The sequence below is a fragment of the Desmodus rotundus genome, chromosome 8 (assembly GCF_022682495.2).
Source record: "Desmodus rotundus isolate HL8 chromosome 8, HLdesRot8A.1, whole genome shotgun sequence".
In the NCBI taxonomy this organism is placed as follows: Eukaryota; Metazoa; Chordata; class Mammalia; order Chiroptera; family Phyllostomidae; genus Desmodus; species Desmodus rotundus.
The window spans coordinates 13299619-13587976 of record NC_071394.1 but is presented as its reverse complement, the minus strand read 5'-3'; the positions used below and the strand labels follow the sequence as shown (position 1 = coordinate 13587976).

General features: G+C 42.2%; 2 protein-coding genes across 5 annotated transcripts in view; both read left to right on the top strand.

Moving 5' to 3' along the window:
• Positions 1-53217, top strand: part of DEPTOR (DEP domain containing MTOR interacting protein) — a 114749-nt gene extending 61532 nt beyond the window's left edge. The window contains exons 5-9 of one of the 2 annotated variants that reach the window (XM_053929828.1): positions 14463-14645; positions 16736-16870; positions 17908-17978; positions 19779-19883; positions 48947-53217. In XM_053929828.1, the coding sequence (XP_053785803.1) occupies positions 14463-14645; positions 16736-16870; positions 17908-17978; positions 19779-19883; positions 48947-49075 (623 nt within the window). In that variant the 3' untranslated portion in view covers positions 49076-53217. Of the gene's footprint in view, positions 1-14462; positions 14646-16735; positions 16871-17907; positions 17979-19778; positions 19884-38070; positions 38317-48946 lie in introns of those variants that run through there. The other variant, XM_053929826.2, reaches the window with a different exon arrangement.
• A 37261-nt stretch (positions 53218-90478) lies between these two features.
• COL14A1 (collagen type XIV alpha 1 chain) lies at positions 90479-278842 on the top strand. 3 transcript variants are annotated; one of them, XM_045181678.3, is made up of 48 exons: positions 90479-90835; positions 108817-108940; positions 117973-118089; positions 121073-121216; positions 127852-127935; positions 141739-141894; positions 142788-142907; positions 144153-144317; positions 146932-147093; positions 149603-149754; positions 150875-151004; positions 152227-152372; positions 155095-155224; positions 158188-158327; positions 165132-165258; positions 166804-166943; positions 167402-167534; positions 168844-168903; positions 170389-170531; positions 175467-175596; positions 178773-178895; positions 180569-180718; positions 183707-183823; positions 189346-189492; positions 193228-193284; positions 196570-196709; positions 198698-198821; positions 199500-199643; positions 200479-200643; positions 201236-201274; positions 201434-201572; positions 203328-203470; positions 205025-205134; positions 208502-208660; positions 214805-214882; positions 217317-217403; positions 225385-225438; positions 229383-229478; positions 230569-230622; positions 230929-230982; positions 241484-241537; positions 242025-242096; positions 251788-251823; positions 253077-253143; positions 256162-256350; positions 273303-273380; positions 274929-275084; positions 276713-278842. In XM_045181678.3, the coding sequence occupies exons 2-48, from the start codon at positions 108853-108855 to the stop codon at positions 276790-276792; spliced, it is 5379 nt and encodes a 1792-aa protein (XP_045037613.2). In that variant the 5' UTR covers positions 90479-90835; positions 108817-108852; the 3' UTR covers positions 276793-278842. The 3 variants fall into 3 exon arrangements, with proteins under 3 accessions (XP_045037613.2, XP_024428114.2, XP_045037614.2); XM_024572346.4 differs by having other exon boundaries at positions 170389-170540; XM_045181679.3 differs by lacking the exon at positions 276713-278842 and adding an exon at positions 275886-276695 and having other exon boundaries at positions 170389-170540.
• The last annotated feature ends 9516 nt before the right edge of the window (positions 278843-288358 follow it).

Here is a 288358-nt window from a genome sequence, read left to right as displayed (position 1 = left end):
AGCTGTCTTATCCTTAAATGGAGGGAGATAGAAACAAAATAATCACATGGGTAAATGGCTCACAGCTGCAGCAGCTGACCCTGGATAATCAGGCGGCGGCTGCGGTGTCCAGGCGTATAATTTCCTCTTTTAAAGATTTAGTCAAAGCACTTCAACAATTTCAACACTTCATCAAGCTGTCTTTCTTTTTCTTTTGTTTTAAAAATATATTTATATAACATTTTGCAATACGCAAAGCAGTTTCACACACATTATCTTTTCAGTCCTCCCAGCTGCTTGAGCGTGGTTGGGATTATCTCATTCTCCCTTGGAAGACAGGGGCTGAGACATTCGCTCTGGTGCCCGTGAAGAAAGAATGTGGGGCATGCAAATGGAGCTGGATGCCAGATCCAGACAGGAACTGCCCATCTTTCCAGTAACCAACATCACTGACGGAGCTCAGCCTATGCCTAGAGCATCCTCGACAAAGAAAGAAAGAGAGAGAGAAGGAAGAATGGAAGGAAGAAAGGAAGGAAATTAAAGGCACTGATGATTGAAACTATAGTCAAAATTGTAGCTTACCCAAGATCATTGGATATTACAGGAAAAAAATTATTCTGACACTTGTTAAAACAGTAAGGAAGGCTTTTTTCAAGACAGTTGCAACAGGGTGAGGGGGTCAGTGGATGGAAATTTATTCATAGGAGACGTCAAAGGTAGAGGAATTCTTGCTAAACCGATCTAAGAGAATTCTTGCTAAAGGCAGGTCAATGACTTACATGTCAACAATGGAAGATGAGGAACTTGATCAAATATCTAGGGTGCTCAGATATCCATTGGGTGGGGGGATTCTCACTAAATTGACTTGGCAGAATTCTTTGCTAAGACTGGACCTTGTAGGTCCAGGTGCTGGGAACTAGTGACTAAGGGACAGTCACTTGCAGCCACCTACAGCCAGATAAATCAGCTCCAGCTATTTTCTGCCTATACAGAAAATGTAGCATTTGGAGTCGCAATCTCCAAATGTTAAACTCTAGAGAGTGTCTCTGATTGGCTGAGCCTGGGCCGGTGGAGCATTATTCTACCAAAAAACAATATTTTTTTGTGGGGGAAGTTCTGTTACAGCAGAGACATGAGTGCTTTAGCAGGCTGAAACCACAGACAGATGACAGATGGCTTTTCTTACTACTGCTCATTTAATCTTCCCCCCAAATTAATATACTCGGTGTTGTTATCCCTGATCCAGATGACAACGCCGAGGCATTTGCAACTAGCATAATCACTCTCAGCTCCTGAATGTTAAACACTGAGTAGAAAAACATAAAGACTGGGTAGAATATATTTTCTTAAACTAATTTCAATGACGTTTCAAGCATAATCTTATGTCAGCAGCTGTTAATCTCATGTAATTTTTTCTTTTACTTTCTCAATTTAGAATTTCTGGGAATTTTCCCACTGGGCCCTCTGATATGAGTTGGCTCTGTTTTACTTTTTATTACAGCTGAACCCAAAGCAGGAAGGGAAATGGACACAGGCAGACCGCTGCTGCAGTGTAAACACAGGGAACAAGGTTGCCTGGTAAAGTCAAGGGCACACACAGTATGGTGTTGATTTTGGTTAAAGAAAAACCGGTCTGTAGCTGCACCCAGCCTTACCTTTTGGAACGTGTGAAGGGAATGAGAGATGCTTTATCTTACATAATCTTCCCCCCAAAAGAGGTGTTATTCAGAGAGATCAGAGGCCTTCTCTGAACAGTGCTTTTAACTGTATATAGTTCTCTTCTTACTTGGCATCCTTATAACTCTTTTCACATGTACAGAAATGGATCTTCTAGATACAGACCATGCTCGGCGGTGAATCCTGAGCTCCGACCGACTCCTGTCTCACTTCCGACAGCCTGTCGCTCAGGGTCCCCTGTCATACATCATCCGCAGTTTGCCCAAATGCAAAGGTGTTACAACAGTAGGAGGCCCTCTTAAAACACAAGCCCACCATCTGTGAGTCGAATGTATGGAAGGTACGCAGTCTTGTTTTAAGCGCCCAGCTTGACCTCATGTGGTCATGTGAGGACTCAGCTGGATTTCAGTGGTCATTTTTAGAGGGACAGACAGGCCAGGGTCTCAGGTTACTAGAACATATCAGGGTCTCCTGGGTGGAATTCACAGTTCAGACTGCTGACATGTCTTTCCCTTTATCCTCATGGTCAAAAAGTAGTGTGGCGTTATTAGGTTCTGGTTACTGATGGACATGAACTTGACCACAACCCTCATGGCGGGGCTGGGAAGGTGGGAGAAAAAGTTAAGAGACTGTCCTTTAAGACAGGGGTGTCAAACTCATTTTCATCAGGGGCCACATAAGCCTCATGGTAGCCTTCAAAGGGCCAAAATAATTTTAGGACTGTATAAAGGTAACTACTCCCTAACTTTTAAGGACTTGAAATTATATTCGGCCCTTTGAAGGCAACCTCGAGGCTGATGTGGCCCCCGGTGAAAATGAGTTTGACACCCCTGCTTTAAGAAATGAAACATCTCCATTCTGTTTCCTGTCATAGGCCTTTTTTCTAGCTGTGACTTAGTGTCATTCTTGAGTGAGCTCCTTGTGTCAGCCCCTTCCCACTCAGAAGCTGGGAACTCAGGCCCTAAATTCCTGGCTTGGCCCCAGGCCCTCCTTGGGCTGTGACACAATTATTGTCACAGCCGCTTCACCCTCACTTCACCTCTGTCTCACGGTTCTTCCTCTCGAAATTCCCCCTCCAGCCACTCTGGCTCTGGGTTCCTCCCTGCCCTCTTTATTTGACTCAGTTTCTGGTAGGTGATATGCCGCCCATCTCAGACGGTGCATCTGGGTTGTCATTTGCATTCGGGCCTACAGTTCTTCGGAAGTGTTCTTTCTTTCTCCACTGTTCCCTCCTCCCCTCTTCAGCCTGAAATGAATAAAGAAACTACAGGATGTTAATACCAGGGAGTGATCACTGGGTGTAAAACTGACCACATGCAAACTCTCATCAGTGTGACTGTGGAACAGTGTTAAGTTAAAATTGAAGATGGAATTACATATCTACGCACACATTCTGATTACAGTTGGCAAAATACGTGTTTTCAAATATTCATACCCAGTTCTAATCTAACTTGGAGAGTAATCTGTTTATAAAATTAAATGTTATTTTTAAATGGACAAAATCGTAAAGGCTCTAACATTATCTAGCTTGTTTCCCTAAAATCCTCTCTGTCAATTTCTCTCTTCCTTGTCCCAGTGAGGACCCACCAGGAGCCCAACCCTGTCCTCTGTCCTTCCATCCAAGGACAACCCTTCCATCTGTGTTCTTTTCATTTCGTGTTAGCCACTTCCTTGGCTGTTGACCAGGACTTTGTCTGATTGGAAATTACCAAAGCCACCATGCCAGTGGAGCAGGGGTGGTTGTTGGTTTTGCCCATGGGCTCGCTCCTGTCTCTCCGAAGTCCTCTTTGACCGCTGAGAAGATAACCCCACGCGGGGATTCCTGCGGTGTGGGAACACAATGTGCTTCCCTCATCAAAATGAAGGAAATGGGATGGGGGAGAGAGTGTGAGAAAAAAACAGACAGCCGTAACAACAGTTCTCGATCATTCAGTTGTCAGAAGCTCAGGATAAGAGTTACTTCTTTTTTTTTTTTTTTTTGAAGGTTTAATAAATTTTAAACATGTTTCTTTTTATATTTATTTATTTTTTTTACTTAATTGTTTTTCAAATACAGTTGTCTCCATTTTCCCCACCCCGACCTCCCTGACAATAGCTCTCAAAGTGCTACACATACAGGGGTGAACTTGTGTGTTGCTTAGCTGGTCTGTTCCTATGGGATTACCAGTCTCTAGACTGGTATTCCAATAAAAATATGATAGAAGCCACAAATGCAATCCATGTTTCTAACTTAAAATCTTCTAATGACCATAACAATAACAGTAGAAAAAGGTGAAATTAATCTTAATATATTTCAATGCACTCTCTTTAAAATGTTATCATTTCAGAATGTAAGCAGTATGAAAAACCCCAATCAGCTATTGTGCACTCTTTGCTTTATATTCAGTCTGCAAACTTCAGCGTGTATTTTATACTTATCTCAGTTTGGACTTGCCATATTTCCAGTGCTTGGCAGCTACATGTGGCTAGCGGCTGCCAGCTTGGAGAGCCCAGCTCGAGACCACCTAGAGATGCTTCCAGACCCTTCCCCTACATAGGTGAAGTCTTAAAGGCTTGTACCTTGGAAAGGCATCCTTTGGGCCTGGCCACCCTGGGCCCTTGATTGGAAGCCCACATATGGCTAACCTTAACTGTGTCTCTGGGGACCAGAAATTCTCATGGGCCTTTCACCGGAGTTGTTTCCTTATTCCTGTGTCCGTCTGACAATGAATAAAGTTGAAGTTCGGGGCAGTCAGGTAACTTAGTAAAGAATGAAGCTGATGTTCCACCCAGGGCCATCTGAGGCCAGAGCTGTGTTTTCTGTGTTACCACTATGTCCTTGCAATGAGCAATTCCAAAGTAATAAACATTTTGCCCTGGTGAAGTGTTTTGTAGAAAACATGCCCAGCCAAATTGCCTTCTATGAGGTGGACACAGGAGTAAAGGAGGCAAAAGCAGTCCCTGTTTTCTTGCGTTTGTAAGCTCATCTGCCTCCGTGTTTGGCATTATTCTATCTTTGGATGGAGACAGTAGATGGAGGAAATTCAGGGGTGGGATTCCAGGGTTAATTTGTCGGCATTTCTATGTGGGTAGTCCAGTCAATGACTTTGGGACCCTGGGCAAGGTTACCTTGTGCAACCCCTAGTTTCTCATCTGTAAAGTGGGAATAATTATAACAGCTCACTCCTTGTGCTGCTGTGAGGACCACATGATACGATCATGCGCTGCTGCTTAGCACAGGGCACAGAGTGTCACTCAGTAACTGTTAGCTGATCACTGCTGCGTCATTGTTGTTATCGCCATCCCCATCACCAGATGCCTTGGTGCGCAGAGCTTAACATAAGTTGGATGACCTCATCCATTGCTGATCTTAAACAGTAGCTTATACATACTCTGTGCTGAATGTATGCTTGTTATATAAACCGACACTGAAGTGCTTTAATGAGGCCTTTGGCCGTATACCGATTCCGAAAGGTCTAGAACAGAGTTGCAGAGTTCCTTATCTGAATTCTGTATCTGAGGTGTTCCATTTGCAAGACAGCCTGTTCGCGTTTAGAACTCTCTGCACCACTGTTCGGATCTAGTCTCCGAAAAAACAACTCCCGCCTCTGAAGAAACATACTCTTCGCTCTGAATTTTACCACCAACAATAAAGGTTCGACTCTTTGGAATGCACTAGCTGTTATTTAATGATGCCAAGAGAAGAATAAAACATAATTTGACCTTCCTTCTTCTTCTTCTTCCCTTTACATTTCTAAACCTGTATAATCACAATGTTGTGTTTTGATTTTCTTCCTTCCTGCTATCTTTTTAAAAATTAAAAAAATAAAATTATTTTTCTTTTTCACTTACAGCTGACATACAGTATTATATTAACTTCAGGTACACAGCGGTGATTAGACATGATATAACTTACGAAGTGATCACCCCCGTAAGTCTCCTACCCCTCTGACATCATACGTAGTTATTGCTACATTGTCAACTATATTCCCTGTGCTGTACTTTACATCCCCGCCTGCTGTCTTTACTAAGGTTACTTTGAGTCCTCTTTCCTCTTTTCTTTCTCATCCTGTCTACTCCCTTCAATCAATTAAATAAATGTAATTGGGTTCTAACATTGTGAGTGAGAAGTGTTTTGTTTTAGTAATATCAGTTAATAGGACTTTATACCTTAAAAACAATTTCCTGCTTTCATATCCTCTTCTTAGTGCCGTCAGTGCTCAGGAAGTAATTACTTTAGTTCTCTGACTCACTGTTGTTATTGCCTTTTAAAGAGTTTCGTGTCCCAGGCCCTGTCCTTATGTGGCGTAGGCACTCCAACACAATTGCTTGATGTTCCCGAATCGAGGACTTCTGCTGCTTTGGGAAACAGGCCTCTTTCAACTCCTGCCCCCCATTAGGATGGTTTAGATGAGTAGTTATGGCCTCAAGTGCGGCTCAGATTTTCTTTTACAAATAGCTTTAACCTGCTGTTGTAGTTAATTCTCAATTCATGTTTTCCACCCAACACAGGATTAGAAAACATAGCATTAGTATTTTTCAGTCTTGATGATTTTTTCATATGCCGCATACTAAATGATATCTGATGCTTGAACTGTTGAAGAACTGGACCTGGCAGGAGCAGGGAGGCAGATGTGTGCACATCCATCCCTGGACGCGCGAAGCAACCGAAACCTTTGATGATGTCGGCAGGAAAGTGGCAGCATTCGCACCCACAATTTATTTGCCCTTTAGAAACACTAAGTCTGAGGACAAGGTTGGAGTTTGGTGGTCCTCTTAAGTAATGTCTATAGGTCCTAAGTGGTCCTTCTCGGAGGAGATGCAGGGATCAGAAAGAGATAAAGAAAGCAAGAGGAAAGGAAGCAAGTGGTAGCATAGAGGGACATTGTGGTGGCCCAGAATGATCCTTCGACCACTGTTGATCACTGGGTGAACTGGTGGGCCACACCCGCCTCCGCTGCTGTGGGATGTAGTGACGACAAGGGGCTAATCATGGCAGCTACTGAGGGTCTTCCATCTGTAAGGGGACCTGGGAGACCTGTTGACTCTGACAGTGGTTTGCAGCTGTAGTTATGCCCCCTCAGCCTCATCCTTGCTGGCCTTTCTTCTTCCTCATTATAAGAGCCATTATCCTTATTGCCCTGTCTGTTTAAGCCTTCATTTTACTCTACTGAATTGCTTATGTGATTCCCAGATCCAAGACCACCTTTTAAAAAATTCTGATGACGTGCCATCCAAGGAACTGTTGATGTCTGAACATTCTCTTCCAAGCCCGCCCCAGCCTTATCACACTGTTGGATTCGGTTCCCTTGTTTTCACGCTGCCTGTGTCTTATGTCATTTGCCAGCAGACATTTCAAGGATGGATGAAAGTATGTGACCTTCCTCCCTCCAACTAGATAAGTAGCTTTAAATGTGTTTCGTATGCAGCTAAGCTTGCAGGGCTCAAGACGATAAGTTTTCATTCTGGGACTGTATGTGTGAGTGGAGCTGAAGCCAATTTCCCCCCTTTTAGATAATCAGCTTTTAAAAACGTGTGTTTGCTAAAAATCAGCCTAATAATTTATAAGGGAAAACAATGTAACTGCTTTACCCATAAGAAGATTATATCTCAACTGTGCCACTTTTTGGAGGGGAAAAAAAAAATCCCTCGTGCTTTCTGAAAAGTAAAGGCTTACAGTGATGAAGGGTCTGCTTTCATTTACCAGATATCAACAACATTGTGAGTTTAGTGCTTCTAGAGCCTCTATTTTCCTAAGTAACAAGATCCTCTCATATTTACATTCTTTAGCTTTTTGGCTGTCTGCATTTCCTCCTATTTTATGTCTCATTGAATATCAAGCCAAGCCCCTAGAGAATTCCCCCATTGCAACAGAGAAGGCTTGGGAAGTCCCAGAAATTATAGATTGAATGTGTACAAAATTGCCAGTTTCTAATTACAGTTGAGATAAGAGTACAAGTAGAGTATGAGATACTAAATGCCAGCTTTGAACACTGTCTCTTATTGCTGTCTTCCTGCTTAGAGGTGAACATTCTCAGGGAACAGAGAACAAAGTTTGTTCAATTTTATATGTCACAATATTCACTATAATATAAATGTCCTGTCTAGGATTGAGATCAGGGATAAGAAGAACTGGAACAACTAAAATTTACAGACAGCAATTACTCTTCTCCTTATTTTTTATTTCCTTTTCTTTAATTCCCTAATCCCCTCCCCCAGATCGTAGGTTATTTTTTATGTTTTATAAAGACCTAGTTGCCGGTGCAGCAAAGGATTTTTGTATTTATGTGGCGATGTCGTGTTGAAGTGTAGAAAGAATCAACTCTTCTCTCTTTGAATTATAAATTGCATGTCATTTAGCTGTTTAATTTTTGAGACTACAGATATAATTTATGCCATATATATATATGGCATAAAGAAATCTTTGGCTTTCTGAAAGCAGTTACTTCCTTGCTTTCCTTTGACTTCTGAGATGTAATATCTTCTAGTGGGATACTTGCCAGACTTGATCTAGATGTCTGGTTAAGATTTCATATTTTTTCATGAGTGAAGAGGTGACAGAAATACTCATGGGAGGTGGACAAAGTGTTCTTTACAAGAAGGACAGGAGAGAAATGGGTTCTGTGCAGGAACTTCAATGGCCAAAGGCTGAAGTTAATCTGTAGGAGCCTACGAATACTAAAAACACTGTATGTCAGATCTCATTTCAAATCTCTTCCAGAAATTATCCCGTTCACAGCAAAACTATGCAAAAAAAAAAAAAAAAAAAAAAAGCCTTACAATGGTTAGTACGTTGCCCAAAAAACAGCTAGTAAAAGTGGCCAAACTGGGATCAAACTGAGGTAGGCTGACTCTAGAACCTTTGCTTTCATTGCGTGATTTTATTTTCTAAACGTGTAGGCGTAAGAGTTTTCAATAAAGTCCTAACTTAATTGGTTTGTTCTTGCTTGTGTGAAACAAAGTCTCTTGCAGTGGATTTTGGTGCCAATGAGCTTTGGAAGGATGAGCCAATGAGAGTATGGCAGTCCGGTCATCACGCTAAGACAGGTAGCTGAGCAGGTGCTCCGACCGCTCACTGATGAGTGAAGGCTAGGTGTGGCTGATGGATGTCTGCCTGCACTCTTTCCCCCTTGTAACTCTGATTGTCTGTGTTACACCTAGGGCTGTCCTCACATACAAAGCAAATATTTGAAGCTCAATGTTCAGGCCATTAAACTTTTAATGAGAGGGGGGCAAAAAGAACATTTTTTTTAAACAAAATAATTTGTTGAAAACAATGTAGGTGACACAGACAATTGTCACTTCTCTATTCCGAGAGGAGAACTTGACTCCATCTGTACCCCCCACGCAGCTGGAGGACGAACACATGGAGACCTTTGTTTCAGAGTGAGGCTGCTGCCAGGCACTAAAATCTAAATAAGTCCTTGAAAATTGAAGTGGGGCATTAAATATAGCGTCTCGTAAAATTGAATCCCCATAAACCGCACGGCAGTCTGCCACCGCTAGATGGTAACAGTAAAAACAACAGTGGCTACAAAACAATAAAGGTACACATTTATTTCACTTTTAAAATGTTGTTTTATTTTTTATTAAAATGTAGTTAATATAAAATATTACATTAATTTCAGGTGTACGACATTGTTATTCAAAATTTATACCCATAATGAAGTCATCACCACTGGGAGTCTAGGAACCATCTTTGGTAAAGGTGCTAATTATTGAGTTTTTATAGTCTGCTGGGCAGTGTGCTTAACAAGTGTAGTCTGCTACTTCCTGGTCCTTGTTTTCTCTGATCTGGTCGTTTACACTGTTATAGAGACAATGTGACGTGTAAGGCCTATTTAAATTTAATTCTTGTATGTTATTGCAAGGGGTGTTTACTCTGTGAGCTATTAGTGGTGCAGAGCTGTGGGATGGGGAATGGAGAAAGGGTGTGAGTGAAACGCTGGGTGGGTATTTAAAGCCTGGGGAGATTAAATTAGTAGGTAGATTTTCACCTCCATTAAAAATGTTTAAAGTACTTTTATCTGTTAAGGAGTTTGTTTGGATTCGGGATGCTTTTTCTGGATTTATTTATACCAGAGCCAATGTTTTGTGTAATTTACTGTACAAAGAGAAAACAGTAGGTGTTAATAAATGTATACAGAGCTATGTATTTTCAGGTGATAATTTGAGACACTGTTGCCAGAGTCAATTTTTAAAAATCACAATAAACCCAGAAAAGTTCCCAGAAATAAAAAATTATCTAGGAAATATTATTATAGTATTATTGAACATAGTGATGTGGTAAATTTATGTAAACATTTGACTGTCCACATAAGAGCTATTTGTAGATATCATATCAAAATGTAATTGGCTTATCTTTGGTCCAGGGTGCATTCTTCATCTGCCAAGTCCAAGAATGTATTACTTGCTAAGAGCATGCAGAACTACTGAGTTAAGTGTATTGGTCTTTGTGGCCAACATTCTTCATTTAGCTGAAGGGACTATGAAACACCCATATGAATCATTTAAAGACTATGAAACGCCGATATGAATCATTATGTGCAATGTGGTAGTCTTTTAGTAGGGACCCCCCTTTCTGAAACTCTGATGTTCATGTAACCAGAAGAGTTATTAACTAGTAAACGTGGGTGATACATACAGTTACAATCCTAGATTGCATTTGCTGGTGTTGACTTAGAAGGGAAATTGTTTGTGAAATTCCCAAGGAGGCTGTTGAATCAGTTAGCATTACTGATTTATTGATAAAGGAGTTAATATGATACTCCAGTTGTTTAGATTATGTTCCTAGTGGTTTACAGAATTTTGAATTTCACAGTCCAAAAAAAAAAAATTTGGCAGAAATGAATACTTAAAAAGAAAAACTTTTACTGTTGTTTCATAAAACACTGGATAAGAAAAGTACCTGGCATGTGGTCCAGCTCACTCAATAAATGTTAGTTAAATAAATGGGTGAATGAATGAACAACAAAAAAGTTGTGATGATATAATTTCAGAAGAAAACTTTAAATAGAATGTGCTTAGTTATAGAAAAAAACCAAAATGCCTTGCCCTTAATGTTCCCATTATGCCCTGCCCCAGCAAACTCTTTTTCTTTTTTAAAAGACTTTATTTATTTTTTAGAGAGAGGGGAAGGGAGGGAAAAAGAGAGGGAGAGAAACATTGCTCCTACTCACCCCCATCACCAGGGACTTGGCCCACAACCCAGACATGGGCCCTGACTGGGAATTAAACTGGCGACCTTTCCGTTTATGCGATGGCACCCAGTCCACTGAACCACATCAGTCAGGACCCCAGCAAACTCCTCATTACCTACCATCAGCCCCCAGATTGGTTTGGGAGGGACTGCTGTATAGACTAGCAACTAAAAAGTTCAAAGTTAGCTGTGTTCTGGACTTGTTGCTTCCTCCCCCGGCCACCCACCGTGATGATTCCCTTCCAGCCATTTACTGAGCACCTTCAGCCAAACACATGGCAGTCCGGGATTTGAGAATGCGCCAATGATTAAGACACAGTCTGGGCTGCCAAACTGAGTGACCTAGTTGGGGAAAGAGATGTGCTCCCCTACCATCGAACCCCACCCTCCTATCACCAACAATATGGGGTCCCAAGAAGACCGCCTATTGCTAAGGGTGTGAGTGAGAGAAAGAAAATAAAGATACATTCTATGGTGAACCTGGGAGTGAGTGTTAGATAAGAGAACATTTTATTCTAACTTTCGAGTCTTTTCCAATCTCTTCGGGCCTATGTTTCTAGGTAAACATACTTTGGGGGGTGGGGGGTTCAGAAGCCTTAATTGTGTGGCCTTGGGCAAGTTCCTGAACTAACTTCAGTTTCAGTTTTTGTACTGTAAAATGAAAATAATAGTAATATCTACCCGACAGAGTTGTTGTGAGGAGGCTGTAATATTTATAAAGTGTTCAATGGCAGGTAGTGGGCTTCTGGCTCCCTTATTATGACCAAACTTCAGTAGCGTGTGCTAGAGAAGGCAGTCCGTGGGTACTCCAGCTTTCATGAAGCATTGTCTGGCTGAGGTGACAGTGCACCCGTCACAGAAATCAAGGGGAAACTCTACCTGTGATCACCTGAGTTGTGCTGCAGGGTGATGGAAAGAACATTTGACTTAGTGTCAAGAGCTGGGTGCTAATGGCGCCTCTTCCAGTAACCAGCTGGCAGATGGTCTCAGTCCCTTCAACGGTAAGACAGAGGCCGAACCATCCGTTCCACCTGAAGGAATCTTTGTTCTGTTGCGCTTTTATTTTCTCATGCATTGGATGTGATTGTTGATTTGGATTTTTCCTCTGTGCTGCCAAACAAGCTTCTTATATGTGTGCGTTTATTTTTCAGTTAATGACAATTCTTAATGAATCTTGATTCACCCATAGGTGAATTTCTATAGCACTTTATATATGATTTCCTTAAGACACTTGAAATTTCTGTCTTGCACTACAGGTGCACATGAGCATGTCTTATTTTCTCTGCTAGACAAAGCTTATCGAGAGCAAGAATTTGTTATGTAACTAACTTCTCTTAGTATTCCTAGTTCTTACAAGAATGATTTTTTTTTACATGATTGTCCTCTAGGTGTTCTTAGTATAAATGATTAAGAAGGTGTCAATATTTTAATACTGAAAAAAAAGGTGGAATATGTTCCTCTCCATCACATTTGGTAATTGCCACCCTTGTTTTTTGCTCAGCCTAATTAGATGGGTAGATGGAAAGATACGTAGTTCTAGTTTGTTAAAGGCAGGGGAGCTTTTCTATGTTTTCCAGTTTTTAAAAATGAACATGTAAAACTTTGTGATTAGAAAAGGTATTTTTACAGACTGGAACTGGATTTAAAGACGCTAATAAATTCTTCCCCCTCAATTTCCATTTCTCTCCCACCTTTAAGCTCTAAGAACATCGATAAGGCGTTCAGTCACATGTGTACATTTATGAAGTGTTGCTGTTTGGCCAGTTCATACAGAGCCCACTTTTTTCCACGTTTATGTAAAGAACTGTTTTAGAAATTGATATTTTAAAATGCATATAAAATGGTTTATTCGACACAACACCAAAAGCACAAGTGACAAAAGGAAAAATAAATTAAAAAAAATAAAAATAGATAACAATTAAAAACCCTTGTGCCTCAGGGGATGCCATCAAGAAAGTGAAAAGACAACTTACATAATGGGAGAAAATATTTGGAAACAATTTCCCCGAAAAAGGGCTCGAATGTGAAATACATAAAGACCCTGGCTGGTGTGGCTCAGTGGATGAGTGCCGGCCTGCGAACTGAATGGTCGGAGCGCCAAAGCAGCCCCACCCAGGCTCGCTCCTATTGCCTCTTCTATCCTCTGCCTTCCCAGTGAGCCAAAGCAGCCCTACCACGGCTCAGTTCTTTCCGATGACATTTCCAGAGAGCCAGAGCAGCCCCACCTAGGTTCTTCTGTTGCTTCTTTTATCCTCAGCCCTTCCTTGTTTCACTGTCCCAACTTTAACTGTTTTTAAAAAAGTAAATATACAGATGGAAAACAAATATATGAAAAGATGCTCAACATCATATGATGTTAGGGAATTGCAAATCTAAATGATATATCACTACACACCTATTAGAATGGCCCAAATCCAAAACACTGATAGTGCCAAATCTGGAGAGGAGGTGGAGCTCAGGAACGCCATTCTCTGCTGGGAGGTGGGGGTGGGGGGAGGTGGAATGCAACGTGGCCACTTTGGAAGACAGTTTGGCAGTTTCTTATAAAACTAAACAGGCTCTTACCATATGATCCTGCAATCATGCTCCTTGGTATTTGCCCAAAGTATTTGAAAACTTAGGTTCACACGAAAGTCTGCACATGGGTATTTATAGCAGCTTTATTTATATTTACAAAACTTGGAAGCAACCAAGATGTCCTTCAGTCGGTGAATTGGTAAATAAACCATGATACGTCCAGACGACAGTATATTATTCAGCGCTAAAAGGAAATGAGTTAACAAGCCATGAAAAGACATGGAAGAACCTTAAATGCATATTACTAAGTGAAAGAAGCCAGTCTGAAAAGGCCTCTATGATACATGTCAACTACCTGAGGTTCTGGAACAGACAAAACTATGCAGACAATAAAAAGATCAGTGGTAGACAAAGTTAGGGAGGACAGAATGATGACTAGGCCGGGCATGGAGGATTTTTTTGGACAGTGAAATTCTGTATAATACTATAATAGTAGATACGTGTCATTCATCAAATGTATAGAATGTATAACACCAAAGGTGAGCCTCACTGTAAACTATGGACTCTGAGTGATAATGATGTGTAGTGTAGTCTCATCAATTGTAACCAAGAGTAACAGCTTTGATATTCAGCAGTAGGGGAGGTGGTGTGGGGGGGGTGGGGCGGGAGTGGCGGAGGCAGAAAGTATATGAGAACTCTTTGTGCTTTCTGTCAGTTTTGCTGTGGACCTAAAACTTCTTTAAAAAAATAATATCTATTAAATCCCTCTGGAGGGATTTCCACAGCCCAGATATCCCTCCCAATTTTTATCCACCACCTGTGGGTGTGGGACCAGGCCATTCTTGTCTCCACCCCTCCTACCAGACTCGATGTGGCTTCTTCTATATATCCTTAGTTGTAGAGCTTCTCTTCACGTAGGTTTCAGGTGGTTCTGAATGGTGGTGGTTCTGTAGCTTATTTGTATTGAATATTTTTATGTGGCTGTGGAAGGGTGGGAGTAGCACATTTACCCACACGGCCATCTTTTTGCCCCTGGTGGCTGGAGTTTTCTGGTTGCAGTGCTTGGTGGCCAGGATGCCAGATAGTCCTCATCTGTTGTTTCTCTCCCCAGTGTCCAACAAGCACCCGTTTGTGGACAGCAATCTTCTCTACCAGTTCAGAATGAACTTCCGGCGGAGGCGGAGGCTCATGGAGCTGCTCAATGAGAAATCCCCCTCCCAGGAAACGCACGACAGTCCCTTCTGCCTGAGGAAGCAGAGCCACGACAATCGGAAGTCTACCAGCTTTATGTCAGGTAGGTCAGTTCCACAGTCTATTTGATCACACGCTTTTGGCTTTTGACCCATAGTACAGCAAGAACTCCCCTTTGTGAAATTCTGTTCTCTGGCAAATTTTTATTTATTCATAACCAAGAAGTATGCAAAAGAAAAAAAAAAGACAAACACAACCAGATTGTTCCCAAGGAGTCAAATCGGAGATCAGGAAGTCCATTATAAAATTATGTATTTGAATCATAGAAGACTTCCCAAGTCTTTCTCCTACCTTATTGATTTACTTTTCATTTATAAACAGTTGTTATCATTAGTTATCCAGTGCTCTAAAGCACAGCATTGAAAAGCAATATATTTTAAGGATGGATAAAGACTTTGGAGGATGTATGTAACTAAAAGGCAACTGATGTCAATCCGTTATGCAAGGGTGACACAGAACAAAGAAAAACCATGACAGGCAGACGCAGGGGCTCCCAAGGCACCGTAGCCTGAACGTTACCTGTCAGGTCAGACAGTCTCATCCTGGCAATCGACCCTGACGGGAACGATGGTGACTGATGCTCGCCAAGACAACCGCACTCACTCAGAAGAGGTGAACTTCACATGTCATTCTGTGGAAGAGGCTGAGGTGCTTCAAGGGGTATCTTAGCTCCTCTGAAGACTTGGCATGGACTGTGGTTGGCCGAAGGTCTGGAAGCTCTGGGCCTAACCTGAGGGCAAATGACCGTGGGTGTCTTGGTTACATATAGGAAGTGACGACGAGAACACTTGCGACTCTATTGAGAATTTGCTGTGCCCCCGTCACTGAGTCAAGCTTGGCTGCATGATCTTTCTCACTTAATTCTCACAATAACTTGAAGAGGGAAGACTTTTTCTTCCATGGAGAACACTCCTCTGCAGAAACTGTTTGGGTGATCTAGAAGACTTTTGGGGACAATGCGATGAGTGTGGCACAAACGCTTCAAAGTCGTAGCAAGGTCAGGACCAAGTGAACTGTGTTTTCTGATTGGGAAGGTGTTGTCCGTGATGAGTACACCCCGCCACGCCAAACAATTAATAAGGAGTACTACTCAATATTCTTTGTTGAGAGATGCAATATGCTGAAAACGGCCACAGCTATGGGCAACTGGTGATTGGCATCTTCATCACACAACGCACCCACTCATGCATCACATCTCGTGCAGAGGTTGTTGGCAAAACATGAAATCCCCCAGGTGACTCAGGCCCCCTACAGCCCAGATTTGGCGGCCTGTGACTTCTGACTTTTCCCCAAACTAAAATCCCCTTTGAAAGGGAAGTGATTTCAGACTGTCAGTGAGATTCAGGAAAATATGACAGGGCAGCTGATGGCGATTCCAACAGAGGATTTTGCTGAGTGTTTTGAACAGTGGAAGGGATGCTGGGAGAAATGTATGAGGTCCCAAGGTGCCTCCTTTGAAAGGGACTGAAACATCATTATCCTCTGTACAAAGTTTCTTGCATCTTGTATCTTCTTCAATTAATATCTCAGTTTTTCATAGCACATGGTTGGATACTTTCTAGACAGACCTCGTATACCTGGCTCCCCTCTCCCTTGTTGAGAGCCAGCCAGCTTCATGACAGAAGCAACCAGATCAGATCATTGAAGCCTCTGGCTCACATCCCCTTCAAAGCCTAAATATGTGCTGTGTGTTTTAATCTCCTTTTCCGTGGCTCTGAGTGATTCATGATTTCATATGAAATCAGGTAGCATTGATTAGTACTGTAACTCATTAAATGTATAGCCAGCACTTAATTTACTTCCTACCAGGGACTGCTCAGCATGGGCTTAGTGGTTCTTGAAATAATGTTTTATGTTGCCAAGTACTTGTACCTACACTATGGAATCCTCTCCTTGCACCAATCCTGAGACGGCATTATTCCCACTTTACATCTGGGAAAATTGAGGCTCCCAGAACTGAAGGGAATGATGGCTTCAGGTTGTGCAATTGGTAAGTGGCAGAGTTGCTTTTCTAACTCTGCAGTCAGAGTCCTTTTTCTGGCACAGGTGACTCTCCTCGCTGTGCCTCGCGGCCAAAAGCCCACAGGCTCTAGGGAACCCCGCGCTCAGTGACCGTGTGTTTTGCACCCGCAGTCAGCCCCAGCAAGGAGATCAAGATCGTGTCTGCGGTGAGGAGGAGCAGCATGAGCAGCTGTGGCAGCAGTGGCTACTTCAGCAGCAGCCCCACGCTCAGCAGCAGCCCCCCCGTGCTCTGCAACCCCAAGTCTGGTGAGTGGCCAAAAGGTGGCCTCCCTTTCTGACTGTGACCTTGGGGGACTTGGGCAGATGTGCAGGCCGGGTTCCCTGGGAAGCAGATTCTCAGGCAGAGGGAGACCAGTGTGTGGGGATCTTATTACCACGTGTCCTCGGGGTCAAGACCTATGGACTGGAAGGGAGGGATGTGGGGCTGGCAGTGGAGAACAGAGCTGCAAACAGTCTCAATGAAGGCCCCCAATGGAGCTCTGGAGTTGGGGTGGCCCTTCAGAGTAGTCCAGATTTGGAGTGAGGTGGCAAGGCCTTTGTACCCTCATGTTGAGCAGTCATTAGGTGTTGGCTGCTCCTGGGAGGAGGGTGTGACCTTGAGCAGGAGAGAGAGTTGCAAAGACAGTTGAGGGCATCAGCAGTCTTGAGAGCTGTCTGACATTAGCAGTCCCAGCAGCCGGGTCAGTCCTGAAGGAGGGTCTAAGCTACACATCAGTAGTCTACACAGCAGGGGAAGTAAGGATTTCCCAGCCTGCAACTGAGGCACACATCTGTGGGGCCCCAGCATCCCTAAGAAAGAAGCATGGTCTACACAAACCCTACTGTACCTGGAATTGACCCTTGGTGCCTTATGGTTTCAAACTCTGCTCATCAACCTCTTATGGCCTTTACACTCCAGAAAAAATCTAGGCACAAAGATTGTTGATGAGCTTGGACTTAAGAAGCAATCCTTCCTTGACCTAATTAGTTTTTAGCCCCCATAGCAACCTGTAACCCATTGGTCCTACCAGCTGGTCACTGCCCTCTTGCTTTCCTTCACCCTGCTCCATTTCTTCTTCTTTCCAGAGCTCTGTAAGTTAGGGTTAGGCTCATTTATGCTCGCTAATATTTTCTGTCTTTACTCCACTGGGGTATAATAAACTGTGAGCTGGGGACCTTCCCCCTTTTTGTTCACTGATGGTCACATATGAGCATTCGATAAAATATCTGCTGAATGAATGAATGAAAGAATGAATGAACGAGGACTCAGAAGGGTGCACCTTGACATTGTGTCTGCCTCACAGTGTTAAAGAGACCCGTCACTTCTGAGGAACTGCTGACCCCTGGAGCACCGTACGCAAGGAAGACGTTCACGGTAGGCTCATTATTTGGTTTCTCTCCTGGGCTGCTCATTTTTCCGGGCCACGTCCACATGTCGGTGTGTCCGTGTGTATTTTACAGATGGACTTGAAGAACCTCTTAATTTTCCTTTTGTCTTTGGCATAATTATAATAGTGGATTTTCTTGACCCTTGGGCACTAGAATACTTTAGGATTTGATATTTATTATTAATATAGCATTTTAAACTCCTTTTGATGTGTCCTTAAAAACAACTTCTATTGTGTACTTATTATAATATAATTACAGAGTTGAGGGCAAATGGTAGTACAAATACTGTTAACAGTTCCTTCTAGTTACAATTAAGTCTAAAAATTGTTAAGACGTGAGGAGAGCCTTTAGGCAGAGAAAGAAAACTGTGGGATAGATTGTTCTACCATAAGGAATAGTGCTTTTGATAATGTTAGCATGCCTTGAGTTATACAAGCAAGCACCTGATTGGCGGGGGGGACGGGGGCGGGCAGCGAACCACACACCTGTGAGCACCTCTTGACCACCTGCCCCTTCTTGGAGGTCCCTCAGCCTTCCTCGCACGCCTACCAGCCCCGCTGGTTTTCTTCACACAGAATCGAAGTGCTCTGCGTGACCGCGCCTCACCCAGTCTCCTTGCCCTGGCCTCTTTCTTCAGTCTCTTCACGTCTACATCGACCTCCTGTTTCGAACACTTCTCTTCTAACTCTTATTTCATTGACTCGGGGGGAAAATCTTTGCACACTCATTCACACTGCAAACATTTGTCAAGGACTGCTTCCCGCAGTGAGCACTGAGGAGCTAAAATAGGATGGTGCCAGTCACAGACAGTCCACTCAAAACACACTGCTAATCCATCTGCCTCAGGGGGAAAGGTAAACTGTGCATTTGGAGGTGAAACTAGGTATAATGCACTAGTAACAGCAAACCCTAAAGCCAATCAAGTGCCTGAAAGTCTTTTTTGAGAATGTCCGCAAAATTCACGTTGGTTTCCCTGCCTTTCCTCAGTCTCTAGTGTTCAAGAGACAGTTGATTGTATTTTTGGTTCTCAGTTTCAGTGCCAGTATTGCTAGGAATTGATTGTGAATATGTGTCATCTGTATTTCAAAGACATGTCTGGCAGCTGCCCCGGGGCTGTAACTGCTGTTTCTAAGAATGATTCTACAGGAATAGGCACTCTCTAGTTGCAGACAAGTCTTGGACCAGCCTCTACTTGTAAACTGTGAACTTGGTGTAGTTTTTCACTTTTTTTGTTGGTAGAGAAAACTGTTTCAAGAAAGCCACGACTCTTCATATTTCTCACCATTAGTAATTTAAATTGTTATTTTAGACTTCAATGAAGTAGCAGGATCATGAAGAATGTATCATTTGGATTTAGGGGAAAAGAGCAAACTCAACAGAAATTGGATCTGGAGAGAAGGTTCACATGTGTGTTTAAGACCTTCTGCACTTAGCATTTGACTCTGATATTAAGTTGCAGAAGAGGCCCTGTGCCACTTATTTATTGAGTAGTGCCCTCACAGAAGGAGCTTCTTTCTGCCGAACAAGTGATCTTGACCACATTTCCCACAGAGATACGCCTGTGTTTATGGTAGAAGCAAAGTGTTCCTTCCACTGCCCTGACAGCGCAGAGGTGAAGCAGAGAAGAAATGTGTCACGGTGCACACTTAATCCCAGGCTGGCGCTCTCTCTCTCTCTCTCTCTCTCTCTCTCTCTCTCTCTCTCTCTCTCTCTCTCTCTCTCTCTCTCTCACAGGCAAACTGCCAGGGCGTGTCTGTGGATAGCTAATTGTGGTTTTCCTCTCCAGATTGTGGGTGATGCTGTTGGCTGGGGCTTCGTGGTGCGAGGAAGCAAGCCGTGCCACATCCAGGCCGTGGACCCCAGCGGCCCTGCAGCCGCAGCAGGAATGAAGGTACCTCTGACAGAGCGGTGTCTGAATGCCTCTCACTTTGTTTTATCATCGGTGCCGTCTGTCCTTCCTCACCCTAGTGTTCGGTCCCATTTTGTCCTTTCCTTTTCCCTTTCTGAATGGGGTTGAAATGGAGCCAAGAGTGTACGATGCAGCAACAAGGGCAAAAAGGTTTCCTATCCCTCCCACGGAGCCTTCTTGGTCTCCAAACCTCCCTTGGTTTTTCATGTTTCTTCCCTTAACTAACACTGAGCGTGAAAAAAAAAGTTACTTTTGGCTTAAATCTTATATAGTAACTATACTACTTCTGTTCTATATGAAGCGTATTCCTGTGGAGTTGGTGCAGCCAGCAGAGCACGCCCGACCACAGAGGCAGGGAAGAGTGAGAAAAAGAACACACAAGTTGTGGAATTTGGAAGAACTCGAGATTCACGTTTTGGTTCTGCTGGTCACTAGTTCGTTGACTTTGAATGAGTCCTGTAACATCTCAGAGCCGTTTGGAATGATAACCACTTTCTTCTGAAGTTTTAGCAGTTACATATGTAGAAACACGTGATGAAGTATAAAGAATGATAGAAACATCAAAAAAATCAAATGAATTGTGTGAGATTTAAAAAATAATTTTCATGTATTTTTAATACAAAAGTAGTGCATACATTGTCAAGCAAATTTGGAAAAGACAGACAAGCAGGAAAGGAAAAGATGGTTGCTTATAATCTTTCCTCACTCAGAGATAAGAACTGTTAACACTTGAGCAGCTTTGTGGAAGTATAATGGGTATACAGTAAAGTATAGCAGAGTTAGCATTTTGAGTTACATGCTCCCAGACTTCTTGTATGTATGTATGCATGTATATGTGTGTGTGTATATACACAAACATGTACCATACATCTACATACACACACACAAATTGTTGTTATTTATACCAAAATGTGATATAAGAGGATGTTGACTGCATTGGTTTTCTGCTCCAAAACACTTTTTATCTAGCGTAGTTTTTTTTTCTTTCTTCTGTCATCTGTAAAACATTCCACAGAAGACGTTTAGCTCCACCATCAACCCTTTTCCTAGAGCAGGAAAGCAGGAAAGCACCAGGCGTGGCTTGGATCTGCACAGCTCTGATTTCCAGCACCTTCCCTCTGGCATTGCTTTATTTGCTGGGGCAGAAAGGCGGGAGCAGAAGCTGCCTCACGGGAGCACAGAGCCCAGGTTACCGCCAGCTGGGGGATTCCAGGTTGACTCTGCCCCACCTCCCTACCCCAAGTCAAACACCTCGTTCATACAGGGAGGCACAGTTTCCCCAGGCCCTGTGCTCTGGCAAGTTCCAGAAGCCTTGTTGGCTGAGGTCGTCTGTGTCAGACCGAGGCTCTTCCTATGTCCTCAGCTCTGCAGTGGGCTCAGCACCAAAGGAACCCAGAGCAGCAAAGTTGGCCAGGAGCATCCAGGGCGAGCGTTTGTATCTGTGCTGATTTGTTTATTTTCTAATGGAACTCTTGGCTGTAGGAAGAGTTTTATGTTTTATTTCCATGATAAAGGACCTGGGATAAATTATTTTTGGCTGAGTGTATTAGTCCTTAGCGTGCACTCACTTGCCGTGGGGCCTTGATTTAAGCTTGTTTCCTTTGGGGGAAAGCAAAGGATTGATATTGCGGCTACAGACCCTGTTTTGCTTGGTCAGTGTGTTACATTGATTTTAGTGCATCCTTATTGACTTAATCAATAAGTTAATTAGCTTATTAACCAATAAGTTAATTCTTATTGATTAACACATATACCTGATTTAGGCATTGTCAACAGATTAATTAGTTAACTCCTTAATGTAATGTACCCTGATAGGTGGGTAACCTGGCACAATTTTTTCCAACTCCATATCCCCATATTTCACATGGTTTGTATCCTTAGTTTCCCAGGGCATGCACGGTAGCTTTCCTGTGTTGTAGAGCAGTGCGGAGTTCAGCACAGCCGCATTTCCAAAACTGCTGCGCAGCTCTCTGGTCCGACCGAAAATACCCCGTCCTGAGGTTCTGCGATCAAAACTACTGTACACTTTATTCTTCTCTTGGAAAGTCAGAGAGCACATTAGCACATTATGAATTCTGTTACACCCAGCCGAGAAAAATACTGTTTATATTGCCTATCACAGCATCTTATCATTGAATAGAAACACATCAGTGGAATCTTCAGATTGTTAAGACATAGCGCCATATGTAACTGCTCTAAGGATCTGCTTTTGGTCAAACTCTGTATTGGAATGAGTAGATAGATGGAGATATAGGTACAGTTTCGAGTTGTACTATTGGTTAAGTGAAAATGACGGGGAATATCATGCCTTTCCGTGGACTTTACCTGTGTGTATTCATTCCAGTTGCCCAGTACATTGTTTTCTTATAGAAAACACTGAATAAATTATTTCCAGTTTTGCCATATGTGTTGGTTATGAAATAACTCCATTCACATAAAGAGCCATGTGTATAATCCAATACTAAAGGTGGTTTCCACTGACCTCTCACTCCCGCAAGGCCTTGTGTGGAAACGGCAGGGTTGCGTGTGTGATTGTGCTGTGTGGGGACGTGGGTGCCTACCCTAAGCAGCATGCCCTGACCTGGGCAGTGATTGAGCTGCTTGGTCCGGCTGGTAGCAATTGTCCAAAGTTCTGGCCAGAGGCCTCCTCTTAGCACTTCTGACTGGCAAGATCTGGCCCAGGATAGTGTTGAGTGCCCCGCTTTGCCTTTGTCACTCTCTGCGCTGCACGCGGCCCCTCAGGCTGTGCCCGGCTGCCTCCTGCTTTCCAGTGTGAGCAGAGCCTGCAGGTGGGCCTTGGGGGCCTCTGCCTCCAGCAGGGTTTTTGTACTTTCACTGTGGCTGCGTCACTTCACTGCTTTCTCACGAGTACCATTTCTCTCTCTATTCCACCCACTTTGGGGGGTGGGGAAGTTTTAAGATGTGGGCCACCAGTATGTGGAAAGCACAGGCCTCAGACTAAGGAGACTGGGTGCCATTTTCCCCCTGTGAATACTTCTAGACCTTTGCATGCCCAAAGGGGAGCCCTGTGCCTGGTTGAAATGGAACCCTTAGTCCATGATGAGGGGATACCCTCAGGTGCCTATTGAAATTTACATCTGTAGAAAGTCTAGAAGAACTCTACAGAAAATGGGTCTTTAAGGAGAGTGGTAAGATTTATCGCAATTCTTTTCTGGATTGGACTAGAGAAATCTGCGACCTTTGTGCCTAGACCACCTGACCCGAGTGCCCCCAGGCAATTCATGCCTGCAGCCTCTACACAGCTGACCTAGACTTGTGGGGGCGGGACAGGCAGCTGAGCTGCAGGACGGGCTTGCTGAGATGCGGGTAAATGTGTAGAGCAGGGAGGGTTCCAACCTGACTTCAGTTCTCAGTGGAATTGAGTTTAGGTGTTTTGATCAAATACTAGACTTTTGCACTGTTTCAAGCTTGTTTGAAAATTGTGCCTTTACTCCACTGTTTTCCCTCTTTCCTTCGGTGCCCTTTTCCTCTTCATTAGTAGTAGGATGTTTGTTCTGAGAGACCAAAAAGGAAGCTGATGTTACAAGAGGCTCCAGACTATAACCTGATCTTTACTGTTGTCTGAATCAAGACGCACCTAAAAGAGACAGCAATTCGTTACAGCTTTTCTAACAAGTTACTGTATCATTTCTCCTCCCCTCCCATGCTCATAAAACAAGAGCTATGTTGTCATCGAAATTCTCACTTGAGCCAGCATCTTTGGATTTGGAGTCATTCTTATTTTGAAGGTTCTTTTACTTTAAAAAATGATGAAATATATAAACCTCTGGCATAGAGACATTTCATTGGCATTACAACTAGAATGGAGAATGAAATATGGGACTCACCAAAAGCTAAGTCAACCTATGCAGTGTATTTTTATCTAGAAGAGGGTGGTTTCCTACAGTTTTTCTCTGGCAACTCTCCACCCATCCTTTAGGAATTGTATACCAGTAGCTTCCGGTCCAGGGAGGGGAGAAGAGAAGGAACTAGAATTTATTGAGTGTCTTCTGTTTGTCTGACTCGGCACTGTGCCAGGCCCTTTCCTTACATGAATTTACTTAATGTCAGCATCTGAACACTGAAATCTTGGAGGAAGAAACCTGTTGCAGGAGGTGGAATTCTATTTCTTACCTCTTTTTTCTGCTTTGAAAGGGATAAAATTTCTTCCAAAGAGAATTCCACAGGCTACAGTTTCACAGGCTACAGTTTAATGGCTATCACTTAAACATGGCTTCATATCACAGTCTTTAATGGCATCTTCTATTTTTTCTTTTTTTTTAGAAAAATCACATCAATTCTAAACCCATTTCTGGACATTATCATAACTTTATTTTACATGATCTTCCAGTAGCTATTCTTCAGTTTAATGGAGGCAAATTTTTTTAATTTCACAGATAGATCATAATCATGCCTATGTCTGCCCCTCAAGCAAATCTAATTAAGTGACTCTGGCACTTAAAATCCTCTAATAGCTTCTCGATACAATAAGTTCCAGACTCCTTCTATGGCTTACAGAGTCTGTGATCGGGGCCCTGCCGGCCATAACCTTATCTACTGCCCTGTTTTGCTTACAGCACCATTGGCCTTCCCCCTGAGGCTGGAGGATTGGTCCTATTGGTGTCATTCAAGTCTCGGATTACATGTCAATTTTTCAGAGAAGCCTTCCTTAAATACCCTTTGATATCCTCCCTGTCTTCCTCCAGTGACTCTTTATCATAATCCCATTTGATTTTTTAAAAGCATAATGTTTACCAGAATCTGATAATAGTACTTAGATGTTTAGTGTCTATCCATCCAGTAGCTCCATAAATGGAGAGACTTTGTCTGCCTTGAGGACTGTATTCCCAGAATTTAGCAGGATTCCTGGCATTTAGTAAGTGCTAGAAGCAAATCTGGTGAGTGATCCAATGAATGGGTGTTTCTACAGAAAGGCTAAGGAACTCACTCCTTGAACGTCTGCGTGTGTCCCCACATATTTCACACTCATCATCTCTTATTCTTCTTACAGCTCTTGAAGGTGGGGGGTGGGTGATGTTCTCCTTACTTTGCAAATGAGGAAACCCAAACCCAGTTCATCTCTTCCCCAAGATCACCCCGCTTGAAAATGTCAGCACTAGATTCAAATCTGGTCTCTATCCCAAAGCCTTGATGATGCTTCCTGTCGCGTTATTTCAAAACAAAAAAACAAAAACCCATGAGGCAGAGGTCAATAGATGATAAATTCCACTCAAACCTTAACCCCCTTGGAAACAGTTCAGGGCATGACCTTTCCTGTCTCTCCCGGGGGAATTTGTGTTCAATTCAAAAGGAATTGTTGGGTGGCCACATGGTCACCTGTGCTGGCTCGAAGAAGGTCAAATAAATAATTTTTATTCTTGGCCCCAGCCCCTTACTTAGGTCAGGACTAGAATTTACAGGTCAGCCAAGTGAAAGATGCAAAATACACGGTTTTGTTAGTTTAGTCAAATGCTTGTCAGAGCAAACCATTCAGCCTTCAGACCGGGAAGGAATTCGAGCCACACTTACAAATAAGGAATGAAAGATAATCCTTGCTCTTTTCTGGAAAGTTTGTTTTTTTCTGGTGGGAATGATTAAATCCTGTGAGAAACAGTATTCAAGTGTTCACGCAACACCCCCACCCTGGCCAGCCAACTCTCCGGGGGTTTCAACACTCCGGCCCTTTCTTGTTCCCTGCTGAGATGAATTGACGGGTGTGGACTTGTGGGGCCTCTTTTCTCTCTGTTTCTTGGCTCATTCATACAAAAACAGAATTACCTGAGTCAGAGTAAGAAATTAGTGGTCATTGTGTTCCTTTCCTCCCCTTTCAAACTTGTTCTTACTCATCGAGAGGAAAAATGTCAAAATCCTGCTCCTGGTCTTCCCTCCCCAGGCTGACAAACCTGTGTGTTTCATGGACTTTTCTCCCTGAGCCAAGACAGCCCGCATTGGGTGAACCATCTGAAATTTCTAATTAATTTAGCCAAGACAGCTCAGGCACTGAAATGGCAAGTTGTGGGTGATAATCCACACAGATGGAAACAAAGATGCGTTCTGTGATGTTCTGGACGTAGTTCCTCTCCAGTTGATTTCAGGAGAGTCATACATGGGGGCAAAGGGACTGTATTCCGCAGTGTGATACGTCGCACTCCAGCAGTGGTGGCACCATTTCTCAGTCAACTGGGAGATGGGGTCTGTGTTCCTTTGCTCACCACTGGGCACAGCTGGGAGTGAGGAGAGGGCCGCCCTGCCCGTGGGGGCTCTGCCAGCACAAGAGGCCACTCTTGGGGCCTCTGCTCAGATAGATCCCTTTGCTGCTCTGTGCCCTTCCTTAGTCACCCTTCAGGTCTGGCTCTGACAGCCCTCGGGGAGACGGGACCACTCTGCACAGCTCCATCAGTATTCAGGGACCACCTACCACGTGCCAGACGTCCGGTTGGGCCTTCGTGGGGTGTACAGTCTAGAGAGGGAAAGAGACACTCATCAAATGATTTCACTCCTGAATGCAGAGTTACAAACTGAAGTAAGAGCTTCTCATTTTTGTAGGACTGTGGGAGGGAGGACGGGGACCACTCCCCCAAGAAAGGATGCTTGAGCTGAGACCTAAAGAATGAACAGAAATCAACTCAGCCCACACGTATCTGTGCACTTCATGCATGTATACTGGTGTGTTACGTGCACAGGTGCACACACAGCGTTGAAGTGTGTTCGCGTGTGTGCCGGGATGCACACACACACAGACGATTTAGTCCATGTAGAAGAAACCCAGAAGGGGACGTGGTTCCCTAGAAGAAAAGAATGAAAGCCGTGACTGGATCGCAGTGTGGGGAGAATTTTGGAAGGAGGGGAGCAGTGAGTTAGGGCAGGGTCTCTCAGCCTGTTTTTTACAACCTTCCCCCGAAGCAGCCTTTTCAGGACATTTCTTTTCTTGATCATCCTCCCCTATGGAATTCGGATACTACAGGTGTACTATGTACCTGTTTATATACTCTGTGTGTGTATATGAACATGTATACGTATGTATATGTGTGGATACACACACACACACAGTTAAAGGTCCTCTTTTCCCCTTTGGGGGCTAGGTCACCGCCCGTGAGAATGAGTGAGTCAGGGGAGGAAAGGTCAAGAGCTTTGTAAAACTGTGTGTTAAACCGAGTCGTGATTTTCATGTGAGTGTGTGGCAGGGTAAGTGCTGTCAGACGTCTGCACCCGTGTACCTAACTACCAGTCAGACCATAGCCCATTTCCTGCACAGCAGGGGCTTCCCTCCTGCCCCTTGCCAGCCAGTCCCCTCCCACTGGGCACAAGCACGGTCGTCATTTCTGTTACCAGAAATTAGTTTGGGATTTGGGAGTCAGACAGAGTCCTGGCTCCACTGCTCAGGCCTCTGTGATGTTTGGCCCTGAACTCCAACCTTTCCAGTCTAAATTGCCTTTGCCTTGTGCCCCACGAATTGTGCCCGCTCCTCCCATTGGCCCCATGTTTCTGCTCCCCAGCTTGTCTAGACAGCCACTGCCACACTCCACGGGACTCCAGGTCCTTGCTGGCCGATTGCATCTGGCAACCGTATTCCCAGAACTCCCTCTTCCCCACTTTCAGAAAGCCCCAGAAGCACGTCTGACTTCAGGCCAGTCATTCTCTTTCCCTTCGTCGGACCCCTCACATTCTCTCTCTCTCGTGGCCAATCCTGTGCTCACGAAGGACTCCTGGTTGCCAGTGTGTGCCTGGCGCTGGGGCATATGGTGAAGTCCAAGGTCATGGTGTCAGACACTGGACGTTTGAGTCCCAACTGCACCCCTTCTGTAGGGGCCAGGATAACTACTTAAGCTCTGATCGAAGCCACAAATCCTTCACCTCTCAAGTGGCACTTCTAATAGTCATAGATCACAAGGCCTCTAGGAGCCAGGTGTGTAAACCAGTAGCTGCTTTTCAAAAGGGAGTGCCTGGGTGGTCCCATCAGGGAAATCAAATCGCAAAACCTTTAGGCGGACATCTGAGCAAAGGCTACCTCTGTTTGCCAGAAATTCCAGTTGGTAAAATCATGGGTTCCAGTGACTTACAGTGGGTTAGAAGGGGGAGTCCCTAAGGACACAGCACTTCTCTGCAGGCAGATCTTCCCGATCAGAATCGTCCCCTCGGCACTTACGGGACTGGAAATACAAGCATGTACCACTTCATGGGACCTTGGCTGGTATGTCCTTGTGATTGAGCCCAGTCATTAGAAAGAAACTGCACCATAATTTAACAGGGAAAGTAGAATGTAAAGAATTAATAACTATAATGCAAGATTGGCTATTAAAAAGAGAATCCTAAAGAATGTATCAGAAGCCAGTATAGGGAGCAGCCACCAAGCTTAGCTGAGATGGAACTCCCTCTTCCCCCACCTCCCACCACTAACAGGTAAAAAAAAAGTCATAATAAGCACTCTGTAAATGCCTGTAGGTATCAATTATCATATTGTTACAGTCATTGTGTTACTCTGCATTTTCTGGCCGATTCTTGCTTAAGTCAGTTTATATTTACAAACATGTAACACCAAATTACAAAACAGTAGCCGAAATGGGATGTTGCGGGGTTCTGTGTAATCATATGCTTCTGCCTTATTGCAGTGTGCTGTTGCAACTCCGTCACTTTCTTAGAAATCCCAAGCTCCGTTTTTCATCTTAAAATGGCAATGAGAATGGCCGCATGACATAACTGAGAGGATTAATAAGAAAATAGGCACGCAGCATCGAGCCCATGCCTGCCACGCGGTGCACATTCAGTGAGCATCATCTAACATAGTTCATCAAGTGTCAGGGGCATCAACCGTAAGCTGTGACTCAATTTCAGAGCTGCTCAAACGTGCACCTTAGCACCAGCAATGGCTGGCATTACACGACGTCCCGGCCCTGCGGACTGCTGCACTTGGATCGGTGGGCTTCTTCATGCTTGCTCCTAAGCTTGCTGAACACCAAGTTGGAACTAAACACTTTTATTCACAACTGTAGAAAAAGTCATCTTTTACAAAGCAAAGACATGGCTAATTTTAGGAACATCTTGGTATAATTGTGAGCTGCTCCTAAATTGATCTGCTCTGGGCTCTGCTTTGGGCTTTCTTTGTGCTGGACCCCTGGAGGTGCCTCCAGGTGTAAAGTCAGGGAACGCCTTCCCCACCACCATCATCAACACCAGCAGATTGGCCTATACCTGAGATAAATTCAAAACTGTCCCAACTAAGGTTCGGCTTCTGTTTCCAAAGTTGTACTCATGGATTCATCTGTGACCAAGCCAAGTATCTTAGAAAGTAAAGATAAATATCACAGTGTCTTTACTGTTGCTGCTGGTGTGTGATGTGCTGAAGAAGTCCAGAGCCTTGTATCAGCCCTAATTAGGCCCCAAAGACTAGTGTTTCCTTGCCATGTAAGAGCTGGAAGGAAGGGGTCCACAGCTCAGGTACGTTTCTGCGATCTCTAATCACTTGTTTTGTAGTTTCACTTTGCTCAGCTGCCGTTCCCAGGGTCACTTCATGGTCTAGGATGGCTGCTGGAACTCTAGCCTTTAGATTTGCGTTCCAGTCGCTCACAAAGGCAGAAAGGGAGGAGAAGGGCACTATTGTTCCTTTAAAGACACTTCCTGGAAATATCCCATTGACCAGAACATGACCACATATGGCCATGTTTAGCTGCAAGGGAATCTGGGAAATATTGAGTTTATTCTGGGTGACTATTGTGGGTTGAATTGTGTTCCCGCAAAAAAAGGTATATTGAAATTTTCCCTGGCCAGTGTGTCTTGGTTGGTTGGAGTGTCATCCCGTGCACCAAGGGTCACAGGATCAGTTCCGGGTCAGGGTACACACCTAAGTTGTGGGTTCGGTCCCTGGCTGGGGTACATATGGGAGGCAACTGATCAGTGTTTCTTTCTCACACTGATGTTTCTCTCCCTCTTTCTCTCACCCTTCCTCTCTCTATAAAATCAATAAATGTGTCCTTGGTCAAGGATCCAAAAAAAAGATATACTGAAGTCCTCATCGCCAGTACCTGAGAATGTACTTACTTGGAAATGGGGTCTTGACAGAGGTAATTAAGTTAAGATGATGTCATTAGGTTAGGCCCCAATCCAATATGACTGGTGTACTTGAAAAAAAGGGGGCATGGAATTTGGAAATAGAGACAGATGCGGCACAAAACAGACAGTGTGAAGACACACGTGGGGAAGGTGGCCATGCGGCTGGAGAGATGCATCTACAAGCCAGAGGAAGCCAAGGATTGTCGGTAAACACACGAAGCTGGCAGATGAAAGAAAGGATTCTCCCCTGGAGCGATCAGAGAGCATGGCCCTGCTGCCACCTGATTCCATACTTCCAGCCTCTGGAACTCTGAAGCGATGTATTTCTGTTGTTCAAGGGCACCCAGTTTTTGGTATTTGTTATGGCAGCCCTAGAAACCCACGTGTCCAGAAAAAAAAATGGAGGTTCTATTAATAAACAGGGAGGGGATAGTGGACCCTGGGGACAACTTCTGTCACTGACCAGAAAAAATGGTTCAGCAAGTATTTATTGAGTATCTACTGCATACGATGTCTCATGGGGACCCAGGGGGGGGAGCAAAGCCAGTGAGGTCATGGAGCTTCAGGTCTAGTGATGGGTCAGGTACCAATTATTCCTGCTACTATTTAATTATAAACTGTGAGATGTATGTTTGGCAGGAACATTATTTTCAAAGTTCCAAACTTCTATAGAGTCATGTGTTAAGTGTATGATTTTGCTTTTAAGCTGCAGTTTCATAGGTCTGCCCACCATTTCTTTCCTACCAGATGAAATCAAATATTGTTGGTATTACAGTTACAACTGTGATTCTCGGAGGGACAGCAGTTGGGAAAAGTGACTTGACAGAGAGCAAAATGGGAAAGCATCCGCCCGGCAGGAATGTTCAGATCACTGGAACAGGAATTAGGGATGCTGAGTTGATTGAATGCTTTGTTTTGTACATTCCTCTTCCTCCCCCGTCTCTTCCATCTCAGTAAGTAATCGTTACCATCCTCCCAGCTGTTTGGGCCAGAAGTCAGGCTTCCTTTTCTCTTCTCCCTCCAATTCAAGATACTTCCAGAGTGTATCTCGAGTGTATCTGTTTGTCTTCATTTCCCCAAATCCAAACCACTGTCATCTCAGCAGGACTACAGGGGTTCCGACTGGTCCCCTTACATCTGTTCTTGCAGTCTCGTCATCTATTCCCCATGCTGCAGCCACAGGAAGTCAGGTTCTGCCACTCTCCTCCTTGAGATCCTTCATTGGCTCCACATATGCATTTAGGAGAAACTCTAAGAGCCCTACCATGCCCTACACAGTCCCGCGTGATCCGACTCTACCTGCTTTCAGATCTTATCTCCTGCCACTCACCTCCTTGCTCACCTCCATCGTCACCTTTCAGTGTCTCAAACCAGTGACTATCTTCTCTCCATAGGACTTTGGCACACGTCATTCCTTCCTCCTACAATTCTCTTGCCCTGGCTTCTCACAGCATGGCTCCTTATGTTTTACACCTCACCTTACTTGCCTCCTCCTTTTTGTGTTGGATGGAATCCTTCATAGCATTTCCATTCACATCTCATTGGCTGGAGTTGTGTTGTGCGGTCACTTCACGGGAGGCTGGGAATTTGAGTATTTCATTTTCCAGCTTTGAGAGGGCAAGAGAAAGGGAGGTTAGGGTGCGGTAAGGTGAATCAGACTTACAGTACCTGCCAGAGCCCTCATTTCTCTCCTACCTCGCTGCTTTCTTTTTCACAGATATGTATTTATTTTCTTTTAACCTCTCTTAGACATGTGCTGGATGAGTACAGGGATAGTATCTAATTCTTTTTTATTGCACGCTCAATAAATACTTGTTGACTCAATAAATTAATTTCTGTGGCTAGGGACAGTGCATACTCTCGTTTAGGCACTGTTTTTGCTTTACGAGAGTAAGAAGACTTATTAGAGTAGCAGGTAGCTAGTGAATTTCATTCTAGCGCCTTCCAAATTACATGACACTTAAAGGTGCTCAAAAAAATTTTTTTTAGAGTTCAGTGAATTGATTCTGTTTATTCTTATTCAAGTCTTCCTATTTCTAAGATAGTAAATAACTCCTGGAAGTTATTACCAAAGCCCCATCACCATAATCTAAGACAGATGGGCACATATAAAATGTGCTGCAGCCTAGCAGCATGGTTTACATGAAAATCCCTAGCGTTTTGTCTGGTCCAAAGCTAGTACTTGTTTTTATTTTTTAAAAGAATTCGAGCATGTCCGTGGATGTCCCCACCATATATTTCAGTCAACTACGGAGACAGACAGCACTGAGCATGCTTGCATAAAAAGCATGTTACCAATAATCCAAAACTTTGAGCCAGAAAGTTTCTGCTGGTTCTGAACATGAGTTGGGGGTTATATGCTTCTTTGAGAATCCAGGGACAGCTGTGGATTCACTTCCCAGGACTTTAGGGATGTGTGTGTGTGATAAGAACCTTCTGATGAAACTGAAAGAAAACTAAAAAGAATTTCCCAGTCTGACCTCTCCGTTTTATACATAAAGAAAGCGAGGCCCACGGAAGTGAAGGGACCCACCTCCAGGGGTGAGTGAGATCTCCAGAACTCGGATCTGATCCCCTGACTTTGCTGGTAAAGGAGACATGTATTGTAATAGATCAGCTTCGATGCTTGGCCCATTGGACACCCACTTCCATTATTTCCATCCCTCCTCTATTCTACCCGTACCATCATAGTCATTTCAGTAATAAGAGCTCTTTGAGTTTATATTATGGTCAAGTGATTTTAACAATAACTAATAACAATGATAGTGCCTTGCTTTTGTAAGACGTGTGTTGGAGAATGTTACCTCTATGATTGAATTCTATGATTCTTGAAATACAATTTCTTGAAATATACGTAAGTACTATTAATTCCATTTTACTTGTTAGAAAAAAACCAAGACCCAAGTTGGTTGTGCAGGGCCAGGTGAAGAGTGAATTCTGGTTCTTCCTGTGGACTTTGAGGTACGGGGCTTACATCTACCCTTCTTAAAACAAGCATGAGCAAGAACACAAAGACTCTTGAGTGTTTCTAAATCTCCACTGTACCTCAGAATCACTTGGGGCAGTTCCTCAAAAATACCCAAGAAATGGGTTCATTGGTCTGGGGTGAGGCCCAGACATCAGCACTTTTCAGAAACTGCCAGGTGGTTTTGACATGCAGTGGCCAATGACCGTCCCAGGCCTCTGCACGATGCATCCGTGCATGTTGGATGAGGGGCTGCATGGGTCTTCATGCCTCAAGTTCAGACGCAAGGCAGTCTTCCACAGTGCAATTCCGAAATACATTGCGAAGACATATGGACGGTGGACTTTGGGTACTGAGGCATTTCCTCGCAGCATATTATCAGTGACAAGCACGCCGGAAAATATGTTTGTTCCAGTTGATGTCAGAATTGACACGAAGCAACATGAACAACCAAACCTCAGTCTTCAAGCCTGTGTTGCTCACGCTCTCATCTTTGAATCCCTACAGCTGTGCCGTGTGCTCTCCGAGAAACCCCGCCTCGCCCAAACCTGGAAGCAACCCTGATGTCCTTCGGCGGATGACAAGTTATACCTATTGTCGTACATCCACACCATGAACTCCTTAAAGGGAATGAACTGTTCAGACATGCAACAGTGTGAATGAATCTCCAGAAAATTATGTTGAATTTAAAAAGTCAACCTGAAAAGCTTACATACTGTATGATTCCATTTATATAGCATTCTTAAACTGTCACAATTATAGAAATAGAGTACAGATGAGCGGTTGCTGGGGTGGCTCAGGACTGGAGGGGGACAGGAAGTGGGGACAGCCGTGAAGGGCAACGTGAAGGATCCTTGGTGTGCGGCCAATGTTCGCCAGTTTGACTACGTCAATGCCAATGCCCTGGTTATGACACTGAACTATACTTTAACCAGATGTTATCACTGGGATACGTGGGATCTCTCTGTATAACTTTTTTTCCCCCTTTGTATTATTTCCTACAACTGCACATGAATTTATTATCTCAAAATATAACATTTAACTTAAAAAAGGAAAGAAACCCGGCTTTCCCCAGCTGGCAGCATAACCACAGCTCTGCTGCCTGCCTCGACCCTAGGGGTGGAATTTCAGGGTGGGGTTGCAGCCCCACTTGACGGTGAGGCTGCCGGTGAGCAGCTGGGGCCTGTCCCCTGGGAAGGCTCCACGGTGCCACAGAGGATTTTTAAAAGAAAGGATAACATATTGCATTCTGTCACAAGGAAAGCTTAAGGGGTGGAGGTCAACTTCATATTCAGATATACTTTGGGCCTTTAGTTTTAAAAGATGGATGAAAATGTTTACTTTTTCCTCCCTTTTCATACCTCGTCCGGGAGCCCCCCGATTTGGCAGAAGTCATGCTGACTGGTGGGAAGTTCACAGAGCAGAAGTTTAAACGGGCATGACCCATTTAAATGGGGCAAACCTCTGCTGGGGTGGGGTCAGCCGGCAATCTGCATAAGGAGAACCCAAGGAGCCTCTCCACACCTTGGAGAAGAAAGCTGCCTTTGTCAGGGCCACGTGTGACCAGCTGTGTTAACGCAGGGACCACAGCACCCTAACCAAGCTGTGTCCGGGGCCAATGGCTGCCTGCACGTACCCGCAGCTGCGGTTGATGGGATCAGGTTCCACCTCACAGAGCTGGAGTCGTCAGGAGCAGGCACACACCCTGTCTTGGAAGGCATGACAGTCACCTGCCTTCACCAGGTCAGGGGAGGTGAAGGCCCACAGAGTCTGTGAACGCTGGAATCCAGTTCTGCAGGCCCATGACTTACGTGTCTCAGATTCTGGAGATTCTGAAGTTATTCTCTCAGGAGCTTCTGGTCTTGTGGAAAGAGGATATGTACGGAGAGAAATACCTGGAAAAAGTACACAGTTGTCTATAATTAGGTGTTTTATTGTGTAGTGACAATTCCTTACCCACTGCCCACCACTTCACCCGTTCCCTCTGGGTCTGTCACTCCCAAAGGGGACTCTACCCCAAACTCTCTCAGAGCTCCAGGCCCATATTCCAGCTCATCCTGGACACTGGCCAGCATATGTCATCAGCATGCTGTTGTCTCCAAGTTGTTCCTCAACTTTGTCTTAAAGTGTGCCCAGGGAGTCTGGGACATACTGTTCTAGCCCGATCACCACAAAGCTCCTCCTTCCTATTTATATTCATGTTGTTCCTAATATTTGACCCACAAAATGTCCCCAATAGAAGCGTGAGGAAGGAATGTATATGAGGTCCATCCAGGAAGGGAGAGTAGGGGATGGCCTGATAAGGGGTACAGGGCTCTCCTTGGGTATTGTACCTTGTACATGCTATGCATATGGAATTATATGATAGTACCTGGAATCTTCCACCACTGTCTCTGTAAGCAGAAACTATCTCTTTCTTGTGCCTTCTTTCTTGCTCCTTGGGGCAGAGACGTAAAATGGATGAAGTGTTCAAGACAGAAGTTCTGGCCTTTTCTCTCTAAACTCCTAAAAGGAACTGGTTGCAGTGAACTGTAGTGGTGTACACCACACGGCCAAGTTCGGCTACTTTATAAAAGACAGAAGAAATATGATCAGGCTCAATATGGCCATCTGGAAAACCTTCCTGGACGCATTTTTCTTTCTTTCTTTTGACTAAATAGGAATTTATTTTCTTACAATTCTGGAGACAAGAAGTCTGAGATCAAGGTGTTGGCATGGCTGGTTTCTTCGGAGGCCTGTCTCCTTGGCTTTGCATAGCCACCTCTCCCTGTCTTCGTACGGTCCTCCCTTTGTCCCTGCCTTCAGATTTCCACTTCTTTTTGTTTCTTTTTTATTGGATTCAGTGGGTGACATTGGTTAATAAAATTATACATGTTTCTATAATACGTACTTCATCTTGGAAGCATTTTTTAATGCCCAGAATGGAAGTCAATTTTCCAGGGTTGGACTATAAATTAATCACTTTCTTGCGTAAAGACTTTGCAAAGGCATTTGGTCCTGGCGAAGAATCCAGTGGTTTGGCTTCAGAAGTAAACATTTGCAGGCTTGGGAGCTGGCCGAGAGGGTAGACCGTGGAGTGTAACTTCAAGTCTACAGGCGTAACGGGGAGAAGGAACCAATTTTTGATGAGCATCATGCTGCATACAGTGCTGGTTGCTTAATTTGTACCATCTCCTCTAGTCTTTGTCACAATCTTATGGGCTGGTATTAGCTATATTTTACAGTTCAGGCTGAAAGAGTTTGAGTCACAGCCTCTGGCCGTGCAACTAAATGTCAGAATCAGGAGCTAAACTAGCCCAGGCCTGTCTGGACCCCGAGACCTTGGTCTTGCCATTATATCATGGTACCCCTCAAATGTGTTGGCATTATTTTACTTTTATGGTCCTCAATCTCTCTCCATATGGCTACTCTTGGCAAAATATATTACCAACTGTACCAGAGGTTAGGTGTTTCTCTAGGAAGAGATGTTGGAGGGAACGCCCATCTTCGAATCCATGCAGTTCTCTGGGCCTGGTGTGTGAGGCACCTAAAGGCCAGGGGAGATGTAGAACCTGACATGGTTCACTGCTGGACCATGGGAGATGGGAGGTGGGAGGTGGGAGGTGGAAACTTTACTTCCAATCTTTAGCCAAGTTACTGTGAGACGCTTGATCCTTCAGCACAAGTTCTTGAACTGAGACAGCCCCGATTAGCCTGATTGGGAGTCATGGCCCACAGTTTGCTTGGTCCTGGATCCTGTGCATAGCCCAGGTACTGGTAGAATACAGAGGGGGTTCTAAAGCAGAAACCAGAGGCATAACTCCCTCGCCTGGAGGCACCGGGCTCCCATTATCCTTAGCAAAGAATGTCTAAGGTTGCTTAGCCCAGACCTTGTCACACCCATGCTCTGTCCTGTTGATAGTCCTTTTACTTCTCCCACCAAAATGCTCTCAGTGAGTTGGTGGCCTGTGTGTCTGTGCCAAGTGCGTGTGCACACCTGTGCTTAGCCGAGCTCAGGCTGGCCATACCACTGTGGAGGTAGAATCAGGGACTGAGACTCACTCACCATTAGAGGTTAGACAATGGCACCCCTTGTGAATGGAATGATATATGAAGAATGCATTGCATTTGTGGAAACAGAGTTATAATGCAATTATTTGCCTGGTGAATTATGTTGATGTGTCCTGCATCTCATTGAATGATCTGTCTTTTAAAATCTTTGATACATTAATTATGCATTTTTAGCACAATCTAGGAAAAAAGCATAATAACTTGTGGGTGTTAAGTGGCTAATAGTAAACATTCTAAGGGCAAACTGCTGATTGGGTAAGATATTCTCATGGAGGAAAGAATTTGGGGTCAGGGTGGAAGGCCGACCTTCTGGAGCCTCTTTTCTTCTTGTTGTAAATGCCAGCGGGAGTTCATATCCGTGATGAGTGTTTCCTGCTGCTGGAAGCCCCAAGGGGTAATGACATGGAATTCTTAGGAACTATCTGTATGCATAGTGTAGGCCAACTTTGTATTGGGGGAAGGGGAGGGGGTGGGGTAGATAATTTGCATGTCCCCTGTGGTATAAAGGCTCCAGGTGACAGGTCCCTTTCCTTCAGTAGTAAAGGAAGTCCATGGAATCTTGTGGCTATAATGTCAGATGTCACTGCTCTTTGGTGCCCAAACAGTTCTTACAACCCTAGAAATCACCAGCTCAGGAGCACGCTGTCTGTCTCGGCACTGGCAGGTCTTAGAAGAGGCTCGAGTGCAGTTGTGAGCTGCCTGTGGAAAGGTGATGGGAGCCGCCAGCATAAGCCACCGTCCTCCATTCTGCCGTACCCACGACTCCAGAGAGAATCCCAGGAGGGCCAGTTTTCTTCCTAATCTGCGGAGCCCAAGTACTGTGGACTGAACCAGGGTTCCCAACACGTCCCCCTGCTTGACGTACACCATAGTCTCCCTTTGGCTGACCTCCGTCACTGCCAACAACTGGGCGGAGTGGACCAAAGTTCAGCGTAGCTCTGAAATAGCCCTTTGCTCCGAGGGGGCTGGAAAGGCAGGTTCTGTGTGAAAGCAGCAGGCACTTCGAATTGCTCAATTTCAGACAAAAAGTCTCTAGAGCTGCTTTTTGTTGTTGTTGTTTTATTGTGAAAGAGAGTCGCTCTTACATGCAGTTGGCTTTCCTTCCAGGCTAACTGCACAGTCTGTTCTTCGGGGATCCACATCACTGTACAGCACGCTTCCAGTGCACGGAGCTTAGAGGAAGTCGGTCATTCTCGGCAGAGAGAAGCCTGTGTTTGTGCCGGCACTGGATTCCCTCCTCCCACAGCCTCGCTCCCCAGCCAGTTGCATATTTGGTGGAGAGATTTATGGGACTGAAACCACAGCTGCACATTTTCTTTTCTTCCCCCCACCCCCAAGAACTGTTTTCTACGGACAGGGAGGGCTGTTAGGCACTAACAAACCCACAGTTTACTTACTCCCGCAGTGACCAAAAGTCCTCAATAGTGTCCATGCTGGCCGTGGACGTTTTTGTGAGCGTGAAGCATTCTGTAGACATAAGGACTGTTTTCTGCAGACGTAACGAGCAAATCTGGACTCAGCTTACGTCTCTTTGGTGAAGGACAGTCTACAAGCCTACTTACACTGCACAACTCGCTCAGTTCTGGAGCAACTTTGTTTAGGGGAGTATCTTACGGACAAGACTAGGGATGTTTTAATCCACTTCCACTGCTCTGTGTGTTAGAACTGTGTTGCTGATTTACAGTGGCTCCTGGAGGCTCTGTCCTTGCAAGCTGCTCGTGGACGGGGAGAATTTTGCTCTTATCGCCCCGCGTTGTTTTTATTTTTATTTTTCATTTTCGTTCTGAACGAATAACTCGAACTCAACATCATTTCTCTTTACCGAACCAAAACCCAAACTGACTCTCTTGGGTATGGATCCATGCAATAATTTCTGTCTTTTTCAACAACCTGCATTCACTGGACTATTTGAAAGGGACAGACACTGCAGGAAAAGGGGTAGAAGAGAAAACCCAGTTAGTATTTAACATTCACTGGAATTAAACACTGGGTGTAATTAGTCAGACATGTCCTCATAGTAAACTTGACCCTCATTTTACAGATGAGTAAAATATGCCCAAAGAATGTGTAACTTGCCCAGTCACATAACTAATACATCATAAAGGGTGACTTAAAACTACTCTTATCGCACTACATAGAAAATGTACAAATTATTTTTTCAAATTATTTATGTATACCTCAAGCTATTATAAAATGAGCTGTTACCCAGGAGTTCTAAGACCATAGACTAGTTGTCTGCTGTTGAGATTCATGTAAGTTAATCATGTTGTAATTATAGTATTAGACACATGTCTAGGAGTGGAGCTGCTGGGTCCTCAGCTGTGCCTGTGTGTGACATGGGCTATGCCTAATTGTTCTACCCTTTATTGAAAGCAGCGCAGAATGGTCTCAACCTGCTATTGTTGGGTTGTCTGTTTATCCCTCAAATTCTGTGGGTTTGGCTTTATGTACTTTGGAGCTTTTTTTTTTAGGCATGTATGTTTGGTATATATATTTGTTAGGTACAAATATTTATAATTGTAAATTTTTTGATAGATTGAAACTTTTATCATTATAGAATGTCCCTCTTTTTTTTTTCAAGGATATGTTTATTGGTTTGAGAGAGAGAGAGGGAGAAACATTGATGTGAGAGAGAAACATTGATTGGTTGCTTCTTGTATGCGGCCCTGACCAGGGATCACATCTGCAATCTAGGTATGTGCCCTGACCAGGAATCAAACCCGCAGCCTTTTGTGTTTGGGACAACACTCCAACCAAGTGAACCACCTGGCCAGGGCTAACGTGTCCCTCTTTTCTGCAGTGCTTCCTTTGTCCTAAGTCAAATGCCCATGTGTGAGAGTCAGTTTCTGAACTTTCAACTCTGCTTCATTGGTCTATGTGCCTATATCAATACTATTATACTGAAGTGTCTTAACAGAATATAGATTAATAATATGTCTTTTTTGTCATTACTGTTTATATATCTAAAACATGTAAGTGCTTGAGACAGACTCTCATCTTATATTCTTTTATCTGTATCCTTCTGACCTTCAGTTTACTTATCTAAAATAATGTCTCCTTTCCAAATGTAATGCATGTAAACTCCTAGCCTAGTTCTTGGCACATCAGTAACCAGTGAACAAAAGATGTTAATCGTTCCGTCACTAATAAACAGAAGTGGGTGGGTTGTTTTTTTCAGGGGGGTGGGGTTGCATAGAAATTTAGAGCTGAAAGTCCCTAATAAATATAAAAATTTTCAGCTCAACTTATCAGATGCTTGGAGAAGTGAAGTGACTCAGAGTGACTCAAAGTGATTCAAAATGAATCATCTCCCTGGGTGCACAGCCGAGGCTGGAACTTATCTCCTGGTGCTTCCTCCTTTAGTCTATATGTAACTTTACCCTTTCGGGAATCCTTGCTGGGGAGGGAGGGAGGAAGGAAGGGGAGAATCCCTGGAGACAAACTTTTTAGGAAATCCATTTTTGCTGTGGATAAGCTGAGCTTTATAGGCGAGTGAAGGCGGCGCCTCCCACGCTGCGTTGGTCGGCTGACGCCAACCTTCTCACCTCCCACCAGAGACAGATGGTGTATTGAGTCTGCTGCTGTCCTGCTGCTGTTGTGAAGCAGAGATAGCACACCAAAAAGGACACGTGGGTGGAATTGGTGACATCAGGAAGAGCACGGATGTGGTGAGGCAATCACCATGACAAATGGTGTGGTTTGGGGCTTGCTGGCTGAATATGTGCACTGTTGTTGCCAAGAGTGATTGTGCGTCCCACATCCGTGCTGTGTCTTCCCTCCTGGAATCTTTCACATCTTCGTAAGAGTCATGAATCTTCACCTCCATCTAGCAGAAGATCAGAGCTTCCTACAGTGAGAGGGAGCTTCCCCTTCTCCTGCAGGTTATAAAGAAACATGGTTATTTCAACACTGGTTGAGGCTAATAAGATGACATTACCCCCGCCAGGGCTGGCCCAGGTGTAAAGATCGGCCCGAGTTATTCTAAAAGAGTAAAAATACCCTCTTTCTACTCCCGATCATGTTCTTCCCTGCTAACGATGACGGCGGTGGTGAAAATGATGGCCCGGTGAACATTACTCCATTTTCAAAGACGGAGGAAGACAAAAATCAAACACCACGTTCTTAAGAAATTCAGTGTGTAAGAGGCACTTGGACACCAGGTGGGGTGTTCATTCATGTGGTGTCAGTGCCAATTTTAGGGGAGCTGATTATCTGGTAGTTGGAGGAAGAGTAGCTTAGGGCGTAAGTATGGGAGTTTGTAGTTAAAGTCCTGGCCCTACTACTTACTAGCTCCAGTTACTTCTCTGAATCTGGACCTTTGACTGTGAAATGGGAAAAATAATAATAATATTGATACCCACCTCATAGGTTATGTTGGAAATTTCAAATGAGTAAAGAACTTTGGGAAAACATTAGATGTTCTCCTAGCTCTTAGAGCGCCGCTCGTGATAACCGGCACGTTGTGCCCTAAGAAGCAGTCAGGCTGTACGCCTTAAACGTCCACAGTGCTAGTGTCCGTTATATCGCAATACAGCTGGGGGGGGGAGTTATGTAATGACCCCCCACCCCCCAAAAAAATAAAGCAAAAGGAGTGGTCTAGGTGTATGGTCCAAATGAGTGGCTAGGCCTTTGCAGGCCCGGTTAACAGGAGAAATGACAAATCATCCATCAAAAAGCAGAGCTTTCATTACATGCGTATGCTCTTGCTTTTACAGTCTCATATGTCAGATTATGAAAACCAGGGTGTATGATTTGGAGCAAGGTTTAAAGAAATTAGAGCAATCAAAATACAACTTTATCTTCCTGAACTTTAAACATCAATAGTTTCAAATATGTCTTAATCTACTCATGCCTTTCATCGCTTTAGTTTGCCCTCAGCCCTCTTTGATTTTGATGCTTTGGATCTGAGAAGCCCCCGTCCTCCCTCAGGGCAGGTCCGGGCGTGGCATGTACTTGTCACATCAACAATGGAAAGACCGCGGCTCACACGTGGCTTTATTGTGCCAGCAGGTTTGGTTGTTTGGGTGGTATGTTTTGAGCATCTTGGGTATTATCTCTCCTGATAGTTCTGAACTTCCGCATTTTATATTGTTGTCATTAATTTTGAAGTCTACAAGATAGCAAAATGTGGCTCTAAAAATAATAGACTTCAGACAAGTAATAATTATGATGAAAACTGAAATGTCAGTCTCCCTTTTATACTCGAGGCTGTTAATGCTTGTGGTCATAGAATGCATTACTATAATATTAACAGGTGTGGGATGAGCATTTAAAGTAACTTTAGGTAGGAAAAAATCTAGTGTATACTTCATAGAACTGCTTTTCAACCTAGTGCTTTATTAGCATAACCTGATATATTCGATTAAAATGCAGATTCTTGCCACCTCTCCCCCACCCTTAAAGAGTCTGGTTTGGCAGGTCTTGGGTGAGATCTGAGAATTGACATATTCAACAAGCCCCCAAATGTGACTCATATTTGCACTACAATTTAAGGGCCATTGTTTTATATTTGGGTACACTTTTCACCAAGCAATTGAATAGTGAAATGGTTTAAATAGTGTTGACTGTAACTTCTAACATGCAACTGACCCCCCCCCCCCAAAGCTTTCTCATTAGTTGGTGCATTTCCTGCCATAAGTAGCATTCAAGTAAGATAGCTTGGATGCCTGGCGTGGATTTGTAGAAAATTCTACTTTTAGTGGGAGCTTGATAGGGTGATTTCTAGAATACACCCAAGTGTTCTATTTGATTAAGAGTTTAAGTATTACCTTGCCCTTCATACCTTGGTTCTGCTTTCTGTATCATTTCGTTAGGTAGCTTTCCATACTCTCCGCACCAGGGCCCAGTGCTTCCTGTACCTGTATCTGTGTCTTTCCTTCTTCTTTTTGTGACTCTTTCTGTCTCCAGAGCCTTGTCTCTCTTGGTCTCTGTCTTGCTAAATGTTTTGTCCAAGCAACTTTAACCTCTAATCCTTCTTTTTCTTTCAATGGGGAGAGAGAGAGACAGAGACAGAGAGACCAAAGTAGCATTCACATGAACACATGGGAACATCCATTTCCAGGGAATGTCTTGATGGACACAGATACAGATTTCCATGGCAGTGAGAAGACATTTATGTAATCCTAGGGGTACGGTTTCTCCCCAGCCTGACTCCCACTTTGGATGAAACAACTGAATAATTGTGATCTCTCTTCAGCCACACAAAAACCCAGTGCACAGTTGCACAATCCCATGGGCATTCAGTCTGTCCGGAGGTTGTCAGACTTCTCCTGGGACTGGCTCAGGGAGAGGAATTAGAAGCAAGATTATTTGGTTGGTTTGGCTCCTTATCAGGAGGAAGGCTGGATGGCGATCAGCCTAGTATTTATCCCAACTGATCACACCCTGTAATGTGCCGAGTCCTGCCTCCCTTGTCCTGTTAACTCTTTCCAGACCTACTGTGGTTTGTAGTACTTTTCTCCACTGCCCTGTTGCTCAGAGATATCACTTCCCTGTGACTTAGGAAGGTTTTGTTCTCCCGTTCCATTAAGGATAGTGTCCTCCATATCCCTTCTTTAAGAAGTTAAGCTACTATGTTTTTTGTAGAGTGAGTTTAGAGAAGCTACATGAGCTCACAAATGATTTCTTGTCTATGAACTGGGGAAATGAGAGAATTGTAATCAAATCTTTAAAAACAGATCTGATAAAACAGAAAAAAAGCATCTTGTCCTCACGTGGATTCTCATTACCACCTGTGGTTGGCATCTAAGTCTCCTGAGCCCAGGTAGGAGGTAGTATGTACCTAAGGTAGGTCTATGCAGAGGTCATCACATGCTCTGTTTGGCTGCATGTATTTGCCTTTTAACGTAGAAGGAAAATAATTTCCCCCAGGCTGTGCACTTCCTGCAGTTACTTGTAATGTGTTTATTTGCAGAACGTAGTGTACCATAGCTGCTAATTCAAAGTCCATTATAACTGAATATGTGACAGAGTTCCACCTGTATTTCTGGATCATTTTGCACATCGTTAGTGACAGGACATCGTCACTGCTGGAACCACAGCAGCTGCTGCGACCACTTAGGAGAAATGACGTCTCTCCTAACAGCCTGACTCTAAAAATACTACCTTGAAAATAGGCGTGATAAAATTCCCTTTGCCTCATTCAAGGAAACAACTTGAAATAAATGTCTAAGTGTACGTAGGAAGTGTGGAGGATTGTAAGTGACACAAAGAGCAGCCCAGCCTTCACTGAGTGAATTGTGGCATTCTTTTGAGTTAATCAAGTTCTTATAATAATCATAACCTGCGTGTCTTTTTCCATCCAAACCACTGTGAACCTGCTTTGCCCTCCCCTGTATTTGAGGGGACCTAGACTCCCTCCCTTTACATATGTAGATATTGCACTTGATTAATTTGTCTTTATGGAGGGCTGCAGCATCCCGTGGAGTTCAAATTCCAGATGTGACATTCAGTTGTGTGACCCTAAGCAGATAGCCACTCCGAGATGCAGGTTTTGGCAGGGATTGTACTGCAGATCATGGATTGCCGGTGACAGGAAACAGCTATTTTAGGGGCAAAAAAGAAAGTGAGTGGAAGGGTATCAGTAATGTAGCAGTCTAGAGAACCTAGCTTGGTAGAGGACAGGAACCAGGGCTGATCTGGGGTGCCAAGTCCCAGGGCAAATAAACTGTTTCCTGTGTTGCTCAGCTCCAGGTTCAGAAGAGGGTCTAATTGGCCAGACTTGAGTCAGGTGACCCCAAGGATACAGGAGGGCACCTTAATTGGCATTCCCATCCCTATTGCCCACCAGAGGACAAAGGTGGTACCCCAAAAAGATACCAGGTTGTTTTCAGCAGAATGGCAGCTGTATGGCCCAAACTCAACAGATGTCACCCCATGGCTATTAGAAGGATTTTTCGATAAAGTAGGTAAAGTACCCAGATTGGCGCCTGGAAAAGAATGGGTTTTTAATAAACAACAGATTTATTGAGAAATCACCTGCGGCTTTGAAAAGGACCCTACCTGTGATACTCTTTCTCCTGAACGAGATTATAAACTTCATGAAGGCACGGACTCAGTTATTGAAATCTTTATTTTATTTAAGTTCTCCACGCACTAGTTGGTACAAAATGCTATAGTTTCCCGCACCCCCCCCCCCGCCCCCGCCCAGCACCCTGTGTGTCTTCCCATAATCTCAGCACTCCCAGAGGAGTGCTTAGGTGGCGTGGCACAGGGAGGGGTATAGGACGGGAGTGGTACTTTTGCTCCAACCCCACCCTTGTTCTCTGCTGCTCTGGAGAGCCTGCGGGCCTGCAGGGGTGAGGCCGTTTGTACGCCTAGGGAGCCTTGAATCAGCTTTATCTTATAAAAGAGTAAATTGGTCACAAAAGTGATATTTGAAAAATGAGTGTGTGTTCACACACATACACACACACAAACAGAAACAAACAATCTTTATTATTTTTTTTAAATAAAATTCAGTTCAAGTTGCCACTTTCCCAGGTTGATAAGAAGTCTAATCTTAGTAAGATCATTTTGGTAGCCCTTGCCCATGCTCTTCCCCTTGGGGATGATGTGCCCTCCTGGCCCCCATCCTGGGGTTCAGGCAGTCCATTAAGTGGGCCTTGGCCAGCATTGTTTTCTGTTGCCACTGGTCTTTGCCTGGTTGGACCTGCTGGCTGCCCCTTTCCCACCCCTGCGTTTCTGGGCATGGGTCCCAAGCACAAGTCAGTCGAATGTTCGGCCTCCTAAGTACATAGCTCTTGTAATTCAGGGTTCTGTAGCCCCCCCAACCCCCCACAATCGAGAGGTAGACAAGACTCTCTCTTAGAGCCCACCCTGCACTGTGCCCTCCAGTCCACAGAAATCTGTGCATTGTTGGTGTCAGGCCCCTCTTTCTTCCCTTTAGCTTTTATTTTTTAAAAAAATAACTTTGTTGAGATACAATTCACCTACCATACAATTCACCCATGAAAACTGTACAATTCATTGGTGTGTGCTATATTCTCAGGGTTACGTAACTATCACACAATCAAATTTAGAATGTTTTCATCACCCCTAAAAGAAAGCCTGTATTCATTAACAGTCCCTCCCAAACTTCCCCCTCCCCAGCTCTAGGCAGCCACCACTCCACCTTCTGTCTCTGTGGATTTGTCTGTTCTGGACATTTCATATAAATGGACTCATACAATATGTGATTTATTGTGACTGGCTTCTTTTACTTTGTAACATTTTCAAGGTTCATCCATGTCGTACTATGTGGTTGGTTTCGTTTTATTGCTGAATCATACTCCATTGTGTGGGTATACCAAATTTTATTTCTCCTGTCAGCAGGTGGACATTTGGGGTCCTTCAGTTCTTAAAGCAACAAGCACCCCTCTCTTCAGCTCTTTTCCCCTGGTGGTGCCTGATTGGGGATCATAGATACAATTGTCTGTCACCTAGAGTGAGAAAAACAGGAAGTGATAAATGAGAAAAATGTGCCCATCTAGAAGGGAGTAACCGTTCCTCAGCCATTGCCAAGTGTCCATCCAGCTGTGGTATCATTAGATCTTCAGACTGTTCCAAAAAGGCCACAGCCTGTACTTGTGTGTGTGTGTGTATGTGGCCTTAAATGACACAGGAGGCCCAATGCACATAGTTGACATTTACAGAGCCTTTCATCCCAGCACATCAGATTCTGCATTCTTCCCCAGTGTACACGGAACATTCTCAAGGATAGATCACGTGGTGGGTCAGAAAACTAGCCTCAACAAAGAAAGTCAAGAAGATTGAAATCATGCCAAGCATATTCTCTGACCACAATGCAAAATGACATTCCATGAACACCCAGTTAACTGCTGGAACCAATGGCTATAATTTTCCCTCTATTTTGTGCAAAATAATTAGCGGTGATTATAAAATCTATAGCAAGCTTCAGAGTAAGGTTAACTAAAAATATTATTTCTCATTATGTTTAAACTGATAAGGGGGGACCGTTTGTCAACACAGGTGGTTCCCCTATAGAGGGGACATGTAACCTCACATGTATTAAATCATTCTTTGCTATTAGTCCTAATAGGTTGATAATGGCTTTTCTTTTTTTAATCATTCAGCTTCAAAACTGGGAGCTGCTTGGAACACACCCTAGACACATCTCCTACCTTTCTGGGTATGGTACAATGATTACAGTCAGGTCCAGCTGAAGATCAGATGGGGACTTATAAACTAAAAGTTATCGACAAGTTATGTAATATGTAAAGAAACAAAATTAAGTTTTTCCACTGTAATAAAGCTGAAAAAAAAATCTGAATTTTTAATGTTACAATTTCCTAACTTCCAAATATTGGTCTGTCAAACAAGCACTGTATGGGAGGGATAGGATACAGTTCTGGTTGAGACTCAGTGCTGAAGGTGATGTTCACAGACACACCTCATCTCTGAGTACTGGTGCACGGTGAGGTGGAGCGTGAGCTCACCTGGCGACTTCTGCCCTCCCATTTGGCAACCCCAAATGGTGGTTTTCAAGTGTTTCAGCATTTTCGCAGTATTTGAGTTAATGTTAATTAACTAATAATTGGGAGCAGGTGTGCACATGAATTACTCAGGCATTGTACTTGAAGAAATATTATCATAACGGCAGAACAACAGACATGATAGACATCATTAAGTTAACCAATCTCTACCAGCCTATCCCCATTCCCTCCCCCTTCCCGCCTTCTCTCCCTTCTTCCCATTTGTCTTCCTCTCTTTCCTCCTTTTTATTTTCTCATTTTCCCAGTAAGTGAAGGGATAATTTGTCTTACAAGGACCCCTATAATTATACTGGGCCCACCTGAATAATCCAGGGTGATTTCTCTGTTAAAATCAGCTGATTAGCAACCCAATTCCACCTGCAACCTGAATTCCCTATCACCATATAGAAACTAATGTATTTACAGGTTCTGGGATTTAGGACATGGCCATCTTTGGGGGTTGGGGCATTATTCAGCCTCCGACAAGTGCCTACTATGTGCCAGGCACTGTATGGACTTATAGTCCCTTTGATTCTGTTTTGCTCTTGTCACTGGCAGCTGGAGAGCTGTGTTCTCTTCATTTTTCTATTTGGGTGAACATAACACAATCGCTCGTACTGAGTATCCACATCTTCAGACACACAACAGATATACCATCTGTTCATACATGTCAGCAAAATGAAAAGCACCCAGTGCCTGATGCCACCATGAACTTCACGAGAAGTACTTTCATTTGGGGCAGTGGCTGTGGGTCCGTATCAAGGTCCCCATGGCATATCCAGAGGGGCGTCTCATTATTGAGTGGTGCCTTTTTACTTTCTTGTTGTAATTCTCTCTCCCATCACAGGTTAAGTGACACTGAGTTAATGTAAAAGCTGACCTTCATTGGCCTCATCCATTTTCATGAGGAAGGGAAATAGGGAAATGTGTGGAATGTATTGTCTCAACTGGGACACCTTGGCAAGTCAAAGGAGGCAGCACTATTAATTACGCAGGAACAATAGGTATAAAAGAGGACTGCCCTGGGAATACCAGGCGTGGGGCCTCCTATACATTGGGTCCAAGTGAATAATAACAGCCATAAACACTGTGACCATGTATTGGGTACCCCATTGGTTCAGAGCACTGGAGTAGAAGCTTCACATACTTTACCCCATTGAGTTCTTGAAACAATCTTATAGGTGGTATTATTGTCATTACTTTTAATCATCCCTGTTTTAGAGTTGAGGAAAAGAAAGCTCAGAAATGCAAATGCCTCGCTGAAGCTAGTAAGTTGCCAAGTTAGGATTTAAACCCAATTTTGTGAAAACGCTACAACAAATGCTTCCTCCATTATATTGCCTTGCAGGAAAAGTGTAGTTTCTTGGAAATGATTGAATTGCAGTTGCCAGCTGTGGGTGGCTGGGTATTTTAAGGATGGCGTGACCTGAGAGAACCACACAATGCCTTTGTGAGAGCACTGTGCACAGCCAGGAGCCGTAACAGGTGCCTCTTCCTCGTCTCACCTTCAGGTCTGCCAGTTCGTCGTCTCCGTCAATGGGCTCAACGTGCTGCATGTGGACTACCGGACTGTGAGCAACCTGATTCTGACGGGCCCGCGGACCATCGTCATGGAGGTCATGGAGGAGTTGGAGTGCTGAGCGGGGGCGGGCCCCTCGAGGGCCTGCGGAGGAGCTACGTGGAAACAACACAAGCAGTGCAGTGGCCAGACTTGTGTGCCCGTGGGTGGCTTTGGACATACAGATCTTTTCTCCGTGCACACACACCCTGACTCGAGTTTCATGCACTGTTCGAATGGGGAAGGACTGGGTAATGCCTCTTAAAAACAACAACTTGTGTCAGTGTAGAACATATTTGAGAGACAGAATTTTCTTACTGGGTAGAATCGCTCTTTGTAGTTCTCATCCACTGTTTTTCCTCTTCGTTTGCAGAAATTGTTGCAATGTTTCTCCAGCCAAAACAGCTACATGCTAAAATCCCCTTCGCAGGGGTCCATAGTGTAGTTTTTACAGACTCTAAAGTGTAGCCTCACTGAAAGGAGCGTGGAAGTGCTTATTAGAGAATCTAGATTCCACTGAGCTTCAAATTAAAGCAACAGTCAAAGGAATAGTATTTGTGAATTAGCATTTCGAAGGAGATTCTAAAGCATTCAAGTGCTTAAAAGCCATCAAAACATGGCTTTTTCTTAATTCTTGCCTTTAGTATCAACTTTTAATTTAGCATATGTTTTCAACATATGTAGCCAAACAAAAGCGATGGGATGGTATGGGTGGGTAGATAGGGAGATACCGCTTCAAATTGTTTGCTGTTTTCTCTGTCTGAACCTAAAGCATTTTGTTCTATCAGCTACCGCAGGTTTCTAGAGTTGATGCTGAATGTGTTGAATGTCAAAACAGAGAAGTTTGTATATACACATATAACATGGAATCAAGCCTCTGGCAAGATTTCACTCCGAGGTTGTCCCTTTTTAAGTCAAGTATTCTAGAACTTGGCCCGTATGTGATTAAAACTTGAAACTAAATTGCCTTCTTGGCCCCAATTTCTACTAGCTTTCTAGTATAACATATTCTAAGGACGTGACATGCTGCTCATTTGGCGAGATTACTGTATTTTGCCATGTATAATATGACTTTTTGCCCAATTTTTTGAGGGAAGAATAAGGATGAGCATTATACATGGGCATAATGATCCCATGTATAATGCGCACAAAACTGTGGGTGCGCGTTATTCATGGGGGCGCATTTTGCGCCGCCAAATGCAGTATTTTTCACCAAAAGCAAGTCTTGTGTGTTGTAACTTTTCAGCTCACTTGTATATATGCACACTTCCTTCTTTCTCATTATTATTATTATTATTATTTTCTATCTAGAAAAGAGTGCATTGGTGTGGCTTGGTGTATAGAGGAAACTCCTCAAAGTGCCAAATTAGGGAGTCAGGGAATGCTGAATTCTTTTAAATTTCATATAATGATTTCTGAATGATGAAGTTACTTTCTTATTATATGGTAACAAAATAAAATATGAATGATGTACCTCAGCCATTTTTTGTGATAGGTTATCATAATGTATTGGTACTGGTAGAATCGACATACCATGTGAAACAGGCTGCCTCTATGTGCGATCCAACTTTTCTGACCTGTAGCTGTAGTCAGAGGATAGGATTTTGAAGTACGATACAATGGCCAATATTAATATCATTGATCTGCCTTCGGGAAACATTGTCATCTCCATACATGTTATCGGATGTGCGTTTATACTGTATGCCAGTCTCTGTGCTACAGATCTTCACAAATGTGATCTCTCTTCATTTTCATCACAACCCTGCAAGGTAGGTATTACCATCCTCACTTTTCAGATGTGGAAACTAAGTCTGAGCAAGTTTAAAATGGTCTCTTAGTTCACCCAGCTGCAGAAAGTACGAAGTGATAGCAGCCTGGATACCAACACGGGCTTCTGTCCTGTTAAAGCCCGTGTCACCCCCACCCCCGTCCTTTCCCCCTTTAGGGACCTTCTGCTGAAGGTTGAGTCTGTACCAGGTGCTGCGCTAAAACTATTCATTACTTACTCTTATTGACCAGTGAGGTCAAGATCATTGCCCTCATTTTACAGCTGAGGAAACTGACTCATGAAGGAGTTTAGTCTTATGCCCAAGGCCCACACATCCAGTAAATGGGAGGCCTCACCATTCCACTTGAAAAGATTTTTATAACGTCTTTAAGAGATGAGTCTTAAATTGTTTCTGTGCCCCGGTGTCCGGAGGCCTTTCGAGAAATGGCATCTTCTTGCGTGCTACTTGTACACTTTACTCACGTCCTGAAGCCCGTCATTGTGGACCCTGGCATAATTGTCACCTCCCTTTAGCCAACCTAAGCCCCAGAGAAGTGATTGTCTGGCTTTATTTACCCCTCACAGCCGCCTGCCTGTGAAATCTATTTGATTGAGAGTGTCGCTGATGTCTGTGGTCCTGTGAGTAATGAGGTTAAGGGAGGGAGGGAAGGAGGAAGGGTCTTCTCCTTTGGCTCTCATCACTCTTGGTTTAAAGGCCAAATGCTAGAGAATTCTATGTAAGGCCAAGAGAGCTTCACTTTAGCTACCCCTCCAGCCCACCTGTGACCTCCTCACACTGTAATTGAAGGGAATCCCCCCCGCCCTCCTCCAGGGGGCCTATCTAGCGGCCTCCAGCCTTCGTACATGCGGTGTCTCTTCCCTGGCATACCCTTCTTTCTCTGTCTTTGCCTGGAAAAGTCTCTCTCATTAACTCACAAATCTTGTTGGGTCCAGAGCCAGTCCCAACTGCCCCCCAACCTATGTCGTTTCCAGTCCAGTGTCCTCCAGCATAGGGTAATTTTGGTGAACATAGGCCTTTGGCTTTGGGGCACTTACAAATGCAGATGGTGCCAGGTACCTGTGCAGGTGAAGGATATACATTTTTTAATTGACTCAGGTTGTGAAATCGTATCATTAAAAAATAAGTGTTTTGTTTGTTATGTTGACAGTAGAACTGCTTTGACATTTAGAAACTCCACTCCTAAATGTAACACCAAGAATTATTCTAAAGTAACAGTGAGCAGTATTTCTGAGAACTTTTATTTCAATGTGGGCGGGCATCTGTGTGTAGCAGTGTATTGCGTGTGAGGTTTCCCTCAGAGAATCACTTGAAATGGCTTCTTCGTTCCCAGAGAAGAACTTTTGGTTTTTCGGGTGTCCGTGTAGCGTGTTTATGTTTTTGTGATGGAGATGAAAGTACTTTTCTATCTCTTCACTAGTGCGGTGTGTGCTGTCAGTGCAAATCCGGAAGCCATGTTTGTTGGTGCCGTTGTGTGTGGAGAGGAAAATGCAGTTGCCTTTTGGATTGATCCTATTGTGTGGTGTTTTCTTTTTCATCTCTATTAAGTAATTATGTAAATTGATTGGGGGACTAGTTGAGAAATGATGGGCAGCATGAAGAAGATATCCATGTCTGAATAGGTTAGATGTGATCAACTTCGCACTATCTCAAAGGTGAATGTGTTGGAGTTTCAGGAATGAGCAACTGAAAACTCACAGCTTTCAGTTCAAAGTGGAGTCTCACATTTCCAGATACTCATTCCTTTCCAATACGCTCTGAAAAGAATCTACTTCCAAGCCCTATTTAAATGGATGATAGTAGCTATTCTCTCCTGTCCAGTATTACTCCCATTTTATTTTGTTCATAAGTGATCAGACTAACGCTTTTCAGTTTTGCTAATTAGTTGGAGTCTACTATGTCTTTGACTATGGCTTTACTCATTGAAGGCAGGACTTCAAGTGTAATATGTTTTTCCTCAGTTCAATACCAAAAGGACAAATCTGCAGTGTACCAAAATGAAGATCATCGTCAAAGTTAGCATATGCTATTGTCAAATGCGTTTATATATAATATATATACTTAATATATATGTTTATTTTTAAATCAGATTGAAATTTATGTTCTCCCTTTATTAAAAATTATAGCATAATACTTCAAATTAAAAGGTAAAAATAGAGAGTATAGCATGCAATAAATGTTAAATTTTTAAAACCAGTGACTTTAGGGTTTCAGTTTTCCTGTCTTTTAGAACAAATTTGCTATTTTGTATTCTAAGAAAAGGTTGCATTCTAAAGCTGATCTACTAACCTATCAGAAAAGAACACAGGGGACTCATCTCCAATTCTCTAATGTAGCCAAAAGTGCCACTTGTAAAACTACTTAATGATGGATGTTTTCTGAAGCTCTTTTGCCTGAGGGGGGGGAAAGTGCATTAAAAAGCTTTTTCTGTACTGTATTTGAGTTGGAATCATTTTGTCCCTACACAGCCCAGTCTGGACGAGGGTTGTGAAATAGTCTATACGGAAAATGCTAGATGGTGTTTTACTACTCTGGGAGAACGTCAGTATTTTTACTTTCAACTAATTAGGAAATCAGTTACAGATGTCATTGTGTGTAGGGTGCAGGGAAGGTTCTGGGGGTGAGTGGTTATTTGGACTACACTCAACATTAACCAAAAGAACTTCACTTTGTTTCCCAATTATTCACTTATTTATTTATTCAAGAAACCTCACTGAGGATTTGTATTTTGCTGGACACTGCACACAGGCCTTGGGAATACAAAATTGAGCAAATGTAACCCTGGATCCAGCTTATTCTTTTAAGAGTGGCCTTTGGCCCTGGCCGGTGTGGTTCAGTTGGTTGGAGAGTCATCCCCCATATATTGAAAGGTTGCAGATTCAATCCCAGTCAGGAAGCCTATGAGAGGCAATCAGTCAATGTTTCCCTATCTCTCTAACTATACCTCTCTCTCCGTTCTTCTCTCTCTCAAAGCAATGAACAAATGTACTCAGGCGAGGATTTAAAAAAACAAGTCACTTTGGGTCCATCTCCTATAATTCTCTCCACATGGAGGGAGGAATATGAAATAATGGTTTTGACACAGGTGGTTTAATGCCAGAAACTCCCCCAGAGCCGGAACACTGACAACAACTTACATTTAACTGTATTCTCCTTCCCAGTCTTCCCCCACTTACCCTAACCCAAGGTAGCCACAATGGTGAATGCTGAGTTGACCGTTCTCTTGTTCTTTTTGTTCTTAATATTTGTTTACATTTTTTCAAAATAAATATTTTTAACAGAGCATCACATTTTAAGTCATTTTCTGGGGCTTGCTTGTTTTAATTCAGGATCATTTTACTAAGATTCTAGATTTTTAAGTGTGGTTGTAATTAATTCATTTTTCAAGGGTTCAGAAATTTCTCCAGCACACATTACTTGTCTGTTGTCTTGTCACTAGACATTTGGGTTATTTCCATTGCCAAGGTCACAACTAACCAGTTTTCAAAGTGTTTGAACCAAGGTACACTTCCATCCGAAATATATAAATGATGTATGTCGATCAATATCTTAGCCAACGTGTGATATTCTGAGACTTCTTAATTTTTGTCCAATAAATGTCTATTTGGTCAATGACACTGGAGTCCTAATTTGCTGCAAAGCTCACAAAACTTGAAGCACAAAAAAGTGTAAGAAATAGTTTGTAACCCTAACTTACTACTACATCAATATCTTCGCGATGCCCAGGATGTGTTCCAACTTTGTCCTGCAACGACTTGTGATTCCAACGAGGAAAGGATTCTTGGAAGTCAGTGTAACATATTCAAGAACATCGGAAATAATTTATTAAGCACCTACTATGGGCCTGTCACTAAGTCTTTAGCAAACAGCAGCAATTAAGACCAGTCTATGACCTTATGAAGTTTGGGGAAAAACAGACAATAAATAAGTTATGTAAATATAACAGTGCATTTTAGTTAGATGTGAGTGCTGAGAAGTAAAATGAAACCAGGTGGCATGATAGAAAATGGAGTTGCCACATTACTCAATTCCTACGGCACCATTCACTTAGCATTATACATGAACAGCGCCCCCTGTAGTTAGGCAGTGCAACAGCCTTGAGCAAGAAAAAAAAAAACCTGGGCAAACCTGATGTTAGGAGTTAATGCCCAACATGGGATTGAGCCGGCCTTAGAGAAATCTGGAAGAAGAGAGTTATAGATAGAGAAAACAGCAAGGCAAAAGGTACTGAGGCTGAAAAGGCCATAGGGCTTAAGCACATGGGCTCTGGAGACTGCGACCGGGACTCAGATTGCAGCTCTAGAATTTAGGAGCACACCCAGCTGTGACTCAGTCTCTCTAGACTTGTTTCCTTACCTGTAAAACGAGGACAATAATACCTACTCCATTTGCCTCCAGTGAGGATTAAACAAGGTAATGCACGGAAAATGCTTATCCTTGTGCCTGACCCATAATACATAATAATTGGATGTTTCTGATTTTATGCCCACTAAATTGAAGGAAAAATCTGTGGGAAAGGTATGACCTTACTCAAAACTCATACCAACTAATGCATCCCCAGGACCAGACCCCAGGCCCAGAAATGTCTAGTCTGATGCTTTTCTTTTTTTAGCACATCTTTCTGTGCCTTGGCTTTCTCCTTTCTTTAGATGATATAGTAATATCATACAGCTATTGTAAAGATTAATGAGTTAATCTAGTTAAAGGTCAGTACAGTGCCTGGTACCTAGGAAGAGCTCCAAAAATTACTATTGGTAACTATTACTATTAGTTTACCTCGCAGATCCCGTCAACCTGTAAGACCACACTAACCCATAAGATTGTACGTATTGTGTCTCCACACCCTCACCCCCGACAGCATACACTTCACGTGTGTTCATTGTGAGAGACTGCATCTGCCCGAAGGAACCCAAAACACTAATCCAAAAAACACATATGCACGCCCACATTCACTGCGGTGGTACTTACAGCAGCCAAGATATGGAAGCCACCCAAGTGCTCATCAAATGCGAAGCAGGTAAAAAAGTGTGGAATATTTACACAATGGAATGCTACTCAGCCGTAAGAAAAAAACAAAAAGGATGAAAAGAATGAAATCTTACCTTTTACCGCAGCATGGATGGACCTAGAAGAGTGATTTTCGTGGCACACATAAACTAATTGCTAAAATTCGGTGGCACACTAAACAATGTATTTTTTGCCAGTCACACAAAAAATAGGTGTACTTTTTAAAAAATTTTTATTGTTATTCAATAGTGTACTTTTGATTCATTCACATCAGATGCTATTGTTGTGTTGGCTGTTGTGTTTTTGGGGTTTTTTTTGACAATCTAAGGGAAAAGAGGTCAGTGTTCATGACCAAATAGTCAGGTATTGCATGTTTTAAATTTTTTTCCAACACACCAGTGTGCCTCCTGTGGCACACCAGTGGAAAATCGCTGATCCAGAGGGTATTACATTAAGTGAAATAAGTCAGTCAGTGAAAGACACATACCATATGATTTCACATGTATGTAGAATCTAAAGAAAAAATTAAACAAAATAGGAAGAGGCTAATAGTTACAGAGAACAAACTGTTGGCTGCCAGAGGGGAAGGAGGTTGAGGGCTGGATGAAAAAGGTGAAGGGGTTAATAACTACAAACTGGTAGTTACAGAGTAGTCACAGGGATGTAAATTAAAGCACAGGAGAATATAGTCAATAATATCGTAATAACTACATCTGGGTCCAGGTGGGCACTTGAGGCAGCAGGGGGACGGACCACTTTGTAAAGTACGTGGTTGTCTAACAACCAGGTTGTGCACCTGAAACTAATACAGAATAATATTGAATGCAAACTGTAATTGAAAAAATCATCATAGACTAGATAATAGTAGGGTTAGAAAATATATATATATGATCTGCTCTGTTTTCAGTTAAGTACCTTAGAAGAAATCCCTCCGGCCATCACTTTCGCTCTACTCCTCAGATACTGAGGAGCAAGGAGATCCCCGGGCTGGTCGAAAACATGCCTTTGGATTTGTGGCTATAGGTTGGGAGAAAGCAAAAAATAAGTTTGTATTCGATCCTTATTTTATTCAGTCACCTACCTGTTAAAACTGAAAATTATATGTAAATGACTTACCAAACAATCTTTGAAACTCAAGATTTCATAGGAAATCATTCTGCCAAACTGCATAATATTGTCTATCTACACCCCGAACACACTCCCCAGCAGTTTTAGAGCCTGTTCAGAAAGCAATAAAGGTAATCAATTGTGCTGTGCATGCCGGGCAAACCGTAGTTCTCGGGCTAACTGGAGATTTCATCTCCATTGTAAAGGAGTCCCTTCCCTGAGCACACTTTCATGGAGACAGCATTCCATTTGTGCAGAGCCTCCGAAGTCTAGAGGCTTAGGAGCTTTATGCTGGAGTTATGTAAGCAGACCCTCCACCCTGTGCTTCTGTTAGTGCAGGCTTTTTGCAGGCAGCGTGGAGGCACAGGCTGCTGCTTGCCTTGTGTGTCCAGTGAATGTTCTGGGCAACACACAGGAGCTCTTTGCAGAGAACTTGGCTGTGATGTCGCCTGGTCTTACACCTGGGACTTGACTCTCTTCCTTTGCCTGTCATTCTGCCTGTGTGACTTTCTCTCTTGGCCTCCTGGGACTCCAAATGTTATTCTAAATGCCCTTTGCACCCTGGGGATTAAATATTAAACTCTCTTCTTCCTGAAGTCCGAAGTGCCAGTGCCTGGGTCCACCAAGATAATTCATAATGGAAACTTTATGAAGGTGGTTAGTGTCGCTTCTCCAAGTCCAGTCTGAGTGGATGGGACGTGGGCTGATAGGACGGTGAGGAGAAAGGGACAGAGAGGAAGGCCCTTTGCTCTGTTGTGTCAGCTTTGAAAATGTGTCTGTAAGTGTAGCCAAACCTGTGCAACGAGCCCAGATTTGAAAAGGCCTGAATGTTTCTGCCACTGGGAAAGGTGGAGGAGTGTGACAAGGACCATGTGACATGGGAATGTGAAGGTTAGTTAATTATTAAGCAGGGAGACTGCCAGGTCTGGTGTTTATCTGCCAGACGGGAGGGAAACACGTGCCGAGAGCTCTAAGGAAGGTTGGAATCCATGGACATCAGACCAGTCTGCCTGTTAGACAAAGAACCACTGTTTTTTCAGACTTTTCATTCGGCCAGGCTGACTGACCTCAGATGTGAAAAGCCGTTCCTGGGGCTTTCCTTGGCTGACGTGGAATGGGAGGTAGCAAGCACACCATCTTACTCTTAAATGACACATTGTTTCTGCCACAGGCGACGATAATCCTCTCATTTATTGCTCTATTACACACTTAAGTCCACCTTCTTTGCTTTCCTGCTTCCTCAGAGAACTGGCTGGCCTGGACTCTACACCCTCCCATCTTATTTCATAAATGGAAACAAAAGTACAAAATCAGAGCCTTTTTTAGGTCTGTAAGAGACCTTGTAAAACTGCTGGTTCACTCTGTCATTTTATGGATGGAGAAAGAGTCTTAGAAAAACTAATAATAATAATAGTTATTGCAATCTAAATACATGCCAGCTACTCTAACAAATGTTTTCTATGGATTTCATTTAATCCTCACACAGTGCCATGAGGGAGGTTCTGGTATAATCCCCGTTTTATAGGCAAGGGACTCAGCTCTCTAGGGAGGTTAAGTAGGTGGCACCAGGTCACATACAGGCCAAGTGCTAGGACCAGGACTGGAACCCAGTTGCTCTGACTACTAGTGGTATCTGCCTCCTTTGGCCACCCAGTCGGCCCAGGAGCACAGGATCACGCATGCAGGTGGTGGCTGAGAATGACCTAGAGCCAGAAACAGATCCTTGAGAGCACTCTATTTTCTTGACGTGCTGTGGGAGACCATGCCTGGCCCCCTCCTGTGCAACAATGATCCGGGACTCATTCCTCAACCCTGGTGACTGCGTGACATCCCACAGACACCAGGGATTCCCCCTGCTTTCCTCTGTCTCAACATCACTACCTCTCACCTGGTTCATTCTTAGGGTTTCTCTGGCTCCTAAGCTGGGGGTGTAGTGCCTATTTCTGCAGCTTCCTCCTGAGATGCTCTTCTGGAAGCAAACACCCACACACTTTTGCTTCCATGCGTGCATTTCGTTTCATTCATTCAACACATAATATTGATGCTTCCTATTGCTATATTAAGTGCTAATCACTACAGGTGGGCAACTGAAATGTAACTTGCACGTCTGGGAGCGCTAGAGGATAGGAACTACGTCAACAAATCCATGCCCTGTCTGGTGTGGCTCAGTGGATTGAGTGCTGACCTGCAACGCAAGGGGTCGCTGGTTAGATTCCCAAGCAGAGCAGATGCCTGGGTTGCAGGCCAGGTCCCCAGTAGGGAGCGCACGAGAAGCAGCCACACATTGATGTTTCCCTCTCTTTCTCCCTCCATACCCCTCTAAAAATGAATAAATAAAAATCTTTAAAAAAGAGAGAGAGAACTTCTCTCAAATTTAAAAAAAATAAACTACATCAACGAATCCAGTAGTTCCAGGATCTAATGAAGTACCCAGCACACAATAACCTCTCAATTAATGTTTGCTATATAAACGTGTGTTTGTACCAATCTCTTCAATTTTACAATGGACTTTCCTGAAATGGAAGTGAGCCTAGAATAGAACCCTTGGTGACAACCCCTCTGTTCTGCCTCCCCTCTTACTTGATGGCCCGTGAAAGACACCCACCCTCCTGCAATCCCTGGGAGCAAACCTGTGTGCATCTTAGGTTTCCCTGGGTGCTCCAGGGAGGCCAGGCTGACATCTGCTGGAGCACAGGAGACCTTCAGTCTGGCCCCTTCCTTGGAGCTGAGAGAGAAGGTGGACTTACAGCAAGGACAGAGAGGGGGCAAAGGGCGTGCCTTCTTTTAGACACATACCCCCCATTAAAGGAACCAAGGCGAACCCCAGGACTCCAGGCTCTGAGAAGTGATAGTGGATAGTTATTAAATGTGCCATATGCCTGCTAAGTGTTTCACATGTTTACATCACTAAGTGTTCGCTTGTGCACCTTATCTCCGGTAACCACTTTCAAATGCATCTCACGATGTTCCATCAACCCCACCTAACTGCTGGCCCACATCCCTCGCGAACAGCATCATGCAGAACCAGCAGGTTATAAAACCAGGGCTCTGCGATAAAGCTGGACTTCACATTCGCTCAAGCACACACACGTGCGCGCACACACAGGAAAGGACGCTTCCATCTGGATGCAGGATGGGAGAGTTGCTGGTATCTTAATTCCTGACAAATCCTTCGTTCCTGCATGTGCAGTGCCTTCCTTACATGGCTCAGGAGTCAAGAGGAATGTGTTGAAGTGCTCACTTAGAAATGTGAATGTGATAACGTTCTGGCTAAATTGCTGACCATGGCAGGGTTTCCGTCTTTCTTCTTCTTCTTTTTTTTTTTTTCAGGAGAGAAAGTGGCTGTTAACAGTCCAAGATTATTAGTGCCCAGAACAAGAAAAACTCAATGGCTATGCCTATTTACGGTTGCTTAACATAATGCCCGTAATTGTTAGGGGGCTTTCTGACCTCAGCTCCCAGCTGTGCGCAGCAGGAGCCCGAGAATGCACACCCCGCTCAGCCGCGCTCCCCCGCTGGCTGAAGTGCCCTCTTCTCACTCCCGGGCAGTGGCTTCCGTGCACATCGCTACAACGTGCATGCCTTTGGACGTTGTCAACCTCTTAATAAGGAAAAGAAGCGAGTCCAGAAACAAAGCCTGCATTTGCGTCCGGCAGGTCTGGTGGGCTCTGACCCTGGAGGGTTCCGTGAGGGCTGAGACCACCCTTGCAGGGGAACAGCGGCTGCCTCTCATCGCTGGCTGGGGTCTCCCCACTCCTAGCCCCTGCTGCCCCCAAGGGAATTCTGCTGTGGACATGGAAATAGCACTCACACCACTTCTCCTTCAATACTCTCCTTTCTTGGTGAAACGGTTCTTTACAGTTCATGTCCAGACTCTAAACAAAGTTCAAGCAGAGGTGCCTTTTTTTAAAAATTCATGCTGATTAGGAGTCAAAGTGCAAGGCTATTTCCCTTTCGTCCCCCTTGCCTTTTGTTCCCTTAACCACCAACGGACTTTCCCTCTCTTTCCTTCCCCATTTTGACTTCAACCCCTTATTTCTTCTTATCGGCTTCTAGCAGCCTCTCCCAGCACTAACTGAAGGTGGCTGTGGGTCCTGAGTTATCTCCGGAATGCTGGCTGGGATGAGCAAGTGTAAACCTGAGTGTGGGTGCGAGGCTGTGTAACTGAAAGAGTTCTAGAGAAGTCACGTGGAGAGGCTGTATCTGCTGGGGAGAGGACAGAGGATGGCCAGCAGCAAAGAGAGCCGGAGTTCAGCGCCCACAGAATGAGGTGTTGATGTAGGATCTGACGTGGGGGTGGGGCCAAAAGCCACAATCTAGAGCACCGGTGGCAAATGCAAGGCTGGTGGGCGAATCCAGCCCTCACCTTGTTTTATTTGGCCTGGCACCTTGTTTCTACCCGGAGGCAGTGCTGAGCTCTCACTTAACTGTTAATGGGGTAGTTACATTTATACAGTCTTAAAATTACATTCAGCCCTTTGAAGACAACCATGAGGCTGATGTGGTCCCCGATGAAAATGAGTTTGACATCCCTGCTCTAGACAAGGCAAAAATGCATTGAAGCAAAACTATAGCCAGAAAGAGAGAGCCAGCTCTTTTGTCACGAGTAATGGCGTTCAGAATGTCCTTCTATTCCATGTCAGCTAGGGGGACATCTTGCAAATCATCCCCAGTTAAATTAAATCACAGAATTCAAGCAGCCTTCTCTTTATGTCCTTATAATTGTCTACTTCATGTTAACTCTATGTACACAGTTGTTCGGTCTTAACGTTGCAGACCAGAGTTGACTCTTGTTGGTATAGTCCACAATCCCTAGTGTGGAACTCCATAACAAAATGATTTATCTTCAAGCACATGAATTAAACACAGTGCCAGGGTACTATTTTAATATCCCAACTTGAGTAGTTACCCTGCAAAATGTGAAATGCACAAAAAATTGTAATGAATAATTACCAGCACTAGCCACTTCCACATTTATCTTCCTTAATCCTTGTAACACCTCATCAGGTTGGTATGAGAATGAAATTAAATGAGATAACCCATGTAAAGAGCTTATTATATGCTTGGCATACAAGTGCTTTGTATTATTATACATATTATAAAAAAATACCATTAGGCAGTTTCCCTGTCAGCATGCACCACTGGGGAAATGGGATTGTATAGACTGACTAGATGCTTGCTCACCAATTTTGCTTCCTATTCCTGGGCACATAGGAGGTCTACAATTTCCAATTCCCTGAAAAGGATTCTGCAATAGAGAAGCCATGTGGTGGAAAGAGCCTGGATCCCTGAGTTATCTGTGGAGAAAAGCATCCTGAGTCACACCAGGCTATGATGTGAGCAGAAAACCAACTTTTACAGTTTAAACTACTGAGATTTTGGGGCAGGGGTGTCTAACCTGCAGCCCATAGGCCACATGCAGCCCAGGATGGCTGTGACTGTGGCCCAACACAAAATCATAAATTTACTTAAAGCATTATGAGATGTTTTTGTGATTATATGTCACAATGTATTTAATATGTGGCCCAAGACAACTCTTCTTCTTCCAGGGTGGTGCAGAGATGCCAAAAGGTTGGACACCCCCGCCTTGGGGTTTATTTGCTATTGCAGTATACATAGCTGACCTTATCCTAATACAATGGTGTTGAAGAAAAGGAACACACACGTGTGCTTTATTAGTTATTTGAAGACAAATAACTAATTACCAAAGAAGGCCGAAGGAAAACTGTGGAGTTTTTGGAAAGCTACAGGGCATCTTGCTGCTGGGAAATGAAGTCCCGGGTTTTGACATTGATGATAATGGCAGAGCTGGGACATGAATCAAGTGAGTCTGACAATAGGACCAGTGCCTTCCTTCACTACATCCTTCATCAGTTCGGGATGAACCAATGGAGGTGTCTCCGGCAAGAGTGCTAAGGTGCAAGATCTCAGGGCCATACTAGGTTGAATGACGTGTTAGCCAAGGGCTTTTGTACAGGAAGGATGGTGGGAAAGAGAAAACCAAAATGCAAAGCTAAAGGGGCCCTGCTGAGCAGAGAGAAAGAAGGAGCTTATACCCTTTGCAACAGCATGGATGGAACTGGAGAGCATTACGCTAAGTGAAATAATCCAGATGGTGAGGGACAAATACCATATGATCTCACCTTTAACTGGAACATAATCAACAGAAGAAAAAAGCAAACAAAATATAACCAGAGACACTGAAGTTAAGAACAATCTAACAATAGCCAGGGGGGAGAGGGGAGGGGCAGTGGGGAGAGGGGATTACAGGAACTACTATAAAGGACACATGGACAAAATCAAGGGGGAGGGTGGAGGTGGGGGAGGGAGGTGGGTTTAGCTGGGGTGGGGTGGAGGGATGGGGAGAAAAGGCATACAACTGTAATTGAATAACAATAAAAATTTTAAAAAAAGAGAGAGAGAGAGATACATCAATCTGTTGCCTCTCACGCGCCCCCACATGGGGACCTGGCCCGCAACTCGGGCCTGTGCCATGACTGGGAACCTCTCGGTTTGCAGGCCAGGGCTCAGTCCACTGAGCCACACCAGCCAGGGCCTGAATCGTATTATTAAGTACACATTGTTGAACGTGTTTTTGGTCTCCTGGCACCCATTCCTACTACCCCCCCCTTTTTTTTTACTAACAACACCTGTATTTTGGGGGTGAATTGCCTCTCCCTAATATTGATCATATATAAGATGTCTATTATGGTGTCCTAGCCTCTCCCAGTGAAATAATGAGTCCCAAACCCAAGTGAAATCAACACTCTCTTCCAGGACTTTGAATTTTGAGCAAAACAATGTAAGGATAGGGGGAAAAAAAAAAAAAACCCAGTTGAAGTTCATTACCCCAGGTGGTCCCTCAGGCCTGCCTTGGCTCCTTCCTTCCCTAAGCCCAGTCCCAGAGCCTGCTGATGAACTCTGTTGGCTATGCTGACCTGTGGTGAAGCGGGGCATACGGGAACTCAGATCAAGCCAAGGTGGATGGGTCACCTTGGAAGAGCCCAAGGTGTCAATTCCCCAGAGCACATGGGAATCTAGAACCAGGTATCTGCAAAGAGTTTAAACCAGTGGAAGCACTCGGATTTAGGTGCCATCCTCTGGAAAGATTTCCTGATTACTTTAGAGGAGAGTGATAGGGCGTTCAGAGTGTTTTGGTGGCAAGTGACAGAAAGCCAGGTTGAACTAAGTTAGGGGGGAAAGACTATTGCTTTATTGACCCACACTGCAGTAGAACAGTAATAATACACTTTGCCATCCACCTGGAGCACTTCTGACACTGAAGGAGGGAGCTGTTCACGATGACACTGGGACAGCAGGTGTACACCAGGATGCCTTCTGCAAACTGGGATGTCTGCCCATCCCAGTGTTAGGAACTCAGGGTGAGTTTACTCTGCGTTCTCCTTCTGTTGCGTGGGCTTTCTTTCCATATGTGTATGTAGCAGGGAAGGGACACAGCGACCAGAAGTTTCAGGGTCAGATTCTTACAGCTTGATAATTAGCCAGGAAAGGACCCTTGTCCATCTGCTCCAGTGAACCTTGCTGCCTGGGAATCCAAGTAGTCTGGTCCATGTCACATGACCATCCCTGAACCATCTTTGAACAAAGCAATGAGTCCTACCATTGGTTCACCTTGGGTCGAGTGTCCTTCCTGTGTTGAAGACACAAGAACATGATGCATCAATCGCCCCAATAGTTTAAAGCAGTATCTCCCCAAAGAGAAGCGCTATTCTGGGGGACAAAGCCGTGCATATCCACCATGGCAGCCTTTCATAGAGTGCCTGCTGCCAGGTCCACTGGCAGTGGGGGAACATAATGCAGCTGTCAGATGCCAGGAAGGGGGTCCAACCACGAACTCCACAACCCTGGAAACTCTTGGCAATCCGTGTCACCAAAGTGGGGTGCTCTGTCCCTTTATAGTGTAATATAAATCAGTCCGTTAGAGACATGGGAAGCCCCAGGGCTCAGTGTGAGCCTCTAGCACCTTACAAATGAAGTGACCTTATCCCCAAAAGCCATGGGCAGAGCCATCGGGGCACTGGGCTCCTCACGTGTGGAGTGGGGACTCAGGGCATGGAGAGGAAAGTGAAGACTCCATAGAAAACAGTTGCTGAAGAGGATGCTAGGGGAGGACTCCTCCCCCATCCTGGTTTGGCCAAGCAACCACATCTGCTGCTTCTGGCTCCTGTTTCACCCCCATGGTTAGAAAGCACAGCCATTTATCATGAAACTTGGAGGAGAGAGATGCTACCTTCTGCCCCCCTGGGGTGACCCTCTTCATGTTGCAGAGGGTCTCTTGGTTGCTAAAGCCCACCAGCAGGCTGCTTCTCCCCAGCCCAGCCCTTCCCCAGGAGAGAAAGGAGGGGATACATGTGTGGAGAGCTGACTGGGTGACTGTGGGCTCCCACCCAAAGAAGCCACTCAGCCCAGCAGGGCCACAGAGAGTGGGGGTCCAGCAGAATGTGACTTCGAAATGGGCCCCGTGCCACCACAGGGCACAGTGTGTACTGCAGAGAGCTCTTAACTTCAAAGTCACCAGCGCCGCCCAGCAAACGGCAGCCTAATGCTAATAAACAACCAACCAGCTCAGCCCAAGCCCTGTTGGAACTGATAGGGCTATCCTGGCCACCTCACCAAGCTGCCCAGCAGGAATGTCGCCTGCAAGCCCCACCCTTCAGAAACAGCCAGCAAGTCCTGAAAATGCCGAAGCTGTAACCATTCCTTGGAGCTCTGCATTGTAAATGGGAGATTCCACCGTGGGCTATTAATAGGTATATTCTCTTTCGCTGGGCTGTAAGTATCTGGACAAGTCACAGGAAGTTCTTCTTGGGACTAAAGGGTCTGTGGATAAACAAACATTAACATCTGCTTCAGGATAAGTAGCTAACAAACTACGACATGGCCCACCTTGGCCCAGACTTCAGCAGAATGAAACAAATTACCGGAAGCGGATACGATCATTTCAGGGCTGGTCTGTGGTCAGTGTGCATATTGCTTGTCTCATTTTGTTCGTATGTTCTTTCCAGTATTTTCTCTTTTTTCTTTCATTGCTCAAGACAGAACATTTCTTTTTTTAACTTTCAATTCAAGTATGTAGAGGTTGTGGCGGTTGCACTCAGTTGCGTGGCTGCGGGAAGGGCCGGTGGCCCAGAGCTCCCAGTGGAGCTTCTCCCCAGGACACGCCGTGGGCTACAGAGAGCTGCCGGCAGTATTCACAGAAGCCAGGGTATGCAAACAGCCCACGTGTCCGTCCACAAATGAATGGATCAAGAAACTGGTATATTCTCAAGGGACGTTGACGGTGTCACAAATGGCGGCACTTCCTCTTTTCTAATGGCTGAGTAGCATTCCAGTGTGTACATGCACCCATCTTCCTTACCAATCCTCTGTTGGCTACTCTGGTTGTCTCCACGTCTTGGCCGTACACTTGAAACCTGTATGATCCTATTAACCAATGCCACCGCAATACATTTAATAAAAATGAAAAAAGGAAACTATAGTATATACATGCGATGGAAAATCATTCAGCCTTTCAATAAGATGTAAATTCTGCCACTTGCCACAGGACAGGTGAAACTTGCCGGCCTTACGCCAAATGAATAAGCCAGAGAAAACTACTATTTGGTATCACTATATGTGGAATCTAAAAAAAGTATCTTGAACTCATAGAAACAAATCAGAAAAACCATAGGGCTGTGGGTGGGAGAGAGAGGGAGAGGTTGGTAAAAGGGTACACATTTTTAGTTATAAGATGAATAAGATCTAAGAATCTATTTTATAACGTGGCGACTACAGTTGATAATACTGTATTGCACAATTCAAATTTGCTAAGGGATTAGAATTTTAATGCTCTCCCCCCACAGAAAAAGTTTAAAGGGAGAGAGAGAAAGTGAGAGAGAGAGAGAGAGAGAGCTGCCTCATTCAAGGTCATGCCGCCTTCCCTGGGGGCAGTCCACATCTTTAAAGAAAAGGCCAATTTGCTGAATAGAATGTACACAAAGCCTCGAAGAGACCATTCTCAGAAGAGAATCTGTGGTCAGTCTGGGCATATAAATGCCTGACGCCTCCCCTCCAATTTGGGATGACTCTGAAGGGCCAGTCTGACTCCAGAGCTCCCTGTGGGATTGGCAGATGCCTTTGTTCAGCTGCTTCCCGGTCACCTACTCCCTCTGCCCAAATGTGCCTTGACCCTCACAAATATGTTCCTGAGAGCGCCCACCCTAAAAAACTTCTTGCATATAAGTCTCCGTCTCAGAGTCTGCTGCCAGACAGCCTGAGCCCTGAGAGCGAAACATAAACACAGAAGAGTGCCTTGATCATAATTGGACGACTCGATGTGTTTTTAAAAAAGGAGCACACCTGTATAGCCAGCACCCAAATCAAGAGATATCCCACATGCTCTCTCCCCATCACTGAGGGTAACTAGCAGCAGTTCTATTGGCACAGATCTGTTGGGTCTTTTAGTACTTTATCTAATTAGTATCACATAGTATCTGCCCTTTCTGTGCCTGGCTCTATTGCTCAACATTTTGTGCGATTCATTCATGCTGTTGCATGAGGTTGTACATAACCATTCCCATTGCTGTATAGTGTTCCATTGTGAAAATACAACAGTTTATTTTTCTACTCTGGTTGATGGGTAGTTCCCGTTTGAGGACACTGTGAATGGCACTGCAGTGACATCCTAGAATACGTCTGTGGACGGGCATAAGCAGTCAGTACTGCAGGGAACTGCACATAGTTAGGTTCAGCAATAGTGTCAAACAGTATTCCAAAGGGGTTGCATCCGATTACATTGGCATTGGCAGAGCAAGAGCATGAGGACCAGCCCGAGGTCTTTTCCACCCTCAGCCACAGCAATGAACGTGTGCTGATAGCAGATCGTGGTTCCTATTTCCATTTCCCTGGAGGCCAAGGAAGCGGAGCACATTTTCAAATGTGTATTAGCCATTTGGATGTTCTCCTTTGAGAATGTCTGCTCTCCCAGTTTCTGTTGGGTTATCCAGAAAATCCTTCCTTTGAGACACTACAAATCATCTTTGGTGAAGAAGGCAAGAGAAATAGCACTTTGTCCACGGACAAAGTAAGGGGCAGATGAAGAAAGCTTGCAGAGATGTTACGAGATGATCAACATGCTTCAAAGCTGCTGGCAAAGGGAAGTGGAAATGAGATCCATCACTGCAGCAAATTGAGGAAAGTAAATTGATGTGGGGTCAAGGAAGCTTTGGGCACAGACGGGGCTCCGCTCTTGAAAGCAGGACAGCCAGAGTGGTGGCTTTGAGGGAGCACCTACAAGGATCACAAGAATCCACCCAACTGATGAGACCCTGCATACGAGAGAAATGTTATGTATGACTGCCAGAAAAGTTAGAAAAGGCTGTTTCCTGGGTGGAATCAGCCAGGAAAAGAAGTCAGAAGGAAACAGAATGTTAATTGTCAGTCACGTCCCCAGGCAGAGCTGCGAGATCATTAAGTGGATAGCAGGGTTTAGAGCAGAACAGAGGGTGCACTCTTTTCTCAAGTTCACTCAACCAGCCCATGTGACAAATAACAAGGGCGGAGTAACCTGGAACACAAAAACGTCATTCCCCAGGCAGCTCCAGGCCTGGGCAGCAGCCCACGGCCTCAGAGAGCAGGGCGGACTCGAGTCAGATCTGCAGTGGCTCTGAAACCTCTTTCCGCCTGTTCCAGAACCAGCCCTCCTCCACCCCAGCGCCACCACCAGACCTGTCCTTAGCTGCCCCGGGTGGTTCTGCTCCTACTTTTCAGTTAGTTTGACCTGAAAGGGGTTCTCCGTGCCAGCTCTTGAGTCCCCATGGCTGACCGTAGAAACCGGGACCCGGTTTCGCCCTTTTCAGGCCTCCACTTGAGGACGTGTGTTCTGGAGAAGACCTCCTTACGGTTTTGCGAGAATAGGCTTTTATTTTAGAGATGGGATCAAGATGGAGGGAGGAGATACTGCCCCAAACCTAGTCTAGCCTATGGATCCTGCAGGAACCTTGTGCCTATTAGTTAGCAGACAGGGGCTGCAGAAAACATTGCTTTCATTTATTCGCTCCGTGCTATGTTTATTGTGCATTTGCTATGTGCAGCCTGGAGACACAGCAGGGCGTGACACAGTCACAGTGTCCTCATGAAGCATTGATTGTGATGATGCCATTGGCTTGCATTTTTATGAGGTTCTGTAGTTTTGAAAGCTACTGTCACAAGATCATCCCCAGAGTGTGGGTTTGTGGTAAAGCATTGGCTTGAAGTCTAACCTGTGTTTGAGTTCTAGTCCTCACCTGCACCTCAGGGGAATTACTTGAACTCTTTGGGCCTCAGCATCTTCATCTCTAAAACAAGAACACTGAACTAGAAGATTTCTCAGGGATCTTCCAGTTCTAATCTTCTTGCTGATAAAGGACGTAAGTTAAACCTGCGATCTCTATCACTGGCTATCATGCTTCTTAATGATAACACACAGGAAGAGGCTGATTTTGCATCGTGACTCAGTGCCCACACATACATACGTAGGTACGACTGACACATAGTCAGATCCGATGGGTTGTGGTGCAGTATCGTAAATAATCCTGAAATCTCAAAGCAGCAAAGCTTCTGCTCTGACTCAGGGCGTGCGCACCATGCGGGGGCCGGGGGCCCTGCCCCACTTTGTCCTCACTCCAGGACTCAGACTGATGGAGCCGCCGCCATCTCAAAGGTCACCTGTCTCATTGGCAAAGGAAAAGAGAGCATGGCAGACCTTACAGTGGCATTTCAAACTTCCGGCTGGAGTGGCATATGCCACTTCTGCTCACGTTTCTTTGGCGAAGTCACTTGGCCACACTGAGTTTCAAGGGGATGGGGAAATGCCATTCTACCATGTGCCTGGAGAAAACCAAAATACCTGGTGAACAGCATGAATGTCTACCACAGACACGTACTGTGACGGTTCATTTCTATGTCAACGTGGCTGGGCCACGGTGCCCAGATATGTGGTCAAATATTATTCCGGATGTTTCTGTGAGGGTGTTATTTTGATGAGGTTTACATTTAAATCAGTGGACTTTGAGTAAAGCAGATTGCCCTCCATAATGGGGCGGGCCTTACCCGTCCAGGTGAAGATCTGAATGAAACAAGAAGCTGACCGTCCCCTTAGCAAGAGAGAATTCAGCCAACAGACAGCCTTTGGCCTTGAAATTCAGCATTGGCTCTTCCTGAGTCTCCAGCCTGCTGGCCTATCCTGAAGGCTTTAGATTTGCTGACCTCCAAAATTACGGGAGTCATTTCCTTAAAATCCCTCTAGATATAGATATAGATATAGATATATAGGTATATAGATATAGAGATATCTCCTACTGGTTCTGTTACTCTGGAGGACTCTGACGGGTACACATCCCCACACTGTGTAAGACACATTCTGCTGTTGGGTTTTTATTTTTTCAGTTCAGTTGAGTTCAATTCTATCCTACCCTATTTCATGTTGTTTCATTTTTTAAAAATTCTAGTTATGATCCAATAAATCAATTTCAAACTCACCCATTGATCACAGTCATAAACTTCGAAAATACTGGCTTATATCCAATTGTAAGTGGAGTAGCCTTTTTAGACAATCAGAGATTATTTTACTGCTTTTCCACAGAAAATGTTATAGTAGCCATGTTTCTGCTCAAAGAGAAAACAAAACAAAATGTCCCTTCTTTATAGTAATGTAATTAGCAAGATCTCCTTCTCATCAAAGGAAGCAAACCCCCGCCCCACTCACTGACACGGCAGGAGCAGATCATTGATCTGGAGGAACAGGTGTGAGCCCCAGTAATGGAAGTGAGCAGGTGTCCAGAGTCAGGTTGCAATATTTAGCAAACAAAAAAAAGCCATCCCTAGGATAATGGATGTGATGGGTCGAATCGTTAGGAAATCCCCAGGCTTTATGAAACAATAATTGAATTTGTGGGGACAGACCGAACCCATACTCTAGAACGAGAATTGTTCGCACTTTACTACACAATTAACATTCCGCAACTATATAGCCAAACTCCATTTACTAGACAGTTGTTTTCTGCCAGAGAATACCAATGACCCCTCACCAAGGAGCTGCTGGAAATCATTAGTTTGTGTAAGTCTGCAAGATCTGTTGATGTTTCATGAAGTCCTGAGTTGGACCTTCCAGTCCTGTTCTGACTGGAGCATCGCATCTCTATATGGATATACGGAATGGACAGGCGTTACCTACTTAAAAATAGATCTTTCTGAGTACAGAGTAAGTAAAAGCACCCTTCACAGGGCCAATGCATGTAGACCATGGTGACTGCATACCACACAACTGCGGGGGACACATTCACACAAACCTTTTGGAATGGCGCCCCCTAGAGTTGTGCCACACGGTGGCCTTGGCCAGGTAAGCAGTCTCCCATATACAGAATGTGCCCTGTCGGGCCTCTTGCCTTTGGATCTACCAGGTAACCGAAGCACTTAGCACAAGGTGGTGAACTCAGAAATATAACTTGCTTCCACTTTCATATGAAGAAGATGAGGCTTTGTGAAACGGTGGTCGGGACCCCAGCAAAGGGTCATGGCTGAAAGGGACAAAGCCATTAAAATAATTTACACTAATGCTCTTCTGGCTGCTCCTGTCCACTCCTCAAGATATTTCACTCCTTCTGATTGAAGAGCAAAAATAAATGAACAACAATACGAATTTTAAAAAATACACACAAAAAAACAAGTAATCTTTGAGACGATGCAATCATGGAAATTCTAAAACTGGGACTATGTGGTTGAACGTAAGTGTCTAAAGGTAGAAGAAATGTCTGCACCCTGACTGGTGTTGCCCAGTGGGTCGGGCATCACCCCACAAACAGAAAGGTTGCCAGTTGATTCCTGGTCAGGGCACATGCCTGGGTTGTAGGCCAGGTCCCTGGTTGGGAACTTGTGAGAGGCAGCCAATCAACGTTTCTCTCCCTTTTTCTCCTTCCTTTCCTCTCTCTCTAAGAATAAATAAAATCTTTTTTTAAAAAGGTAGAAAAAAATGTCTACATTCTCAGTGAACATAACAGTTCAGTTTCAGGGAACCTGAACTGACCTAGCTCCCCCTGAGAACAGGAATTAAAAATGGCATCTCCGAGAGCTCCTGCTCTGTATGAAGAGCATGGAAGCAGAAAAAAACGGGCCCTAAAATCCCGAAGTTCCCCACCCAGCCTGCAGCTTGGGGTTGCCTCTGTACTTTCCGCTTCTGGATGAGTCAGAAGACACCTGAAGGCTTGGATCTGCCTGTTGCCTTGTTGTTTACTCAGGACAAGTCGGAGCCAAGGGCCACATGGTTTAAAAACTGTGAAAAGAAGCAAGTCGTTTGTCTAGCCTCTTAAAAAGGCGAGAACCATTGACGAGATTAATGGAGCCGCCTCCCTTGTGCTGAACGCAGCCCTGCAAACAGAATGGAGAGGTGAAAGTGAAGTGTGAAGAGGTGGAGAGAGGAGGCGGGCAGGTCCGGAGCTGGACTGCGGCTGGGGCTGGATTCTGTGGCTGTGTGTGGGACCGGAACCCTGCACGACCGTCTTGCTGCTCTGAGATGACAGAGGACAGAAATCCAGGTGGGCCCTGGTCCACAGAGTCTTTCTGTGTTTTGAGGAGAGGCTAACCTGAAATACCTAAAAGACAGGTGGATCATGGAAATGTGTGGAGAGGCGGGGCCTGAGACGAGAGTAGTGAGAGGTGGGGTGTGGCTGGTGTAGAATGCGTGCTCCACCTAACACGTTCAGTTCACACCATTGCACGTTTTAGAGCCAAATAGAGCAGACGCCCTGCCCCAACAAAACAAAACAAAACCCCTCTGCAGGCCCAATGCTGCCCCCCCCCCCCACACGTTTACAATCCCCGACTGAAAGCGTGAGAAGCCGGCCAGAGCTGCGCCTCCACCCTTCCGAAAGTCACCACCCCGCCGCTCCAGCCTTGCTCAGCAGGACAGCGGCCTACTCAGGGAACTTACCCACGAACTAGGGGAGAGCTCTTGCTGGAGGTGAGGTAAAGAGAATCATATTAATAATACCCAGGCATGGCTGTTCAGTAGGTTAGGGTTTAGAATCTATACTAGTGAATATCAATTAAGGATGATTTTGTATTGATCTGGGCATGAAAATGTGTTGATTTCTAGAATTATTTAAACTTGGTCACTTCTGGCAAGCTAAAGCCATTAAGCCAATAATTGCAGGTAACAGTGATGGTCCTTCCTACAAATCACACATCATGTATGTCACATGGATTATTTCATTCTGTCTCATTTAATGTTTGCAGCAACCCCCGAAGGTGGGTATTGCAATTGTCCTCACTTTAAGATGAGAATGCTGAGGGGATTTTTTCAAAAGTCACACAGTAAATGGCAGAGATGGGGTTTGAACCCAGAGATGTGGCCAGGTTACCATCTAACTGACTCACTAAACTAACTGTTGAATTTCCTTGTCCGCCCACAAGACTCCACCGATTCTCTTGAGAAAGAGCCCAGGCCAGTGGAGGAAGTCACCCCAAGAGGTCTAGGCCTGCAGGCATCCCCACTCAAACTGCCTTGTGGAGAGAGGGGCTTGTGAGGGGTGTTCTTCGTAGTCCCTTGAACTCTGACTGGAACATCATAACTCTATTGAAGTTCCTTGCAACAATGGTGAGTGTTTCAGAGTGAAGACGTAGCTGCATATTTATAGCCGATTGGAACAAGTGAGAGAGTCCTATTAGCATGAATTGCTGATACATCCTAGGTGCATGAATTAGGACTGGTGGTTGCTCCCCAGGCTAAGACACCCCCTCCCCCCAAACTGGGGAAACCTCCCAGGCAGCATGTTCAATAGGGAAGGCACATCCCTGAGAAGTGCCCACTGAGAAGTGCATATTTTCAAGTGCAGAAGCTTGGGGCACCTGTCATTCAAGTTGTTTTTGGCTTCAGTACTGTTGGGACTTTGTACCAGGCCCCTAAAGGGACTATTAATGAATCAAACAGCAAAACAGAGCTGGGCTCATATACACCCTTAGAAAAGGGAGGGAGCAAAGCTGTCTTGCTTATGACTTAAAGGAGTTTTGTCCAAATGGGAGGACATTGCAATACCTTCAGCCCTTAATAGGCTGTAACTTGTCATTTGCTCCCTCTCTCTGCCTGGTCCGGCCCGAGTTCCTCCTCGGCTGTGTTACTCTCACATTGGCTCTTTCTGGCCCTGCCAGTCACCGGAATTTCTGCCACACCTTCCGCCTAGCCTCTGGCCCTGCCTGTCCACCAAGGCTGTGCCTCAGAGCATCTTCATCCTCTGCCGTGGTGCGGATGGGACAGGACTGCAGGCTTTCTGTTCGTCTCTTGGAGCTTCAGGATCTCCTGGACCCTTCGACAGGGAGCTGCCTGGAGAAGCTCAAAGCCGAGCCCTCCCTCTACCAATCACAATGAACCACCAAATTGCCAAGATGTGTCTCTCAGTTTGCAGGGTCTTCACTGAGAAGGAAGGTAGACATCTCTTTTCCTATTGGCTTTCTTCTCCAGGTGTTAGGTGTTAAGCCGGAGAGGGGAAATCAGCATGCACACTGAGCACCTTCTCCTCTTTGTGTCTTTCTGTTCACCTGCTTCCCACAATTCCTCCAGTTACAAGAGGTGAGCTTTTGTCTTGTGTCCCTGACATGGTAGCCACCTTCCAACCTGGAACGGCCAGCCTCGTGCCCTGGCTGTCATGGGCAGAAAAGGAGGCTTTTTCATACTACAGGAACTCTGAATTAGTGCACAAGGCCTGACCTTAATATAGTGAGGGGTTAGCTAATAGCCAACCCAAACCCCCATTACCTTCCCCCACAAAGCCTGATTTTATTGTCTTTTAACAGGGCAAGTACGCAATGTCTACCACCCCGAGGCTTCAAAATAGCTCCTCCGAGGTGACACCGTGATTCAAGGGTGAAATTAAAACATACAGCTTTCACCTTTGCAGACCATTATTTTTTTTAAACTGTCCCAATGCAAGGCCTCCTTGCTGTTGGAGATTGGCAGGCAGTTAAATTGGGCGTGTACTCCTGCTCGGGAAGTGGTTGCATGATTTACTCAAATTGAATGAATTATCTTCAGTAACAGGTGTCCGAACCTAATTAGGGGCTCTCCTTGGTGTCCTCGGTAAACGGAGACTTCATCTGTGGGTCTTTGGTGTGAAGTCAATCCTTCCAGCACGAGGTAAAAGTCCTGTAATCCAGGAAGATCACTTGAGACAATCTGGGGTGGAAAAACACTCGCTCCACAGCTGGGAAACATTCACTGTGCTCCCTGTCTCGCCACTCTTGACCTCTGTGATTTAAGGAAACTGAAAGGGGCTCAATAAGCTCTTTGGACTTTAGTTTTCTCCTTCGATAAAACTATTCTCTTCAAGATTCACTCTCTTTGTATTTTAAAAACGCTCGGTCAGCATTCTTCACTTATAATGTTATGAAATGCTGCCCCCTTGTGGTTTCTCAAAGTTAATCTGGTTCATGAAAAAATTTTAAATCTTAATTTTAAATTGATTAAAATTAATTTCAATTCTTAATTTAAAAATTGACCTGTTATGCTTAGCTCATACTAGACCAAATATTCCTGATACTTGGTATATAGAAAATAAGGTCCCCTTCTGAATGCCGTCACCACTCCATTAAAGCGGCCATCCTTTCCTTGGGACTGCTGGGGCCACTGGGTGAGCTCTCCTGCTCTTGCCCTCGGGGAATGGTGCAAAACGCGGTCCAAACACAAACCCATGGCCTCAGCGTACAAAAGGACTTGAACAAGATTCCCGTTGTTCAGTTCCCTCGGTGAGACGCAGTGTGAGTCGGTTTTTATGTTCATGTTTTAATAGAAGTATAGCAAACGTTCAGAAAAATACACCAATCACAATGTACAGCTGAACAAATTATCAAAAAATAAACCCAATTCTAGAACCAAGACCCAAGTCAGGGAAAGGGACATTGTCAAGCCTCTCTAGATCCCCTGCCTAATCTCTCCTCATTTCTTTTCTTTTTTTCTCTTTTTAAAAAAATAAATATTTTATTTATTTTTTAGAGAGAGGGGAAGGGAGAAAGAAAGGAATGAAATAGCAATGTGTGGTTGCCTCTCAGATGCCCCCTACTGGAAACCAGGCCCAACACCCAGGCATGTGCCCTGACTGGGGATTGAACTGGTCACGCCTTGGTTCGCAGGCCCGTGCTCAATCCACTGAGCTACACCAGCCAGGGTCTCCTCTTTTCTTTCTTCCCAAATCTAACCATTCTCTTGACTTCTAATGCCATTGACTGATGAGTCAAAGGTGAGGGAAGGACTCTATATCCCAATCTGCATTGGGTAGGGAGATGCCAGAGGGATATATTACACATACTTAAGATTTGTGCACTTTGCTGAACGCAAATTATACGTCAATAACTTATTCCAGCTTTTCTAGTTGTTCCTAATGGTAGAGTTGACCCAAAATAGCCTTCCTTTTGTGTTAACACCTTACATAGCCATGGTAAAAGTACCAAAATGAAGAAATTAAAATTGGTACTATGTTATTAATGAAAATGCGCACCTTATTCCAGTTCCATCAGTTTCTCAAGGATTGCCTCCCCCTTTTTGTCCCAGGATCCCGTGCTGCAGTGAACGGTTCTTTCTCATTCCTCTACTCCACTCTGTAACAGGTCCGACTGGAAGCAACACCTTCCACCCTTCCTCCTGTAGACACACAAATCCAATCACACCTGGAACTTCTTGACGTTTAACAGCCTTTCTGTGAGTTCCATTAGGTCATTAGGTGTTCTCTTCCATCTCCACTTTGGCCCAACATGATAACCCACTGTCACCAAGGAAAAGTGGCCCTGCCCCCGGATTCCAGTACTTCTCTCAAGGAGGAGCTGTATCAGGTCAGGCTGACGGCCACTTGCCTGCTGGAACTCTAGTAAATGATGTTGTCACCATCTTGTGAGCTTAGAAATGGAAGAGGCGTCTTCACTGTCACTTCAAGTCCGGCTGAGTGGTGGACGGATGTACCGCTGGCTGCATCACAGTTTTCCTTCATCCATGTCTTTGACCTGTGGCCGGTGTGGTGAGCTTAGATGTTGTTACTGGAGCCAGAACCATCCAACTGTCTACGGCCAGGTTCAGTAGGGTGGTGGGAAGGCTGTCCAGGTGTGTGTGTGAGGGGGAGAGAATGGTGAATGCAGAGCAGGGAGAAGGCTGAAGGAGGAAAGGCAGTACCTTGGCCAGAAAAGAACTCACGTGGGACCCTTACTGAGTGTCAGGAACATTACAGGTTCAGGTACCATCTAATTGAACCCCCACAGCACCTCCCCCTAGACAGGTATTTCACTGTCCATTTTAGCACTGAGTAGCCTGAAAGAGAGAAAGTGAATAGTCTGTTTAGGCCAGACAGCTAATGAGCATCACAACTGGGGATTGAAGACGTGTGTGGACTGATTCCCCACTATATACGTGCTTCTTCTCTTGCACCTCTGAGCTTCCAGGGACATACCGAGAGTTACCACCTGACATGATGTAACGTAATAAGGAAGAAGAAGAGAGAGCTGATCTTCCTGTGAGCACTTACTGTATGTTGCCCAAGTTGTGTCCCTGACCTCCCTTAGTTCCTATGACATCCACAGGACGTGACCGCTGATTGGCCTGTAAGTGGGACAGGGCAGTCAGAGGCTCCCACCCCCTTCCCTGCCCTGGGAATGTGCATTCTGCCTGATGTTCCCACAGTGGGGGCCGTTGTCAAGGGCACAGACTTGAGACAGCAATGTGTCATGGAGACCATCTGGGTGGCACATATGACTGAACCCAATTAAGGCCTCTTGCAAACACTCAAGATCATGTCTCAGAATGAACCTATGCTGTGCCTGGCACTGAGGCCAGCACTTTTCTCTGGGCTGTTTTCTCTAAGACACACAGATGGCATCATCTCGCAGATGAGGAAACTGTCACTCAGCTTAATGACTTCCTTAAGATCACACAGTCAGTAGGATGCTTTATTTTAGGAATATGCTATTCTTCTGACCCACTTTATATAGAATTTCTTAGAGACCTTGTTTCCCCCCTACCCGCTGCCAGCTCCACAACTATTAATGTCTTGATATGCAATGCCTGTAATATTCATGCAATAAGGATCCTACACAAGCAGTTAAACACAGAATATCTAATCACAAAAGGCCAAGAAGCTTTTATCTGAATGAAAAGCTTTTTTTTTTTTTTTAAATGCGGACTAACAGAACAACTTGCCTTTTTGTATTGATGGTGCAGTAATGGAAAGTATTGGGCAAAAGATCATTTTGGGTGGGAAATAAACCCATGAACATTTAAAAACTAATTTCAGGCCCTGGCTGTTGTGACTCAGTGGATTGAGCACTGGCCTGTGAACCAAAGGGTTGCTGGTTCGATTCTCTGTCAGGGCACATGCTTGGGTTGCAGGTCCCCAGTACAGGGTACGTGAGAGGCAAGCACACATTGATGTTTCTCTCCCCCTCTTTCTCCCTCCCTTCCCCTCTGTCTAAAAATAAGTGCATAAAAATTAAAAAAAACCAAACTAATTTCAGAAAATAAAGTTGCTGAAACAGTTCATGTACATGATGTAGGTTTTGACCCATCACTGGGTTGTGAAATATATTGAGTGGGTTAAATCTAGCACCAAAAAAGAAGAAATAGAATCGACTAGAATGATCTATTTGCACAGAGTAAAGACGTGCATTGTTTTATGAAGTTCATCTTTGTAGGTGTGCATGCTAGGGTGTATGTTTGTGTGGAATCATAATGTAAATTTCCTCATGGTGGTGAAAAGGGTTTGAAAACTCTGATATGTTTGGTGACAGTATCACATGTTTAAAAAACAAAACAGAACATGTCTTTGGAGAGACATCTCAGTTCAAATTTTTGCCCAACCATAATTTTCGTAAAACCTGTCTCGTCCACTTGTTCACTTGCTGCTCTTAAAAGGGTTTAGAGAGTCTCCCGGATTTTCTTTTCATAAGGAAGCCCCTGTCCTTGTAATGCTTCAGAACATCACTGACATGCATTTCTTGGGGACTGTGCTCCAAACGCACTTCTATGCACGATGGACGGGACCGCCCAGACCCTTGCATCTGGTTCTTATGTACCATCCATCATGGCATCTCGGCATCTTTCTCTCTCTCCACACCTGGGAGCATCTTAAGGTTGATGAAGGACCAAGACTAATGCTTGAGGCAGAGTCTGACACATCTTTGGTATAGAACATGTTTATTCTCAGAATCATTTCTTTTCAGATGGGTCACCTGAGCCTCAGGGAGATTCTTGCAAAGGAGACCAGGGGGCCATTGAGTCGTGGCGAAACGGAAAACAAACTCAGAAGGAATCCGAACTCCCTTTTGGCAGGTACCGCCCACTTCCCCAGGCTCGCTTCCCACACACAGATCCGTCTGCCTCCTGTGGGTGTCTAGTCGGGAGTCCTTCACGGCTGAGTGTGGGCTGGAGAAGACCTGGCTTAACATCAGAGCGGAGAGTCTGGGGATACGGCAGAGGCTCAGCTTCTCCAAGTTGCCGCACCCCTTCTGCCTGCAGCCAGAATCCTCAGCCATGGTGTTTGCTGCCCCTGGGGCAGAGAACATTTTCCAGTGCTTTCAAACTCAGAGAAGACCTATACGCATTTTAAAGAGTAAAAATAACCTCAGTAAAAATTATAAAAGAGGCATAATTATAGAGAACAATAGAAACGAGCAATAGAAAGAAACAAAAAGAAGAAAATTTATTATCTCATCCCAGGGTCCCCACCCAGCACATGTTGACACCTTGGTCTGTGTTCTTCCAGACCTTCTTTATCGTCGAAGGCACAATTTGCTTGTTTTGCTGTCACTATTTTCCTTGTCATCTAAACTTCACACAGAGCCCTGGTAATGCCTTAAGGACAACTCCTACAAGGGTAATTACTGTATTTCCTGAGTCAAAAAATACACACATTGTATGATTTTAAAAAATTTTAATTGTATTTTTCCCATTACCATTTATCCCCTTAATACCCTTTTCCATCCCCAGCCCCTCCCCCACAGCCCACACATTTCAAAGGCCCTTTCTTTAAAAGCCATCTTTCTACACATCCCTAGCTTTCCCTGTCTCCTCTAGCCTCCGCACGTACCCTGGGCAGAGGTCAACGCTCACAGTACAGCTGCTATTCTGCTACAATGTATTTTACTCCCATTTGCTGAGGAATTATTTGATAAAAGACAGTGTCTGTCATTCCCCCAGAGGGTGGCAGAATATGCCACCCCAAAATATGCCTCTTTGGCAGAAGGATTATTTTGAGCTGAAGGCAGTTGAGAAGAAGAAGCAGATATAGAAAAACTCTGCCCCCCCTGCTACTTGTCTAAAAGCAGGGCATACATCTGTAAAAGTATCCCCACCTCTCCTCTCTTCCAGGAAGGACAGAAGCTAGTTGCCAGCGATAACTCTAGACTTCCATCAGCCTGGAGATGGCACCAGAGGCATCTACCTCACACACCTTGCTCAAACTGGCCCTTATCTCCCGTAGCTTCACCATATACCTGCCGTCCCACAATTCCCTGGCCCTAGAAGCTCACGCTCCTGTTCCTTTGTCTTGCTACTTCTCTGCACATTTGTTACTTTTTGTTAAGATGCTATGTAAGTCCAACTTCTGACCGCCCCTTCAAGTCACTCATCACTGGGTATTCCCCAATGTGTGCACAACACACCTGTTAGTAAATTTCTCCTGTTTTTCTTTGCTAATCTGCTTTTGGTTGGTCTGACTTACAGGGTCCCGGCTTGAGGAATTAAGATGGATAGAGGAAAATATTCCTTTCCTCCTCTAGGTCTCCAAATGCAAATATTTTTTATCCATCTGCTATGTGATTCACATGAGCTGGAGAGACAATCTTGATAAATCTTAGATATACTGTGAAGTGAAGTTCATGAATACAAGTGCTTACAAGTATAAGGACAACCAGTGAGCAAAGAGGAGTTAGCTTTTTATGGGATAACACCTGACCAGTGGTATAAGGGAGACAGGGGACCTTGTCTTCTAAGAAGTATTTCTAGAAGGCAGCAGTGCAGAAAAAACCAAAAACTTACAAAATAGGAGAGATGATTGTTTTGCCTATTCATGCTTATGAAAATTCACATGAGACATCCAATTCATTAAACTTTGAGATATAGCTCACATATTACTTTCATAGTGGAGCCTTCTGGACTGGTTGGGAGTAGAGAGGCTGTGCTATTAGGACCTATTCCCAAAAGCTAGTTGAACGGTCTCAGTGATGCTTTTCTCTGGATGGAGAGTGCACCATTCTGCACACCCATCATCGATGTACTAGATTTAGAAGACAAGTTACCTACAGTTTGCCAACAGAATATATCCTCATAATTAATAATTTTTGCCACTCTGATAAGTAAAACACGGCATTTCTCATTGTAGTTTGAATGCAATTATGAGTGAGGCTGACGATCTTTTTATAAGTGTAAGAAACATTTTGTATCTTTCTGGGGTCTATTTTTCGTTTTTAAACAGTATTTTAGTTAGTTATTTATTTTTAGAGAGAGTGGAAGGGAGGGAGAAAGAGATGGAGAGAAACGTGGGTGCGAGAGAGACACATTAGTTGGTTGTCTCTTGTACACACCCCGAGCGGGACCCAACCTGCACAAGGCATATGCCCTGACCGGGAATCGAACCAGCGATCTTTTGTTTTGTGGGACACCGCCCAATCGACTGAGCTACATTGATCAGGGCTCTGGGTGCTATTTTTCTGCTTCATTTGTTTTGTTCATTTATCTATCAGGCTTGGGTCTATTTTTACTTGCTGATTAAAAATTCTTCACATATTACTGATATAAGTTCTTCATCTGCAACCTACACTACAAATATTTTTCCCACTTTATAATTTGTCTTTGACTCCACTTATAGAGTTTTGTGCCATGCAAAACTTATTTAAAAAATTTTTAATTTTGTCTAGTTGAATTGGTGAATCTTTTCTTTTATTGAATCTAAATTTTTGGACACATTTAGAAAAAACTTTCTTTACAAGTTTCAAAGGAATCAACCTAAGTTTTCTTCTAGTACTTTCATGCCTTTGTTTTTACAATTAGGTTTCTTGTCCATTTTGTATTTTTCCCCCCCTTGTATATAATGTGAGTTAAGGACATAGTTTTATCTCTTTCTGACCAGTTTCCGAGTTGTCCCAAAACAACTTTTGGTCCCAGTGATTGGAGGTGCCAACTTTATCATACATTAAATTTCCATGTGTATCTGTCCTTTCTAGTCCATCCCACTAATCCGTGTGTGTTTCGTGAACTAGAACAACCCTCTTGCACTCCGAACAGCTTTCTGAAACTAGACGATTGGATAGAGATTCTGCCCGCCCCCCCCACCCCGCCCTAATCTCTTAGTGGCTTTTCCTCTTCAGTGTGTCCCTGGCTGTTCCTGCATGTTTATTTTTTCATGTGACTTTAAATATTTACTTATCTCATTTTAAGATAAATGCTTTTTGATATTTTTCTGGAAGCTTTATGAAATATTTATTAATTAACTTATGGAAAACTGACATCTTTATGATGAGGAGTCTTTTTTTTTCAAGAATAAGGGGTGTCTGTCCATTTATTTAAGTTCACAAGTCTTTCAGGAGTGTTTTTACATTTTTTTTCATGTATATTTTGCAAATTTCATGTTACATTTATTTCTAAGCATTTTATCTTTTTATTGCTATTGTAAATGGGATTTACGCTTCCATTATTTTTGTGTATATGGAGGATATTGATTTTTTATTTTGAAAGATTTTATTTATTTATTTTTAGAAAGAAGGGAAGGGAGGGAGAAAGAGAGGGAGAGAAATATCAATGTGTGTTTGCTTCTCATGCACCCCCTACTGGGGACCTGGCCCACAACACGGGCATGTGCCCTGACTTGGAATTGAACCTGTGATTGTTTGGTTCGAAGGCTGGCACTCAGTCCACTGAGCCACACCAGCCAGGGCTGAACTGAAGCCTTTTAATACTAAAGGAATGGGTGTTAGTTTTTTTCAAAGCCATTTGAGTATCTTTTATAATGTATCAACTCTGAATTATGTCGCTCTCTCAGACACACACACACACACATATGTTATTTTTATTTTTTATTTATTTTTTTGCCCTTTGGGCAAAAGTGCTGGGTGTAGGCTTCTATCCTCTGCAGAGCTATTTGGTTTCTAGGAACGACAGCCTTTCCCCCAAATGCAGCTGTCAGCAGAAAGGGAGCAGATGAGGGTGACTTCTTCCTCGGTGAAGTCTTCCAGAAGTTTGAGGGTAGTTTGACAAGATGAAATGACGGAGCTGATGTCTTCCCTGGAAGCAGACACTAGAAGAGATAACCGACCCCTCCCCCCAACCCTTTCCAGCGACGATTCCATTATTTCGTGCAAGTGTTCCCTGGCTGGAAGGATTTCTCATTTTTCCCTCCACTACCTCATTTAACTAACTCCACATGAAAAATCTTACAGCTTTCAACTCTGTTAGAGTGTATCTTATTAATGGGTCTTTCTAAAATTGGTCGGAGAAGTCTACAGGCAGAAATTTCGTATGGAAATCTGAAGACCATGAGCTCTGAGGACACGGTGACAGACCCTTCTCTGGGCAGATGTGCCAGAAAATGCCACTCCAACAGGATCAACCGTATCTAAAAGCAGCTGCTGTAATACGATGGAAAAGTCTGGGCAAATGAAAAGAATACACTTGAGACCCCAGAAGCATTCCATTTGCATGCATCCTAAAAGTAGAGAAAAGGGAAGGGCTGTCGAAGGCCATCCAAGCCCATTCTTTTCTTTCAGAGACCTCTGCAGACTTGGTGAGGACCAACAATCGTTAAATTAGGAAGTGCAAATGTATAAACTAGAGTCATGTTTTTTTAGTTACTGTTTGATTTTTTCAATTAGTTTACATTCCATGTTATTTTGTATTAGTTGCAGGTGTACAGCGTAGTGGGGAGAGAGCCATGTACTTCACAAAATGTTTCCCCTGACATTTCCAGGGCCCACCGGGCACCGTACATTGTTACCACAATCTTACTGACTGTATTTTCTATGCTGTACGTTGCATCCCATGACGACTCTGCATCTACCAATCTGTACTTTCCAGTCCCTTCCCCTTTTACACCCAGTCTCCCGATGGCCCTCCCTTCTGGCAAACGTCATTATGTTCTTGGTATTTATGAGTCTGTTTCTCTTTTTGCTTGTTCATTTATATTAAATTCATAATTTTTCAAAGGAACTACTTTCTGAGACATACTCCAGGTTTATCAGAATGTCGCACCCTCACCCACAGAATTTTTGCTGCCTCTGGACGTGGATGGGTTGAAATACTGAATCAAATCACTAGAAGCTCTTACCGTGTTATAAAAGAAAATAATTGCATTCCAGTAGTAAATCAAGCAGCCAACATCTACTCACTTCAAAGATCAGAAGGACACATTTATTTTGATCATGGATGTGAAACGTCTTAGATGAAAAAGGATTTTTGGTCCTGGGTCTTCAGCAAAGATTTTGAAGTCTTGCTCAGTTCCGTCATCACAGGTCATCATAATTTACTTCATCATCACAAGTGCTGACAGGTCAGATTTGGCTAATTCACTTCCCAGGAGGTTGGGAATGAGCTGAGGTTTGTCAGCATTTCTTCCCCGGTTTAAGGCTGGGTCCCTGTGCGGAATACCTCAAGGCAAGGAATGTTGGTAACCCTTTATGGTCCCAGATCCTTCTCTGAGTTTCTAAATGGAAGTGTTTTGTGGTGTTTGAGAAATCCAGAGAGTTAATTATGTAGCAAGTTGAACCCCTTCCTGAAGAGGCAGTGCTTCCTGGGAGTCTGCCATTCCCAGTCACAGCACATGCCTGGGTTGCAGGCCAGGTCCTCCGTTGAGGGCACGTGAGAGGCAACCAATTGTTTCTCTCATACTTCAATGTTTCTCTTCCTCTCTTTCTCCCTCTTTCTAAAAATAAATAAGTAAAATCTTTTTAAAAAATTACATGTGTGAATTACTTTAGTAAAATAATAATTTAAAATGTTAAAACTGTTCCTATGAGCTTTCCCAAGATGTTTGGTATGTGAGAGACTCTCAGTAAGGTTCCTCTCCTTCTGTGGTGTTATTATTAGTGGGAAGAGCCTTGGCGTGCTGTCAGATGACACTGAATCTAGTAATATCTGCCACTGACCTTCGCTGGGCATTTGGATGGGGGATTAATTCATTGGACCTCAGCTTCTTCATTTACAAAGTGAAGGCTTAGCACATATGTGTAATCTCTTAGGCCTGCTCCAGCCCTGTCCTGCTGTGAATAGAACCTTTTATGCGGACACACACAGACAGGGTGCTGTTGCACGGGAGACACTGGCTGCTGTGTAAGTCCTGACTTTGATCTGGGCCGGGGAGCCGGGAAGATGAGGGATGTCTTAGTTGCTGAGTTGAGACCATGAAAGGTGAAGGGGGTGGGGGGCCCCAGCAACACAGAAGACAGACTCAAATAATGCGATGTTAACCTCTAGAGTGATTCTTGCCTTGCGGAGCTGATGTGTTAAAACAGGACGATGTTCTTGAACGCACTTTGTAAAGTGAAAACCCTATGCAGACATTGGCCGTACTGATAGCGTTGTTTGGGAAGGGGTCGATGCACATGGGTGGGCAAAGGTCTGGCCTGGGAGGGAAGACATTTGCATTCCGGTGGTGACTTGGCTAGTAACCCCCTGGGTAAGCTTGGAGAAGCTCTCTCATGTCCTCTGTCTTAGCTTCCCGGTTGGTAAAATGCACAGCGACTCAGCCAGGGTTCTTTGGTGGGGTAGCTCACAGAACTGAGACAGAACTCCAGGGAAGACAAGAGCCAGAGGTGCTCTGGAGCTTGGGTCTGGGCCAGTGATGGAAAGACCAAACAATAGGATGGCACCAGTACAGACCAATTGGAAGGGGTGCCAGGGGCCACATTGAGCAGGGACCGAGAGGCCCGCTGCGGATGCATGGTGGCTCCGTGTGTTTGGGAACTCATAACAAAGCACCACGGACTGAGTGGCTTATAAATGACCGGAACTTATTTCTTGCATTTCCGGAGGCTGGAAGTCTGAGATCAATATGATAGCTCTGCTGGGTGAGGACTCTGGGTCCCAGCCTTGTCCTTGTGCTGTCACAGGATGGGGGGGGGGGTTAGGGGTCTCTCCAGGGCCTCTTTTGGAAGGGCACTAATCCTGTTTGTGAGCATGCCACCCCCAGGACGGAAGCACCTCTCAAAGGCCCTCCATCCACCACCTTTGGGGGTTAGGGCTTCAACACATGAATTGTGGGGGTTGTGGGCCAGGACCCCGATTGAGAGAGCTTGTGAGAAGGAACCAGTTGATGTATCTCTCACACTTCCATGTTTCTCTCCCTCTCTTTCTCCCTCCCTTCCCATCTGTGTAAAATTAAATAAATAAAATCTTTTAAAAAATAAAGTATTAAAAAAAAGAAAGACAGAATCACAGTCATGTCATGAACTCGGGCTGGCTGACTAGGAAGAACTGCTGAGTCCTGGACTGAATTACTGTGGGAAGCTGGAACTTCTGGGTCTCTTTGAAAAGGCCCCAGATACTCACACATTCATTCCGATGTATTTTTCCCTAGATTGAGGGGGGAGGCCATTTGTGAAATCTCCTGGCCTTGTCTCAGTGCGAGTCAGTTCTCAGCATTCCACCCAGGGCTGACCCCGAGCGAATGTTGATTAAACACTCCCTTGAAGGGGCTGGAAATTCACACACAAGTGCAACTGAGTAGGAAACTGATTAAAACCAGCTCTTTGGGTTCAACATTAACTGAGGTTTATCTACATTGAAAGTGAAATGCAAGTAGTCAAAAGTTAAAGAGAGGAAGGAAGGATGAGTTAGAGTTGGAAAAAATAACATGTTATACCATTACAATAATCAATAGATACCATTGTGTAAGATTTTTATTGGACAAATATGATGTTTCTTTATTTGCTGTATATTGAGTTTTTTACACTTAGTTCGCATTTTAAAATCACTCAGTTCCTCATTTCCAGTTCGGTATAATTCCATCACAAATACCCTTTCTCTGCCTTTGCCTAAAACTTTGGGCTAACACGACACTACCTCCTGCAAGGGAATGAACGAGAAAAGCTAAGCTTATCCTAGGTATCTACATTCGGGTAAAAATAAAAGCGTAAGAGATTTGATTATTGAAAAGGGGGAGCAGAATAGAGTTCCTGGGAGAACCAAGATGGCGGCGTAGGTAGACACACTGCGCCTCCTCGCACAACCAGAACTGACAGAGAATCGAACAGCAAGGGGGACCAACACCAAGGAAACAGAAAATAATCATTCATCCAGACTGGTAGGAGGGGCGGAGACGGCACTGGGGTGGAGAGGACTCGCGTGGCTGTGGCGGGACTGAGACTGGCGGAGTGTGGGACAAATGGCGCAGGCAGTCCGAGCACTAGCAGACCCTGCGGTCCCACATTTGCACAGATAAACCCAGAGGGCCGGACTCAGAGTGGCGGAGAGTGGGGCAGGCAGAGTGGCGGATAGCACATTGCGGCACCACATTCACCCACAGATAAACCGGACGAACGGTGGGCAGAGAAGCAGACCGCTGCGCAACCCAGGGCTCCAGCTCGGGGAAATAAAGCCTCAAACCTCTGATCGAAAGCGCCCCTGGGAGTTGGGGCGGCAGGAGAGACTCCCAGCCTCACAGGAGAGGTTGTTGGAGAGACCCACAGGGGCCTAGAGTGTGCACAGGCCCACTTACTCGGGAACCAGCACCAGAGGGGCCCAGTTTGATTGTGGGTAGCGGAGTGAAAGACTGAAATCCGGAGGAGAGTGAAGCGGGCGCCATTGCTCCCTCTCGGCCCCGCCCCCACGTACAGCATCACAGCGCAGCGACCAGCATTACCCCGCCCCGGTGAACACCTAAGGCTCCGCCCCTTAAAGTAACAGACGCGCCAAGACAAACAAACAAAAAAAATGGCCCAAATGACAGAACACTTCAAAGCTCCAGAAAAAATACAACTAAGCGACGAAGAGATAGCCAACCTATCGGATGCACAGTTCAAAGCACTGGTTATCAATATGCTCACAGACTTGGTTGAATCTATTCGAAAAACAGATGAAAAAATGAAGCCTATGCTAACAGAAACAAAGGAAAATGTACAGGGAACCAATAGTGATGAGAAGGAAACTGGGACTCAAATCAATGGTATGGACCAGAAGGAAGAAACAAACATTCAACCAGAAAAGAATGAAGAAACAAGAACTTGGAAAAATGAGGAGAGGCTTAGGAACCTCCAGGACACCTTGAAACGTTCCAACATCCGAATTATAGGGGTGCCAGAAGGAGAAGAGGAAGAACAAAAAATTGAAAACTTATTTGAACAAAGAATGGAGAACTTCCCCGATCTGGCAAAGGAAATAGACTTCCGGGAAGTCCAGGAAGCTCAGAGAGTCCCAAAGAAGCTGGACCCAAGGAGGAACACAACAAGACACATCATAATTACATTACCCAAGATTAAACGCAAGGACCTACGTCCAAGATTACTATATCCAGCAAAGCTATCATTTAGAATGGAAGGGAGGATAAAGTGCTTCTCAGATAAGGTCAAGTTGAAGAGGCTCATCATCACCAAGCCCTTATTATATGAAATGTTAAAGGGAGTTACCTAAGAAAAAGATCAAAAATAGGAACAGTAAAAATGACACCAAACTCACAGTTATTAACGACCACACATAAAACAAAAACGAGAGCAAACTAGGCAAACAACTAGAACATGAGGGTGGTCAATAAGGGAGTGGGAGGGGGAGAGGGGGGTAAAGGTACAGAGAATAAGTAGCATAGATGATAGGTGGAAAATAGACAGGGGGAGGGTAAAAATAGTGTAGGAAATGTAGAAGCCAAAGAACTTATAAGTATGACCCATGGACATGAACTATGGGGGGGGAATGTGGGAGGGAGGGGGTGGGCAGGATGGAGTGGAGTGGGGGGGGAAATGGGACAACTGTAATAGCATAATCAATAAATATATTAAAAAAAAAAAAAAAAGAAAAGGGGGAGCAGACTACGAGGGTAACAGGACTTAGGGGGATGGGGCAGAAGAAAGGAGATCTAATCAAAGTGGTAGTTGTCCCTAGGAATAAACACTGCATTTCAGGAATTCTGGTCCGTGTGCGTCCACCTAGGGTGGATGGGGATCTTTCCAGTCCCGCCATGTCCCACATCCCGACGCGGACACCAGGAGGCGCTCGAACCCTTGCAGCAACCACTCTGGAGCCCGAGGACTAGCGTGGTCTCCGAGAAGGCTGCGCTGGCGCCTGACCCCAGAGAATTGGCGATCAGTGAAGCTCAGAGGCAAAACGGCGCCTCGCTAGGATCCCCGCCCCCGGCCCCCGCCCCCCGCCGCTGTGGCTGAGTTCAGGCCAATTTGGAAAGGGACCAGTGGACGCAGGGCGACGATGGGGCTGGAGAGAACCCTTTCCACTCCACCCGCAGGACCAGCGGGGAAATCAGAGCATGGGCAAGAGGAGACAGACACCACGCAAATTCTGGGAAAGCAGAAGAGGTGGCCAGCGACTGTTGGGAAGGTTAGAGTGTCGGAAGGACCCCGGAGAGGCTTCAGACTCCACAGCCTCTCTTTCTGCATCCTCAGCTGGGCATGATGAAGGCAGATTCGTTTTTAGCACCACCACCTGCCCTCCCCTCTCTCCATCACCACCCATTAGTGGTGGGGAAACACCCTTTCAGTTTTCCAAAGCGAGGAAACATTGTCTCGCAATAATGGGTTCTTGCTAAATTCTCAGTTTCTATACCCCCCTCCGCAATATTTGTGCACACACATACGCCCTAGTGTAAACAATGCCGCGGGAGGTTTGTTTGTACGAGTCAAAAAAAAAAAAAAAGGTAACCGTAATGACTTCCTAAGGGGGCCCAGGGTGACCCTGCAGGGCCAGTCAGTCCCTAGAGACGCACCCGGGGCTCTGGCGCGCTTTCTGTTTCTCGTCTCAGGGGTAGATGTGTTTCACACTTCGAAGGGTGACTGCGTGGATCAGAACCACCAGGGTGTTTGATAAATGCAGAGTGCCGGGCCTCAGCCCAGACCTGTCAATCAGGATCTCTGTGAGTGGGGGATCTGCTGGTTGGGAAGTCCAACCGCAGGAAACTGCCGACTGTTTTCCTTCTAAAAATCTACAGAAATGTCAATTGCGACACCCCAGATCATTTTCTCCTGCACATGAAGTTTGGACATCGCTGCTTTGGCATTTCATAGCCCTTGTTAAATGTTCCATAGAGGAACAAGGGAAGAAGGAAGTGTACTCCTTTACAGTGGGGACCGGTCCGCGAGCGCAGGGTCCTTGACGCGCGAAGGCGAGGTTGGTCTTGGGAAGTGTGGAAGTGGGCACACAGCACCGGAGAGCTCCTGATATTGCCAAGCGACCCCAGGGCCGCGTTTAGTAGCCTTACAGTAGCCTCGGTGGGAGTGGAGGGGCAAAAACGGCTCGTTCTCCGCGCAGGACGCTCAGCCGTTCACCTGGGGCCGCCCCTAGGTTTGAAGGAGCGCGTGCGCGGCGCGGGGCGGGCTCTCCCGAGCATCTCTTTGGGTCGGGGGTGGAGAGAGGAAGAGGAAGAAATAAAGTGGGGGTGTCTGGAACTTAGGCCTGCCTCCCACCACCCCAACCTCCGCCCCCGCGGCCACCTTCTGCTCTGTAATTGGCCGCCGACAGGCCTTCCTTGCCTCTTATCTGATCCCCGGCGCCCAGCAGCAGGGAAGCTCTGGAGAGGAGGAGGCAGCTTCGCGCCGCCGGGACTAGGAGCGAGAGAGGGTGAGGGTGAGGGTAAGGGAGGGAGAGAGAGAGAGAGAGAGGCCAATTAAAAGGGGCACTAGGCGGGAAGCGAGCTAGAGCCGTGGCTGCCAGACACCAACTCGCAGCAGAACTCGGATCTTCCTAGGCACCTAGAGGTCCCCAAGCTGGGCTGGAAGCTTGCGCTGCACAGGTCAGTTCCAATCTTTCTCTGCCCCACCTCGGGTTGCCTTTGAAATGTCTGTTAGCGAGGAAGCAAAAGTGGCGAGGGCGAGCCACCTGCGGATAAAATGCAATTCCTTGGACCTTCGCTTCGCGCGCGCCCTGGGTGGCCCGGGGACCTTTGGGGTGGTATGAGACCGCGCACCCCGATGCCTCCTCGCGGGGGTCACTGTGCAGGGAGATTGGACACGCTGCGTGATGTGAATGCGAGACAATGACGGTACCTTGTGTTGCTCCCGGGAGCTTTTCTCTACACTTGGGTGCTGTGAGCGTGGGTTTTCGAGACGCCGGGGACACCAGAATTTCCAAGTGGAAGCGTTTTAGTAAAGGAGGCAATCTGGTGAAAAGGGGGCTTAGGGACTTGGCTTGGAGAGCTGTATATACACAGAAATCATGCTGTTTTTATTTTGATTGTATTGGGGATCGCTTGGGGGACAACCCAGCCAGTACTTGGTACGGCCACAGATTAGCGTTGGGGACTGTGCGCTAGACCAGACGCCAAGAGGACCGCCAGGCGGAGCGCCTTGATGGAGAATGTTGGTGGTAGCCTACTGCAACGTCTCCGCATGGAGAAACCCTGATGCTTCTCGCGTTTTACTTCGGGTGCTGCTTTAGTTACACACCACCAGGCTGTGTTGTTGGAAGATCCTCTCTGCCCGGGGTTTTCACCCCTTACCTCCGCATTTTACCCCTCTGGACCTCTCGGTGCCTCGAGCCTCCTGGTACGCGGCGTCTGGGGGGAGATGCGTCCAGGGCCGAGAGCAGAGCTTTGGCATGCAGCGCGCAAAGGCAAGGCAGGTTAGGGCGGAGCCAAAGGGGGCGCGACTGGGGCCACTGGATGGCTCAGCCTTAGGTAAGACTGGACGTCCAGACCTCTGACACTCGCTTTAGGAGCTGGGTTCCTGGATCCTCGGTGGCAAGCACGCCCTCTGGCGTGTGAGCTCAGAGTTGACCTGGGGTCGCCCCTTCTGCTTACTTGAAGGCTTTGGACGTGTCCTTAGGGAAGGAGACCAAAATGGAGCTTGTGTGCCCCTCCCACTTAGGCCTGGATTCCCCCCTGAGCATTGCTTCTGGAACTGCCAAGAGCCCCACTCCCTTTGGAAGTTTTGGACTCCCTTCTGGAAGTTTCTGAGAGTCTGCTGCCAGCCGCAGCTGAAAAAGATGGGAGGGGTCAGGAACAAAGAAATATGGGGATAAGACTTTGGTGGCTCTGTGAGGAGGAGAAATGGAAAGGAGTTTTCCTGAGGCTCCCCTGTTAAAGGCTCTGGGGCTCCCCACCTCCAAGAGGCCGAGGGGAGCACACCCTAGTTGCATGTAGTAAAGAGGCCCTACTCCATCCAGTCCAGGGGACTGACGTAAGCTGGGCGCAGTAAAGTGAGCTGGTGTTCTGTTTCCGACAAGGTGGTCCACTTCTGCACACAGAGGACTCTCTGGTAAATTTAGATGAGTGTGTGAATGAGTGAATGAATAGCATCTGGATTTTGGGTTGTTCCAAAAGAAGAGCTTGGATGGATTTCCTCTGAACATAGCCCCAATGTGTGGTTACTGTAAGAGAAATTTTAGGATAGTATTTTTTTAAAATAGCTTTATTGAGATGTAATCTGTATGCCACACAGGTATACCATTCTGTGGTTTTTAATACCTTCACAGAGTTGTACAGCCATCACCACGATCAATTTTAGAAAGTTTTTATCACTCCAATAAGAAAATCCGTACCTGTTAGTGGTACCTCCCCATTTCTTCTCAACTTGCTCTTCCCCACCCCACCTGGCGCCTGGCAACCACAAATCAACTTTCTGTTGACATTTCCGATAAATGGAAGCAGGCAATATGTGTGTGGTCCTTTGTGACTGGTTCCTTTCACCTGGCAAAATGTTTTCAAGGTTTATCTGTGATGTTGAGGATCTCACGGACCACTGGACATTGCTCCTCCTGCCTGGGAGCCATGGGCCAGGGTAGACCTGAACCTCCGCTACAGCCCTGACCTCCCGGGGGTCCCTTTGAAAGGAGAGCAGTCACACTGGAGAGGCTTCGTCGTAATTCCCTGGATAGAATTAGTTGGAACCCATTAGAATTCCTGGAGCAGTTTTGGGTGGGTCCCAAGCTTCAGGATTGATGGGAGGAGCCCTTTGGCCCTTATCCTGCTGCAAACGGTCCAGCTGAGGATCTCAGAGAAGTTTCTATGCAAGACTTGGTTTTCAGAATCAGCCAGGGCTGGCCTTAAGGATGGGATGAGCAAACTGGTATTGTTTGAGGGGCACTGGGGCAGCCCCAGCCCACCAGAAAGGCCCTTTGGAGATGTGCTCCCTTTGGCTTTTACATACTTCCCAGTGTCACTTAGTAGAACGCAAACCCTGTGTTCAGCTGACAGCTCCGAGACTCTGGAGACACATTGGCTGTCATGAAGCCAAATGCAGCTGTACAATTGCTGTTTCCTGGCCCTTCGTGGAACCTAAGTGGAACCTAAGATCCCCTTCAAGGACAAGGTCCTTCCTGAGGGCTGAGGTGCTGTTGTTTGAGCTAACAAGTGATCTGGGGTCATGACAGTTTGTAAAGAACAAGGCCATTGGTCAATACGCTGGAAGACTTCTGGGGGAAACAGGGAGGCTGGCCAGGCGGGGGAGGGGGTACCAGGAAAGTGGCAAAAACCAACTTCCTCCTTTGGGGCTGGATGTCAGGGAAGGGATCTTCCCTTGCTCCTTCTATAACTAAAGAAAAAGTGGCAGGGATCCAGTGGCTCTTTTTTTGTTTTAAGATTTATTTATTTATTTTTAGGGAGAGGTGGGATTGATTGCCTCTCACCCACCCCCAACCCAGCCCGCAACCCAGCCTGCAACCCAGGCATGTGCCCTGATGGGAATCGAGCCTCTCAGTTCGCAGGCTGGCACTCAGTCCACTGAGCCCCACCAGCCAGGGCCAGGCAACAGTGTATCAGTGTTTTTGGCAAACCTTTCTGCCAATGGGCGTTGGCTGGTGGAGTTAGCCTGGCAGGTGTCCCTGACTCAGAATTTTAGGGAACAGCGCTTTGTCTCTTTCCTGCCAGAAATTATCAGGTTTGTTTATAAAAATTGATCCAGAGGGAGGCTGGGCTTTGCTGAGTCCAAGTGTCTCAGGAAGTGTCTATAACTAGGGATACTCCACTGCTTTTGGATGGTTTTCTGTCTGATTTTTGTCGAGGGGCTTGCTGAATTGATCTAAAAATGATGTTCTACTGCAGGTTTGTTTTTGCTTCTCTTCTTCCTCTGCTTCCCAGTCCCGCCTCCTGCCATGTACTGGAACAGTGCTAAGCACTCAACACGCAGTGGTGAATAGGTAGAAATGAAAATAACTACAACATAGTGTTAAGTGCTCCAGAGCGGACTATAAAGATCACTACTGGAGGAAACCCAGGAGCAGCACTGGTCCAGACCTGGATGGTCGGGAAGGCCTGTGGGGAGGATGACATGTCTGCTGAGATGGGTGGCTACCCTATACGGCTTATCGGTGTAGAGTTTAGTACAGGTAAAAAGCAATTCCCCATGTCTTTGACCTAGGGGCTATGTCAGTACTTGTGAGAAGAGAGAGAGAGAGAGAGAGACAGAGAGAGAAAGAAAGAGGAAGCCAGGTAGCCTGGCGATGGGACATTCCTGACTCAAGGAGCCGTCACTCCAATTGGCCACACTTTCGGGATGGTTCAGCCTTCTGTTGTGTAGAACTTAGGACCTCGTTTCAGACTGAGCAGCTGCATTTCTGAGGCTGATCTGCAGTCACATCTCTTGCATTTGAGTAACTCAAGGGCTGACTAGGACTTCTAGGACAGTGTTGGATGAAATAGGAAGATGTTACAGTGTTGACCTTCTTGTCCTATATTTGACCTTGGGAGGGAAGCATTCAATATTTTACCATTAAATGATATTCGCTGTGAGATTTTCACATATGCCCTTTGTCAGATTGGTGAAGTTCCTTTCTATTCTTAGCTGAATTTCTTTTTAATCATGAATGAGTAGTAAATTTTCTCAAGTGCTCTTTCTGCTTCCATTGAGAAGTCTATCTCTCTCTCTATCTATCGTTTAGTCTGTTAATATGTTGAATGATATTACTTTTAAAATAGTAAACCAATCTTACACTCCTAGAATAAACCCCACTTGGTGATGGTGCTGCTGCTGATTTTTAAAAATTTTATTTATTTATTTTTAGAGGGAGTGGAAGGGAGGGAGAAAGAAAGGGAGAGAAACATTGATGTGAGAGAAACCGTGATTGGTTGCATTTTGCATGTCCCGAACCTGGGACCTGATCCACAACCCAGGCCTGTGCCTTGACCAGGAATTGAACCGTCGACCTTTTGGTTTGCAGACTGGCGTGCAGTCCACTGAGCCACACCAGCCAGGACTGATTATTATTTTTATATATTGCTGAATGTTATTTGGTAATACTTTGTTAAGGATTCTTGTGTCTATATTCATGAGGAATGTTGTCCTATAATTTTTATTTTTGTAAGGACATCTGGTTTTGATAAACTATTGCAGTGACTCACCTAGGTTTTCTAACATCATTTGTGTGGGATTGGTAGCACATCTTCCTTAAATATTTGACTAAGTTTTCCCGATTCATTGACCCTCTATTCTGAAATATGCAGGACTTAAAGGGAGGTTTTATGCAGATTTCATTTCCACTCATTGTGGCTCGCTCTTTTCTGACGTGTCCCTTCTCAGTTGCTAGTCTCTCCGGCAGTCCTGAACTCTTCTGCCCTTCCACCCTTCGTGCTAATGAGACTGGGGCTTCCCCCTTGATTTCAGGTCACAAGGCCATGCACAGTGGGAGTCTGCGTAGGGGGAAGAAGGCCAGTCACCGAGCTAACAGTAACAAAACTAGGTCTTAATTCCTAATTGAGATGTGTGTTCTGCTGTGTCATGGTGCTAACAGATATGGGTAATAACCACTAACTTCATCAAGGACTTCCTTTTAGTCAGCCCCACTAGCTGGTTCTGAACACACTTTCGATTATTCTGCCCCGTGAGGAGGGTGATGTTTTCATTCCAGAGAAGGACTAAGGAATGCTAAATGATGTGCTTAGCATTAATTAAAATGCGCTCAAACATTCTTTTTTTTTACATCTTTTTTGTATCAACTTGTCTACTAGAATTGCTAAGTTTTTTTCTAAGTCTATGAATTGCTCTTAAGTGAAATCTTCCATATCTTCATACGGTTGATTATTTTGAACCTGTATCAAATTGTCACCTGGAAAATGATAAAAATGGGTAGGAATGTATTTAGAAAAGTTAAAGTTGTTCACCCATGGAGATATCGTGCCCCTGTCATTATCTGGATCTTCAGTTTTTGCCCGAACTTTTATGCCAAGTTAGTCCCCCAGCCTTAATATGATGGAAGAGATAAAGATTTTTTGATTCCTTCCTCCCTTAGTATGTATTCAAGTAGCAAATTCGTTAGGTATCATCATTCCCATTTCCTTTGCGTTCTTGCAACCCATTGCTGACGTGCCACTAGTTAGAGCATTGGAGAGCTACCTGTGTTCTAAGCATATTAATAACAGGATCACAATCACTAATAAGGAAGGTGGTAACTTTCACACTCTATTGACAAAGAAACCAAGTCATAGAATGGTTCAACCAGTTAGTCAAGGATCTCTAGCAAATTATAGGCAGAACTGTCTTCCTAATTCCTAGTTTTCTATTTATATCGCCACTTTGTGCCGACTCTTTGTTCTATTTCATATTTGCTTCATTTATCTTTGCAACATATTTGCTTGCATTCTTCCTTTGTACTAATATTGTAAGTGAGCTGACTGAGGGCAGGGGTTGGCGAGCATGAACTTTTGTATCTTCTTTAGTACCAAGTAGAGAGCTTTGGTTGCCCTATTTCACCGTGTATAATGTGCACCCATGTTTTTGGCCCAAACTCTTAGGGAAAAAAATCTTCCGTTTTAATTTTTTAATTAATTAATTAATTAATTAATATTTAGATGCTTGTTTTTTGTATTATAAAGGAATTTTAGCATTTATTTTTGAACATATGATGGTACAAGAAATTTCACGTAACAAATAATCACACAACACAAGAACAGATACAAGGTATTTCAGGTACTACCCGTGTATAGTGTGCATCCTTATCTTTCCCTCAAAAATTTTGGGCAGAAAAGTGTGCATTATACATGGCAACATACGCTTTTAGTAGGGCTCTTAATAAGTGATTGTAGTGCTATAAGTAACCTCTCTCAGGGCCTGGTATGCCAGATGGCTAGCTACAATTCTAGTTAAGTTTATGGGTTTTTTGGTAAGTAAACACTGATTGCACAGAACATCATCCAAGGTTTGGGTGTACATGTGTGTGTCAGTGTGTGCATGTCTGTGGATGGTTTGCAAAAACTTTAGAATAAATATTTTAAGGAGTTTTGATAAAATGAGCTGTACTCAGGGCCCCTTGTTAAATTTAACTGTACAAATGAGATTAAATAAAACAAACACATGAAGGGGAGGAAAGACGAATTCACCCTAACGAGGATAGCTTGAAATTACTGATTACAGAATTGTGACAGTGTTTTGAGAAAACTTATACTAAACATTACCAACGTCACCCAAATTGGTTTCTACCCTCTGAACTCAGAGCTACGGAGCCGTTTCCATCATGATGTTTTAAACCACACATATGCACACATACAAATGAAGGCAGAGTTATTTGTTTTGTGCAGGCTTTTGGGCAAAGTTGCAACAAATTAGGCTTTGACATTTTGGCCAATGTTAAACTATGTCATGGCACTTTAATAGGAATTGGGAGTTTTTGGTCCCTATTTCACTGTCCAAAAATTTGGGGACTTGGCAGAAAACCTTGGGAAACTAAATTTCTACTTCTCCCAATATGGTATTACTCATCCTCATTTAAAATAAACAACAAAAAAAGGAAGAATTTAAAGATAAGCTATGGCTACAATAAATAATAGCCAGCTTTCAAAAAAATGCCAACACTCAGATAGCCTTTACTTATTTGTTTGTTTGTTTATTTAAACTATGTGAAATGCAGATTACCTTCCACAGCAGCATGTGAAGGGTCGCTTTAAAAACGGGGCACAGGAACTTCCAAGCTTTGATGAGAACAGAGAAGGGCTGTTGGACTGCGGCTGGTCCAAGGACTTTCCTTCCTGTGTTAACATACTGTCTAGTGATACGTGATAAAAGTCCTCTGCACTTAAAGTGCATGACAAAAAGACAAAAAGACAAATGCCTGTTTCCTTCCCGCTCCTTCTCTTTGTCTTATTCTGATTGAAACCTCTAGTTATAATGTTTCCAGAACAAAATCTAAGGAAGAACATTTTGTTTGAGTTGAGATGGTGATTCTGCTGCTGCTGTTTTCTTTGGGTGTCTGGGGTAGCAGATTTGCTGATGTCTTTTTTTTAATTAAAAAAATTATTGTTGTTTAATTACAGTTGTCCCCATTTCCCTCCCATTATTCTCCCCTGCCCTGCCTACCCCCCCACATTCAATCCTCCCCTGCCCCCTGCTTTGTCCTTGTCCATGGGTCCTTTATACATGTTCCTTAACTTGACCCTTCCCCCTTCTTTCCCCTGTTACCCCCCCTCCCCCCTCCCCTCTGGTCACTGTCAGTTTGTTCTTTATTTCCATGTCTCTGGTTCTATTTTGCTCATTTGTTTGTTTTGTTGTTTAGGTTCCACTCATAGGTGAGATCATATGGTATTTGTCTTTCACCGCCTGGTTTATTTCACTTAGCATAATGCTCTCCAGATCCATCCATGCTGTCATGAAGGGTAGCAGCTCCTTCTTTCTTTCTGCTATGTAGAATTCCATTGTGTAAATGTACCACAGTTTTTTGATCCATTCATTTACTGTTGGGCACTTAGGTTGCTTCCAGCACTTGGCTATTGTAAATTGTGCTGCTATGAACATTGGGGTGTTTCAGGGTTCTTTGGGTATAATCCTAGCAGTGGAATCACTGGGTCAAAAGGCGCCGGCTGAAGTCTTGGTTGTGATAAGGCTTCAGCCTGCTTCCATATCTTTTCAAACCCCCTGTATTGATGCCTGCTGTCTACATTAGGGCTACCCACACTCCTCTGGATAATCTGTCTCACCTCATTCTCCTTGCTCCCATAGGGTTAGTGTTCTGCAGATGGCCTGGGTCCTTTTCTCCTGTATTTTATCAAAATTTACTTGTCATTTGCCTCATTTCCTCTGTGCCCCGAAAAAAGGTTGGTTTACTAATTTGTAATAAATTAATCCAGGCTAAAATACCATATATATACAAATTATATATAATTTAATGTGTTTCTGACTCCATTGGGAATTTTAAGGAGTATGTGTTTAAATTTTTATTATAAGATCTTAACTTGCTTACTTCTATGATTATCAGAGCATTTCATTTCCCTTTAACTTGAAACACAAAACAGTGATTGTTTGAAAGAAGTACAGATATTTATTCCTCAGGTTGCACGCTGCTACTCTAGAATAAAACCAGAATACCAGAGGTTTAGGGGCCTGAGTCCCATTTCTTTGAGGCTTCATAGGGTTGTGCTGTGCTGTGCTCACTGCAGCAACTCTTGGGCTAAAAAGAAAATGAATGTTTCTGTGATGCCGCCAAAGCGTATTCAGAGGAAAACTAATGATCTCCAATAAAAGATACATTACATTAATTGAGGATGTAACAAAAGATCACAAACAACAACAACAAAATAAAGCAGAAAAGGCAAAGAAAGGAATTGCTAGTGATACATGCAAAAATAAATCAGAAAAAATAATATTGACAAGTTAAAGAACATTCTCAACAAATGCAATTTGGACAGATATATAGCTTATCTATTCTGGAAGGAAAAGAGAAGTCTGAAACACATAAATTTAATACTGATTATGGAGATGCAACCAGAAAAGTTTTGTCTTAAGTTGAGAAATCACACAAGTCTGCTAATAAATTTGAAAATTAAAACAAAACAAAAGATAACTTTATGGGAAAATATCCAGGCTAGAACCAAGAAAAGGTTAAGTAGATCTATAAATAAGAAAAACAATTTAAAAGTTGTGTAGGATTTGCTTCAAAAAAGGGAAATGCGTCATAAATGTATACATATCTCAGAACTTATCAAGTTATATGTTTTACGTGTGGTTTATTGTATGTCAGGTATATCTCAATAAAGTTGCAAAAAACATTTATAGGCTTTCATAGAATAGGTCATTCTCATGCTACTTAAACAATTATAAAACAATGAAAATATGGAAAGATTTCTAATTTATTTTAAGGAGCTAGAATAATCCTGACACCAAAACCTTTAAAGAAAACTATTAGTCAATTTCAGTGACTAATATGGATTTAAAAATACTCTATAACCAGGCAACATTATACAAAAGCAGTGACATGTGGAGACAACAAAGATGAGTGAGCCTGGGAGGAGGGTCCCATGAGGAGTTTTTGGACCCTGGGAAATGTCTGATTGGCAGACGTTAAAGGGGATTCTGCAGCAATCCGGCACATCAGTGAGCTGCACAGACTCAGGCCAAGACTTGCACAAACAGACCCAGGATGGATGGAACCTTGGAGTCCCTGAGACACATCATTGCCCAAGTCTTGCCTCACAGAGCCCTGACTCTCGTCTCCACAGCCTTGAATATTGTGTCCGTGTCGCAGAAAATCTGGGAAAGCAAGCAGCAGACTAGGATGGCTTTTCCAAGTGATGAGGTGGTGGTCTACGCATCAATGCCACTTTGTGGATCTCCCTGTGGGAGTTACGAGCCCCTCCAAAGGGCCACCATTTTTGGCAACTTTCGGTGCTGCTTAAGCAGAGCGGAAACCTGATGGAATGCAGCTAAAACGGTTCTGGTCCATGCCCTCTCACTGAGCTGCCCTGTCATGGAATCACCGAGGAATTCATCACTGGAAATGTTCCACAAGCAATGGCTTTCGCCAGCGACCACCTGGATGGGCTCATGACGTCAGCAACAATGTCAGACCCCATCACTCCAAACGTGGAGAAGATCACGTTTGGGATTTCAGGAGGTGATGATCGTTTTTCCAACTATTGCACCAGAAGGGAAGCCTCAAAGCCCGTGTGAAACAGTGTTCTTGACAGGACTCCATCGCTGATATTTCCAGTATTCCTCAGAGGAAAAGGTGAGCGGCCACGTGGCCCTGGGCTGGATCGTGATGAGCAAGAGCCACCAAGAGTCCTCTTTCAAGAGCAATGAATGGCCTTGGGGGAAAGAGGGGAAGGCTGGGAAGGAGGATAACTGTGGTTTTGCAAAGAAAGGAAGCAGAGCTTAGCCTTGACTCAGCTCTACAGGGATGGTGACACTTCCTCACCCAGGTGGTCACTGAGCCGCATGGTTATCACTGGCAAGGCCAGGTCTCGGGTGCCCCAAAGAATGGCAGAGGCTGGACTTTAAAATTAGGAAGCTCATTAAAGCAGGTCACCAGAGCTTTAGCGCATAGGGTTGCTAGCTAAAGGCTGTACTAATCCTCCAACCGGTTCCATTCACAGAATCTTAGAGGAATCAGACTCTTACGGGACCCAACCTCCACTCAGTTATACTCTCCAGACTGGAAGGATGGAAACAGGATTGTCTGAAAAATATTTTCGTAGGCTCCCTCCAACCTAAAGCCTGGCTGGCGTGTACCTCACTAAATTATGTATGTTGTTTCAAAGAACGAGTCAGTGTAGATTCCCTCAAAAGAACAGCAGCCAGGACTGCGTGAAGTAGCATGGTAGCAATTTAAAAAGTACTTGGGATTAAATATGCAACATGGATTGTTTTAAAAAATATGCAAATTTCAGAGTCTCCCCAACCTTTGCAAGTAAGAGGTAGCTCACACACTCTACTGGATATAATCCAAAGCTAGAGTAACAACAGGGATTTTACCAAAGTTCTTCAAGTGGTGAGAGTATATAAAAGTAGAAAATCCTGGATAAATTTAATATGGCTTAAAACTACCACTGTAATAATAATTTTTAAAAAGCCACACATTCATTTGGGGACAAATGTCACCTAGAATACTACTCCCATTCTTCTCCTTAAGAAGAATTAATATCCAATTTTTATGAGTCCTGCAATACATCATATTTATTTTAAATTTAGAAATAGGTAACTTGAATTGATTTGTTTTTATTTTCACCACCACAGACATATATCTACAATAAAGAAAATTCCAAGCATTTTAAGTTTAAAACATTTTGAAAACTAATTAGCATGTAACAAAGAGTGCTTGAATGTAGTTAGTTCTTTAGGAATTAGAGAGAAGGAATCTTCTACTGTTTTTGTTGTTTAAGAATATAAAAGACCAATAACTCAAATGTGTCATTATTGAGCTTAGGTTATTAAAATCTTTAAAGAAGTGATATGACTTTGTCATCTTGTTGAAAATGGCTTGAATGAAAGCTAAAACCATTATAATTACATTAAAGTAAAAAAAAAAACCCACAATAATTGCTATGAACAGGTAGGATTTATTCCTGTATTGCAAGAATAGATTAATATTAGGCATTATCAAAGTAATTCCACTAAGAGGTAAAGGAGAAAATATGAATATCTTAATAGATGAAAAGTCATAAAAGCAAGATTCAGCATCCATTCCTTAATGAAAAAAATACTTAGTAAAAAGTCAAAAAGCGTGTTCTTTTAAAAATAAATATATTTTATTGATTATGCTATTACAGTTGTCCCATTTTCCCCCCTTCACTCCCCTCCATCCTGCACACCCCCTCCCACCCACACTCCCCCCCTTTAGTTCATGTCCATGGGTCATACATATAAGTACTCTGGCTTCTACATTTCCTATACTATTCTTAACCTCTCCCTGTCTATTTTCTACCTACCATTTATGCTACTTATTCTCTGTACCTTTCCCACCTCTCTCCCCTTCCTACTCCCCTGTTGATAACCCTCCATGTGATCTCCATTCCTGTGGTTCTGTTCCTGTTCCAGTTGTTTGCTTAGTTTGCTTTTGTTTGGGTTTTAGGTGTGGTTGTTAATAACTGTGAGTTTGCTGTCATTTTACTGTTCATATTTTTTATCTTCTTTTTCTTAGATAAATCCCTTTAACATTTCATATAAGAAGGGCTTGGTGATGATGAACTTCTTTAACTTGACCTTATCTGAGAAGCATTTTATCTGCCCTTCCATTCTAAATGACAGCTTTGCTGGATACAGTAATCTTGGATGTAGGTCCTTGCCTTTCATGACTTTGAATACTTCTTGCCGGCCCCTTCTTGCCTGTAAGGTTTCTTTTGAGAGATCAGATGACGGTCTTATGGGAACTCCTTTGTAGGTAACTGTGTCCTTTTCTCTTGCTGCTTCTAAGATTCTCTCCTTATCTTTAATCTTGGCTAATGTAATTATGATGTGCCTTGGTGTGTTCCTCCTTGGGTCCAGCTTCTTTGGGACTCTCTGAGCTTCCTGGACTTCCTGGAAGTCTATTTCCTTTGCCAGACTGGGGGAGTTCTCCTTCATTATTTGTTCAAATAAGTTTTCAATTTTTTGTTCTTCCTCTTCTCCTTCTGGCACCCCTATAATTCGGATGTTGGAACGTTTAAAGATGTCCTGGAGGTTCCTAAGCCTCTCCTCATTTTTCTGAATTCTTGTCTCTTCATTCTTTTCTGGTTGGATGTTTCTTCCTTCTGGTCCACATGGTTGATTTGATTTGAGTTCCAGTTTCCTTCCCATCACTATTGGTTCCCTGTACATTTTTCTTTGTTTCTCTTAGCATAGCCTTCATTTTTTCATCTAATTTGTGACCAAATTCAACCAATTCTGTGAGCTTCCTGATTACCAGTGTTTTGAACTGTGCATCTGATAGGTTGGCTATCTCTTTGTTGCTTAGTTGTATTTTTTCTGGAGCTTTGAACTGTTCTTTCATTTGGGCCATTTTGTTTGTCTTGGTGTGCCTGTTACATGAAGGGTTGGAGCCTTAGCTGTTCACCAAGGCCGGGTAATGCTGGTCGCTGCACTGTGACGCTGTACGTGGGGGAGGGGTCTGATAGGGAGCAATGGCACTTGCTCCACTCTCTGCCGGTTTTCAGTCACTCCCTCCACCACCCACAATCAAATTGGGCCCCTCCAGTGCTGATTCCTGGGTGGGTGGGTTTGTGTATGTTCTCAGACCCTGTGGGTCTCTCCAACGAGCTCCCCTATGAGGCTGGGAGTTTCTCCCACTGCGGCCTCAACACCCACAGGTGTTTTCAGTCAGTGGTTTGAGGCTTTATTTCCCTGCACTGGAACTCTGGGTTGCGTGGTCTGTGGCTGGGTCTGTTGCTGGGTCCACCAGCTGCTGCCTTGCTGGCCACCTGCAGCTTTGCCCACCCCGCTCCACAATCTGCCACCTCGCTGGGTCTGCCAGCCGCCACCTTGCCGTGAGTCTTCACCTGGCTGCCCATCTCCGCCCCTCCTACCGGTCTGGATGAGTGTTTCTTCTTTAACTCCTTGGTTGTTGGACTTCCATACAGTTTGATTTTCTGTCAGTTCTGGTTGTTTTATGTTTTTAAATTGTTGTTGTCCTTCTTTTGGTTGTGTGAGGAGGCACAGTGTGTCTACCTACACCTACATCTTGGCCGGAAGTCCTTATTTTCTTCTTTAGATTCCACATATAAGTGAAGTCATATGGTATTTGTTTTTCTCTAACTTATTTCACTTAGCATTTTACCCTCTAGGTCCATCCATTCTTTTGCAAATGGTGAGGTTTCATTCTTCTCATATGGCTGAGTAACATTCTATTGTATACAAGGTTGTCCAAAAAAAGTACAGCCACTGTTAATATAACGAGAATGGTTTGTGCGACACTGATGTAACCTGGAAGACGAGAGTGGACTGGAATGCACATGAGTGAACAATGACAACTTCACTGTACTAGTCAGTGGGGGCAGTAGATGCTGTTGAGTGAGCATGTGTACTGTGTGGCTGTCACATTCAAAATGACTCAGTAAGTAGAGCAGCAAATCTGCATCAAATTTTGCATTAAGCTTGAACATTCCTCCATGGAAACTATTCAGATGATTCAGAAGGATTTGGGGATGATGCAATGAGTGCAGCACAAATAAAAGTGTGGCACAAATGCTTCAAAGATGGTTGAAAATTTGTTAAAAGTGATCCACGTTCTGGAAGGCCTACAACAGGCATAACATCTGAGAATGTGGAACGTGTACGGGCTGCAATTAACAAAGGTCGCCGGCCGACAGTGCTAGAACTAGCAACTGATCTGGGGATCCCCAAAACTACTGTGTCTGAGATGTTGGCACAGGATCTTGGCATGAAACTTGCCGTGGCAAAATTCGTTCTGTGGTTTCTGCTACCAGAGCAGAAGGAACATCATGCTCAGTTGCGAGAACTGTGTGAGGTCCCAGGGTGCCTACTTTGAAGAGGACTGAGGCATCATTGTCTTATGTACCATGATTCTTGTATCTTCTTCAATAAATGCCTCTATTTTTCATATTACATGGCTGGATACTTTCTGGACAGACCTTCGCGCATGCGCGCGCCACCAGTTTTTTAAAAATATGTATTTTTATTGAATTTATGGAGGGTTCCACTGGCTAGTTACAATTGGTCAAGTACAATTCTATAACACATCATCTATATACTGTGTTGTCTGTCCAGCACCCAAAGTCTAGTCTCCTTCCATCACCATTTATCCCCCATTTACCCTCTTCTATGTGAAATAGACTCATAGACCCAGAGAACAGACTGATGGTTGCTACAAAAGAGGGGAATTGGGGTACTGGGTGAAAAAGGTGAAGGGATTAAGAAGTAGAAATTGGTAGTTTCAAAATAGGCCTGGGGATGTAAAGTTCAGCGGAGGGAATATAGTCAATGATACTGTAATTACTCTGTATGGTGCTGAGTGAGTAATGGACATTGGGGGAAACAATTTGTAAGGTTTATGATTGTGTAACCACTATGCTGTATACCTGAAACTGATACAAAGTAATATTGATTGTAAATTGTAATTGAAAAATAAAATTAAAAATAAAATGTCAAAAAAAGTTTTGTTTTTTTAGCAGAAGAATACTATATCTGAACCCAACTACAAGCAACATATGTAATGGTGAAATATTTGAGGCCTTCCTAGTAAAGTAATTATTTTAAACTACTAGCCTATACAATAAGATACAACACATTAATTGCAAATGATGTGATTGTTAATCTAGAAAATCCAAGTGATTGAACTGGGAAAATACAGAGCTAGTAAGAGTTCAGAATAGTGGCCCATCATAAAATAAATACATAAAAATCAATATTTTCTCTATATTTGAAAATAATCCAAGATTCCATTCATAATTGGAAGTAAAAAATTAAGAAAACTGTATTTTGAAGTGGGAAGGACCATTTTGCCCAGGATACTGAATCAGAACCATAAATGAATGATTGAGTTAGCTACCTTAAATTTTAAAAAATTTTCTTTTTAAAATAAAGATTTTTAAAATTTATTTTCACAGAGAGGGGAGGGAGAAAGAGAAGGAAAGAAACATTGATCAGTTTCCTCTGGCACGCCCCCACCTGGGGACCTGGCCTGCAACCAAGACATGTGCCCTGACCAGAAATTGAACTGGTGATCTTTTGGTTTACAGACGAGCCACACCAGCCAGGGCTAAAAAATTCTTCATCCAATAAGTGAAATTGAAAGACAAAAAACAAAACAAAAAGGCCCTGGAAAAGTACTATGAACTATGAGTTAAAATTAATAGTATATAAAGAATTCTTGTAAGTCAGTGAGAAAATGGGAAAGCAGTGTGAACAGGTATTTTATAAAAAGTGTAAATACCCAACAAGCCAAATGTTACATTTTACTCGTTATGAAAAAATCAAATTAGGATGACGTTGTGATAATCACATTTTACCTATCAACTTAGCATGTGTTGAAAACAAACCCCACCATGGTGGAAATGATGTGATTTGCTAATTATATAATATACTGGTGGAGCTGAAAATCACGGTAATATTCTGTAGGGCATTATTACATGTTTTAAAAACTTTAAAGCACACATGTTGTTTTACTGAGCAGGTCCACAGTCGGGAATGTAGCCAAAGGAATTCGGTAGTCAGGTATTCAAGGAGGTGTGACCGAGATGTTCGCTGCAGTGTTACGTGTTTGGGGGAAATTTGGAAATCAGCTAACGTTTCAAATAAAGATGGGTAATAAATAGTCATACCGCCATATATAGTGTGGCAGGACATTTACCGTTATCAGAAAACATTTACACTTCAGTAAGGGAAACATAAAAATAAAAAAGGACATATTCTGTTTTGCTTTCCTGTATTTTTTAATTTTGCACCAGTAAAACTCATTATTTTTATAATTAGAGCAAGAAAAGATGTTTTACAATGAAACAAGTGGTATAAAGTGTGGTACCAGGCCTGGTACCAGGCCTGATTATTATGTCTGTGAGGGTAAAAACCTTAGATCCTGAACTCACAAGATATGTGACTTGGAGAACTTCTCCTTGCCTCCTTTTCCTCCTCTGTGATTGCTATTAAAATCATACCTACTTCAAAGGATAGCTGTAAAGATTATAGGAATTTATGTATGTGTAACGTATGTACAGTAGTCTTCAAACATAGGAAAGGCTCAATAAATGTTATGGTGAATAAAGTAGTGACCTTTTTTTGAATGAATGATGGCTACAACTCTATTTAGCTCTTAGTATCAGGAACAGCTATGCATCTCCAGAGAAGTTTTAAAATTTAATAATATAGTAAACCTTAAAACTTAGCCTGAGTCCTTCTTTCTTGGACTGCTAGTTCATAAAAAATTTTGTGCCACATTCATCATCACCTCTACGAACAGAACCAGATATATTCTCTCTACTCATTTTACTTACCATTCCACTATTTTCCCACCAAATTTCCCCTCATACTAGGGTTTCCAGGACACCTACTTATATTGAATTGCAGATAACAATGATATAATTTTTTTAGTATTAAGTGTCTCAAATATTGAATGGGACATACTACAAAAATTATTGCAATTTATCTGAAATTAAAATTTAACTGGGAGCCTTGCAGTTCTATTTGTTAAGTCTGGCAACTCTACCTTATACATTTATTCATTCATTATTAATGAATAATAAATTCATTTTAAATAAGTTCATTTATTATTAAGTTGTCTTGGAACCTTTGTGGAACAATAGTGGGTAGCACATGAATGAAAGAAGGAATGAAAGAATACATGAATGAAGAATATATGCTGGGTAGAAGGAAACCTTTGTGATGTTTTAGTCTCTGAGGAAGGGGCTCTATAATGGTTTGTAGTAGAACTGTAGTCAACGATTTGTAGATTGGCCTTTTAAGTTATTACCAAACATTCACCTTTTTTCCCCCTTCCCTTTCCTCTCCTCCTCTTTCCTTTTTATTTCTTTCTCTTATTTCTTGTTGCTCTTCTTTCATTGATATTCTAATGAAAAATAAAAACTTGGTAGAGTTTTAGATTCACAGATAAGAGAAAAAGAGTTATAAGGAAAGATTAGGGATCATTCTGCCCAGTGATGTGAAAGCTGAGAACTGATTTACTATTAGCACAAAGTGGTTTTTTAAATTCTCTTTGCTTTGTAGGCAAGGTAATGCAGCCGTAGGACTTTTAACTGTATGTAAAAGATACTGGAGGAGCTGAGTTTCATCCAAAATTACTGGCAAGGAAATTGTGATTGTCTGATTATAATGGTCATTTCAGGTAAACTTTTGGAATTTACTTATTTTGGAAATTCACCATGCAATTAATGCCTTCCAAAAGAGTGACAAAGTACCTTCTGAACTTCTCTCCCAAATATTTCAGGTCATTCTCTCCATTTCCAGTATCATTTCAAACACCTTTGTTTTTATCAGTTTACACTTTGGAGTGAAATATATGATGGCCTAGTGAATGAATTAGTTCCTGATGCCACTAATCCGTCTTGGCTGGTTCGCCTGCCCTAGATGACTACGTGTGCCTACTTTATTGTTGGTCTTCTTAAAACACCCCTGTGCTCTCTGTTTCCAGGACTGGTGGCATCCCATGTGAAAAGCAGGAAATAAGATGAAGATTTTTCAGTGCAAGATGCAGTACTGGCTGTTTCCAGCTTTTTTGGCAATTGCTTACTTTTGTACCATTGTCCAGGGTCAAGGTAATGGAAAACTTTAAGATATTTCATGAGGGTCTGAGACTCTAGTTGCCTTGGTTTTGATTATCCTTTTTTTTTTTTTTTTTTTTTTTACAAAAGTTTACCCTAATAGTGCTTCACTGGTTCAACTGTGTTCACAGGCAGGGTTATATGTTGGTTTTTACTCAATATTACCAACCATTGTCACTGTAGAAATGTACCACAACTTTGATGACAGTTAACGACTTCACTAGTGACTGAGCACAGTAATTTTGTGGCAATTGGTAGAACAGATTGTTCTTAAGTTGCTTCTTTTCAGAAATTTCTTTTCCGGCCATGCACATTTAATGGGTAACATCAAATTTGCATGTTATAAAGTCAATTCTATTAATAACGAGCTGTAACAGCTGTGTGTATCCCAATCATGCTTTCTTTCTTAGAGTGTCTACGGGATATCCCCACCACTTCATACCTAGTCCTGAATTTTGTTCCTTTTAAAAAAACTGAGCACGTAGTCTAAAGTTTACTAAGGGTCTGACAGAGGCTGCTGACATGCCATTTTAAACAATTCCAGCTCTGCATACATTGAACTTAGGTTTTGAAATCTGCTGTTGTTGTTATTGGGATCTACACTTTTGTTTTTTACTTCCATTCATTTTTATAAAGCATGTCAGGAGTTGGCAAACTACCACCTATAAGCCAAATCCGGCTCACTGCTTGAGTTTGTAAAAAACGTTTTATTGGAATTCAGCCATGCTCATTTGTTTATATATATATTATCTGGCCCTTTACAGAAAAAGTGTGCTGAACTCCAAAGTAAGTGCATAATGTGTACAAGTCCTCAAAGTGACATTACTAGACAAACATGGTAATCCTGTAGAAACAGAAATGTTGGAGCTGAAGTAGTCATTCATCAGCTGAGGTTTAATGTGATAAAGTTGTTTTAGGAGCGTTCATGTCTTATGTTTGGAATTCAAAGTTGTAAAGTTAGTCAAAGGCAAGAACCACACCCTGGCTCCTTAGAGTGAGGCACACCTGTTTGGATAGGAGTAGAACTTGACTCTCTGCACGTTCAAATAGTGTTGAAGCCCTTGGAGTTAAGGGCGGTGTTTCCAATATCTCATGCAACACAACGGGGTCAGCTGGGGAGACAAATTCTGCTACCCTTTTTGGCATTGGCGGAAGAATGCTTTCAGCTGTGGCAACTAGAGAAGTGATCATAGAAATCCTAGCTAATTCACCCTCTGAACCAGGGGTGTCCAACCTTTTGGCATCTCTGCGCCACCCTGGAAGAAGAAGAGTTGTCTTGGGCCACATATTAAATACATTGCAATGTGTAATCATACAAAAATCTCATAATGTTTTAAGCAAATTTACAACTTTGTATTGGCCCACATTCACAGCCATCCTGGGCCCCGTGGACAAAACTATGGGTTTTACATGCAGGTCCTTAGGAATAGAGAGGAGGCAGACCCTGAAGCCCTTTAGAATTGCCATCTCAGTCGAACTTAACTCATACAGTCATTCCTGGAGTTAGTGATCACATAGAGAGCTCTCCTGGGGTCCTTTCGGGGATGCTGTCTACTAGATATAACACACTGTTAGCCCAGTTCTGTTTTAAATGAACTTTTATGGGGCATCTACTCTGGGTCAGGTTTAGGACACAAGGCTGGGTGAAACCTGACTCTTCTCCTTCTAGCAGCTATTGCCCGCTCGCAAACAAACAGAAGTATAATCAGGTACATTCAATACAAGTTCCGTGGGGGGAAGGGCAACAGGCAAAGATGGAAAGAGAGAGTGAAGCCAGATTGTGGAGGATTTTAAACAGCTCTGTTTTTTAGACAGATACTCTGATAGTAATATTGCTGGTACTCATCTCTGTCTCTCATGGGGGTTTGAGGGAATAGGAACAGCTAAGGCAAGAAGACCATTAGAAGATTATATTAAGTTGTCTAGAAAATAGGTGTTGAAGGCCTGAAGTAGGTAGAGGAATAGAGGAGGATGAATCCATAAAACATTTCAGAGGCGGAAGAGATGGGACTTGTTTACCGGTTAGGTACCGTGGGAGCGGAAAGAGAGGGAAACACCAGCAGTCCCCCTTATCCACGGGGGTGTATTTAAGACCCTCCGTGGATGTCTGAAACTGAGCCCTATATATATACTATGTTTTGTCCCATATGTGAGCATACATACCTATAATAGCATTTAATTTACAAATTAGGCACAGTATAAAGATGTTAACAACAACAAATGATAAAATAGAACAATGATAACAATATATTATAAAAACATGACATGAATGTAGCCTCTCTAATAACTGATGTGACAGGCAAGATGGCTACTAAGTGACTCACGAATGGGTGGGGGCCGTGTAGAGCCTGGAGTCGCTGGAGAAATGGATGATTTATGCCGTGGGTGGGACAAGCAGACATTGGGAGATTTCATCGCACTACTCAGAATGATGCACCATTTAGAACTCATGAACTGTTTATTTCTGCAATTTTCCAGTTAGTGGTTTGGACCACGGTTGAATGCAGGTGACTGAAATCACATAAAACAAAGCCATGGATAAGGGGGGACGACTGTGTCAAAGATGACTCTGAGGCTTTTTGCTGGACAATTGAGTAGATAGGTCCTTTCAGTTCTTCCCCCGTGTTATTATTGCTTCTATATTTTTGTGTTGTGATTGCGTGTTTACCTAAGTTCATTAAAGGCAGTGGTTCTCTACTTAATGTATATCTCTAGTTCGGAACAGTGCCTCCTAGTAGATGTTTGGTGAAGAGAGTAATGAGAGAATAAAGGATGAAGCAAGCATTTGAAGCTGAAGATAATGAGTTCAGTCTTAGATAAATACGTGTGGAGCTTGAGGTACTTATAGGATATCCAGGAGGACAGTCTGGTAGTCTGGAGATTAGGCACAAAAACTCAGGGCAGGAGATGATATCTGAATTGCATTCTGCTTGGGGATTGTTTCTAGGGACTGTTGACATCCTCAAGGTGGGGTTAGGAAGGGGTGGCCCAATGAGGAGAAGTGAGGATGAAACCTGGCAGACATCCGCAGTTAGGTGGTTAAAGGAAGAAAAAGGACTGACTGAAAGTGTCAAAAATTATAATTATGAGAAGGGTCAAGGGAATGCAGTGGCCTAGAAGTGAAGGCTGGAGAAACTTTCTAGAAGGAAGGTGGTGGGCGAGTGCTGGAGGCAGTCTCAGGAAGAAAAGTCTTCGGAAGTCATTGGCTTTGGTTTTTCAGTTGTCATTGACTTCGGAAAGCATGTGAGGCATTTGAGAAACCAAAGCTTATTTCTGCCATGACACCATTTATTTACATAGTTGATTGAGCAGAGAATAAAGAATATGAATAACTTTATTTGATTGATTTTCTACTTTTAAAGCTGATATAGGATGAGTTCCTGTGGGTTGGCCAGTTTTGTCACTAGTCCGCAAAGCCGTATGTGAACATGTTCGATACTTTGCTAGCCAGCGTTGGCTTGCTAGCTAATCCTAATTACTCTCAACCCTTACATTCTTATGGACATTTTTGGAGTTATGTTTATGCACCAAATGGAAAAAAGGTCACTGTGGTAGCAGAGTACTGTGCCCACAAAGATACTCACATCCAAATACCTTATATGGTGAAGGAGAATTAGGATGTCAGATACATTCAAGGTTGTTAATCAGCTGACCTTCACATAGGAAGAGTATCCAGGATTATCTAGGTGGGTCCGATTGGGACCCAATCACAGTTGTCCTTAAATATGGATGGGGGAGGCAGGGGAACCAATGTCAGAGTGATGCCACTTGAGACAGACTTGACCAGCCATTGTTGGCTTTGAAGGTGGAGGGACATCAAGTGAAGCCTCCAGAAGCTGGAGTAGGCAAGAAAATGGATTCTCCCCCAGGGACCCCAGAAAGGAATGCCACCCTGCCTGCACCTGGATTTTAGCCCAATGAGACCTGTTTCAGACTTTTGCCCCCCAGAACTGAAAGACCATACTTTGCCATTGTTTGAAGCCACTTGAGATCATTTGTTACAGAGATAATAGAGAACTAATGCAGTCAACACTCAGAGGCATACAGGAAATTAACACTCCCCTCTTAAACTGCTACTTCACAGATTTTGTGTTCCCATTTAGTGTCTCCAGGTAATCCTTTATGAAGTTCTTTCCCTCTGCAGAGAATGTGAGCCCACACTGGCTCAAATAACTGTTTCTACCTGGATTAGGCCTGCATCTTCTTTTTGAGACAAGTTGTTAAATGAACTAGAGCACAGAAAAAGTAACGTTGTGTTGGCAGTCGGGGGAAATGTGTGTAGCAGGACAGAATGGGGCACCGCACTTTCTCAGAATTTCACAGTAAATCTGTACTTGGTTGTGGCAATATTTGTTTTGGGTGGTTGCAAGAAGGAACCGCTGAAGGTAAAGTAACTGTCATTTAAAAACCTCAAAGCATATAAAATTGGAGGCTTTGCATGGGGCTACATTTAACTTTATAAAGACCTCTATGTTAACATATTTACACATATTATTTGCTGTTATTAGTAGTCAAACATGTTTGGAAGTTGAGAATATTTTCCTTACTTCTGTTTTCAGCATCTTTGTAATAGATCATGAAATTATAACATATTAGGTTCTCAGAAAGACAAAAAGGACTGTTTAGCATATCCCATAGTCAATTTCCCTCAAATTTTCATTTCTTCTATTTATGGAACATTTAGGCAATGCACGTAGTTGAAAAATGACTGAGATTAAAAAAACACTAAGGGTTTTTTTTTGTTGTTTGTTTGAGGGTTTTGGTTTTTTTTTTTAGACCACTTGGAAAAGTTAGCCAAATACTTCTCTGCTGTTTAAATGTCTTTTACTGAATAAATATAATGGGTTGTTCCACTGACACAGCGCCCTGGATGATGTTTTGAAGGAGAAAACACTCTCAGTGCCCATACTGCTCCATCTCTATCACTCAGACAGTTTTGGTGCCAAATAAAAGAAACTTTGGTCAATTTAAGCAAAAAAATGTAATTACCATAGGTAACAAAGTAGCTCATAAAGTTAAAGTAAACATTAAATAATTAAGCTTTGAAAAGGACAGGAAGCTGGGAACATCCTGGATATAGATTCTAGAAATAGTGACTTTTTTTTTTAGGGTATGTCTTTGGAATGGAATGACTGGACCTATTTTCCATCCTTCCATCATTGGACAGATTTTTGGGAGAGTCAGCCTGACCTCCCACCCTGAGCCAGGGGCAGATGGCTGATTGATAGCGTAGCCAAGGCCCCATGCAGTGGGAGGGAGTGTTGTTCCTTGGAAGGAAACCGAAGTGCTGTTAGAAACAGAAGGAGGGGGTGACGATTGGGAGTGGAGAGCAGAGGATCTCCATTTCAGTGTTCCTGTGCAGGAAGAGGAGTTTCAAGGACTTAATGAGATTATTTCATTAGAGGCAGACCTTTGCCTATAGGTTGTCATTCGGCAAAACAAGATTTCAGCTGAGTTAAAGTTAAAGGCAGGAAGAAAGAAAGAAGGAAGGAGGAAAGGACAGCAGGAAGGAAGGAAAGAGTTAAGGAAGAAAAGAAGGGAGGGAGGGAGGGAAGGAAGCATGAAAGGGAAGGAGGAAAGAAGGACAGAAAATTAGCCCTTTAATAAACACTCATATTATGAAGTAAAATTTCCAAAGTTACCCGATAACAGTGAAGCTTCACTGGAATCACACAAACATTCTTTTTCTGCCCACGACAATGGATTCTATGAGAACGATTGCAGTGAAGTTCTTGGGGTTTAAAGAAAATTTTCCCTCTCAAAAAAATATGACATGGTGAAGCAAAAATACCCCCATATTGTCAGCAGCACCCCTGATCCTGCACTAGAAGGAAAATATTGAACACACCCTCCCTGGTCTTCCTCCTCAATCCCCCTGTGGCATAAAGTATGTATATTCACAATGTTGTATTTGGCCCAAACTCACATAGGAAGTCTGACTTCACCATACAAAGAATGAGTTTGTTAGCTTGCCCTTGGTTCTTGGTGTAGGCCAAACGTCATTAAGCTTTACACTTGATTTTTGTCTTTTTAGAAAGCTTAGTGGGGAAGGGGCTGAGTGGAGGTAGATATGAGGGTATAAGGGGGAGAAATGATAATGGAAAAAATACAACAAAAATAAACTAAGAAAAGCTTAGGATTTTAACTGACACAAATTAACTTTTGAGTCAGGTTCATGCAAGCATTTATAACTATTACTGCAAGTTAAATATATGTATAGAAGCTTTGTGCTGGCAAAAAGAAAAATCCTGAGTCTGGTATTAAGTACACACAAGTTTTTGTTCCATGAGATAAGAGCAGTTCTTTCGCCAGCGCGCTTACAGGGTTTCTGTCGGTCTTGCTGCCCTGGCTTTGGCACAAGCCCCAGTGCCTTCCACGCAGGGAAAAAGGGGCTAACTGTGAAGTTCATAACGGTGACCTCATGCCTCTTTTTTTCTTAACCAGCATTTCTTCTTTTCAGTGTTTTTCCCCAAAAGGCAAAAATCTAAAGGAAATGGGAACTTGGTGTCCAGCTAAGCTGTTCTTTTAATGACTGTGAGAGCATTTATGCTTATGTAGGCAATAGACGTGGGCCATTGAGAAAAGAAAGCTGTAGTGGGGCTATAGTCACATGAGTCATTTGTCCCTTGTTTGAAGAGTGGACTGTTGATGGATCTGAGTGTTGATGAAGCATTTGCTTCACCATGCATTCCCTGGAGCAGCTCAGCAGAAGCCAGTGCTGCTCTGGGTCCCGGAGCACCCGTGTGGTCTGTGTGGTCGTGGTATCAGGGCGTGGTCCATGTTACCATCACTACGTTCTCCTGTCGGTTCAGGTTAGTTATTGATGACAAACTGCAGGCTGTAAACTCAGGCCACATTGAAAGAATGGTAGGTTGGGTGGAAAATGCTATAAAGATGTCTAATCCTTCAGCTAGGAATCCTGAGTGGTGTTCACTTCTGTGCCCTCCTTGAGATGTCAGCACGCCTGGGCTGCTGACAGAATGGCCTGTCCCTCCTGGACCTGCCTAGACTGAAGCCTCCATTCTTCTTGTTCCTTTCCACTTGATGGCTCCCAGGCTCGCCAGCTATCTTTCACCAGTTCATTCATGCAAAACTTTGCGATAAGCATGGCCAGTGATGTCTGTTTGCCCCCTGACAAGATTTGGCTTAGAAACTGGAATATATTGTTTAAATTTATAAACATTTTTATTTTTAATTTTTTCTGTAAGTAATAAGAAGCTATCTATAAATAGATTTTCTCCCCAAGTTCCAGTCTGTTGTGTTTCGCAGTGTATAGTGTGCACATTTTGCCCAAATTTTTGAGGGAAAAATAAAGATGCGCATTATACATGGGTATAATGATCACATACCATGAGTATAATACTCCTGTGTATAACATGCACAAAAACGTGGGTGCCCATTATACACGGCAAAATACAGTAGGCAAAGTAGTAATCGTTTCTCTGTTCACCCAAATGCTCGGGTTAGCCACCTTCTTCCTCTCTTTCCAAGTCACTGGTCTTATGATGAATCCATCTTTGCATAATCCAGAGGAATGTAAACTCTTCCATTCATGTCACCTTGAGAATGGCAGCTAATGTCTTTGTGTGGATGGCTAGCGTTCCCCACTGAGGGGCTGTAAAGGGCAGTGAGGAAGAGAATGCGCAAGGCTGTGCCCTTCAGTGCTTACTGATGTCAAACGAGTGGGTAGCGTGCAGGGGTAAATTACTCACTTGTCCAGTGCAGTGCGGGGTGCCTTCTTAATAGGGGTCTCCTTCCAAAGAGAGCCTTTTGTTTGAGGTTGGAGATTGTTGTCCAGCAGTATGCGAACTTGGGCGAGTCTCTTAGCTTCTCCTTGGTTTCCTTATATATAAAATTGAGACAGCAATGTATTTTTGTGAGGATTAAATGGACATTTGATATCACTTACCATATGATATAAGGAGGGAGGGGAGCCAGCATTTATTGAGCACTTATTATAATCTGTAAATCCATTATCCTGTTTAATGTCATCCATCATGGGCAGAAAGTGTTGCTGTCACCTTTAAAAAAAATACGACTTTGGAAGAAACAGTCGCTTGCTCGAGGTTATTTATCTAAGAAGTGACATATCTGGGAATCAAACCAATGTCCAAACTACATACTCGTTAAGAAAAATATTTACTCCTCCACCCCCACACACTCTGTTTCCTAAAGTGAGACCAAAAGGCTGGGCATAAAAATGGGTTATAAGTGCTAAATTTTTCTGTTAAGCATTACCTTTTATTTGGCAAACAATTTGGATATGATATAATTTCTTTTGAAATTGTTACATTGATGTCGAGTTCCAAAAACATGTTTTGACGTTTGAATGGCTTACACAAGGAGTAATGGAGATCTACCCGTTTTGTGAACTATCAGAAAAAATTCAATACACTGGGATGATTCACGACCATGTGCTGTGTAGCATTTCGAAAGGTATAAATCATCTATGCTTCGGAAGACTAAATCCAAGTTTATACAACATAATTATCTTGTATTTGGTATGTTTTATTTTGGTTCTTTGCAATCTTTTTCTCAAATGTTTTTAAAGGAAGATCTTATGACTGTAATATGTCCAAAATAGCCTTCTCAAATAATCTTCTTATAACGAATATTGGATTGCTCCAGTGAAAAACCTAAGGGCATAAAACAAGTCCCACTAGAGTTTATTATAAAAGCGCACACGTTCCAAGGAAGAAAAATTCATCCTTGTAACATAGTGAAAACATTTTACAAGATTGGCTTCAATTTTCAGACTGGATTAGAGTATTAAATTCTAACCCTAAATCGTAGTTCTTTGTCATAAGGTTAGTACCGTTTGACAAATGCTTATCTCGTGAGTCAGAAACAAATGCTCGTAGGTCTATATAATTTTGCAAACTGACTAATTTATTAATGGGGTTGTTGAAAGAACACGTTTTGAGTCTGAAGAAGTCTTGTGTCTTTTGATTACATTATGCTGACATTTCAATTTAACAAATGGTAGCTACATGTTTCAACATTTAATCATTTTTTTTTCTTCCCAGTGGCCCCACCCACGCGGTTAAGATACAATGTATTGTCTCATGACAGTATACAGATTTCATGGAAGGCTCCGAGAGGGAAATTTGGTGGATACAAACTTCTTGTGTCCCCAGCTTCAGGTAAAAACCACCAACTGCATTCTCTATAGTATAGCGACATTTACATGTAGGTAACTAAAAATATGTAGTGCTAAATGTCTCTAAAATCATCTGAAAGTTTTTTTCTATTAATTTAATATTTGAGCTTGAAATCTTACCTTCCAATCCAGGAAAGGATGTTCACTAAGTCAAAAAAATGACTATTGGACTCACCATAATTCTCCTCAGGTGACATTTCCAGGCTATTGTTACTTCTGTCCCTGGCTGGTGTGGCTCAGTTGGTTGGAGCGTTGTCCCATAAAACCTAAAGGTTGCGGGTTCGATTCCTGATCAGGACACGTGCCTGGGTTGTGGGTTTGATCCTGGTCTAGGTGCGTATGGGGGGCAACCGATCAGTGTTTTTTTTTTTCTCTCAACCTTCCTTTCTCTCTGGAATCAGTAAGTGTATTCTCAGGTGAAGATTTAAAAAAATTCTTACTTCTATTTCAACATAGGGTGAATACTTCTGTTCTAAAGACACTTAAAAAATATACATCTGGCTGCCCAACAGCTGTGACTGGCTGGGCACATTATGGTTAATTAACTTGATAGAGTTTTATTGAGCAATTATACCTGAAAATTATATAAGCTAAATAGACATTGTAAAAATAAATGATAAATTAAAACAGGAAAAGCAAAGTTAAACAAATTTATTGATCATGAAGATAAAGTAGTCATGTAAAAAAAAGATGCTCTTTAGTATATTGGTCAGGTCTCATTTCTTCTAGGATCCATTTTCACATAGTACATAATAACTCCTTGATAGCATATTTATATTATATATGTACATTTATATACATATAACATTTTTCCTCTTTATTGGTGATAAAGGTATTTATATGGAGGCAGACCTGTTCCCACCTCACTTTCTCAGGCGGACACATGCTCTGTTGGTCCTAAGTGCGGGCCTCTTACCTGTTCCTAAGTGGAAAGCCTCCAACAATACAAGCAGTTGGAACACCCGGCCTTTGCTCTGTCCCTGAAAAGGAACCCTCTTTTATTAACAGGTGGTATCCAGAGGCTCCTTAGAATGACCTCTGGTTTAGTGCTGCCAGATGCCAACTCCCCCATGTTGGCCTCCAGAAGTGACTCACTTGTAGAAAGCAATGTTTTATTCTCAAATTCTGTTTGGTTCACAGTTTTCATTGTGGAATATGGCCCAATTCTGAAACAACTCTGACTTATAAAATACAGTTTGGTTTCTAAAATAAGCCAGCCCGGGAAATTAAAGTTTAAGAGATTGTTGAACGTTGTTACGACTCTAAAGGTCAAAACGTCAATTGCTACTATGAGGTACCTCTGAGAATCTCCCATGTCTGACCTTGAAAGGTAAATTCTTCGTCCAAGTCATCAGTGTTTTTGCTTTTTCTGATTAATTGTCGATAGCTCCAAACTATGAAGTGCCCCAGGCAGGGGCCCTTGAGGAGTTGGAGAATCTTAGAGGTGCTTGGGTGGCCTCTGAACCAAGCCTCAGCCTGACCCTTCCGTCCCCTCTGCCACAGCACACCCAGAAATGAGGTCTGCAACTCTTGCTCACACACCTCCAGTGACAAAATAAAAAATGAGGGCGAAAGCAAATGATTTCTTCATGAATACTGGGTTTGTCTTCCCCAGTGACCCGATGCCTTCCCTGCAGTGGCTCATTCGAATACGACAGTCTTGACCCTCTGGTGTCTACTTAATCAAACACAAAATCAATAGAGTAAATGAAAAAGGCAGTCAGTGTACATTTAGTTATGAAATGTTTGTAGCCATTTTAGCACTACCAGACACGGTGCCATTATTGTTTGTACTAGTTTATCCTAGAGCGTATTTCCTGGTATTCTGCAGGGTGCTCATTGCTATTAGAAAACCAAGTAGTTTAACAATCAAATAAATTTGAGAATTCCATTTTAAACAGAGTTTAAAGCTTTTTTTTATTGCAGGATTTTCAAAGCCTTTAAAATAATACACTCTATGCCTCTCAGAGAGGAATTCTAATACACAGTTTTCTAAGAACTATTTTTTTTGTTGTTGTGGATGAGTTTTAATTGATAGAAGGGCGTGAAACCAGATTTAACATCTTGGACACAAGTGCATTTAAGGAAGTAGGTTTTGGCGATAGGAGCGCCCAGTTCTGCTTTCTCGTAGTAGGAGGCACGGATGATAGCACCAAATTTCAAACTTAATGTCATTATATTTTCTTAGAATGTAATTAAAATATACTGTAATCTGTTATGTTTGATTAAGCCAACAAATTTCAGAGTCTTTTTAAGCTTTAAATTAATTTCCCTTTTCTCAGACATAGTAAACACTGCCAGAAATTGGAGAAGAAAGGTATTTTTGAAACTTTGAATAAAAGATTGAGTGTTTAATCAATAGCCTTTTTGGGGGAGGCCTTAGATGCCAGTCTAATTTGATGGAGAGATAATGGGGGTTCAAACTCTTTTCATGAGCCAAACTAACTTTTAAGTAGCCACGTACTGAGTGGTTCCTTCAACATCCCGAGCCAGTGATGCTCAGATTTAAGATAATTAAGTCGCTAATGCTTCAAGGATGCTTTGATTCATAGAAACACCACAGGAAAAATGCCAGCACAGATAATTGCATTCAGTCTGCCCATATCTTTCCCTTTACTTTTAAGTGAACTTCTTTTCTCGAAAAGTATACCTGATGTTGATGGCTTCCTGTCTCCTGTTCCTGTACTATGGTCTTCCCTGGTGTAACAGAGCAATAGGGTGTTGTGATAAATGATTTTTGTGAATGTGTTTTTATCTAATTTAGACAACTGTGTTGAAGTTGTCTAATGCAAAGAGTACAACTGAAAGGGAAAAGTATATTACATTTAAGTGCTGTGCACTTAGGTACCATGATAAATAATTTTAATGGTCTTCTTTTAAAATCTTGATTGCTGGTTCGTAAAATCTCTTAATATACACAGTTAATCTAGTTTTTAGAACTGATTTATCTTTCTGTTTTGTTATAGGTGGAAAAACCAATCAGTTGAATCTCCAGAACACTGCAACTAAAGCAATTATTCAAGGCCTTATGCCAGACCAGAATTACACCGTTCAAATTATTGCATACCATAAAGACAAAGAGAGCAAGCCAGCCCAAGGTCAATTCAGAAGTACGTATTTACAGATCTTACAGTGCTACCATGGGACCTGTCCCAGCTCTGAGTCTGAGACTGTGCCAAATACTGTAATAGGTTAAAATTCTGAATCGTTTCGATTTCAAGAAATCTTAAAAGATAGTTGGTACACTCTTTCCTGAGTTCCTTCTATCACTAATACTCTTCTGCTGTTTGCTTCACCCATTCCACTATCCTTTAATTTTTAGTTTTCAAATACTATCCATGACACTGTCTGCTGAAGCTTACCCAGACATCTTATCTACCAGGAACATAATAGGTGCTCAGTAAATAATGAATGAATGACTGAATGGATTATGCCTATATAACTCCCCTGTAGAATCCCTAGTAAGTGCCAGTCCAGCCTGGACAAACCAACCTATACAACAAAGAATTTAACTCTTTCCAATAACTAATCAGTTGATACTTCTTGTTGGCTACGCCCCATGACAAACAGATTTGTGAGCACATGCAACATGGTAAGTATTAGAGAGAGAGATACATTAGGACTCTGTGAGGGGAGGTTCTCTCTCTGCCCTAGTAATGGGCCAGGAAGAGAGTAGATAGGGAATGGTTTCATATTTGAATAGTAAGTTGGGCAAACAGAGGAAGGGCAGGCATGTGGAGACAGTCTAAGCAGGACTCTGAGACAGCCCAATGTGTGCTGCATCGTTTCATTAGAAAGCTGCTTCTTGTCTACGGCCATACCACCTTGAACGGGCCATACCACCCTGAACGCACCCGATCTCCTCTGATCTCGGAAGCTAAGCAGGGTCGGGCCTGGTTAGTACTTGGATGGGAGAAGGCTTTTTCTTACATTGAGTTTAGAACTTGTTCACATAGTCCCTCATTCTTCTGCCTTTCAGGAGATAGTCATCATTCATTCCTTCATTCGTTTTTTTTAAATTTAAAAAATATATGCAAGGTCTGTCCAGAAGGTATCCAGCCATGTGATATGAAAAATAGAGACATTCATTGAAGAAGATACAAGATACAAGAAACATTGTACATAGGAAATGATGCCTCAGTCCCCTTCAAAGTAGGCACCTTTGGGACCTCACACAGTTCTCCCAGCTGCCATCAGCTGCCTGCCCCATTGTATTTTCCTGAATCTCATCAGTGGTCTGAAATCTCTTCCCTTTCAAAGGCGATTTTAGTTTTGGGAAAGGCCAGAAGTTGCAGGGCCAATTCTGGACTGTAGGGGGCTGGGTGATTTGATATTTTGCCAAAAAACTCTGCAGGAGATGTGATGTATGAGTGGGTGCACTGCCATGATAAAGCTGCCAATCGCCAGTTGCCCTTAGCTGTGACTTTCTGAATCATCCGAATAGTTTCTGCAGAGGAATGTGTGAGCTTAACATAAAATTTGACACAGATTCATTGCTCTACTCGCTCAGTCATTTTGAATGCAATGGCCACACAGTACACAGGCTCGTTCAACAGCGTCTACCACCCACACTGACTAGTACAGTGAAGTCGTCATTGTTCATGCAGGCACATTCCAGTCCACTCTCTCTGGCTGCCAGGTTACATCGATGTTGTGCAATCCGTTCTCACTATATTAACAATGGCTGGACTTTTTCCGGACAGGCCTTGTATTGCTGGTCTGCTAAGTTTCAGGCCCTATTCTCGGCACTGGGACAAATCACTGCCCCTATGGACCTTATATATTAGTGACTAGAGACTACATCAACTTGTTCTTGGACATGGCCTTCCAAATGTGGAGGGCACAGCGTTTTTGTCGTGAATGCAAATGAAAGAGGCCTGTCCTGGTTAACTTTCTGTGTTACTTCATTATTAAGCTAGACTCTTAAAAAAAAAAACCAACCCAATGTACCATTAAGGACAATTTTAAGTAAACATAATAAAAAATCAACAGAATAGTGCAATGAGCCCCTAAGTATCCATCACTCCAACAATTAGCCATTCATGGCCATTTGCGTTTCATCTGTTATCCCACACCCCTATTCATTTGAAGTCAATCCTAGACATCATTTCAGGTAACAAGAGCTTTTTAAATCTTGCCACTAGGATTAAATCCACAACCCATGGGAGACCATGGGTTCTAGAACTGTGTGCACAGCAAGGTGCTATCTGGATCTTTTCTCTCTCCCTCTTCTTTTTTCCTTCCTGTTCTAAGAAATGTTTTATGAGACGTATTTTGTGATTTTTTTTAATTAAAAAAATCCTACAACTTGGTTTACCTGCTACCTCTCGAAATTCTGAACAATGATGTTTGGTAAACCTGCCTGTCGGCAGGACATACAAATGTTTTGAACGTTACCTTCTTTTGAGATTTGCATTGTCTGGAAGCCCAGGGAAAGGTTTTTAATGTTATTTTCAACATAAAACAGCCTACTGTCTCATTTTATTGGCACTGGGCTTCAGTTTCTGGCCTCTGACATTCCTACATGAATAGGCAAAATAACTTTTCTTAAAGCTTGTGAGACGTGGTAAGAAGGACAAAGAGAAATGATCATTTTACAATAGTCTGAAGGTATTGTGATTGCTGATTTCACATATTCTGCTGACCAGGCAGCCTGAGAAACAGGTCACCTTTCACAGGTTTCCCGATAGCTCTTTACTCTCAACACTTAAAAGGACACGCCTTTGTTTTCAGCTTGCCTAGCTCTGCCGAAATAATCTTAGTGAAACAGTGTAACTGGTTAGTTGGATAAATTATATGTAAGCTTGTATTTTTCGGTTATGTTATTTTTATTGGCAGCGTAGAGAGATTTGTTCTCAAGTAACAGTTTGTAAGAATGAATTATTAAAATACTTTGGATGGCTTCCTTTTCCACTTTGCATTTCAGTTACATTTGTGCTCCCTCTGAGATGGAGCTCAAGCATGGTCTCTCCTCTCTGGAAAACATCTATGGTTGGACCCAGGAAAATGATGGTCCACACAAGTGCTGTGAATATAGGCTTGCAGTTGTGTAGGGAATTGAGTTTTTCCTCAGCCCATCTTCTGATACAGGGAAGCCGGAGAAATAGCCTTTCGATTTTGAAGACAGAAAGGCATGTCTGGTCTGCTGGATGCGGGGATTCCAAATCTGCTGTGTGGGTTTGGCCAAGCCCCTCAACCGTGCGTAGCCTTGGTGTCTTCATCTGCAAATGGCCGTGATGACGCATACCTGTGATTGTGTGGGTTTGCTCGTTTCAGCCACTTTGCTTGCAACAAGTCTGTTTTCTACTGATTTCCCCTGTTGTGAGGGAGACGGCAGTTTTTTTGTGACATATGTGTTATATCTTGTGTGTGAGCTAGGGGCCCAATTCAAGGTGACTGTTCTTTTTTCTTGTTCATTTGATGACTGGTCAATGGCCCTGTTTTGGCAAACTTCATTTTCGGCCACCATTTTCCTCTTTGGAATGACATTTCCCTTATCTCTGCCTGCAAAATCTGGCTCATCTTTCAAAGTCTGGCTCAAATGTCATTTTCCCAGTGAAGTTTCCCGAGTCTCTGGAATTCTTCTTTTTCAGATCAATTGCTATTTTTAGTGTTGCTCAGCACAATTTTCCTCATATTAAAGTTGCAGACTTTTTTTTTTTTTTTTACTCAGGATGTAGGCAGTTTGAGGCCATGGCCTATGTGTGGGTGGGATTGAAGATGAAGATTTGGAAATTATCCAAGGGAAGGTGAGAATTAAAATTGTGAGATGGTAAAATTATAGGTGGAGCATACAGAGACGCAAGGCAAATTTCATATACGATCATGTTTTAGGAATGGAAACAGAAAAAGGACCCCAAGAATGCAAATGTTCAGGAAGGGTCAGAGGAACACAAGAGAGCCCAGGGGGAAGACTGTGGAACCCGGGTAAAGAAGAATTGAAAGGGGTGTTGCTTGGGACCTGCCAGTTCCATGTCTGGATGTCTCTCAGAAGAAGACAAAAACACTAATTCTAAAACATATATGCACCCCTGCCTTCATTTTAGTGTTATTTATAATAGCCAAGATACGGAAGCAACCTTAGTGTCCCTTGATAGATGAGTGGGTAAAGAACACACACAAACCTTTCCCTTTGCTAATCACCATATGCCGTCTGTGTCTATGAGGTATTTCTTTGATTAACCCCCTCACTTTCTTTCAGCCAGTCCCCAGCCCTCTCCCCTCTGACAGCTGTCAGTCTGTTCTCTGTATCTATGAGTCTGCTTCTATTTTGGGTGTTAATGTGTTTTGTTCATTAGATTCCATACATGAGTGAAATCATACGGTATTTGTCTTTCTCTGATTGTCTCATTTCACTGAGCAGAATAGTCTCCAGGTCCATCTATGCTGTTGCAAAGGGTAAGATTTTCTTCCTTTTTAAGGCTGCGTAGTATTCCATTGTGCAAATGTACCACAGCTCTTTTGCCCACTCATTTACTGATGGGCACTTGGGCTGCTTCCAAATCTTGGCTATTGTAAATACCACTGCACTGAACAGAGGGGTGCATATATTTTTTCAAATCAGTGTTTCAGGGTTCTTCAGATATATTCCCAGAAGTGGAATCCCTGGGTCATAAGGCAATTCTATGTTTAATTTTTTGAAGAAATTCCATATTGATTTTCAGAGTTGCTGCACCAACCTGCACTAGGGCTCCCCTTTCCCCACATCCTCGCCAGCACTTGTTGTTTGTTGAGTTATTGATGATAGCCATTCTGACAGGACTGAAGTGATAGCTAATTGTCATTTTGATTTGCATTTCTATGATGATTAGCGATGCTGAGCATCTTTTCATACATCTATTGGCCATCTGTATGTCCTCTTCAGAGACGTGTCTGTTTAGGTCCTTTGCCTGTTTTTTTTTAATGGATTGTTTGTTTTTTGGTGTTGTTTTATAAATTCTTCACACATTTTGAATATTAACCCCTTGTTAGATGTTCTCCCATTCAGTGGGTTGTCTTTGAATTTTGTTGAGGATTTTCTTTGCTGTGCAAAAACTTTTTAGTTTGATGTAGTCCCATTTATGTATTTTTTTCTTTTGTTCCCCTTGCCTAAGGAGATATATCAGAAAAAATGTTGTTACATGAAATGTACAATATTTTACTGCCTATGTTTTCTTCTAGGATTTTTATGGTTTGAGTCTAACATTTAAGTCTTTAATCCATTTTGAGTTTATTCTTGTGTATGGTGGTCTTAAGAAGGTGGTCTTGTTTTATTTTTTTGCACATATCTGTCCAATTTTCCCAATGATATTTATTGAATAGACTGTCTTTACCCCCTTGAATATTCTTGCCACCTTTGTCAAATATTAATTGGCCATAAAAGTGTGGGTTTATTTCTGGGCTCTCTGTTCTGTTCCATTGATCTATATGTATTTATGTCAGTGCCATGCTGTTTTGATTACTGTGGCCTTGTAATATAGTTTGATATCAGGTAGCATGATTGCTCCAACTTGTTCTTTCTCAAGATTGCTGTGTCTGTTCAGGGTCTTTTGTGGTTCTATATAAACTTTTGTAATATTTTCTGCTTCTGTGAAATATGCCATTGGTATCTTGATAGGAATTGCTTTGAATCTACAGATTGCTTGGTCGTATGGACATTTTAACGATGTTAATTCTTCCTATCCATGAACATGGTATGTGATTCTTTTTATTCGTATCTTCTTCAGTTTCTTTCTTCAGAAGACATGGAAGGCTTTTAAGGAAAGGAATAATAGAACTTCAGTGACACAACCTTGGCAGGTGGCAAATCTCAAACCCGTTTAGCAAAGGGATGAAAACCACTAGAAAGAAGAAAAGGAGAAGATGAAAAAGACAGGATTAATAGGGCAGTATTTTAGAGAAGGCAGGAAGGATGTTTCAGAGGACAATACTGCTCCCATGCAAAGCCCACCCTCCCATAAATTTGGTTTCCATGAAGTGAATGCAACAATATAATGGAATATCTTGCCATAGGATCACTTCTGCTTTTTCACAGGGCATTTTATTTGTTCCAAAAGCATTGCCAGTTGGCAGTGGTCAACTGACTCAGACAACTCAAGGTACCAGCAGCAGAAGGAATGCTAATGGAGTCCCTTGGTATGAATGGCTTAAAGCACTGAGGGGCGTTCTTGGCCCCAGAATATTTCATAATGCAAGTGATAAAGAAATACTACTGTTTATTATGAGGGAAACTTTGTTTTTATGTTTGAAAGGAAAATATTATGGCATTCTCCACTTTCTATTGTAGATAGACCAGCTCCAAATGGGAATAGTCATGGCCAAGACCTTTCTAGAGCTGGGGCCAACTCATAGGACTTGTCCAGAGACCTGAAGATATGGCTTAAATCCTGTGCCAACACTTTCCGGTTTTCTGAGATATTTTTTAGTTACTCAGCCTCTTGGTCCTTCATTCCCTCATATGTGAAAACCATGCTCATTTTATAGCAGTTTTGAAGGATTAAATTTATTTGCTACATCTGCCCACAATGAGTACTTGATCAAAGTAAATTCGTAAGTGTTTTCCACACCTTCCTATGACAAGGCTGCAAAACAAAACAAAACAAAACAAAACAATAGCAGTTTTAATCTTTGGGAATGAGACTCTACCATGGAGCTAATTTCTACTTAGCAGTACTTTCAATACTTGCAAGGGTTTTATCAAAAGTCATCGAATATTTTCTTTTAGACTTTAACATAACATGTTGCTGTATTTCTCCTTTTCTTCCAGTTAGAGATTTGGAAAAAAGAAAGGATCCAAAACCCAGAGTCAAGGTGGACAAAGGAAATGGTAATAAACCATCTGTACCAGAAGGTCAGTTTAAAAAAATTTTTTTTGATTTGCTCATTTTGGAGGTTGAGTTGTTTTAATGACACTGGCAATGTACACGTCTGTGGCTGTTGGTCCCATCGGAAGATGGGATCTAATGTGCAAATCACCCTCGGCTCCACATCACTCCTCCTTCCTTCCTCACACGTAATAACTGTCAACGGCTCCCTCTGCCTTACTCTCCCATATTCAATACATCACCAAGTTCTGGTGAATTTATTTTCTGTTGAAACACTGGCAGAATCCATTCATTTCTTTCCGTGTCTACTGCCAATACTCAGCTAAGGTTCTGTTTCTTTCTGGGAATATAGTTTTTTGTTTGCTTTTTAAAAAAAAAATCTCAATGGGTTCTCTACCCAGAAATTAGAGCAATCATTTCAAAATAAATCTGACCCCGTGCTCTCCCTACACACACCTTAAAACCCCTTTGATAGCTTCCTACTGCTGTTAGAATAGAGGCCAGAATCCTTAGCAAGACTTCTAAGGCTCCCGAATGTCTCACAAGTAAACTACCTTCCTCTCCTTCCTCATCCAACAACTCAGTGTTTCTACCCACTGGCCTTCTTTCAAATTCTTTAGAGGTCATGGTCTCTCCCGTACAAAGTTCATGTACCCTCTGCATGGAACCAACATTCTCCCACGTCACTGCTCTGCTTAAGTATCTTTTTTTTTTTTTCCTTTCAAAGCTCAGTTCGATCACTGTTTTCTCCTAAGCCTTTCCTAAGTTTCTTTTCTATTACAGGCCTTCATGTAACAACTAACTTTCCTTCACAGCATTTGTCATAGTTGTAATTTTGTATTGACTTATAATTTGAGTGGCTGCCTTCCCCACTGGACTGGAAGTTCCAAGAGATCAAGGAGTGTGCCTGTGTTTGCTCCTCACTGACTCCTCAGTATCTAGCAGTTTCTGATACATAGCAAATGTTCAGTTAATATGCAAAATTATACACATAGTTTCAGAATTGTTAGTCTATAGACTTTGCAAAATATTAAGTGTTTAATATTTGCCTATAGTGAAGAGTATTTACATATTTCATCCACTCAGCTTTACTCGCCCCTTCTAAGTGACCAAATGCATTAGTTTCTTGCTTATCTTTCCTATGTTTCTTTTTGAAAAAATTAATTTGTAAGTGTAAATTTTTTTATGGAGGATTTTACATGTACGTTCTCGGCTGAGTTCTGGTTTCACATGCCTTGCCATCCAATGCTTAAAGAGTGGTGGCACTCAGGATGAAATCTGACATCCACCCATGGATTATAGAGGGCCTAGGACTTAGTTGTAGCTAGGTATCCCTAAAATATCCTAAGGTCTCCCCTTTTTTCCCCTGATGCACTTTCCTCTCACCCTTGTAAAACCTAGGGTTGACTGAAATGAATTGAAAACAGGGAAATGGCCAATAGAAAGTAAGCGTATTGTTCACATATGCTAATGAACAGCCAGAGAAGGACCAATGGTTCAGCACTTCATTGGTTTTGCTCACTAAACACATGTTCCTGGAGGGGACTGTCAGGTGAGAGCTGTCTCAAGGGGTTTATTGCAGTGATCAGGACCTCAGTTAAGGCAAACACTTGCAGGAGGTTTTTTGGAGGGAAAAAAGGAGGCTTTTCCTTTAAGTGAGGACTCCCATGAGGAGTGTGTGAGAGCAGCCAGCTGTTGGAGGTCACTGGTGGGGTGGAAGAGTTGTCTTAAGGAGGAAGTTGTAAACAATGGTGACAACCCAGGCCTGAGTTAGGGCTCCCAGGAGGTTGAGGGGGAGTGTTAATGGCGGGGGAGACAAAAAGGCTTTCACCACCTGAGCCTTAGCACACCACTAGAGCTCCTCTCGCAAGATGTGGAAGTCCCATCATTTGCATTCAACTATGCTGTTCTTTGTTTTCCCTGCATTCCACAATTTTTCATACAAGAGCCTACACGGATTGTGGCTAAGATACAATCAGACATATTTCACATATTTGAGGATTTTAGCTGAAACGCAAAGAGCTAAGAGCTGTAAGAGAGTTGCCATGCAGTTAAGTGGTTACTTGTTTTCAGTTTTACTGCACATGTTTCTTCAATAACCCCGAACAAACTCCCCAACCAAAGTGGTATTTGCCTTTGAGCATAATATTGGCATATTTGCATCAATGGCTACTTCTCTTTTGTTGTCTCAACAGATTTCTCCAGATATTTTTGGTGTTTGCGTAAGAAAAAAAGAATGCGAAATCTGATTGAAAAGGATTGAGACAGATAGGAAAAGCAGCCTGGGGTTTCCCTTTTATTTTGCTCTTACTAAATTTTCAGTTAAGATCTCTGGCCCTCTTTTTGTGTAATGGAGTATTTATTTATTTATTTAAATTTTCTAAAATGAGAAGATGAATGGAGGATCCCCATGTTCTCTTTTTCTGGGAGGAAAAAGAGATGAGCTTAAGTTATTCTTTCAAGGGCTTAGAGAACAATGGCCCTCCTCCTTCATTCTCCTCTTCCTTCCCCGTAGTCTCTTTACTGTTATAACTAGTATTATACACAGCTGCTGTGGTGCTCCAGGGACAATACTAGGGTGGACTAGAATATCCCTGCTCATCAGCACAGGGCGAATTCGAGGAAGCCCCTCTTCCTATGCGTGTGTGCTGTGTGGGGAAGAAGTCTCCTGGAGAATTCACCACCATGGGCCTGTGCCACATTCAGATTAGATATTCAAATTAGACATTCAAACTCACACTCTTTTAATGCTCTGGGATCCTTCTGTGCAAGAAGTTAATGTAAAAGTTACTCAGAGCTGGTAAAAGTAGGGTGCCTGGCTGAAGCAGACATGAAATCATATGTGAGGAATATGTGCTTAGCTCCAATTCTAGATTGTCACAGATAAAATAATGCCAAGGGAGAGGTCATAATCCAAACTTTTGAAACACAGAAGTAAACCAGGTTCTGGAGTAAGGGTTAGAAGACACAAGAATGGTAGCCTCAGCCTCCATGAATTTTATTTGTGGCATGATCACATAAACACTGTAAAACAAACAGTAATATTACTAAAGTCATAGAAAATATTCAAAACAAGAGTGGAAAGAATGAGAGCCTATGAAAAAGAATAGTTAGATTTGAAATGGCACCAAATGGAACATATGAAGCTCTGAAGAGCATAAATAAAAAGACAGCTGCACCCAGAAAAATGTTGGTGAAACTGTAGAACACCAGAGTCAAAGATAAGATTTTAAAAGACGAAATGGGAACAAAGAAGAATAAAAGTACTTGTTGATGCCGTTTCTAAATGGTGGAGATCTGGCTATGTGTAGCTGTCTGTTCTTCAAACCATTGTTTTTCAAGTGATGTTAATTAATTCAATGTATTAATTAAAATAAAAAGGCTGAGAAGTTCAGCATGCTCAATAAACTGGTGACATGTTTAAGGAAGAAAAAGTTATTAATTTATAAAGAAAGGCTGAGAAACCCTGAACTGATCCAAGCGTGCAACAGAAAAGCTGTGATATGATTTGGGTCCTGTTTCTCCTCACTTCTGTCCCCAAACACTGCATAACCTTTCACAGAAGCACAGGGCTACTGCAGAGGCAGTGTATTGCACCCAAGGCATTAGACGCGTTGTAGGTCTGAGCGACCACACTCACAGGAAAAAATCACAGCGTGGTCATGAATTGCTTTCCAGCCCAAAGTTTAAGAGAATAAAAACTAACATTTTCATCAGGATATTTTATTTTTTCCCACATTGGACTTTCCCTTTTTCTTCAGATTTTCTCTTGTTACTTATTGAGATCCGCATGGCTTAGTATACAGCACACAGATCTTATGCTCAAACATCTCTTGGAATGAAATCTTCCCTTGCTTTCTACCTACCTGTACAACCTTAAGCATGTTAACTTCTCCAAGTCCCGATTTCCTCCTTAGGAAAATGAGTATAATAGTCTAAATGAGCATGCAGAGTGGTGAGGGTTAAATGCTGTCACACACGCGCACTACCTTGTCCCTAGTAACTGGGACATAGTAGACACCAAGAGCTGTCAGTTTCCACCCTCTTTTCCGTCTTCTTTTTAAAGAAATGTCCTATTTCTAAGAGCAAATATTAGCGTACCAAACACAGCAGTGTCTTACATTATCAGTAGCTATTTGATGGATATTTGGATTTGGCATTTTTTAGACTCAAGGAGGAAGGTTCAGAGTCCCTGGGAGAAGATTAATGACACATGTTTTGTTATAAAAAATGCAGAAGTAGATTTCTGTTTTTTACCTTGATGTGAGAAAAATTTATGTTTTCAGGAATTAAAAAGAAAAACCCCCAGGAGACAGAATCAGTCATTGAGAAAATAATCATTGAGCACTTACAACATGCATTATACCTGTGCATAAAATGATAAGATTGCCTTGAGGGCAAGGGGGATAGGCTTCTCCTAGCAACAGACGTCCAGTTTTCTCTCGCTACTCTCCCCCCACCTCTCTTGATAAGCCAGTTTTAAAGGATTTTGACATGTTTTCTGTTGACCTCCAGCAAATGTTATTATTCTTAACCTGTGAATTCTCCAGTGGTAAGAAACAGTAGCTCTGCCTTATATAAGTTTTCAAATGTCCTCATTTTTAAAAAATTGTTGTTCAAGTACATTTGTTTCTGTTTTCACCCCATCACGCCCCACCCCACCCCACCCCACAAATGTCCTTATTTTTTAAAGAACTTGTAGTGTATCTTGTTTTCTTTTAGATCAGATACTTATCAACTTTGAGCACTGCTATAGGTTTTGGCAGAGTCTGTCCCCTGTGGGTAAGCTTGGGCTTGTCTGATTGATACTTTTCTTCTTGTCTAAGAATTTTCTGTTAAGCATCTTGCTCCTATACCTGCAGGGCTGACTGTTGGTGTCAAATGGAGCAGGTGATTCAGCCTTAAAAATTGCAAAATATCAGGATCTGGTTGTTGTTGATAAATTGGAGTAACAGGGATGATTTTGTTGCATTTTTTTTTTCCAGAAAATGACCTTGAACAATCAAGGTAAATGTATGGTTGAATCATGTAGTACTGTGTACAGAGCTGAAAATAATTATGAATGTAATACCCTCGCTCCTGAGATGAGGAAGTTTTATTTTTAAATAGCAAGGGTTATTAGTATCCTCTCTTGGGTTAGTATTAACTTAGGATAATCAGGAAATAACCAGAGAATTGTAAAAATCTCATATGTTAGAGCAAACTTTTATATAAAAGTATTTCAACACGACCATATATTTTCAAAGGAAATAAAACCCATGTTAGGTGTTACATTGTGGTGGGTAGGGTTTTGAGAGAGGGTGGACAGGAAGAGGTGGGAAAGGGGGAAGTGAAAAAAATTGAGTCAGAAGTCTCAGATAATGTTGATTGGGGGGAGAAGAGGAATTGCATTATGATGAAGTGAGAAATAAATATGGAACGATCAAGCGGAGCTGAATTATGGAGAGTTTAGAAGAGCACAGTGAATAGTTTAGTCTTAACGTGGTAGGTAGGGGACGGAAGAAATAATCTTAAAATTTAGAGTTGGAAGGCACTTTGGGAGCCATGTAGTTCAACCAGCTGAGAAGACAGTCGAGGCTCTTGAGCTTTGCTATCAAGGGTTGATCAGCGTCTGCTTTTATTGACAAAGATCTCACCATTTTCCGAGGCAGTCTGTGGAAATCTGGACTGTTAGAAAGTTCTGTGTTGAGCTGAGTTGAAGTCTGTCTCCTTGTGGGTATACAAAACACTTTTAAGCCCCCTTCTGTATGACAGCCCTTTTAATATTTGAAGACAGCTGTCTTGTCCTCCCTAAGTCCCTTGTGGTTTATGAGCAAAGGAGAACTGTGATGTTTACAGGACTGTCAGTTACTCTTGAGATACAGGGCTCTGAGTGACAGCTGAAAAGTCCTTTTGGCTGAGGTTCAGGGATGGGGTGCCTCATGCCTGCAAATCGTCATGGTGTTATGTATCCAAGGTGGGCTCTAGTGCAGGTGAGTACGACCTAGATTTCAGGCTGCCTTTAATTGCAAGGCTTGAAAATCTTTCCTCCCTCTCTGCCTCTCTCCCTACCTCTCCCTTCCTCTCTCCTTTCCCCTTTCTTCCCCTCTCTCCCTCCTTTCTTCTTTCCCTCCCGCCCTTTCTTCTTTTTTCCCTTTCAGATGCTTCTCTTTGGTGATAGGAGTTGACTGTTTCAAGAGCTAAGTGGTTCAGGCTGTGGAGTCAGTTCTGGATTTGAATTTCAGCTTTTCTACCTGCCTTGTGTGTGAGGACGGGCAAACTATTTAACCTTTCTAGTTATGTAACCTTTCTTTTTCAATGGAGTGAAAACAGCTATCTTATAGAATTAATATCAGGCTTCAGTGGAAAAGACAAATGCAAAATCTGATGCAAGTGTCATTAAATGGTAGGTCTTTTCATTATTGTGAAAAAAGAAAGCAATGAAAAGCGCCATAGTCAATACATAAATATGTGTATTAGGGTTCTCCATATGGAGGTAGGATCCATATATACACGGAAAGAGATTTATTGTAAGTAATTGCCTCACTTGATTACGGAGGCTAGAAAGTCCCAAGATTTGCAAGCTGAAGACCCAGGAGAGCCCAAGGTGTAAGTTCCAGTCTGAAACCTGGCAGGCGCGATATCCAAGAAGAGCCGGTGTTTCAGCTCGAGTCCAATGTTCCAACTCAAGGCAGCCGGGCAGGAGCAGTTCCCTTTTACTCAGCCTTTTTGTTCTACCCAGATATTCGGTCAATTGGGTGAGGGCCACCCACATTAGGGAGGGCAATCTGCATTAATTAGCCTACAGACACCAATGTTAATCTCATCCTGGGAACACAGACAGACTTGGAATAATGTTTGATCAAATGTCTGGGCACCTCGTGGACTAATTGAAACATAAAATTAACCATCACTATATAGTATATGAGGGCAATCCAGAAAGTATCCATCCACATAATATGAAAAATAGAGACATTTATTGAAGAAGATACAAGATACAAGAAACATTGTACATAGGACAGTGACGCCTCAGCCCCTTCAAAGTAGGTACCTTGGGACCTCAAATAGTTCTTCCAATCACTATCAGCTGCCCCATCGTAGTTTCCTGAATCTCATCAATGGTCTGAAATCTATTCGCTTTCAAAGGTGATTTTAGTTTTGCAAAAAACCAGAAGTCGTAAGTTGCCAAATCTGGACCATAGGGGGCTAACTCACCTGGATGACTTCATATTTTGCCAAAAAACTCTACACAAGACACAATGCAAGAGCGGGTGCATTGTTGTGATGAAGCTGCCAATCACCAATTGCCCATAGCTGCAGCCTTCCGAATCATTTGAATAGTTTCCACGGAGGAATGTTCAAGCTTAACACAAAATTCGATGCCGATTCATGGCTCTCCTTGCTCAGTCATTTTAATGTAATGGCCACACAGTGCACATGCTCACTCAGTGGGTGTCTACCGCCCCCACTGACTAGTACAGCGACATCACTTTTCGTGCATACGTAAGACAATTCCTCTTTGCTGCCAAGTTACACTGATATCACACGAACTGTTCTCATTATATTAATAATGGCTGGACATTTTCTGGACAGACCTTGTATTTCTAGGAAGTAAGAAGCTCTGCAAAGAAAAATAAAACAGTAAGAGAAGAGAGTGATGGGAAGTGCTGTTTTAGATTGGGCAATCATCTGTCAGGGATGCTTTGAGAGGTAAGTCAATGCCAAGACCGGACGAAATGAATAGTAAGTTCACTGATTAATGTGAACTCTAATACCAGTGAAACCTCCTGCTCTCCATCTGCTAGATGGAGAAATTGCAACATTAGTACGACATATAACTAGTGGCCGCCCATGTTGCATTATGTTAGGACACCTTCCATGGTGTGACAGAAAAGGCATACGGGACACAACATTTAGAAGGTCTGACATCCTGTTCAGGCTCTGCCAGTAACCACGAAACCATTCACTGGTCTCTCTGAACCTCGATTTTATTTTCTGAGAAATGAGAACAATTAACAGCTCTCCACAAGAACATTGTATTCAATGTGCCAGTGTATTGAAAAATCTTTTACAACCATTGAGCTGTTGGCAAATGTGAAATGATGTTAACTTTTTTTTTTTTTTAAATCCAGTGATGCCGCTGAAGCCAATCTGGAAAGTAGCTCTTAGTTTGAAAACTTGAACTTAACTTCATGGGAGATTTAAGTGAAAAATTGCTCTATGACCACAGTTTTCCTTCAGATGTCTTGGTTAATGAATGGTTTACCTAGATATTTTGCTAGTGGCTTAGAAAAAATTATTTAAAGCCACTAAATGAGTCAGACTAATGCTGGTAAAAAATCATTGTGAAATTTTTCTGATTGCATATTAAAATAATCTGAGTAAAAGTAGTACGTGCTCACCTTTCATTCAGCTTTGCCTCCAGCATTGGAAAAATATCAGGGAAGACAGGCAAACCTGATACAATCTTCCTGATCCCTAAATGACTGTAATCCACTTTCCCCGTGTGGAAGTGGAGCAGGGTGGGAGGAGAGACCACATTCCATTCAGCCATCATGCTTCATTTTTCTGGTACCCTGCTGGCTGGATGAATATGTGAAATTTAACGGCGCAGTTCAATGTGGTTCACATTCATTGGTGAACTATGTCCTAAGAGCTGAGCGAGACAAAGGGGATAGAAAGATAAAACACAAATTTCTTACCTCTCAAAGAGTTCAGTCTAGTCAGGGAGATAGAAATGGAAACAAATCATAATAGGCCAGTGATAGCACAACAAACCAGGTACAAATACAAAAGCAGTGAAAGGGGGCAGATAAAGTTTAGTATAATGTCGTGCATAACTTCTGGACATAGAACATTGGCAAATTGTTAGCTTTCCTGAGCCTCCTCACCGGGCGCCTCTGGGTGTAGAATAGAATGGGAACAGTTCCTTCTGACTTTTTCTGTGACATCAGTGTTGATAAGTTTGTGATCTAGCCTGTCTATTGGGTGCTTTCCATTGACTGCAGCCAGCTCTTAGCTTTTTTTTTTTTTTTAAGCACTACCTGTATTTTCAGAATTGTATTTTAGATAAAGACCATGTGGAGCCAAGAGCTGAATTAAAATCCAGTTCAAGAAATCATTTTCTCTGCTGCTTTGCTTTAACTTTAAATACAATATTGAGGTCAAAAATTTATTTTATTTAAAATAATTGGTTATGAAGTATTGTTTCAACGATAAAAGCATATGTACTCACCCCTTTTAAATGCGGGTTTAAAGTAGATTTGGCTGCAGAGTTTTACACATCAGTCAGCCGGGCTCTCAGGTGTGTCTGGTTTTTCAACACTGGATTCCCGAACTCATTTTAGGATGTGTGATGTTTCTTTCTGACTGGTCTCTCTCCATTTAAGACTGTTGAAATGGGTAACATATTTGCCAGTGGAAGGAGATATTATTTGTCATCAGTGCTGAATCTGAGCTATTATTTTTTAAACAACATTTGAATATATATGGTATGAATGTACCACAGTTTGTTTAACCATTAGCCTGTTGACAGACAGCTGGACTAATTTATTGATTATTATGAATAAAAGTGTTATTAACATTTGTGTACTTTTTTGTGTGTGTGAATGTAAGTTTTTATTGCTCTGGAATCAATGTCCAAGGGTGCAATTGTTTGCTTTGTGTGGTCATTTTATGCATGCATTTAAAAGAAACTGCCAGACCATTTCAGAGTGGTTATCCAATATTATATTCCCTCACTCAATGTGTGAGTGATCCAGTTTCTACACATCCTTGCCAGCATTTGTTGTTACCACCATTATGTTTTATTTTAGCAGTTTTGATAGGTGAGTACAGTGAAAACTCACTGTGGTTTTAATTTGCATTTTCCTGACGGCTAGTGATGTTGAACACCTTTTTATGTGCTCACCTGCCGTCTGCATACTCTCTGATGAAAGAGCTACTCAAGTCTTTCCTGCATTCTCCATTTGAACTGTTTGGTTATTTACTAGTGAGCTTCAGAGTTCTTCATGGGTTCTATGTACAAATCCCTTGTCGGGTGTGTGGTTGCAAGTCTTTTCCCCAGTTTGTAGCTTGTCTTTCCATCTTCATGTGAGCTTTTGCAGAGCAAAAGTATTTTATTTTGATCAAGTCTCGTTTATCAACCTTTTTTGTGTATGGGTTTTTACTTTGGTGCCAACTTTAAGAACTCTTTGTCTAGAAGGAATTCCAAAGATTTCCTTCTATTTTTTCTTAAAATTTCATAGTTTTACTTTTTATGCTGAAGTTAGTGATCCACTTTGAATTAATCTTGGTATAGAGTAGGAGGGTTAGGCCAAGTTTGTTTGCTTGCATGGGTATTCAATTACTCCAGCACCGTCTGTTGAAGTATTTTTGCACACTTGTCTAAAATTATATTTAGATTTTAAATCATATAGTTGAACATATTTGTATGGGTCCATTTTTGGCTTTTCTATTCTTTTCCATTAATGTATGTGCCTGTCCCTCTGAAATACCAGACTATACTGATTACTATACCTGTACAGTTATTAAGCTATATATCTGGTAAAATAATTCCTTCCAATTTATTCTTCTTTGTCACGATTGTTTTAGCTGTGCTAGGCTCTGTGCCTTCCCATATATATTTTAGAGTAAGCTTGACTATATCTAAAAAAAAATCCCTTTCTGATGTTCAGTAGGAATCATTAAATCTATAGATAAATTTGAGGATAATTGTTATCTCTGCTATGTTCAGTCTCCTAATTCATGAACATGTTAATCTCTCCATTTATTCATTTATTCATGTCTTTGATTTCTTCTGTCAATAGTGTGATTTTCAACACATAGATCCTGCAGATGTTTTAAGTATATACCTAAATATTTCATTATCTTTGGAGCACTTATAAATGGTATAAAATTTATTATATTTCCAGTTGAATTAGCACAAATTATGTATCATGTGACCTTAAGTTTTTGTTAATGTGATCACCAATGTAGTTAAAATTGTCTTCTTTTCATTTGTTGGGTATAGATGTTTCCTATTCTCTGGAGTTTCTATTTATGGTTTTTTACGTATTCTTGTTACTTATTCTTTAAAAAATTTTTATATTGTACATGTTTTCTCCCAGTTGAAACTTTTCTTTTAGTTTTTTTCTTAAGGTTTTTGTCAATCTTATAGTCAATTAATTTTCCATCTTACTTTGGAGTTATATAGAATTTATTTTTTCCTTTTTACTGAATTTATTGGGGTGACATTGGTTAATAGGTTATATGGAATTTTATCTCCAGATCAAAATGACTTGCATGAGCTAAATAGACAAAAAATTTTTGTTGGACAATTTTTTAAGTAGAAATACCTGTTTTCATAGCTCTCTTCGATGTAAGCAGAGATTGCTCCTTTTCTAAGACCTTATCTTCAATGTACCTAAACAAAAAAGTAAAATACTTTTCCCAATAGTTCTGGAAGAGAAAGAAAACTGCTCTCCAGTTGACGCAAGTTTCCCCATTAAGAATCAGGGAAATTGATTCTTAAAGCTTCATAAGACTTCAATTTCAAATTTCCGTCCCCTGATTTCTTGCAGTACTCTGTTTTAGAATATTTCAGTCCGGTACAGGAGGGTTGACTCCCCAGTTGGGGGTAGCTCTGTGTTTGGTCGTTAGAGAAGGGAAACCCAGTGCCCCTAAATGCTATATATCAGCTTTGGAGTGAGCTGTACTACAGAGCTTTCATATGAGTGTGTGAGTAGTTCATTGGCAAATACATTTTTCCCCATCTGGTAAAAGGGTTAGATATCCTATGCATATTTATGTCTGGGGGAAAAAAACCAAGATCCTTTTAGCAAAATTTGGCCTGCTAGGTGCAGAGAGATATATTAAATTTCCTAGCCAACCATAGTAATTCAACTACTTTCCGCCCAGGAAAAATATTTTTAATTTATTTATGACTTCTATATTTTGGTTTTTTATTGCCTAAATACTTCAAATATCGTTTTATTGTCATTTTAATGTTAGAAAACAAACTAGGGATTTGTTGGGCAATTTCAAGAAGCTGACAAGATGTAAAGAAACACACACACACACACACACACACTGTTCATTATTTCCAGCCCTAGTATGAAAATTCAGCAAACTTAAGCAGTTCTTTTGGAAGTACAAACTGCAGTACAAAGGAATGCCACTGAAAGTACTAACCGTACCATGAAAATTTTAAGGGTTCTTAAACATATTAAGAATATTTTAGCTCTGGCTGGTGTGGCTCAGTGGATTGAGTGCCAGCCTGAAAACTGAGAGGTCGCCAGTTTGATTCCCCATCAGGGCACAGGCCAGGGTTGCAGGCCAGGTCCCCACTTGGGGGCATGTGAGAGGCAACCACACATTGATGTTTCTCTTCCTCTCTTTCTCTCTCTGCCTTCCCCTCTCTCTAAAAGTATATAAATAATTTTTTAAAGAATATTTTAGTACCTCGGCTCTGTGTGAATGTAAGTGGTGGTTTTCACCTTGTCAAGTACAGACCTACCGTACACATCAGACAAACTTGTCCTTTGTTGCAAAGACAGCTGTTTGCCCTTGTCACCTCGCCCACAATCACTGGCAGCCAGGACTGTCCAGGCCCCGGACATCCTGTTTTAGGTCCTTATTCTGAGGCCTACTTGAGCCATTTAAAAAAAAAATCAATTCCTTAAATGATTTTAAAGGATAAAATCTTATGGCCACATAGACACAATACAGTAGTTGCCTTTACTGACTGTTTCACTTTCCATGGTTTCAGTTCTCTGTGGTCAACTGTGACCCAAAAAACATTAAATGGAAAATTCCAGAAGTAAACAATTCATGAGTTTTAAATTGAGCACCATTTTGAGTAACGAGATGAAATCTCCCACCACCCCACTCCATCTCCATCCACCCCACTCAGGCCACTAGTCATCCCTTTGTCCAGCATATCTGCCCTGCGTATGCATCCCACTTGTAAGTGACTTAGTAGCCACCTAGATTATCAAATCCACTGTCATAGTTACAAAGTGCTTGTGTTCAAGTCACCCTTAGTTAACTTAATAATGGCTTCAAAGAACAAGAGTAGAGATGCCAGCATTTAGGAAACCAGGTTATGCCAAAGAGAAATCATAAACTTTATCACAGGTAGGTATTTATAGGAAAATATTATAGTGTGGGTATATATATATATGTGTGTGTATATATATTATTCGTGATTTCAGGCATCCACTGGGAGTCTCAGAATGTACCCCCAGCAGAAGATAAGGGGGGTGCTGCTGTGAGCACCAGAGTTGGAATTTGGAGAAACTCTTGGGCCCTTTCTAATTTTCTTCTTCCACAAGCCCTTCCTACTCTTAGCAAACATCGGCGTGCCTTTCTTAGACTGAATGCGTGGCCCTGACATTTCCTTGAACCCAGGAGGCCCTTCTTTCTCTCCTCCTGTCGCTTTCTCCAGCTTTCTTATCACAACAGGAGAGCTGCCTCTGCTTCCTGGCCATTTTCCCCGTCTCTGCTTACCCTCTCATGCTGGCGTGGCTAAGACCTTTCCTGGAAAGAATCTACAGACTGAAACTCAAAGCTGCAGGGTTTTGCACAGACATTACTTTATTAAATATGCAGAAGTCTTGAGTTGCCAGTATGGTGTGAACCTGCCAGTGTTTTGCTAACTATCTTCCAGGACACTGGCTCTGCTGCCAGCTGTTACCACCAATTTTTCCTAGTAAAAATGCATTTAAGGGAAGAGTTGTTAAAAATATGGTTACCTTAATGGGAACTTTATTGTGTTATTAGCACTGAGTTATTTGGAAGACATTAAAATAGACTCACTCTTTTCAAAGCTCCAGCAGTAACATGGGTGCTTTTCTGGTTGTCCTTTGCAGAAGTGAAATTTTTCTGTGAAACTCCAGCTATTGCTGATATTGTAATCCTGGTGGACGGTTCATGGAGTATTGGAAGATTCAACTTCAGACTGGTTCGGCTTTTCTTGGAAAACCTGGTTACAGCATTTGACGTGGGCTCAGAGAAGACTCGAATTGGTACAACTTCTATTAATAGTAGTCAGCTGTCAGTGTAAAACTTCGGGGAAGCTACTTAAGAAATTTCAAAGAATTCTACAAAGTGGCTTTCAGAATTACAGACTCAACTATAATGGTGTTCCCCAAAGTGCAAAATTGGATTAATAAATATTTATTCCTACTAATTTTGAACACATTAATTCCTACAGTTAATTATTGAATACATTTTAATTTTTTGGAAGTCAAAATCTTCTCCGCCTAGAAAAAAAATAACTTAAAAATTGGAGTTGGCTTAAGAATTTTTCAGGTAAAAGTTTTATTTTTAAAGGAAGCAGCTCAATCTATTGAAAAATAAGCCAAAAAATATGTGAAAATTGGAAATAATTTTTTAGTACAAGATAATCTTTGCTAAATTAAATCTAGCTGAGATAAAGAACAAATAAAAACTTTTAAATCTTTGAGTAACATGTTCACTTCATTACCAAAAAAAAATCTCCTAGTTTTACTTTTAAATAGCCACTAAGGAAACTCCTTCCTTTGAGAATAAAAACCAACATATAAATCTAGACCTTTTATTTATAAACATAACCAGACTTTTAAAAAACATACTAAGTACCTATTTTCTAGCCATTTTACAAGTGACATTAGGCGCTCACTTCTAAATGGCTAGAAAATAGATACATTTTCTCAGCTCTCAGATAATTAATTCTCCCAATTAACTCCCTAAATTAATTCCAGGATTCCCTTACCACCCCCACTTGTCCTTCCAAAATCCTTCTTGAAAGTACACAGTGAAGCAGAGAAAAAAGTGTTGCAAGAATTAACCAGTTCATCATTCTAGTTTCTCAAATAGTCCACTGGACCTTTGAGTAACCCATCATTTCTGGGTGGGCTTCCTTACCTTTCTTTTCCAGGTCTCGCACAGTATAGCGGTGACCCCAGAATAGAATGGCACTTAAATGCCTTTAGCACAAAGGACGAGGTGATCGAAGCTGTCCGAAATCTCCCATACAAGGGAGGCAATACGCTAACAGGTATGTTTTGTTCAGTCCACATTTTTAGCAACATATTTGGCTGAAAAATAGTTTTATTTCTTTAATCTGCCTCTTTGTAAGATTTAGCATAATATTTTTTAAACCAAACTAGTATCTAAAGTTCTTAGATGCCTCTTTTCTGAAACTCAGCTTTAAAAGAGTTAAAACCCAGACATTTCATTCCATATGAATACAATATCCCAGGAAGGGCTTGGTTGACCTAGGAGAAAACGGAGCAGTCTCTGAGGCTGACAGTGTCGTAGCTGTTTTAACGATTGTGAGTCCTTTTCCCTCCCTGTCTTTTTACAAACTATGTTCCCTTCCAGCCACCCTGCCAATGAAATATAAACAAACTCCTCCCTTATATCCCAGAAAGGTATTTTCTTGGCCCTTATCCTGCTATTAGTAGTTATCATGAAAATATTTGGGGATCTTTGGCTCAGTGATATTTTTGATAAATGAAGAATATAAGACTATTTAGGTGATAGTCTTATATTATCCCAGCTACAAGGGGGTATCACAGGTTTTAACCTTACTGCATGCTATTTCCTTCCACAGACATGCAATGTACATGCTAAATTAAAACATATAGATGCTGTCCTTGACTTATAAGGAACCCACTGAAATCCTGACAATCACTTTGCCAATCTGAGGTGTAATATAATGGGTTTTTTGTTAAGACAACCCAAAAAATTACTTAACACAAATCCTGCAACAATATTGCAGCATTTCTTATTTTTTATTTTTTGGTGAAAAGTGTCAGACTCAAAAGGCAGGAATTCAATTATTCTTTTAGATCTGCCCCCACTACCTCTAAGAAAGAGAGATAGAAAGAATTCTTGGTTTTTTAGGCCATCATTAGCAAAACTGAAGGTGTAGTGATGTATTTGGAACAGTCACTATTGTATGGGCGTTCTTGCTGTACCCACATTTATAAAGGTTTAGACTTTCTTGTACACAAATCTGCCATTGTCTGGTGGCCATAAATCAATGTTCTCTACCAATACTAGTTTCTGCAATGATGGAGTATTCAGTTATTTTTATTACCTCACTTCTGGTGGATTTCAGTTTTTCATCTGGTCTGTCAAGGAAGAGGTTGTTGTAAAAATGAAGGTGAAAGTTTGCATCTAATTAAAATCCCCTTACTTCAATAAGCTACTCATCTTGTGGTTACATTTTGCAGGATTGGAAGGATTTTTATTAAAGGTGGTTAGTTTGTGTTTATTTTTCCTTGTTTTCTCCCAGGTCTTGCTTTGAACTACATTTTTGAAAATAGCTTTAAGCCAGAAGCAGGAGCAAGGACTGGAGTATCCAAAATTGGCATTTTAATCACAGACGGAAAGTCCCAGGATGATATTATTCCACCGTCCAGAAACCTTCGTGAATCTGGTGTGGAACTGTTTGCCATAGGTATGTTATTTGTAGTCCTGTTTCAGCCGCGGGGGCAGACACACAGTCACTGAAAATAATACGTAATGCAAAGTACACTTCATCGAAAGCCGACAGACCTGAACGTTTTCTAGTCTTGGCTCCCATCATGTGCTCTGGGCCCAACTTCCTTACGTTTGACATGGAAGTGATGGTAACTGCCGTGTAACCTACAGTGTGAGAATCTCTAGGTGAGATGCCACACATAAAATGTGAAAAGCATGAAGTTCAATGGCTAGGTTTATACTTGTTCTCTTTTAGTATTTCAGGACTTTTCTCTTTAACATCTCTTTATAGGCTATCTCTTTTCTGGTAGTATATGGACAACCTAATTTATTATTTTCAAGTAATTAAGGTCCTGCAGCTATTGAAAGAAATCACGGAGTTCCAGATAGGCAGTATTATTTCTCTGAAACCCTTTTTAAGGTACCATTCTTGTGGAAAAGGATATATATATATGTATTTACATTTATGGCACACATGCAGAATAACTGCAGAATATTTAGATGATGCAACTTTGCTCTCAATGAAAACATTCACGTTGTCTTTGGCAGTAGGAAGGTCTTCTATTTAGTGGAGACCGACGAAACAAAAACAAACCCTAAAACAAGACACAGTTCCTCTTGCCCAATTCTAGATTTGCTATCAAAATGTGGTTTATAGAATGTTTCATTCAAGAAGAATTTGCTTATTTGCTGTGTGCCAGGCATTGTGGTGGGTGCGGGGGCACAGAAATGACAAAGGCCAAATCTGCACAAAACGAATCCCTTCCAAGCCATGACCATTACCTCTCTTTCCATGTTGTTGACAACAAATCATTTTGCTATTTCTTGGAACTATATATGTGTGTGTGTATATATGTGTATACACATATATAGTTCCAAGAAATAGCAAAATGGTATACATATATGTGTGGGTATATATATACATACACACCCACACATACATATATATAGAGAGAGAGAGAAAGAGAGAGAAATGAAAAATAGATAATTTGGGTCTAAGTGCCATGAAAAACATTACTGATTATTAAGCTCATTGCTTCAGCATGCACTAATGTTATTTGTTTGTGGACCCAGATCCAACTGTGCCTTTTAGAAGCTATTGTAGAAGTCCTTCAGGCAAGAAACATCAAAGAGATTGATTTAATTTTCACTTTTTCATTTTACTATTCATTTCTCCAACAAAGGAAATCCCTTTAGGAGATGTAAACTAATGGGGGATTAATTCATGTGTTTACTCTCCATTTTCTGGTCTTATTAATATGGATGGATGACTTATAAAACAAAACATTAAGTGAATTCAGATGTGATTTGGACCGTCTTTTTTTTTTTTTTGAAATTACCTGAAAACCAGTAGTATTTATTATCCTGTGACCCCCTAAAGCAAATTGTTGCGAGACAAACGAGGCTTTGTTGCTCAGTGTGTTGAGGTTGGAAGATAAATTGAGTGGCAGAGCCAGGCATCTAAGAAGTAATTCACATTGCCCCAGGTAATCTCCCTTCCTGGCCCCCGCAGCACCTCCTTTAACGCCCTTGATGACTGCAATGTCAGGGATTTATAAAGAAACGCTTCTTGTTTGTTGAAGCCTGGGAAAGAGAGATCTACCTTCACACCCATAAAACCCAACCCGGTGCCTCCCCTTTTCTATTTCTACTTTCACTGGTCAATATTTAATGTGCTGTCTTTTGAGAGGTAGCCGATATAGTGCCTAAGAGTGTGTGACTTTGCGTCCGGGCTGCCTGGGCGGAACCCCAGGCACATGCTTTCTGGCTGTGTTTCCTTGAGCAAGTTAATTAACCTCTCTGTGCACCCGTGTACTCATCTGGGAAATGAGAGAGCGAGCTTTTCCAAATTCCTAGGGTCGGTTGTGAAGATTAAATGTATTAGCATACATAGCACACTGAAGTACTGGGGGCCATAGTAAGCACACTAAGTGTTCGCGCCTACTGCTAAGATAGGCACTGGAGAAGCTGCGTGAGGATGGAGGGTTTTCTGTATCCCTCTACTTCCTGCTTTGTTCCAGATAGCCAGCATTGCCCTTGACCCATAGGAAGGGAATTCAGTAACTGTTGTAGAAGATCCACAGCTTCCCTGTTTGCAAAGCTTACTAGCCTGCCACTTGCATTTGGGTATGTTAAAAGTTTTTTTTCCCAAGCTGTCTCTTATACTGTATTATAATAATATTAATGATAATATTATATATATTGTTTTTATTCTAGCAGTGGCTCTCAATTTAAGTAAACTTGTTTTTATAGAAATTTACACCTGAAGTTTTGGTAGTTTAGAATACTGGTTTAATAACTATTGCTTCTGCGATGGTCATGCAAGATTAAAGTTAGTTTCATTAATAGATCTTCCGGTTAAGACTCACTGCAAACATTAAGATAAACCATTGAGAAAGGGTTTTGAAGGAGACTTTTAAAAAGCATCGGGAGGGTGAGACGTGCCCTGTTCGAGTAGCCAGTGCGCTCATTGATTGCGGTGGGGACGCAGGGGCTCGGTGGGGACGCAGGGGCTCGGGCTGGGAGCGCTGCCATCGCTTTGCCACACGGGCTGTGAATGTCACAGCCCTGCCTGTTGTCTTCAATGCAAGGGGTGAAGAACGCGGACGAGAACGAGCTGCAGGAGATCGCCTCGGAACCCGATAGCACTCACGTGTACAACGTGGCTGAATTTGACCTGATGCACACGGTGGTGGAGAGCCTGACGCGGACTGTCTGCCTCCGCGTGGAAGAACAGGACCGGGAGATCAGAGGTATGTGAGTCTCAGAGGGCAGCCATCCTGGTATTGCCCTGGGCCAGAGGCTGGGTTATGACAATTCTTACCACCTTTAATCTTCACTTTCTAAATAGAGTCCTTTATTCTCCCGAGAAGTGAGTGAATCATAGGCGTAGAAAAGGGGGTATATTGGCAGCTCTATGGGGGTGAGGGAAGAATACTTGAACCACGAGACACTTTTCTCCACCGTGTTGCATTTAAACCATCATGTTCATTTTAATTGAACGTTGGATTTTGAGATAATTGGCCATTTACATAGTAGAAAAAGAGATCGTGTATACTTTTCCAGTTTCCCTCGATGGTAACATGTTGCAAAACTACAGTCCACTGTCACTGGTGGGGTGTTGGCACTGACGCAGTCACCAGAGGGAACATTTCTGTCACCACAAGAATCATTCCTGTTGTCTTTTCGTAGCCACATTCACTTCTACCCTCCCCCAACCTCTCCCTAACCCCTGACAGCCACTAATCAGTTCTCTAGTTTTTTTTTATTTTGAAAATTTATATAAATGGAATGATGTAGTCTGTAACCTCTGGGGATTGGCTTTCTTTACTCAGAGCAAATCCCTGGAGATTCATTCATGTTGTTGCATGTACGGATTCCTCTTTCCTTTTAATTGCTGTGCCCTATTCCGCGGTGTGGGTGTACCACAGTCTGTTTATCCATTCCCGCATTGACAGACATCTGAATTGTTTACATTCTGTGGTTGTAACAAGTAAAGCTGCTATGAACATTCATGTATAGATTCTCGTGTGAACATATGTTTTCATTTCTCTGGGATGAAGTCCAAGAGTGCAATTGCTGTATCATATTGTAGTTTTATGTTTAGATTAGTTTTAGTTCAAAAACTGCCAAGCTGTTTTCCAGAGTGGCTGTAGCATTTGACATTCCCACTAACAATCCATGAGTGACCCAAGTGCCACGAGTTGTCACCAACATTTATTGTTGCTACTGTTTTTTATCTTGGCCATTTGGATAGGTGTGTAGTGATATCTCATTGTGTTTTTTTAAAGATTTTATTTATTTATTTTTAGAGAAAGGGGAAGGGAGGGAGAAAAACATCGATGTTCGAGATACATTGATCAGCTGCCTCTTACCCTGCACCTGGGGACCTAGCCCACAACCCAGGCATGTGCCCTGAACAGGAATCGAACCAACAACCTTTTGGTTTGCAGGCCGGCACTCAATCCACTGAGCCACACCAGCCAGGGCTCACTGTGGTTCTAATGTACATTTCCCAGATAGCCAATGAAGCTGAACATCTTTTCACACGCTCCTTTCTCATCTGCAATATGCTTTTCAGTGAAATGTCAGTTCATGTCTTTTGCCCATTTCCATCCAATTGGACTTCTTTTGGTTTTTTTTTTTTTTTAAGGTTTCATTTTTAACAGTTGAGTTTTGAGGAATCTTTATTTATATTCTAGATACTAATCCTTTTTTGGATATGTGGTTTGTTAATATTTCCTCCCAATTTGTAGCTTGTCTTTTCATCTTTTTAACAAGGTCTCTTGCAGAGCAAAAACATTTAATTTTGGTGAGGGACTAGGTTGGGCAGCCAAGCAGTAGTTTCCTAAACAAACTTCTCTGAGCCTCTTAATGAGAGTACTTTAGAACCCAGCTTTTCCCACAGAAAGATCTCTTCATGTGTTGCTGATAAAGCATGTTATACAGTTCCTGGTCATAGTTAGTGTTCAATAACTATGTTTTCCTTCCAGTATCATGTTCCTAACGTCCCTTGGGTAAGTGCCCCTACAGAATAAGAAAAGCTGAAGTTCAAGGGCCCTGACTTTAACATGTCCTAAATCTTTTGTAGAATCATTCACTTTAACATGTGTGTAACACAAAGTGCTTACACAGTGTCTAGTCCACGGTGGGCATCCAGTATGTTAGTTGCTTTTTCTTCTTGTTTGACTTTTAGATACTGGCCATTTGTTGAACTGAAGTCTTCAGTATAGCTACCATATCTCCTGATGCTTAAAAACACAGAACCTTGGGTCAAGAAGCTTGAGTATCAATCTCAGCTTTGATACTTACTAATTGTGAGACTTGGGGGAGTTATTTCATTTCATTATGTCTTGATTTTCTCACCTACAAAATGGGAAGAATAATAGTAATTACTGAGAATTAAATAATACTTCTAAAGAGCTCGGAAGAGTGCCTCTCCATACACGCATGCTCAATTAATGCTGTGCTTTTGTTTTTTACTATTCTATAGCAATTTCTTTAAGCAAGTTCTTTATAGTCAAGGACTATGTCTTATTTATGTTTGTATCCTCTTAACCTAGTATAGGGATTGGTTCTTAATAGACACTTAAATGGTTTCAAGAACAAATATAGGAATGAATAGCTGAGTCAACTTACCTAGATATAAAAATCTGAGATATAGCATAAAATCAACAGTCATTTCTGGCTAATTGGGTTTCCTAGGTTCATAAAAACTATCTTTGGGGGAAAAGGTTCATCGTATGTGTTTCTTTAATTTAGCCTTAGCCCTTGCCACCATTGGGCCGCCTACGGAGTTGATTACTTCTGAAGTCACTGCCAGAAGCTTTATGGTTAAATGGACTCATGCCCCAGGGAAGGTGCAAAAATACAGAGTCGTGTATTATCCTACCAGGGGCGGAAAACCAGACGAGGTAATAAGGAGATAATATTTTCACACCATTATTTTCATTTTCTCAAGTCTTCTACAGTGGTGAGGACAAGACCAAAATGGATATATAAGAAGGTCATTCGGTCACAAACATTTAAAATTATCTGACTTAAATACATTTCCATGTGTCCACGTAGTTAATTTATATCTTTCCCTCTTACCTCCGTCAAATAATCCTCAGAACGCCATGTATCCATTTCTAACACAACTTATTTTGACTTTTTTCTTTTTACAAAGTAAGGAGTTCTAAAGCAAAAGAAATCAGTAGTTAATTATCTGGCCAGAACCCACTTTTGCTATTCATGGATTATTTCTACTTAGGCGTGCTCTGAACTTTCTGCCTTCATGGGGTCTGTGTGTTGCAAATTATGTGGTCGTACAGTCTGCTGGGGTCTGGAATGTTCTGGATGTTTGTGGAGATGAGTGCAAAATGGAGAAGCCGTCAGAAAGCATCTGGGGTTGGCCTTTCTCATGGCTTGGCCACCGCGGGAGAATCCATGTTGCCAGATGATTGAATTCTCCCCGGTTCCTACCTTTGATACAGCAATTCACAGGGAATATGTTAACATGTCATGAAGTCTCTCATTTTTTTTAAGTGCTAACCTTTTATTGTTCTAACCCCGACTAACCTCAGCATGTGACGCAATTTTTTTTCTGTATTATGGCAGGGATTATGCTTTTTTTTGGTAAATGTTAGAGAAGTAGATCATGGAGGTTTAAATCATCTGGACCAAAAAAATAAAAAATCAGAATGCTTCCAATGGTTCTATCTCTTTCATGACTAATCAACCTTTTAAATGCTTCCCAAAGCCCCATGGAAAAATATCACATGTCAACTGTTATTTAGTAGACATGATTAAGATAAGAATGACACAATTTCCATTAGATAGGAATTAATAGGGGACTTATGGACATGTTCCATCAAAGGTACAGCACTTCATGTAGGAATTCAGAAAGAACGGACTCTCACAGTGGGAATAGGATGTGGCACAAATAAGAACATATTTAATGAAATGATCCTGCTAGAGATATTATTGCTTTTTTATTTGAATTCTGCATGTGGGACATTTCATACTCTCATTCCTGAACTGTTCTTTAAACAGGTGGTGGTGGATGGAAGTATCAATTCCACAGTGCTGAAAAACTTGATGTCTTCCACTGAGTATCAGGTGGCGGTCTTTGCAGTTTATTCTCACACCGCTAGCGAAGGCCTACGGGGAACTGAAACCACTCGTACGTACTGAGCTAAGCACCAACTGGGACTTTGTCATTAGAAGTAGAGAAAGGGCTCTGTACCTCTCCTGCCTAGTAGAATTATAAGGAAACGACGTGATATCCGTTTTCATTTTTTAATACCATTGCAATGAAAACAAGCTTCCGAATACTGATAATTCCTTACCTGGGCGTGATGGTGAAAACACATACACACCCCGACAATCCTGGGGAAGGTCACCTTAGAAAACACGATTACCCACTCATTTAGTTATTTCAGACATGAGTTGAGTCCCTATTACCTGCTAGGCAGTATGCAAAGTTGGTTTAAAAACTCTACTGCTGATAACACAGTAGCAATATAAACACCCCCCGTAACAATGTGACGCTGTGATAATCCCACTCCTGCTCTTGACGTTGCTGGATTTCTCCCTGACGACGATTGGAAAGGCAGGTATTGATACTCTCTCCTTTTCAGAAGTATATCAGTGACACTCCTGCCCTGAAGGAAGTTTTTGTCCAGTAAGGGAGTGAGTGCCTGCGAGGACATGCAAACAAATCAGTGCAGCGAACTGCTCCAGGCACTTCTGTCAACGTGTGACAGGGAGCTGCACGTGTAAACAAAGTCCTGAACTTGACATTGTGGTTGGAAAAGCAGGCAGGGCCACAGGGTGGAGGGCCTAGATTTATATTTAAAAACACTTCATAGTTTTTATTGGCATTGTTAAAGCCAGGAACTTGTAATTTATCCTCGATCTCTTTCTCCCCACCTTACAGATATGGGCAGTCTTAATTACTCCATTTTTCTCCAACCTGTAGCTACCTAGTCACAGCTCAGCGCTGTCCCTGATTGAATGTATCAGTGAGAGCTGATTCATTCATGTGTTTGTTCATCCAGCCGCCCATTCTGTCATTTTGTTAAGTGACCCAGCACGATTTTTAATGGCTGCTGCATGTTAGAGACTGTTTGGTGATAGACATAAAGCGATGGTGAGAATAGTCTTCTTGCTCTGGACAGGCTCTCAGAGAAAGGTGTCCGTTAGTCGTGGGATGCAAGAAACTAGAAGATGCCACGCCTGCTTTAAACATTCACTGTTTACCCTTGCAGGCTATGCGAACAGATTTAAAGATGAAAGTCATCTGAAAAATAAGCTGTGTGTAATTAAGTTTCACATGGATGCTTGGAAATAAGCAAGCACTCTGGTAATGGATGAATATTAAAATAAGTAATCTCCTCTTGCAGTTGCTTTACCCATCGCTTCCAACCTGGAACTGTACGACGTGACCGAGAACAGCCTGCGGGCGAAGTGGAGTGCAGTGGCTGGGGCGTCGGGCTACCTGATCCTCTATGCCCCCCTCACGGAGGGCCTGGCTGGGGATGAGAAGGAGGTAACCACTCGCTGCCCACTCGCGTCCTAGAATCTTTGACTTGCCTAAAGTAGACTTCTTTGCTATAAAAATTTAATGTGTAAAATTTATAAAATTCACATTAAGCAAGAGGAAAAAATCATGTGTAATCTCACCACCTGGAACTAGTCAGTTGTCACATTTAGTTAAAGTCTTTTTCAATGTATTTTGGACACAACAAACGGGAATGTTTTTGTACTTCTCGGTTTTCATTTTGGATATTGCACATATCTTTCCATACCGTTAAATATTTTATTAATCTGTAGTACTTTAAATATCTTTATTGTATTTCACTGTTGTTTTTGTACCAGGTCATGTTTGATTAAACTCATCTTATTGGACATTTAGATAACTTTCTGTACAAACATGCTTTGTAACCATTTTTTTAAAAGATTTTATTTATTTATTTTTAGAGAGAGGGGAAGGGAAGGAGAAGAAGAGGGAGAGAAACATCAATGTGTGGTTGCCTCTCACGTGACCCCTACTGGGGACCTGGCCCACAACCTAGGCATGCGCCCTGACTGGGAATTGAACCAGTGACCCTTTGGTTCGCAGGCCAGCACTCAATTCACTGAGCCACACCATCCAGGGCTGCTTTATGACCATTTAAAAATAAGACTTTGTATGGTTGTCTGATTATTAGGATAAGGTCCTAGAAATAGAATTTCTTTTTTCAAAGGGTATACCAATTATTACACGAGGTATTACCAAATGACTTTAGAGAAATTTTATCTAGTTTATATTTCTACATGCAGTTTGCAAATGACTGTCTCCCCCATGTACACTGACTTAGCAATTTTTTTTAACCAATTTGCGAGGCAAGCAAATGTTCTCATTGACATGGATTTTTTGCATTTTTCCTTTTTCAATGATGAATCTTTGACTTTGGAATGACTTATGTTAGTCCTCATTTTTAATTTGGAAAACAATGACTAGAATATGCATGTTCAGGGGTTAAAGAGGAAGTGCCTCTGACACTTGGCAATGCCCTGACCAGGCAGGTGGACGAGAGAGGGAGTTCAGAACTCGGTTCTTCAACACTGTCTAAACTCTGCCTCTGGTGACAGAAACTTTTAGGGCCAACAGGGTGGTGAATCTGAGTGTCAGGAACAGAGCATTGGGGACACATTATTTGCAAGATTTTGGCAGCTTTTGCCCATTTGGATTTAACATTGATTTGAATTATTTTGGCAGAAGGGAGGCTTAGAAATGCTGTTGGAAAGATGCGCAGCTTCACTAGGAAAGAGACAGAGAAGAAGAGGTACCAGTTCATAGACAATCAATTAGTAAACGGCACTTAAAGTCTGATAATACTACACATTACTGAGCGTGTGGGGGAACAGAATCACTCATGTAAATTGGTAGTGTTGCCTGGGAGGATAATTTGAAATATTTCATCAAGTTGAAGACACAGTGTTGAGGTATGTGTCATGGTGAAGCATCCTGCAAGGATTTTTCAGTGCAGGGTCTTGGCCAGAACAAAATATTGCAAACAACTGACATGTTCATCAATAGAGGAAAGGAAAATAGCAACATGTTTATTCAAAAGGATACCTGAAAGGAATTAAATAATGTCAACTCTGTCCCTATGGATCAACATGGATAAATCTTGACACACAATGTTGACAGAGGAAAAAAAATTGTAAAAATATTATGGTGTTATAGTTCCATTTGTGTATGTTGTTAAACATACAGAACCACATGTTATGTACAGATATATACATGAATATGTAGAAGTAAACAATAATGGATCAATAAGATACATTTCGACCTTAGGGTAGAGCTAGTGAACAGAAAGAATGAAGAGAAATTTGTTTTGTCTGAATATATTCTTTTAAAAATCAGATCTGAAGTCAATATGACAAAATGTTGATATTTGTTAAATTTGAGTGGTGGATACATCAGGGTGTGTTACAGTATTTCCCCCACGTTTTTATTATGTATGTTGAGATGTCTCAAAATGAAAAATTTTAATTCGACAATAATAACACAGGAAGTCGTGTGACTGGATGCTGTCTATGGAGATACTTTCCTTCCCTCCAAAGCAACCTGTTATGCAGCTGTCACCCAGCTGTCATACAACTGAGAATGCTGGCTAGCTTACTCCAAGGGTCATAGTTGTCACCCTAGAATAAAAAAGCAAATTGCCAACTTGGGCATCGAGGTGGGATGATCTCTTCTGAACCCTGGAAGAGACTTGCAGTCCGGGCGGACAGACCCCTTTGTTGACCTGGGCAACAAAACTGGTCCAGCTCAATTGGGTTGGAAGCAGAGACTGGGCCTCCAGCCAGGCGACTGGTTAGAATTAGCCCAGTGGTGAAAGATGCCCACTTGGCACTGCCTGCAGTACGCTGGCCTGGAGCTTATACTCTTTCTAGTGAACATTTCTGATTCAATTCCGCCCACGCTCTTCTGAGGACCAAATATCCAACACTTATTCTCACTGCAGTTGCCACTTGTCCAGATGTAAAGAGTTATCCTAAAGCAGCACACCCGGGTGTGTTTAGTTTTATATGGTTCCAGAGCATCTGTTCCTAATGTAAATGATGTGACTATGAACAAATCATGGCTGAAGCCTGTGTGGTGAAGGGGTTGCGCGGAGATAGTCTTAAATTCTGTGAGGTCTCACTTTCATCCAGTCCCACTCTGATCAGCATGCATGAGACACACTGGCACACGACCTGATAACGCGTGTTCTTTCCAGATGAAAATCGGGCAGACCCACACCGATATTGAACTGAGTGGGCTGCTGCCCAACACGGAATACACAGTGACAGTTTATGCTATGTTTGGAGAAGAGGCCAGCGATCCTGTGTCAGGACAAGAAACAACATGTGAGTAGTTCTGTCATTCAGATGAAATGCTGTAGTGAAAGCCCACATCAACATTGGGATTCTAAATTGGACACGCTCGTCTAGGTTTCAACCTCTTAAGAGCTAATCGTAACTTAAGAAAATGTGTATTTTGGGATGTAAAGCACAGCACAGGGAAGATAGTCAATACTATCGTAATAGCTATGTACGGTGCCAGGTGGTTCCTAGACTTATCAAGAGGATCACTTCTGAAATTATATACATGTCTAACCATGAGGGTATATACCTGAAATTAACAGTAAAAATAATACTGAATTTCAACTGCAATTGAAAAAAAATTAAAAAGGAAATGTACATTTTATCTAGGGGAAATACATGTATTTCTTCTAGTCTTATTATTGTGGGTCTTATGGATGCTAGAACTGAACTTCAGCATTCTCTAGCCACCAGCGTCTCGGTCTAAATCCCAAGGCTAGAACATGAGCTTGGGAATCAGCACAGCTGAGATGGGAATTCCAGCTCAAGTCATATTTTAACTGGGTGACAACGGGCAAGTGATATAACGCTTCTGAGTTTGGAAAAGGAGAAATCAGAGTAGTAGAGGTGAAAGGCAGTAGTACAGGTGAAAGCACTCGGCCCATGTTTATTCAAATTTCTTTTCCCCCCATCCTTATCAAAATATACATGTTTTTTCTCACAAAATTTTTGCAGTCCTTTATATCTCAACTATTATTATAATTAGTTTTTTTAATTGAGTGATAATTTTATTGGCAAGTCTAATTTGGGTAAATATAAGAAGTTCATAATATTTTTAGAAAAGGTAAATATAAGAAACTGCAGAGAGATTCAGGGTCTTGCCCATCCCTCTGAGCCTTGGGAGGTGAATAGCACAATTTCTATAGTGCTTTTGTCTTTAAGATTCTATTTGGGAAACATACATAGACATTTAATGATAAAGAAGTTTTCTCCCACATTCATTCGTTGTTAATCAAGACCATATTGTTCTTGCTCTCTGAAGAAAGACAAATGTAATTAAAACAGCAAATAAACAACCCTCTCCCCCCCCCAAAATGCTGGGAGAGCCCAACACAGAAGAAATAAATCATGCTAGACAGTATCTGTTTTAAGTGAATTTTTCCCAACTGCCCATCTATATTTCTCTCAGAATATTCATTTCTTTATATTATAAAATGTGCATGACTCTTTCCCACCATTACTAGTTATTTTTTTTTGTTTATTTTTTAATCTATTTTCTTTTTTAATAAATATTTTGTTCTATTACAGTTGTCCCCATTTTCCCCCTTTGCTCTCCTCCTCCCATCCTACCTCCTGGTCCCACAGTCAATCCCCACCCTGTTGTCCATGTCCATGGGTCACTCATATATGTTTCATATACACACACACACACACACATATGTGGCCAAATAATATAATATATATTAATTCAATATATATATTGAGCCTTATATAAGTCTTATAGGCTCTTTGTTGCCAAATATATATATAATATATAACCAAATGATATATATTAAATCAATGTTTATTAAGTCAATATATGTTGAATGTATACATATTACATGTTTTATATATGTGTGTGTACATATATAGAATTAATGAAAGAATTGACCCTAGGGGTGAGAAAACATTATGCTTTGTACTATGGCTGACAGCTGTCATTATTTATCTTATTGTTTTTGCTCTGCTGGCTCTATCAATACTATATTGCACGTTCATAAATCAGTTGATCGGTTGCCTGGGTTATACCCTAACTGCTCTTCTGCTCCTACTAACTGTGACTTTGGCCAAGCCACTTTAGTTTCATGATCTATATAGTGGGGATAATTGTAACTCTATCCTTGCAGTCTAATGTAAGGATTTAATGAGATAATGTGTATGTCTCAGACTCATATAAAGCATGAAATACATCTTAACCACCGTTTTTACTATAAACCTGTAAAAGCTCACAAAACCGTCAAAGATTATTGACGAGTTTTAATCTGTTGAAACAGAAGGGGCCTCTTGAGAAGTGCAAAACATTATGGGCATGATAGTCAGGAATCTGCGGAAATACCAACACTTCTCTAAATATTTTTTAAAACAACAGTGTTGTGTTTATTTCTATCTAGTCTCACAAAGTCACTGAGCTTTATTCAAGCGTCATTCTGCTCATCAATTCAGCAAGTATTTATTGAGTGCTTGCTGTATTTGGGGTAAAGCCTGGAAGAAAATTAAACCAAATTCCTTAACCCTCTGAGATTATAATATAGGGGGGAGATGGACAGTAGACCAATAAATGTGCAATAAAAAAGTCAGGGGAATGAGGTAGGTACCATGGGGTGGAGGGACTGTTTTATATGAGGTGATCATGGGGAACCTCGCTGAGAAGGTGACATGTATTCAGAAACCTGAATCTTGGCCGACTCCAGTGTTTTTGGCCTGAGCAATGGGAAGAATGGATTTGCTATCTGCTCAGAGGGAGAGACCGAGAGTAAAGGTTGGGAGCAGTGGCAGGAGTTAGTGGCTCAGTTTTGGACTGGTTTGGAAATGCCTAATAGGTTAAAGTGGAGACGGCAGCTAGGTAGGCATCAGCCTGATTTTGCACATGGGAAATTGTGGAGAGGACCAGTCAAGTGACTTTGCCAGAATCATATGATAAGTGAGTGGAATAGCTAAGATTTAATTTCAGGTGTCCTGGTCGACCTATTAGGTTGCTTCTTTACACCAGGCTATACTAGCATTGACTGGAGAAGAAAGGCAAAAAATATTTACCTAAATCTTACTAATTTCTAAGCATAAATAATTTATCACTACTATCTACTCCTTACAAGGCAAACTTTTTTGTTAGTTTTTTTTTTGTTATAAGTTATTATCTGGATGAAAATTTCCACTGTAAGTAACTGAGAAGTCAAAGATGCTGTTTTTGGTCTTTTTTACATGTATATTATTTAAAATTTTAATTATTTCCTATTCCATGTACTGTAAAGTGCCCTTAAGTCCACCAAGAAACCTGAGAATCTCCAATGTTGGCTCTAACAGTGCTCGGTTAGCCTGGGACCCGACTTCAAGAAAGGTCACTGGTTATAGAATTGTGTATAACAATGCAGATGGGACTGAAATTAATGAGGTAAGTTGGAACACCATGTCTAATTATCCACTGGTTGTGTATTCGTTTTATTTTTAATGGCTGCATAAGCTACCATCCCAAAACATAGTAGCTCAAAACAATACTAATTCTTTCCTTTCACAGTGTCTTTGGGTCCGGAATTGGAGCTTGGCTGTGTAGTTCTGGCTTGGGGTCACTCATGAGATTGTAGCCAGGTCATGGCTGAAGCTAGTGCACTCACCATGGCTTCCTAATTCGTAGGTCTGGTGCCTGGTCTGGGAAGACTGGATTGGCTGGGGGCTGGAGCAGCTGTCTGTGTTTCTAAGGAGACTCTTCACATGAGTCCTCTGGCACATGGCAGCTTTTTGTGTTGGCTCAGGAGTCCCCAGGCATGCGTTCAAAGAGACAGAGGCAGAGTGACAGCTACATGGAAGCTATGTCACCTTGAGTTACCTAGCATCAGAGGTCCCAGACTATCACCTCTACCAGACTCTGCTGGTAGGAGATTTGACAACATGGGGGGAAACACAAGTCCCACAGGGGGAGGCATGTGGGAAGGGAGATGGACGTTGATGTGCCATCTTTGGAAAATACCATCTTCCCCACCAGACTGGGGTGGGGAAATATGTATCTTCATAGAAAGAGTAAGCTACAAATAATGTCAATGTTACCCAGTTTATCTGCTTTTGAGTAAACTGGCATCTGAAAGATCCTGGTCTGATAAACTTAAATTGCAAACTGAATAATTCAAATTTTGTATAGGATGATACTTCTACATAACAGAACTTGTTAAAACCTATGAAGATACAGGAGTCTGTACTAAGTGATTAATACTCTTTAGACATTTTTCCCTTGGCAATAGGTTTTAGCAGAATAGTTAGCAAGGTTATTTTTATTATTTTTTCCTTATCTTGGTCCAAGAAGCTAAGACAGAGAGGGAAATATGTTGGATTACATCATTTCTGTTTTCTGACCAAATAAAGCAAGTATTTTCATATGCAGAGACAAACTTTTCCCTGTAATTAAATCCACTTAGTATTTTTCAGAATGCACCCTCTACAGGACATTGGGTAATGAATGGGCAATAACTACACGTTAGCTAACGATACAGACATACAGTTCCACATCTTTCATTATATCTTCTTAAGGGCAAATCTGACAAAGCTGGGATCATTTGGATTAGTTGCTTTGCTTTTGAAAACGTTACTACTTGGCTTGGGGTCACTCATGAGACTGTAGCCAGGTCGTGGCTGAGGCTGGTGCACTCACCATGGCTTCCTAATCCATAGGTCTGGTGCCTGGTCTGGGAAGACTGGGGCAGCTCGGGGCTGGGGCAGCTGTCTGTGTTTCCAAGGAGACTTCACATGAGCCCTGGCACATGGCCGCTTTTTGTGTTGGCTCAAAAGGATTGACATAAAAAACACTGAGCTATCAGTGTCTCTTTGTCATCAGAGATAAATTATACTCTCACAGTTTACAAATTCAGGTGTGTAGGAAGATGGAGCAGATAATATACATGAGTGAGGCATGCCACAAATGTGAAGTAATAGTCACACATACAAAGAAATATGCGTCACCTGTTTTTCTTGTAACATGAGGCCAGCGTGGACTGTATTTCATACATTCTGTATTCTCATTTTTGGGACATGGATGTGCAGTAGAAGAAATTCCCCATGGAAAGAAAGACAGTAATTCAAGATTGATGAAAAGTGACCAGGGAGAGTGGGGTACCGTGACAAGGATGCTATGGTGTGGCAGGGACCAACGTGGTAGGGGGTGTGTACGTGTCCATCCAAGACTCAGCCCCTGTCAGCTCCTGCAGGCTGCTACTTGCATAGAAATCCAGGCAGGGCTGCCAGGTCTTGTGACCCTTCATCTTTGGTCCAGGGGTTTCCATTTTTATGTGAAGCTTACCAACTTAAAAAAGTTGACTCCTTAGACAATCAAAGTAACACAGCAGCCATACTCAACAATAAATACTTGCTTACTGGAGAGCGTCTCTCTTTGGTAATGCTTTTGCATAAAACAAAGTGTGTCGTTCACATGTGCATGTGAGTTATATTTATAAGTATAATTGTATCACAAAATTACTTTTATTGAGGTGTCATTGTCATACAACATTATATTAGTTTCAGGTGATTTGACATTTGTATAATTGGTGAAATGATCATTACAATAAGTCCAGTTAACATTCATTTAAAAAAATTACAGTTGTAGCCTCTTACGGTATTTTATGTTATTTGCCTTTATAAAGAATGGCCCCAGAGTGATGCATTTGTTGAGAAAACATGTGCTTTTTTGTAGTGTTTTTCAATCTTGAAGATGCCTTTTAGGCACTTACTATTTTTAATTTTTATTGTGCTTGAAAATTATAAAAATATGTTCGGTGAAACTGAATTTTAAATGTAAGTAAATGGACTTGGAATGAAGCCATGAGAAAATTTTATTTGAATGAAATGCATGAATAATGTGTAGATTTTGTAACATTTTCATTTTGACTGGCATGTGTGCATGTATGTTCTTAATTTTTAACGATGCGGTTGAGGCTAGAGGTTGCTTGACAAGTGTCTCTTTTTAAGTGAAATATTACTTTACCTAATTTTGATTCCAATTATGATTGAATGGTGAATATTCCTATCATATTTTGCTTTAACTCTTTATTCATTTAAGCTTTTATTTAAAGACAATTTTACAATTGGGTTTTTAGGAAGTTTCCAAACCATTCTGGAAGGAACTTTAAAATGTCCCAACTGAAATCTATGTAGTATGTAACCTGCAACTAATTGCAAAAGCTTTGCTTTTGACTTAATTTATATTTCCCTCCTTTACCTCCTCTCCCTGCCTCTGCGTCTTTTCTGCATTACCCTTCTCCCCAACTTTTTGGAGGCTAAAACAGGAAAACCAAACAGAGCACTTAAATATCGATGATGATAATATTGTCGGCGGTGAGGATGGTGGCAGTGGCTAACATGTGTTCAGCCGGTCACTCTCCCTGAGCCAGCCACTGTCCTGGGAGCTGTGCAGAGAGCACCTAGCGCAGTCCTTAGAGAAAAGTGCTGCCAACACATGGCTTGGCGAACCAAGGAGAGAAGCCATCTGAGACAGCACGTGTTGGGAAAGAATTTGGGGAAATGTGCAAACATGATGGAGTCCTAAAGTGCTGCCGTTCCAGTTCTATAAAGGAAAGGCCCCAAAGTTTAGGCTCCGAGAAGCAAGTCCAGTTCCTGGCAGTAATGACTCAACAACAGAGCCCAGAGGAGAGCTCAAGTCCCTCGTGTCTCATCAAGGACTATTTCTTCCACTCACCCAGAACGAGGCTGAAGTTAAGCTTTTAGCTAGATGGTGAAAAAGTGTTTTTCAATTAACTATTGCTATGGAACTAACACCCTGGCTCAAATAATAACCCATGATTATGCAACTTGGGCAGGGTTCAGCAGGGACAGTTTGTCTCTGCTCCATGTAGTGTCAGCTGGGGTGACTCTTGTACTCATCTGGGACCTTGACGGGGCCAGAATTTCCAGGATGACTGCACTTCCAAGTCTGGCACGACAGCTGGGGCGGCTGAAAAGGCTGGGAGGGTTGGTTCCCCTGTCCAACAGACTGGCCAAGGTTTCAAAAGGATGAAAACGGATGCTCTTCTCTCCAGGGCTTACACTTTTTTTTTGAACTCCAGTTGATCTTTTTTTTAGGATTTATATACTTTCTGGATTGGCTCATAGGTTAGATGAGTTTTTTATTATGTCTTTTAAAAAGGCTCTTTATTGACTTCTGGACAAGACGGCAGCATGGGCAGACATGGCTTGCCCCTTTGCACAGCCATGTCAAAATTACAACTAAAATATAGAACAACCATCACTCAGAAACATCAGAAATCGAGCTGAATGGAAGTCTGACAACTATGAAATCAAGGTGAATGGAAGTCTGACAACTACAGAATGAAAGAAACCACATTCACCCAGATTGGTAGGAGGTGTGTAGATGCATAATGGGCTGGTCCCACACCCACAAGGATAAAAATTTGGGAGGGATATCTCAGGAGTGAGGAGTCCCAGATCAACACCCAGTCCCCACAGCCCAGGATTCCGATGCCAGGAAGATAAGTCCCCACAACTTCTGGCTACAAAAACCAGTGGGGATTGAGTCAGTGGAAGAAACTTCTGGAGTCCCAAGCAGTTCCTCTTAAAGAACCCACACATGGATCACCTACTCAGACTTACTCCCTTTGAGCTCCAGCACTGGGATAGCAGCTTGAATGGCACCAGTGATAATACAGGGAGGAACTGAAGTATCTGGCATCAAGGTGAGCAGATGCCATTGTCCCTTTGCTGTACCCTCCCCCAACAGAGCTGGTAGGCCTGTGTCATATCTGAGACTCCATCAACCTGGCTAACATTATTTGACCCACAGTGGAGATCCTCAGAGGCTCTACCCCACCCAACTTGTAGGCCCATGAAGCCGCTTTTCCATAGAAATGGCTGGTTTTAGCTCATAAATCTTATCAAATAAGCAACAGCTGGCTTCAGTGAGCTCTCACAGCTGCCAGATTAGAGTCACAGCTTGGCTTTGCCTGGGAATCTCCAAGCCCAGCACAAGTAGCAGCCATCTCAGATTGCTTTACAGCTTAGGCAGTGTTCCCCATGCAAAACACTGGTGGGGGCTGACCCTGGACTGTACCACCCAGGAAACCCCAGGGCCAGTGCACCCAGTGGACAGTGACAGACAACAGTGGAGCACCACTACTCTGCACCTACACAGCTGATCCTCCATGGACAACAGAGGTTGGTGATCAGTGGTAACAACCAGTCCTTGCAATTGACTGGCTTAGGTAAATCCCTCCCATTGACCTGGCCAATAGCAACCAAGGCTCAACTATAAGAGGAAGGTGTACTTGGCCCACATGAAGGGCACACCTCATGTACCCAGCTTGGGTGTTAGGGGAGGCTGTGCCCTAAAGGACACCTACTACATTAGGGTACACCACCAAGACACAGAGTCAAAACAACTCTACCTAATACACAGAAACAAACACAGGGAGGCTGCCAAAATGAGGAGAGAAAGAAGCATGGCCCAAATAAAAGGACAGATCAAAACTCCAGAAAAAGAGCTAAATGAAATGGAGTTAAGCAATCTATCAGATGCAGAGTTCAAAACACTGGTTATAAGGATGCTCAAGGAACTTAGTGAGGACCTCAGCAGCATAAAAAAGACCCAGTCAGAAATGAAGGATACAGTAATTGAAATAAAGAACAATTTATAGAGAAACAATAGTAGAGTGGATGAAGTCAAGAATCAAATCAATGATTTGGAATATAAGGAAGCAAAAAACAACCTTGCAGAACAATAAGAAAAAAGAAGGATTGTATAAACAGCCTCTGGGAAAAATTCAAGAGGTCCAACGTTCACATCACAGGGGTCTTCTCCTTCACAGCCAGAAGGAGAAGATAAAGAGCAAGGAATTGGAAATCTATCTGAAAAAGAGTGAAAAAAACTTCCCTAATTTGGGGGAGGAAATAGACATGCAAGTCCAGGAAGCACAGAGAGTCCCGATTATGACGGATGCAAAGAGGCCCACTCCAAGACACATCATAAGTAAAAGGCCAAAGGTTGAAGATAAAGAAAGACTCTTAAAAGCAGCAAGAGAAAAGAAGTTAGTTACCAGATGGTTGCCATATGGGAGGGAAGGGAGAAAATGAGTGAAGAGGTGAGGGAATTAAGAAGTACAAATAGGGGGAGGAAAATGGGGACAACTGTACTTGAACAACATTAAAAAAAAGTTTAGAAATGAAAAAAAAAAGTACAAATAGGCAGTTACAGAATAGCCATAGGGATGTGAAGTATAGTATAGGAAGTAGAGTACCAAAAGAGCTTATACACATGACCCATTGACATAATGATGGGGGGATTGCCTGAGGGAACGGGGGGTGCTGGGTGAAGGGAGCAAGGGGTGAAAAGTCAGGACAACTGTAATAGCATAATCGATAAAATATAATTAAAAAATAAATTTAAAAAGGCTCTTTGTTGCCTCCATCTGAATTTTCATTTACTTATTCTTATTCACTCAAAAAAAACAACAATTCAACATCCAGTAGTGCAAACGCTAAACATTTTGCCCTCATGGGGCTTATACTCTGTGTAGGAGGTAAACAGTAAACAAGTTTGGAAGGAAATAAAATAGTTTCTGTCTGTGATTGGTGCTAGGGAGGACACAAACAAGGGCATTGTTCGAGAATAACCCTGCTGAGATAGATGGAAAGAGAAATCCCCTCTGAGGAGGTGAAATTTAAGCTCTGCCCTGACAAATGAGGAGGCCTAACTTTGACAGACCTAGGGAAATAGGGTCCTAGGAAAAATAAATTGCTTGTGCAAAGGCCCTGAGGTGAGGGAGCCATGGACCTGATGGAAGGGCAGTGTGGTGGGAGCCCAGAGGGCAATGAGAACATGGGTAAAGTGGTCCAGATGATGCAAGGCCAAGAGGTCACTGCAGGGTGCCTGGTTTTCATTCGAAAGACAGCCAATGGAGGTTTTAGGTAGAACATGACACATGTTATATTTTGGTAAAGGTCACTCTGACTTTCTAGATGGTTAGTGAGTGGAAATAATGTTGGTTGCAAAGATGTCCTGAGAACTAACTGATAGGTAATCTATTTAAGGGTAGGATTAGAAATGTGTGTCTATAAACTGACTGGTTTTATAATGCAGTGATTTTTTTTCCAGTATTTATAGCTCCACCGCCAGCCACGTGAACTGCAGGTAATGATAAAGCGACTTCTGTTTCCAGTATCGGAGAGTATCCGATACAGCTACCGTGACTTCTCTCCTTTGCAGGTTGAAGTTGATCCTATCACTACGTTCCCTCTGAAGGGCCTGACCCCCCTCACCGAGTACACTATTGCCATCTCCTCCCTGTATGAGGAAGGGCAGTCAGAGCCTCTGACTGGTGCGTTTACCACAGGTAAGCAAGCCTTGTTATGGTGTGAAACATTTCCCGAGAGTAACTCTATAGAAACCACACAATGGTCCAGCTTCTTGCCCTGGCTGGGCGGTTCAGTAGGTTGGAGCGTTGTTCTATACACTAAAAGGTTACAGGTTCAATTCCTGGTCGGGGCACATACTTGGGTTGCGGGTTTGATCCCAGGTGAGGGCACGTATGGGAGGGAAGCAAATGATGTTTCTCACATTGATATTTCTTTCTCTCTCTCTCTCTCCTTCCTACCTCTCTCTCTAAAGTATCAATAAACATATCCTCGGGTAAGGATTAAAAATAAGAAAGAAATGGTGCAACTTCTTCAATTGTGATTTTAAAGAGATTGCATTTTAAATTTTATTTTATATTATTACTAACAAACTTAACAATTAGGTAACTAGGCTGCATAATGGCTAATTATTTTCTATCAAACCAAGCAAAAGAGACCATCGAAATTCAGAAGGTCTCAGTTAAAAGAAAGTGTACATTGTTCTGTTCCTAACCTCATATTGTTTTTCTTTTGTTCTATCAATATAGCAGTTTCACAACTTTCTTATATTCCTATGTGCATATATTACATAGAACTTCCAAAATTATTGATATCCAAAAGTTTTTGACCTACTATTGAGAAATAATATTCACTGCAAAAAGTTCAGTCATTTCACAAAATCTCCCAAGGGCTACCTCCAGTTGGAATTCTCATGGGGTTCTGACAAAGTTCTGAAAATCTCTGATTTCAAATAATAAAATCAGTGATTGGCAATTCATCGGGGTATAGGTGGATGTTATACCCTCTGGTGTACATCTCAGAAGTGTGTAAGCAATGAAATAATGGAAGGCCTGATAAATTATATTTCACTTCTGATGGCTACCACGTGTACAGCATTAAAAGGCTGAAGCTTCTACTCTAGGACTGAACTTACTCGTAGAGAAAGCCTTAGGCATGAAAGTGAATGAAGCCATCAAATATAGTCAATGACGTTACGATGACTGTGCGTGGTGCCAGGTGGATGCTCCAGGTGTTGGTGGGAACCATGTGAAGTATTGCGATGTACGGGTGTCTAACTACACCTGAAGCCAATACAAAATAATATTGAAGGTAGACCATAATAGACAAATGTAAAGAAAAAGGAAGTGCGTAAAGTTAAAAGGGACATTTCTCAGACTTCTAGGGCACCATTTCATTATTTTCCTCAAAATACTAGGAAAAATATTATCTTTGTCAAATGATGAATGTGGCACTCCTATTTTTTACAGTTAACAAAAAGAGTCAAGTAGAGGGCCAAAGTTTTCTGGAAATGACTGGGACACTGTACAGTCTGCTCTGTCCCAAGTCTCCCTAGTTTACACTGTGGGTGAATGCTGCAAACAGAAATGCCGGGAAGATCACATTGGGCTGGTGGGTGCTGCCCTTAGCAGTCCCCTCCCAAAGCGAGGAACGGCTCAGAGGGCGCCTTCTCTTCCCACGGCCCCAGGGTGGTGGCTTTCTTGTCTTCTCAATTTCCTCACAGAGTCTCTTTCCTTGGCCCCCAGAGGAAGTGCCAGCCCAGCAATACTTGGAAATTGATGAGGTGACGACAGATGGCTTCAGGGTGACCTGGCATCCCCTCTCGGCAGATGAAGGACAGCACAAGCTGATGTGGATCCCAGTCTACGGTGGGAAGACGGAGGAAGTGAGTCGTGGGAAACAGGCTGAAAATTAATCTGGAGCGTTTTGTCAGGAAGAGAAGACCCCCTGCTGCATCTGCGTTGGTCTTCCCTTTAAAGTAGATGGAGAATCCCAGAAGTAACTCATGTATTGCACGGCCTGGAGTTTTATAAGTGTCAAAACCAAGCACGTGCATTTTTGCAGGTGCTTTAGTGACACATTTTATATCTTTTCAGATTCTCTGACTTTCCCAAATGACATCTAAAAAAACTTCAAAATGCCACTTTTGTGATCTCCATAGTTTATGTGTTGAGGGAATCCAAAGGAATAAGGTCTCTGATTTGACTTTAAATTTGAGTTCGATGACTCTAGAGTCCTGTATGCTTAGTTGTTTCTTACTTATACCTGGGGCAACATTTTTCCTTTTCATTATTTTCTCTTGGTGTTCTCCTGTTATTCAACTAAACACTAAGTGCTTTCCAGGTTTTACTAAAAGAGGACCAAGACTCCCATGTGATTAAGGGCCTGGATCCTGGCACTGAGTATGAAGTCTCACTGTTGGCTGTACTGGATGATGGCAGCGAGAGTGAGGTGGTGACTGCTGTCGGGACCACACGTAAGTCTTGGTCTGGCTGAGGTGGATGGACATCATCAACTCCTACCACCCGACACCCTCTGCACCCCACCAGGCTCCCTGCCCATCGGCCTTATCTGGGGCCACAGAAGCTTCGATTTCTCTTTGTCCCCCAGAAGTCTTCACATATCTTCACTTTTCATGCAACCAATATGTAAAGCATCTTTGCATCTTAGGTGATGACCACCATAAGGCTAGGATTATATCTCTCCTGTTCACCACGATCTCTCTGGCATTTAGCACAGTACTTGGCATGTTTTAACTGTGTAATAAATACTTGCTGCATGGATGGATGCATGGATGTAATAATTATAAATTAATAAATGAGCAAACAAATAAACCTAGGGGGAACATGTCCACCAAGAGTTTATGGAATTTCCCAAGTTGATCTCAGTTCCAAGAATCATGTACAAAATTCACTTGCTGATTCATTCATCCCTTCATTTTTTAAATATGAGGTATTAAACACATATTAAATTTTCTTTCATTGGGTTCCCAGGAATCAGATTCTGAAAGAGAAAATTGCATCCAGAAGGTTTATTTAAGAGTTTGGTTGGGAGATACAGCTGTAAGAAAGGAAGACTGGCCGGATGGGACATAGAGAGCACCTCAGCAGTCTTCAGCTAATTCTGTTAGGAGTTCTAGACCTGGGATGACCCTTCTGAGTTGTCCCAAATTGAGTCGAAGGGGCTGGGGCTTTGTGTCCCTGCATCCCCGTGTCATTGGAGGTGGGCCATCCCCAACAGAGACTATGACCTCAGGCGAGGCGGTTCCCAGAGCTCAGAGCCGTGGCAGCCAGTGTTGCAGAAGCTGGTGGGTGAGCACGTGGACGCTGGAAAGGGAACTTGGTGGAGCGCCTCTGTGTCCATCCACCGGTCGCCCGGGTTGGATACGAGACGTGGAAGGTGCATGTCTATTGTCCTCCTTCGTTTGGCAGCCCTTTCACAACTTGATCTACAGCCATTCCCTCGCATTACCATGGAGTGCCTCATTTCAGAGTAACTGGGAGGCTTCACAACTTTATAGGTGTAATTCAAATATTTATACGAAGGCTGGTGTCTGTGATTAGGCATTTTAACTTCTTTGGGTTTCAGTTTCCTTATCTGCAGAACAGGTACAATGTCTGCCTTACATGTAACTCACTTTTTCACGCTTACAACCATAGTCAAGATTGTTGTGCGAAGAAAGTGAGATCATACAGGTGACATTTTCTTTGAGAACTATAAAGTGCTATCCGCAAATATATAGAGTTATCATTAAAGAATTTTAAAATATTACATATATTTTTTAGTTGACAGTATTTGGACAGAGCCAGCTACGACCATAGTACCTACCAGTCCTGTGACATCAGGTAAGGACAAATCAAAGCCTATTTACCGATAAGAAAATTTGATTTAAACCAAAGTTGTGTTATCCCAGTTTTACTTATTTTTTTATTATTAATTAGGAGCAGAGTATGCCAGTTCAAATTTCATACCTCTCAGGACCTCTCACCTTCTTCTTACCCCTAAATACCAGCAGGTCCTCTGCCTACTCATCTCACTGTCGCAGCTCTCTACGTTTTCCCTCTTTGTTCTGGAGCCCCGTTTAGCCTCTCAGAGGGTGTTAGCATAGCAAACCCTAGAGTTCCTGTCCTCCTCTCGATCTCGGTGACTTCTCCTATTGCTCCCTGTGGGGAATTATTCATATGTGGTTTCCTTGCATTTTTGTGGGTTACTGAGATCTGGCTGGTCTATGGGTCTTCCTATAACAGTTGTGTTCTCTCTCTGCTTAACTTCTCCCTCCATTATCACCCACCTTCCAACTAGCTGTCAGAGTCAACTAGAGAAAACACAAGTTTAATGATATCATTTTTGTCCCTACCTAAAGCCCTTCTGTGGGTTTCTGGGTTTTCCATTATTCATCTATCCATTTGTTCATTCATTGACTCATTCATTGATTCTTCAGTTAATCTTTATTGATCCTTTTTTCTTCCCCCAAATCTCTTTATCATAACACCCAAGATCCCGATTGGGTTCTGCCTCTCTTCCTGGTCTCCCGCCATGTTCTTCATGCTTCCCCATTTCCCCTGCCATCTAGGTGTCCTGGTCCAGAAGGTGAGATGTTTTGCCTCCTCTTACCACTACTCGGTGCCTTCCCCCAATTTTGCCTGGTAAATGTCACTCTCCTGCCACCTCTGTGACACTTTCACTCTTTTTGTCAAATGTTCATCACTGTCTGTCTCAAAGGTGTAACACAGTCTGACAAACAGGAAAAGGTCAGTGAATGTTGGCTGAATAAATGAATGAAGAAAAGGAAGACAGTAGAGATGGACAGAATGAAAGAAAGTCAGTGCAAAAAGGAGGAGAAAAATGGGACAAATAAGGGGGCAGACACCTTGGGAGGAGAGAAGGAATGTGTCAGAGAATCTAGGTGAAGGAGATTGAACAGATGTCAGAGGACAAATAACCTCCATGTGGGCTGAATGAATAGAGGCAGCTATGGTGAGAGGTTTATGTCTGAGGGACAAGAGTTAGCAGAAATGGGGAAACAGGTGGATGGGCATGTTGGATGTTGGACCGCACCCTGACGCTGACCGCACTGGTCTCTCATGTCTGAGTTTTGAGGTGTCCATGGTCTCACCTTGTCAGCATCTCTTAAACCCATTTTTATTTGCTACCAGTAGGTATCATGACTCCCCATCAACCGTGAAAGCTAAGTTGTTCTTCTTCTTGTGGGCCTATATTAGAGAAATACAGTAAATGATCCTTGTTGCCATGTCCACAGATCATCTCTGGAGCTCATTTGGAATATGATGCATTTAAAATTCTTTAATCCTTGGTTGTCTTTATTCCAGTTTTCCAGACAGGCATCAGAAACCTGGTGGTAGATGAGGAAACCACTTCTAGCCTGCGGGTAAAATGGGACATTTCAGACAGCAGCGTGCAGCAGTTCAGGGTGACCTACCTGACTGCTCAAGGGGACCCTGAGGAAGAAGTGGTAGGAACGGTCTGTATAAATACAACTGACTGGACACTCTGAGCTTTCTCGACTAACAGAGCTAATGGTGCTGTCTCCAGACTGATGCGAGCTCTCTCTTCTGCTGCTTTCTCGGTGACTCTCTCATCTCTGGACACTAATGTTTTCATTTAACCCAAACTGAAACACTGGTTTCTGGATGACCATTCTATTTCCAAAACTTGCTACACGCACAGCCTGCTTTAAATGGACAAAGCCTCGGAACCCCGTTTCTCCTGTTGTTTCTGCCGCCTTGGCAATGTCTTAGGGCACCAAAACTGCATATGTATATTAAACTTTTTGACCTTGGGAATGTGGTAACCTTTTAAGCAAAGCATACATGAATAATCTTTATGTAGGTGAAGTGGTGCTAATAAAATACCATCTGGTAACAAATAGTTTTGTTTTCCATTGACATCAACTCATTTTGGGTAGATACATAATCATTTTTAATCTATTCTTAATCATGGGTATCTTTCCCTGAGGGGATTTAGATTTTTATGTGTTGAGTTTTAAGTTGTAGCCTCTATATTTGTTTTTCTATATTGGAAACCTGGGTACATTCTTAATCGTGGCCTTTCCACGTTTGTTTTTTAATTTACACTGCATCATTCCTTTTAGTCTAGAACCAGAAAATTGTTTCTCAGATATGCTTCTTATCAGACCAGATAACTCTAGTTTGCATCCAAAAGATATTTTTCTTTTTTTTTTTTTGTCATGGAGCATGCTTTATTTAGCCTCATTACTTGCACTTCTTGTCAGTGCGTTGTGTTTGAACCATTTTAGGATTCACTATTGCTCAAGAGTAACACCATTATCCTTCCTTCCTCTTCCTTACATATAGAGCCTTTGATGAATATTTATTTTTATTTATGTGTTTATCTAAAAAATTACTGGAGTGCAAAATTCCGTCAGGAAACCCTTTCTCTCAGGCTGATAGAAGAATCACTACAGAACACAGTGGTAACCCTTCACTCTCCGTGTCTACTGTGAGTGGCCAGAATGTCCATGAGATCGGCCTGGGCGTACCTTTGGGAAGTTAGTGAACACTTAAACAAAACAGGTTGAATTATAAATGGACTCAGACCATAGATTTCAAATGATTCATGATTGAAAAGTTTCAAAATTAAAACCAACGCTCTAATTTGGCTGTTTTCTTTTCCCCTGTTATTGTCCACATGTTTTAATTCAGTTCCTAAAAATGAGACCCATAAAAACTTCCCAGAATGAGAATTTTGTTTTTTGGTTTTTGTTTCTACTCTTTCCAAGAAACACATTAAGCTTCTTGCTAAATTATTCTTGCTAATTTGGAAAGAGTAACAATTTAATCTCACCTATGCACTTGTAAGCTATGCAAGGTAAAATAATAATAATATTTTCTTTGGGTTGTTCCTAGATAATTTTCCCTTTGGTAGTTTCTTTCATTTCACACTGTTTATTTCAAAACACTTGGGCAACCTAAATGAAGGGAAAAGGATCAAAAGTTTTAAAGCACATGTGCCCCAGTGAAACAAACCTGTAATAAAAATGGAAAATATTGACAGATTTGGTAGCGAGTACGTACTGCGCAGAAGTGTTTTCACTATACGGAAGAGAGCACTCTGGGAGTCTTTGAACATCAAGCGCCTTTAGTGAGTTCTAGTTAAACTGGAGTCGTGCGCCCTTCCTTTACAGGCAGGTAGACCTGCAGGGACTCAGCTGAGGTGTAATTGGGCGTTTCTGTCTCAGTGTGTTCGTGTCACTGCTCTATAAATGCCATGTATTGTTATTGGAGACGGGAAACAGGGGATCTAGATTTAGGGTTTTAAAATAGGACGGGCAGTTGCAGACCTGTATTGAAATCCAAGGGCATTGAACTCCCATACACCAAGGAAATAGCTTTTTTTAAAAAAATTAATTAATTAATGTATTTTATCTATTTTAATTTTATTGTTGTTCAAGTGCAGTTTTCTGCCTTTCCCCCCCACCAAGGAGATATCTTAAAATAATGATAGATGGCAAAGAAAGAAAGATGGCTAAAATATATTCCAAAAGTGATAAAGGAAATGTTTCTGGATGTGAGAAATGCTTCTTACCATCTTTCTAAATTTTCCTTAACTGCAAAAGCTGTTTAAATTTACTCCAGGAAATGACAAAACAGAGTATCGAAGTTGGAGAATAGTGTATGTGTATAAGATTGTAAACCAAAGTTAAGCATGCATATATATATATATATATATATATATATATATATATATATATGAAACAAAGGGAATTAAAATTGCTCTTCTAGTTGAGATGACATATTTATATATTTTCTGAACATAATCAAATCTACCAGATATTCCTACTAAAAAGCTTTTGAACTCTTAGACAGTAAAGATACCTATCAAATATTTCATATGGATTGACTTTGCGCTCTGCTCTCAAATATGGAGGTGTGGTAATCACATTGCCCTAAATTCTTTTTTTCAGGGTCGTAGGTCTCACACTTCTTTATCTGTGAAAGGGTAATCAGTATTCCAGACTTTTCTAGAACCTAGGTGTCAAAATCCATAACTGTGACCTGAATTCTGACTTGCAAGAAATGTTCTACAGCAGGGATGCTCAGGGTGTGGCTCAGTCTCCTGCAAGATAAGTTCAGAGACTAAAATCAAGCTTTACAAACATGTATAGCAATTTAATATTGCAGCATCCAACATCATGGTTCTACCGATTTTGTTCTATTGTCATTATACGAACATTGGCCTTCAACAGACTGGAATCCACACCGCAGCACCAGCACCACCTCGCCCATCACCACAGAGAGCGTGAGAGTCACTGAGCAGAAGTGAAGATGTAGGGAATCCCCTCTCTACTGATGGAATCCAGGCTGTGCTGGAGAGCTCTGGGCAGTAATAGAGCCAGGCGTGAACTTGCATTTCTGAAGAAAATTAAAACCATGAGGCTCACTTGGTTAGATCTGCATCTCACTTGTCCATGAGCTTCTTTTATAGAATTGTTTTAAAACAAACCAAGCATATGCTATGATCTCTAGCATCTGTTCGTGGTAGGCGTACACCTTTACCTTGCTTTGTGCAGACAAGCAGAGGCCAAGCAGAAAAAACTTTGCACACCCCAGAGGAGATTTACATTTTATTCTTGCCAATGAATATCATTAGGGTAAAAAGGTTCACGCAGTGCAGGCATGTGGAGTAGGGGGGCGGTGGTTAAAACAAGGCTCAGACCACATATCCAGGATGCCAACGTGGCCTCCTTAACTCAATAGCTGTGTGGGCCTCAGTTTCCCCGTCTGTAAAATGAGTGTAATGGTACGACTACCTACCTCAAAGGGTTGCGGTGAAGATGAAGTGAATTACTATATTGGACTACTTGGAATAGCACCTGGCACCTATAATTGATGAGTAAATGATGTCTGTTATCATAAACCACAGCAACTGCTTCCTGGAAAGCTAAATGCATCCTCCCAAATGGCCCCACTGCTTTGCAGTATTACCCAGTTGAAATTTGATTGGTTTGGGGGGCATGCATTTCTCCATTTGAGAGAGGACCTTATTTAAGGAGCATCAACATGGGTGGTTTGCTAAACAAACTACTTGTGGTCCAGAGGAGTTCTATTTAAAAGAAATACCCCGAAGAAAGCTACATTGATGGGGTAATAATACAAGTCAGAACCACAGTCCTTCCTTTACATGTCCTTAATGGTAGGGTTGTCCAGCTCATTCTAGAATAAAGCAAAGCTCCTTTTAAAAAAATCTCTCTCCCAGGACCATGTCAGTCCAACCCTGTATATTTCGATGTCCTTTTTCTAAGAGGAGCAAATTTGATATTTAATCCAATATAAAATCATCTAATTCAGGCTTCCTTTTTAATATATATTTTAAAAAACATTGTTTTAAAGATGAGCAATATCTTAGCAACAGCTGCCGCTGGGTTCAACTCGAGGCTTTCTAGGGCTTATTCCATGATTTATAGATTCCTTCTCTCATCCAGAAGTAGACGGCGTAGCCCCTTGCCTGCTGGCATCTGCACCGAAAAGCTTCTCCAGCTGTCCCAGTCTTGTGACTGCCTCAAATGGGTTTGGGTCAGTTCTTACATCCCAGTGTTTTTTCCAGCCATGATTAAGTTCCTTAAATGGCTCAAGATGTGTCAGCATCTAACTGCTGGAGCACAGGCAGGAAGGTTTGTGGGTTTTGCATTGAGAACATGTGGCTTCTCTGGTCCACATATTCTTCCTTGGATGCCAGGAATTGTGCTGCTGAGCCCCGTGGTGCGGCGCAGCACGGAGACGCTTGTGAGGGGTCGACCCCACGGCTGCATTTCATTTTTTGTAGCCTTTGAGACAGAGTGATGGTGATTTCAGAATGAGGAAAACATCTCATTTTATAAATAAAAAGGCTGCAACATTTTTTACTATTACTGGTCACCATGTTTTAATCCAGAAAACTTGGATCGAATGTGTGGTTCTGTTGTTCTTGGCTAACATCCATTCTTTTCTAAAATGCTGAGATTAGATTATCCCTGAAAGGGTAAAGAATAGAAGGCTAAATTTTCGAGAGGATACTTAAGTGAAATCAGACGGGATAAGTAGGCCAGGTTCTAGAATGAACACTCTGAAGCATGAACACCTGCTTTCCAAATAGATGATTGCTGTCTCTTTTGGATGCTTTACAAATGCTGAAAAGATGTTGAGAGAAGACCATTCCTCAGAGCCAAAGAGCTTCACATTTAAACCTTCTGCATTAGTGATTATATACTAAGGGTTACTGAGGGGAATTTCAGAGAGAAATACTTTTGCAGGGATGCTTTTGTTTTTTTCTCTTCACTTTCCAAACACATCTTGCTTCTGATTGTTTGAAAGTGCCCACGGTCCTGCTCCTTGAGACCAGAGGGAATAGAGGTCTTACTAAGCCCATGGCCCTCTGCTTTTCTGTGCAGATCATGGTGCCTGGAAGCCAGAACAATGTCCTTCTGAGGTCTCTGCTTTCTGATACTGAGTACAAAGTCACAGTGACTCCCATCTACGGTGACGGAGAGGGCGTCAGCGTCTCAGCCCCTGGAAAAACCTGTGAGTGAAGCTTTCTCCCTGTGGATACTAGCTGACTCTTCAAGTGAAAATGCTTGCCCTTGTAATTTATCCTAAATAACACAAAATGACTGTGGTGAAAAGAGCAAAAGAGATCGGGAGACAGAAAATCTGGGTTTGAATTCTGTCTTCACGCATTCAAGCTGTGTGACTTTGGGCTAGTTGCTTACCTGCTCTGGGCTTCAGTTTTCTTGTCTGTAAAAGCAAAGACTTAACAACAAATATGCCTTATTCCTTGAGCACCTAATTCATCACAAGCTCTGTTGATTCTCTAAAATGCATTCTACATACCTGCCCACTTTTTCTCATCTAACTGCTCTCCAGTCCAAGCCACATGCTCTCTCACTGAAGTGAGTGCCCAAGCGCCTATAGCGTCTTTGTGATTCTCCCCTTGGATCCTTTGTTCTCCTCACAGCAGCCAGGGGGGCTTTCCAAACAGAAATCATCTCCTGTCCTGACTGTTTGAAGCCTCCTAATGGCTTTCCTTTGTACCCAGGATAAAATCCAACATTCTTCCCAAGGCCGTGCAAGGCCCTATATGACCTGCATCACCCCGATCCCTTTAATCTCACTCCTAAGGACAACTGTCCCAGCCACACCTCCTCTTCTGCTCTTCATTAGACCTTTGAAGCTCGCTTCTGCCACAGGCCCTTGCACTAACTGTTCCTTCCGGGGGAATATCCTTTCCCAGTTGTTTGCATTTCTGGCTGCTTCTTGTCGGTTTGGTCTCAGCCGAATGTCATCTCAGACTCTTCTGACCATCGACACGAAGCAGCTCCTGCTTTCTGTGACAGCACCTGCTGTGTTGTGTTTTGTTGTGTTTTGCTCATGCCACGGCACTGTTTTCTTGTTTCCTCATGTGTGTGATCCCTGTCTGTCTCCCATCCCTGGGAGGTGGCAGCACGAGAGCCCAGGACCTCACCTGTGTATTCATCTCTGTAGGCCAAACTCCCCCAGCACAGAGGAGTCCTCACGACGTATTTCTTTAGAGGAGCTGGTTGTGATGAGCAAGCAAGGAGCCTGAGCGTGCGTGAAAACCCTTGGTCAAAGCACTGTGGGGTCTCAGTTGTCTTCATTGTGTGTGGTGGTCTGTCCTTGCTTGAAGACTACCTCAGAATCTAGTGGCTTAACATAGCAACCATTTTTGTACATCGTATGATTTTGTGGGTCAGAAAATTAAACAAGGCTTGCTGGGAAATCCTGTTTCTCATAGTATTGGCTGTGCCACCTGGTAGCTGGATTGGTGTGCGGTATCCAAGACAACTTCACCCGCATGCCTGGCAACTTGGCCAGGAAGTCTGGACTCAGGGAGTCCTGCTGTCTCCATGTAGTCTTGGCGCCACTCCCTGTGGTCTTTCCAACCCGACAGTCATAGTTCTTGGATGGTGACTCAGGACTATAAGAGCAAGGGTCCCAAGAGGCAGAAAGTGGGAACCATCAGGACAGTTAAGTCTATGCCTGGAACTCGTCCAGTGTCACTTCTGCTGTAGTCTATAGGTCCAGGGGGTCATAGAACCCACCCCCCCCAACCCCCTGATTCAAAGAGAGGGTTACAGCTCGGCCGGAGAAGAGTCAGAAACACTGCACCCATCTTCGATCTCCCACAATTACCTAATGGTTAAGTGCAGTTTGGTGCAGAATGGTGGCAAGGGCTGAATTCTGTACCTGGGCACGTAAGTACGGATTCGGCAAGTGAGTGCACAAGTCATTAAAACTCCATAGCTGCACCTGAAGTCCTGACTCTACTCAGCTGAGTAAATGGGTGTTGCCACCTATTCGACAGTGCTGGCATCTCTCTCTCCTCCCCAGGCCTGTGCTGGAAGTGGTTCCACCCAGACCCTGCCCCCCCCCCAAGGCCTGCACAGTTTGCTAATGATCCCCCCGAGTACTGTGAACTCGAAGAGCTGCTACGGTTATCCACTCAGGGAAGAGAGAAGGCAAGGGAAGGGCAGAGCACTGGGAGAGCTCCCACTCTTCTTGTATTTCACCCGTCGTACGTGGGCATCTTAACTTGACGTCGACTGATCAACACATTGGAATTTATAGCATATTTTGGTATTTTGCTGCTAAGTAAATGCTTGGAAACCCCAGTCTTAAATAGCAAGTAAAAAAGAAAATCAAATGGTATTCACCAAATATTTATGGAGTACCTACTATGTGTTTTAAATACATCATTCCCGTCTATCTTAAGTGAAGGTTGTTAAAAAATGCATGTAAGAATGGTTTAAAGTAATAGTAAATTCTGCCGTTCTGAGTTGATTTTGAACTGTGTTATGTAACACCCTAACGTCTCGTAAAGGGGAGACTGGGAGGGGAGGAAGGAGGTGGGAGAGGCAAAGGGTTTCCCTCTAACTGCCAATGCCCTGGGCTCAGAGATCTATTTTTAACATTCCGATGTTAGAACTTAGCTCATTTTTGAAGGGTTTCATGTTAAACACACACACATACTCACACACATAAATCCTATTTAAAGACTATTACTATAGAAATATGGCTTAAATGTCATTTCGGAAACAGCATCGCATGTAGCAGTAGCTGCAGAGTAAAATGAGTCCAGAGTGTGAGTGGATGGTCTGCGTATTTCAAGCAACGGTGAGCACAGCTGAATTCCATCACCAACAAAATGGCAGGGATGTTATCCATCAACATACGCAATAACTTACAAAGGTCCTCCATAGACAATGGCTTTAATGTTTTGATAAAAAGTTGATAAACGTTCACATTGAATTTAAACAATATAGGCAATATGAAGATGGAGGCAAAAAAACAATCATCGGAATCTTACCTTTGAGAATTGCCATCATTACCATGGTGTGATCCCCCTTGACACTGCTCAACACGCTTTGGTGGTGGAACAGAGTGGTGTGGATGGAGACATTTTGATAAACAATATTCAACTCAATTTTCCTTAAAATTAACTGAAGAAAAAGAAACCCAATGACATTTAGTGAATGGCTGACCTTCAGATCAAAGCATTTCAAGCACAATTATTTTCTATGTATTTAATATTTAGAACAGCCATGGGCTCTCAGAGGTTAATGCATTTTCGCCTGTACTTTTAACACTGTGGGAAGCTATCTTTGAATTTGTTAACAGTGCGGTAGGTTGTAAAGACAGAAACACAAAAAATCCAGTTTGTCCCTTTCTTCCCTGCTCAGTGCCACCCTCGGGTCCCCAGAACTTACGGGTCTCAGAAGAATGGTACAACAGTCTGCGTATTACATGGGATCCCCCATCTTCCCCTGTAAAGGGCTACAGGATTGTCTATAAACCTGTTAGTGGTAAGTATGCTTTAAAAATATTATTAGCATCTAAAATGTCTTTTAAGATAAGTTAGTGCGTCTCAGTCTCCCTCTGAGATGTTGCTGTTGCCTCTGTAACACCTCTCAGCCTTTTCTGTGCCCCGTTGCCCTGGTGCATACAACTAAAATGCCCCACCTCCAATTTCTCCACACACGTCTCCATGAACCATGGCAGCAAAGTAGCAAGAATACACCCTGGGTGCACTCGCCTGCTCGAGATGGATTCCTTGGGAACCATCACAACTTTTTCCTTTCTTTTCTTTAGTCATGAAGCATGTGTTAATTGGCAAACAGCCTTGCTGAATATGCTGTTTGGCCCATTTTATAGCTGTTGATCAGATTTTCTGAGGGCAAATAGCTTTGTTTTAGGCCAGTGGTTCCCAATTGGCGCAATTCTGTGGCCTTTGGTTGTCTCCACATGGGGTAGGGGGGCTTGTTGGCATCCGGCAGGCACTGTTAGGCATCATACAAGTCACACTACCTCTTCCCTACTGCTCCAGAATAGAGAGTTATCCAGCCCAAGATGTCAGCAGTGCTGAGGTTGAGAAATCCTATTCACATGCAAGGGGAAGAACTGTGTGTGGGCATTGGCAGTGAGAGTTGGGGGTGTGGGAGAAACACTACTGAAATAACACACCAATACAGAAATGTATAAATATATGGTTGGAAGAGAAGTTCTGCGCTAAACAATGAATATTTTAAAAGTCTGTAACTAACAGCTCTGAAAGAATGAGCACATATGGGAAGGAGCAGAAGGTAAATAAATTTGCATAGGACTTAGCAAGGAATCTCTTTAATGCTAAATCAAAGACTCCATTGAGTTGAAACAGAGGTGAAAATGTAAAGGCCCTAAGAAGCCAGCTGGGCAAGGGCCTTGGAGTAAGACCTTGGGTAAGGGCCAGGATGAAGCTCAATTGGTTAGAACATCACCCCAATAGGCCAAGTTCAAAGGTTTGATTCCTGGTCAGGGCATGTGCCAAGGTTTTGGGTTTCATCTCTGGTCAGGGCATGAAAAAGAATCAACTAATGAATGCATAAATAAGTAGAACAGCAAACCAATATTCCTCTCTTGCTCTCTCTCTCTCCCCCACCCCCAACTCTCTTATCTCTAAAACCAATAAATAAAAATTTTTAAAAAAGAGTGTCATCTAGTCTAAAAAAATTATGAGAGGAGTGGCTATAATAACAGTGGTAATAAACATGCTGTCTCCCCATGTGGTAAGTAAGGTGAGGCGTGGTGTCCATGAAAAATTTTGCTGCTACTGCCACTTGCACGCCTTCTGGGGACAAGCTGGTGTCTGGGAAGGGGCCACAGAGAACGACTTCAGTTTGGAAGTGCCCCCGTGCCTATGAGAGCATAGTAGCTCCATTGTGAAGGCCTCACAATATGGTGCGCAATGGATGGTGAGGTGGACCAAATTTTTGGGGTAAGCACTAAGGAATGAATTGTATTTGAGAAAAGGACGAGACCCCTAGGAAAAGCCCCGGCGTGGCCATCAGGTGTGCAAGTCTCAGCGCTAGACGGAGCTGGAGTCGCTCTGCCATGGAATCCTGGGCAACTGAAAAACAGTTGGATTGGTACAGTTCACCTCGGGAGGGTTCCCACTTTTTTTCATATCCTGTTGTAACTGGAATATACTCTCTCCTTTCAGTTGCTGGCCCAACCCTGGAGACGTTTGTGGGAGCTAACATTAACACCATTCTTATCACGAACCTCCTCAGCGGAATGGACTACAACGTGAAGATCTTTGCTTCCCAGGCCTCAGGCTTCAGCGACGCCCTGACAGGCGTGGTGAAAACACGTAAGGCCAATGTCCTGGTGCCTCACACCATCCTCCCTTCCCCCCATGTGGTTTGGCCACTGTTTTCACTGTAACTCAACTCCTCCTGCAACTCGGCACTTGCTCTTTCTTTTCCTCAGCGCTGCCTTTTTCTGGATGGTGTTTCATGGAAAGAAAGGTGTGTTCCTTACTCGACGCTGTAGCTCAGAGTCCTGGTTGGCAGGCAGAATGTCAGAGCCTGGCGTTCAACTGTACTTGACGGTGGTGGATAGGATTTCCTTCTGGAAACTCTTTGTTGGCATTTTTCAAATTAGGTGAAATTTTCCAGCCAGCCTGTAGCCTGACACAGCCAAGGCAGTCAAAGTTGAACCAGTGGGGAGAGAATGCCTTTTCTCAAAACTTCCACCCCTCGCCCCTTTCACACACACACTCACACACACTCACACACACCCCATGCCTGCAAGATACATACACCAGCCTAAGGACTCCCTTCTCTACCTTTTAAGGGTTTCCATGCCGCCTGCACACCATCTGGACCTTCTCACTGGCATATATGCCTCCCAGACACCCGCGGCTTAATGCAGGGTTTCCAAACTCCAGTGCGATTGTTCCATATTCCTGATGTTTGTTATACTTCCACACCATCTGTTTAATATATTTCTTTAAACCGACTTATAGTTTCTTTACCTAAATACTTTCCAAACCCACATAATTACTCTAAACAGAAGACCAGCAGTTTTGATATACATTAAAGATAATACAGAAGAGTCCAAAATAAAGATGGTTTGGCTGCGTGCTAATGAAAATCATCCCGAGTGCATGTCCCGCCCTCGGGAGTGACAGTTGTGGTGTAATCAAAAGTAGGAACCTTAAATCTGGTCCTTATTAGCTATGGCCTTGAGCACAGAACTTAACTCGAGCCCAAGTTTTCTCCACGCTGAAATGAAGATCACGGTAACCATATACAAGCTGATTGTCAGGATTAAGTAGATAATACATGAAAAGCGTCTACTATATGGCAAATGTCCAGCTAATAACTCTCATTATTATTGTAGTAATTGTACTTTATGCACAAGGCTCATATCTCATACTTGCCTTTGATCAAATAATCTAATAAATGGACTTATGCAAGAATTGGGGTATATATTTTACCAAACCCAAGCCACCCATATTTGGCCACCCATTTTTACATAGAGACAGCTCTTTTATTTGAACAGGCTTCCTGAATTCTCCTTTATGGGGTGTCTTCAAATCTTAAGGGCTAGATACAGAATCAGTTTAATCTCAGAAGAAATAGTGTCTGTCTTCAGCTGATCCAGGAAGCCTTTGCTCTGGGGTCCTGATCTCCTACTTGGCTATTCAGGAGCTACTATTCTGGGCACGACCTTCATTTTCCAAGTAATTGACTTCTGCTGTTACAGCAACCCTACAGTCCTTCCTTAGAAACACCTTAGACTCCCCTGAGCCTTTTCCCAACCTCTGCCTCCTCTCTTCTTCTCCAGTTTACCTTCATTTTCCTCTTCAGCCTATCCTTTCTGTCCCTTTTTTTTCCTGCCTCTATAATTTTTTTATTGGTCTCTCTTCTCCTTACTCTTTTTGTCTTTTTGTCCACTGTTGCCTGCTTCTCTCTTCTTCTCTTCCATCCCTCTCCTCTCTTGTAATACATATGTCGAGTATTCCAAATAGATCTTAAGACTAAAAGTACTAAATTGTTTTACTTTCTATCCTCAAAGTAAAATTTAGATCAGCTTATTATGTGTTTTCTCTCCTTCTCTCATGCAAACTAAAACTCCATGCAATGGCAACTAAATTAATTTCAGATGTTTTTAAATTTAATGTAGTTATATAAATCATTATTGACTTTGTTTCTTGGGGGAGGTGAAAGGGGGTATATAATCGGCCTTAGGAAAATAGGTCTTCATTCTCTGATCTAACAAAAGAACAATGTAAATATGTAAGTTGTGATTAGACAAGTTTATTTTTATCATCTTGAAAATAATTTTGAACTTTAAAAGAATTTTATGAGTTAGCAAAGAGAGAGGAAGAAGTAAGAAAAAATGACATGGATAAGAATCAGAGATCATTAGAGAAAGCAAATATTAACTTTTTTCTTTTTCTGCTTGGGTTAAATGATAAACATTGCATGTTTATACTTCTATTGTCTTGGAGAAACAATATTTTTACTGCTTCCCAAAATAACTTTTTGGTGAATCACTTTGGAATATCACAGTGTTCTAAGATTCACAGGAATCTATGTATTTGTTTTTAAATATTTTTTGTTATCTGTGTTAAATCTTTTATTTTAAAATTTTCAACACTTTGTGCATTCTCGCTGCCTCATGTGTTGGAGGCCAGTCCTTGCTCACCTCTGAGTTAGACTCCCGCCTCGTCCCTTGTCCTCCCTGTGTTTCATCCTCACCGTCTTCACTGGCTGATAAGTACCCATTGTATTTAATTTTGTATTACAGATGTATAATATATTAATTTTTTAATGTTTAGGAACAAATAAATAAAGAGGGAAGATTAAAGTCACCCATACTTCCACCATCCATTACCTCTAGTCTTTTTCCTCTGAATATATATACGTATGTCCTCTCTTGTGCACAGATATGACAGACCATCAGGGCTGTCCAACCTTTTGGCATCTCTGGGCCACGCTGGAAGAAGAGTTGGCTTGGGCCACACATGAAATACATTGTGACACGTAATCACAACAAAATCTCTAACATTTTAAGTAAATTCACAATTTTATGTTGGGCTGTATGCATAGCCGTCCTGAGCTGCATGCAGCCCGAGGCCACTGGTTGGACACCCCTGGGTATAATACATAATGTTCTGCAACTGCTTTTTTGTGTCATAAAATAGTTATTTCAGTGCCAAAATGTATGGAGTTGATGGGTATCTTCCCACCTCTCACTAAGGAACTTGAATGAGCATTTTATCGTGTTAAAGTCCATTTCAGACTTGGGGACATTTGTGTGACGTAGTTGTGCTTCTGTTTCCTCGCAGTGTTTTTGGGCGTGACCAATCTTCAGGCAAGCCAGATTCAGATGACCAGCTTGTGTGCTCAGTGGCAGGTGCAGCGTCACGCCACTGCCTACAGAATAGTCATAGAATCCGTCCAGGGTGAGTGCACGTCCTCACGTCTGCTTTTGTCAAGGACTTGAGTACTTAGTTCTGGGCAAGTCACCATGCACAACATACACATGACATTAGACAAGAACCCTGTCATCAAAGAGGCAATATTGTGTTGTGGATCGCGCCGGATACGGAGTCACAATGGCTGGTTAAGCCAACTTTTGAATCTTTCCAACCTCCACTTCCTCATCTGTTAATGGGCAGAACCACAGTGCTGCTCTGGCTGAATTCTGTGAGATTAAGCTGAGATAAATCTGTGTAAAGAATTTGCAACCATGCTCTGTACATATTAAGCACCTGAGAAATGTTAGCTGCTATTGGTAGTGGGAACCGAATAGCCAGGACTCACGTACATTACAGTTAGATACTCACTGGGGATCTAGGTTTGACCTGAATGTTTTTCTTAGTGATTTGGTTTACTTGGGGATAACTGAAGAGCAACAAACTCTCATTCAGGAGATGGTATCTATGTTGCCCAGAGCAGGGTCTTCGACGTTGCAGTATTTCTATAACTTGGGACTTTGTTTCGAAGTTGAAACACTAAAAAATGTCTGCTTATTTTCTTTAAAATGTCAAGAACACCAGCAAAAAATTGATTGCCAAAAAGTGAGTTTCTGTAAAGAAACTGGAAGTTCTCTTCCCACATTGTCATCATGGATGAGATTCAGAAGATAAGATCAAATAATGAAAATTACTTTCATCAGATTTGTATCATCAGTAGAAAAGATAGATCTTATTGTGTTGGGGGGCTATAGAAGACACTGGAAAATCCCCAATGATTTCTAAAAATATTTTAAGCTAATAAAATTGTTAAAATGTTTTCTTTCTGGAAAAATGATCATGGTGTCCCCATGTTAAAAAAGCAGGAGCTAATTTGGGTGGGTCTGGATAAGACTGGGCTCAGTAGCCTGTATCCCCGGCTACAGCTACATTCAAAACACAGAGATCCCACTTTTGATGTAATCCAGAAAGTGGAAAGCATGGTTTGTGCGCACAGAGGGCTGAGAGCATTTGGAAATACGCTGAGAATAGGAGAATGGAGTAAGAACCCCATGAGAAGAGATGCTGCCCACCCTGGCCACGCAGTGCCTCAACAGATGTGTAGGCACCAATTCCTTGATTCCCTGTGTGTGATTCTGCAGGAATCCTTTGAGCCTGACATGGGCTGAAATTCAGGGAGTGGCTTTAATCCAGAAGGAACATTGAGAAAGGCATAGTCAGGACGAGTCACAGGGACTTCTGGTTGTATTTAATAGGATTAATGGGATGCTTAAGCAGAAGTAGATGAAATATATGCAACTATTTGAGAAACCACTATAAAATCTTGACTTATATTTCATGTATCTTTAAATGAAGGACTGACATTTAGTGGCATTTTTTTAGCTTTAAAAAAATAGTATGAAAATCACACTCCCAAATGACCTTAAATGCTATTATCTTTTTATGACATTTAAGAAGTTGACTGACATGAAAGGGCATTGTCTTTCATAAAAATTATAATTCTATAGATTGATATAAAATTGTATAAAAACTGGCATATCAGTGGAATTGGTGAAATCCTTAGTATTTAACTAAATGCTTTTAGTTTGGCATATTTGTAAAATAACATTGGGATTCTTATCAGAGGGTACGATTGATGTGTCTGGTATCATTAGCCTGATAATCCAAACCTCAGTAAGCTCTTTCTGAAGCCAAGATCTTTGCTAACCACAACAGCAGCAAAAACTGAGTCCCTATCTCTTTCTTATCTTCACGTTAAGTTAACTTGTGCCCCAGCGTAATTGTCAGGCTGCCAGAAACCTCTTTAACAGAGACTCAGTATCTCAATTAGACAAGAATGAAAAAAGTATTTGTTTTTCATCAATATCTCTAGCGGAGTGATTTATGAACCCAACTAGCCTACATCTCATGTACTCAGTTGTCTAACCGAATACAATTGACTAACTGGACAGCAGAGGACTCTAACTGACAGCCTCAAAAAGGACCGTTGGGGTGGGTGGGTGAGTGAATGTGGAGGTAGTGGTGAGGAATATGTTTAAATATTTTAACTTACACAGTTTAGGTCAAAGAATAGTCTCTCTACTTTGGAGTGGGGGAGAATTAGGTTGAGTTTCTTTCTTTTTACCTTTTGACATCCTCACCCATTTCTCCCATGCCCACTCTGGCAATCACTGATCTCCTCTCTGTCTCCAGGAGCTTGGTTGAGGTTGAGTTTCTTTATCTCACAGAGCAATGTGATCATCCCCCTGACCACTGCCTTGGAAGGACTTGTGGCCAGGGACCCATTCATCCATGGGCTGATGAGTCCCAGGGCCCCTGCTCTTTAACTCTGTGGTAGCTCCCATTGGCTACATAAATTGCCTCTGCAGAAACTTTAGTATTTGTACACCAGAGGAAATCCTGGAGAGAAGTGGGACCTAGTTCCTCCATGTGATGGAGAAAAGCTTTATCACAGGCTGATCTATTTTTAAATGCCTCTGACAAATGCCTACTGTTTGACAGGTAATTTTTCCACGTTTTTTTTTTTTTAAAGAGTGTATTCCCTGTGGTCTGCTCTTATGCACTTAGGTTTTGAGGTGATGTCAGGGAGAGACCTCTGTTCTAACCATAATTGCTGCTTAACTTTCTTCTTTGAGCTTCAGTTTCTCTAAAATTATTTCTTTTGAGGTAATACCTACAAATTTCCAAGGTTTTTGTGAGCAGGGTAGCAGGGCTGTATCATTCAGGTTTGTTTGTTTCTTTGTAAATGGCAAAATTGCAGGGCAAAGAGACTTTAGCAAAAGGATCAATATCTTGGCTAATATACTGCAAAGCTCAATAGTAGCCGGCTTCAGGCACATCTGGATCTAGGCGTTCCAACAATGTCACTGATAAGAGGTCTTGCTTTGTCCTTCAGCTCTGCTCTCCTCTGCCTTCATTCTGAGCCAGATTTGGTGAGTTGGACCCAGTCAGATCCAGAATCACATCCTGCCTTCTAGCTTAACAGTCTCTGTAAAAGAAAGAGATTCTCTTTCTCAATAACTCTAACAAAAGCCCAGGACCTGAGTCCCATTGGTGCAGATTGTGTCAGAGGCTCTGAAATCTGTCATTGAATTGAAGGGCCTGAAATAAATTGACTGGTAAGACCTGGTTGCCTCCCACCCCTGTGTCTGGAAGGGGAGAGGGAGTTGTTTTTCTGTTCTTCCCAAATCATAAAGACCAAGAATGGGGAAGAAAATTCAAAGAAGGGGTTAGATGCAAGACATGCAAAAACAACAGATGTCCTCTACCCATGTAAATATTGTGACATTTTTCATAGCCAAGACTTAAAAAAAAAGATTACAGAAGGATAAGGTCTTCACAGGAGACACTGAAATGAAATCTGTGTTTGACTCCGTCATTCACTTGCCAAATTAAATTGTAGGCTTTTGGTTAATAGCAGGAGGATACTCCAAAGTCAGAGACCTTTGCTTGGTGTTGGGTAAATCAGAAGCCCGCGAGAGCCTGCATTAGTTCTGCGGGTGCTCTGAGATATGTCTCTCTCCAGATGTTTTGAGTTGACTTGGCATCTGAGGTTCGGCATAGCATTTCCCTTCAAGTTCATGCATTTATACACCACATGGGCCTCGATACAGTATTCCCTCGCTCATTTCCATAACTTGGTGAATTTCTTTCCAGCTTGCTTTAGGGAAAAAAAAGAAGGTTTCAAAGGATGCTCAACTTGTCTTCTATCTTTAGGTGATGAAATGTCAATTTTGCAGTATCCTCCATTAACAAGGAGAGGGAGTTGCAGCATAGTGGGGGCCTACCTTAAAAATAAAAGATCATGAGACAAAGCCCATTTTCAAGATCAAACTCTTTGACACTGTGACATTTTGGTTGGGGGTCAGGGTGTTTGAGACACCTGGGGAATGGAAGGATTCACATCATGAAGTTCCAGCAGGGTTTTGTCGTGGCTCTCAGTAACCACTCCTAGGACACTTGGTGAGGCAGGTCGGTGGCATCATTGCCAGGCTGACCATGACCCAGAGCACGTGTTGAGCCTTGCTTCATAAGAATGAATGCACAAAGGCAGAATTTTTTTCTCTCTGTTCCAAAAAATAAATTAATTCCCTGCTTTTGGCACAAGGGGTTGAGGAAATTAGTCATCATTTGATCAGTTTAAATGTTTTCCTTTAGGGCAAAGCCATTAGACCTGAATCACGCATGCCAAAAGCAACATGGATACACCCCCATTCATGTAACCCCTCTTTGTTAGTATTGGGAAGCAAACCGTACTGTCTCCCATTAATTTTACAGTGACTGTTCCAGTTTTCCAAAGGTTTATAGTTTTTTTAGCAGTAAAACCCATTTATATTCTTATTGTCAAGGGTCTGTACAGTACATGGGCATCCACGAGAAACAGAGGAGATGACAGAAACACACATTTCTGGAACTGACTCCAGGCGAGTCCCTGAGAACTTTGGTGGAGGTAGAGGAGTATGATTCATGCATAGGATTTAGGAAATGTCTGTGTTACAGGTGGCTCACAGAAGCTGGCAAGAAGCTCCAAAGTTGTGGGTAAGGGTTAGCAAGAAGCAGCTTTTGTGGGGTTCTGAGCCAGACCGAACTTGGGCATCACCAACAAAGCAGAACACAGGGTTACTAACATTTACTTTCAACACTGTATATAACCCCACAAGCACCTTAACCATTTTTTCATTTCATCATTTTGCAAGCTATATGATAAAGAAATTATTGAGATAGACCTTAATTCATTCTGACCATATGTATTACTAAAGATTACATTATAAAGTTCATTTTTAACACTGTTCAATATTCACAATTATAAAAATAAATTTTAAATTTTACCAGACAAATGACTTTAATTTATTTATATATTTAAAAATTAGGATTTGTCCATTGACAAAAATTTAAGTGACCTGTGTCATGTTTTTTCTGACATGTATATTGTAATATGTACATATATGTTTTGTTCCTATATATTAAAATATGGATTGAAATTTAATAGTTATTATACTTTTCAAATAGACAAAAGTAAGTATTCAACATTTTTGCATTTCGCACTTAAAAAAGCAACTGTTCTGTTCTAATGTTTTCTCTATTTTGTTTATATTTAATAAACTCAGATAACATTTTGAAGGAGTTTTTTTTAGCCACTAAGTAACATGTGTGATGTGTTTAATCAGTGCAGTTTTAGTGACACTCATTTTTTAATTTCTAGAAATATAGAAATAAGATATAAGGCTTTAACCAGATGGATGCAACTTATGTATCAGATGAAAATCAAATGACATGAAAATTTGCATATTTGTTCTAGAGGGAAAATAGCATAAATGGAAATTTGCATGATACAGTGATTCTTTTTTTCCTTTTAAACCAATTATATGATACAATACTTCAAACAGTATAATTCATTCTGGAGTTACCTGATTAGCCCTTGCATATTAAGCATTTTGGAAGCAAATCACCTACTGATGGCTGTTTTTAAAAATTCAACATGTGTGTGTTTTATTTTATTTTTATTATAGATGCACAAAAGCAAGAATCTGCTGTGGGTGGAGGGACGAGCAGGCATTGCTTCTATGGACTTCAGCCTGACTCACAATATAAAATCAGTGTTTACACCAAGGTCCAGGAGACTGAGGGACCCGGTGTGAGCATAATGGAGAAAACACGTAAGTCAAGTGCCTTCCCTCCTGAGCCCCGTCTCCACGAACAGTGCTGAGGCATCCTGTGTTGGTTCAAAAACTTTATTCCATTTAGAAAAATATTAGTGATTGATGCCCAGCAATATCTGCAATACAAGTTTTGCTCCTCCTCTCCAGTCCCAGAATTCACTGCCTGTGCCCCACTGATGTCATCTGTATGGTTTTTTCCATCCTTCATATGCCTCACAAGGAATGATAAGGCCATCTGATGGCAAAGTGCTTGAGACAATGACCTATATTGTGATCTAAGTCCATAAGGAACATTTGCAGTATGTGGAGTGTGAAATGAAGTTTGAGGGCCGGGCCCTGACACTAAAACAATGGCACATGACCACAGCCATGTGGGCGGGCGCAGAGCCAACGGGTCCCAACTCGCTGACCCTGCAGTTATTGCCTACTTAAGAGGCTCTTGTCCTTTTTCCAAGTTGGCTGCAGATCTGATGCACTGAAGGGAAAGGCAAAGTATAAAATTAAAACAAAGCACTTTTTACATGTTCTAAAGAGCAAGGAGTATGTCAACTTCTTGGAATGACTTTTAATCAAGGATTCCTGACCTAGAGGCCACAGGCATTAAAATGGTTTGAACTGCAGTGATTCTGGGGGACATTTGTGTGCTTACCTTAGAATCTTGAACTTAAATTCAAAATCCCCAAGGATTTGTGTCTGAAGAGGAGGTAGGCAGTGGGCTTTCTTGAACACCCCTCTACCATCTGTCTGACATTTAGCAAATTCTACTGTCTGTGTATCAGTCTTTCAATTGATCTGGGATATGCGGAAAGAAATCATCAATGTGTGACCTTCAGTACCAGGAAGTCAAAATTTAATAAACTGAATCATCTAATATTTTCTAATGTAGAGACTTTACTTCATAACACTGAAATATTCATTCAACATTTTATATATTATTCATGTGTTTTTGAGGTCTAAGTTAGGTACCACAAAATTCCCCCAATTTAAGTGTACCATTCAATAGTTCTTAATACAAACAGTTGTATAGCCGTTGCAACAATCCAACTTTAAAAGATTTTCATCAACCCAAAGACATTTTGTGTGTCTGTTCAGTATATGTCCAGTCCCATCTTCAGTCCCAAGTAATTTGCTTTCTTTTCTTACATATATTTGCCTTTTCTAGACATTTCAGATAAATGGAACTATATAATATGCAATCTTTTGCATTGGCGTGTTTCACTTAGATATGTTTTTGAGGTTTACTCATGTTATAGAATGTATCAGTAGTTTGTTTCTTTTCATTGCTGATGAGAATTCTGTCTCATGGATAAAGGATCATATCGCTGTAATGTTATGAGAGGCTTGGTAGTGCACAAGATTTAACAGACAGCTCAGTTGGGGCCCTTTCTAGCATTGTGGCCTTAGGCAAATCGACATCTCTGAGCTTCGCTGTGCTCATCAGTAAAATTGCATATCTACTCTCTTAACCCACCCATGGTGGGAAAGATCCAATAAAAGAGAATCTGTGGAGCAGCTTTCCATTTGTATCTTATCGAGCAAGTTCTTTTTGTCATGACGTAGAAGTCACAAAGTGATGTCTGTGGGGTCAGACATGTTTTCGTCGGGCCATATGTATCTATATATTTTAAGTTTTAAAGTGTTTTGAAAATTCAAAAGCTCTGACACCACCGGACACACGCACCCTTATGGCGCCCATCTGCTGGAGCCAAGTACCTGCTGTCTCTTTTAGACAGTGCCTGTGCTCTCGAGTTGCTACCACTTGATATTAGGCTAGTTCTTCGCTCACATTTGTTACTTGCCTGACCTCTGAAAACATGTGAATTTGGGACCTCTGGTCTACTTCCCTTCCCCTAACCTTAACCCCATGACTGTGAACTACTAACCCAGGGTTAATTCGAATGGCTCTGTTGGATGTAAATGTTTTCCTTATGTTGGGGACATCTGTCTTTTAGCAGCTTCCACGTGCTGGCTCAGGCACTGGCTCTAGTTCAACCTTCTGAAGCCATGCAGATCAAGACTGCTCCCTTTCTCTGTGACAGCCCTCACATGCTTGAAGACGGGGACCATCTGTGTACCACATAGAGAATGTAAACACATGTCACTGGTTTATTGTTCTCCCTACACAAGGGATTCTTTGACCAGATGTCCTGCCCAAACATATTGATCTACATGCCGTAGCCTCCCATTGATTTATTCTTGATTTATTGACTGAACTTTAGATACGCCTCAATTTTCCATCAAAGAAGATGCATAAATCTTGCTTCCACAGACTTTAAGATAAATAAACCTGGCTTTAACAGCATTTTGTGGTGCTTTAAAGAAAGTTTTGCAATCCTAGTTTTAGTATTAAGATTTCTTATATTTTTTTCTACTTTTGAAACTTTTTAGCTTTCAAAGTTGCCTTTAAAAGACAAAAGTGGTGAATATTCATAATAATGCACACAGGTATAAAGGGCATTGTCAACCTCACTGTTTCTCCATTGTTTTCTTCCCAGAAATACCCATTTATACCAGCTTGGGCTCCTTCAAGAAAGTCTACCTGATACATATGTATACATATATTGATGTGAATAGAAATATATCAATATATATCTGATAGATGCATAAGATAGATTTTTCCTCATGTTTTACAAATGGAATTATACCATAATATTCTGTGACTTGTTTCATTTCACAAAAAATTAATGTCTTAACATTTTTCACATCAGTAATATACAGTTACCTCATTCTTTTAAATGTAGAAACTTTTTACTCAGTTTTACTTTATTTAAGGCTCTTAGATTTGGAAGAGACCTTAAAATTTATCTCTTCCAACCTTCCTGCCAGTGAAGGAATTCCCTTTACATCGTTCCCAGCAAGTAACCATTTTTGCCTGAGCTTGAATCCTTCCAGCACTTGCTGTCTCCAGAGGCTGAACATCCCCCTCTGCAAATGGCTATGATTAATCCAGGGTTTTACCATATATTAAACTGGGATAATAAGAATTTTCTGAGTTTTTCTTAAGTTTTTAGTGTCAAAATTGAAAAGAACATGAAAAAATAATATTCAGGATGTTTGTCTAATGATGCCATAAATTCCCAGTGATTTGCCACGTGAAGTGGTATGATAGTGACCGCACTGATGAACTGTCCCCAGATCCTTAGCCGAACCACAGCTCCACACGTCACACGGACTTCTCATCCCCTGTCATCCAGGTGGAGCTGATCTGTAGCCTCCTGATGTCCTGCCATTGGGTCCCCAGAACTGGGAGTTTTCCAGATACAGTCAGAGCAGAACAGAGAGTGAATCAGATTCCACTGGGGACCACATCCTGGGGATGCAGGGTGAGAAAGGGGAAAGTGCCCTTGAGCAAGAATTGATGGTCAATCCTCACTTAGGCAGAATGGAAATGAAGTTGCCTACATGTGTGAAAGCAGCCAGAGACTAATGTGAAATCAGGTGGCAGGATTCCTGCCTTAAATCAGCATTAGAACCACTTTGTAGCTGACAGTTTGACTGCATTGACTCCCGCTGGGTAAACTGAACTGTGGTGGCAAAGCGGCATTTCAAGCCTTCTGTTTAAGGTTGAAGAGATGCACAGAGTCGGTTTCCATAGGCTGCGGCTGATTTATAGCAGTCACTACGCTCTCTAGGAACAGAGCTGTCCCAGTCATTGAGTCCCATCACTCCATGGTGTCCCTCTCTCTGCCACAGATGAGAAGGCTAATGGGCATTCTTTCTCCTTCTTTACAGAATCACTTCCGACTCAGCCACCTACCTTTCCTCCAACCATTCCACCAGCAAAGGAAGGTAAAAGAATAATACAATAATGATGTGATTTTAGGTTTCAGATTTTGTTGGTTTTGTTGATTTGTTCACTTAAAAAACAAGGTAATAAATGATATTTTCTACTTAATACAAATGCTTCTCAAATCCTGATAGGGGACAGACGTGCAACCAGTGGAAAATAAGACATAGAGATCTAATGCACAGTATAAACATTGGCAACATTTATAATAGTTATATAATGTAATAGAGGTACTAAATATCCCTGTAGTAGAGGCCATATTACAATATATAAATGTATCAAATTAACATGTTCTACACCTTAAATTTATACAATACCATATATCAAGTATATTGAATGCGTAAAAATAGAAAAATATCCATGTAATTATACATTCTGTACACACAGGGTAGATTTTCCAGAATTGTTTCATATTTATTCCATTGAAAACATCAGAGAAGTAAATGTTCGTTAAGGAATAGTTACAGAATTTTGTGAGTTAGAATTTAGCTTATAATCCTATAGACAGGGTAATCATTCCCTGGCTTACCTCTGAAATGCCTCTTCTAGTTGTTTCTTTCTATCTTCATCACGAGAGTTCCTCATCACCTCTTACCTGAGCTATTAAGGTAACTTTGTAAAAAACTTCCAAACACAGTAGCGATTGTTTCTTTTTTTTCATTCCATTAATAAACATTTATTAACCCTACCATTCATTCTGAAACTCCAATGCCAGGCCCTCGGAACACAGCAGTAATATATGATGATTGCTCAGTGTGCTCCTTCTCAGTGCGCAGAGGAAAAGGTGTTTGCTCAGATAAGGACCAGTCAAGGACATGAGTTCGAAAATGGACATTATACTGTGGTCGTCCAGAAATGAGAGCAGTTGATGCTGCTGCAGGTTAATTACCTGAACAGAAGGAGGAGAAACTTGATCTACGTTTTGAAGAATGAGTTTTACAGGAGAACGAAAGGGAGAAGAGCTCTCTGAGTCATGGAATGCTCTCAGCACGTAGTGTTTGGGGAACAGTAAGCGGCACGTGGAAAAGAGGGAAGATAGAGTCACGAAGTGGTCTGTGTGCCAGAATAGGGAGTTCGAGCTTTATCCCCTAGGAAATGGGGTGCCATGAGACGTTTTATGAAGGGAGGCTGACCTGAGGAAACCTGTATTTGAGAAAGATAACCGTGGTATGCTGGAGAGGAGCGTTCCGGGGAGGAGGGGCTAAAGGTTGGGACCTGCAGTGGGAAGGTTGTTTTGGGAGAGTTCTTCCTTTCATTGTGCATTTTAAAGTGCCTCTTACGTATCAGGGATACAAGGAAAACTAAGTTGTTCCTGTTTTACGGCAGCTTAAAGTCAGTGGGGTCAGTTACTGGAGAGGGCAAGGGTCAAGGAAGCAAAGAGGCAACGGGAAACTCTGGTAAAGGCCAGCATCCTTCCTGGCATATCGTGCAAAGTCTCCAAGGATCGGCCTCCTTGGCAAACACATATCCCAGATTATGTTAGGTAACAGCGACATTGTACAGCTCAGGGTTCCCTATACATGTCTTACACTGTCCTGCACCTTTTAATGCCGTTTACTCTGCCTGGGATGCCGGACTCTTTCTTCTCCTGTCTTCATATGTAGCCTCCTCTAGTCTCGATGCTACGATTATTTTCACTATTGGAACTGAAGGCAGAATCCAGATTGATGAACTTACTATCTAAACAGGCTGATGTGCGGCTCTGACGAAACGCTCTGAGGCCAGGATGTTTTTACTGATGGCTGAATAGGGGTATCATTCAGTGAACATTCATGAATACTCACGGGAGGGGCGTGGAGGGGGTGTGGGAGTAGGGGTCGAGACGGCAGAGACATCGCTCCTGAAGTTTTCCTCGGGATGGTTTTAGATGGTGGGGCCTTTGCACCTTGAATGCATTATTCATCTTAGGCTCTGTGCTGAGTGTGTTTAATTAAGGAGCCTGTACATTTGCATTATTAAAGTGGCACTGAATATTTATTGAAGAAATGTTAATAAGTAGAAAAGAGTATACAGAAGAACATTAAAAACATGATTTCAAATCCCAGAGGTAATTTCTTCATGCATTTTGATATGTGTGATTTATTAATTTTTTACTTTGCCTACATATCCAAATAGATCTTGCTTTCATTTTGAAGGTAAAACCTAATCCAGATTTCAGTTTTCCTTGGAAACAGCGGACCAGGTTTTCCTTTAAAGCTTATAATTAGCAGATCTTGTGTCCCTTTCAGTTTTAAATTCAAACCATAAATTTGTAAAATTTTGTAAATTACGGAACTCATGAGATCAACCTCACCAGATCCTTATTGTTTCTGGAGTATTATCTCAATTTGAGATGGTCTATTTTAGATTATAAATAGCTTTAAAGGAAAAAAGTTGCACTTAATTAAATAAAAGCCAAATGAGGTTTTTTGTTTTTTTTTTTCCTAAAGAAAGGAAAAGGCCTATTATCTCAAAGCATGTTTGGGTGTAACTTGCCTAAGATTAGAAGATTCATATTACCGAAGAGAAAATAGTTTTCTCATAAAACACAGTCACCCACGATGATCTGCACTAATGAAGGGGAAAGAGGCGTAGATAATTTGCAACTGTACATGACACCGAAAGTGGTAATTAAAACGCTTTCAGTGGAACAGGCTTTTGTTGGTATATTGCTTGCTTGTTGGTTAGTGTTGGCATCAGTCATATGTACTGATCATAGTTTCCCTGGGGTAACATTAGTGTACATTTTGACACGTGTCAATCGGTGGCAGAAAGGCATAGACAGAATTTTTGAACTAGGCTGGAATTAAAGTTGCTTTGGCCTCAGTCCAAATGCATATCAGATTGTAGATGTCACGTGACTTCCTTCTGAAGTTGAATCATTCTGAAGTTACGAACTCAACAAGCAGAGGACAGGGAGCATAGCGTAGTAACTGAGACTTTTTCCTCATTAGTAGGCACTAGAGCGTGTTCTCTGGGTCTTCTGTCTATAAGTCACTTTAGTTCCACATGTTTCTATTGTCTCATTTCTATTCTTTGGGACTGAGGTTGCTGGATTGTTTTCCTCTCTAATTCCATGTGTTCGGTAGAAACTTCTGAGTCATAAATAGGAACCTTGAGTAGAGAAGAGAAAACATGGTCAGGAAACATAATAAGCAAGAGCTTGACATGTAAACCTAAAGGACAGATACCTTTTCTTTGGGAAAAAGTTTGAGTTGTGAGAAGAAAACCATCATCTGCTTTGTTGATTTAGTAACAACTATGTTTTCCCCCTTCTCTCCGGTTTGAAATTTCTTTCTGGTCTTCAGTATGTAAAACTGCCAAGGCAGACCTGGTGTTTATGGTGGATGGATCCTGGAGCATTGGAGATGAGAATTTCAACAAGATCACTGACTTTCTGTATAACACCGTTGGAGCCCTGAACAAGATCGGCGCAGATGGAACTCAAGTGAGGCTAATGGATCAATTATTAATTCATTATATGCATTAAAAAGTCATCCTAATATATTAATCCAGCCAGTATTCAGGGGATCTGGATAAAGAACTATAATGATCAGATCCAACCCTAAATGAGCAGATACACACGTCCACATTTGGAAGCAGCTTACAGGTTCCTGCTAGAGCTGGAGAAGACACTAATCCTTAAAAGCTATTGAGTTCAGCAAACGAAGACAGGTTACAATGACCATATCAGCAGATGTTCCTTTTCTAAATACTAGGAGAGAGTATCTCCTTTGTAGATACACCCAACATTTCCTCTACTCTCAAGGGCAGTAAAGTCTTGAAAGATAGAGATTGTGATCACACTAGTATAGGTCAAGTAGAACTTAAAACTAATTTATTCTTTCAAAAAATATTTATTATGGCCGGACACAGTACTGTCATAATGAATATGGTGAACATATTCCTAATTTCATGGTTTCATATTCTTAAAGGCATAGAGAGGTGGAGGATGAGGACAAATATAAATAGGCAAATAAATAAATTCACAAGGTAGGGATGTGAGCTCTGAAAACACAGTAATAATAAGATTTAAATTCACTGAGAGTTACTTAAAATTGTGTGTGTGTGTTTTGTGTGTGTAAGAGGGGTATTTTAAATTTTGTGGTCCATGAAGTCCTCTTGGAGGATGTGGCTTTTGAACTGAGATGTAAATGGTAACAGAGGGGATCTGAGCATAGAATTTCCAGACAAGGAAATAGTGAGTGCAAAGGACCTAAGAGGGGAATGAGATTTGAGGCTTCAGATGCTAAAGCTTGTAGCTAGAACACTGTGAGCGAGCATCTGGGGGGTGAGAGAAGGAGTGAAAGGAGCAGGCAAAAGCTGGATTGTCTCAAGTCTCGTGGACCATCGGAAGGAGTTGGATGACATCATAAATGCAATGGCAGCCAGTAGAAAGCATGGAGAGAAGAGAAAAGATCAGATGTGCTTTTTACAAGATGAGTGGCTGCTTTGTGGAGTGTGAATACTAATAAGGGAAAGAGGGGAAGCAGGGGGACCAGTTAAGACGCTGATCCCAAGGTCCATCAGAGGGATGAGGGAGGCCTGCACGAGGGTGGTAGCAATGGATGCATTGAAACGAACAGCTTCAGAATACACTTCGGAGGAACAGCTGAGAAATTGGGGCAGAAGGGGTCCCACAAGAGCAGAATACTTAAAGCTGCTGAGGCATTTTAGGGGGGGAGTTTGTTTTGAATCGAAGGATCAGAGGAGGTTTCCTAAAGACGGCAATGTCTGCAATGGACCTCGACAAACAGGTTGCAGTTGAAGCCTCACAAAATCAAGGAAAGCAGCTTGAAGGTGCTGTATGTACTACCCCATCATAGCTCTGGAAAGCAAACACATCCCATAAATTAAAAATGGCCCCAAAGTTCCACAGAAATAAAAATAAACTGTAGGGAATAAAGCCAGAATGGTTTGTATGGCCATAGTTAAGAGCACAGATTTTGAAGCAGAATACACCGGGCTGCAATGGTTGGTTCTGTCACTGACTACTCTTGTGGTTTGTGCAAGTTACTTGACTTTGTGTGCCTCAGTTTCCTCATCTGTAAAATGGGGTAGGATAGTCGTAATTACTTCATAGGTTTGCTCTGTAAAGGAATCCTTGTAAAGAATCCAAATCTGATTCTCTGACCTTCATCCAGTTACAAGGCCTACGCTGCCACCTTTCCATCTGTCAAATGAGGTGACAAAGGCCCGCCAGTGTTACAGAGAGATTTTTTTAAAAAAATAAAGTACTTTCTGAAAAGTACTCAGGAAAAAAAATGCTATTTAATTGCATCAGATTTAGCATGTAACTTGTGTGGAATTTTAAACCAAGGAAATTGTGGACTGGGTTAAAGAAGACATTAAAATTGCAAATGCTACCCTGTGTGTGTTCCCTGGCCCAGGGGGAGTCTACATGCGTGTAAGAACAAATACACCTTCTCTCTCCAGGTTGCAATGGTTCAGTTTACTGATGATCCCAGAACAGAATTTAAGCTAAACACCTACAAAACCAAAGAGACTCTTCTTGATGCAATTAAACATGTTTCATACAAAGGAGGAAATACAAAAACAGGTAAGACCAGAGAACGCCCAGTTAAGACCCAAAGTAATGAATTGTTGGTAATTTCTGAAATTACTAATTTTTAAGATCAGTATTGTTTAGGTCATACTTTTGAATCATATTCATTAGATCAGCATTGGTTGATAACATTATATAAATTTCTGGTGTACAACTTTGTAACGTGACATCTGTGTACCCCATTGTGCGCTCACCGCCCAAAGTCTGGCCTCCTTCTGTCACCGTGTATACGACCCCCTTTACCCTCTTCGTCCTGCACTCCCCAGCCCCCACCCTCCCCCCAGTGACCACGATTCCGTTGTCTGTGTCTATGAGTTTGTTTGTTCATTTGTTGCCTTTGTGTTTTTTATCCCATACATAAGTAAAATCACCTGGTTCTTGACTTCTTTTATCTGATTTATTTTACTTAGCATAATATTCCAAAAATCTATACGTGTTGTCACAAATGGCAATATTTCATCTTTTTGTGACTAAATATTCCATTGTATGTTTGTGTATATGTATCTTCATTATCTTATTATCTAAAATCACCTTTTTTTGAGGCATAGTAATATAGATTTTTTTTTAAAGATTTTTCTTCATTGATTTAAGAACTTTGTTCTTCCCCTTCCCTCTCCAGCAAAATGAAATTGCAAGGGAATGAAATTGAACTGTTGCCTCCCTTTGTTTCAGGAAAAGCAATTAAGCATGTCCGAGACACCTTGTTTAACTCAGAGTCAGGTACCAGAAGAGGCATCCCCAAGGTCATCGTGGTTATAACTGATGGACGATCACAAGATGACGTGAACAAAATCTCCATGGAGATGCAATCAGAAGGTAGGTTTTACAGAGATCAGCGATAGTGGCTACCAGTAATACGGTGGCACTGTTGCCTTCCGAATACACATTCATAAGCTGTGTTTGTATGACTTAAATCATTTCCCAGTCATTCTCAATATAACTGGATAATGTGATTTTAAAAATACTTCCCAGGTTCCAAATCTGTTATTTTGCTGTATTTTCTCTAGTACTTTTGCTACATACAGGGTGCCTTGGATAAGATATACCAGCAGTTAAGTGCAATACTATGAAAAGGACCATTATAAGGGGCTGGGGAGGGAACCTCATCACAGAAACTCCTCAGCCTCATCGTCTGTAAAATGCAGATTCCCATAACACTGTTGTGAAGATTCCATTATGTAAGATATGCCTGGCAAACAGTAGTTGAATCTTTATTTGCCAAGCATTGAACTATGACCCACCTGAGGCTGCTAAGCCTATTAACAGCTCAGTTTCAACATCTGAAATAAAAACAGATAAAACTTCTCTGTTTCAACTACACTTCATCTTATACATTTAAAAATTATTAAAAATAGGCAGACATGAACATGTTCCTCAAAGGGTGACTATTTTGTCTCAAATACTAAGTGGGGCATGGGCCACCTTTTCCATTTTCTTTAAAATGGAAAGTTTCTATAGGGGATGATGGCCTAATTGTCATATAAGGAAGTATATGTATGCAGAATTCTAATGAAGCGTAAAGAATGCATTATCCACCCCCACTAGCCCTCCTTCGCAAACTTATTTTAAACATTTGGACATGTCTTGTATTGCAATGTTTGTATCTTGAGCAATTTAAAGTAACCAGGAATCTGTTTCCGCTCTGCCGCAGGCTACAGCATTTTTGCCATCGGTGTGGCTGACGCAGATTACTCCGAGTTGCTTAGCATTGGCAGCAAGCCCAGCACACGGCATGTCTTCTTTGTGGATGACTTTGACGCCTTCAAGAAAATTGAAGATGAGTTGATTACTTTTGTCTGCGAAACCGCATCAGCCAGTGAGTTCTTTGAAATGTGTGCTTATTCATGTTGCTTCAAGGCTGCAACATTTCATACCAAGTCAACTAATGAGTCCCATCTTGATCTGAGGAAAGAACATGGTCTCGCAGAGCTGTTTGTCATGCAGACATTGTTTTATGTTTTCGAGCATTTGGAAGTAGACCCCCCCTCTCCCAGGTTGAGAGTTGTAGGTGGAGAAAGACTTTCCCTAATCAGATGAGAGTCTGTGTTTCAATGCAGCTCTGCTTAGACAGCTGTAGCGGGTAGTTTTCAAAACTATATCAAGACTGCTCATCAGGGTAATACATTAGAAGTGATACTTATCCCAACACATGCTCTTAAGTGACCACCATGGGTTTTTCTTGGACCCGGGAGGGGAGAAGGAAGCTATGGCCCTTTGGTTTTAATAGAGAAGAGAGGGCCTTCAATAGTTAGGATGCACAGAAGACCATAGCCACATCTGGTTTGGATTCCCTTCACGATTGACTTCCGGAGAGATTGTGAGCTTCCTGTTCTCAGGACAGGGAAAGAATATATTTGGAAAATATCTAAATGAGGGTTTTATATTGTTTGTTCTGTTTTGTTTTCTAGCCTGCCCACTGGTGCACAAGGATGGCTTTGATCTTGCTGGTATGCATTGTCAAAATTTTTCCAAATAGGGATATGTAAATAACTTCCATTTGGGGTCCAGATTTTGACTTTAATTCTTACTAGGCTGATTTTGAAAGGTAAAATCCTAAAATGACTATTTATTCTTTTTTTCTCTCTCTCTCCTTGGGTATTTTTTAGGGTTTAAGATGATGGAAATGTTTGGTCTGGTTGAGAAGGATTTCTCATCAGTGGAAGGGGTTTCGATGGAGCCTGGCACCTTCAATGTGTACCCTTGTTACCGACTCCATCAAGATGCCCTGGTTTCCCAGCCAACCAAGTATGTTCCCGTTGCAAGATACTAACTCTGGTCATGAAAAACTAAAACCAATCATTTGTTTATTATACCTCAGTGTGAAAATGATGTCAACTTATGATATGCTCTAATAGGTCCTGGTAGGATTTTCTATAATATTTAGAACAGATGATATTTAGATTTCTGTGTTTAAAAACTTTAGACTCACATATAATGCTGGTTGAACTTTAATATCGGTTGATCTAAGAAAAATATGTAAAGATAGTTGATACTTTCATAGCACATATTCACAAGTTTAGTCACATAATAACTATTATGGGGCTCCTACCAAATGTAAAGTGCTATATTGATTGCTCAAGGGAAAAAATTTTTAATATAAAAGACTTTCTTTTTTTTAAGATTTATTTATTTATTTTGAGAGAGAGGAGAAGGGGAGGAGAAAGAGCAGGAGAGAAACATCAGTGCGTGGTTGCCTCTTGCACACCCCCAATTGGGGACCTGGCCCCCAACCCAGACATGTGCCCTGACTGGGAATCAAACCAGAGATGCTTTGGTTTGCAGGCTGGCTCCACTGAGCCACACCAGCCAGGGCACGAGGGGAAATTTTAAAAGTATGTAATTGATCTACTTAACTGTTAGAGAGAGCAGATGGTACAGCAGGTTGGGTTCCACAGGAAACAGATCCAGAGGTACAGATTAGTGTGCAGGGAAGCTGAGGGTGCGCTCTTGTGGAAGGCATCAGAAGGAAGTTGAATAGGGCAGAGGAGAGAAATCAGGAGTGAAGCAGTCCCAATAAAAGCCTCAGCTGATTGACCCATGCATGTCCCCAGAATGGAACTATCTTCATTGCATGTGAGGCTCTGATCCTTGTACCTCCTCAAAGATGAGTCATTGAGAAGAGAAGCCATTGAAAAGTGGGCCCAACCTTGGGAGAGGCCTCTTCCTCCACCCAAGGCAGTTCTTGCAGGGAGCTGGTGTCTGAGCACCCCGACAGACTCCACTGTGACCACAGCGGGAGTGAGACAGTCCTCATCCTTAAAGGCGGATATGTGTGGGGTCATCATGGCACACAGCATGGACAGGAATGTAACTAACTGCCACGTGGAGTAGAAAGCGACAACGTCATAGCCAGGGGGGAGTGGGGTGGGGACAGTGGGAAGAGGGGATTACAGGAACTGCTATAAAGGACACGTGGACAAAATCAAGGGGGAGGGTGGATGTGGGAGGGGGAGGGTGGATGTGGGGGAGGGAGGTGGGTTCAGCTGGGGTGGGGTGGAGGAATGGAGAGAAAAGGCATTCAACTATAATTGAATAACAATAAAAATTAAAAAAAAAAAGAAAGCGACACCGTCTTAAGTGAGGTTTTACAAAAGGACTCTAGATATACGTGACTAATAACACTAAAACTTTTGAAACTACTTAAATGTTCCGTAAGACATGACCTGTTAGATAAATTATGCAATAGTCACACAAGAGAAGGTTGTGCAGACATTAAATGCCATGCTTTTAGAAATATTTAGGAAATACAAAATGTATAGTAAATGGTGCTAAGAAGAAGCTGCACAATTATATAAATTGGACAAATACAGAAATTCTTTAAAAACTGGAGGGAAATGCACTATATCAAAAATAGTGATCGCCTCTGGATGGAATTAAGGGTGATCTGTCCTTTCCTGTTTTTCCTCATCTTGTGTAATAAAAGTGTATTTGCTTTTACAATCAGATAAATCACCTTTTGAGGAGGGAAACAATAAAATAGTATTTTCTTCACATTTTCAGGCACTTGCATCCCGAAGGATTGCCATCTGATTATACAATCAGTGTTCTATTCCGGATTCTTCCCGAAACTCCAGAGGAGCCGTTTGCTCTTTGGGAGATTTTAAATAAAAATTCAGACCCATTAGTTGGAGTTATTTTAGATAGTAAGTATATTTCTGTGTATAACATTTGCACACACATGTATGAATGATATATGTGGCATGTCATCTTGCCTGTTTTGTGCGTATTGCAGAATAACTCACTTAAGCCATGTTAGTAAATACTAACAATGAATTATGTAACAGTTGATTCATTCATTTATCCACTCATGCATTCAGTCAGTATTCACTGAGTTACTACTATGTGCCAGCACGAGGCTCTGGGGTATAGTAGTGAGCAGATGACAGAGACAAATACCGAGAAAAAGACTACCACAGAGCAAGGTTGATGGGAGCAGGGTGAGTCAGTCAGAGCGATGAGACCAGTGCATTTTTTTGACCTGGATAGGATAGTTGTAAGATGCCTTTTTCATATTTTAAAAAAGTCAGATTGGCAGCAGTATATTTGGGAAGAATTCTGAGATGGAGAAATGAATTTGGAAGTCATGATTTTGTGATGTATAAGCCATGATCCCGGGTGATGTCTTCTGGAGAATGAGTCTAGGAAAAGAAGAATAGGTCTGAGGACTGGGAAACTCCATTGTCTGGGTGTTGAAAAGTTGAGAAGGAACCAGTGAAAGAAGCTTCTTAACCTCACACTCTTAGATATCACACATAATCATCACTTAAGAAGGCCATCAAGTTTTTCGTTAATGTCAATGAGTTTTCTAAAGAGGTGTTTAGTTTAGAATTCCAGTGAGGCCAAGAACCAAAATTTAGTGGCTACTGTTAGGTGCTAACTCAAACATTTGGATAAGGAAAGTATTTTAAGTTTGTTTTCAACTAGTATTTGTAAAAGGACTTTTCAGTACATGGAAATGAATCAACAACTAAATATGATATTGTGAAAGCATTTTGCATTGATATGAAAACTAAGGGAAAGCTACAGATTAAAAAAGTATAAGACACTAACTCCATACACACTGAGGACTCAAAAACAATGAAGTCTCTCAAAATAATTAAGACTAGCTTTTCCTTTTGGAAGCAGAGTGAAGAATTAAATTGTAACTTGGGAATGAATTAGAAAAATATTCCTATTTCTGTGTAATAAAATATTCCTTGTAACATGAAATGCTGAAGATTAGGAAGGCTTTCGTTTGTTCGTAATGAAAGACATGGAATATCACTCTTTTGGGGGTGGTGTAAGTTGCATGTCCTGGGAAAGTTTGTTGCTGTGGTGGGTTAATTAGGCAGAGAGTCTGGTTTCTATTTCTTAAGATTTTATTAACTTCATTCTCCCTTTTCCATCTGCCTCTAATCCTAGCTTCAGACGACCTTCTTTCAAGAGGGCGATAGAGTTGGGAGTGCAGGCAAGGAAGTATAGAGGGAGAGCATGTGCAGGAGTCCTTGTCTCACCATCACCACCTTGAGTCAGTCTGACCAACTAAAAGCCTGGCAACCCAAGGGCTGTAGATCCTTCCTTCCTTACTCATCACTTTGTTCTAAACGAGCTTCAAAACAATGGATGCATTACTTTCAACCTTCTGTTGAATTGTGGAAAATTATTTACTCATCTTTAATTTTTTTCTAAAATGTTTTGATTTTTCTTTGTTTGATTAGATGGTGGGAAAACCCTAACATATTTCAACTACGACTTCAGTGGGGATTTTCAAACTGTTACTTTTGAAGGACCTGAAATAAGGAAAATTTTCTATGGAAGCTTTCACAAGGTAATGCCTTGTCACGCATATTCTTTATTCTATTCACTGTGGGCAAAGCAACAGGTAGATGTGAAAATATGCTATAGTGCTTTGGATCTCAGATTTCAACTGGAGAGAGAATTACCTGCAGGGCTTGTTAACAATGCCTAGAGATTCTGATCTGGTACCCTGAAATGTGCATTTTTTCAGCTTGGTATCCCAGGAGATATGCTAGAAGTGGTCCAGGTTCCCATGATGAGGAACAATTTAGTAGAGGGTACTGTGTTAAGCAGGCATTATGGGTGACGGAGAAAGGATGGCTGGTCTGCCTGGCTACCTGCGCAGACGAAAGCCACCATCAGCCAAACCATGTTACAATATAAAGATAGATATAACTGACTGCACTGATTTTTTGGACACATATGCAGACAACCCATCACTGCCCTCATAAAAGTGACCCCTAGGACAAGTTTTGTAAAACCTGACTTGACTTGTGCTTCTTTTAATTTGGCATTTTTGATAAGAGCTCTGTTCCTTAACATTTTACATCTCTGAAGCATGTAGTTTTGGTGATCACTGAAGTACACATGCTTCCTTCTCACATGTACTACTTCCTTTGAGTTTGGCCAGTAACTGTACCGATCTCTGGGCTGTTAGGCATGAGACACCAAGACCGCAGGGAGAGCAGAACATTTATTGGGTGGTCTTGGCAAAAGTGTCTTAACCCAGCCCTTCCTGGCCTATCAGAGTGAAAAAAGGGATACAGTGCAGAAGTCTTCATCCGGGCTCTGTCTCCTGACATTGAACTTGGTCAAACACACTGCTCTGCTCCTTTCTGGGGTTTTTAATAGCAAAACTGCATATGAACAATTGCATAACAAAATTCTGACTCTGTTTTGTGTAAGAAGAGTGGCACAAAAATTTAATTTTTTCCCTGGTTGAATAGGATTATACAAGGTACCACAAAAACACGAGATGTAGGTGGAGATCAATTAGTTTATGGCTCAGAATGGTCCCATTAGCATTTCTTTGGAGTTGTTGTCATTTCTCACCGAAGTCTTCTTGACATGATTCTCTTCTTGGGTAGGCAGCGTCTACTGCAAAGGACTCTAGAAAAATTTTAGGGGAGGTGAAAAACATGTGAGATTTCATGAGTGTTAAGAAAATATTGCCATCTTTGCCTGTGGAATAGGCATGGACTTGTAATTCTCATTCCAAAGAATCCTTTATGTATTTTAGGTAAATTTTAGCTTTGCTTACCTTACCAAAAGAACTCAAAGACCTATAAGTAAGGTTCATTAAAAATTGGTTTCAAATTAATAAACCTTCAAGTTTTTTAAAGTTATGTGAAGCAAAATCTCCCTCCACTTTGTCAACTCTTATTTTAATTTATTGATTTGAGAGGGAGGGAGGAGAGGAGGAAGAGAAGAAGAGAGAGAGAGAGGGAGAGGGAGAGAGATGGATTTGTTGTCCCTGTTATTTATGCATTCATTGGTCACTTCTTGTATGTGTCCTAACCAGAGCGCTAACCCACAACCTTGGATTATTGGAACCACACTGTAACCAACTGACCTACCTTGTCAAGGACCTCTTTGCTAAGTCTTTTTTAAAAAAGATTTCATTTATTTATTTTTAGAGAGAAGGGAAGGGAGGGAGAAAGAGAGGGAGAGAAACATCAATGTGAGAGAGAAACGTTGATCAGTTGCCTCTTGTACAAACCTAAACCAGGAACCGAACCTGCAACCCAGGCATGTGCTCTGACCAGGAATTGAACCAGTGACTGCTCAGGGCTGCTAAGTCTTAATGAATTTAAACAGCCAAATAAAATAGGAAAGGTGTATCATGGAACCAACTACTTTATTAATAGATCTATTAATGAAAAATCTTGATGCAAATTCAGATTGTACAGATCAAACTTGATTTGTTGATAAACTTATAACTGAATAAACACTTTACCTTAATTTCTTATTGATTTTCACTTGGCTTTATTTTGTACACTTTGGATATGAAATATGGCCCCAATGTCTCTTTCAAAAAGTTATAATTATATAAATGGGTCTTTAAGTGCAATCGAAGTAGCAAAATATTTCTGAAAACTTTTCAATATCTCTTTTTGTAAAACAAATTTTTTTAATATGAATAATTTCCTTCACAAGTCAACAGTTCTTAAAGCATGAAAATTATATACTAGGTTGTCTAGCTCTCAGCATGAAAATTTCTATAATTTATAATTATGAAAAATATTCCAAGGCTAAAAAACATGCAAGAGTCAAACTATATTTTTCTAAATGATTATAAAGGAGATGTTAATATGAAACAAGTAATCTACTCCAGCTGTGTTTGTCTGGGTAGATTATGATTAACTCCTTTTAAAGGAAAAAAGAATTCTCAACCGCCTCCACTATTTATGTCATGATGTAACTTAAATAAAATGCTGAATAAAATTGGTATAAGTTTTATACTTTCATTTTCTATGCAAGAAATAAACAACACTTTCCCTTATACAGCTACTTGTAACTTGTTTTAGCTTTCATTTAATGTGATATCATTGTTTTCCTATATATTTCACTCTTCTAGCTCACTAGACAGTAGTAGCCCATCACCCACAAGAAGTACTCATGGGGCAAACATCATACATTTAAAGGCATTTATCAGCACTGAAATTTCATGGCAGAACTTGCTTGCAATGTGTTTCATTTAGTAGGTACTTACCTTTGAGCATCGCCTACACGATAACGTAGATTTTTACAAATCCTCACAAAGACAGTGTGGACTCCTAAATATATTACCATGGCCCTCCAGGCTCTAGAGGGTCCCGTTTCAGAAAATTGAATCATACGTTCAGCCAAACAGCTTCATTTAGGCCTGGAGTTTCTAGAAAGCATTCCTCATTTCCCTTTGCATTCCAGATCTTTTCTCCTCACCTTAGATTAAATAAAATATTATCAAAGTGTGGTTTCCCAACTATGGTAGTACCATAGATAACTTTTGCTGGTAAATCAACCACCATTTTTTAATACTTTTACATTTAATACTTTTAAAATGTGTTAAAAGTACATTTCATGTTTTTGTTTTTATGTTTATTTACTTTTATGTTTATTTTAATGTGCATTCAGAAAAGGCATAACTTGCACTGCTTTAGAGAAAGGCTAGATTCTTTAACAACTGACTCACTTCGAAGTTATTTTGAAGAAAAGCATTAATTAAATAAAAACAGAGGAGGTACCTGACGGTCGTGGAGGTGATGAAAGTAGGACCTTTCTCCTCTGGCTAAACACACAGCGACAGTCCCTGCTCTTCTCTTCCATACTTTTTAGTGATGAGTCATGCAATCGTGTGCACTTGGTTGATGTTCTTCTTACTTCTTACCTGCTAAAACATCCTGACTCTTATCCAGCTGCACATTGTTGTCAACAAAACTCTGGCCAAAGTGGTTGTTGACTGCAAGCAAGTGGCTGTGAAGGCGATCAATGAATCGGCCAACATCACAGTGGATGGTGTCGAAGTCCTGGGAAGGATGGTTAGGTCAAGAGCACCGAATGGAAACTCTGCACCGGTAAGTGGGCAAACAGGTGAAGCAGAGTATTGGTGTAGAAGGCAGTCTTTTAAAAATATGGGTACTTATTACCCAGGGGAAAAATTTGGTAAAGGGATGGATGGATGGATGATGGACGAATGGGTAAATAGATGGATAATGGCCTTTATAAATGAACTAAAACATATATAGTCAAAGCCTGTGGCAATAAACTGCTATATTATACTCCAGGAATTAAGCTAGTTTATTTTCTAAAGGTGTAATAAAATTCAAATAGTGAAATACTCATTATATGGTTTGTGGCATAAATGGTTTGTTCATGAGAATCAAAACTGTAAATGAACTTTATTTATATAAGCAAACATAGATTTATACAAAATATATCATTATTATATACAAGAAATTGACATAAGCCTAATATTTGGGTTAGGTTTGGACATTTTACAACCAGATTTTTGCTATTGGTAATGTGAAGTTTACCCTTTAATCATATAGTTATTTACGTGATAAATCATTCTAAGATAATATATTTTTCATCATACAACATGGAATTGAAGGCTGGGAGACTTCCAATTGGCAAAGAAATCACATTCTCTCACTCACCACTCACTAAAAAAGAACAGTGTACACAAGCTTTTGTTCCTAATACCATGTGGTCATAACTAATTAGCATTCTCTAATTTGAGTCAGTTTATAATTAGAACCAATTGGCCTGGAGAATATTTTATTCTTTTAAACAACCCCAACTGTTCTTATTTCTCTTATATGTCAAAGAAAAATAAAACTAATTATGAATTACTGTTACTATCTTGTACAATATTTTCTTAGGTCAGTAGAACTAGCCAGTTATATGAAACTTTAGAAAGATTTGGTGTTTCTCAAATGCTATTTAAGATGGAGAACACTTTGCACAAATGAAACCTTCTAGTTTGTCACTAAATAAAGAAATAAGAAAGATTAAAATAGAGCCATGCTGATTGAAAGGGAGAGGGGACATGGGGTAGTAGGTATCCCTCTGACACTGGACCCTAAGGCTGCCTGTTCGAATCGCCTACTCTGGTGAACATTCGCTCTGCACACCTGCAAACAGGCCTAGAGTGGTAAAGGGATTTGCTTTGGGACTCTGCTCTTTCATGGCATTTCTCTTCGTGGAAACAATAGAAATGAAATCCTGGAGTGTGCACTGATACCTTCATAGGTATAGGATTAGCTGCTTAGAAAGAGAGAATATAAAAGTTACGGAAGGCTCTCTTGTTTTCAGTTAAAGTAAGAGACTTTTAAGAATGTCTACATGATACTGAGGAGTTATCTCTCTTAATTGCTGGCATTTTATGCTGATTAAGAAACACACCGTCTTCTGCTTTATGGAAGTCACTTTTGTGACAGCACACTACGGGATTTATAAAGATCTGGAATTATCAAACGAAGGAAATCTTGTATAAATGATGTGTATAGATGCAAGCTTGGATGTATAAGTAAATAGACTGTAATTTAAGAAGGAGAAACAATTCTAGGTGTATGAGATTCTGGGCCCAAATCACTTACTAGATTATATTTTATTTTCTAAATAATGTATTTAAAATCCCTGACACTTACTAGGCATTCGATGGAGAGCAGCTATGATTATGGAAGGATGTCAAAATGCCTTCTCCATCTCACCTTTTCTAAGCCTCTGCTGCTTGCTTAACACGTGATTATCTGTAGTCACATGTTATTTTCTTCCGCTTTCCTATATTTCACCCCTCCGGCTAGAATATAAATCCCTCAACATAGAAACCGCGTCACGGTCTTCATTTACAACCACACCCTTCTACCCCGTCACAGCATCTGATAAATCTCATATGAACAAACTCAGTTCTCAAGAAGTACTTGGTAGAAATTACATAGAATGTCATCTGTTTGACTTTCGCTCAAATGGTGTTTGGCATGTATTCTGTTCATGTATGGTATTGACAAGCATCCAGTAATTGCATAATACGCTCTCCCAATTTGTGTTTTACAATTACAGTTTTATAATTACAGCTATTTCAAATTACACTCTCTGTAATAATGGCATTCTAAATATATGGCCAATTAAACATCAAAGAATTTATTTCTGAAAGCAGCATTTCCTGTAGGTTCCCATCCTACTGGCAATAAATCTTTAACTTTGTCCGTGAAAGAAGAGCAATTACACAGAGCACCCTCTGTGGTAACTCCCAGACAGTAGTAGACAATGGGGAATTTATAGAAGTTAATAATTAAAAGAGTTCTTTGTAAGACCAGGAGGAAAAAAAAGTTGTGGCTTTTGTTAGAATCTAGAATTTTGCAAAGGATTACCAAATAGATTTACAGCCTACCCACTTATTGAAGAATTTGATTATGTCGAAATGGGTATTAGATTAGGTCTCAAGAATGTGATTGGAAACTCACTTGCTTTTGGGGGTTATCACTTAATTCTTTCAGTGCAGGGCAAGAGAGAAGCTTCAGTCTTCAGTTTTTAATTTAGAAATCACAGATTGCTAAAAAAGAAATCTTGATATACATTTGTATTCCACTCCCTAGAAAAAGGGAATGTATAATGTGCAAGTTTTGGGTTACCAGGGGGAGTAATTATCGTATCATTGAGACTACTAATTTATAGGTCAGCATTCCCTGGGTGAATTCAGCAATGATTGAAAAAAACACCAGATGATGGAAAAACTCTAAATATTCAGTCCTTAAACAAAATATGTATTTTTGAACCAAAGTTGAGTGGAAGAGATTGATGGCTTTGGGGATATACTACGACTATATTGAAATTACACACATTTGTAGTAAAAACAACTTGTGTTCTGCAGAGCAATGTTTTACAGGCAGCAAAGGTCCCTAGAGGGACTAAACTAATAAACAGGCTTAACGTAGCCGTCAAAACACATGTGGGAAGAAACTTAACAGCTGTTCTTTTTTTCCCATCTTCCTTCTCCTAAGAAGTGGCTTCTACCTTTTCTGATATCTAATGAAATTATAACACTGCCAGTCAGACATGATTCTAGAAAAGTTTTGATGTTCTGGCATAGGATCTTGTTTCTTACTGTCTTTCTTCCACCTTTTGAAATAAAATGCTTCTATAATTGTCCAATTGACATTTGTTTAGCCCTCTGCTGTTAAAAACAAATACAAATTGCCCAGCAAGTTTTAATACATTTATTACTGACTTAAAGCTTTTTACATAGGAATCGATAGTAGACTAGTGAGTGATCCTATAGGAACAAGAATTGTTAAATTACAGTAAAATGACTTTTCACAAGAATTATATCTTTTAACCCAGGGGTGTCCAACCCGCGGCCTGCAGGCCACACACAGCCCAGAATGGCTATGAATGTGGCCCAACATAAAATCGTATATTTACTTAAAACCTTTTTTTCACTCATCAGTTTTCGTTAGGGCTTACGTACTTAATGTGTGGCCCAAGACAACTCTTCTTCTTCCAGTGTGGCCCAGAGACGCCAAAAGGTTGGACATCAATCCTTAACATAATAATAGCAGCTAACATTATTGCATGCTCATTATGGACTAGGCAGTGCGTACTTTTCTGTGATATCTTACTTAATCATTTAATATCCCTAGGAACAGATACTTAAATAAGCTCCACTTTATAGGTGTAGAAACTGAGACTAGCAGTTAGGGAGGGCTCCCGTTTCCAAAAGTGAAGAGAGTGAGATGGGACCATACCTGGCTTGCATAAGGTTACCTGCCTTCTATTCTAAGTTCTTTTCTACCGGGTCAGACTGCTTAGTACAGAACTTGAGGAAGAGGAGGAAGTCTGGGCTATACCAGTCATTACATGCGCTGTCTGTTCACTGACAAGTCCAAAGACTGACATTATTTGAATTACAACCTTGAAAGTCCACGTGATCCAAAAGTTCTTCCCAAAGAATCTCTACACCTAAATATTTTAATTATAACCAGTAAGTACACCAGCTGTTAATTTTCATTTCCTAATTTAATGGGTGCCATTATGGTTTTCCTTAAATCCAATAAACTGGGAATAAGTAAAAACACTGTGTGTTGAATAGCTGACAAATGGTATGCGCTCAGTAAATCCTAGTTTTGAGATGGAGTCAATAAAAGCTGAACACCAAATCAAGAGCAGAAGATGGGTGTTGGGTCCCCAGTAATCTTTCCCCAGGATTCTTGTGTAATGTCAAGCTTTCTAAGTATTAGTATAAGTTCAGGAACAGCTTGACTTCCAATTATAAGCTTAGTTATGTGTTGCTAGAAGCAGAAAACCAGAGGATAAAATCTGGTACTGAATGGAAAGTGGAGCCAGGGATACATTGTAATAACCATTCACAGATCACAGTGACAGCTGCTAAGGAATATTTTAATCGTATTTTCATGCTAATATTGGACCCCAAATGAGTTGCCTTCTGTGCTACACCCAGACAAAAATGTCCAATAGTGAAAAACGAGCATTTGTGATTGGCTCAGTATTCCCTGGAAAGAGATTATTAAAAGTAGAAGTGGGAGGTTCTATGGCTTTCTCCTTTTATTTTTCTTGTAGGAATATATATATTTTATAATGTTCAGTTACTTAAAAAGGAAAGAAATTACAAAAGTAAAAAGGAGCTGCCTCTTGGCATCAGTTGCTTGCAGTATGATTTATGTTTAAATTGTCTTACATTTACAGGCACTCTATCTACCCTTTCCCACTTAATTGGTACAAATATGTGTACCATTGCTTTGGAATAAAAGGCAGAGGGTTTTTTTTAAATCAATCTCCAGAAATGTGCCCTGGAAGAAAGTCCCCAAGTTAAAGGCTGAGGAATCTAAACCATTACGAACACAAAACAATTATGAATCAATTTGTTGTGCTCATACAAAGGAAAAGGCTGCTGACTTCATTTAACTTGAAAAGGAAGGCAGCCCACGAGCATTCCTCAGATGATAGTATCGACTTCGTTCAGCACTTAGTAGGCATTCAACCTCTGGAATAAATGAAATGAGCTCCTAAGATGTCCAATCACTCAGTAAGGTAGAAGTTTAGCCACAGGTGTAGATGTAGACTTTTTACTGTTATAGGTGATTAGATGGTGAATGTTTATTTGAAAAGCTTCAAGAAAGCCTGGTGCCAGCTTGGGGCTAGTGAAAGGCCTTTGCTTAAATAAATCTCCCCAGTCACCAAAAGGTTTTTACACTGAGGGCTCTGTTCAGAAATGGAAAATTTCTTAATGGATGAATGACTTCCAGATTTAGCTGATTCTGTCTAAATGCTGTCGTCATAATGGGTCCCATTTCATAAATGTCCCCAGACAAATGGCACTGTAATGTTCGGCTTGGGTATCTGTATTTTAAATATTAGATCAAAATTTTATTCACTGCAAAATGAACCATAAGAAAATGAGGTGGGCTGTTCAAATCCCAACCGGAGCTCAGCTTTCAGCCTTCCCATCCCAGGTGCTAATCTGTAGAATGGGGTTGATACTACTATTACGATGCGTCTTGGTGGTGATCTGAAGATTAAGTGATATAGGGAAAGTCCTTAGGGTCGTGCCTGGCACATACTAGGTTTTCACTAAATGTTTGCTGCTGTTGTTATTGTTATTTGGCAAGTTTTTTCTTCACCAGAACATTATCTAGTTATGATTATTATAGAGACAAACAAGTTTGTATGCCTGCATGGTTAAAGTCGGACTAAATTCAACAAGCCTTCATGACGCACCTACTATGTGCTACATATTGTGATAGAGGACACAGCGATGAATAAGTGGTTCTCTGTCCTTTGAGAGCTCACAGTCTAAGGAGAAAATAAAAATAATTGTATCGTATGGTGGCAGACAGGCTACAAACGAGACACACGGAGAGCTGTGGGATTACAGAGTGCCGTGGAATAGCTGCAAGGGGCAGTGCTGTGGAGGTTTCAGCAGGGGCGCTGAGATTCTAGGAGGAGACACGAGGGGAAGCTATGATCGATGAGGCAATTTAGGTGGTGGGTGGAGTGACTGGAGACAAAATCAGAGACTGCTGTGTCTTTGAGGAGTTAATTCATTGGATATTGTTGAGGTGACTTTTTATTTTCAGGAAGGTCCTGTTATAAATGTATTGTTGTTCTATTATTGATATATAGTAGGAAATCACTGTAGCTACAAACACAAGGTATCTGTCTGTCCTTTATTGAATGACAACTTCCCCTTTCCACTGCAGTTCCAGTTACAGATGTTTGATATCGTTTGCTCCACGTCGTGGGCCAATAAGGACAAATGCTGTGAACTCCCAGGCCTGGTGAGCCATCTTCAGTCATTATTTGGTCTGTTCTTTATTGACATTTTCTAACGTTGTTTTACATTGTCCCTGAAAAGGAAACACTTTTGCAAAACTCCTATTGGAGATAATTCATTGTGACACTAATGAAAATTAGAAAGACACTAAGAAGGAGGTGCGTCTGACATCAGCAGGACGCGTTCCCATACTCGGCGGGACGGCACAGCTCCAGGCGTGCCGTGTACCTGGTCCAGATGTTCCCAGACTCCCTGCTTCATGCAACCGTTAGTGTTGGCATGTTTCGTGGTATCCGTAAGCCAAAGGAAATACTTAACAATTACATTTCTGAAGTCATTAGGTACAAACCTCTTCCTAAGTGTTTATGTCCTAATATCTCAATGGCCATATGAAAAAACTGAAAGAAAAAAAATGATCTATTTATTTTATTCTTAAATAACCACAATTACTTAATCGGTTGCATGTGCCTATCGGGAGTGTACAATTTCTTGTATCTTGGGATCAGATTGGACATCTCTATGCTCACTCTTTTTTTGCATATTAGTTTTTCTCCTGGTACTTGCTTTCCCTCATAGCAATTGCTGGAAAACCAGGTTTGCAAATATGTGACATCATCAAAAGACTGTTTCAAAATCTAATGTTGAAACTGTGAAATACTATGAGCTAGACATTCATATGAAGTCTCACGGGTGCCCAATGCTACTGTTTCTCTTGAGTGTTTAGAATACTCACAGTGCCCCTGTGAGTTAGTTATGCCGCCCCAGGGCATCTTGGTACAAGTTTCAGAATCGTAGTCATAAGTGATGTAACCTATGGTATGGTACTAGAAAAACACATTTTTTTCATTATTAATGCCATGTGTAATTCATAGGGATATATATAAGCAGATTCATATCTTAAAATCCCTAGGGCCAGTGAGCCGAAATAGATGGCTCTGCCATGGTTGAACGGTAGTCGTTTCTTAGTAATTGAATGTGGAGAGTGGGAATGGGGAAGCTGTTATAAAATCTGGGAGGTTTGCCTTTTTAAGATCTTACCACCTATCACATCATCTATCACAGGCAGTAAAATCCTGGTGGCTGTGTTTGAGAAGGAAATAACTTACTCTTTCTTCATCGAAATATGTTCCTAAGTAGGCTCTGGGGCGGAATTAAATCAGAAGCGCTGATGTCATGCTTCTGTGCAGGTGGATTGGAAATTGGAAGGGGAAATGCTCAGCATCCTAAGGTGTATCAAACAAAACGTGATGACTACTTCTCCTAGGAAGGACTCAGGCCTTTTCAGAACTTTTCTTTCATTTCATGGTAGGAAGACCTGGGTGGAGACTGTTGACAGCAATGTCAAAATCATTACCGAGTCTCAGGTCACAGGGGACCTGCTATTAACTTTAATGTGGGAATCTTTCAGGAGACTCAAGTCTGTATTTCCCTCTGGCTGTCCAGATGTGTTAGCAAGGGGTTTTCTTGTAACGAGCTGAAAGTTTTGATTGTTACCCAACATTTAGGGAAAAGTATATCCAGGATATTACTGGTTCTTTGCTCAGCATTTTTGGGATTCTATTGTGAATATTTCAAAGACTGACATTATTTTCAAATTAATTACTTAATTATCATGTGTGCTCTATTCAGCTCTAACTTTTCCCCAAAGTCTTGAGTAGCAAAGCTCATTTGCTCTCTCCCCTCAGGGACTGATTAAGTTGTACAGTTTCTTATCCCAGTGTAGACTTTTTTTTGGCTGCTCTTCCAAATGGATATTCACAAATGACTCAATCGCTGTTCGCAGGTGCTCTGCTTCTCCACACTCCAGGAACTCAGCAGATATATTCAGCCTGACATTCATAATGTTCCTTGTAGTGTCACATGGCAATGAAAGTCTCCAGGAGGAGAAATGTGACCTCCTGTCTCAAAGCTTTAGGTTGATGCTTTTTTTTTCAGCCACAGAATGTGAGCAGTAGTTGCAATTATTATAGGGAATTGATGATGTGTTTAAGCTTGGTTTTTGTTTTGTGTGTTTGTTTTAGTATAGATGCAGTGGTTTTGGTTGACTATTTCAACCAGTTTTCTTTGCAGTGGGAAAAACATTGTAACACAAAGTTTGCAAGACCTTTCGTTCGTACAGTACTACTGCTCCAACTGAATTCAATAGTGGGCAGGTTTTGGGGGGGTTTTTTACACCCACTTCTGCCTTTCTTCTCCTGGATTCCCACGCTGGTTTTAACAACATCCTTTAATAATGATGACTATCAATGACTCATTAGATATCCATTCATTTTTCTTTAAGACAAAAGATTTTTGTGGCCAGGAGAGAATATTCTCTGCCTTTCTAGACTAATACTCACTTTCAAGTGTCCTAAATTAAAAAATTTTTTAGAGTTTATAAAACAACTTGTACAGAATATCTTGTTAACAATTATGCCATGTTTTTTTTTTCTTTTCAGAGGGATGAGGAGACCTGCCCAGACCTTCCCCATTCCTGCTCCTGTTCTGAAGCCAGCAAAGGTACCCTGGGACCAGCAGGCCCCCCAGTAAGTCTCACCTAGCTGGGCTTAAATGTTCTTTAATAACATTTATAGTCACCACTTGTTGCGTGTCTAATATGTGCTCTCCACTGTGCTAACCACTCACTTAATCCTATGAGTAAACTGAAGCACAGAGATGCTGCTAAAGAACGTGCCTAAAGAACACAGCTTGGAGGAGCGGCTCTTCAAATCCAGGTGGTTCCTGTGGCTCTTGGAGATGATGCTCGCAACCACTCTGCAAGGCAGCCTGCTTTGCTGCACATGCAAAATCTTCCCTTCATACTCCTGTGGTTTATTCTGTGTGACTGTTTCAAATATTGGCCTTCTGCTCGTACCTGTAACATTTGCATACCCTCTTTTTGCCCTTTCTATATCAAAATTTACATGTGAAGGGAGGGTTTTGAAATTTTCAGAAGTATCTCATCTGAGCCTGAAGTTCTCCACTATTGACTGGAACTTTCTACAGACAAAAAGGCGGGGGTGGGAGCACGGGGAAGAAGAAGGAAAAAGGAAGTAGAGAGGGAAGAAGATAAAAAAACCATATTTTATAAAATATTAAATTACACTATCTAGGTCTTTGAATTTACCATGATAAATCTTTTGCAATATGTTTCAATGTTCACTTTATGTCTAACCTGCGAAACTGGAGTTAGTCAATGACAAATCTATGGGCAGAAGACAAAGGAAACAGGGAGAAGGTGCACCAGGAAACACAGAAACCCAGACCCCGCAGGAGGAATACTCCATGCCGACCAGTCTTTGTGCGCTGGCCTCCCAGAGGCGGTGGGCCCAGCTTGCCTGTGTGCAGGGGATGACCCAGGCCGACAGCTGGCTTGCAGCGGGAAACTTCACTGCAGGTTGGCACCACCAACAACTAACTGTCCTTTGTCTGTGGACCATATTTCCTGAAGCGGACCAAAAGGAAGAGAACGGGCTGAATGCATCTGAAATACCCCGGCAGTTTTCCTTATCTTTGGCACAGAAAACATTCTTTCAAGCTATGGATGTAGAACCGAAATACTTTTTTTTTTAAAAAAGACTCTTTATCCCAAAGAAGCCAATGTGGAGTAATGGTAAAAGCACCAAATTTAAATCATAAGATGAGGCCAGTCGTTGAACCACTGTGAACCTTATGTACGAAAGAGCACCCGCTTCTTCAACGGGTATCGTGAGGGATAGACAAGATAACATGTGTACAAAAATTCTGAACCCTATAAACCTTTCACCAAATGTACAGCTTGCATTGAGTCTGGGCATTGAAAAAGAGGATTTATTTTCAACTGTGTGTAGGTTCCTTTTTTTTTTTTGCCCCAAAGGCATGTCTTTGAACTTTATCAAGGCTAATGCACATTGCTTAGTTTATTTGTTGTACCAGCTGGAAGGTATTCCATTGTATAAACGATGTTTATTGACCCATTACGGTGGAGTATTTCCCTACACTAACATTATTACAGTGAACATTCTTTGTACGTCTCCTTGCAAACACGAGTGAGTGTTCTTGCAATAATGCTTAGATTTTTTGGAGAATGAAGAAATGCATCCTCAGCTTTGTGGAGAAACTCCTAAGTACTCTTGAGGGTGATTGTCCCAATGTCTTCTTCCCCAAACTCCGCATGAGAGCTAGCTCCCGTGCACCTCACCAAAACCCTCTGATGTTGCCAAATAGGAGCGCCTTCGTTTGTCTGATGACTGCAAAGCCCTATGTCATCGTTGTTTTAAATAGGACTATCCCTCCCTGCTAGTGGGATGAGGAAGTCTTTCACTCGTCTCTCAGTCATTTGGATTCTTTCCTATATAAATACCTATTTGCAAACTGTGCTGGGGTTTTGTTTAGCAGATTTTTTCCCTCACTGATTTGTAAGTGGTTTTATGTACACTGAACACTAACCTTTTTTAAACAATATTGTTCGCAAATATCTTTTCCTGGTCTGTGGATTGTTGTTGTGTATGGGAATTTATATTGTCTAGAAATTTTAATTCTAAAGTAGTCAAATTTAATATTTCTGGCAGTTATCGCCTTTTATATTTTTATTTACCCCTTCCTTCAGCCATGATTAACTTAGAAGTGTGTTTTTAAACTTTCAATCATGTGCAGTTTTTATCTTTTTCTCATTGACGTTAATTTTATCATGGAAGATAGTCTGTATATTACCAGTGCTTTGAATTTGTTGATTCTTCATATTTGCTTTGTGGCTTTTGGCCAAATTTTACATATTTTCCATGTAGGCTTTAGAAGAATGCATGCTCTCTAACTGTGAAGGTCAGCATTGTGGGGGTTTTTTTTATTATATTTTATTGATTACGCTATTTCAGTTGTCCCAATTTTTCTCCCTTTGCCCTCTGGAAGTTCAGCATTTTAAAAACAAAATCCAGTAAATGGAATTGTAAGTTGTATTATTAGAATCTTCATCTGTATTAATTCTTTATCTTTCCATTATGAGACAGATATTTAAAATCTTCCACTCTCATTGTTAAATTGTCAAATTCTGTTTGTAATTCTGCATTATATATCCTAAGATTGTTATCATATGCAAAAAATTAGAACAATTGTCTTCCCTGTGACTTCCTTTGTCAACATTTCTTTCATATTATTTTTCTGATACCCATTTTCTTCTTTTAGTTTTAACTTTTCCAGGTCTTTATATTTTGCACATGTCTCTTCAGTAGCATATGCCTGGATTTTGTTTTTAAACTTGTTTTACAATCTTTTTTTCAGAGTTTAGTCCAATTTATTATTTGTGATTATTAACCCACTTGGGTTTATATTCCTGTGTCCATCACCTTGATTTTTGCCTTCTATTTTTCCATTGTGTGTGTATGTGTGTGGCTTTCTTGGTTGATTGAAGTTTTATTTGCAATTTTTGCCTTTTTGCTTTTATTCTCATTCTTTTCCTCTCCACTAATTTGGAAATTATACTCTTTATGTATGTTCTTTCAATAGTTCACCTAGAAATTCTAATAGATGTTTTTGACAAAGCAAAAAGAATCGAGACTTCTACCCTTCTTTCAACTAACATGATATTCTTGGAATTCTTCTCTCTTAGATTATTCTTTTTATAATTAATGTGCTGATGCTACCCAGTATTTCAGGCATTTTTTATCATCACAAATTAGACATTTTGTTTCTTGTTACAAATTACTGGGTGTTAAGACTTGCCTACATATTTGCTGTCTTTTTTTTTGTTGTTCATAATGTCTTCTGGTAGCATTTTTATTTTTCCTAAAGTACACCCTTTGGATGTTTCTTTAATGAGAGACAATTGGTAGTAAATTTCCAGTTTTTGTTCATCTGAAAAGGCTTTTATTTCCCATGTTATCAAAGGATAGTTTTGGTGGTCGTTACAAAGGCTGCTAGCTGACCCCTCCCCATATTCATTGCCACTGCTTCTTTTCAATAGTAGAACCTCCCAAGTTTTAGCCAAGTACATGGCTATTCTGCTAGGGGCTTGATTTCTTAGCATTTGTGGCCTTAGGACTAAGTCTGGCCAGTGAGAGAGAAGGTAGATGCAGTCAAAAAACAAATGCTCCTCTTCACCAGCCTCACCCTTCTCCACAGGCTAGAACTCACATGTGGTAGTGGGCTCACTTTGACAAGCAACATTCTGGGACGAGGCAGAGTGACAGCATGGAAGCAGCCAAGGTTTCACACTGCCTTACATGGTAAAGCTACTCTGCTACACAACCAGTCATCAGCGCACATACTAACATAAGGCAGTAATAAACTTCCTATTTTGCTTAAAAATTTTAATATTGACCTCAATTAAAACCCTCAGGCAAGTTCCCAAGCTAAGTACAATTCTAAATTAACAATTATGTTTCTCTGAGCGCTTGGTAGAGACTAAATTTACACCATTTTACAGCTTCCATTGTTGCCATTGAAAAGTCAGCTGTCGGTCAAATTACCATTCTGTGAGAAATCTTTTTTCTCTGGTTGCTTTCAAGACCTCTTTTTTTGATCTGAGGTTTCACTACAATATGTTCTGGTGTGGGTTTCTGATGTTGTTCTTGCATTTTGGAAAATTTGGGACTTCAAGAATTTGAACACCAATGTTCTCATTAAAATTGGAGTTTTCTTAGTCTCTATCTTTTTGAATATTGCCTCTCTCATCATCTCTATTGTGTTTTTTCTGAAATTCCAGCTAGGTGTACTTTATAACTTATAATTTTACTTTCATGTCTTTTGACTTCTCTTACCTATTTTCTACTTTGCATCTCCAGGCTTAATTACATGTAATTTCTTTAAATTTATATTCTTGTGTATTCTGTTTTTAGCTATGTTTCATACACCATTTAACCTATTCATTATGTTTCTGATTTTGATTATTATCTTTGGCACATCTAGAAGTTACATTTGGTTCCTTTTTAAAACTTTGGGTCACTTGTATAGTCTCCTCTTTTGGAACCCTTTCAAGGCTATTTTTCTTTATTATATTAAATATGGTTTATGTTATTTATCCGATAATTTGATAATTTCAGTATCTCTGCAGTGTATGTGGTTTTGAGTCTATCATTTGTTTTCCTGCTGATTTTACCCATTCTATCTTGTTTTCCATGTGTATTTTGTGAATTTTTTTGTGTATGTTTGAGTTCACATTACTTGAGACTTTATCCGTGGGACTACTTTGAGCCTGAGTTTGAATGGTCTTACTCCAGAGAATATCTGTGCCTGCTTTTGCTAAGATCCCGAGTACACAACCAACTGAAAACCCCCTTAGGTTTAACTTTGCAGTTTTCTTCAATCCTCACAAGTAGTGGGAATTCTAGCCCCTAGATTGTGTAAGAATCAGCTCCTGGGTAATAGTTCTTAGGGAAGATACTTCCTAGTTTTCCCATAGCTAAAGTGGAAACATTTTGGTCATCCACCTGCTAGGGGGCCATTTTTTTTTCTAGCTCATTCAGAGTGCAGCCTTTCCAGTTGTTCAACTTTCATGAATGTTTCATATCCTACCCTCCCCCCACCTATCACAGACCCAAGTGCACATTTCATTGCCTTGTGTGAGCTAAAAAATGCAGGCTTTACAGTGAACCTCAACTGCCCTCACCATCTTTCCCCCGGGCAGTCTCGGTGTGCATGCCGGCTGCTCTGGCTTTCTGTTCCTCCCTCATTCCTGGTGCTTAAGGGTTCAGTTCTTAATTACGATAATGCTTATTTTATTTTAAACAGCATTAATAAACTTTTTTAGCTGGAGGCTTTTTGAGTTTTTTCATTTGCAATACTGCTGGAACAAGTTATAAAATATTTACTTCCTTATGACCTAAGCGTCAAACTTTGTAAGGAGAGGAAAGCAACAGAGAAGTGAAAGAAAAGGGTTGAGCTCTGACTTGTTGAGGGAAAAAAAAAAAGGAAAATGGAGAAGAGCTATTGAAATTTTTAAATATTTAAAGTATAATAAGCTATTTAAGTAGTCCCCCAAATAAAATGTAATGCACCCTGTCCAATGATTAACATAGTTGTGATTATCTTCTCATTCAAGAATTCACACAGTAGTACTACGGCCAACACAATGTAAAGAGCCATGGAGAGACATGGGACAAAGAACTACATTCCCTTTGCCTAGACCAACCCTTTCTTATTAAAAGATGGAATTTTACATCCACAAATATTTGTTGAATTCTTGTCATGTCCTCAGGGATGGGGGTCAGGGATGAGATGGAAAATAAGTTAGAAATGTAAAATAGTCCCTGGCTTTTAGACATGGTGCTTCTGGCATGAATACCTATGAGTCATCTGGTCACAATCATTTAAAAATGTGCAAACAAAATTAAAGAATTGGCCAGATTAGGTATATTGCTTGGGATGCACTGGGCTTGCTGCAAGAAACAGAAAATTTCACACGAATGCAGTGGTGTAACCCACTGGGGCAGTCGGACATTCATTGTTTGCTCAACAAGACTTAGAGGTCCCTATTTCTTGAAGGACCCCGGTTGTTCCAGCTTCCCACCTGGCTTTTCTTTGGCGATTGCTTCTTCATCAAAGTGGCTCAAGCTGGCTATCATGCCTGTTCCTAGTTGCAGAGGAGGCTTGGAAAGCAAATCTCTGTGATTATCAGGCTTTACAGTAGGAGAAATAAAATGGAAAGGAGTCAGGAAAGACTTTGGAGCCAACCAACAATATATGCTACGTGGGGGGGAAATATTTACATCATCCAAAATAGCTAAAGATGTATTATCCAAATGTATAAAGAATTTCTGCACATTAAAGAGTAAAATACATGCAACTCAGTAGAAAACTAAGTATATATATAGGTAGTTGCATTGAGATAAAATGCAAAGGGACAAACATGAAAAGATGCGCAATCATAGTAGCATTAAGGGAAATAAAAATTCAGCTGGTAAGTCAGGTTGGTAAAAATGTAAACTTTACCATATCAGATACTAAGGGTTAGAGAGACAGGTACCCTCCTAAACTCTTGGCAGATGGCATAATGTTTTTGGAGCACAATTTGAGAATATATTTGCATATTTGTTAAATTTCATGTATAATTCTACTTGTTGCTACCTTAAATGTTAATGTTTTTACTTAAATATTAACCTTTATATTTGAGATGTTTAAGGATTTAAAGATTTTAATTGCATTATTGTTTAAACAGCAAAAAATTGTGGGGGAACATCCTGCATTTCCAGTTGCGGAAGAATGGTTAAACTATTATGCATCCATGGTATGGACAACTATGTAACTCATCAAGAATACGTTAGACCAAATGTTCCAGTATGGAAAAATCTCTAAAACGTTAAGTTAAAACTCATATAAAAAGTTTGATGTCACATATGCAATCTATATATGTCAAATAATACCAAAAATGCTATAGGTAATGATTTTTAAAAATACATATATCCCTGTGCATAAAATGAATTATATAATTGTATTCAAAAAGTCTCAAAGATAAGAAACCAACTAATGCTAAGGAGGAGACTGAATTAATATGGTTCAAAAACAAGCTGGAAGAAACCTTAAAGATCATCTGATCTAGTCTTTTTCCAAGCGATGTGAGCCGATGGTATGTACATGATTTTCAGTGGTCATGGACATAGCAGGAAAGAAATTGGAATCACACAGTGAGAAAGATGCTGCATTGTCAATAGTCTTTTAACCCTTCTTCCCAGGTGAAGGTGATTTTCTCAGCCTGGTGTCCATATGACCATGCCAATACTTACTATCCTTTTTTAACAAAGAGCAAACCTACGACTCAAAAACTTCAACAGGAACAAAATTTAGCTAAATTGAATAACATCATTTATAGTATATCTTTAAGGTTTTCTTCTATTCTTAACAAATAATATTTTTTCCACTGTAGTGCTATAATATTTCCTTTTAAAATTGATTTAAGGGAAATAGTGACTCAATTAGAAATATTCAAAGGTTATATATGCACACATATATTTACCTGCATATATATGAGGAATATATGTTTGCAAAGATACACGTACATATGTATGTATTATGCGTGTCCATGTACCTATACAAGGAAAATGTTATTAAATAATTGTGTATGTGGTACATAAATATGACAAAAACCTTTACGGGGAATGCAAATAACTGAAGTTACAGGAAAACTAATCGAGTAAGCTCTTTACAGTGTAAATACAGAGTTGTTATTATTCTCACATGCTTTTTACAACTTAAATAATTTAATCTCAGAGTTGTGGTATAAGACATATAATTTTAGATTAGTGGTATATTTTATCATTTGCTGCCATTAGCAGTAGTAACCCTAATATCACTAAATTTTAACAATCCCATAACTTCTTAAAATTTAAAAATATTTGGCATGGAAAGTTTGCTCAGATTATGAAATCGTTAGCAGCCAGGCTGGGTCTGTCTGGGTGGCGACTTTCCAGCGAAGGTTTGTGATGAGCCTATATCGTTATACAGTGTGTTGGCCTTGACACAAATGAGAATCACACAACCCCCATGAGAAAGGAAAATGGATGAAGTAAACGGGGTTAAGATGTGTCTGTGCGCTAATACCTAACATCTGTTTGCCAGGGTGGTCCAGGACTCAGAGGACCAAAGGGCCAACAAGGTGAACAGGGTCTAAAGGTAAGGTTCTCGGCCTCTCTCTGTCACCACCTCTGTCCCTCCCCTCCCTCTCTTTTAACAAACATAATGATTTGGGGGCTCAGCACTTTTTACTCTTTGTAATCTACAGGTCCTCACATGTTTGTCAAAGTTGTGTCTAAGTCTTTCCCCTTATTCTTATGTATTTTTCATCAATCAGAATGTTGACTAACTTAGGGAAAAGAAAAGTTTCTGGGTCAGAAATAGAATGTCCGCGTTCTGAGAGGTGTAGTCCTCTCTGTCTTGTGCATTCTCTTCTTTCTTGCTTTGTTGGAACAGCCCTGAACGCAAGTAGGCAGCGGTCCCTCCCAGGTAATTTTCTCAGCTTGGAAGTTCCTCCCTCTTTCCTCCCACGATGAATAACCACACACACAACTCTATTTTCTGCTCGCACTGCCCAAGGCCACCAAGTGTGGTGGTTCAGGTTGGGCGCCGTACGAAGGCACCAACCAAGAGGACCAAGCTGTGCAAAGCTATGTTAAGGCGCATGTTTTTCTACTTTGCACAACAGTGCCCGGAGGGATGGCAGAAGCCCAGCCACTAACTGACTTCAGGCTTTACCATCTTCTCTCTGGCTTTTGGTAAATCTTCTAACGGGTCTCCTGGCTCTAGTGGCTTGATTTTCTGATTGATTTTTCACATCTTCCCCTAGATTCATTCCTTGAAAGTTATACAAGGTCATATCACACACTCTTGAAACCTGCTGCCGTACGCTGTTTGCCCTGAGAATACAATTCACCTTCCTTGGCGTGGGATTGAAGGCCCTGTATAATCCGGCTCCTGTCTCATTTTCACCATGTTAATCCACCTGATCTGTGCTCCACCCGTCTTGCTTGACTTACTGTCTCAATATGATTACTTATTAAATCTGCATGGTATTTATTCTTAGAGAAGAGAACATTGCAAGGCTTTTTACTATAAAATTAGAAACAAGTGAAGCAAGGTAGGAGAAAATATGGAGGGGGGAAGTAGTAAATACAAGGAGGCTGAATATAATTAATCAGGTACTAGCCAGTTCAAAACTTAGACCAGAAGAAATCTCCATTTTTGTTTTGTTTTCTGAGATTGGGACACATTTTTCAGGCACAGACATGGCTTCATCGCTTACATCCTGTGAGAAGGCTCATGGTTTGAAAGCTTCTTCTCAGACAATGATATGCTGGGTCTTCCTTGGTTTAACCCCAGGGCAATGCCGATGAGCTCCCGTAGGTGCTGCTCTGCTCTCCTAACACCTCTAACCCCATGACCCTGTGGTTTAACATTCTCATTGGGTGATGGTTCTGATGATGTAGACGTATTAGGAATTCACAGGTGTTTGATGATCTCAGGATTTACCCCTTTCCTCTAATATTCTGTTCCCACAAGCCTACTACTGATGTGGTTATTGCTGTATGCTGATTTTGATGAATCACAGGTGCAAGTATGCGGTGGGTTCTGGAAAAAACCGTGTTGGAGGAAGGACGCTCGTACGTCTACCAAGGTGGACAGTGTAGGAACAGATAGACTATGCTTTCCAGCCCCAAAGTCCCCACCCATGTTACTTTTTATTTTTTTGGCTTTGCTTTTCTGTTGCAGTAAATAGTTAATAATAATTGAGAAGCTCAGAGCAGCCCTATCTCTGGTCTTTCCTAGTCATTTTTATCTCATATTTTATAGCATAAAATAGACCACCTACTTTTTGCCCTTCTACTCCATTTCCAGTTACTCAATAATATGCAAATAATATGCTATTAAACTACTATAAATATTAAGTAATATTTATAAATTACCTCCACATCTCCTCCATCATACTTTTAAAAATCTAGCTACCTCTTTCTTGCCTTCTCTTATTCAGTGTTTCTTATTTTTTAATTTTTTTTATTGTTCAATTACAGTTGTCCCCATTTCCCCCATTACTCTCCCCTGCCCTACCCATCCCCCACCTCCCACATTCAATCCTCTGCCCCCTGCTGTTGTCTTTGTCCATTAGTCCTTTATACATGTTCCTTGACTTGACCCTTCCCCTTCTTTCCCCATTATCTCCCTCCCCACTCCCCTCTGGTTACGGATGTGAAGGCAATCTGGCTGCGACATCTGTCACCCCATTGATCACCAGGGTTGATTCGGCTGATCTGGTTGGCTAGGCGGCGTCCCCTTCCTCCCTCACCAATGCATGTGCATCCCTCCCGAAGCTGCACGCTCGGTCAAAGAGGATGACCTTCCCAACCAGAGGAGATGACCAGTTTTTGGTCAAGGGTATGAGTAGCTGCATTCCCCTGCTAGAACCTCCAAACAAAGCTCTCAATGTTTCTTATAAAAATAGTTTTCCTTCAGTGCTTCTATATCTTCACCTCAAAAACAATTCTTTTTGGGGAGGTACGTAAATATTCACATTACCTTTATCCACAGTAGCAAAAAACTGGAAACCATCCAAATGACTCTCAACAGGTGAATGAACAATTTTCTGTCTATCCATGCAATGGAATGCTACTCCACAATCAAAAGGAACCTACTGCTGCAACGTGCCACTCTGTGAATGAACCTCAAAGTACTCTGCCACGTGAAAGAAGCAAAAAACACAGGAACACTTAGTGTAAAATTCCCTTTATGTATAGCCCAACTCGTTCTTAACCGACAGACGATTTCGGTTCCTCTGGGCGGCCTCTAAAATTGCTCTCGTTAGTCACCACGTGTCTCCTGGGCCACATCCATGGCCTGTGGTTAATTCTTACCATACTTGAGATCTCTACGGCATTTGACGTGACTGTCAGCTCTCTATTTGAAATTTTCTTCTTTCGGCCTTTCCCTTACCACTCCAGCTCTCTGCTTTCATTTTCTTCCTGCTGTTTAGGATCTTTCATTTCACTCTTTCCCAGACTTCTCTTCTTCTCCCTGCTACCTGATTGTCATCTAGTTTTTATCCATTTCTTCTTTCATTCTATCAACAATCCCCTTAATAATCTCACCCACAAACCCATCTTCAAGCACTCCAAAATCCATCTCAGCTCAGACTCCTGTTGACCCCTGAACAACTACGCATTTCCACATGGTTTTCCTCAAACACCTAAAACTTACGATGTCTCAGGTGACACTTATTATTTACCACCCCCCTTTATACCATTTTGCTTTTTCTTCTGCATTGCCTGTCCCTAGTAATGGATTCATGAGTCTCACATTTAAAATGATACCCAGGATCTGGAGGTCTTAATTTATAAATGACTGGCTTTCATTGGAGTCACAGAATGAAAGAAAGGGAAGGAGTTGAGGTTGAAGATAAGTAGATTTTCTGGGTCTACGATTACCAAAATGTGTAGTTTTGGCCAAACCACAATAAACTTACTTCCAAACTGTAGAAGTAAGAGTTGCTAAGGTGAGAAGAAGGTCTGATTAGGAGAAGAGAGGAACTTAAATAACGTTCAGTTTAGGGAAGGCCCTCAATGACCACTGAAGTGGCATAGGGGAGGTGGCAAGATTATGACGACGAAGAAAACAGGGGGTAGGTGCTAAGTCTTCAATAAATGCAGAGGAATGGCCCTGTGGTAGGTAATAGACAACAGGTAACTGAACTGCAGAGAGTCTAGTTCAGACGGGCGGTATAAATCTTTATAGGCCAGGAGGGTGGTCTTGAAGCATTTATATCTTTTGGATTTGTTATGGCATGTGGGAGGTCTGGGAGCTCACATAATTGGCATAGAGTTCTTATTTATGGAAGCAAAAAAATATAAAGTTGCAGCAACCCTTGTGTGTTTACTCTTTTGGTTGACTGATGACATTTTGCCTGGGAGGTGAATCATTTGAGGTTTGGTGTCTTGGTATCCCATGAATAGTTCGCATCTTAGGAAAAATTATTTAAGGAAATCCATTATAAGTGCACTAAGCAGAAATATCTCCTGGGTGCTGGAGGGTCTCACTTAGCTCTGGGATGACTTTCCGCTCTTGCCTTACAGGGACCAGAAGGGCCTCGGGGTGAAATTGGCCCTCCAGGACCTCAGGGTCCCCCTGGACCACAAGGACCAAGCGGTCTGTCTATTCAAGGAATGCCGGTGAGTGGTGTGTGAACATTCAGATAGGCTTTTTATTATTATTTGTCCATGAGTTATAAAGAATGAACTTTTGTATTTTATGCCTTAATAATGAGCCTCAGTCCCTATCAACTCCGACAAATAAGAATTGAGACATAAAAGTAATGATTGAGAGTTCATTCATTAGCCAGTTTTATGGTTCAATGGCGGGATCTTTTACAAACACATACAAGGCTAGGGAGTAAGTGTATCCATGAGCAATTGGTCTGCAGAATTGTGTTTGACTAAGTCCTTACCATTAACAGAAGTTATGCAAACTTAAGTTATTATGTATTTGTAGTGGACACAGATTAATGAGTCTTATTTGCCGTCTTTACCTCAAGGAGCATCAAAGTGCAGCACACAAGTACGGGTTTTGGATGATAAGCAGTGTACTTCTTACAGCCTCATTTCTTTTTAAAAGCCATTTTAAAGCACTGAAAACAGATTTAATTTCACTCTCTGATTTTCATTAACTTTACCCTAGAGATCTAGATTTATAGAATAAAGCCAATCTTTGTCATTAATATTTGAAGCAAATGGATCCTTTTAAGGCTTTTTCAGCATTCCATGCAGATGATGTCTCTCTAGTTTTTCCTTTCCAGAGTTATTTTCACACTTTAGAAGGCATTAACATGCCAATATGTACAGTGACTAGTACTGGTCATTAAGATTTGTTGAGGTCTCTCTACCTGCCAGTTTCTGCATTTGCTTTTCCATTATTTTAATTTCTAGCCAAAGCAAAACAAAAATCTATATGGATAATGGTTTTTAAATCTAAACTATAAACAATATTGAAATGTTCAAGACTCCCTTCCATATATTTACTGTATGGGCTTAGCTGTATCAGACAGTATGTTCTGTGTTTAAACTATCATGATATATAAGCGTCTAGTTTACTGGGAATGTTTATGCTAGTAGTATCGCGTATGTGAGAAGTGAAATATGCTGTATTTGGATGTTCACATGAAAGTAATTTCATCTTGAAAATATTAGAACAGTCCATGGAGAGAAAGAAAAGACTAAGAATTCAGCCCTGTGAACCCAACCCCGTGTTCTTTTGCATGTTCAGGGAATGCCAGGAGAAAAAGGAGAGAAAGGAGAGAGTGGCCCACCTGGTCCACAGGTACTATTTCTGTGTTTTGTTTTGTTTTTTAGTTTATTGCTGTCAGCTCTAGCCTGGAGCTTTGTTAAGGTGAGGGGTGGGGAATACAGTAGTTGTATTAAAGATGGTTAGTCTGTGCCCATTTATCTTGTTCCCCCTCTCAGGGTCATACTGATGGTTTCAGGGGGAGCCCAGGAGGGGACATTCCACTCTTGTGAATGGCTTGTGGGTTCCGAATTCTCAGTCACAGAGGCCTCAGGGAAGCTGGGTGAGAAGGTAACTCACTTTCATGACTCTCGACTCTTATCTTGTCCTTACTCCACCTAGGGCTTCCCAGGAGGCATCGGTTCACCAGGACGCGACGGCTCTCCAGGCCAGAGGGTAAGGACTCACCCAAGGGTGGTTGTCAGCACAGCAGATTCCTCACCGAGGCGCGAGGCGCGTTTTGCTTCTGTCAGGTTTCTGTGCAAAGCAGTCGATCGAACCAGCTGTGGTTTTCTTTCCTCCCGCCCCGGCCCCCACGTTTACAGTCTGTCTATGCTGCATCCTTTCCCTTCAGTGACATCTTCTGTGTCTGTTACTTTCATCAGAACCTGGGAACTTTCATCGCACTTTCCCCAACGAACAACGCCTCTTTCTGAACATTCCTGCAACCTGAATACAGTTTGCACAGAATTATGTGTATTGATTGAGCAGATTTTCCATTTTTTCCTAATTCTCAAAAACAAACCCAAAGGAAATCATGAAGCATATGAATCGATATTTAAATATTATGACAATCTCAGTACTCTCCTTTCATTTAATGTGTGTCAATTATTTTTTAACTTGTTGAAGTGAATGGCAGTCAAAGAAATTTAAAGATGGTTAGGAGAGGGATGAGGTAATATTTAGTCTGTTTAATCAGCATCTTCACCGAGCCAGGTTTGAGGTTCTTATCCTCAAAGATATTGTAGCTTAATGGGAGGAGCTATAGCCAAGTAAGGAGCTATAATAATGCTTCCAGAACCCCATGGGAACACAAAGAATAGTTAACTAATGCAGACTTGGAGGGTCAGGAAAAGCTTACTAGAGGAGACTGAGTATCAACTAAGAGATAGAAACTAGCAAGGAACACAGGGAAAGAAAGCTAGAGCGAGCAAGAAAATGGCACATACAAAGGACAAGAGATGAGCCAAAGGGGGGCATTTCCAATGTTGTGTACAGCTCAGTACGGCTGGAGATTAGAGTGTAGTGTGTGTGTGTGTGTGTGTGTGTGCATGTGAGCTTAGGAATGGAGAGACTGTCAAGAAATGAAGCTAGAGAGGTAAACACGTTTACTTGTACCACCTCTTTATTTTTTTCAGACTATGGGTTTTGACTTTAGCGGAAGGCAATAAAAAGTCTGAATTTTCAGCAAGGGAAAGACACACTGGTCTTCCCTAAACTGTCCCTGATTTGGACAAGTAGGCAGCTCCAGTGTCTGTCAACCCTGAATTGTACGGAGCGGCAGCCACTGAGATCCAATCCAGTGAGGGACGGCGTATTTGGCATTCAGTGGCATCTTCGTTTAACTTAGCCATTAGGCTAAAAAACAATTGGCTGGAAGACTCACCTCTCTACTCACACAAGGCCTGCCTTTAGCTCAGGGTACTTAGACTGCTCAAGAATATGGAGATTTTTTTTTCTATAGAAAGCTAGGTGTGGGACCTTAAATTTTTTTCCATGTCCTTTATTTACCCCCCAAATTTCATTTGCTTAAAAACTCAGTTTAGTCTTAGTCTCTGTCTATCAAATGGAACTACTCAGTCTGCATAGCACGGCCAGGTGAATGTATTTAAAGGAGACATTCTCTGAAAGTCAGATTTATGTAGGTTTCTTGTACGTGTGGAAGGAGTGTCTAAGAAGTATTTATATATTTTGGCAAAGGGCTCAGGCTAAAATCCTGTGTGGTTACACACCTAGATTCTTTCGTGATTCCTGAAGCTCTGAAAACGGCAGTTCTACTGGTTTGGTTCAGGGAATTGATGTGATTTATCTGTGCCTGAGGTCCAATGTTGGCAAAAAACTCCTAATTCAAACATATTGGGTTAGTGTTGGGATCGTTTGGTTTTGGAATTCTTTTTTTAAAAAAACCAATATACCAACAGAGACTTTTTGTAAATATTTTGCTATTCCTCCCAATATGTTTTCTTTTATAAGATGAAAAGTCTTAGAGCTGTAATTAAGTGATAAGATATCTGTATGTGAATGTTATTTTCCTTTCTCCCTCAACTTGGAGGGAAAACTTTCAGAGTATGTCCAATTCCCACTTTGTCAAATTCTTAGATGGGAATGAGTTTGCTTTTTAAAACTGGTTTTCAGAGGATACTCATTCTTTGTATGGCCATGTTAAAAAATATTGCAAGAATCCTGTGACAGTTGTTTTAGCAAAGATATTTGAGGGCAATCCTATTCCAGTGCACAACTCTAGCGGGGGCCATTCACAGAGGACAAAATACAATGGTGTCCCCTGGAATTGTGTAATGTGGCTGCCATGCCTGAGGAAAGGGTTATGTATATATATTTTAATATCTAATATCTTGTTTAATAAAATATTAATTGGGCACATAGCAGTGATACCTCAGTACTCGTTCCGGAATTCTTGACAAGTGCCAAAACTGATGAACACTGAGCAAGCGATGATGAAGTGTTTTCTCTTGTGGGGCGGCGCCACGACTCAGAAGTTCTAGCAAGTGCAACGATCCTGAGCAAGCGCTGAGGGCTGAAACATTTTTTCTCATCAGAATGTGACGAGTACAGGGTTTGACAAGTTCTGAGGCCAACGAGTACTGAGGTATGACTGTATCATATACCATCGACTATGCTCAACCCAGAGAGCCGTGTCCTTCACTGCCTCCAGAGGGGAAGGGTCCAGAGGAGGAGAGGCTTTCAATATCTAACGGAGGCACTCTGTGTAGACCTGGAGGAGATAGAAGGAATGGGTGGTGTCAAGGGCGTGACCCTTCTGTGGGCCAGGCACACAAGTAGGAAGACAGTCAAAAGGGAAGAAAGGTGGGTTAAAACAGAATTATTCAGGTGGCTCTGATCTGTTTAGTCGAATATCTCGGGGTTTAAGGAAAGTGAAAGGTTTAGAATAATTAGATCGTTATTTAGCAGGATTGTAAAATTGGAACCCAGGACCGCATTCCATGGTTGTAGGGACAGATCTAGGACATGGAGCACCTTCCCTGCAGGGCAGGAATGTCCAGCTGTCTGTAGTTAGGCAGGAGGAGAGGAGAGTCGCTCATAGAGTATTAAGGACAAACCCTCAGGATTGCGCCTGCTCTTCCTTGGGCCATCCTAAAAGGCAAACCTGCAATCAGAAGATAACAATGATAAGAGCAGCAGTAACAACCATGGCATAGAACTGACAGAGCAAACCCGGCACACGAAGAAACGTACTGCTGAAATGCCTGGGGAGCCACTTGCAGGAAACCGCCCAGTTAGGCTTCAGTGTCCAGGGACTCAGGAAGCAGAGGTACTTTTTTTCATCACCCTGAGCACTTGAATGACTTACAGTTACTGCACCTTCAGTCCTCTGGTCTTGAATGAGCAAAGCCTACTGTAGGCCTGGAAGGAGGAAGCTGGAATAAATGTGTGTGATGCTGTCCAGTCAGTGCTTCCAGCTCCTTCAAGAGCCTCAGGGGGTCAGCGAGCTCGGTGTGCTGTAGAGGTGGTGGGTGATTCCTACTGCACGTTCTTTTTTTTAAGTCTCCGTCTTCTCCTATCGAGAGGTAAGAACTCACAGCCCAACACTAGCACCATCACTTTGACTGTCTCTCCTGGAGTCGGTGCCAATGCTGTTCCTTAATTGAGCCTGGAAGGAGGGAGAGCTTAACGAAGAGTAAAAAGGAGAGTGTCAAACATCTCCTTAAACAGGAGGCTTGATTTCTAATGTTTCTAGCTTATTCTGGCTTTTCCCAAGGAGGATCTTTGACTCTCTGAGCTGGATTTCTCAGCTTTGACCCTAGACATCCTGGTAACCCTCAGAGAAACTAGGAGGAACAGGCAAGACAGGGGTGACAAGCCTACGTAGAGAGAGGACTGAAAAATACAGAAGAGGAAAGAACAACCTCTTTTCTCCTTCTGAAGCTCATTACACCCAAGACCACCAGCTTTCTGTCAAGCACTCCCAACAGAGACTTTAAAAAATTGTTTTCATTTTCAATTCTTAGCATGGTTACATAAAAAGTCAGAGAGACAAGAAAAAAAAATGAGAAGGAGATGTATCATTTACGGCACCCAGAATATAGTAATCCCTCCGTGGTACGGAGGGTATTTGTTTTTAAATTCCAAGCAAACCATTTAAATTGCTTCCTTTCCCACAGGTTACTGCTCCCTGTATCTCCACGTCTTTGCCATAACCACAGTCTTCCTTTCTAATCTATACAAGATGAAAAAAATCCTTCTATGTATGAATTTTGCAATATTTGTGAGGTTATGAGAAGCAGGATGGCGCAGTGGTGAATATTCTAGACCCGGGCTGTTGGCCGGCCCTGAGTTTGAACCCTAAGCATATGACATTGAGCCAGTCACTTCGGATTCTCATCTGTGAAGTGGAAAAACTAGTATTTGACTCCATGGAGTCATTGTGGGGATTCATTCATATAAAGAATTTCTATATGAAATTTCAATTTTAGCTGATATTAGTTCTAACTCTTTTCAATGTAAACCTAATAATGAGTTAGGACAGGATAACATTTTTTAATATTATGATTTCACATATTAATAGTTCTTTAGAAGATTTTAAAGAACTATAAAAAGTCTAAAGGAAAAGCAAATAGTTTATTGTTGGTGTTTAATTTTCTTGGATTCCATATTGAAAAGACCCTTGGAACATAATCCCTTTTTATGTGGGTTCGATGTATGCAAAGGCCATATTTGTGATGAACGCCCCATTTCATCAAAGTGAGTTGGATTTGTAATGTACTCGAGAAATTGAACTTGAGTCAACTGTCTGGATTTAATTCCTACCATAAATGTTAAACAGTGATGAGAGAGTCATCTAAAGAATATTTTGTTAAATACTAAGCTTCATAATCACCCCCTTGAGTATCTTCTTCCTTCAGAAGAGGAAATGTAGCATTCCATCGCAAAGCTAGTGGAGAAAATGATTTGATTTTCTATTTTGTGGGTCTCGATGGGATTTTACAAAACCACAGGAGAACATTCTCGCAGTCAGCCACAGTGATGACAATAAATGCAATCTGCATTTGGCAGATTATTTGAATAAAAATAGCAGCAACCACTATTTTTCATTACTGACGAAGTGCAGGTGTTTGATAAATGTTGTGTTCTCTAATCCTCGGAATAACCTCAGATGCTAGGCACCATTACCGCATTTTACAGACAAGGAATCGGGAGCCCAGAAAGTGGAAGTATTTGAACAATGCCACACAGCTAATAAGCATTAGAGCCAGGATTATAATCCCTCTCCTTGGCTCCAACACAGTGTGATTTCTTTCCACGAAGTCATGCCAGCAAAGATCACTGCGAGGGTCTGTTAATGTTGAAAAGTCCCCCATGAAGATATTTAATACGCTGGACTCCGTCACTAAAGATTTCTCACCGAGCATTTTCGGGCAGTGGGAACCCAGTTTGGGTTACTTTCTTGGTGATGTAGAACTTAGCGTTTCACATCTAGAATATATTTCTTTGATTATATCGAAACTTTGCTTTGATACTGGCACATCTGGCCACATCTGAGGAGAGAGCCTTCACTTAGGAAGTCAGTTTTGTGTCATGACAGGCTATAAAGGTGTTTCTGTTGGGGCACAGGATACAAATAGTATCTGCTCTACGGTCTGGTTCTAACACTGTTTTCCAGGGTCAGGCCAGACACTTTTATATCTGTAAACCGGCAGTTTTACAATGTAAGTGATCAGATGGTTGTTTTGTGTTTTGCTGTGTTTGTTTGTGTTTTTAAATGCTGATTGCTGGGCTTCAGCCTTAGAGATTCAGATGCAAAAGGTCTCAGGCATGGCCTAGGAGTGTATAGTTTTAAAAAGCTTAATGATTCTGATAACCAGCTAGGTTTGGGGATCACTGGATACTATATTGTGTGAGGCCTGTTATATGTTAAAATGATTTCTTAAGTAGAACATTGCTGGTGTCTTTTGTTTTAATTCACTGAAGTCATCATGGCAGGCTACTGAAAATATATACATTTATATGTATATATGCATATTTAAATATATGTACTATATAAACATATATATACATATTCATGGTAGTGTATTGTGTTTATATAATACAGATAAAATATATAAGAATATGTATATAATATATACATATTCACACACACACATAAATTTGTGTATGTGTATGTGTGTGTCACTGAAAGCTACCCAGGGATCAACACAGTATCACACCTAAGGACTGAGCTTGGATCTCTAGCTGGACCCGTGTTTACAGAGTCTGTGGCTTTTTGCTGCCTGGCCTCTTAACCTGGTGGTTGGTGTTAATCCTTTGCCGCAAGTAGCAGCCTTATTTCTTCTGGCTGATGGCCACACTGTCTCTCCACTGTCGCTCACAGTGGTCCAGAGCCATGCCACAGGGTGGAAAGTGTACATCAGGACTTTCTACCCAGATTTCTCTAGCCCTCCCTGCTTGAGTTTGGTTTCAACCAACTCATCAGGTGCCAGCTGCTCACAGACCCCACTCTACCTGGAGTGTAGCATCAGGCAAAGGACCTTAACAATTGGCATTCCAGAATCTTCAAGTTAGTTTCCATGGCCCACCATTGTAGGCTTCAAAGAAGAGAGGGCTGGTGAATAAGTCCCTAGGGCTGAGTGCTCCTTCTAGTAGCCACATAGACATAAACATTCTGCCTTTCATTTCAGTTACAGTACTATTTGTGGGCACATTGCCGCTGTCCTTCAGAAACTGTAGGCATACTACCTAGAAACTAGAAACGTTTAGGAGCCTACAAAAAGTGTGTTTATGACCGGGAAAAGTATATATATTTGCTCTAAAGTATGGAAAAGAAAACTGAAAAATGGAAATTTGTAAATGTTTCATCAAATATCTATAAAATGGTATGTTTTGCCATTTTCAGCCATAGCTAAATTTAGCATTGTTTTGATAATTAGTGATTTTGAAAACAAATTTTAGGTTAGATTTCCTTTTGCTGATGAATGATCACCAACCATAACTTAATGAGTTGGTCGTAGCCAAATTTTTTCAAACACAAATTATAAAAGTCCTTTCAAGTTTTTATGGCAAAAATTATTTTTAATGTGGGTTGTGGGTGTCTATTAATATTTTGAGGTGGGAGTCCCCAGTAAGGAAAATGGCTGGAGCTATCCATGTTCTAAAACATCCCTGTGTGGGAGTGGCTCGTGCACTTAAAAACCCAGTTTGTCAGCTTCAGTAAACCCCCACATTATGCTTGTCATGTAATCTTCTGTTTCCTCATATCCATTCTTCATTGCTTAATTAAGGGTTCTGCTTTTTATGAGAGTGATTAATCCACAAACACTACTTCTCAGACTGGCTTCCTGATATAAAATGGACAATTTATAGATACAGAAATGTTTTGGGAAATGCAATCACATTTTTAGCTTATAGGGTGGAAGACCATTCAATGAGCTTTACCTTAAACTGAATCACAAAGCTACAATGTATCTGCTATTTTGCTCTGTATGTTGTAGATATTTTACAACATTTTACTTTTCACCAAGTTTATTGCTTTTGTATAAAAAAACTGCTGCTATGGTTGCTCACCCTGAGAGGAAGAGCCCGGCCTCAGTGGTGACTGGCTTTCTGGGATGGGCTGTAATGGTGGGGAGGAGGGGGGAGGGGGTGGTGGGCTTGGGCAGGGAGGCTGATGCAGTGGCCTGCTATCCTGGTCCCTTGAATTAAACTCCACCTCTCCTACCCTTGGATCCCACACCTGGATTAGATGCTCTTCCTGCATGTTCCCGTGGAACTTTCCATTTCCATTATCATAGTCCATTGCCGGTTTTTCCCCCATTGTTGCCTTTTCTCAACATTGTAAACTCTCGTGAAAGAGACTCTCTCGTTCATCAGTGTCTACATCACACCTAAGGTGCGCCTGGCACATAGTAGCTCTGCAAATATTCTTTAATAATGTGACAAATGTGAGGCTTACAAGTAAACCTCTTTCAAAGGTAAATTGACTAGTGTGATTTAAAAGTTGAAAAATAAAATTGTTACATGATAACAATGTAACAATGATGTGAACTTTTTAAATTTTCTAGGGTTAGGAAGAAATTAGGGGGCAGGGAAATGGCTTTGATTATGCTTCTAAAATAGCATTAAGCTTAAGACCCTCAGCTTCTGAGGTCGCTCTTTAGGTAGGAGAATGGAATGAACAAGCATGTCACCTAGCCCCCTCTTTGGAGCACACTGAAGCCCTAGCCCCTCTGCCAAGTGAGCTCCTTCGTGGAACACTACTTCAGTACCTTCCCTTCCAGATGACACCTATAGATGTGCTGTCTATAAATCATTGAATTCCAAACTGCTCACGAGGGTATCCATGGCCCCACCACTGGGGAATGCATTGCTTTGTAAACTCCTTCCACGTGACTGGAAGAGGGGAATGGATGTGTTATTTCCCACCGATCTTCCCTTGTTTTAAGAAAGTAGGCCATGCTGGCCTCCCTCAGTGAATTCACAGATTTGACCTGGGGCAGTGTGCCGGCTGTGCGGTGTGTATCACGTGTGTCGTGTGCGGGCTTGCACACGGCTGCATGCGTGTTCGCCAGCCAGAGTTGGGTGAGTTTTAAGGCAGGAAGCAAAAGCTGTCCTTTTAAAATTGTCTTTTCAAATTATGGAATGTGTGCTCAGAGTTCATTTTTTTCTTATGTGAACTTCACTTAGGAAATAAGAGTAGATTTTGAAAAAATCCTTTTTTTTAATGATTGGATCTCCTCACCTCTTTGTTCCAAGTTTTCTCACTTAGGGGGGAGTTGGACTGGGTGAGGTCTAGGGTCCTGTTCGTCTCTCACACGTTCTGATTTTTTATGTCTTTCTTTCTGGACATGGTATATTTAACTCCATGTCAGATAATTTATTTCGACCTGTATCAGTATTAATTTTTGTTGTCTAGTTAGCAGACCCAAGGAGGGATGTGTGTGTGTGTGTGTAACTTCATCTGTATCAGGATTCATCATCACTGCAGCTTTCTGACCTGACTACCCACAGTGAAAGAAGTAGGAGTAAAACGCCAACAATAACACTAGCTTGTGTATTAGTATAGAACAGCAACTATAACAAACAACCCCAAAATCTCAACCCCCAATTACAATGGTTTAGTGCAGAACATAAAGTCTACAGTGTGTCCACCGCCCATTGCTGGCAGTGGGGTAAGTAGAGGAGTAGGGAGGGCTGGTCTTTGCTCCATATAATCATTTAGGGACTCAGCGTCTTTCCCCCTTGGGACATTCTCATCTTTGACACGTGGCCTCTAAAGTTGCTACAGAAGGAGAAATGAAAGTGAAGGATTACCCATGGGAAATTTTTATGAGCCAGGACTGGAACTGGCCCCTTTCCATTGGCCAGAACTCAGCCTGATGGCTCCAACATAATTGTTGGAACAGGAGGCTGGAAAATGTAGCCTCGCAATGTGCCCAGGCAGAAAAGGAAAACCATGAATCCTCTGCATCCTCTGGGTTTAGGACTTGCTGGGAATCGAGCTCAAGTACGTGATGAAAGGGTCGTGCTGACCGATGCTTTCCCTATATCCTATCTGTACCCCCTCTTCATGCCACCCCTCATACCCTGTCTCCCAACTCACATATCATTTCTTCTCATCCAGCTGCACCTTTACTCTCTTCTATTTGATGCCTCGAGGTAGGAAGGAATAAAGTGAACTTGGACAGGTGGCCCTAAGAAGTTGGATTTTCATGGGCAAAATAAGTAGAAAGAAGAGCTCACTGGAAAAGTGGGGCATGTTTTAGAAAGAGAATTGGGAGAGGCCAGTGAGGAAGCTGGGAGAGGTTGGTTTGCCTTAGTTCAAGATGGGAATGGATTATTCCCATAGGAGACAAATCCCAAGATGAATGGTTCACTTCTCTGTGTAGTAGCAGGTGATATTTTGGACAAAATTTTATGAGCCTATTATGAAATTTAGATAGAAGATTCCCTCTCGTGTTTTTAACTGCATTGCAAGGACCAGCATCCACAACTAAGATCTATAACCATGTAAGAGTAAGTCATTCCAGCTGTTACATTTTTTTTAACACACATAACAATAACATACACATACACACGTTCAACAACTTAGGAAGATACTTTCTTTAATAAAGAATAACATTTGTTTTCCGACTTAAGTTTTACCAATATGGAAGGGGGAGCAAAGAGGCACCCATTTGTAAGGCTATGATGATACATTCTACAAATCTGCCACAATCAAAACTCTATCATTGCAGCAGGAAGCCCCGGCGCGTCCTCCTGGAGAGCGCAGAGTTGCAGATACTCTAGTACTCCCGATTTGTAACGCAGAGCCCTGTGATAAGGGTCCCTCCCCGCCACTCGCCTAGGGCGTGGAAGACACTACTGCATCCTTTTGTCTGGTCATTGATTACTGATACTTGACCTCCCTTCTCCTTTGTTATGCTTCGTTGAACAAAAACATTTTCTGGAAACAAGTTCCCGCTTACGTTTGTGAGTAGCATTTCTCACACCTAAAGTTCCTGCCCTGGACAATTTCAGAGGGCCAATAGATACACAAGTCTTGCCAAGAACAATTCCCAGGAAGAGTTCAAAAGCAGCGAATCCCTGGAAGTTCAGAGCAAGCGGCAGGACTTGGCCTCCAAGTATTAAATGGAATTAGGTGCACCTACTCTGAAAGCCATGTAAAGCAACTGCACAGTTGACAGGCTGTGTTTCTTTTCCCCAGGGCTTTCCCGGAAAGGACGGGGCCTCTGGCCCTCCAGGACCACCAGGGCCAATTGTAAGTATTTCCAGAGACTACTGGGATGTACTCTGCTTTGAAGCATTTCGCTTCTTTTGAGATATTTTCTTTTGCCAGACCTGTCACCTCTGCAGCCATCTTTGATGTAACAGTTCAGCCTTTGGTACAGACCTCTCCCTAAAATATCCTTTAAAAACCATACATCCCTATGACTTGATTATTCTATCTATCTCTGGGACACTTTGCCATAAGATCACCTGCATTGACTTAGTTTTTATTAGATGCAGATAAGGCTTGAATTTGAAAGAATTGTACCTGACTGGTAGTTCAGAGACTTCTGTAAAAAAGTCTCCCCTGCTTCTTTGGTAGCTGGGACCAGGGATGAGCAATGAATCCTGAAGTCTTGGTATTGAGGGGAAGGGGATCTATTGCTGTGTGTGCCCCTTACTCCTTCTTGGGAGCTCCCTGTCTTCGATGAGAATGTGGGGGTCCTCACCTTTGCTTCATTTCCCTGCCTCTCCCTCAGGGCATTCCCGGAGCCCCCGGAGTCCCAGGGATCACTGGAAGCGTGGGACCCCAAGGCGCCCTGGGACCACCTGTGAGTATGCGGCAGGAGCTGGTCAGGGTGGTTGCCTAGTCATCCCTCTGGTTTATTTATGTGTTTACGTTTACCAGCATCTCTGTTGGTCAACAATGGTGTTTGGTCCTGGACACTGTGGGAATCCATAAGGGAAAACAGAGGCTCCCAGGATAAAGATGAAGATCAAACTATGCACGTGTCAGGGCCAAAGACAGAGGGTCCCAACGGGGTATAGTCAGCCACACTCCTACTTATATGTACGTGTTATTGTTCGTTCTTTTGTATTTAGCTAAGTAAACCCAATGTCACCTTGACAGGGATTGGATATAACAGCTGTGTGTTAATTATACCTGTCTCCTGGCGGGGGGTGGGAGGAGAATATACAAGGCTTGAGAAGGTCAAGGAGTAGTGAGAATTGGAATAGATTTTTATTTTCTAAATTCTACAAGAGAGACGAGTGTGAGCACGAGTAAGCATGCGCACACACAACACACACACCAACCTGTCTCCACCATCCTTTCCCTGAAAACATATCCAGGCCATTCCTCACTAGAAAGGAGTATGGAAATATTGCCTCTGCTACCAGGCTTCAGTCTGCTCCGAGAACGTGCTCCTGGGAACAGGAGTCCCAGAATATGTCAGCAGGACTCAGAGAGCAAGGGCTTCTGGTGAAGGGAGTGGCAGAGACAGTGCACACTAAGTCTGCCCTCAAAAAGTCATGAGATATTCCAGGACATCAAAGCTTTTGAGGCATCTTGAAGTGAAGCAGAAAAAGACCTCCAAACCTACTTCATTGGGTTAGACAATCGACAAATGTGTTTGTGAACGAGGTGACCTTGTGTCTTGCGGTCTTAGTGACATCTCCTAGAGCTAGTTTCCCTTAACCCCAGTTGGGTTGCTCCTGAGCCAGGAGGGATGGGCTGCGAAAGAAGACAAGTTTCTGGGGACCTTGAGAGAGGACAGTGGGATGCATGCAGTTCAGAGTCAGACATGGAATATGTCGGGAAAGGAGAACCCCTCCCTGCTTATCTACCTGGCCTTTTTGTGCCTCTGGAACAGACTCTAAACATGGAGCACACAGAAATACCAATGCATTTTTTCCCCACGCTTGTCAATAATATTATCTTTGACTCGTTATAAATGCACAGAAAAAGGCCCTTGACGGTGGCGTTTTTATCAGGGCCAGAAGCCATTTTGTCTGGTTTCAGAGACACTGGGTGGGGATGCCACAGTAGGCGTTGGGTAGAACAACAAAAGCCAGTTGTTCCCTGAACTGTCCAGCCCAGACTTTGCCCTGTGCTTGGGGCTCTGAGCCACCGGATGCCTGCTGCCCGCCCTACTGGAGTGACTAGTCAAGCGGGCTCCGTGTCAAGGTGTTAAGGCCTTGGTTGTTTTCCCATGGATGTCTGTCTAGGAAAACAGGAGGGAAAGAGACCAAGAAAGACAGACTGCCCCACTGAAAATAGCAACACGTTTCCTCTAGTCGGTGCCAGGAACACTTGCTCCCATGCACTCTGTCTTCAGCCGCTGACTTCCCAGGGCAGGCTGTGTACTGCTGCTGTGGTCATAACTGCTGCCTGAGGTTCAAGTGTGAGCTAACAGCTAGCGCCTCCCCACAGAGGAACAGCATGTGCGAGAAGGGCCATGCGTTTAACTTAAAATCAATGTAGGTGGGAGGTCCAGTGCCACGTCATGTAAAGAACACTGCCCTAGGATCCAGGCCACCTGGGTTTTTTCTAGATGTGGCCCTGACTTGACTTTAACTGTGCAAGCCACTAAGCAATTTTCCTAGCCTCTCAGGACCTCGGTTTCCTAATGTGTTCACTTAAAAATATTTACTTGGCAGCCACAATGTGTAGACACAGCGGAGTGAGGGGTTCTGACGGGTACAAAAGGTAACCAAGATATTTTCCAACACTCACAGACAATCTGAAGAGAATGTTTGTTTGTGTAAGGAGGTATAATAAAAGGCAGAAAGTCAGAAATGCCTTAAGGAAAAGGCAAGGCAGTCACTATGAAAGTGCCATTGAGAGAGAGACAGCAATGGACAGAGGCAGAGAAACAGGGGGGGACACCCTTCTGAGCTGTGGGGTGAGGAGAGCAGTTCCCAAAGGAGGCAGCCTTCGATGGGAGCTTGCGGGGTGGTGTGATTTGCACCCACAAAGGCAGGAAGATGGCATCGTTTGTATGGGGATCAGAGAAAAATATAAAGCGGGCCCAGCGCACCCTCTGCCTTGTACGTTTCAATAGTTTTCAACTCTTTCTCTTGCTTCTTTGTCACTGCCGAGTTTTATTTCAAGCCCTCCTCATTTCCCACCAAGATTATCATGAGAAGCTCTGGCCCTGGTCTGGTCCATTCCCAGCTTCCAGAAGATCTTTCTAGAACAACTTGGATGTGTTACTCCCTTGTTTGAATGTCCTCACTGGATCCCTGTCCCCAGAGGACGGGTCTTAAATAAGCAGCCAACCAGATATACGTGGCACTTCACGATGGGTCCTTCCTTGCCCCTCCAACTTGATTGCATGTCATCCTTTGGCTTGGGGTTGAGTCATCTTTATTTAAAGCTCCCCACATATATGCTGTACTGTTTCACAGGGTTTTTTTTTTTCCCTTGGGATGCTCTTCCATTTGTCTGGACTGCTTTCTTTTCCCTTCTCTACTTGTGAGCTCCTGGCTGGTCTGTCTGTAAAACTGTGCACTTCCTGTGTGAGGCCACCCTCTCCTCCTCTGGCCAAGATACGTTGTTGATGGTCATCGCTCCACTAAAATGACAGGTTCCCGAGGAGAGAATTTTTATCATGCTGACATCTTTACTGCCAGACTCCACCTCACTATCACAGAGGGTACTTAATAAGTATCTGTTAACAGAAAGAAACAAAAGTATGTTTGCATTCCAGTTAGGGTGATGTTCAAGGACATTTTAGAATATTACTCTTATAGATTGGGGGTCAGGCCATGGAAGACCTTTAGAGGTGAGTTAGGATGTTTTGATTTTAGTTAACAGACATCTTTAATATGTGGGACTTGGACCATGAAATTATTCCTCTTCCCTTCAGCACTTAAAATTCTGTGAATCTATGAATGTAGCCACTGTATTTTCTTTTCTTTACATTTGAAGTGTTCCTGAAATTAAAGGAAAATGTGCCACCTTTTCTGGCCTACATCTGCAGGGAAGATGTGTTTTCCCTCAAAGCATACTTTGGAGGAGTTATGGGCCTTCACTTGCACCAGAATTTTTATTTTGTTTTTGTTTTACTTTGCAAAAATCAAAGGAAAGATGTCAGAGAAGTTGGAATAAAACTAAGTTCTAGCCATACAGATATATTTCCCTAAATGGGCCTTTCACTGAGACTGCTTAGCTGTGTCCTGTAGCTACTTAATAACAAGCATTGTGAGACTGAGTCTGAGGAATTTCGGGCCCAATTAAACACAAAGGTGCCAATAGCTGATGCCGCCCATTTATCTTCTCACTTAGGTTTACACTGTAATTTCTGTTTCTAAGTTTCAAGCAAACCCATTTAATCAATAATAGCCATGGAAATGACAAATAGTGTATGGATTCAGAAATAAAAATACTCAAGATAAAATAACTCAAGTTAAAACCTAGTTCTGTGACTAGAGTTAGGTTGGGGGATGTATGGTTGATTTTTTAAAATTATTATGTAGTTAGGAAATATATAATCTCCACTGGACTAGGAGACATTGGCTGAGAAGTTAGCTGAGTGCTTTCTTTGGAGACAGTAGTGGCATATATTGGGGAGTGTGTGGATTTAGGAGCCCAGTTGATTGAGTTCTGGTCCCAGCTCTTCCATTTTGATACTGTGTGACCTTGGGCAAGTTATTTAACATCTCAACATATCACTTTCCCTATATGTGCAATGAAATAATATCTCAAGAGTTGTTATAAAGAATAAATGAGCAGACTTCTGGTCAAGATGGTGGCAAAGCAGACATGGCTCGTCTCTTTGCACAACCACATCAAAATTGCAACTAACAACCATTACTCAGGAACGTCAGAAATCGAGCTGAATGGAAGTCTGACAGCTATGGAATTGAGTTGAAAGGAAGTCTGACAACTACAGAATGAAAGAAACCACATTCATCCAGCCTGGTAGGAGGTGTGTAGATGCATAATGGGCTGGTCCCACACCTACATGGATAAAAATTCAGGAGGGATATCTCAGGAGCAAGGAGTCCCAGACCCACACCAGGCCCCCATCTCAGGATTCCAGTGCCAGAAAGATAAGTCCCCACAACTTCTGGCTGCAAAAACCAGTGGGGATTGAGTGAATGGAAGAAACTTCTGGAGTCCCAAGCAGTTCCTCTTAAAGAACCCACACATGGACTCACCTACTCAGACTCACTCCCTTTGAGCTCCAGCACCTGAGTAGCTCTTGAAAGGCACCAGTGGAATACAGGGAGAAACTGAAGTGTCTGGCATCAAGGTGAGCAGATGCCATTGTCCCTTTGCTAAACCCTCCCCCAACAGAGCTGGTAGGCTTGTGTCATATCTGAGACTCCATCAACCTGGCTAACACTGTTTGACCCACCCTGCTGCTCTTGAGATTCCCAGCTGCTCTTCCCCACCCAACCTATGGGTCTACCCAAGCTGCTTTTCCATAAGAATGGCTTGTCTTGGCTCATAAATCCTATCAAACAAGCAAGAGCTGGCTTCAGTGAGCCCTAACTGCAGTCAGATTAGAATCATAGCTTGGCTTTGCCTGGGAATCTCCAAGCCCGGCACAAGTAGCAGCCATCTCAGATTACTTACAGCCCAGGCAAGGTGCTCTGGGCAAAACACAGGTAGAAGCTGACCTTGGCCTGCACCACCCAGGAAATCCCCAGGGCCAGCGCACCCAGTGGACAGCTACAGACCATGTTGGAGTACCACCACTTTGCACAGCTGATCCTCCACTGAGGGCAGAGGTTGGTGGTCAGTGGTCACAGCCAATCCTTGCAATTGACTGGCTTGAGTAAATCCCTCCCATTGACCTGGCCAATAGCAACCAAGGCTCAACTACAAGAGGAAGGTGTACTTGGCCCACATGAAGGGCACACCTCATGTACCCAGCTTGGGTGATAGGGGAGGCTGTGCCCTAAAGGACACCTACTACATTAGGGCACACTACCAAGACACAGAGTCAAAACAACTCTACCTAATACACAGAAACAAACACAGGGAGGCTGCCAAAATGAGGAGAGAAAGAAGCATGGCCCAAATAAAAGGACAGATCAAAACTCCAGAAAAAGAGCTAAATGAAATGGAGATAAGCAATCTGTCAAATGCAGAGTTCAAAACACTGTTTATAAAGATGCTCGAGGAACTTACTGAGGACCTCAGCAGCATAACAAAGACCCATTCAGAAACAAAGGATACACTAATTGAAATAAAGAACAATTCACAAGGAAACAACAGTAGAGTGGATGAAGCCGAGAATCAAATCAATGATATGGAACATAAGGAAGCAAAAAACAACCATGCAGAACAAGAAAAAAAGAATAAAAAAAAATGAGGTTTGTATAAACAGTCTCTGGGACAACTTCAAGAGGTCTAACATTCACATCATAGGGGTACCAGAAGGGAAAGAGAAAGAGCAAGAAATTGGAAATCTATCTGAAAAAATAGTGAGAGAAAACTGCCCTAATTTGGTGAAGGGAATAGACATGCAAGTCCAGGAAGCACAGAGAATCCCAATCATCATGGATATAAAGAGGCCCACTCTAAGACACATCATAATTAAATGGCCAAAAGTTAAAGATAAAGAGAGACTCTTCAAAGCAGCTAGAGAAAAGAAGTTAGTTACCAGATGGTTGGCAGATGGGTGGGGGTAGGAGGAGAATGGGTAAAGAGGTGAGGGAATTGAGAAGTACAAATAGGTAGTTACAGAATAGCCATGGGGATGTAAAGTACAGTATAGGAACTAGAGTAGCCAAAGAACTTATACACGTGACCCATGGACATGAACAATGGTGTGGGGATTGCCTGAGGGAGTAGGGGGTGCTGGGTGGAGGGGGCAAAAGGTGAAAAGTCAGGACAACTATAATAGTATAATCAATGAAATATAATTATATAAAAATATTTTTTAAAAAAGAATAAATGAGTTTGTCTTAGAGAAGTCTTATAAGGATGAAATGAGTTAATTTTATAGGACTGTTATGAATGTTAAGTAAGTTAATACACCAAGAACAGTGCTTGGGATATGGTCAAAGCAGCTTAAGTATGAACTACTAGTTTTACGTTTCTTAATATATTAAAAATATAAAATATTTACTTGTGTTTGCTGATTTTCATTTCAGTTTTGCATATAATGCTTGAAAAGCTGGTTCCATTAGAAATTTATTTTGTGGTAACATAAGTAGCTCCAGTTAGACCCTGCAGAGGACGTTACTACATCTTTAGGGACTTGTCCACTTGCTCAGCCTAAGAAATCGGGAAGGGGACGCGGCCAATACAATCATTCTCCAAAGAGTGGGGGTGGGGAGGGGTGCCTTGAAAATCATTTGCCCAAAGTTTTTATAATGAAAATTGGGTACTTTTTAACAAAATGAACTCTTTTTCTAATCATCTAGAGGCCCAGTGCCCAAGTATGTCATAAATATTTTTCTCCTTTTTTAAGAGAAAAAGAGTTAATACACTGAAAGAGTTAACTCTTTAAGAGTTAAAGAGTTAATTTCTCTTTTCTCTTTTTTTTCCTCAAGGCAGTTAAAATGAAGCACAAATTGGCTTGTCATCCCGCCTTGAAGTAAAATTCATTCATTCGTTCACTCGGCACATATTTTTGAGCAACTGAGTATGGCCCGAACTCAGTCCTAGGAAGCGAGGTTGCCCAAGGTCGTTAGCTGGACAGACTGCCTTCATGAAGTGCACGGGCTGGGAGACAGCACGGATAGTGCGGATCTGCTTGCTTTGTAGAGGTTGAGATACTTCTTGTGAGCCCCGCTCTGGTATTTTTCATTAATCTCTGTCCCTGGTGTAACCTTGTTCCAAATAATGACTGCATTGTGAGATACTGGCATGTCAGCTTTGTAAAGGGCCCCGGAGGGCACTTAATTTAATGGCCTCATATTACAAACCACTCAGAGCGTTTAAGTGGCTTGCCGAGCCCACACCGTATACCTTCTTTCCCCAAAGCATTAGTACGAGAATTTTCAAACACACCCCAGATTGAAAGGATTTAGAGCGAACACCCACATGCACAACACTCAGATTCTACCTTTACGTTATGAGTTTGTGTGTATTTTTTAATAAAGTTTTCTTGGGCCTTGCTGATTATCGATCTCATGTGTAATAATGGAAAGTTATTTACAGCACACTAATGGGTGGGTTTATGTTTGGAATTGAAGTCAGTTAATATTTTTTCATGTTGTTAACAAAGCAAAAGGAAACTTAAAATCCGAGATGGTAGATAGCCATCCTAGATTTATAATAACTATTTCAGTTTAATATTGGACTTCGTTAAATGTTTGAGAGACTCTTGTGTGCAAGGAAAACGCTAGCTGGTTTTGGAAATACAAGGTAATTTATGTTGTGGCCCCAGCTTTAGAGCTCTTGCCATCTGTGCAGAGAGAAGAGAAATCCGTGCATTGATTTGTAGTTAAATGTACACGACCATAAAAATTTAGTCTCAAAAACCGGTACCAGAACTACGTAAGTCCCGCATCAGACTATTCCTCTGTTGCTTGGTAACTGACAAGATTTATGCTTAATAGTCTTTCCCCATTTCACATGTTTTCATACACTGAGTAGCCCAGGTCGGTGGGAATGAGAAATTGTAATTTTGAGGAGAGGTTGGGGCTAAAGAACAAAAGACTTTGAATCCCAGCACTTTGACTTTGTCACATGAATGTCGAAGAATTGGTGAGTGATTGTGGATACAGGAGGAGCTGCCATCGATCACTAGCCTCTGAGCTTTCTCAGTTGGGTGCTGCTGGTGTCTGAGGAAGATACAACTGGTGGTTGTGTGGAGGAGGACCTGGACGGAGGTCTTTAGTTAGTTAGGGAGGCCAGATAGGAGGAAGTTGCAGGTGCCCTGGTAAGGGTAGCGTCTGAGTGATGGAATAAAGGGGATGGGTCTTAAGGAATTGCAATGCAAAGTGTGTGTGTACTAGACATGCGAGAAGCAAGGAAAGAGGAGAAAAGGTAGAGCAAGTGGTGGGCTCCCGCTGGTTGGTACCTACCTGCTCTGGAGGGTAGATGACATGCTTCTCTTCCCTTCTCAACTCCATCTTCAGGGACAGCATATTTGCAGCTTGAAATCAGCTGTAGTAGAAATATTTACAGCTCCGACAGCAGCAAACACTACAAGTCAGACAGCCAGTTAATCTGCACACCATGCGGTGAACCCAGAATTTTGAATTTTGGTTACTATTAAATGAATGGAGCCTTTGGAGAAGGTACTCAGTTTAGTTTGGGACCTGCTGAGATTGCAGTAACACCTGGGAACAGCCTGACATCGTGGCAGATTCCATCTATACATGCCACTCACTATCCTTTGGGTGAAACTATAAAAATGTTGTTCAATCAATTGCTTTTATTACACTGTCTCACAATTGAAACAAAAGACGAAATCCTTCTGAGGACACATGTTTTGCATTATAAGTGTAATTTCGTTGCAGAGACATAAACACACCATTGTTTTTCAGTAAAAGTTTTACAGTTATAGTAGTTTCTTATGGGTCAAAGAGTAGCTAAGCCACAAGACAAAATAATAGTTCAGCTGAGAATTCACGGTAATAGGAGCTCCCATTCTCAGGGAGAAAGAACCGTGTGCTATTATTCTGGAAGAAAAGCAGAGGGAGGCTGTGCGATTTCACAGACCTCAGCTCTTATTTGAACTCTTAGGCTGGAAGATCTACCCCTTCCTTCCAGAGCTATTCTTTAAAAAATGGAAACCGTTTAGGTCTTTAGCAGAGATGTGTGAAATAAATAATGAAGCACCAATAGAGTGCAATTCATAGACTGGTGTTCAGTGTGGAAAAATGTGAGAGACCTATTCAGTGAGACGATGTTACAAAGCAGTGCTGCCACATGATCCCGGTGTTATATTAAAATATACTGTGTCAAAGACCTTATGTTAAATGAAACAAGCCAATCAAAGAAAGACAAATGCCATATGATTTCACTTATATATGGAATCTAATGAGCAAAACAACCAACCAAATAAAACAGAAACAGACTCGTAGATACAGAGAACAGGACAGCTGTCAGAGGGGAGGGGCGTAGGGGCATTGGGTGAAAGGCGAGGGGATTAAGCAGTACAAATTGGTAGTCAGAGAATAGCCGGAGTGGGAGATGCAGATTGCAGCATAGGAAATAGAGTCAGTGATGTCGAGATAAATGTGTGTGGGGCCAGGTGGGTGCTTGAAGCAGTGAGGGGACCAGTCTGTAAAGTACATGATTTTCCAACCTCTTTGCTGTACATCTGAAACTAATACAGAATAATATTGAATGTCAACTGTAATTTTTAAAAATCTAAGAAAACCCCAAACCCCGTACTCTGTCTATGCATTAAAAGGCTGGAGGAGTCCAGTGTTTAAAAGAGCCATTTCTGCCTGGTGGGTCGATAGGTTGCTGTTTGTTTGTCCCTGTTGTGCTGCAGAATTACTGGTGCTAAGAAAAATGTCTTGATAAAATAAGAAAAGATAAACTGTCCGTATGCACAGCTGAGTGTGGTGTTACGAGTAACTCTAACATCTGAAATTTTACAGGGTGTTCCTGGAGCAAAGGGAGAGCGAGGAGAACGAGTAAGTAGCCTGTCTGACTCTGCTTACCAGCCAGAGCTAACTGCACACCTCTCATTGCTTGGCCTGACGAAGGGTCACCATTTACCATCAGGATCATTCATTGCTCTTAGCCATTTCTGCTCTCCCCGCTCCCTGCTCACCGCATTTGACCGTGAGCCCATTTTCAAGCAGAAAACACCTTGTGGGCTGGAAGTCAGGAGAGCTGGTTACTAGCTGCAGATTTGCTACCATCCATTAGATGACCTTCAGTCCATTTCTTTAAGGAAAAATAGAGAGAATGAAAGTCCTCACCAAGTGGATTTTTAAAAAAGATTTTATTTACTCATTTTTAGAGAGAGGGGAAGAGTAGGAGAAAGACAGGGAGAGAAACATCAATGTGTGGTTGGCTCTTGTGTGCCCCCCCTACTGGGGACCTGGCCCGCAATCCGGGCATGTGCCCTAATGACTGGGAATCCAACCGGCGACCCTTTGGTTCGAAGCCCATGCTCAATCCACTGAGCTGTACCAGCCAGGGTCACCAAGTGGATTTGATAAAGAAATTATATAACACACAGGAAAGGCTTCAGAAAAGCAAAACCTCTACACAGATGCCAAGGAGTAGAATGGGACTCAAGCTTTTCCAATACTGGCATACAGAGGACAGGGGCAGGCATAGAATCAAGAACTGGCCATGGACCTTAAATCAGGTTCTTTTAGGGGCCTTATCTCTCCTTGGAGAAATTGTACAGCTGCTAATATAATTGTGCTGTCGGCTATTGTGGAAACAGCAGGGACCTTGGGCTCATCCAGTTACCTCTGTGAACCCTTGGGCAATGTGTTTAACTCTGTTTGTCTATAAAGTAGGTTTAACACCTTTCCTCCAAGTTGTTACTCGAATTAAGTAAGCTATTTCTCAAGAAAGTGCTGCACTTTATAAGCTCCAAAGAGCTATAAATGAGGCATTAAATAATATACTTGTGGGTTTGTTTCAGAACTATTAAATTTTTTAGAATCTGGGACCAGAAATGCTTCCTTGAGCTTTTTAAGTTAATAAAGGCTCCCAGGAACCTTTAATAAGAAGTTAAGAAAGGCACCAGGAATGTCACATTGCTTACGCCTTCTCTGCATGCTCCACCATAGTCAATTCTACCTGTAGCTTGGAGCCAAAGAGCCCAGGTGGGAACAGTGGGTGAAGTCAGGTCTCCACCTGGACGTCCTGCCATGTGGCTGGGCCTGTGGCTGAGAGTCAGGAATCTGCTTTTCTTCTCCTCCAGGGTGACCTGCAGTCTCAAGCCACGGTGAGAGCGGTGGCACGTCAGGTGTGCGAACAGCTCATCCAGAGTAAGTGCGCCGTAGTTCCAGAGGCCCTCTGTCGCTCGTCCACACAAAGACGTGCCTTTCCCGTCAGTGTGACGACGGAGGAAAACACCTCGGCACAGACATGCAAGTTGTACAGGTGGCCGCCACCAAGCCATCCAGGAGGCCGTGCAGATTACCCCCGATTTCTGCAGCGATGGTATAGAGGCCCAGTTCCTCCGGTCATCTGTCCAAGAGCTCTCTGCCTGCCCAATAGACTTCACTTGACTGTCCCCATCAAATCTTTTATTCCTTCCTCATCTTCCCAAATGGGCCACTTCTTTCCTCAAGCACTCAGCACCTGAAACTGCCAGACTGAGGCCTCAGAAGCTGCCTTCGAAAACGTGATTTAGGGTGTTGATTTCCATTAACTCACTAGATTTAAATCAATGCCTCCTTCTCGTCCATTTCTTTTGGTTAGCCCAAGGTCCTCTCCTTTATTCTTTAAGATTTATGCCAGCACACACACACACGGCCAGTCTTCATGAGACATTTGATATAATACTTGTGCTCTATGCCAAAACTCACCCTGGAACGCGCTTGGTATGACACCTGTCCTATTTTCCCACTTTAAAGCTGAGCTTTTCCACAGTCTAGTATTTCAGCGGCTAAGTCCTGCTTATTCACTTAACACTCATCCATTTTGCACATTTCCACCCTGGCCGCTGACTGCATTTTGTCTCCGTAATCTAACCAGAGGGCCCTTCTCTTTGCCAGTAATTTGTTCAGTTCCAGGCAGATCTGAGGCTAAGCGGAGATGAAATATTCCTCTCAAACCCTGCCAGCTCTGGCCTTTGGCTGTCAAGCCCTCCACCCCATCATGTCCTTTATCTCCAGGGCTGACTTCACCCAGTGGCTGCCTTAGAAGTTTTGAGGTTATATTTGATTTAAGCCAGGGAAGTTTGGGAGTCCTGTAAGGGTGTGAGAAGGCCCTAAGGCCGGGGTCCAAAATTCCGTATGTGGTTGATAAAACCAGATCTCTCCTTGGGCAGTGCTTGGGATAAAGGTCTGCATAACCTTGGGAGAGGTTTCATTAAAACAAAAATCTCAGCACAAAGGAGGACAAAGCTACCAGGCATAATAGTAATGCTCTCTATATTTTAACTTTATTTCATTTCATATTATATTGCTCAAATTGAATGTGTGTATGAGAGAATTTACTAGTTAAATGAAACTGTTCAAGTGTAATGCCAAAATAAGATCTTTAAAAACACGGTAAGTTATAAATAAAAGGGAAATTGAACAGTGAGTAAGGTACATCAACAGCTAACCTGTATCTTGGATTCTTTTGTAGGTTTCCCATTTCAAGTGTTCAATGTAAATGAGCAGATAATTGTTTTAAAGAAACCTAAGGGTTAAATCCTCATATGACTCACTGACCAGGGTATGTGGAAGATTTCACAATAGTTGCTGTCTTATCCAACTCTGGAATAAAAGTCTTGTATAAATATATGATTGTTTATAACATCACTCAAAAAGGAGAGTTTACAATGTAGAGTTTTCCCCTCAGGAATTCTCAGATTCTAGTAAACGACTTTTAGGAACTGGGAGCCAGCAGGGGATTATACAAGAACACCGGAGCAGTTCTGTGAAATAAGGAGGCCCTGCCCATCCATGCAGTTGTGGGAGAAGGAAATGGAAGCGGTTGTATGGGCAAGACCCAACCTACCTGGAGGCTGTATTCTCCCACCTCCACGCCCCACACACTGCTGCAGGTGGCTCCAGGCTCCTTATTTCATCCAGAACTTGATTTATCAGTTTGTATCTAATGCCTTTCATACTCAGTTATCTGGTTTTCAGTCCAGAGCTGATCAGGACAATTATGCTAAGAAAGGTCATATGGGAAACTGTGAGACCAAAGTGATGAGAGCAGGGGAAGTGACAGAGGACACCCCCTCATCAAAGGAGGAAACTGAAAATGTCCATGCAGAAATGCCTGACCCCACCCAACATCCCCGGCACCGCTGCTGATGGCCTCTGAGTCATCAGGAAGCCAATTCTAGTTACAGTCATGGTCCTCTGCTTAAGAATGCTTGAATACATTTCAGAATAGTCCCTCTAAAAATGGTTACTATTCTTTTTTTAAAAAGATTTTACTTATTTATTTTTAGAGAGGGGAAGGGAGGGAGGAAGAGAGGGAAACATCAGTGTGTGGTTGCCTCTCACATGCCCCCTACTGGGGACCTAGCCTGCAGCCCAGGCATGTGCCCTAGATTGGGAATCAAACCAGCAACCCTTTGCATCACACACTGGCACTCAATCCACTGAGCCACACCAGCTAGGGCACTATTCTTTAAGTTTGAATGTTTGAGAAGGGATAAGTAACAGTTATCTAGAAAGTTCATTTATGTGGGAAAAGGTTGCCTTCTCACGATGCTAGAAAAATGATGCATTATGGTAGTAAGCATTGTATAAATCTATACTTCTAATTATTAAAATATATCCCTCCAGAAGCAACCGAATTAAGTGACTATGGGAGAGAAAGCCAGATTTAAAAAAAATAAAGCTAGTGGGAGTATCTGCAGCTGGGACCCAAGTAAAGGTTACTGCACAAACGCTTGGCAACAGAGAGATGAATCGAAACAGCACTTGTCTGTAGATTTGTGAGCAAGAGGGTGGAGCAGACATTGTGGGCTGGAAAAAAGACAACTCGTGGAGAAATTGCTGGAGAAAAGGGGCAGCTGGGTGAGGATTTAGGGGGTCAGATAAATGCTGGGGGAAAGATAAAATTCGTGACCTCTGTTCAAATGATATTTGTGAGATGCTGATGTGAGCTGTGGAATTCCAAACACATGAGACGCGACTTGAATACACTCCAGCTGGTCATAGCATCCAAAGTGAAATGTAAAAAGTTTTGAATCGGAAATCAGCATGTTTCAGAGGGGTGTGCTTTCCCCTTTGGTGGGCATCTAACAGAGTTGTTCGGAGCCTCGACAGATACACCTCCAGTCCTCCCTTTGTGTGACAGTTGATTGAAAGCTGTCTTTGTCCTTCCTGTCTCAGGTCACATGGCCAGGTACACAGCCATCCTCAACCAGATTCCCAGCCACTCCTCATCAATCCGGACCATCCAAGGACCTCCTGGGGAGCCGGGGAGACCAGGCCCTCCTGGAACCCCTGGTGAACAAGGGCCCCCAGGTACCCCAGGCTTCCCAGGAAATGCAGGTGTACCAGGGAATCCAGGAGAACGAGGTAAGCTGGGCCACCCCCTCACGGAGAGCAGTGAGGCAGAGCCGAACAGTGGTGCCTCCCCGATGATAAAGTCCGAAATAATGGACCTAAGTTAATTTTACCCCATCTATTCTGCAGCTTCTTATTTATCCCCAAGGTTGAGAAAACTGAGTAGTCTACCGAGTGTTTATCAAGAGCCACATCTGCTTGTATGAAAAAAGAAGATCAGAATCCCCAACTCCTTCTAAGAGGCTTTTGTGTTCATGAGAGAATGAATGTCCCCTCTAGATGGAGGAAGTAAGAAAAGATGCCCCTCTCTGGACATACATGGCATCACACCTCCATCACGGCCAGCAGAGAGCTCTCTTCCAGGGTCTGGCACTTTTTCTGCGCAGTGCCCATCCTAGGCGATATAGGTAGTGGCCCCTGAGGTGAGTCACGAGTGAAATTGTTATATGATTCACTTGTGCCTGTGTAGAACATGCTAGCTCTCAACTCCAGAGTAAATACTGTCTGTGGCTCATCTTCCTATGATATGAGACATCATTTTATTTAATAATTGAATGGGCCAATGTTTTATATTTCCTACAATAATTTCTTTAAAATAGAGATACTACTTAGCCTTTCTACCCTTTACAGGACTTAGCAGTATTGTATAATACAATAGTAAGATCAAAGAGATGTGGGAAATTGGGGCTAGATATTAACCACAAAGAAAGAGATGGGAAAAGAGGCAACTGATAAAAGTATTTTCTAAGACACAATTTATGGAATGTAGATCTGAGCAAAACAATTACCCGTCTGCCCTGGGAGTCACGTTGCTTTTGTGAGATGGGTAGGATGTATTCCTTTTATAAGATCTGTGATGTAAAGTGCAGATTACAAAGATACTGTTTCACGTTCATTCTTGATCCATGCCAACAGGCCAAGCGCATTTCTTGCATCTGCACTTCTGTGCCCCTTGTTCCACTTTGGAAATGTCCTTTTCATTTTCTGTCTTCTGTGTGTCTGAGTCTGAGTTCAAGGCTCAGCCTAACCCCTGTCTCATGCGTGAAGTTGGCTTGATTGACCCAGACCACAAATATCTCCCCCACTGAGCCCCTGATGCCCTGACTATCTCTCTCCCCCATTTTGACACCCATCAGGTGTTAGTGAACCATGAGATATCTGAGAACAGGGATCAGGTCTGAATTGCTTTGCACATTAACTGGTACTCACTAGATTATTGTTTCTTTGACCCAATTCTGACTTTCCTCTCTGAAGGCTTTTCCTGTGCAGGGTACTAACTAAATCAGCAGATGCAGAGATGGGCACAATTTCCCTGTAGGACACCAAAGATCTGGCAGCCAGAAGCGTGGTCCCCTCTGTCAGCAGGGCACCTCTGATGGTGCTGGTGACAGGTCAGCTGTGACTCAGGGGGCACAGAGCCAGTGCGTGAGTCATCCTCAGCAAGTCACAAGTTGTCTTTTCGGAAACCCTGTCCTTGTTCTTGCCAGGCTGAGTCTTTCTTGCTCTGCAAGAGCACTTGAATGCCTAGACCAGGGGAAAAGCACCCAGGAGTCCTCAAACCGTAGCCCAGACAACCCTTGAAATACGAATTTCCATGATATAATCTTCTTAGCTACATATGGATATACCAAGGGGGGCCCCCCAAAAACGGAATTGTCTTCTGGAGGGAGGGCCCTTGTAGCACAGGCTTCCCCTGCTAGGTGAGTCTTCTAGCAACCCATCAGTACCAGTGTAGCAGCTGGCGTTGTTGTGAGAAGCTGCATTCAGCTTCAGTGAATTTTTTTGAAGACTCTTTCAATGCGTTTGCCTCTTTCAGGAGGGGTGGTTTACAAGCACACCCGCTCACACCACACTGAGTGTTGAGCAGTTTTTGACCAAAACCAGCATGACCCCTGTGCCCCAACCTCCCTATTTACCTGGTCTTGCCACAAGTGACTTTTGTGTTTCCCTGGATGAAAAAAGTCCTCAAAGGACAATGTTTTGTGGAAGAGTTGAAACAAAAAATGGCAGAAGCACTAAAAGGCATCAAAATCGACAAGTTCAAAAACTAGGTTGAACAGTGGGAAAAGTCTTAATGTGTGTATTGCATCAAATGGAGAGTACTTCAAAGGTGACTGAAGTTTAAACATGTAAGAATAAGTACACAATTTTTTACAAATAAATTATGGTTTTTGCCCCCCCCCATTATATTCCTAAAGAGCACAGTGTAGAAACAGAACTCTGAAATTTACCTGGAAGATCACGGTAAGACAGGAGATGAGATGCCCTTGGAGCACATGGGAAGGTGATTTTATTGATCACCGACTGAGGGGTGTGGTTTGGGGTTTAAGGTTGGGGTTTATAGGCCAACATCCCAAAAATAGTGGATCAGAGGAACTATCCATTTAAAGATTTTCATGTTTAAATGGTATACCCATAACAGCTGGAATTCATATCTGGTTTATTTTGTACAGTAAATCAGCAAACATTTATCGAATGCAGTGTTTATGCAAGGCTCTTGGCTTGGCGGTGTGTGAGATAATGCTATAATCGTGGCTTTCACTTTTAGGCACCAAATGCATCTGCCAGCATTGTGCTCAGCCCTATATATATGCGCATTCTCATTTGGATAACACAGAAAAAGACGTGGTTTGGAAGGAATATTGAGTGTTACCGAATGTACAAGCTAGGAGATGGTAAATTATAACCGAATAATGTTGAAAGTAAATGCTTTCAGAATGGGGTCGGTATTCTCCCCAGTTTTAGGTGAGGAAACTGAGGCTCATCTGATTGTCGATTGTCCAAGGTCACTTAGCTGAGCAATAGGGGACTAGAGTTTAAATCCAGGTCTGTGTGATTGCAGAGTATCTGTGTTTGCTCCATTCTGCCCTGTTGCTACCTTTGAACCCACTGCCTAGTGGGGGCTTCACATGAGAGGCCAGAACTGGGGAGCATCTGGTGAACCCTGTTTCACGATGGCTGCTGATAACTGCATTTCAAAACATGCGAACTGCTGGACTGATTGGAGTGTCGTAGCAGGCTGTGGTCCTGCCGTTTGCAAGTCCCTTGTGTGCTCTGTTCCGCTGTGTTTCCATAGCCTGGAGGCATCCATGACCTGGCAAAGAACCCGCTTGGGGATGAAGCCAGGTGATCTGTTGGGTAAATATGAATGTGATCAAAACGTTTCCTGTGTTTGCACATTTGGGCATTTGACGAGTGTTACAGGATCATAGCACGTGCCCAGGCTGTATAAGAGTCCAAGTAGGGGAGTTACCTGTAAGGTACAGGTCATGGTTCTGGCAATTTGGGGTGTACCTATAGATGTTATGCTTCTCTTCTAGTATCTCACCATGGGGGCAAGTAGGGGAAAACTGGGAACAAGGCGATCCAGTCCTGTTTTACTTCCATTATCTTAGAAAAGAAACCGTTTGTGATGCTGCTGTACTGGAAGCATCATGCCCGGTGGACAGCTTGGGCTTGGGGGCATCAATCGCACGTGGGTGAGAATGCCAGCTTTGCCACTTACTGGCTATGTCATTGTGGCTGTTTGGTCTTACGACATAACCTTTGCAGATCTTCCTTCATTCCTCTAACTTATGATCACCCACTGCGCGTCAGGCACGGTGCTGGGTGTTATAGGAAGAGTAGTGAACAGGACACATGTTCCTGCCCTTGTGCGCCTAGCCTGGAGACAGATATTAAACACATGAATAGTTTAATCAGTTGTTATAGGTGCTATGAACAAATGCAGGATGCTGTATGAGCACAGACAGTCAGCTGAGGTTTTAGCTGAGCGAAGCCTGAAAGGTTGGGAGTTTGGCATGTAAATAAGAGACTTAGAGGAGGGCATACTAGAGACAGCAATAGTGTGTGCAAAGGTCCTGAGGTGAGAAAGGGCTTGAAACATTTAAGGCCATGGTTCTCAACCCTAGGACACATATTTCCTTTCTGTAACAAATAATTTTGCCACGTCTCTTCTACTCTTCTAAAATGAAATTCATAGATAATAAAAATAACCTATCTTCACACATAATTTTAAAAACTAGAATGCACTCTAGTGTAATATAAAACAGTAAAAGGGAAGTAATTTATAGTCTAACAATTTCCTCCGTGATGCATATTCTCAGCTTGCCAATACTGAAAGCATAATGAAGAAGTCAGAATGAAGTTATTTTTAAGAATTACTGAGCATGCACCAGCTACAAATGCAGGTTCATGTAACTATGTAACTACCTAGTCTTTCTGCATTTGTCTCTATTGTGTTCACACTGAAGATTTACTAAGACAGCAAATACATCATTGACATTATGCAAACAAATGTAAATTACCTCCTCCTACTTTTCAGGCACATGTTCCTGGGTCAGCAGACCTCTTGTTTTTTTGTTATATTGTTCTTACTAAGGCCTTTTCCAGAGAAGCCTTCGAATGCCGACCGTCCTCTAAAACCTTTGACCCAGCAATTCCACTGCTGGGATTATACCCTAAGAACCCTGAAACACCAATCCAAAAGAACCTGTGCATCCCAATGTTCATAGCAGCACAATTTACAATAGCCAAGTACTGGAAGCAACCTAAGTGCCCATCAGCAAACAAGTGGATCCAAAAACTATGGTATATTTACACAATGGAATTCTACGCAGCAGAGAGAAAGAAGGAGCTTATACCCTTTGCAACAGCATGGATGGAACTGGAGAGCATTATGTTAAGTGAAATAAGCCAGACGGTGAGGGACAAATACCATATGATCTCACCTTTAACTGGAACATAATAAATAAGAGAAAAAAAGAAGGAAACAAAATATAACCAGAGACATTGAAGTTATGAGCAATCTAACAATGGACAGGGGGGAGTGGGGAGGGGACAGTGAGGACAGGGGATTACAGGAACTACTATAAAGGACACATGGACAAAATCAAGGGGGAGGGTGGAGGTGGGGGAGGGAGGGGGCTTTGGCTGGGGTGGGGTGGAGGGATGGGGAGAAAAGGCACACAACTGTAATTGAATAACAATAAAAAATTAAAAAAAAAATAAAATAAAACCAGTTGCTAGTGGCAGTGTCTTTTCCAGCCACTGCCTGGGAAACAAAATGACTGGCAAGTATCGTTCTGAAGACTTTCCCCACCGGAACTCATTGAGTCCCACAGCTGTCATTAGCTCTTTACATGCACTCTGTGGAGTCAGATATTTTGTGTGCTAAGAGTGCTAGTGACTCCATTATTATCACTGAGGACAAAAATAAAAGCCATGTTGGAATATCCTCTTTAATCAAGAGAACTTTTCCCGTTTTGTTTGCTACCTGGAATCATTTTTTGTTGTTTTTAAGGACATTGAAGTTGGAAAGTTACTCCCCTCAAGCTTTTCCTGCCACACAGCCATGTTTCTAATGGTTGAGTAAGGAAAGACAAGATTTAAGCGTCTGAATTTTATCACTCCTAAGGTGCTGTGGTTAGCTGGAAAAAAGATGGACTTTGTTGCAGACAATGAGAAAAAGGGGAAGCAAGGAGGGGGAGATGAGGAATCACAGCTGAAATTCCGCAGGCAGCCACAGGTAGAGCAGCGCCCAGCCATCCTCTGGGTGCCCTGTGTCCGTGACAATCCCTCACAGAGTCACCAAACCGGCAGTCAGGGTGGAAAAATGCTGCAGACTCAGGACGCTGAATCTGCATCCCTAATGCTCAAGCCTCAGTTCACTGTGAATCAGCGAGGCTGACAAGTCTAGAGAGAAAACTGGGTCCCAGACTCATTCAAAGCTGAGAGAGGAAGGAAGGTTCGCACGTTCACTATTCCTGCGGTGGAAAAGCTCAGTTGGCACTGACGATACATTTGGCAGCAAACGCTGGTCACAAGTTCAGAATGAAAGCACAGCAGTTGTGAGCCAGGAATGCCTCAGTGGTAAGCATCTGTAGAACTTCTTAATGACCCTTGTAGCCTGCTTTAGTTCCTGGAAAAATTGTTTTTATGGGACAGATTAACTTGATTAAAGAAAGAGGGCTGGTAGAACTCTCGTAATAATTTGTTGGTTGTTGCTTAAATATTTACAAGTCTTCCCTGTGATCTTGCGTTATAGATGATATTATGTTGCATGAGACACAGTCTTTTCATTGCTGTTAAAAATTTGCTGAAATACATGTTTGCTTTCTTGCTCTCTGGCTTCCCCATCCCCTGCCTCTCGTCTTCTGAGATGAACGCCAGAGAAGCAAAGATAGAGTGTTCTCTTTTCTCACCTGATATTTATCTGGTAAAGTCCAGTTTGAATGTCCTTTGGAACAAGACCTTTCCCTGAAGGTTTGGTGGATTGTGTTTTCCTAATATATTGTAAATTTAAGGCAATGAATGCTCTTTCTCTTTGTATCATCTTTTATTTTGTAGGGTTTTTTTTTAATTACAGAGGGACTCTACATTCATCATGTCTGTAGAGAGAAGCTCTATGTGTTAGTGATCTATTACTGTGCAGCAAGCTACCCTAAAACAGCACTCTAAGACAACAACACATGCATGATCCCGGTTTTTATGGGTCAGGGACACGGGAGTGGTTTAGCTGGGTGGTTCTGGCCCAGGGTCTTCCATGAGGCCGCAGTCATGATGTTAGCCAGGGCTGCAGGCGGCTCTCCGAAGGTCTGACTGGATCTGGCAGACCTGCATCCGAGACAACGCACTCACAGCGCCTCTGGCAGCAGTCTCAGGCCCTCCCTGGCTCCTCTGCTCACATTCAGCAGGAGAGGGGTGGGTCCCTCCACAGGGGTTCTTGAATGTTCTCAAAACATGGCGGCTGCTTTCCTCAGAGCCAGCTGATCCAAGAGAGATGGCAGGGAGGAGTTCGCCATGCCTTTTTGTGACTGTGTGGTCTCAGAAGTCACAAGCTTTTACTTCTGGTATATTCGGTTAGGAGGGAGTCCCTTAGCCCAGCCCACGGGCAAGTGGAGGGGAATTAGGATGTATGTGTCGAAGAGGGGAGTATCACAGAACTGGTGAATATGTATTTGATCACATTCTTTTAAATCAAAGCAAGATCTCTGGCCTTGCAACGTGACAGGGTGATGCTTTCATTCCTAAGACTGATTTCCAAGCAGGCTGCCTTCTGAGACACTTGCGAAGGGCTGGCTCACTCTGGGCCTGCCTGTTTTCGCTATTTAAATGGGTATTTTTCTCTCCCACTGCCTTTAAGTTATTCAAATGCCAGATGTAGCTTTATAGAGGGAAATATAAGATATAGGTTTAAGCCCCTTGAAAGAGCGGCACCTACTGGAAAAATGTTTTTGTAGATTAACATTTTTTTATATTCCTGCTTCAGGAAGTAGTCAGGATCAAATCATTTTCCAAATAAACACAAAGAATGATTTTTAAAAAGCAACTAACAAACTAAAATTACTCTCAAATTGTGTTCCCCTCCCTCTATAGTTAGTAGAATACGGCTATTACAATAACAAAAAGCTATAACTGGCATTTTGTCTTCTTTTTGCCATGAAAGCTAATATAATTGATTCTGTAGCTTTCAAATTTTTTGAAACGCTTAATTGGAGGGTCTGTGTAGTGGGTGTTAGCAGATTCCTCACACTGAATTTCAGTCACTGTCTGGAGTAGCGGGGCTAGAAATACCCCTCAAGGTTAATGCCATCTCAGTAAGATATCTTTGTGTGGTCCTGGCTCATATTTTCTAGCCAAACCGAGCTGCTCAGTGCTCTAGGTATTAGTCAGCTTTTGCTGCATAACAAACCACAAAAATCTTGGTAGCATACAATCAATATTACTTTTTATCACATTTCTGTGGGAGGTGGAGACAGCTGTGCTCTGCTGGGGTCCTGGCTGGAGGGGAAAAGGCTCCCCATCTCCTTGTGGCAATGGCAGGAACAAGACGGAGCCACCCAACCCCCCAATCTCATTTCAGGCCTCTGTTCATGTCATTGCCACTGACATCCCATTAGTCAAAGCAAGTCACATGGCCAAGCCCAAATCCAAGGTCTAGGGAGATGAAAGAGTCCTTGCACGGGAATGGATGTATAATTCGGGTGTAAAATAGTGAAGAATCTAGACCACTAATTCAGTCTACCAAGTTCTTCATACATGCCTTTTCCTTTCCTACCACACTGAAGGCTAATCCCCATTGTAGCCTGTTCTTATACCCCTTCCTTGGTGTTCACATGCTCTTACCATCCTCCAGAACCCTCGTTCTTCCTCGGGCCCATTCATACTCAAGCTTCAAAACTCATCTCAAGAGTCACCTCTGTCTGACTACTCCTTCTTCACATGGTTTATTTTTTTGGCCAGTGTATTTGTTATTGCTCTGCTGCCCTATTCCAACTGAACTAGACTGACTAAGGTCTTCCTCATTTGTGCTTCTCTGTCCCTGGGCACAAGCCTCCAACCACAGCATCTCCTGCTATATTGTAATCGTTGATGTACTTGTCTTTCCCCTGCTCTGTGCCTGCATCCCTACATTGCTCCACATGGAGCCTGAACAAATAGTCACTTGGTAAATGATAGTGATAAGTGAACCAATAGTCACTTGATAAACAGATGACGGATCCCTACCTCATTAGTGTGGGAAACACATCACTTAGGACCCAGGTAGAATATACAGTAGAATACACTTTCTTGAATCGTCCTTGAATGGTTTCATTTCTATGAATCCTGTCTCACCAATGATGCTCCATGCTCCCCAAAGACCCAACTTAATGTCTCTTTTCCTTTCATTCCTCATAATACCCAAAATACAATAGTTATTTCATGAGTCATAAGTGATTTATGCTGTTGATTACCACTAGCTTTTTGGCTGCCTTCCTCATTCACCCTAGAGCCATGATACAAGCTGGAACCCATGTGGTTATAGTACGTCAATCCTGAGACATCCTGTTAATAGTCCATTACTGCCAAGTCGACAGTGTCAGCATTTTCTTCAAGTCATCATCGTATAAATTTAGCCCGAAAAGTAAGGTGAGACTTTTTAATAGGAGTTTTGGATATAGTGGTTAGGAAATGCATATAACATAGCGAATGCATGGGACATGTCAGTGCTCAAATATGTGTCTAAGTCAGCTGTCTGTGATGGAAGACACAGACATTCCTGCATATATTGTCCGTGTGTGTGTGTGTGTGTGTATGTTGGGGGGGGGCAGAGAGAGGGAGAGAGAGAGATTGAGACTCTCTTTCTTTTAAATGTAGGAAAGTTCTTTGCCATTTTCCAAATTTCTGGCCTTGAACATAAGCAAGTAAATTGACAAGAAGACATGTACTAGTTTATGTGATAAAACTAAAGCCATTTATATTGCTTTGATAAACCATTTTCACTGAATTTTTTGACATGACTTTTTAAAAAAAATATTTTACTTATTTTATTTTTAGAGAAAGGGGGAAGGAGGGAGAAAGAGAGGCAGAGAAACATCACTGTGTGGTTGCCTCTCGTGTGCTCCCTACTGGGGACCTGGCCCAAAACCCAGGCATATGCTCTGACTAGGAATTAAACTGGCGACCCTTTGGTTCACAGGCCAGCACTCAATCCACTGAACCACACCAGCCAGGGCTTGACATGACTTTTAAAGCAATACATGTAATACATATATCAAAGAGCATTTGTATAGTTGGGTGAAAACATACACGGAAATAGATATATTCATTAACGTTTTTCATTTTCATTGATTGTTGATTTAACTTTGACATTAAATTACTGTGACTATAGCAAAGTAGTTTGACTTTTCTGAACCTTTTTTGATGGGTTGGGAAAATGTGAAGATCCTAGATATAAGTTGGACTTATTTAATAGTGCATTTGTCATGCTTATTAAGAAGGGCTGTTGATCGTAACACATTTTGTTTTAAACTCTGCAGACCCTGGCCTTGTCCCAATGCCCTGACATAACTCTTCTTTTCCAAGCGTGCAGAGAGAGCATCATATCACTTTTCAGTTCTGCAAGGAATGATGACCAGACCAAGCTCTAAGTTAATGATCTTCATCTGGTTGAATATTCATTCTGAACCCCAAATGGTCATTTTTTCTAAGCCATAAAAATTGGCTCACTTTCCTACTAACTTTGAATTATTTATATTTTTCCTAACAGTCCATGTTGGAGGGGCAATTATAATTTTGAAACTGGAAGTTTGCATTGGGCCTGACATTCTTGTTATGTTCCTGTAAGGTCATAGTATCGGGGCAAAAGTAGGTGGACCCAAAGCCAGGACTCCTGGTGCCCCATCTCATCCCTGTTCCTATTTGCCATGTACCTGTAGTTGTGAACAGTCAACCTGCAACAGGTAACCAGCTGTGTATCGTCTTCTTCCCTCCCTCCCGTCCCCTCTACAACCTCCATGCTTCCTCCTAATTTCCCTCCTCCCTGCTGCACTTCCTTCCTCCCCTCACTGTCCTAATGCCAGTGTGTCTACTTTAGATGTCCGTGGTCAGAAGACCAGAGGACCTCCTGCCTGCATTACAATGGTACAAAACCCAAACTGAAATGTTCTGTTGTCTTGCTCTTGATCTGGTTAGCACGTTCCCTTGACCATTGGGTGAGTCACTGGGTAGAAATATGATTCCACACATTTTCTGCTGGCTTTTCCGTGGGACTAGCACAGTGTTTATTGGTGGTGTTAAGCTTCGCAGGATTCCAGCCCCCGCTTAGCCAATTGTACTGTTTGTTGGCACCCAGCAGGGGCAGATCCAGGTTTTGTGGAGCCTGAGGCTTAAACAGATTGGAGTTCTTGGGGAAAAAAAAAAAAGAGTATGAAGTTAAAAACCAAAAACTGTAGCAGGTATTTAGGGCGGGGCCATATGCAAAATCCTTAGTCGCATACACAAAGTTTATCACCAGACGACCTAGCCTGGCCTCTCAAGTTACCACTCCCCAGCCTGCAGTTGTCAAAGCTGTAGTAGCCAGCTAGTTCCCTGGGCAGACCCTGTTCTGATGCCTGCAAACCTTTGAGGATGCACTTCTATCTGCCCCTTCTTTATCTGGCTAACACCTGCTTTTTAAGTCTTCACTTCAGGGGTCAGCTATACTGTAAAGCCATCTGCAATTCCCCACTGATGCCTCAATTCTGTGCTCTCATATTTTGTAGCTACCCCCACACTGCATTACAGCTACCCTAACCCTAACCCTAACCCCTACAACATGGTGACCTGCCACAGAGAAGGAAGGGTGCCTTTTATTCTGAATTCTCAGATACTGGGGCCGGGCTGGGCTGTTTGCCCTTCTCTTTCCATTTTCTGTGCATCACTGTTCTCACACTTCCTCACCTTCTGTTCCAGGACAGCCTTAGCCAATAGGAGGCATTGGGAAAAGTCAGGATGTTTCTCCCCTCAACGGCACCCCAGCCTCCTCTGCGACTCCAGTTGTGGCTACAGCCTGTGAGTGTCTTACCTCCACTGGACAATGTCTCACTCTCATTCTAGATCCCACCAGAGGCCCTACGCATTGGGCTCCAGTCACATCCTTTCTTCCCATTGTCTTCGCCCTCCGAGTGGTGATAGTGGCTTCCTGCTGTTGCTAAGTTATGGGTTGCCCCATTGCCTTTATTTGATTGCTTAATCCTATTACTAATGTAACCAAGTACCCATTTTAAATTCCCTCTGCCTGAAAGCTCTAGAATGGTTTATGTTTCCCTGGCTGAACCTTGGATTATAGAGGTATACTAGATGGCCAGTTGTTTCATGGAAAAGGCAATAGGAAGAGGGACCCTTGGCAATAGTTTGCAAAGTTTGTTTACTTTTAAAGCAACTGTGTATTTTCCAGCCTTGGCCACCTTAGCCCCGAACATGGAGCCGCACATGCTGACAATAACCCTATAGACTAATATGTGCAGATAGCAGAGCCTGGATAAGTGCAAAAAATACTTGCTGAATTGAGTCCAATAAACCTGCCGTCTTGTAGCTAGGTACCCAGTCCAGGACCTTGCACCTAGTAGGCATTCAAACATACGTTAACTGAAAAGCACCCTCTGCTTGCAATACATCACCAGCATCTCCCAGACAACAGCCAATCCAGTAGCACAGTTGAAGCCTTGTCTCACAGTGTCTGTGAATTTGTGGTAGAATTACAATGAAAGCATTAGCCAGGCCTTGTGTATCGGTCTGAGCATAGGTCCTGGGAGTTGCTTGGAACATCTGTGATCATGAGGGAGAGACTGTGCTCCATGGAGGGGCGTGAGACTCCAGCCTGGAGTGCTTGGTGTGACAGGGAGCAAAGGAATGAGCAGACTCTCCCTACTCAGAGGTCAAAAAATGGGAACCCAATAACCAAGGGCCAGACCCTGAACATGTAGTCGGCGTGAGCAGGATAAATCCTCTTGAAATTAACCCCAAGGCTTGCTCGGAGCAGAGGTCAAATGTGTAAACCCAGGAAAGTAAGGTTAGGGAATGTGACAACCGCAGGGTTGATTTCAGGCCAGAGAAAATATGCAGACTATTTTGGCAGGCAGGTCAGGAAGCCAAAGCTACAGCAAACAAGACTAGAAATACAACCTGGAGGACCAGCTTGGGGTGGAGGGAGGCAGGGAGAGCCGTGGGCACCGGCACAGGCTTCAGCACTCACCCGCCTGAGCGGAGAACTTGCCTCTGTTCCTTCCTAGCTAAAAATGAGTGACTTAACCTCTCTGTGTTACAGCCCTCTTCGAGGGCTAAGAGTAGTGGCTGCCCTCTTGTTTTATTGCAAAGACTAAATGAGCTCATACATAAGGCATCTACCATTCAAAACCTAATGAGGTCATGTAGAAGCATAGCTGACATACCAACTAGCTACATCTTTGGTCTGTCAAGGTCTACAATCAGACTTTGTATTTCATTCATTCATCCATTTGTTTGACAGATATTTCCTGAGTGCTTAATATGTGCCTGAAACTGGGAATACAGTGAAGAACTAAGCAAACAGTTCTCTGACTTAGTAGACCAGTAAAAGAAAATATGAGAGGGTCAGTGTTAGGTTAGTGGTCAGGGAGAATCAGGTAACCTCGAAGTCATATCTAATGAGACTCTCCAGGAGAACAAATATGTCACACTTACCACTCTGGTGGGGGTGTTGATGTTGGGGGAGGCTGTGCAAGTGTTCGGGCAGGAGGCATGTGGGAACTCTCTGTACTTCCCCCTTTGTAGTTCTGTGGCCCTCAAAGTGTTCTAAAACAGGTAAAATCTATTTTAGAAGTTTTTAAAAAAGAAATAAGCAAGTAAGATATTAAGATTTTAATGAGAGTAAGATCTGAACAATAGATCTTAAAAGTTCTCATTAAGAAAAGACAAAAGAAAGATAAATAATAGAGAAGACTTTTCTCTGATTGTCCTAAATAATATTGGTAAGTCTATAGAAAACTAAGGCTAAGTCATATTTTGGTCAATCAGAGTTGCATTTATGTCAATTATGCTTATTTTTTCAATGGCAGAAAGGGCAAGTTGTTGGAGTCGATGATGCTCATCTCTAAGGGGCACTAGTGGTTCCCATTGCCTCGCAGGGAACTTGTTAGAAAAAGCGTTGTTCTCATAAGCCAGACATGCGAAAGTGAATGCGAAGCTCCGGCCTAAGGAGTTTTGCTTGCTGATCCTCCAAGGTCATGCTTGCATCTAACAGTCAGCTGCATGTTGATATTAACATTCGTTGTTCAGCTAGTTTTCCACTGTTTAATAGGCATCTACTTACTATGTGTGAGACTGCTTGGATCTGACACTAACTAGGGGATGATCCCTGCAGTCAACAGGCCCACAGTTCCAGATGGGATGAACACAAGAACAGGCAATGCAATGGGTTAAGTGCCAAAGGAGGTACTGACAATACGGAAGCGAAGAACTCATTCACTTTTTGTTTGTTCGTTCACTCACTGTGTATTGGTTAGGTACTATATGGAAGTCTCCATAGCAGTGATGGGGATATAGCCATGAATAAGATAGATAGTCCTTGCCCTCTTGAATCCCTTATGCTTCTTCTGCCTGTTATGCTTGTGGAGAAGCTTTGAGTTGGGTCTTGAAGAATGAGGAGTATTGATGGAGACAGCCCAGGTGAGAAGGGTGTGTCAGAAGGAGGGAATCCCATGCACTGGGAAGTCCCAATGCCTTGGAAAGGATGCTGGCACGTAGCTCTGGTGACCCCATCTCAGCACCAAGCGGCCCCATCTCGGGTCCTCACAAAGAAGTGTGTGAGGGAAGTCCTTATGGGTGATGACTCATTTTGTCTGTGAAGAGTAGCTATGCCCAGACTCCATTGCCTTCTGTCATCTCATGGATAGTCTCAGGCTGATGTTTTAGGACATTCGATTTCCCTTCTTTTAATCAAAGCCTACAGGGCTTATCAAAATATATCCAGATTTTTTTTTTTGAGATCTGAAGTCTGTAAGCTTAGCTTTTAATTTCAGTCTTTATCTTAGGTACTTACATATTGATTTTTAATGTGTCTTTTTTAATTCCAAAAATAGATTTATAACCAAGTTCATTTACATGGATGTGGTATTCCTTCAGTCTCAGAACCACAAGTGAACCCAGGGACAAATATTTATATAGTAACCTGCCTCTAGCTGGATCATAACTTCAAGGATAATAAAATTTAAAATTCTCTGATGATACATAATTGTATTCTTAGAATTTATTCTTAGGGTATTTTTTAGAGGCTGGAATATTCTTGTGAGGCTTTTTCTCTCTCGACTTGTATTACAGATAGTATCAAATTCCACTTGTTTTTATCTACATAACTTAGAAAATTAAAACAACTAGGCTTTCTACTCCCCAGTCTTCTCCACCTTTTGCTTTCTTTGTGAATGAGCAAAGGATAAGTCAGGAAACTGTTGTCAGGGGGTTCTTCCTGCACGTGCTTTCCTGGAGGTCCTATTCAGCCCAGTCACCTTGTGGAGAAGCCGTGTCGTTAACATCGATCCTTGAGGACCACCTGTAAGGTCACGGGAGGCCTCTGAGTCAGCCCGCGGTGAATCATGAGCAGCCTGGCATTAGTCATTGGTGTATTTGATTATGTTCTCTGTGGGGCTAGTGACTCTGATTCTAATGGTTTCTGCTAAATTCCCAGATGCGTGTTAAGCACACTTGTTTGCAAGTGAGGGAGCACTTAGCAGCTACAAAGTACTCACTGTAATATTAACCAATTAGCTACTAGTTTAGCTCATTGGGAATACCCAATAGACGTACTCAAGGTGGCTTTCTGTCTGAACAGCTTGACTAGCAGTCGGGCATTAAATGTTGTCCACTCTAAGTTGTGTGCTTTTTGAATGCAGATTCTATGGTATTTTACTTTTGAGAAATCGCACTCCTCCTTATCAGTTCCTAAGAGAAGGATGAGGCCAGAAACAGGAGATGATAGGCTCAGAGGTGGGTGCCCTGCCCTCCTTCTGCTGAGCTAGTCTTTTCTGAGCTCAGAAAACACCAAGGCCACGGGCAGTAGGCATGGGTGCTGGGGCAGCATAGCAGTGTGTGGAGTAGTCCTGAGGACCACTAATGAAGAAGAAGGGCTTTTTATTTTTTTTTTAAAGATTTTATTTATTTTTAGAGAGAGGGGAAGGGAGAAAGAGAAGGAGAGAAACATCAATGTGTGGTTGCCTCATGAGCGCCCCCCACTGGGGACCTGGCCTACAATCTAGGCATGTGCCCTGACTGGGAATCGAACCAGAGACCCTTTGGTTCGCAGGCTGCCACTCACCACTGAGCCACACCAGCCAGGGCAGGAAGAAGGGCTTTTTAAAAGATGCCAGGATACCTTAACCCCAGGAGGTAGTCACAAGGAACACAGCAGTTACCAAAGCTTCACATCAAGGGACAATTGTGTGCACTAATTATGATTATATATATCGTGTAGAAAGAACCACTAGTGGCTCATGAGTCTTTTTTTTTGTTTTGTCAATTAATTCTTTGTCAACTAATTCCAGAGCAAATACTACATGAACACGTTTCTTTCTGGAAGTTATAAACCAAGATATAAAAAGTGATTATGTTCAAGGGCTGGGGTTCTTGCGTGTTGTGTCTTCTCATTTGTCTACAGTGAATATGGGCTACATTTAATAAGGAAAAAAAGGTACTTGTGATCTTAAACATTCTTGATCACTTGCATGTCTGCCGCCAATCAGATTGGTTATCTTCATTTATTCACATTCCCTTCTAGGCTTTGCCAAACCACACAATTTCTCTGTTATGTGTAATTACACAGAGATGTAGTTCCACAGTTTGCTATTTCAAGCATTGTTGCACATGAAGACCAGACACCAGAGGTCTTCTGAGGTGTGGGTCAGGGTAACGCAGACCCCAGGCTGATGCAACGCTCTTTCCCGGCCTGGTGGGGCCTGAACACAGCATGCGGCCACCTGCCCAGCGGTCTGTGATGGAACCTGCTTCGGCAATGAGGTGTCAGAATTTATGCTTCTTTGTTTTTTGTGAAAACGTATAGTTTGTTAATAGCACCATAAATTATTTGGAATAAGAAATCTGTTTCATGGAAAAGACACAGGAATAGGTTTAGATTTTTATGGGGCTGAATCAGCCAAATCAAACACAGGCTTTCCTGAAGCTTCCAAGTTTTTAATGGAAACTCACGCTCTTCAGAACTTTCCTGCCTAATTATAATTCATGCCTTTTGCAGATACGTTACAGGGTGGGCCAAAAGGAAAATGTTAGACATGGTCACTTGTGACTTCTATTGTGTTATTTGTGGAGCGCCAACTGCATACACCGAATGGCCTGGTGCGTGCAAAGACTGAGGCCAGCTCCTGGCGGGCCGAGCCACTGCGGTACAGAGGAGGAAGATAACCTTGCAGTGCGGCAAATGCAGGCTGCATGCTCAGATACAGGTCCAGCCTCCTGTCCATGGTTGGGCAAAAGTCACGGAGTCAGGATTTAATTTACAAGTCCCATGGCAACTGTCTCCCGGAGCAACCCACATCACTGTCTTCTTAGAGAGGTTTTTTTTAAAACCCCGAAAAAGGAACTACCAGGTTTCATTTTAAAGAGAACTTTTTCTTTCTTCTTTTTTTCCTTCTCCCTCTCCCTCTCCCTCTCCTCTCCCTCCTTCTTCTAATAAACAGGTCTAACTGGTATCAAGGGAGAAAAAGGAAATCCAGGCATTGGAAGCCAAGGTCCAAGAGGACCCCCTGGGCCAGCAGGTAAATATTCCTACCTAACATTAAATTGCAAATTAAAATCCTCAATCTTTGTATTCACTGGATATTACAGGTGAGGAATCTGGCCATGTTACATCATTGTATCCAGCTGGAATGGCTGTATCTCTCATTCATTTTGTTAGGAGGCCAATTTGGTAGTAGCGATTCTCCTCCTACAAGCTCCCAAAGTTACAGCATATTCTGGGATCTTATTAGTTGCATGAGTTAGGATAGGATAGGCTATGCTGTAATAACAAATGTTTAGTGGATTGACACCATAAAAGTTTCTATCATACGCAGGATACAAGTTTGATATAAGATGATACCCCACCATTTGGAACAAAAGGCCCCCAGCAGAAAGATAAAGGGGGCATATCAGCTCTCAAATTCCTCACTGAAGGCTGACATAAGTCACTTGTCATATTTCACTAGCTGGAGTTAGTCACATAATTCCAACTGACCTTCAGGGGAGGCTCAGACTCTGGAGGAACCTGTAGATACTTGAGGGGCACTGATAGTCTCTGCCACCATGGCAGTCTCACTGAATGAGTTTTGTGTACATTACTAGGTGCTTTTATAATGGTCTTCAGGTGATCATACTCGTTATTAGCAATATCAGTTTGCAATTCTATAGGACATTTGCAATTCTGGTCTTACCTGCATTGAATCAAATGCTGTATAGACTTTTCCTTCCAACCTAAGAGTTATTTTAGAAAACAGTTTTTCTAGGAGAGATTCCTAGTGCAAAAAAATCATTCTGAGTGTAAATACGTCTGTTACTGAGGCTGTATAACTGATCCAGCATCGTGACTTGCGCAGAATGGGCGCTGGGGAACGCTCATGAAATGAAACTGATGTATCTGTTTAGATATGTTCGTAATTTACATTTTGGTTCCAGTTAAAGAATTTTATTTCTAGTTGAAAAATGTCTCTTAAATATTTTTGGAATCCAGGCCTAAAAACCAACAGATAGAAAACCTAACAAATCTTTTTAAATTCACACAAATTTTAATCCCCATTTTTGTGATAAGCTAGCCAAAGGCATTTTGGATTTGTATTATTGGGTCCAATTTTAGGCTTTTTCTTTTTCTTGTACAGGATAATTTCTTTAAGACACAAACTAATTTATTTCAATTATCTGGGGCCATGAACCAGTACAGATGATGAGGTTGAGAGTGAGCCTGTGTGAGTGTGTGTGTGTGTGTGCACGCACACGCGTGCACCCACACATTGGCTTCCCATTGGGAAACAGAAGCTCCCCAGAGAAAACAAGACTGAGAGTGCTGTATTCCTTCTCCTTCAATATCCAAGAGATGATGGGAGAGAATAGATTTTGTTTTCTAGTTTCCTGAGCTGATTAAAAGTTTTACCCTCCGGGAGAACGTGTGATTCCAGTGTGATTCACTGTCCAGGGAATCCAGTATAGGAAGAAGAACTCAATGAGTAGAGAGAGGGGTTGCTTTTTGTTAGAGTGAGTTTATATCTTGGTGGTTTCAAAACTCACCCTGTGGTGGTAAAAGGCCAACTGCTTTCATTGTGGGTGCTTTTTAGGACCTGCTGGGGAGAGTCGGCAAGGAAGCCCGGGGCCCCCTGGCTCTCCTGGACCACGAGGTCCACCAGGTCACCTGGGGGTGCCTGGACCACAAGGTCCTTCCGGCCAGCCTGGATACTGCGACCCCTCTTCATGTTCTGCCTACGGGGTGGGAGGTAAGTACCAACCTCCGTGGGTTTTGAGTAATGTTTTACTATAACTGTACCATTATAGTGAAGGAACACTTTGAAAAATAGACCAAATATGGCAGGGAAGCAGAACTTGAACTTCTCACTACCTTACATCATCCAGAGACATCTTCTATAAAGTGCAAATTACTCTAAAGGTTACCTGTTTAAAAACTAGAAGAAGTTCAAAACAACAGCACATCTAAGTCTTCTTTGTTTCCAAATGGCAATTCACACAGACTTGGCCTCTGACCTCATACTGGTCACTGGGGCACATGTCTGAACATTCTCTGGGGCCGCTCCATCTATGTTACTGCTGTGGTGTGGCCACGATATCTTACAACACATTACTCTTGCGTGGAGGGAACCTCTCACGTAGAAGTTCCTCATGATTCAGGATCCCCTAGATTCTTTGGGATGACATCCTGCCCACCACACGCATCAGTGACCAAAAGTCGTTGGAAGAAGGAAGAAAAGTGGCCATGCTGTCCTTGTCTCATTACTAATTCCTGGTATGAGATTCTAAGATGATGCTTCTTAAAAACATCTGCAGGCTGCATGCTTGCGGGTTGGGCGATTTTCTGACATAGTCATTCTTGGAAGCATCAAGAGTAAGATTCAGAGACTGCTTTGCGGCAATGAACTAATCAGTCGATAAATTTAAGTTTTCTGCTTTAGGAGGAATTTAACCTTATTTGCCAGAGGAACTGGTCAGAGTTTTGCTGATGTGTTTTTCTCTGTTCATCTCTTCCCTCCCTGTTCTCTCAACTCTCCCTGTCCTTTGTTAAGATCTGATTCCTTACAATGATTACCAGCACTGAAGTGGAACTCCTCCACTCTGATGACATTGGCCTGGGAAATTGGCTGTGGATACAGAATTGTCCTGTTGACCACCACCACCCCACCCCCCGCCCCTAACAATGGGCACTCTGCTTCCCTGCCTCACCTGCTTCCCTTCTGTCCACTCTCACATCTCTGGCCTTCCATGCTCCCAACACACACACAATGTTAATACGGGAACTTAACCAAATCACCTGATGATTGTAATGAAACAGACTGCTCCATGTCGGCTTGCATACAGGTATATGATTGTGTACCAAGAATTTATCCTGACTCCCCTGTGTGAAGGCTCCAAAATAAAGTTACCTGTATGTGCCTTCTCCTCTGCCCTGTCCCCACACAAGATTAATGGGCATCTTTCTCCATGACCACCCTACTCCATTCTTCCTCTTATCACCTAACCTCCCTACTGCCCCCTGGTGGTGGACTTCTAACATGAGACCGGTTTTTAAATTTTATTTTTCTTAATTGTGCTGCGTTTTCAGGGTTCCTTTTGTAAATAAAACACATACTATTTAATCATTTGGCTGTAATTCTAGTTTTCTAACCATGTCTGTAACGTATCTGTCCCTTTCTTCTTTGACTAACCACCTGAAACTTCCTGGGGAAGGAACAAGCCGTGTGGTGGGTAAAGGTCGCTACTGCTTTCTACCCAAGCAGGATACCTCTGTACTGTAATGGTCAAATCTACGTCACTGCGGACCCACATGAGGGGAGAATGTCAGTTTATGGTTTCTGGGTCCTATCAAGTCCCCACCCCCCCTCTTCCTCTCTAGCGCCCCATCCTGACCAGCCGGAATTCACTCCTATCCAAGACGAGCTGGAAGCCCTGGAACTGTGGGGCTCTGGGATCTGATTGCCTCGTGAGGAATTGGAAGACCAACTGCAAGAACACTTCAGGGACCTTATTCGAGCAGAATGTCTTTATGTGGTTTGTATACTACCTTTTAGGGCCAAGTGTCATCATCAGCCTAAATCTCTTCCTTGGATATTGTTTTTATTGACCAAAAAAGTATATTTAAAAAGTCCCCTTAATCTAGGACACCATAGGTTGATTTTCTTTGTTGTTTTAATGACGTGCCAGATTATTTGTTTGTTTGTTTTGCAGAGAAGAGTGCTCAGAGAAAAATTGGCAAAAAAAAAAAAATTGAACTTGGAATCTTTTCTGTGTTAGATTATCTTAAGTCCTAAAATGCAACAAGGCAGATGTGGTTGCATTCAAGTGTCCTAGTAGAATAAGGATTTAAAGAGATTCAGTATGTCATTCACCCCTACCCACAGTAGCCTTGCTGAAGAGAAAGGGGGATATTATTGGAGAAGCTGCCTCTTGCCTAATTGATGTGTCCAACTCTGAGGTCACTTGGTAACTAGTTTCTCTGCTATCCAAGAATATGTGTTATAAGAAACCCTTCCTGAATTTGGTGGTATTAAAAAATAGATTTAGTTTCGCAGTGGTTTTTGACATGTACAATAGTGACTTTCCACCAGTTCTGATACACACAGATCCGATTTTGATGAACAATTTATGCAGCAGTATTCCAAGGCATGCCCTCCTTATCAACATGGCTTACTTTGCACATGCAGATAAGTTTTTGCAAACCCATTTGCATTCTCTTTTGTAAGCAAATAAAAATGTAAAACAATGTTGGTGGACTCTTTTTACCTTTGTCATCTTAAGCTGAGCTGAGTTTTAACCAGAAAAACAACAGTTGCCTTCCTTCAGACAGGTACTCAAACATTCATTCATTCATTCGTTCATTCATTCATTCATTCTGAGTGTAGTATGACGCTTGACAGAAGAAGCAGCTGACTTGCAATTCATTCATTTGTAAACCACCAAACAAGCAATGGCAGTAGAAGTGCAAGACTGATGCTAAATGTCAAGCAATGGCTGACTGAAGAACCCATACATCATCTGGTATTAAAAAATAAAAAAGCCTGAAAGACACTAGAAGGCAGAGAGTAGGGTAGAATCAAATAGGCTCTAACCCCTAAACTATAATTTATCTTTTGTTCACAAAGGAAAAAGTCTAAATTTGAGGAATATTGGGGTCCTATTATTTACTGTTGAAAATAGAAATGACAGAGAACCATATACTTAAGGTATGCTCTGTTTTCCTGTAGCATCTTCCTAGTAACAGCTAATTTTAAATATCGGTATAACCAGAAGCTGGATTCATCCCAGATCAAGAAGCTCTTCCGACCCTTCTTTGGTTTCCTTCATCATACAGATCTGGTGTATGACCTTCCCAGCCAAAGCATGCAAGCAGTAGGTTCTACTGGTGGGCTTTTGGGGATCCAGGCTAAGAGTTTTTTGGCACCATTGCAGGAATGAGAGAAAACAGAGAGCAGATAACCAACAGATGTTCCCTGTTAGTTGCACAGCATGACTCCACATGGAGAAAGCAGGAGTGGTAGAGAGAACGCTCGCCCAAGGTTGCTCAAGCTGGCCTGGCCCGCCACCTGAGAGAACTCCTGAAGTGAGTGGGTGTGTCGCCAGTCACCTCACACCTTTGTGTCTTAGGTTTCTTAGTCTTTTAACAAGGGAGTAGAGAGGAGATGTTCTGTATGTGTTAGTGCTTGGTCCTTGGAAATTCAGTCTAAAGAGGTATCCCTCAAAAGCTTCAAAGTTTGTTATAAATGCTGAAGGATAAACCACTAGAGGTTTAAGCCATTCATGTCATTCTTGAGTCAGGCAAACACACTTGGTTTTGTTTTCCGTGGTGATCTAACTTTGTTTCTTTCAGCTACAGGGAAGTGGCATTAGTTTGGAATGCGTCATCGCTTGGACCCACTATATCAGACTTTTAGTGAGTGAAATGTTCAAAATAAAAGGTGTAATTTGGGTTCTGGAGTTTTGTGTTTACCATACATTGCCTTGTAATAAAATCTGATTTTGAATTGCATTTGTTACTGACTTACCTATTTTGGCAGAAATACACATATCTTTTGTGAAATAAAGCATCATTTCACAAAAAAAGACATTAATCTTCAGAACTTTTTATCACTTTGGTTAGAAACTCAGTTTCTTTGGGGAATAATTATTTTAAGGTAGTATTTTGTATTCAGATGAGCTTCCACTGAATTCTGGGACAATCTCCCTACCTCTTTCTTTTCAACCTCTGCTGCCCTACCTCATCCTTCCATAACCTGCAATAGTTTCATTTTTTATTTTAACTGTTATTTATTTTTTAGAGAGAGGGGGAAGGAGAGAGAAAGAAAGAGAAAGAAACATTGATGGGACAGAGAAACATCGATTGGTTGCCTCTTGTACATGAGGACCAAACTCCCAACCCAGGCATGTGCCCTGATCCAAAATTGAACCTGCAACCTTTGGCTTTGCAGGACGATGCCCAACTAATCAAGCCACACCAGTCACGGCCCAGGAACTGTTTCAGTTCTGAGGATAAGTCCACAAGCAACAGAGCTGTGGCTTGTCCTTTTTGGAGCTTCCTCTCTATTGCTGGAGAAAGACAGGAAATGAGAGAGTAAGCGAAATTAATTTGAGATTGTGAAGAATAGTGCGACAGACACAGGAGAAGTGTTGAGGCAGGGATGCGACGAGGTACAAAGGAGCAGCTGCTTCCACTGGGTAGACAGAGAAGTCTTCTCCGGGGGCCTGACATTTAAGTTGACACATGAAGATGAGACAAGGTGTGGGAGGAATCAAGCTCGGATCTTGTGAAACACAAAGGCCCTTTACAGGAAAGTGCTTGTCACGTTCGAAAAACAGAGGAGGTGGACATGGCAGGGGAGTAGATGGAAGTGTAAACAAGGTAAGGTTGGAGACCAGAGCCAGCAGCGCCATGTATACCAAGTCTGTGATTTAGATTTCAGGTTCCATGAGAAGCAGTTGATAGGTTTTAGCAGAAGAGTGTCATGATCTGGTGTATGTTTTAAGTTAGTGAAGGAAAATGGCTCTTCCAATGAGCCATGTTGCCGAACTTCTCTTCTGAGGCTGCCATGGAGCAGTTACTCACGGCCAGGCCTTCTCCAAGGGCTTGGAAGTCGTGCCTGTTAGGCTGGGCTACATCGTGCTGTGGAAACAAACGCTGGCATCTCAAGAGCTTTGCACACTGTACCTCTATTTCTTGCTCGCACAAGAGAGCAGGACAGCTGTCCTGCCTGTCTTGGCTCCTTGTCCCACACTGCTGCGGCCTTGGGAGGGGAAGAGAGAACATGAGAACCATTGCATTGTTCTGAGTGAATCATGTGAGTGCATTCAGCTTCACAGGGGTGGAGAAGTGCAATCCTCCCAAGTACTTGGAAGCAGAAGGAAACCAGAAATATTGGTGAGATGCAATAAAAAGCACCACTTCTGTTTTAGCTCATTGGATTGTACAGCAATGCATGTCCCCATGAGGAGACAGAACAGAAAAGTTATTTGTCCAAGGACACACAGCTAGAATTCAAACGTAGGCGTTTGGGCTCCAAGTAGCCCCTCCTACCTTCCAGGCTACTCTGCTCACATATGGATGATTCTTAAATGGTAATGGCAAAAAGGGGTGGAGATGGGACTTACTATAACTAATGAGCAAAATAGAACCAGAGGTATGGAAACATGGGACAGACTGAAAGTGACCAGAGGTGGGGGGGATAATGGTGGAAAGAAGGGGAAGGGACTGGACAAAGAACATATATGAGTGACCCACAGACATGGACGACAGTGTGAAAATTGGATGTGGAAGCAGGAAATGGGATAGGCAGAGGAGGGCAAAGGGGGAAAAATTGGGACAACCTTAATGGAATAATGATGAAAAATTACTTTTAAAACACAAAAGTAAAATTTGTTGATTTGCATAAAACAAACAAACAAAAAAAAACACAGACTCCTAGACTCAGAGGAATCCCCAAAGATTCTGTTTGAGTCGTCTGGGTGGGGAACGTTCTTTTTTTAACCAGGCATGTCAGGCGACCAGTGGACTACAGTTGGAGAGCCACTATTTTGAGATTATTCTGATTGCACAGTGTGTGAATGGGCTGGGGGACATCGCAGTGGGTGAGAAAACATTGCCATGGTTGATGGAAGACAGTGGAGGACGGACAAGCTCATGGTAATGCCAGGACTTGTCAATTAACCTACAAATGGAGACTAACAACTAGGTGGATGGAGACGCGTATATATCCCTCTGGAAATGACAGAGTTGGGGCAGAGAGGTGAAAGGGTTCAGGTTAGGAGACAACTGAGTTTGAAGTGTCGAACAGGCGAGCTGGAGCTCGGGCGAGTTATCAGCGCCGGAGTTGGAAACATAATAGTCACGCACAGGCCGGTAGCAGTGAGGCCACAGATAGGAATGAGGTCACCTGGATAGTTTCCTGCCTTCTACTTTCCTTCCATTTTTTGTTCCTACAAATTCTCCAACCTAGTTTAGTACTTTATTTTGAAATATAGCTCTCAGCCAAATGTGTTCCAAAGTACAGCCATGAAGAACTAGTTGCAAAACCCTTGTTGCAGGCTCTCTCTTGTTTATCTTTGACGTGCTTTTTTTTTTTTCTGCTTAGAAAGCCCTACTTTTCTGCCTCACCCCAGTTTCAATGACCTACTTATGTTCACACTCAATCTTGAGAACTCAGCTAGGCTCCTCTTCCTGATTCCCAACACAACACCCGACAACCTTGATAATATGACACTACAGACCCCTTTCTAGTTCCTTAACCTCCGTGCTCCCATGTTACTCATGTGCAGTCTTTAAGAGCTTTCAGACGGCCCACAGTGTGCTTAGCACTTGACAGCTGCTCTCTGAATGTTTGTAGGACCATCTCAGCGCAGTTTCATGTATCATCTAAGTTAAATCACATACTCTGTCTACAGTGGAAAGATTTGTCTCTAGATGAAAGCAGAGCATTTGGGAGACAGGAATAATGCCTAGAAACAAATGATCAGCTTTTGTAAAAGCTTGCAAATTCAGATTGATTAGGTATTTCAGAATATGAGGAAGAGCTATTTAAATTTTGTCTTCCTATTGATGTATTCATTCATGTGTTCATGTATTTGTCCATCTCTCTTGTGTGTGCATCCACCCAACAAACCTCTAATTGTATCTACCATGAGTTCAGCCATGTGTTGAGGTGCTGGAGAAGAAAAGATGAATACAGTGGCATAGGCGCTTCCTAACTTCTTGCTCTAGGCTGAAGCATGGAAGGTCATCTGGACCAGATTGGGAGAGAGCTATCCTACGCTAAAGTGTTCCGATTTCTGCCTGAAGGCGATAGAAAATCAGTGGGTGTCTTAAAGCAGATGAGTCACCTGATTGGGCTTATTATTTGGAGGCTACAATTTGAATAGAGTGTACATGATAGACTAGTGTGGGGAAAGGCCACGGAAGGAAAAAGATGTTTAATGAAGACCTGGCTTGTACTGCTAGCTTCTCTTCTGGACACTTGATATTAAATTGATTTTTATATGGTAAGGCAAGTATTCCGTCTTTACAAATGACCAAACCTGCAAGGTAAGTAACATGTCCGAGGTACACACATGCATAGGAGAGGCAAAGAAGGGGTTCCAAGTCTGACTGGTGTGCTGCCATGGGTCAGGCCCCTCCCTGTGTCCCATGCTGCCTGTTACGGCAGTTCAGGGGATCAGGGCCTGGGCCACAGCAGTGCGGTGACTTGGAGGAGGAAGAGGAGAATCCAGCTTTGGGAACTGATGGGGAAGTACTGTGGGCAGAATTTAATGCCTGATGATGGGTTGGGGTGGGGTAACAGGCAGAAGGTAAGAATGGCTTCAGGATTTCAAATTTGGGAGATTGAATAGTAATTTCACTGAGACAGAAACTTGAGCAGGACGACAGAAGGATTTTAAATGGCATGTTGTTTCTGAGGCTTTCCTTAGTCTCCAGAGTAAGTGCAGTATTAACAGCAGATAGGGGCTTAAGAAGGATGGAACAGGGTGGAATAACTTTGGATGACTCAGTCAGCTGTAATAACTGGGCAAGACTTAATCCCTTTGGGCCTGTCCCCAACAAGAAGGGCTGTTCAAGTGAAGAATGAAGGTTTCCAAGGTATGAACCAAAATATTTGGTTTAAAAAAACCCTAACTCTTTATTCTGATTTGCTGTGGCATTGGAGACACTGGTGTAAGGGGTTCCTTTGTGCTTGGCAAGCTCAGAGTCCAGAGAGTTTCTTTGCCACAAAGTCCTGGCTATTTTATACCTTTTAGGACAACTCTATCGTTAACAAAAATTGACTACATGAATATATTTACAGTAGTTTCACATTATGATCAGACTGAATAATTTGATTAAAATTTGTCTGACACAAGACACATCTAGTGTTAAACAAACAAACAAAAAAAGTTGCAGAACAGTATTCCAATACTTATCTATTACTCTGTTCATCTATTTGTATTGAAAAATTGGGATGGAGAAACTCCAGATGCATAACCGTGGTTACCCCCTGGGTATGGGACTGTGGGGAACATTGACTTTTTAAAGAGTTGATTTCACTTAATTGTTCATCTCTAGGGCTTCAATATTGTTTGAAAAATACTGTACAACAAGAATGTGCTCAGAAACTTTATATTTTACAGGAAAATCACAAAAGATTTTGGAGTAAAGCCTACTTTATAAAGTAGGCACGAATCTAACCTTTTTATTATCATCATAATAAATGACATGGAAAAGTGATGAGGAATGAGCCACTGGTGTTTAGGAAGACGGGAGGCAATGATAATTAAAAAAAACAAAACCAGAACAAAAGGGGCAGTGGGCTACCCACATTACCAGGAGTTGTGGAATGACTTGCTCAGCTGGTACATTTACGAGCATAGATGCATAAATGTTAGTAATGGTTTCTTTTTTCTCTGTATCTTGCTAAGTAAAAAAAAAACAAAACAATTATATGCTGGCATGAGTAACCGTATTTTGTTACTTGCTTGTTTCTTTGTTTAATTACATTTTATCTTATTGATTAAAAAATATCCATGACCAACGTTGTGTAATTCAATCTTATTCACCTAAATTGAAAAATGTTTTGTAACAAAATCCAGAGAAGTAAAACTATCTTTGTGCTTAGATCCAAAATGAATTTTGTATGGTGACAAAGCAAAACTAACTGGGACCAAAAAGAGAAATGTAATTACTGAAGACATTTTTATTTTTCGGTCCCCAGTCATTTGGCCCAGAGTCAGGGAATCTTGATAAAACTCTGTCCCTGCCATGTCCTAAAAATCATGTCACAAAAGTGGTAACCGGCTCCGCGCTCACTGCGAGCCACCATTCGTGTCTGAATGTGCTCTGCGATTGAGTAGATGCGTGAAGAGAATTGGGTGATTAGAAAATTCATGTGTTTTCACTGTACTTGTCCTTTCTCATGTATGTGCCTGCTGACGGGGAGTTTGGAGGCTGACTCGGTTGACCTTCACAGAGAGCTCCTTTCATAAACATTTCAGTTATCAGATTTGGCTGCCACAAGGAGCCCTGCAAACTGAATCGCCCTTGTCACTGGCCGCCTGCTCTTGTTCTTGCAGTGTCGCCGACGGGTTCTCTATCTGATTCCCCTCTCCAGTGTGAGCACGTTTCATGACACTGGGCCAGAGCTGCCGCGGCAGCGATGATGGGCTACAGAAAAGCTAGAAAACTGGAGAGAATCCCAAAGCTGACTCTGCGGGAGCAGCGACCATCGGTCCACAGCCCCAGCTTTGTGGAAGTTTTTCTTCTCCTCGGATCTCCAGCCGTCCATATCTGGGGCGGGTTCTGAAGGAATTGGATCTATACCTGCATGGCCAAAGATAACTGTGAAGGGTGGGAGTGATCAAAGTGACCCAGCTGCCCGCTTACCCAGAGGCGTGGCAGAGTGGGAGCAGGCTGGCGTTTCCGCTGTCCTATTTCTAGCCGGCTGGACAGTGACAGGTGTGGTTACCAGAAAGACTGTGGCTTGGACTGCATTTCTAAACCTTAACATTTACTTAAAAAAATTCTTTTTCATGCCTATCAGAGCAGGCACTGACTGCAGAAAATCAGGTGTGTTTGGAAGCAATCACCTGCTTTGTTACTCCTTAGGGACCTTGGAATCGTTGTCCATACATTCTTTCCTCACTTGGTTGACGTCTGGGTTTCTCATCTCCCTAGCTCTGGTATCAAATTGGCTGCTGTGGTAGAAACGGGCTCCCTTCAGCCAAGACTATATTCTCTTCTTCCCGAATACAAACTAGTTGCTTATTGCCCAGATTCTGTCAGCATGGGCTACGTGACATGTTCTCAACCAATGAAATATGTCTGCGAATCCCAAGTCAAGGGGATTAAGAAGTACTTGGGTCCTGGCCACCTGCTTCTTTCCCGTTCACCACCTGAAGGCAGAGGACTCCAAGGTCTTATGGGAGGGTGGGGTTATGAGGTGGAAGGTGTTTGGGTACCAAAATGAGCTTATGGACGGCCAGTGACTAATCAGGAACATTTGTATAATATTGTTAGATGAATACAAAATAAACTTTTACTGAGTAAGAGCCCAGAAATGTATGTTGTGTTAACTAGTATTACACAACAAATACAGCTGCTATCACTCATGCCACAGTAATTATGGACTATAAACCTATTATTACCAGCTCTGTTTTAGAGGTTTTCAAGAGCCAGACACTGTGCTAGGTGCTGAGGATGCACAAAAGAAAAAGACACATTTTTGGCCCTCAATAAGCTCGACTCGCCAATGGAGAGAGAAGCAATTATAACGCAATAAGGGAGTGCTCATAATGTATTATGTACGGGGAGGAGAAATAGCTAAGAAAGCCCGCATGGGACTGCGATGGACCAGGCAGGGACTGGGGTCGGTAGAGGACAACTGGAGAGAGTTATTCCATGACTCGGAGGCATGAGGGCGCAGCTATTTGGGAATCAGCAATGTTTAAGAGAGACTGGAAGGATAAGTCCAACAATAAGAGTGGATGGAAATGAGAATGCAGAGGTGAGATTACAAAACCCTGAGCAGGTCCTATAGGCCCCACTAAGGAGTGTGGAGTTTAAGCCAGGTCATGGAGAAGTCACAAAAATACCCACTCCCCTCCACCCCCGTTCATCACCTCCATGGTGGCAAAAGCTTCCAAGCCTTTGACTGCTTTACATTGGCCTATGGGATATTAGCTCATACAACACAAGGAGAGGTGTGAAGTTCGCTTGCATAGTTAGGCTTGCTCTCTTGTCTCTGCCTTTTACCAAGAACACGGGCCGCAGGCAGCCGCTCTCCCAAGGATAGCCAGAGACAGGTGGAACCAACCGGGACCCACACTGCGGCTTCGAGGCCAGCCCAGCCGAGCCCAGCCCGAGTCAACTGAACTCCAGCCAACCCAGACCTCTCCCCACCCCATCCTCCTGCGTTTTGATGGAGGCTTCTTTACAGAGGCATGATTGATTAAATCGTCAGCCACGGGTGATTGATCCAACATCCAGCTCTCTCCCCTCTCCAGAGGTCCGGGGTGGGACTGCAAGTTCCAACTCTCTAATCACATGGTTGCCCCCCTACCCCCACAACCAGCTCCCATCTTTGGGTGCCTTCCCAAAGTCACCTCATTACCATAACAAAAGACATATTTATAGCTCTCATCATTTTGGCAATTCCAAGGGATTGAGGAACTCTGTGCCAGAAACCGAACACCATGGTGGTGGGGAACTTTTATTCACAGATGTATATCAAGCCCATAGAATAGTTTCTGGAACATAAATATCAGTTGACTGATTGATCCCTCGTTAATATACAGTGGAGAGTTGGCTATTAATCACTGCTTCCCAGGTTAGACTTCCAGATCAAGTTTTCTGAAGAATATTCATATGCACATTTCTCCATGATTTACTGGCTCTGCAAACACACCGTGCTGGTAACAGTGCATAATAATAAAATAACTTTTTCTCAGAAGTTATAAAAATACTTTATTCGAACTTTGTGAAGCTGCCAAAAAGTCAAAGACAGACAGATGCTTTATACCCAGAGTTTTCTCTAAATTCCAAGACTCTTTTTAGTTTTGTGATTGCTGAAGAAGATGCCAAATGGCATCATAATTTCAGTGTTGATTCTAAACGACTTAATGCAGGTTGACAAGCTGGAGCCCTGCAGCCACCTAGAGAGCACAGGTGTTCTGCTGGAAACAGACCGGTCTTCTAGCAGCCACTGTTTACAAGCCTTTAATAGGTATTAACTTTGGAATTAAAAAAGTGAGGGCCCTGAACACGAAGCTAAGCCTTGAAGCAAAGATTTGTTTGAAATCAAAGAGCTTCTCGTGGACCACATGGCAGTGACACAAACGTGTGTCTCCTTCAGAGGTCCTGTTTACACGGTTTTGCATGTGGAAACTGTATCCTAACGTGGCCTGGCAGCCCGCCCAATAAAAGCTGGCCCTCAGGTGCAGAGCCCTTCTGCGTTCCTGGTAGCAGAGCTCAGTTTGCATTCTGTGAAGGTGAAGCCCTGAGCAGTAACCATACTGCAAAACCGCTCCGCTATTACTGTTAGATTTTTGGGCAGGGGGAGAGAGGGGGGTGGGTGGAGAGAGAGAATTACTATTTCTCTGTAAGAGCCTGTATTTAAGTTGAAATGGAGCCTGACTGTCTTGGAAAGATCAGACCTGAAGTCGGGCTCTGTCCAATTCAAACTGGGCATTGTAGAGACTGGCAGCAGAATCCCCCCTGGGGCCTCAGGCTTTGCACACTCAGAACTTGCTACCTGTTCCACAGCGAAATTGTCAGCCAGGAAAGACCTGGACATTTAATGTTGTTTTTGGCTGAGGGTGGTATGAACCCTCTTTTCCAGGAGAAGGTAGGAAAACAAATCAGGCAACTTCGGCATAGAAAAAAGATGGGGCACAGGCAGAGAGACAACATCCAAGATCTGGCTTGCAAGGAATTAGCAAGAAAAAGGAGGAGCTGTTAAGAATATGATAAAAACTGCAATTTATATGCATTTGTTTTCAGGAGACTTTGCTTTTTTCAATTACAGCTTACTTTCAACATTATTTTGTATTGGTTTCAGGTGTACAGCTTCGTAGTTATACTGTCATATACTTTACAAAGTGTCCCCCCGATATTCCCAGCACCCAGCTGGCACCATGCATAGCTCTCACAGTTTTATTGACTGTATCCCTATGCTGTACCTTGCATCCCCATGACTATTTTGTAAGTACCTGTCTGTACTTCTTCATCCCTTTGCCTTTTTCACCCAGTCCCCCAGCCCCCCTTCCTCTGTCAGTCATCAAATCAGTCTGTTCTCTGTATCTATGAGTCTGTTTCAATTTCTTTTTTTCATGCATGCATAGTTTTTTAAACCTTCCTTTGGGTTAAACCTTACAAAGTGAAACAAAATTCGCCCTTCAGTCCTTGTAAAGATGGCAGCATCGCTTCATGGCCACCAGCCCTGGTCTCTGGGCCCCCAGTGGCCCACTGTGTCTAAACCAAAAGACGTTATTTATCAGTCTCACCAACCTTACTATCCACTTTGTAAATTTA

What these genes read in the sequence shown, in the direction of transcription:
- COL14A1 (XM_024572346.4), top strand. Translation starts at nt 108,853, where the DNA reads ATGAAGATTTTTCAGTGCAAGATGCAGTACTGGCTGTTTCCAGCTTTT. An exon ending in AGTCATAGAATCCGTCCAGG is followed by an intron (nt 183,824 to 189,345) that starts GTGAGTGCACGT and finishes TTTTTATTATAG; the next exon opens with ATGCACAAAAGCAAGAATCT. An exon ending in AGGGAGAGCGAGGAGAACGA is followed by an intron (nt 251,824 to 253,076) that starts GTAAGTAGCCTG and finishes CTTCTCCTCCAG; the next exon opens with GGTGACCTGCAGTCTCAAGC.